Below are 256169 nucleotides of genomic sequence, written 5' to 3'. Positions count from 1 at the left end.
GCTAAAAAAAAATTCCATTTTGCTTTTCCACTGCTGCTGCTGCTGCTGTTAAGTTGCTTCAGTCGTGTCCGACTCTGTGCGACCCCATAGATGGCAGCCCACCAGGCTCCCCCGTCCCTGGGATTCTCCAGGCAAGAACACTGGAGTGGGTTGTCATTTCGCTTTTCCACTAGAAAATTTTAAAATATATACTTACTGCATGTATTGAACAATACACGAAAGGCCTGCACTGTTTAAAACTATCAAAGATGCAAAAAAAATCCCAGAAAGATTGAAAAACTGTTCCTGACTGAAGGAGGCTACAGAGACAGGACAACTAAATGCACAGCTGGGGTCCACCAAGTTTCCTCACGACTAGACTCAGGAATTCAGTCTTTGCTTGATATAGATAGATATGCTGTCTACTCTTATCTTTCTGATATATACATGTGAGAGATTAGAAGACCTACAGTAAATGCAGTAATATATTGACAATTAGGAAATCTGAGCAAAAGGAATATAGGAATTTTTTAATATTACTTTGTTAACTTTTGCATAGGTTTGGATATTTTCTAAATAAATAATAAGTGTACCCATAAGTCAAGTGAAATATAAAAAGAAAGTAGAAATGGCACTACAATTCACACATACCAAGACAATGCATTACCTCTATAATCATCAGAGCCCAGTACCAGAGGCTCACCATGCTCTGTGATGGAGATAGAATAGAAAATGATTTGTGTACAATTCTTGGAGTAGCAGTTAAAATTCCACTCTGTTCTCTCCCACTCAAGAAAACAAATCAGAATGCAAGTAGACAAGATGAATTTACAGAAAAAAAAACAGCCTTAAATCTGATCTAATTTATAAAAGAAACAATCACCTATAACCCTTGGCATTTCAACTAATTTTAGTACCAAATTGCACCATAATAGACAAAATGTGTTAACTACTCTACAACTGAGAACTACTGCTGACTCAGACCAGTTGTTCCCTGCCATTTCAGGGGTAAAGCTTCTTATGTTTTAAACATTTTCCACATACCATATGACAATAATTCCATAGATTTTCCTTCAATTTATAGATGAAGTTCTTAAAGACTTTATTTCAATTATAGAGACCCATAGCCCACATATTGGGAATCACCAGGCAAGGATAAGAAACACTTTAAGGTTAATTTTCTACTGACCCTTTTTTCTGAGCTACTTGAGGTTATCCAGACTCATCATGCTGTTTAAGACCATCATCATTTGGCTCATGACTTCCTTATGCCAGGAGTATTTATCTTTCTCCTTTCTGCCTGCTTTAAGAGCTTTCTATTTTGACATAGTTAGGGTTATTGGATTCTAACCTAAGCTTGGAATCCAATCTAGTCTCCAATTAATATTAGACAAAATGAATTCGTTTGATGGATGTAGGATGGTTCACGAGATGGAAAGAATATTAGAGGAATAGGGCTCAGAAGGAACAAGAATCAAGATAGCTCCAGAGATTCTGGTGGAAGGAGCCAGACATGGTGCTACCACCATGGAGATTCATCCACTTCAACCTGATTTCATTTCCTTCTTTGTATCGCTCTGCTCAAACTCTCATCTTCTGGGAGATAAATTCCAATTAGCCAAGGACATGTGTACCAAGTCATGAACTCACTCATTGGTTAGACAAAGGCAGGGCCCCTTTATGGAGGGTTCCATCTAAATGACACAAATCGGGGAAAGGGGATTTCTCAAAAGAAAATGGGAGAATGGATTCTGGGAGACAGGAAAATTAATAAACTGACCCTATAATCTTTAAAAGTTAATTCAAGCAACACATTTATCAAATAAAAGAAGGAAACCATACCAAAGCAAAAACATACCTACACTCTTTCCCACAAAAGGAAGACCATGCCAATGCAATGTAATGTGATTTTACTGATTCTTGGCCTTCACCCAGCTCCTATTCAAAGCTGAGCTGGACTGTTTACAAGAGTCAGGACATGGAAGCAAACTATATGTCCATGGGCAGATGAATGGATAAGGAAGTTGTGGTCCATATACACAATGGAATATTAGTTCAGTTCAGTTACTCAGTTGTGTCCGAATCTTTGCGATCCCAAGGACTGCAGCACACCAGGTCTCTCTGTCCATCACCAATTCCTGGAGCTTGCTCAAACTCATGTCCATTGAGTCAGTAATGCCATCCAACCATCTCATCCTTTGTCATCCCCTTCTCCTCCTGCCTTCAATCTTTCCCAGCATCAGGGTCTTTTCCAATGAGTCAGCTCTTCGCATCAGGTGACCAAAGTATTGGAGCTTCAACTTCAACATCAGTCCTTCCAATGAATATTCAAGACTGATTTCCTTTAGGATTGACTGGTTTGATCTCCTTGCTGTCCAAGGGACTCTCAAGAGTCTTCTCCAACACCACAGTTCAAAAGCTTCTTCTTCAGCACTCAGCTTTATTTATGGTCCAACTCTACATGACTACTGGGAAAACCATAGTTTTGACTATACAGACATTTGTTGGTAAAGTAATGTCTCTGCTTTTTAATATGCTGTCTAGGTTTTTCATAGCTTTTCTTCCAAGGAGCAAACATCTTTCAATTTCACGCCTGCAGTCACCATCTGCAGTGATTTTGGAACTCAGGAAAATAAAGTATGTCACTGTTTCCATCATTTCCACATCTATTTGCCATGAAGTGATGGGACCAGATGCCATGATTTTATTTTTTTGAATGTTGAGTTTTAAGTCAGCTTTTTCACTCTCCTCTTTCACTTTCATCCAGAGGCTGTTTAATTCCTCTTTGCTTTCTGCCATCAGGGTGGTGTCATCTGCATATTTGAGGTTATTGATATTTCTCCCGGAAATCTTGATTCCATCTTGAGCTTCATCCAGTCGCATTTCTCATGATGTACTCTGCATATAAGTTAAATAAGCAAGGTGACAATATACAGCCTTGATGTACTCCTTTCCCAATTTGGAACCAGTCCATTGTTCCATGTCGGTTCTAACTGTTGCTTCTTGACCTGCATACAGATTTCTCAAGAGACAGGTAAGGTGGTTTGGTATTTCCATCTCTTTAAGAATTTTCCACAGTTTGTTGTGATCCACACAATCAAAGGCTTTAGCATAGTCAATGCAGCAGAAGTAGATGTTTTTCTGGAATTCTCTTGCTTTTTCTATGATCCAATGGATGTTGGCAATTTGATCTCTGGTTCCTCTGCCTTTTCTAAATTCAGCTTGAACAATGGAATATTACTCATCTATAAAAAGGAGCAAGTTTGCATCAGTTCTAATGAGGTGGATAAGCCTGGAGTCTATTACACAGAGTGAAGTAAGTCAGAAAGAGAAAGACAAATACTGTATATTAACACATGTATATGGAATTTAGAAAGATGGTACCAACAATCCTACATGCACGGCAGCAAAGGAGACACAGATGTAAAGAACAGACTTTTGGACCCAGTAGGAGAAGGCAAGGGTGGGATGACTTGAGAAAATAGCACTGAAACGTGAACATTACCGTATGTAAAACAGATGACGAGTGCAACTTCAGTGCATGAAGCAGGATACCCAAAGCCAGTGCTCTGAGATCCAGAGGGATACGGTGGGAAGGGAGGTGGAGGGGGGCTCAGGATGGCGGGGAAACATTTAAACCTATTCATTTTCCCTATTCATGTTGATGTATGGCAAAAACCATCATTTGTAAAGTAATTATCCTCCAATTAAAATAAATTAGTTTTTTAAAAAGTTGAGCTATTTTTAAGTTCTTATCTTCTTGAAAGGAGTTAGGAGAAAGGGTAAGTAGAAAGTGACTGCCTTGTAATCATTTGGGACTTTCCTAGTTTTGTTTATAGGATATATTCTGTGTGTAAGTTAATCTATTTTCTGCATAACTAAATAATTGAAAAATTCCCTTTTCTTTTACAAGGTGACTGAAAGATCAACTCTAAATACCACTTTTCAGGAACCTTATTAAAACAAGAATTTTTAAAACTTTGGGGTCCAATTTTCATGTTATGGTGAGGTTTTACTATGTATGTATGTATATGAGTGAGGCAAATGTGATAACCACTACACTATGAAAACACTCACGTATATATGTATGTGTGTATGTGTCCATCCGTCCACCCATCCAGCCATCCAGACTCCCAGCCAAACTTTTATCTAGCTACCTAGGATCTACCTATCATCTATCTACCATTAGAATAGCAATGAAGGAAATACAACTCAAGGCTATACACCCTGTGTCTCTTTGCTTTATCAACTCATTTGTTGGAGTTCTTTGCCCAGCTCATTGACCAGACTTTCATTCTTGAGGGATCTGAGTCCTTGCTGGACCTGCCTATGTGGAATCGTGACATTATTTCATTAAAATTCCATGAAGCATTTACTGTTTCCATCCTTACTTCTCCCTATTCTCACCATTCATGTAGCCTCAGTGCTATTCTGCTACTCACAATCAAGCCCAAATGAAACACATTCTCTTTTGTGGCAGCATCCTAGGGACATGAAGAATTTGAAAGGACAAGGCAGCATTGCTTTGTTGCTAAGTCACTTCAGTCATGTCCAACTCTGTGCGACCCCATAGACGGCAGCCCACCAGGCTCCCCCATCCCTGGGATTCTCCAGGCAAGAATACTGGAGTGGGTTGCCATTTCCTCCTCCAGTGCATGAAAGTGAAAAGTGAAAGAAGTCACTCAGTCATGTCCGACTTTTCGCGACCCCATGGACTGCAGCCTACCAGGCTCCTCCATCCATAGAATTTTCCAGGCAGGAGTACTGGAGTGGGGTGCCATTGCCTTCTCCGAAGACAGCATTGGTAGATTCCAATTCACGGGAACAACTATTGTATCTCCAAGTAGAAATAGAACCCAGAGGCATAAAGACAGGAAGCACAAAGTTGCTAGGAGACATTTTCAGTTCAGTTCAGTTCAGTCGCTCAGTCATGTCCGAATGTTTGCGAGCCCATGAATTTCAGCACACCAGGCCTCCCTGTCCATCAACAGCTCCCAGAGTTTACCCAAACTCATGTCCAAGGAGTCAGTGATGCCATCCAGCCATCTCATTCTCTGTCATCTCCTTCTCCTCCTGACCCCAATCCCTCCCAGCATCAGTCTTTTCCAATGAGTCACTTCTTCGCATCAGGTGGCCAAAGTATTGGAGTTTCAGCTTTAGCATCAGTCCTTCCAAAGAACACCCAGGACTGATCTCCTTTAGAATGGACTGGATGGATCTCCTTGCAGTCCGAGGGACTCTCAAGAGTCTTCTCCAACACCACAGTTCAAAAGCATCAATTCTTTGGTGCTTAGCTTTCTTCACAGTCCAACTCTTACATCCATACATGACCACTGGAAAAACCATAGCCTTGACTAGATGGACCTTTGTTGGCAAAGTAATGTCTGCTTTTGAATATGCCATCTACGTTGGTCATAACTTTCCTTCCAAGGAGTAAGCGTCTTTTAATTTCATGGCTGCAATCACCATCTACAGTGATTTTGGAGCCCAAAAAAATAAAGTCTGACACTGTTTCCACTGTTTCCCCATCTATTTCCCATGAAGTGGTGGGACCAGATGCCATGATCTTAGATTTCTGAATGTTGAGCTTTAAGCCAACTTTTTCACTCTCCACTTTCACTTTCATCAAGAGGTTTTTTAGTTCCCCTTCACTTTCTTCCATAAGGGTGGTGTCATCTGCATATCTGAGGTTCTTGATATTTCTCCCGGCAATCTTGTTTCCAGCTTGTATTTCTTCCAGCCCAGCGTTTCTCATGATGTACTCTGCATATAAGTTAAATAAGCAGGGTGACAATATACAGCCTTGACGTACTCCTTTTCCTATTTGGAACTGGTCTGTTGTTCCATGTCCAGTTCTAACTATTGCTTCCTGACCTGCAATAGGTTTCTCAAGAGGCAGGTCAGGTGGTCTGGTATTCCCATCTCTTTCAGAATTTTCCACAGTTTATTGTGATGCACACAGTCAAAGGCTATGGCATAGTCAATAAAGCAGAAATAGAGTTTTTCTGGAGACATTTTATGTAATCACAAAAGGCACTACTCCACTCAGCTTTTGGTTCCCCAATGTCTGTATTTTGGTCATAAATAACAGGAGGAAAAGAACCATGCCAGACACTGATCTCTTGATTTATAGCAACCTGTAAGATAGCACACTAACTTTACAGGATGCTGGCTTCAGCCAAGAACAGCAGTCTTCAGTATTCTATTCTTACACTTTAGAAGACTAGCTGCTCCTGGGGATTGAGGACTATGATAATACCAGTGACTTCCATAAGTATCATCTCATTGCCTTTTATTCTGCCATGATGTACATTCTTCGGTCCAATGTTACATAGACTCTCATAATTCTGCATTATAAGGCATTGGTTTGCAAAGAGATGGTGCTGGCAGAAGCATGATGGATGGGGAAACCGAATCCAAATCCTTTTATCAATTCCATGATATAGGTGTTCTTTTTATTTCCATTTTATATATGAAGAAACAGACGAAAGTGGCAGAGACAGGATCCACAGCAACTGACAAGCTTCAGCTTCAGTGAATGGTCTTATCCATTGAGCCTGTCTTTGGAGAAGTTAGGTGACTCAACCAAAGGAATAACCAGGCTTGGTTCTCTAACCACTGCCTTATCACCCTGTACTCTCTGCTGTACTACCTGCCTGCTTGGGGAATGCTGGAAAGAGAACATCAAGGATTTACAATCTGTAGGAGACAAAGAGTAAATATGCTTTACATAACCATTCAAAGTACTAAACATATCATGTTGTTTATCTTGCAAAGATGAAATGTGAAACCTCATTAATTTTTAAGTAGCACAGATTTAAAAGCATAGATTTTCACCAAACAGAAGGAAACTGAAATCGCTGTCACCCTCCTCTGTAAAACCCTTCAGTTATCCCTCACTAACTTTCAAATGAAGTCCAAATTCCTTTACCAGGCAGAATTGGCTGCTGCCCATCGCACCACTCCCCCACCCCCAGCCCTTCTACTCACATGTTGTCCTGACTCTGGACTCCAAACATATTAAAATACAAACAGATTTTTCCAGGGCCCTTGGTATTTGCATAAATGGAATCCTCTGCCCAGAAAGCTCTTTTGCTCTTGATTTAGTCCTGGGTTGCCCTGGCCCAGATGGGAGGATTAACCATATTCTCCATTTTGTATATTTTGATGCCTTGATATTTGGGGACTTGCTGTTTCTGGAGGGACTGCTTCTCCAGGGGTTAGCTGATTCTTAGAGAAAGACAGTGAACAACTAGCCCAGGAGCACGCCCTTCACGTACAAACCAAGCAATCCAGACTCCACATCCTCAACTGCCTTCCCTACAGGTCTCATCCACCTGCCTTAGTCGCGCAGGACCATATACCAGGAAACTAGGGCCAGCCTCTATGCCCCAGAGTCCACTGAAGTCATTCAACAAGCCAGTCCTAAACTTGCTTACCCTGCCTTGCTTCACCACAGGAAAGCCTCCTGTCCACATCCCGTCCTCCCCCTACATTCTGACCAACCCTGGATCTTCCTCAAGTGGTACAGCATGCCCCTTCTCTTGGAATCTCTGAATATAACAGAGTATAAACTATTTTTCAATGGAAATCATCTCACGATCTGTTGGCCTCATCGTAGCATACTGAAAAAAATTGGTGAATTGATTGTTCTTGCTTTTTTGTTACCACCATACCACACAACTGTTGCTGCACATTCCACATAACCATGCTGCAAGCCTTTACAGAACCGTCTCTACTGATTGCTATGGGCTTCCTGAGAAACTCTTTCATCTTCGTATTAACAGCACCTAGTATGCTGCACATCACCATGTAAGTTCTCAATAAATGTTAGATAGGTGAAGCAATTAATTAATAATTAGTCCTAGAAGCTCCTGCATGTCAAGTCACTTAAATTCAAATCTCATCACTTTTCAATTAGCCTTCCCACTTCTGACACATACAAATGCAAACACCAAATTCATACATGGAAAGTTAAATCAGCTCATTGGTACATAAGACTACTTGATATAAGCATGAAATAATGCCAACAATCATACAAATGTTAAGGTTGAAAAGAAGTTTTACAACTGCAAGATATTATTATTATGTCCAAAAATGTGTGTGAAAGAAGTTCTGAGCCAAAGTATGGAATGGAGCTTTAGTGCCTCAATTTTATAACATTCATTGAAAGCCCATGAATCTGAGGGTTCATAAATTCTATTTGATGATAACTTAGAAAAGGAAGAAATGACCTCCATATTTTAATCCCTTGATATATAACAATGCAGATTCTTTTCCAGATGAGCCACTAGGGAAGCCCAAGAATACTGAAGTGGGTAGCCTATCCCTTCTCCAGTGGATCTTCTTGACCCAGGAGTTGAACCGGGGTCTCCTGCATTGCAGGCAGAATCTTTACCAGCTGAGCTACAGGGAAGCCAAAATTCTATTTGATGATAACTTAGAAAAGGAAGAAATGACCTCCATATTTTAAGCCCTTGATGTATAACAATGCATATATTCTAAATGATCTCACAGTATGTAACTTAAGCTACCATGTTATTAAGAAGAGAGGAAATCATATGTAACTGAGGGCCTACCATATGACAGAGGTCAAGCCTCATGAACATCTTGCAAGTTAGGTGCTGTGCAGCCCTGTCCCTTCAGAGATATCATGCTGAAGAAAACCTCAGCCTTTTGACTTGACAAGGGAAATAAATTCACATGAGAAGTTTTCCTTGGTTGGAAGAGCACGGAAGGAAGGTTCTGAACATAGAAAACGAAACAATGCAAGTCTCTATGGGAAATGATGATAGAAATATTACAGAATATATAAGAACACATGGGAAAAAAATTAATGTCTGGTTTGAGATGGTACAACAAGTAAGTGGTCATTCAGACCACACCCAGTGGGGAATGGGCAGGCAGGGGCACCGGTAGGTGCCAAGTGAGATGACTCAGGGGAGGAGGTGTAAGCATATATAGTTGGGTTTCTACTTCTGTATCTTGAACTCAACAAACCCCAAATACTGAAACTGTGTCAGATACATACTTTGTACTCTATGACTTTGTTTGCTGAAGGAATTAATGAATGAATACTTTTCAAACAATTTAAGTTGTTAACTACAAATTTTAATGCAAATTATCTGGTTATACCACTCACCTACCCTCATTTGGATCTTATAAAACAGGCCCCCCAAAACCTATTGTCATGGCTCTGGCCTTATCTGTCAGCTTAGGAGATGCAGCTGTTTATTTGAGGAGCAACAGGATAGGTAGTTACCTCTGAAGTATCCAAAGGGACATAGAAGGCATTCCAAACAGAACATGTGTAAGGATCCATCAGTTGTTTTCATTTTTAATTCATGTTTATTTTTCTCTATCAGCATTAGGACGGCCAGTGGTTTCCAACCAAGTTACAGCCACTTCGGGCAGGAGGAAGAAATCTGGGCTTCCCACTCCTACCTCAACCAAAGAGAAAGTGAAAGTTGCTCAGTCGTGTCCAACTCTTTGCGGCCCCATAGACTATACAGTCCATGGAATTCTCCAGGCCAGAATACTGGAGTGGGTAGCCATTTCCTTCTTCAGGGGATCTTCGCAACCCAGGTTTCCCACATTGCAGGTGGATTCTTTACCAGCTGAGCTACCGGAGAAGCTCTAATTTTAACTCGCATAACAAACCTCCAGGAAAGATTTTATTTAGGCAACAATGATAACTGACAGTGCTTTTTTATAGACTTCATTATGTGTGAAGGTCCAAATATTGATACTACCACTTAGTAACTCTGTGATCTTGATCAAGACATTTTGCCTATTTATGCCTCAATTTCCTTATCTGTAAAAGGACACTATGACAGTAGCTAACTGAGAGGGTTGTTGTAAGGATTAAATACATAAAAATTCTGTAGACCTATTGGAAATTCTCATCATTATCTCCTTTAAGCCTTTAAATAGCCCCACAGAGGAGGGCATTATTACCATCGTCCTTGCATGGATGGGACAAGTGGGGCATAGAGAGATTTGGTATCTAGCTCAAGGTCACAGTCTATAAAGAGTAGAACTGAAATTCCAGCATAGATGTAGTTGACAGTGGAGCCTGTGCCCTTAATACAGAAGTGAAGTACAGTTTCCACAGATAAAAAGAAATTCAAAAGTCACAAATTTAGGTCTTTTCATGAGAGGGCAAGGTCCAAGCTGACTTTTTTTTTTTTTTTTAAGTTGACAGGTTAAAAGTGTAACATTTCTGTATGGCAAAAACCAACAAAATATTGTAAAGCAATTATCTTTCAGTTAAAAATAAATACTTTTTTTAAAAGTGTAATATTTCAATGCTACTTAAATAGAATCAGCTGTTTAAAATGGCATATGCAATATTTCCTAACAACAGGAGGAAGACACAAGAATGATATAAATTAGAATGGGAAGAGAAGCAGAAAGATGCTTATAGATCAATCATGCTTTTTACATTAGCAGAAATTTATTGCAAGGACACTCAAGAATGCACTTTTAAATTCATTTTGAAAACTCTTTAGCTGGCTTCCCCTCTTGCAGCTGCTACCCCTTATGTTGAATGCTGCACAAAAAGAACAAAAAGGCCGGTCTTCCTGGATGTAGACCCAGCATCACCCTTGACTTCCCAGGCGACAGAGGAGCACAGCGAGTTTTATAGCACATGCTCGCTCAGCTTTCAGGTTTTGCACTGGGTCCTACAGGGAGGGTCCTTTGTCTTTCACACATGGAAAGAGAAAGTTTTTTCACATATGGAGGGTCACAGCGTTTGCCCCTGTTTGTCTTTCCCCAGTCTACTTTGAGATATTATAAACAACAAAACAAAAGTCAATTCCTAATGTGAAAAACTCCCCCACTCCAAAGTTTCCTGGTCTTTCTAGCGTTGGCCTGCCTTCAAATATTAGTACTCCAAATGTTACAGGGCTCTGGGATTTACGAATTCTCAACAGAGTTGCCATGTCCACCCTCATGGATCTGTGTCCTGGCAGTAAGATTTCTCAAGAGGAAGGTGGACGAGTTGAGTTCAAGCCCTGTAGTCTTCTCACTAGCTTTGTGACTTTAAGTTGCTTTAGCTCTGTCAGTCCAATTTTAACAGTGAAAGAGGCGATGATTATAATCATTCATCCAGCCACTCATTTACTAAGTTACATTTACTCAGCACCTCCTGTTTACCAGGCTCTGGTAAAACAAAGGTGAGGTATACAAAATTTCTAGATTCAGCAGTTCACAGTACACCTCAGGAGACAGATATCTAAACAGGTCAGTAGTGAGGAAATGGGGAGAGACCTTGACGAGAGATGTCTTTGTTTGGAATCACAGCTATGGAGGCAGGAGGAACTGGCTGTGAATAGGAGCCTCCCAACCTCAGCTGGAAACCACACATCTTTCTAACTCACAAAGTTGTTGGGAGGTTCAAACAACTTAAAGAGTTGAATCTTTTGAAAACTCTAAAGAGCGATTTCTACATGTGGCAGGTGTTGTGGGTTCTCTGCCCGTATCCCCTGCTTCTGCCACTTCAATACAACTAGGGACTGAAACTTTCAGTACCTGCCAGCCTCTGCCAGAGGGACTTTTCTAGCCCCTGGAGCCCACCTCCTTTGCCACCTGTGAGGCAGGCAGCAGGAGCCAAAGAGCCAGCACCAATTCCCCATGCTCAGAGCAGCCCAAACAAAGACCACCTCTCCCTCAGCCTCCTGTGGAATAACCATGCCTGGCATCTGCACTGGCTGCCAGAATCTCTCCAGCAGGACTGAGGCCCAGTTGTCTACAGTAGTAACTTGATTGAAAATTCACTATTTATTGGCTGCCTTCTCTCCGTATTTCACTTCCCTACTCCCCTCAAGATTTTCTCACCTCCCAAAGAGATGTTTGCACATAGCTTTTTATCCCAGAGTATACTTATGAGAACCCAAACCAAGACATCATGTAAGCCAATTTTTATGTTATTATTATTTATCATTTTGAAATGTGGCCAGAATTATATGCACTATTTTGCATGGAAAAAGCACTGCTTTGTATTTATAAATCCTCATCTGCATACTTAGGATTTGATTCACTGTAACCATTATAACATAATACCTGCCTAAGAATTTCTTGAGTCCTATCCCAACCACCATTGCCCGGGCTGAAGACTTTATCTCTCATTTGGATTTCCATAATAGTGTCCTGGGTATTCTCTCTAGCTCCCATCTTTCCCCCTACAAAGCCATCCCTCTCACTGTCTCCAAAGACCCCACCTAGAAAGTAATTCCAGAGAAGGAAATGGCAACCCACTCCAGTATTCTTGCCTAGAGAATCCCGCGGACAGAGAAGCCTGGTGGGTTGCTGTCCATAGGGTCACACAGAGTCGGACACGACTGAAGCAACTTATCAGTAGCAGCAGCAGCAGAAAATAATTCTGAGCCCACCATTCCCAGTCCAAATGGTACTACTGTGCAAATTTTTAAAGCTTCGGAGGACTTCCCTGGTGGTCCCGTGGCTACATCTCCATGCTCCCAATGCAGGAGGCCGAAGTTCGATCCCTAGATCCCACATGCCACAACTAAGAGTTCACACAACCCTAACTAAAGGTCCTTCAGGCTGCAACAAAGACCCAGGGCAGCCAAATAAATAAATATTTTTTCTAAAAAGCTTCTCATACTTACAACACTTTACTTCCATCTAATCGAAAATTGTTGTTATTCTGATATGTGTAGAGTAAGATGCTTTCTGGTCATTTTCAAGGAAATTGATGAAAAGAAAATATACAAATCTGCAGCATCTATAACTGCAACAACCATTTAGATGTGTATCCTTACACACTGCACAACCCGCACAGATGTACAGAACCTGGTAACGTCTTACCCACACGCTTTCTCTGTTTTCAGCACCTACCATGAGTTTTGCTTTGTTATGTTGTCCTTTCTGCCAAGGGACACAGGCCTTCTCTTGATCTATTTCTGGTGATCCTTTAAAACCAACTAAACATTCCTCTTTTGCCAGAAATCGTATCTGAAGCACTCTCACACAGCCATATATCCCTTTTCTGGGACCTCTTTAATCCTTCATGTACACTTAGCCTGAAAAAAAGAGTTAGTCGCTCAGTTGTATCCAACTCTTTGCAACACCATGAACTATAGTCCACCAGGCTCCTCTGTCCATGGAATCCTTCAGGCAAGAATACTACAGTGGGTAACCATTAACTTCTCCAGGGGATCTTTCCGACCCAGTGATTGAACCTGGGTCTCCCACAATGCAGGCAGATTCTTTACCATCTGAGCCACCAGGGAAGCCCTGTGTGGTCATATTACCTGATCACGGATTTGTCTTTGGAGGACTGTGTCTTTCCCCTCTTTGCACCTCCAACATCTAGTGGAGGACTTGGCCTTGAGTCAGAGGATTTAAGAAAGAGTGGAGTGTGGAGCTTGTGAAGGAAGGCTCTGCAGTCAGACAGAGCTGGGCAGATCTTGGTTCTGTCCCTTTCTAGCCATGTGACCTTGACCAAATGGCCTCACATCTCAATGTTTCAGTTTCCTTGTTGGTAAAGCAGAGAAGACATAATACCTGATTTAAAAAGCCTACAATTAGCACAATGCCTGACTGCAGGCACACAACACCTATTAACTATTATTTTTATTATAAGCTCAGTAAATATTTGAAGATGAATGCTTCTCTCTTCTTACCAAACAGGCAACCCGTTAAGAAAACATATCTTTTGTTTGATCCATCTGTATAGTCAGTATGGGGATGAACCCTATCCATATGTTAGTATGTTTTGCCTACACAGCTACTGGGCTTGAAAGGTTTTACTATCTGCCTGTTACAAATGAGGACACTGAGAAGGACAGTCAGTCAGTGGCTTGTTCTCGGTCACATTAGAGTTAGTGTCAAAGGCTGGGCAAAACCTGGTCTGTATGATGCCAAGCCTATGCTTTTAACTGAGCTGGGGAGGAATTAAGGAGGGGCCTCACTGTCCACCTGCAGGTTTATAAAGGAGAGGATACTGGTGGATGCTGTACAGGCTGAGATGTGAAGAAGTACGACAGAAAGGGACTTGTTGAAGGACCCAGCTGACTGGCCATAAATACTGTAAATTCAAAGAACAGTTTTTCTGGCTAATTCAAAGCATCCCTAGGTAGAGAGTCAGAAGATGAGATTCAAAGGGAATGGTGGATGCGTAGTTAGGAAGGACCTGGGATACTGAGCAAGGATTTCTAGCTTTATCTGGAAAACTGTACAAAAGCAAAGAGACCTTTAAAAGACTGCCAACACCATATGCTGACAGGATGGGGAACAATGGAAACTCTCATTTGTTGCTGGTGGGAATAAAAAATGGTCCAACCACTTTGGAAAACAGTTTAACAATTTCTTCTAAAGTTAACCAGACACTTGTAACACGACACAACCATTCCATTCCTAGGCATTTATGCAAGAAAAATGAAGCCATGCATCTACCAAAAGACAAGAATGCACTTAGTAACTTTATTCGTAAAAGCTCCAAACTGAAACCAACCCAAATGTTCATTAACAGGAGATTGGATAATTTTAAACAATATGACGACTCAGCAATAAAAAGGAATAAACTCTTAAAATACCCAACAACATGGAGAAACCTCAAAATAGCATGTTAAATGAAAGAAGTCAGACTAAAGGGCATATTCTGTATGTTTTCATCTATATTATGTTCTACGAGGCTGATCTAGATGAAAATCAGGACCATGTTTGCCTCTTTGCTTACTGGGTGAGGGTTAGTCTAACTGGAAGGAAGCATGAGGGGATTCTCTGGGATGATGGAAATGAACTATAACTTGATGGCAGTGGTGGTAACAAATGCATAATTTTGTCAGAACTCATCAAACTGTACACCTAGTTTTATGTATTTTACTGTCTGTAAAGTATACCTTGAAAAAACAAAAGTAGCAAAACAGTGTATCACAAAACAAGGAACTGTTCTGGGTCATATTATCTAAATATTTGGTATAAATTATATTCTTATAAATCAGACTAGTTTGGGGTTTAGTAGAGGAACTTGGTTCTGGGAACTCTTACAAAGCTTCTATCCATTCATTCTTAAACTAATATTTATTTGTTTTAACAAATATTTATTTAGCCTAATGCTGTTGTTGTTCAGTTGCTAAGTCGTGTCTGACTCTTTGTCACCCCATGGACTGCAGCATACCAGGCTTCCCTGTCCTTCTCTGTCTCCCAAAATTTACTCAAGGTCATGTCCATTGAGTCAGTGATACTATCTAACCAACCCTAATGCTCACCACTCACCAAAGTCACCAAAGTCACCAAAGTCTGACTGACTCTGCACAACTGACTCTCAGTGTTTCAGCCCACTCATTTGTGAAATGCGGAAAACAGCAGTACCTACCTTGTGGGGTTGTTGTGAGGACTGAAGGAGTGAATCTATATAAAAGTCTCAGACTAGTGCTGGCACATAGTAAGGAGCTGAATAAATGTTAGTGCTTAATATTTTTTACCCTCACTTAATGTGCTGGGCTTGTAGGGTATAAACAGTAATAAGACACAGTTCCCGTTCTGGAAAATTTATGATCTAGAAGCAAGGATGAACAATAAATACATAAATGAATATGTTTGGTACAATAACAGAATTTGAAAAGTGCTTTGAGGGCATAAATGACTAACTATCTTGGAACGGAAAATCCATTCAAAATGAAAATAATCAGCCACCTAAATCAAATCAAGTTCAGAGAGTCATTTATTGTTTTCTTCAGTATTATCATTGCTGTAATAATGCCTCCTATTCTCGGCATCCGAAATTTGGAGCTCCCAGGGTTCAGGCTGGTGACCTCCTCTCGTCTGTGTCCTGGCTTATTCCTAGGTGACTTCATCCTTTCATGAACCATGATGCCCTGTTCATGTCTCTAATCCCAACATAATGCCTGAATTCCAATCGCCTGTGACATTTCATATTGAGAACATCTACATGCAAATTTCTATTCTCAGCCCCTCAAACCTGCTTTTCCAGAGCATTCATCATCTTGGAATTGGCAACATCTTTCCCCAAGGTGCCCAGGTCTAAAGCCTTGCATTTGCTTGCCCACTTTCTTTTTCTCATGTCTCATACCCAGTACCAGCAAATCCCTAAACCAGTCACTTCTCCTGAAAGCACCACCACCTTCTTCCACCTAGACCACTGCAAGAGCTTCCTAAGTGGTCTCCCTCCTTCTCTTGCTCCCCTAAAAGCTCTTTTCTGCACAGCAGCCAGGTGATCTTTCTTTCCAGAATAGTAAGAATCCATGGCCTTCCTCTGCTCCACACCCTCCAATGGGTTTCCTTCCCTCCGTGCTTTCATGGTCTATGAGGTGCTAGACAATCTAGCCCTGGACTACCGCTCAGTGCTCCCTTCCACAACTCTTCCTCTCATTCCCTCCAACGCCAGCTATACCACCTCCTTGCTGGCTCTTCAGCATGCCAACCAAGCTCTTACTTCATGGTCTTTTCATAGGTTGTTTCCTTTGCCTGAAATGCTCCTCCTGTAGATAGCTTCATGGCTCCCTCACTCACTTTATTAAAATCTCTCCTCAAACGTCACTATCCCAACTAAAACAGTACTACATCATATCCCAATCTCTAGCCTGCTTTACCCTGCTATTTTTTCCTAGTTCTTGACATTCTAATATATTAGTTCATTGCCCTAGCTCAAATATAAGCTTCATGGGCTTATTTGTCTTTGTCACATTACTATGTCCCTGGCACATAGTAGATGCTCAACTGATATTTCTTGGATGAATGAAAAGAGTTTCTATTATCTTAGCTCATGCAGAGCTTCATAGTTTACAAAGTAGTCAATTATACAACATCATAATAACCCCTCCAACAATTTGGGGGCAGGGCTTAGTTATATTCATTTTACAGGTCAGTTTACAGTTTGCTTAATATTTTTAAGTTCTTTGGTCAAAGTCATGCAGGTCTTGGTCACACAGATCAAACCCTGTTTTTTCCCCTTCAAATCCAGTCTATTAATCATAATATTAGTAATCAAAGTATTAATTTATTAACCAAAGTATTATTAGTAACAGCTAACAATCTGTTAGGCTTCCCTGGTGGCTCAGTTAGTAAAGAATCCACCTGCAATGCAGGAGACTACCTGAAAGGCAGGAGACCTACATTCGATCCCTGAATCAGGAAGACCTGTTGGAGAAGAAAACAGCAACCCACTCTAGTATTCTTGCCTGAAAAATCCCATGGACAGAGGAGCCTGGTGGGCTACAGTGCATAGGGTCGCAAAGAATCGTATTTGACTTAGAGACTAAACCAATGGTCTGAGTATTTCCTCTTGACACTTCACTTGTAGTATCTCAATTAACTTTCACAACAATGTTTTGAAGCAGGAGCTCTTGTAGTTGCTACTTTACAGATAAATCAAGGTACAGCTAAATAACTTAACCCAAGGTCACAGCACTGGGAAGTGTTAAAGTCAGAATCTGGGTCCTGACAGCCAAACTCCATGCATTTGTTCCCAACCATGCAGCCCATTAGGCACAGGCTATGGGTTGGGAAGATGCCCTGGAGGAGGAAATGGCAACTCACTCTAGCTGGGAAAATCCCACAGACAGAAGCCTGGCAGACTACAGTCCAAAGATTCAGACACAAGGCAACTGAGCTCACATGCAGGTGAAGTAAAAGGAGTTAAGGAAACTGAGGAACAAGTATCACTTTGTTCTGGGACTTTCTGCCATTATGAAACTTTATGCTCTTGTAGCATTTATCACAGCATTTTTTTCTTTAAGATCATAAAGTAGAAATCAGTTATGTCTTAATGCAGTTTACACTATGTTGCTTTCTGCTTTTCATACATCTTTGGAATGTTTGAAACGTTTGTTTCTGATTTGAGAGGTCATTTAGCAGTCATGGGCAGGGCTCACTAGTTTCCAGCAATCTGTCTTTCCTTCTCCCTGGGAGCTTTCTGGTGCCTCTGTGGCCCTGTGTACAGGCAGGCGTTCCCTTCAACCTCTAGATCCCACCTTCTCAATCTATGGCATGCCTTATTTCATGCCTTATTTCATAAATCCTCACCTTCAGTTTGCCTCATAACCTACATAGTGGAACATGCAATTTCTTTCCCTTTCCTTTCTTTTGCTTTCATAGGTAAGAATCTGTCTGATTGGATGTGATGGCACCAGAGGCAGAACTGTGGCAAAATTTTAAATGGTGAGAAATCCATCTCAGCTACCTGGATTTTGAGAAGCAAACTGTGATTCCTCGACTCACTTAGTATTGAACTGGACAAGTTAGATGAACTAAAAAACTTTATTGACTTGTCTACTTGTCTCCAAGTCAATCAAGTGTCTGTGAATGCTGCCTATTTTCTGCTGTTTCTGGCTCTTCAAAGTACTAACTGAAAAGTGTGCAAAAAGTTATATCAACAGAGGTGGATACCCTTAAGATATTGAGCCCCTCGGGTAATAATAAGCTAGCACTCAGAAGTTGAAAACAAAGCCAAGCATTTTGATTGTTTCCTAATTCTTTGTAATATAAAGATTCATGGCAGTTATTTGGGAATAATAGGCTGTGAGTTGCTTCAGGGCAGCATGTCATCTATTTATCCAGGTATCCCCATGTCTGGCATGTAATAGGTACTTAGAGGAGATGCTTAATATGGTGGGCACTTGACAAATATATGTTTAATTCAGTCTTTCATTACCAGCTTGCAGACTTGTCACACACACACACACACACACACACACACCCCTTAGGTTGTGAGCTCTTAGACGACAGGATCTGTGTCTTATTCCTCTCTGAATTTCCTGATGTAAAATCACCAGATAGCAGATGATCATTAAATGATCATTACACTGAACAGCACAAGGATTCTCACTTTTGTCACTTGTTTTATCTGCCCTCCCCAAGGCCCTTGTCCATTTGTCTCTCAGACCACAGTGCCTAAAACCTTTGCGTCAATCTAATCAAATATTTGAGAGCCAGAGACCGTGAAATTATTCAAGTCAACTTCAGAATTACATTTTTCAAATTTATCCTGGTCATCTCATAAGTAGATCGAGCTACTTGCTAACTGCTATCCCAGGAGAGGGGGAAAAAAAGCACAAGCTTAATGAATTTGGTCAGACATACTGTGTAACAGATGTCCAACGTGCTGCCATGAGCTTAAATCATAAATATGATGGCTCTGTTTGGCATGGCAAAATATATTAGAAGTGTTTTATTGGTCACCGGGCAACATACTAGATGGAAGGGGAATCATTCTGAAAAATGCAAAACCATGTCTAGTAGCATCTCAAAAGTAGCCCTGGAGAAACACAGATAATCTGCTTGCGCCAATTCATCAAGATGGTCCTTTGTTTCCCTAATTGGAGTGTCAAGAGCAACCACCCAATAAAGAATTGCCAAGACCCGATAAGATTCTCCTCTGGCTGCTGCTTTTTTTGCCCTAACAACTGGTACTATTCATGCCTAGAGCACAAATTGAATAAATAGCTTCAAGGCTGGCAATGTTGGACACTGTTTGGAAATTTTTGTTCTTCCTTGACAGGCTAAATCCCATATATTTCTCACTTCCCCCCAAACACATAGCATTAATAGTCATTGTTGCACTGACTAATTTTAACTTTCTTAATACTGAGTATAGAAGGATGCTTCATAAGTTAAAAATAGTTTCTGTTGTATCATCAGTCCAGCAATGGATTAGTGAAGATTAAAAAACCGGATTGTAATGCCTTCTTTGGCCTTGAGAAAGCTCTTATTGTGCCTATGGTTCAGTTGGTCTGCTGATCATTTCCATCTTAATGTAATCTTTAACATTACACTGCTACAGGTGAGGAATTGAGTAATACATTAAGACAACTATTCTCACTGAGCAATTTCACAAAAAATATGTTTCCAACTAAATTAGACATTTAGCAAATGCCATTTGTAATTCAACGTGGGGTGGGAGAAGGGGAGATCATCCTTTAAACAAGATATTGATATGCATTTCCTGAGAAAAAACAAATAATTATTTTTTTTAATTTCAATTGGAGTTCTAAATGTGAAATTATATACTGTCAGTCCAGTAGAACAACACAAGGACAGCACTAAAGGCCTTAAGATTCTTACAAAATAAGCAGTAAACAATTTTATCTCTAGCAGCCAGAAATCTTTCATTTAAATTAAGAAGAATCTACAGGTCCAGTTAATCCTGTGGATATGATGTGCTGAATGTTCTTAACACTTAAATCATTTAGATGAACACTAGGAACCTCAAGGAGCTGATAAAAATAAATAAATTACAATATTTAAAACGTAATGAATTTAATAATTTGGATGAAAATGAGGCTATAAAGATTGCATGAGAATCACTAAATTTAAAAAAGTAAAATTAAGCAGGAAGAGAATATCAGAAAGCTTACAATTGGAAAACTGAAATATTAATTAATTTACTTGAAAAAAAAATTCGTGACAGATTCCTCCCTGCTAAGAACATAAACGCAAATTCTATAAATAGAGCTATTGACATTTCGGTTGTTGGCTTGTTTTTACCGAAATCACAAAACAGAAATATTAGTTTGCAAATTTTCAAATGGCTATCATGTTCAGAATCCAGCTGGATTCCCTCTTCCTTTTTACTTGATGACTTCATAAAAGATAAATAAGCCCTTGGACTAAGAGGTGGGTATACTGGCACAGTTAACTCTCTCGCCCAAGAAATTCTACTCCGCTGAGATTACTATTTGGGGGCTGGAAGGGGGGAATGAAGAGGTCTTTAGGACCCAAAGGCGGCGGCAGGCGGCAGTTGTGTAGATCGCTGAGAGACTACGAGGGTCCGGTTCAGTTTTAATTCTGTCTCTAATCTCTGCAACAGCGGCGCTTCCTGGGTCCCGTGGCTCCCCTGCTCACTCAGCCGAGGCTGGCCGCCGGGCGAAAATCAAAGCCGCCTCCGCCCCGTCACCCACGATGGAAACCCTCCAAGAAAAAGTGGCCCCGGACGCGCGTGCCTAAGGATTCCGCACAAAAGAAGTGCCCAAAATGAAGACCCTGGTGGTGAGTCATTTGTTGTAACTCCTCTGGGCATCGGCGGGATCCCGGGGCGCAGCGTCCCCAGGGCGCACGGGAGAGCTCCAGGGCGCCTAACCCTGAGCTGCTAGATCGCCCGTTACAAAGGGAGAACTTTTCACCTGCTCCGGGTCTACTCCCGATTCCTCAGTTCTGCTAGGCTCGGAATCCCAGAGCCGGAACGGGAACTCGGGTTGCTGGGCTCCTGGATCTCCGGCCGGAGTTCCGAGCGGTCAGCCGAGAGCCAGAGAAACCTAGGAGTGGTGGGCGTCTTGTTTGGGAATGGGGATTGCCCTAAAGCAACAGCTTGGCAAAAACTAAGAGGGGCGGGAAGCGGGGGACCTTTGCCGACTTTCTTGATTTCCTTGTCGTTATTTCAAACTTGCAAGGATGGCCGAGGTAGAGCCCCAAGGGTCCAGAAAGGAGAGGCTAGACATTCCAGCAGCCGATCTGGGGACAGAGGGCCCCCTCCCAAAGTGCAAGCCCACCCCTGCCCCCGCCGCCGGAGCGCTGTCCCTCGCGTAGCGGGGCGCCGCGCACCACCTGTCCTCTGCCAGGAGATGTGGGAGGCGGTGGCGGCTGAGAGCAGCTACGCGCAGGGAACATCCCCTGCGGTACCCCCGGGGACTGTGCCTTCTCTGCCCGGGCTGTGAGCGGCCGGGGTAGAAACCGAGCCATGCAGCCCCCGACCCCGACCTCCCCCGCCCGTCTTGTCTGACCGTCGCGCTGGTGTCCCCGCCGGGCGCGCTCCTCCCGGGTCGGCGCTCAGAGACTCTCCTGTGCTCTCTCCCGCCCGCAGCGCCATGGTCTGGCAGTGTGTTTAGCGCTCACCACCATGTGCACCAGCTTGTTGCTCGTGTACAGCAGCCTCGGAGGCCAGAAGGAGCGGCCCCCGCAGCAGCAGCAGCAGCAGGCAGCGGCGACCCTCAGCTCTCGGCGGTCGGCAGAGAGCAGCCCCCCGCCGCGCCCGGAGACCCCCGCGGGACCGCGGCCACTGGACGGATACCTCGGCGTGGTGGACCACAAGGTGACAGCTCGCTCGCCAGCCTGCCCGCCACCCAGCCTGGGGATCCCGCACACCTGAACTTGCCCCCTTCCCCGGGGCTGGGAGGCGCCGTGAGTAGGTGCCATTCGGAGGCTGGAAGCGGGAGTGGACCCTGCGGGGTGGGATGGGATAGTTACTATTTGGTGTGAATTTCTATTTGGAGAAGGTATCAAAGTTTTTTAAGGAACAGGAATGAGATGGGTGCGCCCCAAAGCCTAATTTCCTAACAGGAACCGTCCCTGGAACTAGAACCGCTCATCCCCGGAACGACAGCTACTGCTGGGTGCTGGATTCCTGAAGCCTCGGGTTTGGCGGCCGAGTCGCGCCCTAATGGGAGGAGACCCGGGAATGGAGCGGGTACCAGTCCGAGCGGTTACCTCGGACAGGGTGCCGGAAGCTAAATAGCAGCTAGTCCTCTGCTGGCCGCTGCTCAGGCTCGCAGATTCCTATCTGATCACTGCTTCAGATGCTCAGGGCTGAATTATCACAGCCCTGGAGAGCAGTGCCCAGGCAGGCGCAGAAGGCTTGAGGCACAAACTCAGCTTCCATTGGCTTGAAACTCATCATTGAGGGCCTATTTTCCTGTGCCTTCCGGGAAGCCGCTGCATGGCTTGGCTAATAATTAATAAGATGAATTTTTAAGAAATTGAGCTTTCTTTCCCTGGAATAATAAATCTCTGGTTTCAGAGTGTGAAGCCTCTGGGAGAATTGTAATCAAGTTTCTTGATTCTAAAAAGATATTTTAATACAGTTTAAATGTATTTCCCATTATTTGAAGCTGTTAATATATTTTTATTAAAACACCATTCCATTCCATATATGCTCTATAAAGCTACCTCTTGAAATCACCCAACTGTTCTGCTTTATGTATTACTACGTTTTATGGTTGTGAACCAAAGTAATATTTAGGAGGTGCTCCTTTTGTGTGAAAAGGTGGCTTTTGTCATGCATGAAAAAGTCAGACTTTTTAAAGTGACCATCAAAATACTTCTACTCACTTGTGCAATGTATTATGCTAAGGAGTTAAAGGGTACAAAGGAGTTTAAGGCAAGACCCAACCTTTAGAAATCTTTGAATGCCTGTGGGGAAAAAACAACATACCATGAAATATGAATGGATGGATAGATGACAGAGAGATAGACGGTAAATATAAATGTATGGGAAATACTGGATATAAACAGTTTTTATTGTTGGAATACAGAGATGAGAAAGATCTCTGCTCTGGTAGGATTAAGGAAAGTTTCTTTGAAAAGGTGGAACTTGCACTGGAAGGATTCAGGGAGCAGAAAAGAGAGAGATTTCATTAGGAAGTGATTTGCTGGGGAGGGGTCTGTTGATCTTAAAATCAAAAGTAGAAACAGCTGTCAGTTTCACAGTTAAGGCTTCTGTTTCTCTTTAATTTGTTGATTGATTACATACTTTGTATCTGCAAGCAACCCATAAGGGCTGAGTCCTAGAAAAGTTTGGGCACTGACTTCTGACTGTGGATGGATGTGGTGTTTATGTGTTTATGATGAATCTATTGAACATGGTGGATTTTCATGGCTGTTGTTTAATGTAAATGGCTAGCATTTGTGAAGGTTTTGTTAATAGGGATGTCAAAAGGTAAATTTGCCGAAAGCTGTGATCTACCTTTAGGAAGATGTTGCTAGTACTTCCCTTCCTGTGCGCTCCTGCTGGACCAGCACTAGCTAAGAATGTTGATAGCCTAAGGCAAACTATGATGCCCTCATGTTCTTTTTCAAAACGATGTTTATTCACACTAATATACTGGTTTTCATTTTCAGTGAATCAGCATTGTATTTCATTAAAATGAAGAACAGCCCTTTTGGGAAAGGGATAGGGACACTATATATGAGAAATTGAGATTATCTGTAGTAAAGGGTTTTGTAAACTGTAAAGTGTTTTGTGAATGATAGATATGTGTGGAAGACCTTAGCAGAGAATTATAAATGTGACCAGGAAGGTCTTTGTAGATAATATTAATGAAATTGGTTTTATAGAAAACCAATTTCTCACAAAATTCCATATCCAAAGGGTTCAAAAAAGTTTACCCTGCCTCAAGCAAAGGAACAAATGCAGATCTTAAAACAAGTGCCTTCTCTTTAGGCATCATTGCAATTGTCCCACTGAATGAAATGTAAGCTGCTCAGAATGTAGCCACTTTGTTGTTGTTTAGTCACTAAGTCATGTCTGACTCTTTGCGACCCCTTGGACTGTGGCTGCCAGGCTCCTCTGTCTATGGGATTTCCCAGGCAATAATACTGGAGTGGGTTGCCATTTCCTTCTTCAGGGGATCTTCCCGACCCAGGGGTCGAACCTGTGTCTTCTGCACTGGGCAGGCAGATTCTTTACAGGGAAGCCAGTAGTCACTTTACTGCTACTGTTTACTGACTGGAAATTGGGCAAAGTTTCATCTCCAATGGCTCTCTGAAGGTACACATGTAAAAGGTTTATGTTCTCTCCCAGTTGCTGTTTAGGTTTACTTGGGAGTTTCCTATGTATAGTCTTGCTTAAGCAGAGGTAGAAATCATTTGTTAGACTATTGCTGGGAATTTTCTTTCCAGTGAATACTGAGGAAGGTAAGAAATGAAAGCTTTTCTATTCTTATTGTGTTGCCAGATGATGCTCTGATTGCTTTTGTCCCCCACTCTTACATCAGGCTTTAGAAAAATTACGGGATGTCCTGACTGTGATGACCACCAAGCCATATGCTGCTGCATATTGAATCAGAATTCCAACAGACTTTCTGTTTCCCATTGATTTACTGAATCTGGAGAGGGTTACAGATACCACTTAGGAAAACGTTCACATCTCCATGGCTGGAGGTCCCAAAGTCTGATAAATATGTAGTGTTTTTGTTCAGTTACATGATGGTATTAACATTATAACTCCAAGATTAAATTCAACAGGCGGTCCTAATCCCCAACACCTGAATTTCACAAATTACCGCCTGTCTGCGATGATAGTCTTGTCTTATACGCTGCAGACTGAATTACTGTTGAGATTAAATCACTATGTGCTTTTGTTGAAAGACATGCCGCAAGTCAAGCCAGTGATGAGCAATATGTATAGAAGCTTAAAATATCATTTTGCATGGTCATATTCCATACTTCCTCTTTCATAAAAGATGTGAGCGGAAATTGTAATTCCAGTATGACTGAGTAAGTGAGGGATTCTTGCAATATCTTGTGACAATGAAGCCATTTCACTCTGTCTTAGATTTTTTTTCTCTTCATTCCCAACCCTTCCCCTAAACTTTTCCCTACAAATCTCCCACTAACTCATTTCCATCTTGTTACATGTCTGTTACTGCAGCTACTGTATCTGCCTCCTGGCATTTCCTGGTCCCTGTTTTTGGAAGCCATTGATTTCTAATCAGATCTGCCAGATCTAAGCAAAGAAGCCAAGTTTCATGGTTTGGGGAAACTTCAGCCTTTGAACTGCAGCATAATGTATAATCAAACTAAAATACACATGTGTGTGCTTGCACACAGAGAAACACACACACACACTAAATCAAACCACCCCCAGAGGAAAGCACCAATTCTCCCAGCAGAGTGGGAGGGGGCATGTAGCACATTCTATATCCAGACTGGATTGGCTCCGGGTAGGTAAAGTCATTGGCCATCTGGTGGACCCTGTGAAATGAAACTGTAAGCCAATTCCCATTTCCAGTGGAGCAACAAGGGAAGCCCTTCCAGTGAACAGGAGCTCTTATCACAGAAGGCCAACTTGTCACCTGGGCTGCCCTTTGCTTAAATGGCTTATAAAGAGCAGTGATCATAAGGTCTGAAGCTGAGCTGCTCTCTCCTCGCTTTAGCAAGAATGGATTTTACATGTACCAGTGGCATGCTTGCCTTGGTTCTTTCTTTCCTTAAGCACTCAGTTATATAGACAAAACCAAACTGCTTAGAGGTAATAGTACTATCACTATTAATTAGTAGCTGTCCAGTTGGAATGCTAAAACAAATCAATGCAAGAGTTGCAAAAAGAATTCAAAACTGAAAAAAAAGGTTCAGTTCTGACTCTTTGTGACCCCCATGGACGGCAGCACACCAGGCTTCCCTGTCCATCACCAACTCCTGGAGCTTACTCAAACTCATGTCCATCGAGTTGGTGATGCCATCCAACCATCTCATCCTCTGGTATCCCATTCTCCTCCTGCCTTCAATCTTGCCCATCATCAGGGTCTTTTCCAATGAGTCACTTCTTCGCATCAGGTGGCCAAAGTATTGGAGTTTCAGCTTCAGCATCAGTCCTTCCAATGAATATTCAGGACTGATTTCCTCTAGGATGGACTGGTTGGATCTCCTTGCAATCCAAGGGGCTCTCAAGAGTCTTCTCCAACACCACAGTTCAAAAGCATCAGTTCTTTGGTGCTCAGCTTTCTTTATAGTCCAACTCTCAGATCCATACATGACTACTGGAAAAATCATACCCTTGACTAGATGGACCTTTGTTGGCAAAGTAATGTCTCTGCTTTTTAATATACTGTGTAGGTTGGTCATAGCTTTTTTTTTCAAGGAGAAAGCATCTTTTAATTTCATGGCTGAAATCACCATCTGCAATGATTTTGGAGCCCCCCAAAATAAAGTCTGTCACTGTTTCTATTGTTTCCTCACCTATTTGCCATAAAGTGATGGGACCAGTTGCCACAAGCTTAGTTTTCTGAATGTTGAGTTTTAAGCCAACTTTTTCACTCTCCTCTTTCACTAAAAAGGTATGTGCCATATAACTTACTTTGAAATTATGGCATAAGAATTCTTTTTTTAGAGAGGTATATACATTCCAGATATAAGTTTATATCATTCATTAGACTCTTTTATAATATTTGAGGCATCCAGTGAAGGAAAATTTGGTTCTCAAAGAAATTTAAAGTGACTCATTTGCAGTGTTCAAGTATTATAAAATGTAAAGTGCCAATTATGACAAAACTCTGTTATCACAAAGCATCAACTAAAAGAAATCATGAAATGAACAGCTTTTTATTGGCAAAAATTTCCAATAATGTAGTTGTTTTAAACTGGAAAAGTATTCTTACAAGGTTAATAAAATAGTTAACCTTTCTTAATTCTGATCCAGGAGTATTTCTCCAACTTCCCATAGGAGTAATCCCAAGATACCGTTATGCCAAAGCCCAGATTGTACCTAGTGGATGAGTCTGACCTGGCTCCCTTTCAAGTGTCAGGTATTCTGGCCTCTTTCTGATCCTTGCACACTGATTGTGCCTCAGGACGTTTGCACTGGCTATTTCATCTCCCTGGAAAGCTCTCGCTCAAGATCTTTTGCATGGTTGATTCCTTCTGATCATTTAGTCCTCAGATCACATATAATCTTCTTGGGTATCAAACTCTTTAAATAGCCCCCTTCTCAACGGTCGTTCTCTATTTTACCAGCCTGTTTTATTTCCCTAATAATACTTAACAATATCCGAAATAAACTGAAAGTTTATTTGTGTCTTGTCTGCCCTCCCCGCAAGTACAATCTAAGTGCTGTGACAGCAGATATTTATACCTCTTGCTGAACAGTTTAACTTCAGGCCTAATGCTTGGCCACTGGTCAGTATACAATAAGTATTTATGGAAGGAAAGAAGAAAGCAGGGTGTATTGGTGGTACCTTACGTCAAGTCCTTTCTCTACAAGAAACATCAGGGCAGTCTCAGGCCCAGGTATGTCGTGTCTTTCCTAAATTTGATTTACTATTGCTCCACCTAATAATGATAATGGAAAGGAAGAAGAAATGATTTAAAACAAAAGACTCTTTGGGAATAAGATTTGGGAATCTACCAATTTAATAGGCTTCCCTTATTATCGTGCATATTAAAGTTTGAGAATCATCATCTGAAATGTTTTTAATCATCACAATGTGTAGTTCTGTAGCTAATTTGTTTCTGGGTTTTGAACTACTCACAGCCCTTAGTAAATATTCACTGAAGGCCTAATAGTTGCAAAATTACAGGGAATTCTGGAAGAAGAACACAGTCCCTACCCTCAAAGAACCTTTTTAATCTAATTGGAAAGAAAAGACAAAGAAGCAAGAAAGGTTAATAAAAAAGCAAGTGCTGAATAATAATATGAAACCAAGAAACAGTAAATCAAGGCAGTGGCACTAAAAAGGAGTCAATTTCTGTGATCTTTCCCATCTATAAAATTGGTTAAATACTATTATTACCTTAGAAGTTATAAAACTTTCAAATTAAAATTCCATTATTCATTAACCCTTTTAAATATATGTGTGTATTTCTATATATATTACATAGATGACAGGCAGCGATAGTTAACAATTTGAATATTAAATCAACTTCAAAGTGGGTTGATTTTAAATTCAAAATATTCAGTCTCTTTATGATTCTCCTTTGGAATGGCATAGGATCCCCTGGACTCTTGAAGGGAGCTAACCCTGTTACCTTGTTCACCTGTCTCTGTAACATATGGTGATTATATTTACAAACCAAATCTCGTAACTCATGGTATGATGAATTCTAACATAATTGTGTTGGCCACAAGACAGAATATTTGCGATCAGATCTGTCCTGAAACACACATCTGTTATAGAGGAGACTTTTCATAACCTCTAAGGTCAAACCACAGCTCAGTGTAATTCCTGTCCTCCAAATGCTGGGATAAAGAGAGATTAGAGATGAGAAAAGACTGAAAGGTTAAAACCCATCATTAATCAATAAATTATTCTGAAAAGCTTCTATACATGTATTAAGTAGCCTTTGAGCAGCTGTGAAGGGCCTTAGATATTGAAAGACAAGGAATGATGATTTCTTAAATAATAATATTATTACCCATACCTTGTAATTCAAGAGAATTCCCTTGTGAGTCAGTAAATTTATGATCAAATGGTCAATAAAAATTTGGGAGCGGGGGCTTTTGTAAGATGTACTCAGATTCTTCTCAAACTGTTTTAGTCTTAAACTCACAGTGTGGGCCTGGGACAAATAAATATTTTTATTGCATGCTCTATTCAATATAGTTTCCCAAATAATAACCACAAGCATGGATAGTCTTAATTTAGACAGAATATCAGCAGGGAAGCCTTCCTAGACTTGTAGTCCATGATGGATCTGAGCTATATGCTTTGTCTTCATCACCAGGTTCCCACGATAACACTAATTCTAGTTTATTGTCATTTTTTGTCTAAAATTGTCTGCTTTTCCAGTTTGACAGTCAAGTCTTGGAGAAGGGGAATTTTTTCTCTTTTTTTGTCATTAAATTCTCAGCCTGGCATATAATGGGTCATCAATAAATATTTGTTGAATGCATAAGTGTATCTATATAAATATTTTATATTTCTTCTAAAATAAGCCCATTTATGACTGCTTGGAGTCACTGAAAAAGAATAACTACATATTGTAAATATCAATTTTTCAGGCCACAATTTGTAGTTCTGTAACTATTTCATTTCCACATTCTTGTACTTATCAGATCTCTTCAACATACTCAAAATTTTAGAGCTAGAACAAAAACTTCACAATTATCAAAAGGGACTCATGAGTGGTCGTGCAATTTTCCCAGAGTGGCAGTATGAGTCTCTGACGTGAGTATCATTCCTATAAAAGAAATTCAGTGCCAGTGTATTCTAAGCAGCGACTCAATGCTATTTGAACAGAATTTATTAAAATGAAGAACCTAGGCGTATCCAGTTATTGGAAAGAAATAAATATTTAAACATCTTATTATTCTGAAATGAATATGAGCATATGCCTCTAGATAGTTGAAAAGAGCTCCCACCAACCACTGACTTAGCAATGGGTACTCTAAAGACTGCATAAAATGCATGGCACTGATGTAATTGGAACAATTTGCAAATCAGAGTAGATTTTGCCTTTAAAAAGTAAACCAAGCCAAAAGGAGTGTGGTGTTTAATTATTTGCAGAAAATGTCATAAGTAGACCACTCATTCAGCTGAATTACCTTCTCCTCAGTGGGGAAGGAAACATCAGTGGGAGATTCAGTTCACCAAGTTTCTTCAGGTAACCATTGACTCCTGCTAGATTCTGAGATGAGCTTCTTGCTCTGAGATAGAATGACTTGAGGCAAATCAGAAAAACCATTTTACCCATAGTAGGGAAAATGAACCTTGATAGTTGTTGTAGCTCAGAATGAAAAGGAATCTTTTTTATTATATTCTCTTTTAATAGCTAAGAAGATGTCTTTAGTGTTCCTGAGAACCTCACCAAGTCTGAAGATACCCTGGCTGACTGAAATGCAGAGTTAAATCATTTTTAAATAAGAAAGCATATTCTGGAAATTAATTGCACATAAGGGACCTCTCTACTGACTGAACTGAATTACTGAATTTCTCATTTACAGATCTGCTCATGTTCTTCACACACCTCCAATGGCTTCCCATTTCCTGGAGGATCACGTTCAGACTCCATAGGATGGCTCTCAAGGCCTGACGGGGTCTTTGTGGCCTAACTCTCCAACCTCACCTCTCACAGCAACTCGTAGCCCAGGTTCCACACACCCTGGGAACACAGCTTGCTGTTTCACACTCACCTGCTCTTCCTCCATTAAGGAATGCCCTTTCTCCTTTTTTTCCACCAGGTAGGGAATGAATCATCCATTAAAACCCAGTGCAAGCATCTCCTTGCTAAAGTTTTCCCAGAGACAACCTCTATGCAGAGTAAACCACTCATTCTTTTATGCCAAGGGCATATCAGTCAATCAAATATTGGGTAAGCGCCCACTATGTGTTAGACACAGAGAGGGAAAAAATAGGGAGGACCTAGTCCTTACCCACAGGAAAATCACAGTGGAGGAAATTATATATTACAATAACTGTAACTTTGGTAAGTGCTAAAATATTCTCTGTATCCTGTGCACATCTCTAATAACAAAATATTGCAATTATTTGTTTGCATGCTTATTTCCCCTACTAGACTACACCTTTTTGAGGCCAGGAACAAAACTTATCCATCATAGTATCTCCAGAATCTGAAACTGTACCTCATACATGTCAAAACTCAACAAATGTTTGTTGAACATTAGGTGGACAGAAAATGAAAGTGAAAGTCGCTCAGTCATGTCCAACTCTTTGCAACCCCATGGACTATAGCATACCAAGTTCCACCGTCCATGGGATTTTCCAAGCAAGAATACTGGAGTGGGTTGCCATTTCCTTCTCCATCTCCTTCTCTCCAAGTTGCCATCTTTCAGACCCAGGCATTGAACCCAGGTCTCCCACACTGTAGGCAGACGCTTTACCATCTGAGCCACCCGGGAACAGAATCCTGTTCTAATTATGTGTAATAGGAAGAGAGCTGAACAAATCTGGCTGATAAACTTATCATAAGAATGACGGAAATGATAAGTAGGGACAGAAGGACTTCACATTTGTGGCACACACATCTTTAATTTCTGGTTCCCCTTTAAATGCAGCGCAGCTTTTGCTGATCTTTCCAGAGTGGTTGACCTGGTGTTGAGAAATAGGAATGCCTCTATTTGAGGGCAGAATGATATTGTGAAAGGCAGGTAGGCATGTCCAAGCTTTTTACTTGTTATGAGCTCTTTGGAAAGCCCTGTAACTTTTAGGCTAGTCTGTAGAAGGGGCAGTGAAGCTAGATTTGTTCATTCTTTTATTTATCAAATAATATTGTGTGACTTGCCATTATGTTCGGGACCCAGAAAGTAGCAACACATAAGGTATGATCCCTGACCCTGTGAAACTTACATATATGAGAGACAGATAAGCAGGCATAAAAGCACAGCACAGATTTGGAAAGAAAGATTTACATGTTATGGAGATTAACTTTTTATCCTGAAAACTTTGAGGAAGTCTTCAAAGGGTGATTAAAGAAATGACTTCACCAGATGTGTTTCAATGGATCATCATGGCTTTGGCGTGGCACAGGTCTGAGCGGTCCTAGGTTATAGGAAGAGGGACCAGTTAGCAGAGTGTAGATGTGATCTAAGTGAGAGATGCTTAAAAAAGATCTAAGATTTGTGCCTGCCTTAAGTTTCTATGATCACCCACCCCACTGTGTTGGTTCAGACAGTCTGAGTGCATCTTTTCAAACAGCAGAAGGTTTGTGGTTCATGATTGCCTCTCAAAAGTTAGTGAAAAGAGTTTGAGGATGATCCCAGATGGCACTCCAACTTTGTCTAATTTTGAAACTTGCTGTGCATCTTAATACCACATACTGACTTGAGCAAAACAATGGTGTGATGGTTGAGGCTGAAGCAAGCTGTTCATGGAGATTCCATCATGCACACTGGCAATGAATGACAAGAATTAAACCCTCCACCTGCAGCAGAGTCAGTGGGGTGTGGAATACATGTGATGAAGACTTTTTATTAGGTAACAGTTCTATAAGGAGAGAATTTACCCTAGAATAACCTTGTCATAGGAGACTTTTGTTGCATAATAAATGTCACCAGGTGTAAATCTGTTTGAAATATGGGGTGGAAGGTAGTCTCCTCTCCTTTCATTCCCATAGTTAGAGAGCAATTGGCATTTTTTTTAAATCACTTAAGTTCGTTAACAACTTCTAAGAAAAGTAAAGATTCTATTTCCCATGCATCAGAAGGAAAAAAAATGTGTCAAGGGGATCTGATTCCTAATTCATTTGAAAACATTTGGTTGGAAGCAAAAAATACACACATCTGAATGAGTTCTAGTTTTATTGGGCTCATATTTGGAGTTACTCAGCAATGTCGCACCTGCCAGGCTGCCATCAGGGATTTCCAAGTTGTCTCCCATTACCTAAGGAGTACATACTTCCATTCTGTAGTGCAAATCATAAAGCTGGATCATTCCATTTTTGTTCCTCTTGTTGCAGGTTTTGAACAAAGTGCTAGAAGTGGTGATGATATTCTACTTGTTTTCTGGAACGTGGAAAAGGGATTATAGGAATCTGTATGTGTTCCCCACTACCAAAGAAAAAGAAGCTTAACCTTGATACTCAAGCCATAATGAATCCCTTAAAGAATTATGCCCATCACTCTTCCTAACAACTGTATGTGGTTTTTGGCTCTGTTTCAAATTTGAAGGGGTTTTAACCCAAAAGTTCAGAAATAAAAATCAGAGAAAGCCATTATAAGAGAACAGGGTATCCTGACTGGATGAACCTTCAGTAGTGAAGTATAAAGATGAAATAACTAAGTCCAGGACCAGGAATAAAGACCAGAGTGAAAAATAAGACCAGTTGCTTCTTCCCTGTTATCAAAGGTGAACTCCTCCTGACCATACAAACATGAAATACTGATTGGGTTCCAGAAAGGTGATTAGGGTGGCTTATCATGGGTTCTGCAGTGTCTGTGAAGGAGTCACAGTTGTTTGAACTTATTATATTGAGTGTGATTTGATGTGCTGTGTTGTAACAGAACAGAAACATCAATGGACAAGGAATCCATCTAACGTTAAGTTCCTGTGACCAGGAATCACAACTGTCTATTTTTTTCCCTGAAATGAGCACTGTGGTTGCCTGCTAAGATGAGCAGCTCAGGTCCCCAAGAGAGTTATTAATCTCAACTTAATAATTGATCTTCCAAGTGGAAGACCATTCTTAATGGGTCCACAGAGTATCCTGATGGTGTTTCACACTTTAGAAGGTGTAAAGGATAGAAGCAGGGGCAGAGCTGCATCTTCAGGATATTCTGCCAACCAGTGAACACCAAAATTCAGTACCATCTCATGAAAACTATACCTCCAGACTGTATTTGAGAGCATAGAATGCCTTCTCTCTGAGAAAAGCTTCTTCTGCATCATTCCCACAATCGCCTGTTGAAAAAGAAATGAGAGAAAAGAGGCAAAATGTTATTTTTGGAAAGCTTACTTTACCCCCACCCAGTTGTCAATGCATATCTTCTCTGTTTCTCAAAACGGCAAGAAAAGATTTATTCATAAACGTACTACCAATTACTGTTGGTAATTTAATATATTTCCTTACACATTTTTCCATATATATCAAATATATGTATCTGTGACATTTTAATGTACTTCTTCCCTGCTTTTAATTCATATATGTTAGGTACATGAGTCTTTTGTTGTTCCGTCGCTAAGTCGTGTCCGACTCTTTGTGATCCCATGGACTGCAGCACACCAGGCTTTCTTGTCCTTAACCATCTCCCAGAGTTTGTTCAAATTCTTGTCCATTGAGTCAGTGATGCCATCCAACCGTCTGATGCTCTATTGTTCCCCTCTCCTCCTGCCTTCAATCTTTCCCAGCATCAGGGTCTTTTCCAATTAGTCTATATATGGGTCTGTGTGCTGTGCTTAGTCACTCAGTAGTGTCTGACTCTTTGTGACCCCATGGACTGTAGTCTTCCAGGCTCCTCTCTTCATGAGATTCTCCAGGCAAGAACACTAGAGTGGTTTGCCATGCCCTCCTCCAGACTATCTTCCCAACCCAGAGATTGAACCCAGGTCTCCCACAAGGCAGGTGGATTCTTTATTGTCTGAGCCACCAGGGAAGCCCATAAATGCTGGAGTGGGTAGCCTATCTCTTCTCCAGGGAACCTTCCTGACCCAGGAATGTCTCCTGCATTGCAGGCGGATTCTTTACCAGCTGAGTGACCAGGGAAACCTTTATGGGTCTATATGTATATAGTTTTACAATACGATATGATTGGTGGTATAGTAAAGGACATGAGCTATACGTTAGATCCTAGCTAAAGATATTTCTTTTAATAGCTTAAAACCCAAATATATTCCAATTAAAGTTGGAATAATTAGTAAATATGTCTTGATATTTGTGCTAAGTTCTCCACTTATTAATCCTGAAGATATGTACATCCCTTACTAGGGTATAAACACTTTTTTTTTTTTTTGGCGGAGCTTGTGGGATCTTAGTTCCCTGACTCCCTGACTAAGGATTTAAACCCATGCCCTTGGCAGTGAAAGTATGGCCTTGTAACTACTGGGCCACCAGAGAATTCCCTAAACACATTTTTCTTTCCTTGTCTACAATTCTCCCCCACTTTTTACTTGTGGTGATGCTTTCCTCCTCTGCTTGTTTGCTCAATTACAAAATGTGTTCCAGGATTTTTCAGTTTAATGCATCATTCACAACAGTCCCTTAGCTCTTCTGGTCACTTTCTTTCTAAATTCCCTTCAATCCATCAGTTGCTATTTTGGGGGCATAGCTGGTGGCAAACTCTTATGAGCTTCCAGGACTCAGAGATGATTGTCATCTTTGTAGTCAGTGAGTGTTCCTTTTCCAGATTTTCATCTCATTTTAGCCTTTATTTTCTGGTCTTCCACTCAGCATTTAATTCCCTGTCTGTATATATTACAGTTTGAATTGCTTGTCCTTATACAAGTTTAATTTGACATAACTGTCTTTCCTAAAAAGAAAATTTACAGCACAAATAATTATATCACCTTCTTAATTAGCAAAGTTTTCTGTATTTCTTTTTTATCTTCTAGTTTTATACAACATTTTAATTCCTTTATCTTATTTTAAGCTAACCGTTGAATTCTATGACTATTCTTCTTGACTTTTTTTTTTTTAGTACTCAATGTCTTTGAGCTACTCTTTTTCACATTTTTAAAATACGTGCTAAATGTTATTTCTTGACTTTGGCATAATTTCATAACTCCTCATTATTCTTTCAGTCCATGGGTAGAATAATTATGTCAGTAAAGACATCAGGGCCTGCCTTTTCCATGACAGCCAACTGGCAGGGGATGTATTTTATACATCTTGGTTTGGTGGCTTCCAAGTAAAGGGATGAATCGGAGAACATAAGATCTTTGCCAGTAAGCTCTTTATGAAATCAGTCCTTTGGTGCCTGAACTGTTTCCTTTATCCTTTAGATTGAAGCATCACTAAAATTTTTTGACCCACTTTTTTTGTTTTGTAGTTGTTTACAAGACACCTACTTAATTTTTCTTTTATTGAAGTGTAGTTGCTGTACAATATTATATGTTATAGGTGTACCATACAGTGATTCACAGTTTTTAAAGGTTATACTCTATTTCTTATAAATAAATAGAATATTTATTTTATAAATATTGTATTCATTGTAATACTTTTAGACATTTTATAAATGTATATAAGATATTGGCTATATCCCCTGTGTTGTACAATATATCCTTATAGCTTATTTTATACATAACAGTTTGGGTATCTTACTCTCCTACCTCTTCTTGCCCCTTCCCCTATCCACTCCCCACTGGTAACACTAGTTTGTTCTCTGTATCTGTCTAATCCACTTTTTAAAATGTTTTTATTGTGGTGACTTATATATAACATTAAATTTGGCACTTTAACCATTTTTAAGTCTACAATTCTGTGGCATTTTAAGTAATCCACAGTAATGTCGATCATCATAACTATTTTCAAAATTTTTCATTACCCCAAACAGACTCAGTAACCATTATGCAATAACTCCCCATTCTTCCCTCCCTCCAGGCCCTGGTAATCTCCATTCTACTTTCTGTCTGTCTCTATGAATTTGCTTATTTTACATATTTCATAAAGTGGAGTTCAATCAGTATTCCTCATTTTATGTCTGACATTTCACTTGGCATAATCTTTTTTCCCATGTTTTAGCGTGGATCAGAACTTTGTTCCCTTTCATTGCTGAATAATATCCATTTTATGGCTAAGCTACATTTTGTTTATCCACTCATCTTTTGATTGACACGTGGGTTATTTCCACCTTTTTTTTTTTCAGTTTTTTTTTTCTCTCCTTGAGGCTCTTTTTCATATGTTCTATTTTATCTCAATTTAAAATTTTACTTCTGCTTCCTTCCCCCTGCCCTCCAGACCACACACACTGCAGCAGTGATAAGCTCCACCTCAGCAGCAGTACAACTCATGTATCTTCATGACATTTGAACACAGTGACTTTTGTTTCATGGGTAGAGCACAAGAAATATGGAGAAACACTTTTTCTGGGGACTGGACAATGCTAGATATAAGATTGGATGTTTACAATTATGGATGTTGCTGTGACAATGAGAGAGGAGTCCAGGTGGACTTTGATACAGTTTGTGCCTTGTCTGTTACTTGCTGTGCCCTTTAAGCAGTGCTTCTCAAGCATTAATCTATATATATATGAATCACCTGAGAATCTTATTAAAATGCAGATTTGAATCTTAAGGTCTGAGTATGGGCCTGAGAATCCGCATTTCTAACAAGCACTCCATGCAGCTACTGGCCCAAGAACCACATTTTGAGTTGCAAGATGTTGAGGCATAGGGCCCAGACTCTCATGTCTAAATATCACTCTCATGTGATATTAAGGGTAATACTGTGTATCCTGTATGAATAGCATATAGCTGAAATTAATTTTTAATCTAAATTTATAATTATTTTCCTTTAAGAGCTAAATTTAGTTCATTTACATTTATTGTGATTTTATATATATATGTATATATATATTACTGATATACTGGAGTTTTTTTTTTTAAACTTCACTTAAACATTGGCTTATTTATCTCTTTTTCTATGCTTTTTCTTCCTTCTCTTTTTCCCCCTTCCTCTGGATGGGTGGAGGATTTTGTGTGGGAGGGAGAGGAGGTTGTCTTTCTTATTCCATTTTTAACTTACACTGGCTTGGAATTTATACTCAATTTCTATTCTTTCAATGTTATTCTTGAAATTTTAAGAATACTTACCAAAATCATAAGTTATTTTTACCCTCATTCCAGATAATTCAAAGACATTGGAACACTAACTCTGGGCAACCTGAACAGTAGTCTTACTATTATATTGAAGTATTTTCTCTTTTTTAAGCCTAACAAATTGGATATTAGCATTATTAATGTCATTGTTTCAGATAATCAATGTTTATTTAAATTTATCTGCATATTACCATTTTTTCACTCATCATTTATTCTTGCAAGTTAGATTTCCATTATCCTTCTTCCTAAAATAAATTTTTTAGAAGTTATGCTGATGAGGTTCTGTTGGTAGTAAACAGTGTTTTAGTTTTTCTGAAAATATCTTTGCTTACACTCTGGAAACAGAATACAATTCAAAATCACTAGTTATTTTCTCTCTCAGTATTTTGAAGGCCTAATTCCTATGTTTTCTCCCTCTCATTTTGATATTGAGCTGTTTGCCATCAGACTTGTTGTCATTACTTTTTAGGCAGTCTAAACCATTATCTGTTTATAGGATCTCTCCTTCATTCTATCTCTTTGTAATGCTTTGTTAATTTGCCTATGCTGCATTCTAATTTTTTTCTGATTTTCTAGTTTATATTCTACCCAGCTATGTCTAATCTGTTATTTAACTCATTCATCAAGTGTTTTCCCCCACACATTTTATTTTAATCATTTTATTCAACATTTCTAGATTATTTTTTTCCTCCACATTATCCTGGTCTTTCTTCATAGTGTCTTCTTCCTTACATACATTTTTATTTCCACATCTGATACCTCCAATATCTTAAATCTTTGGAAGTCTAAGTATGATTTTTCATTTTGTGCTGATTTCATTCAAGAAAACATTTATTTATGTGTTTTGTTTGTGGTTCTGTGGATGTGGATGTTTATTGTGACTCCATGTTCATCTGGATTATATTTGTGGAAATTCTTAGTGACCTAAGTTAAAGCATATTCCTCCAAAGAAAGCTTTCATTTGCTTCTGCCAAGCTCCTGGGGGCCATACCACTAAGAAATACCACTTTGTAGTAAGTCTGACCTTCTGCACATGTCAGTGGTGTGAATGTAAACTGCAAATCTATGTGCTTTTTATGAATTCTAAAGAAAGATTGTTTACCCTCTTCAGTTCAGTTCAGTCGCTCAGTCGTGTCTGACTCTTTGCAACCCCACGAATCGCAGCACTCCAGGCCTCCCTGTCCATCACCAACTCCTGGAGTTTACTCAAACTCATGTCATTGAGTCGGTGACGCCATCCAGCCATCTCATCCTCTGTTGTCCCCTTCTCCTGCCCCCAATCCCTCCCAGCATCAGGGTCTTTTCCAATGAGTCAGCTCTTTGCATGAGGTGGCCAAAGTACTGGAGTTTCAACTTCAGCATCAGTCCTTCAAATGAACACCCAGGACTGATCTCCTTTAGAATGGACTGGTTGGATCTCCTTGCAGTCCAAGGGACTCTCAGGAGTCTTCTCCAACGCCACAGTTCAAAAGCATCAATTCTTCGGCGCTCAGCTTTCTTCACAGTCCAACTCTTACATCCATACATGACCACTGGAAAAACCATAGCCTTGACTAGACGGACCTTTGTTGGCAAAGTAATGTCTCTACTTTTGAATATGCTATCTAGGTTGGTCATAACTTTCCTTCCAAGGAGTAAGCGTCTTTTAATTTTGTGGCTGCAATCATCATCTGCAGTGATCAGTGATTCTGGAGCCCAAAAAAATAAAGTCTGACACTGTTTCCACTGTTTCCCCATCTATTTGCCATGAAGTGATGGGACCAGATGCCATGATCTTCGTTTTCTGAATGTTGAGTTTTAAGCCACCTTTTTCACTCTACTCTTTCACTTTCATCAAGAGGCTTTTTAGTTCCTCTTCACTTTCTGCCATAAGGGTGCTGTCATCTGCATATCTGAGGTTATTGATATTTCTCCCGGCAATCTTGATTCCAGCTTGTGTTTCTTCCAGCCCAGCATTTCTCATGGTGTAACCTGCAGAGAAGTTAAATAAGCAGGGTGACAATATACAGCCTTGACGTACTCCTTTTCCTATTTGGAACCAGTCTGGTATTCCATGTCCAGTTCTAACTGTTGCTTCCTGACCTGCATATAGGTTTCTCAAGAGGCAGGTCAGGTGGTCTGGTATTCCCATCTCTTTCAGAATTTTCCACAGTTTATTGTGATCCACACAGTCAAAGGCTATGGCATAGTCACTAAAGCAGAAATAGATGTTTTTCTGGAACTCTCTTCCTTTTTCCATGATCCAGAGTCAAAGACAGAACAGACAGGTTTTCTTATACTTTTCCTGCTTGAGTATATTTTCTTTTTCTAGTTTACCCTTTTCATGAAGGTAATAGCCTTGGGGTTCCTCTTTCTTGCTCATCCTCAAGCTGTACCTTCTGTCCCTCCACATGGATGCTGAAATCCAAGGCTCTAAGTGAAGGGACCAGCTGTTACTCTTAGAGTAGCAGCTGTCTTCAGTGCCCACTCATCATGCTCGATTTGTACTCTGGCTTCATTTTCAAACTCTGGGTACTTCCCTTACTTTTTTGTTAACCTGAAACTCCAATAGTTCTTCTGATGTGAAGAACTGACTCATTGGAAAAGACCCTGATGTTGGGAAAGATTGAAGGCAGGAGGAGTAGAGGACGACAGAGAATGAGATGGTTGGATGGCATCACCAACTTGATGGACATGAGTTTGAGCAAGCTCCAGGAGTTGGTGATGGACAGGGAAGCCTGGCATGCTGCGGTCCATGAGGTCGCAAACAGTTGGACACAACTGAGCAACTGAACTGAACTGAACTAATTAAACAAGATTTTAAAACATTTTATTCAACTTTTTTTTAGGAATTTTGTTATCTGAGTACTTAGTGGCAAATTTTGAGGTATTATTTTTTAAATAAATATATGGTTATTATGGTTAATTTAGAAATACAGAAAAGTAGAAGGATAAAATAAAAATCTGAAGGGACTTTTTTAAACTATAGATGGCATAACCATTGTAAAAACTTTGGAATGTTTCTTTAAGGTCTTTTCTCTACATATATTATTTTTACATAGATGAGTTTATACCATATGTATCAATTGAAACATAATTAAAAGATATTCACAAGTGGGAAAGTGGAAGATTATATAGAGAGGTTGGCAGCAAATAATATTAAGTCTTTCCAATAAAATTCTTTATTATGCAGACTTCTATTTGTGGAAAGTGAAAATACTTTTATTTAATCATTCTGTTAGCACAGTGTCCCAGTCATGTAAAAAATTTTAGTAGTGTTGGAATAGAACAGTATCAGTAATTAATTTAGACAGTCATCAAACATGGCAAGAGATTTCATCTAAGGCATGGAGTTAAAAAATAATACTAAAAGATCTAGTCCTATGACTGGGATAAAAATATTAAGTGCAATAACTAAGGAAGAAGTTTAAGGACAACCTTACCCCAAACCAAAGAACTCACAAGAAAACATAGTCCATAACTGGATTTCTAACTTTCAATTTAAATCAGATAAGGAAGATTCCCATCATTTTTGCCCCAACTTTCTTCTTCTTGTATTGATTTGTTTTTATCTCTTTTGGCTGGAATATACATATAAATCACTTTTTCAATTGGAATAGATAGGTGGATCGACTTCCTAATTCCTTGCCTAGCTGACATTCTTAGATGCTTTCAAGTTGGCTATTAAAAAAGTCCCTGGGTGACAAAATTTTTATTTCTACTCTCTCAGCTAGGTGCATGTAGAACTAGGGAGATGCAGTAGAACTCAAACTTGGAGCTCCCAATATATTTAGAAAAGACAGACAATAAAGCAACTGTTCAATAAGTGTGTCTCCATCTGATTTGATTTTTAATAACAGATTTGATCATACATATAATCCATCATTTTAAAGTTTGCAATCCAGTGGTCTTTAGCATACTCACACACTTGTGCCATCAATACCACAATCTAATTTTAGAACATTTTCATCATCCCTAAAGAAACCCCATACACATTAGCAGTTACCTCGCATTCTCCTCTCTCCCCATTCCCTTTTGTTGTTTAGTTGCTAAGTCGTGTCCGACTCTTTGCGACCCAATGTACTGCAGCACTCCAGACTTCTCTGTCTATCATTATCTTCCTGAGTTGGCTGAAACTTCTGTCCATTGAGTCAGTGATGCCATCCAACCATCTCACGCTCTATTGTCCCCTTCTCCTCCTGCCCTCAATCTTTCCCAGCATCAGGGGCTTTTCCAATGAGTCAGCTCTTCACATGAGGTCGCCAAAGTACTGGAGCTTTAGCTTCAGCATCAGTCCTTCCAGTGAATATTCAGGGTTGATTTCCTTTAGGATTGATCTAATCTTAATCCACTTTTTATTTCTATGAGTTACTTCAGTTCAGTTTAGTTCAGTTGCTCAGTCGTGTCTGACTCTTTGTGACCCCATGAATCGCAGCACGCCAGGCCTCCCTGTCCATCACCAACTCCCGGAGTTTACTCAAACTCATGTCCGTCGAGTCGGTGATGCCATCCAACCATCTCATCCTCTGTCATCCCTTTCTCCTCCTGCCCCCAATCCTTCCCAGCATCAGGGTCTTGTCCAATGAGTCAACTCTTCACATGAGGTGGCCAAAGTATTGGAGTTTCAGCTTCAGCATCAGTCCTTCAAATGAACACCCAGGACTGATCTCCTTTCGGATGGACTGGTTGGATCTCCTTGCAGTCCAAGGGACTCTCAAGAGTCTTCTCCAACACCACAGTTCAAAAGCATCAATTCTTCAGCGCTCAGCTTTCTTCACAGTTCAACTCTCACATCCATACATGACCACTGGAAAAACCATAGCCTTGACTAGACAGACCTTTGTTGGCAAAGTAATGTCTCTGCTTTTTAATATGCTATCTGGATTGGTCATAGCTTTCCTTCCAAGGAGTAAGTGATGAGTTACTTATTCTGGATATTTCATATAAATGAAATCATTCAACCTTTGGCCCTTTGTGACTGGCTTATTTCATTTAGAATAACTCTTAAAGAACATTCATATATCAGACTTTCTTTCTTCTTTATAGTTGAATAATATTCCTTGTATGGATAGACCACATTTTATTTATCCATTCATCAGTTGATTGACATTTGTGCTTTTTCCACCTTTCAGCTATTAAAGATAATGAACATTTGAATACAAGTTTTTGTGTGAACACATGCTTTCATTTTTCCTGGATACAAACTTAGGACTGGAACTGCTGGATCATATCTTAATTTAGGGTTTAACTTTTTGAGGAACTACCAAATGGTTTCCCAAAAAGACTGTCTGCACCATTTACCAGTAATGTATGAGCTTTCTGAATTTGTCCACATCCTTATCAGCACTTAACATCATCTGTCTGTCTTTATTCTAGCCATCCTAGTGGGTATGAAGTAGTATCTCATTGTGATTTTTTGTTTGTTTGTTTTTGGCCCCACTGTGTGGTTTGTGGGTTCTTACTTCCCCAACTAGTAGTTGAACCTACTCCCTTGACAGTGAAAGCACAGAGTCCTAACCACCAGACCACTAGGGAAATCCTGTATTGTGGTTTTTATTTGCATTAACCTAATGAAACAGTTTTTAATTTTTGTGATTTTAAATTATCCATTGCTTTCTCTTATCATTTGTGTTTTTGGTGTCATATTTTTAAAAACTATCACCTGTTGCAAGATCATAAAGACTTACTCTTGTTTTCTTGCAAGAATTTTATAGTTTTAGCTCTTGCATATATTCTCCAGTTTGAATTAATTGTATATGTGACCCAACTTTGTCTCTGCATTTTGCATGTGGATGTACAGATGTCCCAGCACTATTTGTTGAAAACAGTTATTCTTTCCTCGTTCAATCACCAAGGGATCCTTGTCAAAAATAAATCATTCATAAATTTAAGGGTTTATTTGTGAATTCTCAATTCTCTTCCATCAATTATTTTATATGAATAGTCACTAGTCATACCAGGTATTCGTATATCCTTATGATTGGCAAGGACAATGATTATCAATAGTCATGGAAAAGAATAATGGTCTGTTATTTCCAAAAGTCCTGCAAAGATGCATGTGCAGCTGAGAGTTTGTTTAGTTTATATAAACTAAGAATAGGTCTGCTTTGTACACTATTAAGTAGTTAAAAGATTGTAAAATTTCTCAGATCTCTCAAAACTCACACTTGCAGGAAGTTTGATTTAACAACTTGTACATGACAGTCTCAAATAAAACCATTCCCATGAGAGTGTTACTAGGGACAGAAAAAAAATGACTCTGCCTCTTTTATTGTCGCTATTGTTATTTTGGGCTCCTCTGGTTTTTTGTTGTTGTTTCAAATGATTGCCTTTTGCAATAGCAAAAGCATAGATAGATCTTAAATAGAGAGGACCATGTTTAGGATTTTTGTTTATTTTAGTCACAGTGATTTTTCCATTTACCCTGGAAAGCAGTCACCATTATTTATAAGCAGTGAGGATAAGCAGAGTTCCTGATCATCTTTATGAATAGCCTATATGTGTACGAATAGAGCAACAGCAGTATCTCAGACTTTTCTTTCAATTCTAGAAACATCTGAATATATTTTGAATATTCTACCCAAACTAATCTCATTTCTAAATAATGAGATTATTGTTGCATGTCTAAGGTGGAGAAACAGGAGATCCTTAAGTAACACCACACAATCACATCTTTTTAAAGGAAAAGGGTCACTTGTAGCTGATGACAGAGAAACTAAGGTGAAAAAAATCCCCTTATCAAAATCAAAAATATATTTGAAATATTTTAAGCTACAAACAAATGAACTATCTCATAAAATATACATGATACTCTCAGCACACATAATAAAACCTTGCATTTTAAGTTTTTCCACTCGAGTCTGCCCAGTTGTGCAAAGAAAGGGAAGAGGATTAAATATGCAATGAAGTAGTGGGTGTCTTTAGCTGCTTTATAGACTGTTCCTCAAAATGAATCAACACATATCAGTCATTCATTATAACTTGTTTATTCTCAGCAGCATTTGCTAGAAGGTCCAGATTCTTTGCTGTAGCCCCAAGCACATGAGTTTCCTAGAGAGCACGATTTTGTTCTAAGTATTATTCATGTATTCACTCTTTAATTTATACCTGTAGTCTTGGCAAGCATGGGGAATATCACAATAGAAAAATGTAGATCCTCCCTTTATGGATTTGGGGAGCTTTGGAGACCTAGCACTCAGAACATAGCTTTAGTAAAACTTTGTTAATAGAGAAGGAAAGGAGGGAGAGAGGAAAGGAGGGAGAGAGGAAGGGATGGACAGACAGAAGGATGAATGGACAGACTTGCATTCCATCCCTCCCACCGGAGAAAGATGAAATCATGTGATGGCACATTGAGACATAAAATGGTGTAAAATATAAGAAGAGGTGAGCAAAAGGAAGGCAGAGGCATTAGCAGAGGAGAATTAGAGCATAATGCTTGAGGGCACTGTCTTTGGAGACACAGATCAGATTTCAGTCCTAGATCTGTCATTTATTGACTGTGGTTTGGAGCAATTCACTTAATCTTTGAACCTCAGTTCCCTCTATAATATATAAGGAGTAGTAGTTGCTACCTCATTGGATTATTGGAAAGATTTAGTAAGATAATAAGAAGAAAATACATGTATTCCTTTAGTATGATACACTCAGGAAATATCAGTCATTAATAGGAGATGCTAATTATATTCAGGTTTTCTTTAACCCTTAAATGTGGACATACACACACAGGTAAAAATTCTCAAATCAGTCATGAGTTGAGGCTTTTAGATTTTTTTCTTTACTTTTGAAATAAGTTCAAGACAATGCTGTCATGGAAAGCCTCTGTATAAGAAATTGTCATTTTTTTTGTACCATTTGCCTTTCTAAAATCTGTCAAATTCCCAAGGTTTCCCCCTTGACCTTCCTGGAAGCTGAAACAGAAACTTAATTATCATAAAACTTTTTGAGGTTTGCTTTGAATCTACTTTGGAGCTACATGAATGAGGTCTCTTGGTAACTGACACTCTGTCAACCTGAACAGGCCCATTACAGAGCAGAGAGTACACACCTCCTACCTGGCTACAGCTGCTGTGGCAGCAGTGTTCAGATCTTTGGGGTAAAACAGAGTAGAAATCCCATAAATAAATCCCCATATGTACAGTCAAGACTCTTGAGAGTCCCTTGGACTGCAAGGAGATCCAACCAGTCCATTATAAAGGAGATCAGTCCTGGGTGTTCTTTGGAAGGACTGATACTAAAGCTGAAACTCCAATATTTTGGCCACCTCATGCGAAGAGTTGACTCATTGGAAAAGATTCTGATGCTGGGAGGGATTGGGGGCAGGAGGAGAAGGGGATGACATAGGATGAGATGGCTGGATGGCATCACCGACTCAATGGACATGAGTTTGAGTAAACTCCGGGAGTTGGTGATGGACAGGGAGGCCTGATGTGCTGCAATTCATGGGGTCGCAAAGAGTCAGACACAACTGAGTGACTGAACTGAACTGAACAGTCAACTAATACTTGACAAGGGGCCAAGAACACTCTATGGTTAAATAGTCTCTTCAGTAATTGGGAAGACTGGATAAAATGATATTGGATTCCTATCTTGTACTACTCACGAAAATTAATTCAAAGTGGATTAAAGATGCAAACATAGGCTTGAATCCATAAAACTCCTAGAGTTTCTTGTATAGAGTTATGACAAAAATCAGCCATGTGTAATTAATAATATCCGGTGACATAATAATTTGAAGCACAGAAGAGATAGGAGGGACCTTTAAGGCAAATAAACTTTGTATCCAGCTGTGCCCAACAGACCCTTCCTGTAGACTTCATAGGCACCCCATGGTCATTTGTCATTTGGAGACTGAGTCTATACTCAAAAGGAAAAAACCTTTACCTTTCACGGTGTTATCTCAGCAGTGCAACTTCATGAGTAAAGATGATGATGAAGTTAATGCAAACTCTTTAAAATGTTGGAACTAACCAACAAATTCAGTAAAGTTGCAAGATATGCAATCAGCATGCAGAATGTAGTTGTATTTATGTACACTAACATCAAAATATCTGAAAAAGAAATAAAACAATCTCACTCACAATAGTATCCTAAACAATAAAAGACTTAAGAATAAATTAACCAAGGCAGTAAAAACCTATACAGTGGAAATCACAAGAGTTCAATGAAATAAACTGAAGAAGCTACCAACAAATGCAAAGATAGTCTATGTTCATGGATCAGAAGAATTAATATTGTTAAAATGTGCATGTTACTCAAGTCACTTGTAGATTCAATGCAGTCTCTATCAAAATGCCAATGGAATTTTTCACAGAAAAACCATAAGGCCCAGATAGTCATCATAATACTGAGACAGAACAAAACTGGAGGAATCACACTTCCAGATATACAAACTGATATTAACCAAAACAGTATGGCACTGGTATAAAAATAAACACATAGACCAGTGAAGCAGAGTAAAGATACCAGAAATAAATCCCAATATGTAGAGTCAACTAATACCTGACCAGGGGCCAACAACACTCAATGGTTAAAGAATAGTTTCTTCAATAAATGGGAAGACTGGATAACTACAAGTAGAAAAATGAAACTGGATTCCTATCTTATACCACTCACAGAAATGAACTCAAAGTGGATTAAAGATGTAAACATGTCTTGAATCCATAAAACTCCTAGAAGAAAACATGGGAAATGTTGGTCTTGGCAACAAATTTTGGGGTATGACACCAAAAGCACAAACAACAAAATAAAAAAATCAACAAGTGGGACCACATCAAACTATAAAGCTTTCGTGCAAAAAGAGAAAATCAACAAAATGAAAGCACAACCTACATAATGGAAGAAATATTTTCAAACCATATTTGATAAAGGGTTAGCATTGCAAATACATAAATAACTCATACAACTCAACATCAAATAACAAACACTCCAATTTAAAATGGGTAATGGAACTGAATAGACATTTTTCCAAAGAAGACATCCAAATGGCCAAGAGGTACATGAAAAGATGCTCAATATCACTAACAATCAGAGAAATGCAAATAAAAACCACAATGACCTATCACCTGTTAGAATTGCTATTATCAAAAAGACAAGAAATAGTGTTGATAAAGCTGTAGACAAAAGGGAACCCTCATGCACTGTTGGTGAGAATGTAAACTGGTTCAGCCACTGTGGTAGACAGTATGGAGAGTCTTCAAAAAATTAAATAGAATTACCATATGATCCAGCAATCCCATTTCAGCTTATATATCCAAAGGAAATGACAACAGCATATTGAAAAGGTATATGTACCCCATGTTTATTTCAGCATTATTCACAATAGCCAAGTCATGGAAACAAAAGTATATGGCAACAGATGAATGGATAAGAAGTTGTGATCTACTTCATATATATACATATGTACATGTATGTGTACATATACATATACATATATATGTATATATATTGTTGTTGTTGTCATTGTTCAATCACTAAGTTGTGTCCAACTCTTTATAGCCCCATAGACTATGGCATACTAGGCTCCTCTGACCTTCACTATCTCCCGGAGTTTGCTCCAGTTCATGTCCATTCAGTTGGTGATGCTATCTAACCATCTCATCCTCTACCACTCCCTTCTCTTTTGTCTTCAATCTTTCCCACCATCAGAATCTTTTCCAATGGCTCTTTGCATCAGGTAGCCGAAGTATTGGAACTTCAGCTTCAGCCTCAGTCCTTCCAGTGAATATTCAGGATTGATTTCCTCTAAGGTTGACTGGTTTGATCTTGCAGTCCAAGAGACTTTCAAGAGTCTTCTCCAGCACCACAATTAAGAAACATCAATTCTTTGGTGCTCAGCCTTCTTTATGGTCCAGTTCTTACATGACTACTGGAGAAACCATAGCTTTGACTCTACGGATCTTTTTGGCAGTTATGTCTCTGCTTTTGAATATGCTGTCTAGGTATATATGAATATGAGCATTACTCAGCCATGAGAGAGGAGGAAATCTTGCCATTTGCAACAACATAGATGGACCTTGAGGGCATACACAATTACATGTATAATTTGAAAAAGTTGAACTCACAGAAGCAGAAAATAGAATGGTGGTTGCTAGGGACCATGGGGTGGGTTCATTGAAGAGGTGGTCAAAAGACCCACACTTGAAGATAGGAGAGAAATAAATCCTGGCGCTCTAATGCATAGAATTACAGTTATAGTCAACAGTACTGTATTACATCTTAATACTTCAAGGCTTCTAAGAGACTAGATTGTAAATGTCCTTACCACCACCAAAAAAATGTTAATTATGTGGGGTGATAGGTGTTTTAGCTAACATTCCAGTGGTAATCATATTGTACTATATAAATGTATCAAGTCAACGTGCTGTGAACCTTAGACTTACACAGTTTTGTCAATTTTATCTCAATTTGTGAAAAACCTCCATCATCTAAAAAAATTAAACATAAGTAAATAATAAAATTAAGTGCTACTAAGTACTTTGTAGGTGGTAGATGTGTGATAAATGAGATAAGTATTGAAATTTGTTTGAAATGTGAAATTATATGATTATAATTTGCTGTTTCCACCATAACCATAAGGAATACCCAGCAACTTATATTCATTCCTAACTATAATTATTAAAAATAGTAGAGGCCACAATGCAATAAAAATATTCATCTCTCAAAGAAGCATTTGGTGTTAGCCCAGAATTAGAACATTTTTACAAAAGAAAATGTTTATCAAATCTGCCATAAGGAGGAGCTAATTATTCATAGGATTTTTTTCCCTGGGATTTTAATAAATCCCCTTGATTCCTGATCAAAGCAGTTGAACATTCTAACAATGAACAAACTGAAAGCAAGAAAGTGGTCAGTCTAATTTCAATGTGAACAAATTGATAAAAATAATTATCATTTCAAGTATTTCATTTTTACATTTTGCAAATAGGAATAATTTTTCTTAAATATGTTTCTTATTTCCTCAGTGATTAAAAATCACATTTAGATACATTTACTGCAATTGAATATTTTTCATAGTTTAATAACACTGGTTTGCTGAAATTATCTGAATATATAATTAATTCAGATAATAAATTTGGAACAGATTTATGGATTAATATTATATTTTCTCAGACTATCAATGTTTTAGGAAATAATATGTTTACAGTCAGAACATTATTGCCCTCATTAGATGTTAGTGTAATTCTCAAGTAAATATTTTATAAAGCTCCTCAGTAGTCTTGAATGAGAAAATGTTTTCCTTTAGACCATAGAGGTTAAGGAAGGAATAGTTGCAATAAGTGTTTGTGATACCTTAATTCCAACATCCTCTTCTGATGAAAATAAATGACTGGTATATCTCTACACATCAACAATAGGACCACAAAATTCTTCAAGGACATTAAGAACTATCTAGTCATGGAATAAATCTTACTTTTTTAGCCCTCAATGTCTTTTTGGTAGATAAAAGGTCCTACTTATATTGCAGCATACTGGTCAGCCTTTGAGACATTTCCCAGTTAGAGTTGAAAGAAGTTTGGTTTCTCCAGCTGTGCTCTGTCGGTGATCAGTCCTGCCTAACTCTCTGAGATCCCATGGACTGTATCCCATGAGGCAAGAATACTGGTTGTTGTTGTTCAGTGGCCCAGTCTGTGGGACTCTTCGCGACCCCATAGACTGCAGCAGCCAGGCCTCTCTGTCCCCCACCATCTCCCGAAGTTTGCCTATGTTCACGTCCATTTCATCTGTGATGCCATCCAGCCATCTTATCCTCTGACTCCTGGAGCGGGTTGTTATCTCCCACTCCAGGGGATCTTCCAACCCAGGGGTCGAACACGGTTCTCTTGCATCTCCTGCAATGGCAGGCAAATTCTTTGCCACGGAGCCTCCTCAGAAGCCAATACCTTTCTATGTTCTCTCTCCGCATCTGCCATGAGGGGGCAGCACTGAAAGCACCTCTGTCCATGGCTGCTACTGCTGCTGCTAAGTCGCTTCAGTCGTGTTTGATTCTGTGCTACCCAATGGACGGCAGCCCACCAGGCTCCCCCGTCCCTGGGATTCTCCAGGCAAGAACACTGGAGTGGGTTGCCATTTCCTTCTCCAGTGCATGAAAGTGAAAAGTGAAAGTGAAGTCGCTGAGTCGTGTCAGACTCTTCGTGACCCCATGGACTGCAGCCTACCCAGGCTCCTCCGTCCATGGGATTTTCCATGGCTAGGTTTTCTTTTTACAGTAGGGCCTTGTTCTTCATTGTGAGTATGGCTAAAACCTATGTTTTTATGTGGAACGGTTCAGTCCAGGCAGTGGTGATATATGGTCTCATAGTCTAACATAGTATCATTTTAGCTCTTTTATTACAAGTCATCAAACACTGTAAGTGGAAAACATGAGGATAAATTATAGTACATTCAGAAACCGCTGAGAAATAACAAGGAACAGAGAACAAGGCACTTTGGGAATATAAGATCTATCGAATGAAGAATGTTTTGTGCTGGTTATGAATGGATCTGTTACTTACAGAGAAACTCCATTGCATTGGTCTTCTGAGCTGGACATTTTCTTAAGTTTTGCCTAATGGAGCAAATAAAATATCATGTTATATATTCTTTTAGAGAATTTCCAGATTGTCTTTTATTAATTTGAGTTTTGACTTTTCACTTTATTGTGAAGCTGATTTTTAATTCTCTTCAGTATGTTCACTGCTGCTGCTGCTGCTAAGTCACTTCAGTGGTGTCCGACTCTGTGCAACCCCATAGACGGCAGCCCAACAGGCTCCCCTATCCCTGGGATTCTCCAGGCAAGAACACTGGAGTGGGTTGCCATTTCCTTCTCCAATGCATGAAAGTGAAAAGTGAAAGTGAAGTCGCTCAGTCATGTCAGACTCTTCGCGACCCCATGGACTGCAGCCTACCCAGGCTCCTCTGTCCATGGGATTTTCCAGGCAAGAGTACTGGAGTTCACTAGGTGGCCATATAAATTGGAATAATCTATTTCTAATTACAAAATGTTACACATGATTTTTTTTCCAACCTAATTGTACATTTTTTTCTCCCCTGTATTCCTTTGCAGTGTATGCCTTAGGATCAGAAGATTTTGTCCTCCCATCTCCAGAAAATTGTTAGAAAATACTACATAGAGATTAACGGGTCTCTTCTTTGTTATGATTACATTTCTCTAAGAAATTTTTTGTAAAAAGAGCATGTGTTCTTGTATAAAGAAAGTCCTAAGGAATACACTGAAAACTGTTGGGACTTAGAAACAAGTTCATCAAGGTTGCAGGATACAAGATCAGTATACAAAAGTCAATTTTATTTCTATACAATTACAATGAGAAATTGTTACTGAGTCCAAGCTTATACTGCTTGCTGCTGGACAGGTCAGTGAATTGATAGATAAGTTGCTGGGGCAAAGAATAGTGACTTTATTTGAAAAGTCAGCAGACCAAGAAGATGGTGAACTAGTATCCCTAAGAACCATCTTGCCCAAGTCAGAATTCAGGCTTCCCTTATACTAAAAGAGAAGAGAATAAGCTCAAACATTTCTTGGCCCTGATCGTTCTCTAGAGGAGATGTTTTAATTTCTTCCTTCTTGCAGTTATTCACAGATTGGCCTGGTCAGGATGTTTCCTATGAGCTAACCAAAAGTATTTTAGCTTAATGCTTATTGTATAGGAGGCAGGGTTCCCAGAGATGGGTCTTTGTGTATAATTTAATCTTATAGGCAACATCCCTTCAGTGATTAACTTGTAGCAAAAAGCAACAGAATACAAAGATTAAAGTAAAAGAAACAGATTCAATATGGAGTCAGATTTATTCTTTTCTATTACATGATCTGAAAATGAAATGAAAAAACAATTCCATTTACATTTGCATCAAAAAGACCTAAATATTTAGGTATAAATTTAGCAAAAGAAATGCAAAACTTATACTCTGAAAATTACAAAACATTGTTGAAAGAAATGAAAGAAGCTCTAAATAAAAGGGAAACATCCTATGTTCATTGTCATATGTCTCTATTTTTAAGTTGACATTACTCCCCAAGTTGATGTTCAGATTCAGTACAATCTCTACTGGAATCCCAGGTAGCTTCATTGTACAAATTGATAAAGCTGATTTTAAAATTAATACGGGACTGCAGGGAACCCAGAGTAGCCAAAACAATTTTGAAAAATAAAAATAAAGTTGGAGACTTTCAAATTTTAAAACTTTTCTATTTCAAAACTTATTATGAAGTGAGAGTCTTCAAGATGGTGTGTTACTGGCACAAGAATAGCCATATAGGTCAATGGAACAGAACTGAGATCAAAAGTGAAACCAGGTATCTGCTGTCAAATGATTTTAACAAAGTTGGCAAGACCATTGGAGTAAGAATAGTCTTTTCAACAAAAGATGTTGAGATGGCTGGATAATCACATGTAAAAGAATGAAATTGGACTTTCCACATACCTATTAAAACTTATTCAAGATGGATCAAAGACCTAAATAAGATACATGTAAATGTTAACCTATAAAACTCTTAGAAGGAAATGTAGGAGTAAATCTGTGTGACCCTGGATTTGGCAGTGAATTCTTAGGTATGACACCAAAAGCATGAACAATGAAAGAAAAAATAAATTGCTCTTCATCAAAATTAAAATATTCTATGCGTCAAAGGGCACTATCAAGAGAGTGAAAAGACACCCACAGAATTGGAGAACAGATTTGCAAATTATATAGCTGATAAAAGACTTGTATCAAAGATTATAGAAAGAACTCTCACCACTCTATAAAAGACAAATACCTAATCTTTAAATAGGCAAAGAATCTGAATAGAGGTATCTGCAAAATAGATATACAAATAGACAATAAGGACATAAAAAGATTCCCAACATCATATGTAATTAGAAAAAATGCAAATAAAAACCACAAGGTATTCCCCTAGGATATATCTCATACCCACCTAGGATGGCTGTTTTAAAAAAGACAAATGATAATAAGTTGGCAAGGATATGAAGAAATTGGAACCCTCATACACTGCAGGGCAGGAATGTATAAAATGGTGCTACTACTTTGGAAAACAGTCTGGTAATTTCTCAAATGGTTACACATAGAATTACCACATGTCCCAGCAATTCTATTCCTACATATATATCAATATAGATGAAAATACTCAGCCACAATAAACACTGATCAGTAGTTTTAATACTATGATTTATGGCACACAAAATGTGAAAACAACCTAAATGTCTGTCAGCTAATCAATGAATAAAGAACATGAGACATATCTGTACAACTGAGCATTATTCAGCTACAGAAAGAATGAAGTACTGATACCTGCTGCAGTATGGATTAACCCTGAAATCATCATGTTAGGTTATAGAAGCCAGTCACACACGAAAAAACACCCCACATATGGGACTTTCCTGGAGGTCCAGTGGTTAAGAATTCTCCTGCCAATGCAGGGGACATAGACTCGATCCCTGTTCTGGGAAAATCCCACATGCTGCAGAGCAGCTAAACCCATGCACCACTAGTACTGAGCCTGTGCTCTAGATCCTGAGAACTACTGAAGCCTGTGTGCCCTAGAGTCCATGCTCTGCAACAAGAGAAGCCACCACAATGAGAAGCCCACGCACCACAGCTAGAGAGTAGATCCCACTCTTCACAACTAAAAAAAGCCTGTGTGTAGCAATGAAGACCCAGCGCAGCCAAAATAAATAGTTAAAAAGTTTTTTAAAAACACGTATTATATAATTATATTCCTTTGAAATGTCCAGATAGACAAACCCATAGAAACAGAAAGTAGATGAGTGATTTCTCAGGGTTTGTGGGGCAGGGATCAGAGTTGGGATTTGGTCAATAGGAGAGTGATAGCTAAAGGGTATGGGATTTCTTTTTGAAGTCATGAAAATTTTCAAAAAATGGTTGTGGTGAATATGCAGGCATACCTTGGAGACACGGTGGGTTCAGTTCCAGCCTATCACAGTAAAATGAATATTGAAATAAAATGAATCACACTTTTTCTGGGGTTTCTCAGTGCATATGAAAGTTATGTTTACACTATGCTGTGCAGTAGCACTGTGTCTATAAATGTACATATGTTAATTTAAGAAATGCTTTATTGTTAAAAAATACTAACCATTATCTGCAACTTCATTGAGTCACAATCTTATTGCTGGTGGAGGGCTTAAAATATCAGAATAATTACCAAAATGTAACACAGAGACACAAAGTGAGCGAATATTGTTGGAAAATGGTGGTCTTAGTCTTGCTCCACACAGGGTTGCCACAACCTTCCGTTTGTAAAAAATGCGATGTCTGTATAGCACAGTAAAGAGAAGCACAATAAAATGAGGGCTCTGGTACCGGGAGGAAGAATTATGTGGAGTGTAAATTAAATATATCTCAATAAAGCTGTTAAGTGAAACAGAACAGGAATGGGACACCGTCTTTGGCTTAGTCCCAAGGCTCCTTGCTTATTCTAGGAAGACCCCTACTTGAGTACATGGGTTATAAATAGGCAAAGGGTAATTTTCCAGGAAGAGGGATAAATAAATGCCACATGGTAAAAAGTGAAGTTTGTTACACATGTTCTTGATGTCATTAAGATATCTGGTCTTTACTAAGTACTGAGGGTTCTATTAGAGTCCCAGATGGGAAGACAAAAGGGAAGGGATTACAATTCCCAGTTATTGGGTAACATGATGGGCACCAACACATTTCAATAAGAGACATGTGTAAGAATGTTCATAGCAATACTATTAATAATAATCCAAATATCCATCAAAATTTGAATTGAGATGTATTTAAAATGGAATGGGCTTCCCTGGTGGCTCGGAGGGTAGAGAATCTGCCTCAACATGGGAGACCCAGGTTCAATCCTTGGGTTCCATCCCTGGGTTCAGGAGATCCCCTGGAGAAGGAAATGGCAACCCACTCCAGTATTCTTGTCTGGGAGATCCCAAGGATAGAGGAGCCTCAGAGGCTACAGTCCAGGGGTTGCAGAGTCAGACATGACTCAGAGACTAACACTTTCACTTTCACTTTCTTTTTAAAATGTAATGCCATATGAAAGCAAGAATGGATAAACTGCAGAAGTCACAACATAGATGAATTTCACAAATTTAACATTGAGTCAAAAGAGCCATTTATGAAGATACGAGTTATGTGATTCCATTTAAATAAATAAATAAATAAATTCCATTTAAATAAACAAGTGTAGAAATAAGCTTTATTTAAATCTATGTTGTAGAAGACAGATTAATGTTTATTCTTGGGGGAGGGGTTGTGAGTGGAAGCAGAGGAAGGGCTTCTAGGGGCTGATAATGTCTTATTTCTTGATCTGAGTGCTGTTTAATTAAGAAAATCCATTGAACTGTCCACATATTATTTATGTATCTTTCTCTCTGTATGTTAAACTTTGTTAAAAGTGAATAAAAAAATAAGGTGCTGTTTATTTTCTATAGTTTGGCAACAGATCTTCTTTATCTCTTATGTTGTTTTTATACAGTCTGTAAGTCATGTCCAACTCTCTGCAACCCCATGAATTGCACGTTTGGCTTCCCTGTCCTTCACTTTCTCCCAGAGTTTGCTCAAACTCATGTCCGTTGAGTTGGTTATGCTATCTAACCATCTCATCCTCTGTCATCTCCTTCTCCTTCTGTCCTCAGTCTTTGCCAGCAACAGGGTCTTTTCCAATGAGTTGACTCTTCACATCAGATGGTCAAAGTGTTGGAAATTCAGCATCAGTCCTTCCAATGAATATTCACGGTTGATTTCCTTTGGGATTGACTGGTTTGATCTCCTTGCAGTCCACAGGAATCTCGAGAGTCTTCTCCAGCACCACAATTCAAAATCATCAATTCTTCGGCGCTCAGCCTTCTTTAAGATTCAGCTCTCAACATCTGCACATGACTATTGGAAAAATGTAGGAGTAGAGATTTTCTGGCAAGGTTGGAGTAGAGGGTCATCATTTATAGGAATAAAGTTATGGAGCATTTCCTAAGCATAGAAAGGATAGAATCCTTCCAGTTTTGTCATTTCATTTTTGTTGCCTTGGAACCGGACTGTGCAGCAGTTCTGCCTAACATCAGGTAAACAATGGTGGTGGTCATCTCCTGCCACATTGGTTAGGCTGCTACGGCAGCCTCCCTACCTGATTTGCATAGAGACAGAAGGTGTAGACAGGAGCACGAATGGAGTAGGAAACAATACATCTCTCTGTGGTGTTGCTGTTCATTGTTCAGTCGCTCAGTCAGGTCAGACTCTATTACCCCATGGACTGCAGCACTCCAGGCTTCCCTGTCTTCACTGTCTTTTGGAGTTTGCTCAAACTCATGTTCACTGAGTCCATAATATCATCCAACCATCTCATCCTCTGTTGCTCCCTTCTCCTCCTGCCTTTAATCTTTCCCAGCATCAGGGTCTTTTCCACTGAGTCAGCTCTTTGCATCAGGTGGCTAAAGTATTGGAGCTTCAGCATGAGTTCTTCCATGAATATTCTGGGTTAATTTCCTATGGTGTGCTTCTGTCCAAATCAGAAACAGTGCTCATTCTTTCATTAAGAAATCTATTTGCTAACTCTCAGGGTACTGTTCTTCAAACTGCGATTGGAGGAAGGGATACTTCTTTATGAGTTCTATGAAAAACTCAAAATCCTGTGCTTTAATATTGAATAAAATAACCTTTCCAAATATAAAGACAGAATTTCTGTATTGAAAAGTTATTTTTATAAAATAAAACCTCAGTTTCTTAAAGTCAGCCTTTTGCAAATCAGAGTTCATGTGTGAATTATCAAAAAAAAAAAAATGTTCCCAGTAAAGGCACTTGGGCAGGTTTTGGTGTGTTTGATGTGTACATGAAACTTTGGGGGAGGTGAGTGATACAGTCATCCCTTTCATTTGCTACAGTCTTTCCTTGGAACAGAGTGATTTTTAGCTGGTGCTGAGATCGAGAGAGGGGTCTTCTGTAGTGTTTTTGCAGAACTACCTTATTCTTTTAAGCATACAGAAAGTTAGCATGACCTAACGGCTTCAAAGGAAGCAAAATGCTCTTGTCTTAAATATATTCATCATTCCAAGGGAGGAAAAGGCATAATGAGTCTTTCTTTTCTCTTTTTATTAACTGAACAGCAGCAAATGATATTTAAGCTATTATCTAGCAACAGAAAAGTCCATGCTAATGTGAAAAAATATTGCCTGCCAAAATTCCTCTCTACTGGGCAGTTAAATAAGCCTCAATAGCCAAGTTAAAAGCCCTTTTGAGTTGGAGAATATGACAAGAAAAGTGACATACCCCCTAACCAAAGTGGACTTTCCAAGAGCTTCTAGAATAAAGCCACTCTCTTTACGGTTTCTCACACTGGTTTTTGGTGGCAGCCTTTCTCAGGAATCATTTGCTCCATGGGGGGAGTACAGTGGTAGGATCGTTCATGACAGTTGCAAAAGGGGAAGTAAGAATTTAAATTGAGAAAGTCAGTTAAGATAATATCTGAACTTTTGAACTTTCTGATCAGATAATTCTTCTTGAAAATCTGTATAAGATAGGAAAAGAGAATTAATGCCACTTCAAGTGTTGAATTTTAGAGGAATACTATCATTAATGATAGTACTTCTCCCATAATTGTTTGATTGTTGAGTACAGGCATGACAAGAATTTTATGAAGACATTTCTGATTGATAAAATGGAGTATAAACAGAAAGTTCTTTTAAGTAGTAAGGTGAATGTGTTTGGAATTTGAACTTGCCCCTCTTTGCTTAGAAGTGAGCATGATTAATGCAAGACGTCTGTCTGTATCTCCACCCCAGGTCTCTCTCCTAAGCTGCAAATTTGCATATCCAACTACTTATTACACAGATTCCCTGCATGCTCCACAGACACCCTAATTCAATATGTTAAAAAAAAAACCTCATCATCTCAGCCTCCTTCTGCCCCCCATACTATTGTCTCTTACTTCTCTTCTGTATTAATCATTGTTAAACCAGTTCCCAAAATCATGGGCAAACGGATGGACAGACACGGGAAGTCTAGTTAGAACATTGTTCCAACTAGGGAGTTGATGGAAGAATGACGGTGGTCTCTTCTAGATGGGCAAGAGTGGGGATGCGCAAAGTGATGCTTTGCTTTAGGAGAGATGATTGATTGGTGTGTGTAGCATCTGAGATGGCAGAACCCAAAGATGACACCTAGACAGATATTTGAACTTAAGCTTTGACTTAGGGCTTCCCAGGTGGCATTAATGGTAAAGAACCCACCTGCCAATGCAGGAGACTTAAGGGACATGGGTTCAATTCCTGGGTCAGAAGATCCCCTGTAGGAGGGCACAGCAACCCACTACAGTGTTCTTGCCTGGAGAATCCCATAGACAAAGGAGCCTGGTGGGCTATAGTACCTAGTGTCTCAAAGAGTTGGGCATGACTGAGGTGACTTAGTACACTTCACTTAGTGGATTCCAGCTAAGTGGAGATCCTTGGTTCACATTAATTTTAGTCCCAAGATCATCCTGGTCTTCTTCTTTGTGTTTTGTTATCACTTTCATATATCTTATTAGGAAGTAATACTGAAAACATTTATTTAGTGCATTGCCTTTCTATCGTGGCAACACCTGAGCTATTTCTACACATGCAAAACCACTTGCAGAGCCTGTGGAAGGGTTTATTTCCCTATGCGTGATTAGCTTAAAACACTATTTTAATACAATACACTTTCTTTCTGATGATACTACCTAGTACTCACCTTCCCAACCAAGACTCAAACTAGTCTAATTTTTCCACTCCCTTGTTCTTCTCAAGACTTCTACAGTTTTTTCCGGGGCTTGGCCAGCGCGTCCGCCACCTCCCGGCCGCCGTTGGCCGGTCCCTCCCTCCGCGGTTCGCCCTCTCGGGGCGCCGCGCAAAAAAAAAAAAAAGACTTCTACACAACAAATTGCATCTGGACCATTGGGATCATTCCCCTCCTCTCTGCTTACCTACTTTTTAATCTCTGCTTAGACCTCCCTCCCTCCAGAACGTCTGAGTTAGAGCTTTTTCTGTGTGCCCCCTAGCTGCTTTCCCTTCTTATCACATCACACTGAACACACTGCTGGGTTGTTTGAGTGTCTGTAAGCTGTATCACTGCAGGATGCTTGCTGTCTTGCTCATCCTTGCCTCCTCAAAGCCTGTTGCAGTATCTGGCCCAGAGGAACTATTTAAAGATCATTTCTTAATGAGTGAGTAAATAGATCATTCTGTTAATCACTGAATCATTGAATCAATGAATTTACAATCCTATAGAAGTCTCTGATGCTCTAAGAAGTTGAAATTGTGTTTCCTGAAATTACATATTAGTTTCATTTCTTAAAGTATCTTATTTGTCCCTACTTTCAATCATCACTACTGTGTTTATTAAAATCTTGCTACTGTCAGTGAAATGCATACGGCATCTAATAATGCCTTAAGAAACTTATTTCGGGCATGTTTGTCAGCATTTTCATTTCATATGAGATTATTGGTATTTGTGTCTCTCTAACCTGGTAAGATATGAAGTGTCTCAAGGGCAGTGACCATGTCAGATTCATCTTTGATCTTCACAACCTCATATCTATGCAGCGTCAGCAGTCAGTAAATGTATAAATGCTTACGGGAGGCCAGAAATCAAATCTAGGCTCCACTACTGTCTGTCTCTGACACTTTTCTCTGTACTTAAGCTCTCAAAGCCTCAATGAATCATGTGTAAAGTGAGAATTCTATTGGTCTAAAAGATCACCTTGCAGGGTTGTTGTGAAATATTACATAAGATATACTGTGAATAAGTACCTGGAACATATAGATATTATGAATAATCTAAACTAAAGGATAAATCTAAGCTTCTTTGTGAAGAATGCTGGTATGCCAGAATGTTAATTTTTCAGTCACAGGTTGACAAGATGTTTTCAGGTCTAGCAAAATCTTTGCAAAAGAAACCAAAGAGACAACCTTCCCAATTTTTATATTAAGGATATTTGTCTGAAATAGAAAACAAAGCGAGAAATTAGGATGCAAATAAAATACACTACAGGGCAATTTATGGAGAGTTCAAATGTATCAGTTGCATAATTTTTCTTATGAATATAGTTTTCAAGAAGGAAAATGAATTGGACAAAAGACTGTAAATCCTTGAAAATGAGATGTATGTTTGGAGACAGCTCATAGAAAAGAGGACCAGAAAATCATAGCCGGACCCGCTCTTCCCTAACTAAAATAAATCCATACTGTTGTCTGTAGTGTGTTCATGTTTTATCACTTTACTAATTATTCTTCCTCTTTTCTTTGAATTTATAAGAAATTACTAAGGAAAAAGATTCTCTAATCATAATGTGTTTAGGGAAGTCAAGATGTTAAACATTTATATTATAGGCCTGGGAACCAAATTTAAAGGAGAAAGAACTCTGCTCTTAAACCTGAAACTTCAAATTTTTCAGCATAACATGCTTCCATTTGCAAAGACCAAGGCATTTTGCTGGCATGTTTTCTCCTGTGTTGTTTTATTCATCTTATAATGCTGTATAAGCCCCACCAGGGACTTCCCTGGTGGCTCAGATGGTAAGTGTCTGTCTGCTATGCAGGAGACCTGAGTTTGATCCCTGGGTCGGAAAGATCCCCTGGAGAAGAAAAAGGCACCCACTCCAGTACTCTTGCCTGGAAAATCCCATGGTCAGAGGCTACAGTCCATGGGATCACAAAGAGTCGGACATGACTGACCAACTTCACTCACTCAGTTCTTTCTCTGTACTGGTTTGTCTGATGATTTTCATATCATATACTGTTATTTTAGTGGAATTTGTAATTTTTTAAATGGTTGCCTCTTTAATGATTGTAATTTCACCTTATTATATAATTAGCACAAATATATGCAGTCATGAAATTAGAACATGCGGGTGGTGATATGCAGTGTCACAATTGCAACGGTTAAACGTGGGTGATTTTTTTGGGGGTGGGGAAACTAAGTAAACATAGTGATTTCAGGAGCGAGCATTTTACCTGTCTAAGTTGACTGCCCAGAGAAGTCAACCAAACATTTTTATTTAGGCTTAGATAAGAAGTTTTGTTTTCGCCTGTACTTATAATGAAGAGATTTGGACAACTTAATTTTAAATAAAAAGTTTGATACCTCGTGAAACACCTATAAAGAAAGTTTCAGCATTAACTTTAAAATCTAAAACACTGAGGATCAGATCTTTCTAAAGATACCTTTCCTATGCTGCTGCTGCTGCTAAGTCGCGTCAGTCGTGTCCGACTCTGTGAGACCCCATAGACAGCAGCCTACCAGGCTCTACCGTCCCTGGGATTCTCTAGGCAAGAACACTGGAGTGGGTTGCCATTTCCTTCTCCAATGCATGAAAGTGAAAAGTCAAAGTGAAGTCGCTCAGTCGTGTCCAACTCTTCGCGACCCCATGGACTGCAGCCTACCAGGCTCCTCCATCCATGGGATTTTCCAGGCAAGAGTACTGGAGTGGGGTGCCATTGCCTAGGTTGCTATCTATGTGAATTTGAGAGTGAATTTATTAACATCTTGAACTGGATGTGTATTACCACCATGGATATCTATATCTATAAAATTGAAGTTGTTTATGTGGATGTAGATAAAAATGCAGCTGGTGGTGATTTATATGCCTTTCAGAATCCCTGTGACCATAAAATTTGTTCCTCTAATTACTCATTAGGTGAAGAGTATATTTAAATAAGTAGTCAAGACTGAAAAAAAAAGCATAATTCAAATTCAGCACTCACTGGAATCCTAGATGATGAAAACCAGGCTTTAATAAAGCCAGCTCCATAAGCTCCCTGTGCACGAAGAGACCACAGTCTATTGAGCTACATTCGCCTTTAATTAAAGAGCTGCACTTGCTATTAGAATATGAGAGACAAAACAAGTGCCTCTACTCACTCAGGGAAGACTTGCGGCTGGTGTAGATCTCTGTTAAGATTTTAACGTGTTTCTAGAAATTCCTTGGTGGTAATAATAATCATTCTGCATATTTGAGAATTTAGAACATGAAGATAAAACACATTTTCTACCAAAATAAAGACAAGATTGATCTAGGTATCATCATTAAAAGAAAATTCTCTGAAGTATTCATGTAGAATATCTCTCCCATGGATGGGCTGCTTGCATAGCTTTAGGAGGAATGTGTCTTTTACTTTTGGACCAAGAAGACAATCCAAATTTTGGTTGAAAACAAAATTTTCTGTATCTGTGTTCTAAGTGCTTCTGAGACACAGGTTGCAGGTGTGAAGCTGGGACAGATGACACATGGAGGAGAGGAGTGAGTCAGCCAGCTCACAGCGCTGCTCTGCGGTATCTCTCCCAAGCCATCCCTTGTTCAGCATCTGAAGAACAGCCACACATTGCCAGAGAGGCTCTCAATCTTTAGTTCCTTGCAAAAAAAAGAAAGCGAAACTCTATGCCCTATTCAAATGGCACATTGATCTTATAGATTGGAACTAAAAACTTCATCACCCAGGCACTTTTTCTTCCAATTTGATCTTGGTCTAAATTGTATTTTTCAGTAAATGGAAGAAGTAAAGTTTCTTTAAACATCAAGATTTTGGTAGCCACTAGAAAATGAATAAATTATTAAAGGATGGGCTTTTGAAACACTCTTTAGTGCTCAGTAGGGACCAACTACAAGGCATGAATTTCTCTTTCAGTGCTCTGGTTAAAATTTAGCTGGTATGTCTTTGGTTTTGTAAAACAAAATAGGACTGTTGTTGTTAAGTCATAAAATCATGTCTGACTCTTTTGCAATCCTATGGAGTGTAGCTAGCCAGGTTCCTCTGTCCATGGTATTTCTCAGGCAAGAATACTACAGTGGGCTGCCATTTAAAAATGGGATTGTGTTTGTCAAAACAATACAAAATTTGAGCGTTTTTTCTCAGTTTTTTCCTCGCCTTTTAGGTACTCTTGCAATTAGGGTATACCCTAATTATACCTTGGTTTTGGCTTCATGGCCCAAACAGTAAGTTTTCCCTTAGAATACGTTAGTATACTTTCCCTGTAAATTAAACTTTGTATGTCATATGTCACCAAAAATTTAGTATACATATTAACAAGGTATATTGATAAATAATTTTAAAGATAAAGGAAAAAAAACCCTAAGCAGAATTACTGCTCTTCTGCAGAATTAATTCTTCCTAGATTAATTATGTAGTCTCCCCAGGAACCCCTTCAGAATGAGTAGAAAGTTAGGTGGGCAAGGCTCTGAGCCCTACTTCCTTCCAATGTACAAATTGGGATTTGGAAAACAGAGTTTTGAATTCATTATTTGACCTTGTTGAGGACCAGGATGTTAGACATGTACTTTACTATTGCTCTTTGCACATGTATACATAAAAAGAAAGAAGTTTTTATTTCTTCAGTTTATAATGAATGTTAATGATATAAATAATCAACACAAAATAAAGCTAAAAGGACTGAAAAAACATAGGGTTAAATTTATGACATACAAAACTGACTTGCTCCTAGCATTGAACATTGCTAAAAATCAAGCTGGGGGAAAATAGATACATCAGGGTCAAAATGTCTTGTATTTGTTTAAGATTTATTATTAAGCTAGGATTACTAGCAAATGTGTACAGTGTGATTCAGTTGTTTGGAAAAATTAAACTGGCAACATATACACACACACACATACACACATTCCCACTGCCTCTGGTTAATGGAGTTATAAATAATCTGAACCTTTGGTTTCTTATTTTTAAATAGATAATATTTTACCCAAGTAACATATTTAAAGTTTTTGAATACTTATTTATTTTGGCTGTGCTGCGTCTTAATTGCGGCATGTGGGATCCAGATCCCTTACCGGAGGTTGAACCCAGACCCCCTGTATTGGGAGCCTGTAGTTTTAGCCATTGGGCCACCAGGGAAGTCCCTAAAAATTATTTTTTTAAACAGAAATTTAGGACTTCCCTGGTATCCTAGCTGGCTTTAAGAAAAAGCTGGCTTAAAACTTAACATTCAAAAAACTAATATCAGAGCATCAAGTTCATGGCAAATAGATGGGGAAACGATGAAAACAGTGACAGACTTTATTTTGAAAGTGAAAGTCATTGAGTCATGTCAGACTCTTTGCAACTCCATGGACTATACAATCCATGGAATTCTCCAGGCCAGAATACTGGAGAGGGTAGCCTTTCCCTTCTCCAGGGGATCTTCTCAACTCAGGGATCTAACCCAGGTCTCCCACATTATGGGCTGACTTTATTTTGGGGGGCTCCAAAATCGCTGTAGCCATGAAATTAAAAGACACTTGCTCCTTGGAAGAAAAGCTATGACCAACCTAGACAGCATATTAAAAATCAGAGACATTACTTTACCAATATTGGTCTGTATAGTCAAAGATATGGTTTTTCCAGTAGTCGTGTATGGATGCAAGAGTTGGACCATAAAGAAAGCCAAGCGCTGAAGAAGTGATGCTTTTGAACTATGGTGTTGGAGAGGACTCTTGAGAGTCCCTTGGACTGCAAGGAGATCCAACGAGTCCATCCTAAAGGAAGTTAGTCCTGAATATTCATTGGAAGGCCTGAGGCTGAAGCTGAAGTTCCAGTACTTTGGCCACCTGATGCAAAGAACTGACTCATTGGAAATTGGGAAATATTGAAGGCAGGAGGAGAAGGGGACAACAGAGGATGAGATGGTTGGATGGCATCACCGACTCAATGGACATGAGTTTAAGCAAGCTCCGGGAGTTGGTGATGGACAGGGAAACCTGGTGTGCTGCAGTCCATGGGGTCGCAAAGAGTCGAACACGGCTGAGCGACTGAACTGAACTGAACTGGTATCCCAGTTGTTAAGAAATCTGCCTGCCAGTGCAAGTGACACAGGTTTGATCCCTGGTCTGGGAAGATTCCACATGCCATGGAGCAGCTAAGCACATGCGCCACAACTCCTGACACCTGTGGGCCTAGAAACTGTGCTTTGCAACAAGAGAAGCCACTGCAAAGAGAAGCCCAAGCACTGCAACTACAGAAAACCTGCATGCAGCAACGAAGACCCAATGGAGCCAAAATAAACAAAAAACTTTTTAAAGAAATTTAATGAGTTGGATAGAAATTACCTTCTTTGTAAAAGACAGAGACATAGGCAAGAGTCAAGTTGATTATGTGCCTAAAATCTTTCCTGGCTTCTAGCACAGTTTGAAAGCACAGAAAAGACAGCTCAGTAAAACTTTTCTAAGTATTCAGGTCACTTTTTTTTTTTTACCACAGCATCAGTGTTGGAGAGGCAAGTCAGAAGAACGAGGCCCCACACCAAGCTCTGGACACTCCTCTTTCTCACTGCTTTAGTGTTTGAAGTATTGATACTTTGGACCCTACTGAACACTCTCTTTTGCTGGCAGCAGCACAAATCATTCTGTTGAATGGACTACATCTATTACACACACATATGAACACACAGATTTAAATGAGATTCACTGCCATGAAGTGGCCTCTGTTAACTGAAGAATCGTAAAGATTCTGTTCTGCCCACTTCTTGTTTTCTTCTCCATGTCTTTGTTTTCATAGCTTAGGATTACTAGAATGTCATTAGGATATTGTAGGGAAGCCTTTATATCCTACCTTTCAAATTCCTCAGGTAACCACCTCTCTACCCTTTTAACCAATGCCTTGGTTCTCAGACCATTGCCTTTCTCTTCAATTGTGTGTGTGTGTGTGTGTGTGTAGGTTTCAAGCATGGGTGCTAAGTTGCTTCAGTTGTCTCCAACTCTTTGTGACCCTATGGGCCATAGCCCATCAGGATTCTCTGTCCATGGGATTCCCCAAACAAAAATACTGGAGAGGGTTAACTCCAGGTCGTCTTCCCAACCCCGGAGTTGAATCCATGTCTCTTAAGCCTCCGCCACTGGCAGGCAGTTGCTTTACCACTAGTGCCACCTATGAATGTTGGCAGTTTAATTTTTTCTTTCTGAGCTGGTTTGCCTGCCTCTGGGTTTACCCCTTCAAATTCATCTTCCATGCAGCTGACTGAGTGGTCCCTCTGAAGAAAAAATGTGAGCATGGCCCAGTTTAATCATCATCCAAGCTGCCTGGGTAGCCCGAGGATGGAATGAAAGCTCCTACAGGGTATGGACAGGCGCCGCCCCCCCACACACCCTTCCGCCCTGCTTGCCTCTTGATTCCTGCACACTCATCCAGTTGTGTATTTTCTAGCACTAAACAGTGTAGTTTTTTCACAGGCACTAATTATTGACACTATTTAATCCCACTCCTAGATTGCCTCTCTGCCCAATCTCACAAATCCCTGCCTTATTCCCTTAATGAATTTCTATTCATTTTTTAAGGCATGGCTCAACCATCTTCTTATCTGAAAAGTTTTCTCTAATAGCATCTCCCTCTAAAGGACAAGGTGACTTTCCTTTTTTGTCCAGAAGAAATTTACCAGTGGTCACACTGGACATGGATGAACCAACTGTCTCATCTGCTAAGCTGTAAGGTCTTTGATTTTAGAACCTGTATTAATTCATCTTGACATCCTCAATGCCTGACAGTGCTCAATAAGCATGGGGTGAACCAAACTAAATTCCCAGAGATTAAGCTAAGGGCACTTAGTTACTTAAAAAATAAACTTCTGACCTTTGTCCATTATAATCTTAGTAAACTCAGAGTACCTTTGCCTTAAAATATCTTTGTAATTAGAGAGTTGAAGTTAGAGTTAGGATGAGAATTGTAGCGTTAAAGAAGGAATTTTTTTTAGCATTGTGCAAGAAATAACAGAAAAGAGCTATAACTAGTTTCACTGAGGACTGCCAATAAAAATCAGAGAAAACGCCATAAATACAGCATTAAATAAGGTGGAAAGTTGTGCTACAGCTTTAAGATGGAAATATTTGTGGGAAAATAAGGCAGTGAGAAATAATATCCTGTATCACGTTTTGACATACTGTATTCATCTTTCTGGTGATGACTATATTTCACATGTAAATTAAGAAAAAAAAAAAAAAAAGAAAGTGTATGTATGTCATGTCCAGGAAGGGATAGTCAAGTATCTTAGAATAGCTTCTCGAGTCAGCTCTATATATCTGGCCTTTTGAAGTATGGCTGAATTTTTTTAATCTTGCCTTCTACAAAGAAATAACAAAAAGTAGAAATTTAAAAATCTCAGTGACTGTAAATTCAATGACTTTACATGAATCAATCTATTATTCTTCGACATCTTAAAGGAAAACAGCCATATGACTGATAACTTTTGGTGAATTTCAGACTCATATGACACAGAAGCTGAAGAATTGAAACAAAAAGTAGTGATATTTAAACTTTTTAACTATATATATTAGGTCAGATACAATGGCTATCATAGAATAGTCTACTTATCTTCTTTACCAAAAATGGCCAAAACTTCAAACTAACACTGTAAGTATACCCAATTTGGAACTTTACATTGTGATTTATTCTCAGTGCTTCATAGACCCTCTATCCAGAGCTCCCTTCTGACGAGTTTCTTATGTATAGTCACCAAGCTTTGTAACCACATTATCTTGCTGTGCTGGCCACAGATGACTGGATCAGGGAACAGTGGTCAGCCCAGAGTCAGCCTATGGGCTAACCTTACAAAATGAATGTGGCCAATCAAGCAATTTTTACTAAAGACTGACTGGCCAACCAATTCAATATTCTCTTGAAGAATGTGCCAGAAACACAGGTAATGTTTGATGCCAAAGTTCACAGACACAGAGATAACAGGCAGAGAGCAAGCAGAATCTACAACAAAACAGAAGACATAAGGTGAAAAGAATACAAACCCAGACTTGGGTAGGGCAGTAGAAACTGTCTTTTGGTAAGAGGCTAGTGTCAGAAGTGGAAACCAACAAGCAGAATCAGAAGCAAACTGAGACATGGTTAGAGGGAACTCACAAGAGGGGCGGGGGGCAGGATGCGTGAGAAATGAAGTGCTAGAGGCAGAAATGTAGACTACCTGCTTGAGAAGTGTAATAGTGAGGAAAGCAATAGTTTATTAGGAATTGTGCCTGAGGGACTTTATTTACTGTGGAATAGAGGCGAGAACAAACTTATGGGCTTAGAAGCTTGAAGATGAAAGAGAAAGCACAGATACTGAATGTGGTATGACCCCAGAGAAGGAAATGGAGGCAAAACTGGGGAGAGGGTGCTTAGCCTGTGAAAGGAGGAAGGAGCCTTCCTTTAACACAAAAGGAATGAAAAAAAGATGGGCTGGGATATCAAGAGCTAGAAAGAAAATGAAAGAGAAAAAGAGCTCTTGCTGTCCTGGAGATATGATCTTCAACATAAGAGTGAGAAACTGAAAACAAGTAAACAATGAAACAACAAGAAAATCAATGAAACAAAAAGCTAATTCTTCAAAAAAAATCAATAAAACTGATAAACTTCTATCAAGACTGAAAGAGTTATAAAGGAAGGAGACAAAAATCACCAGTATCAGGAATAAAACAAGGGTATTGCTACAAATCTTCATCCATTAAAATGACAATGGAATAGTATGAGTAATCTGACATTGATGGATTTGACAACTTAGAAGAAATAGAACAATCCCATGAAAATCACAAATAACCGCACCTCGATCTGAATAGTTGTAAAGCCATTGATGAAATTAGATTTGTAATTTATAATTTCAGAAAAAGAAATCTCCAAGTATGCAAAACGAATTCATCACTTGAAAATCAATTTAAAGGCTAAAGGAGAAAAACAGTGAATCATATCAATTGATACAGAAAAGCATTTGACAAAATCTTATACCCATTTAGATCAAGACTCATCAAGTTGAGAATAGAGGTGAACTTATTAAGGTCAATTTATTAAAAATATCTACAAAAACATGTACAGATGTGAGAGTTGGACCATTAAGAAGGTTGAGTGCCTAAGAATTGATGCTTTCAAACTGTGGTGCTGGAGAAGACTGTTGAAGTTCCCTTGGACAACAAGGAGATGAAATCAGTCAATCCTAAAGGAAATCAGTTCTAGATATTCATTGGAAGGACTGATGGCTGAAGCTGAAGCTCCAATACTTTGACCATCTGAAGCGAAGAGCCTACTCATTGGAAAAGACCCTGATGCTGGGAAAGATTGAGGGCAAAAGGAGAAGGGGACAACAGAGGATGAGATGATTGGATGGCATCACTGAGTCTGGACATTAGATGGACATGAGTCTGAGAAAACTCTGGGAGATAATGAAAGACAGAGAAGCCGGGCATGCTCCAATATATGGGGTCGCAAAGAGTTTGACCTGACTTAATGACTGAACAACAGCAACAAAAGAAAACATATGGCTAACACTGTACTTAGCAGTCAACAATAATGCTTCCACTCTGTGATGGGGAAGAAGGAAGGGACGTATAGAACCACTCTTAGTAAGCATATTATTGGAAGTTCTAGCCACCAGATTAATACAAGAGAAGAAATTTAAAATTCTTTTATATTGGAAAGACATCTGTTTGCAGATGACATGATTTTCTGCCTAGAAAGTGCCAATGAATCTGAAAAAATAAAAAAGAAAAAGAAGAGAAACCTGCTAGAGCTAATGAGTTCAGCATGGCCACAGAATAAATGATCAGCATGCAGAAACCCAGTGGATTTCAGTATACTCACAATGAATATGTGGAAACTGAAATTAAAAACTTGAAATGATTTACAGTCACTTTCAAAGTAAATGAAGTACTTAGTATAGACTTAATGAAACATGCACAGAATCCATATTTTGACAATCACAGAATACTGATGAAAGAAACAAAGACTTAAATTAATGGAAAGACACTCTGTTCATGGATTGAAAGACTCACCATAGTTGAGATTTTGCTCTTCCTGCCAAAATCCAAACAAGGTTGTTTATAGCTATAGACAAGCTTACTCTAGAATTTATATGGAGGGACTTCTCTAGCAGTCTAGTGGGTAAGACTTCCAATGTAGGGTGTGTGAGTTCAGTTCCTAGTTAGGGAACTAAGATCCCACGTGGTTCATGGCCAAAAGGCCAAAATATAAATAGAAGCAATATTGTACCAAATTCAATAAAGACTTTAAAAATAATCCACATGAAAAAAACTGTTTTAAATAAATTTATTTGGAAAAACACAAACCTTAGAATAGCTCAAACAACCTTGAAAAAAAGAAATAAAATGAGAGCAGTAACTCTACCTAATAATGAAGCCTACTATATAGCTACAGTTATCAAAATAGTGTGGTATTGCAAGAAGGATAGGCACATAGATCACTGAAACAGAATAGAGAACCCATCAATCAGTTCAGTTCACTCAGTTGTGTCTGACTCTTTGTGACCCCATGAATTGCAGCACTCCAGGCCTCCCTGTCCATCACCAACTCCTGGAGTTTACCCAAACTTATGTCCATCGAGTCAGTGATACCATCCAGCCATCTCATCCTCTGTTGTCCCCTTCTCCTCCTGCCCCCAATCCCTCCCAGAATCAGAGTCTTTTCCAGTGAGTCAACTCTTCACATGAGGTGGCCAAAGTACTGGAGTTTCAGCTTTAGCATCAGTCCTTCCAATGAACACCCAGGACTGATCTCTTTTAGGATGGACTGGATGGATCTCCTTGCAGTCCAAGGACTCTCAAGAGTCTTCTCCAACACCACAGTTCAAAAGCATCAATTCTTCGGTGCTCAGCTTTCTTCACAGTCCAACTCTCACATCCATACATGACCACTGGAAAAACCACAGCCTTGACTAGATGGACCTTTTTTGGCAAAGTAATGTCTGCTTTTGAATATGCTATCTAGGTTGATCATAACTTTCCTTCCAAGGAGTAAGAGTCTTTTAATTTCATGGCTGCAGTGACCATCTGCAATGATTTGGGAGCCCCAAAAAATAAAGTCTGACACTGTTTCCCCATCTATTTCCCATGAAGTGATGGGACCAGATGCCATGATCTTCATTTTCTGAATGTTGAGTTTTAAGCCAACTTTTTCACTCTCCACTTTCACTTTCATCAAGAGGCTTTTTAGTTCCTCTACACTTTCTGCCATAAGGGTGGTGTCATCTGCATATCTGAGGTTATTGTTGTTTCTCCCGGCAATCTTGATTCCAGCTTGTGCTTCTTCCAGCCCAGCTTTTCTCATGATGTACTCTGCATAGAAGTTAAATAAGCAGGGTGACAATATCCAGCCTTGACGTACTCCTTTTCCTATTTGGAACCCATCAACAGACCTATACAAATATGTGCAGCTGATTTTCAACAAAGGTGCAATAGTTATTCAGTGAAGAACAGATAGCTTTTTCAACAAATTGTGCTGGAGTAATTGGGCATCCATAAACAAAATGGTGAACCTTTCTTAAACTTCACACCTTATGAATCAATAACCCAAAATGAATGATGGATTTAAAGTAAAATATAAAACTTCTAGAAAAGAACATTGGGAGAAAGTCTTCAGGATCTAAGGCTAGTCCAACTTTTTTGTCTTGACACCAAAAGCATGATCCATAAAAGGAAAAATTGATAAACTGGACCTCACCAAAATGTAAAACTTTTGCTTAACAAAGACTTTGTTAAGAGAAAGAAAAGTTAAGATACAATTTGGGAGAAAATATTTGCAAGCCACAGATCCAACAGAGGATTAGTATCTAGAATACACAAAGAGCTATCAAAATTAAGCATTAAAAAAGAAAACTATAGAATATATATATATATGTATTTACATATATATATATTGCAAATAAGCACATGAAAAGATGTTCAACATTATTCATCATCAATTAAATGCAAATGAAAACCACAATTAGATGTCATTGCCTACCTGCCATAATACCTCAATAAAAATTAGTGACAGCACCTAATCTTTGCCAGTAACTAAATTGCTCACACAGTACTCATAGAAATGTAAAATGATATAGCCACTTTACTGCACTTGATATAACAAAGTTTAGTAGTTTGTCATAAAACTGCTTGTATTGTCTAGCAATAACAATCTGGTAATTTATCTCCAAGAAATTAAAACTTATGTTCACACAGCAATCTGTACAAAAATGTTCTTCATAATAACCAAAAATTGGAAACAAGCCAGATGTCCTTCAGTGAGTGACTAGATCAACAAATAAACAAATTTTAGTGTATCCATTTCATGGATACTACACAGTATTAATAATATAGGGAACAAATAACTAAAATGACACTTTGTATGAATCTTCAGGGAATTATGCTGAGTAAGAAAAGTTAGCCTTAAAAAGTTATCTACTGGAGGGTTCCATTTATATAATATTTTTAAAATCACAAAATTAAAGAAATGGAGAAGAGATTAGTGGCTTCCAGGAGGTTAGGGAGAATAACTGAGCGAGGAGGGAAGGGAGGTCATTGTGGTTCTAAAAGAGCAACATGAGGGATCCTTGTGGTAATGAGAATGTTTTAAACATTGACAGCATCACTAATACCCTGGATGTGACACTGCATTTTAATTTTGCAAGATGTTAACCATTTCAAAGATGCTGCACAAAAGACATATAAGATCGCCATTATTTCATATAGCCACACATGCATCTATAGATATTTCAAAACAGAAAGTTGATTTTAAATAATTAAATAATATTGCCAAATGGAAAAAGAAAGAATGAGTTCAGGTCAGGAACAGAAATTGGAAACTTGCAGTCACAGGACAGCTTGTGTGGAAAGCTTTGTGGTCAACTAGAGATGAATAAAAGGTTTACCAAGCTCCATCATTAGCTCTTCTGAGGTTAGATTTCACGGTTTTGAAGCAGAACAACTGACATAACTAAGTGTATTTGGAATAGCATGATCCCAAGTTATGGCCACCCCCTGCCACATCTAGGAAATCCCATGCAGATATACATATGAACTATAATGTATCAGCTCAACACTTCAAAAATTAATGTGCTATTCCAATGAAAAGAAACTGCTTGCTGTACTCCTGGGCTTTTGCTAATGCCTCAAATGAAAGTCCTATTGAACACATGGTCAAATAAACACAGCATGATGGTACTAAAATGAGCATTAAAGTCGGGTAGGGAAAAACCAGCACTACTGTGATACCTAGAAGTGGGACAGACAGATTTCTGCTGAGCTATCTTAATGTGTGTGTGTGTGTGTGTGTGTGTGTGCACATGCATATGCTCACACATGCACATGAGTATATTAGTGTAGATTAGTATTGTATGTAAATATATAAGTGTGGAAGAGTTGAAGCCTGAATTAAAGACTTTTTCTTCCAGATAAAAGAAATATTATTTATATCTTCAAAGCCCACAAACCAGAGTCTGTTTGGTGGCATAGCTTTTGCACTCCACTAAGCCCTTTCACTCCAGTGCCAACTGTGAAAGGTGAAAAGCAGAACATTGAAGGGGTGCTCCACTACCTAAGTATCTAGAGATAATTTTTCCCTTTGGGATCAGATCAGATCAGATCAGATCAGTCGCTCAGTCATGTCCAACTCTTCGCGACCCCATGAATCGCAGCACTCCAGGCTTCCCTGTCCATCACCAACTCCCAGAATTCACTGAGACTCACGTCCATTGAGTCAGTGATGCCATCCAGCCATCTCATCCTCTGTCGTCCCCTTCTCCTCCTGCCCCCAATCCCTCCCAGCATCAGAGTCTTTTCCAATGAGTCAACTCTTCGCATGAGGTGGCCAAAGTACTGGAGTTTCAGCTTTAGCATCACTCCTTCCAAAGAAATCCCAGGGCTGATCTCCTTCAGAATGGACTGGTTGAATCTCCTTGCAGTCCAAGGGACTGTCAAGAGTCTTCTCCAACACCACAGTTCAAAAGCATCAATTCTTCGGCGCTCAGCCTTCTTCACAGTCCAACTCTCACATCCATACATGACCACAGGAAAAACCATAGCCTTGACTAGACGAACCTTTGTTGGCAAAGTAATGGGAAGATTCATCCAAATCACGTTTCCTGATGGCAGGTCCATTTCATGCATCTTGATATACCAACCACAGTTACTTTGACATAGGAACACACAAATATCTGTTGTGTGGTCAAATGTGTATTATTGAGAGCAAACATTGTATCTACCAGTTTATTGGACTAAATGGAGGATGCTTGTGTGCTAAGTCACTCAGTCGTGTTCGACTCTTTGTGACCCCATGGGCTGTAGCCCACCAGGGTCCTCTGTCCATGGGATTCTCCAGGCAAGAATACTGGAGTGGGTTGCCATTTCCTTCTCCAGGGGATCTTCCTCACCCAGGGATTGATCCCATGTCTCTTACGTCTCCTGCACTGACAGGTGAATTCTTTACTACTAGCACCACCTGGGAAGCCCAAATGGAGGATACTAAGTATCTAATACACTGTCATTTTCCTAAAATGTTTATAACCAGAACTTTTGCATGTCTTTTCTCTGCAATGTCAGCTTTACTGATGGACTAGTTCAAACATGTTTCTTTAGCTTCCTTATATACTGCTTCCTACCTACCGAAAGTTCCTATCTATTCCACCCCTGAACAGGATTATCAACAGACCTATAAGATTAAACATCCAGCATTTCAGACGAACAGCAATTTCAACTAAGGGGACCAAGAGGTTCCAAGAGACCTTGAAGGATTAAGAGCTATGTAGTCTTTGTGTGTGTGTGTGTGTGTGTGTGTGTGTGTGTGTGTGTGTGTGTGTTGGGGCTAGGGGTGGTTTCCCAAGTGGTTCAGTGGTAAAGAACCTGCCTGCAATGCAGGAGATGCAGGTACAATCCCTGGATCGGGAAGATCCCCTGGAGAAGGAAATGGCAAACACTCCAGTGTTCTTGCCTGGGAAATCTCATGGACAAAGGAGCCTGGCAGGCTATACTCCATGGAGTCACAAAAGAATCAGACATGACTTAGTGACTAAACAACAAAGTCTTTGGGTCCAAATATTCCTGACCAGTGCAAAACCATGAGCAGTAACTAGACTTTTAAAAACCTTTTTTGAAACTAAAAAAGGTAAGTAATTATGGATGGCCTGGTTTCTTCAAAAATTCCAGCAATCTATTTGACTTTGTTAACTCAAAGCTGAAGAAACATTTATCTTTGTTATCAGAATAACTTATATGTGAAGATCATAGGGGTTAACAGAGCAGAGTCTATTTTTCTGCCTTCAGTCAATATTGTACCCAAATTAACTCATAATAAGAGCAGTCTGTCCTTTCTTTGAAATTTCAAATGACAGAGCTGCTCATGGAAACACATTCAGGAGTTTTAAAGCCTCCATCATTAGGGGGTCATCAGAGTCAAATATTTGATACCAAAAGAAGAAAAGCGATGAAGAGTCTGTGTGCTACATGATACATTTCATCATTAGCTATATGTTTTGAAAATAAATATAGAAGTGAAAACATATATTCTAGTATCTTTCAGAAGTTACACTAATACATGTTAAGTATTCCTTCTATTCCTAGAAACTGGGGGAGATACAAATTGCCATTTCAGAAACTCTGCATGGATTGCTTTTGCTAACCTTAGAAAGACAATGTTTAAAAAGATAACTAGTGACAGACTGTCTAGAAGAGATAACTGGGACCTAGACTGACACATTTTAATTCATCAGCCAGCAACAATGAAACCAGGACTTACACCCAGGAGCAGCTTTCCCAGGCTCTCTGGATGCTGAAATCCACAGTGTCAGCAGAACTCTGCAGCACCATGAGCCCCACTCCACTGACACATCTGTGGGAAAACTGAGTAAAAACATCAGCCTGATTGGATCAGGGCAGTGAGCATCAGCACGTGATTCCAGAGCTCTTTCTTTCTTGTTACTTATTTTATTGTTTTCCTTGTGAAGATGAAGCAAAATCATAGTAGAAAACTTAGAAATTATTAAAAACTCTAAATTGGAGAGGGTGTGGAGGAAAGGGAACCCTCTTACACTGTTGGTGGGAATGCAAACTAGTACAGCCACTATGGAGAACAGTGTGGAGATTCCTTAAAAAACTGGAAATAGAACTGCCTTATGATCCAGCAATCCCACTGCTGGGCATACACACTGAGGAAACCAGAAGGGAAAGAGACACGTGTACCCCAATGTTCATCGCAGCACTGTTTATAATAGCCAGGACACGGAAGCAACCTAGATGTCCATCAGCAGATGAATGGATAAGAAAGCTGTGGTACATATACACAATGGAGTATTACTCAGCCATTAAAAAGAATTCATTTGAATCAGTTCTAATGAGGTGGATGAAACTGGAGCCTATTATACAGAGTGAAGTAAGCCAGAAGGAAAAACACCAATACAGTATACTAACGCATATATACGGAATTTAGAAAGATGCTAACAATAACCCTGTGTACGAGACAGCAAAAGAGACGCTGATGTATGGAACAGTCTTATGGACTCTGTGGGAGAGGGAGAGGGTGGGAAGATTTGGGAGAATGGCATTGAAACATGTAAAATATCATGTATGAAATGAGATGCCAGTCCAGGTTCGATGCACGATACTGAATGCTTGGGGCTAGTGCACTGGGACGACCCAGAGGGATGGTATGGGGAGGGAGGAGGGAGAAGGGAGGAGGTTTCAGGATGGGGAGCACATGTATACCTGTGATGGATTCATTTTGATATTTGGCAAAACTAATACAATTATGTAAAGTTTAAAATAAAATAAAATTTAAAAAAATAAAAATAAAAAAAGAAAAGAAAAGATAAACTTTAAAAATATCAAAGTGCAGAATTGCATGTAAAATATGTATTATTTCTGTGATTACAGAAAAATAAAAGATTTTCTCCAGAAGGATACACACACACAAAAAAAAACTCTAAAAGAAAGAAAAAGCCAATTAATAATACTGCTATCACATGATAATCACTTTGATCTTTGCAGATAAATGTTTTCTAAAATTGGTTGCATGGATATTGAGAAAATTCAAGCATTATAGAAAAAAAGTATAAGTATTCCATCATCCAGAGGTGACTGCTGTTAATATATCAATGAATATCTAGTCATCTCTTTGATCACACTTATATATACAATTATCACTCTAATTTAGGTAAGGTGTCATTCTCTATATCATGCCCTGCATCTGGCCTTTTTTTATCCAGTCAATATTCAGGGAGATCTTTCCATATCAGAAAACATAGAAAAACATTCTTTTTAGGGCATGCAGATAATTATTTTAAATGAATGAACGGCTGTTTTGGAAATTATGCAGCCAGTCCCTTATTTATGAGTATGTAGGCTGTTTCTAGATTTCTATTCTCTGAATAAAATAGAAGCCTCACTGCTTCAGTGAGGCTCTGTGTACATGTATACTGCTAAGTCACTTCAGTCATGTCCGACTCTGTGCAACCCCATAGACGGCAGCCCACCAGGCTCCGCCGTCCCTGGGATTCTCCAGGCAAGAGTACTGGAGTGGGGTGCCATTGCCTTCTCCAGTGAAAATGTATAGTTGTACTTAATAGCTCTTTAAGATAAACTTCTGGGAAAGGAATGCTGCTGCTGCTGCTAAGTCGCTCAGTTGTGTCTGACTCTCTGAATCCCCTTGGACTGTAGCCCGCCAGGCTTCTTTGTTCATGGAGTTTTCCAGGCAAGAATACTGAAGTGGGTTGCCATTTTCTCCTCCAGGGGATCTTTTCGACCCAGGGATCGAACCCAGGCCTCCTGCATTGCAGGCAGATTCTTTACCACTAATGCTACCATAACTGGATCAAATTTGATATCCTTTTCAGGATTACCAAAAAAAAAAAATGTTGTGAGGATGCACGCTTTCACTGTAATGTATAAGAACAGTGGATTCTTCACGCTCTCATTATTACCAATATCTTCCTAATTTACTAGGAGAAAATGAGATTTATCCCATTCATTAGTCACTTTTACTAATAGTTTTTCTTTAATTGTGCAAACATCTTTCCATACATTTATTGACCATTTAATTTATTTTGTGAATTACCCATCTTCCAATTGGGATTTTTGTCTTTTTAAAATTGCTCTGTAAAAATGTATTTTAAGTTGTGAATAAATATTTCATGTCTATAGCATATTGCAATATTTTCCCAATTTGTCATTTGTCCTTTGACTTACGATGTATTAATGTATAAATGTTAATATCTTCAAATAACAACTAATGCATAATTTTATATCTGACTTTTGTCATTTAGAATTACACTGTTTTTACCTTCCCTTATTATTAATATTTCTAGTAAAATATTTTAATGAATGTATAAAAATGGTACATTTTAGTAATGTACCATTGTTTGCTTGTTTCCTTACTGTCAATAGTATTTATATTGTTCCAGGTTCTCATCACTATAAATAGTGCTGTATTCAAGAGTAGTGAGGTGATAAGCAGATGGAAAAAAAATAAAATAGCTATGATCTTCAAAATTTTAGCAACAGGAGAGACTGGAAATGAAATGAGACTATTTTTTCCTTTTTCACTACTAGGAAAGGGTGAAGGGTTTAACTAGTAAAAGCCCAATCGTGACACTTTCAAAGAAATTGAGATGCATGTTAAGAAAAAATAACCTTGGTGGAAAAATATATAGAGGACAATAGTACATTAAATTTGCATGATGCAGTAGACATGATTTTAACTGAACCTTCAAGTTTTTTCTTTGCACCTGTCCCATTTGTTTTAATGGGACATAAACTTTTTTCCCTGAACTGTAGAGTCCCTCATGATCCACTGCATTTTCTTACTCTTGGCAACAGTAAAATGTATCCATTCTCTTTAAGTCTGTCTAATAGGAAACATTATTGCATTATTCAAGCATTTAAATTTGATTGATGAGTTTACCCATAAAGTTGTTCATAAATCTGTTAAAGTCATTTATTTGTGATTCCCGTATAATTGTGTATGCCAGTATTAATGCTGCTTTCCAGGAGATTAACCATATGTTGTAGGGCTTAGTTTGAGGTTCAGAGTAGAAAGTGGTGATCCTTTTGATGAGTGATTTATTGAAGGAAAAGGAAGCTTGATGGATATAATCTGGGAGCAAACACACAGTTATGAGAAGTCCCCAGATAGACACCTTTTTACTTTGCTGTTATTCAGCAATTTATATTGTGGGACTTCTAGCACCAACAAGGGTGACAGATAGCTTCACATTTTGCTGTCAATTCAGTTGTATCTTTTTTTTTTTCCCTAAGACCAGGGAACAGAACATAAAGGTCGACAGTTTTATCCTAATCTGAATTGTTTTGAATATTATATTTTCATCCTTCATTGAGTTTTAACGTGATGTGATTTATTATAGCAATATTCATTATAGTGTGCTGCACCAAAATTATGCTGTGAAAGTGTGACTTTTAATAAGAGGAAATGTTTGTGATTATTTGTGCATATCACTTGTGTCGCCTCAAATCCATAATACACTGTAATTCAGTAGGGTTGTTTTTCCAGTTTCATAGCAATAAATGAAGCACACTGGTTCCATTGCCACACCAGAGTTTTAGAGCTGTTTTGAACCGCTGAGGGTTTCGCTGGTAGTTCCCATGCCTTTTCACCTAAATCAGATGGACGAGTCTACCCCACCTAGTAAGGATCAGGTGCATTATTGGATAGCTGTAGGTGAAAAGGTTACTTAGTTTGGAAATTGGCTTGTCTACTCTGCTTTGTTCATTGTTGCTTGTCTGCTTTGCAATTTTTCATGTTTATCTACTCTTACCTACCTTCAGAATTTTTCATCTTCGCTCTTCAGGATGTAGCCTCTTGTCATCCCTACTTCTTTATCCCAGCTTCCTTTGTGGCTCAGTTGGTAAGAGTCCTCCTGCAACACAAGAGACCTGGGTTCAATCCCTGGGTTGGGAAGATCCCCTGGAGAAGGGATAGGCTACCCATTCCAGTATTCTGGTCTGGAGAATTCCATGGACTGTATAGTCCACAGGGTTGCAAAAAGTCAGCCTGACCAAGCGACTTTCACTTTCACTCTTTGCCCAGATCAATTAATCACTCCCAAGTCTGTTCAGATTTTGTTCCCTGCCCATACCCACACTATGTTGTTAAAGTATCTGTCTCCCTTGTGTGCATCTTAACAGAATTTGGGTCTGTCACCTTACGTTCTCAGGGCTTGGTGTCTATCATGGATTCTAGCACAAGGTGACTTTAGATTAGTTCAATTGAGTGAATCCAGTCTTGTCATCTTAACATATTAAAGTGCAACTGATTATGAAAATGTTAATCCATCTTCCTTCAAAGCTTTTTTCCTTCCTTTCAAAATTATTTGTTGAATACTTGCTTCAAACATTGCTCTTGGCACAGAGAAATATGATGAAAATAATGGAAATAACCCTTGTTTTCAGGGACTTAAAAATATAATGAAAAAATTTAATAGTCTTATTTGCCCAATTCACATGCTTTTAAGTTTTAGATTGGAGAAAACAAATCAAGTATCTCTTTATATTAAAAAAAATTTTTGACTGCATTTGGAGCTTTGCCAGTGGCAACATGGTATAGAAGAGAAACATGACGAAGAGCTGTGAAGTCCAGGACTGTGCCACTTTGCCATGCTGCTGCTGCTGCTGCTAAGTCGCTTCAGTTGTGTCCAACTCTGTGCGACCCCAGAGACGGCAGCCCACCAGGCTCCGCCGTCCCTGGGATTCTCTAGGCAAGAACACTGGAGTGGGTTTCCATTTCCTTCTCCAACGCATGAAAGTGAAAAGTGAAAGTGAAGTCGCTCAGTCATGTCTGACTCTTCATGACCCCATGGACTGCAGCCTACCAGGCTCCTCTGTCCACGGGATTTTCCAGGCAAGAGTATTGGAGGGGGTTGCCATTGCCTTCTTGCCATGTGTAGCTGCTAATACTTGGGATGTGCTAGCCTGAATTGAGGCGCACTAGATTTTCAAGATCTAGTATGGAAAAAAGATGCAAAATATCTCAATAATAATTTGCATATTGTTTATTGTGTGTTGAAATAGTAGTTTCTATATTTTAAGTTTAATAAAATGTTTCTAAAATCAATTTCACTTAGTTCTTTAAAAAAAATTGTGACTACTCTTTAATTTAAAATTACAGATATAGTTTGCATTTGTGGCTTACATTATATTGTTATTGAATACTGTGAGTATAGAGAGTAGTATAGCATAGACTAGAGGCAGCAAACTTCACTTCAGATCCTGGTGTGGTACCCTACTGGCTTTGTGGCCCTGGGTGACTTCCTTGATCTGTGTTTCTTTTGCCTTATCTTCTTGTAACATCAAGGTAGCAGTAGTAGCTAACTTATACTATTGTTAGGAGGATAGAAGCATAAATCTTTTAGAACAGTGCCTGGCAAGTAGAATACACTTTCTAAGCGTTTGTTAAGTAAATGAACGTATAGGTCACTAGTGTTTTCACCCCAGTGGGTAGAATTATCAAAGGAGAAACGTCATTTTTTAATAGCAGTTTTGTGAATAAGCTGTATTTTTCTAGGGGCAATTTCCAGTAGCAATTTCTATTACTATAAAGTTAATTTCTAGTAGCAATTCTAGACTGATATAATGAACATTTTTGACGGTTTACTAATTCAATTCCCTTCTCCCCACCCTCCTCTTCCTTCAGAACAGATGGAGGGAAAAGAGTAAAGCTCAAATGAATTAATTACCTTTCTCTCTAGCAGACTATTTGTGAGAGATGTGCTGAAATAAATGGCAAATCTACAAAGTTCTCTCTTACATGATTGCAGTTCTAAGTTACTTTGTGTGGTTTCCTAGAAAGAAATCTAAAATATGAAAATCCAAAGTTCTAAGTTTGAGAATGGATTCATGACAAAACATCCATTAAAAAGCACTATTGTCAATTCCTACATATTTTAAACTGATTAAAGAAGACACTTTGAGGTCAATCAAAATTAAGATATTTATGATACCTGTATAGAAAGGAAAACATATGTTTTAATAAACCTGTCATATATGTTTTCATAGTTGAATAGTAGTCTATTCTATAGACAGCAAGAATGTCTTTTGAATCCTTTATTTGTGAACATTTAAATTTTTTTTTCCTATCACAATCAGGAGAGGAAATATCTTCATACTGTATCCTAAAGCATTTGTGTATTTCCATGAACAAAATGCTAGAAGTTGAATTCCGTGTTCAAAAAAATGTGCATTTAAATTTTTGATATATGTTGCCAAATTGCCCTTCCAAAATGCTGTGAGTTATGCTGAAAACAACAGAAAAAAATCATTAATATTTTTTGCCAAATTGCTAAGTGACAAGTGTTAAGTCATTACGGGTTTTTAAAATTTTTATTTTATTGAAGTATAATTGATTTACAATGTTGTATTAATTTCTGCTGTACAGCAGTGATTCAATTACACACACACACACACACACACACACACACACATATATATATACACATTCTTTTTCTTATTCTTTTCCATTATGGCTCAGATGGTAAAGAGTCTGCCTGCAGTGCGGGAGACCCAGGTTCAATCCTTGGGTCGGGAAGATCCCCTGGAGAAGGAATCCACTCCAGTACTCTTGCCAAGAAAATCACGTGGATGGAGGAACCTGACAGGCTACAGTCCATGGGGTTGCAAAGACTTGGACACAACTAAGCGATCTCACTTTCACTTTCATGGTTTATTACAGGATTTTGAATATATTGAGTTGGCCAAAAAGTTCATTCGGGTTTCCATAGAAGGATTTGAATGAATGTCTTGGCCAAGCCAAGAGTTCCCTGTGCAATACAGACACCTTGCTGTTTATCCTGTCTATATATAATAGTTTGTCTCTGCTAATACCAAATGCCTACTTCATCTTTCCCCCACCTCCCTAGGAAAATTATATATTGGTTGTGGCAGAGACTCTTAAAGGTGACAACAACCAGATTAGATTATAAATGGATCCTAACCCAGTTGAGCCTCTTATGAGACCACAGTCCCTGCCAACACCTGGATTTCAGCCTTGTAAGACCTAAGCAGAAGGCTCAAGAAAGTCATGCTCATGGCCCATATAAACTGAAACAATAAATATATGTTATTTTAAGCCTCTAATTTGCCATAACATTTTTATCGAGCAATAGATAACTAACACACTAATACTTTGACATCCAAATTCTTGCTTCCAAGCATATTTTATTTGTAAAGCAGGATTTATATGCATCGAAATTATTACAACTCAGGTTTCTTTTCTTCATTTTAGCTGTTCCTGCCATTGTAGCAAGCCTGGCTAAGGAAATTAGGTGTATGATGTTTAAAAATAAAATCAGTTACCATGTTTATGGATTTTATAGCCTTTTAAAGTTTACCTTTAATAGATTTTCAGTTGCTAGATGATGACTCAGTTTTCCAAGTTATTTTGACACAGTTCTGTAGTTTAGAAAGTATCAAACACATATATCTATGGTTCCAAAGAGAAATATTGACCAGAGAGATTTTTTTTTCAAATTGTTAGCAACTTTCAGATGGTAATTGGAGCTACTGAAATGAATTAAATCACTTAGTTGTCTGAGAAGGTAAAGAAGACTAAGTACAAGGCCCAAGAAAGAAACAGCATGTAAGGGACACAAAGAAAAAGAGTCAGCAACAGGGGAAACCAAGTCAGGAAGGTAAGCAGAGATTTAGGGGAAAATAATGTCAAGGATGCCAAGAGTTTCAAGACAAGGAGAATTCAAAATAAAAAAAGAAAAGAAACGTGAATTGAAACTGGAGTTAATTGGATTGAGGAATTAGGAAGCGAATTTTTTTTTTTATCTTAGTGAGGTAGGACAGAAGCTGAATTTTAGTAAATCACTAAATAATGTAGGACGCTAAAGCTGAAACTCCAGTACTTTGACCACCTCATGCGAAGAGTTGACTTATTGGAAAAGATTCTGGTGCTGGGAGGGATTGAGGGCAGGAAGAGAAGGGGATGACAGAGGATGAGATGGCTGGATGGCATCACCGACTCGGTGGACATGGGTTTGAGTGAACTCCGGGAGTTGGTGATGGATAGGGAGGCCTGGCGTGCTGCGATTTACGGGGTCACAAAGAGTCGGACACGACTGAGCGACTGAACTGAACTGAAATAATGTAGGAATGACGAAGTCAAGGTAAATATTCACTTAGGTGAAGGAGATTAATAAGTCAAGAAAAGAGCTTTCTTTAAACGGTGAAAGAGACTTTTATGCTTGTTGTCCATGCGGAGTTACTAGAAGAAAGGTTATCCGTATGGGAAAGGAAGGGGATTATTGGCAAAGTGAGGTCCAGAATTCTGTGGCAGTGTATGAGTGGGGTGGGCAGCATGAAGCATTACCCATAGAAGGGGGAGAACACCTCTCTCCCAAACTAGAGGAAAATAAGTTAGGCTATATGTGGAAGTAAATACATTCTAGGTGTAGGGGTGAAAAGTCAGGGAATTTACACAAATCAAGTCTTTCTATCTGCTAAGTAAGTGGGTTACTATTGAATAGGGTCTTTAAGCCGGGTGGTGAAATGGATACAACTGCTGAGGAGATTCAAGGGAAAGTTCACTGAACACAAATGAGAATGTTGTTGAATACAGCTCAGTTTCTAAGAGGAAGGGAGGATCTCGGCAAAGCTGATGTAGTACTGAGACAGGCTGGGACCTGACCCTCTGCTGCAGTGCTGCAATGCTTGCACCAGGACACACCTCTCCTCCAGCAACAAAATACAAAGCAGCTATATGGGACTAAAAATAACTGTATGCATGGGCAGTTGGGGCAAATTCTGGACCCCAAAGCTAACAAACCCAATTGCCACTTTTGAAGAGCAGGGAGCAAAACTGATTGTTGAGAGCAAAAGCAGGGTACTGCACATGCGCCCTGCACTCAACATCACCATAGGGGTGGGCAAAACACCTAAGTCACCCTTCTGCTCAATCCCTGCACACATCCCTAACCTCAGCCCATATAAAGAACGAGCTCACTACCCTCCTCCAGGAGTGAGCAAGCAAAGGAGCCTATTGTTTGTTCTTGCTCCCTCTGCTGCAACAGGGACCCCAATAAAGCCTGGCCTGAATCTCTGGTCTGGCCTCTGGTCAATTTCTATTAATTGGGGAAGGCCAACAACCTGGTCAGTAACAGTACCATTATGAAATCCCCCTTGGAACTGAAGAAGATAAGATTTTTGTCTGTATTAAAATGTGAAACACCTTGCAGCCTGCCTGCCAAGACTTTTGCCAAAGCCATCCCTCTTGTACTCTTGTGAATGTCCTCATGCCTCTTGACAAACTAAGTTTTTGTTTTGCTTTGGCTTTAATTTGATATGGTCATACATACACACACAATTGAGATCTTCAGGTTGGAAGTAAGGAATTGCATTTGTAGGATGTATTCCTTGCATGAGGTGACATATGCCCACCATCCTCATTACAAAAAGGTACTACTACCTTACTTTCTCTTTGCCACTGGAACTGTTTTCAGTTCCCACCTCTTTCTACATCTGATATAAGTAAAATGATATCAGAGTCATCCTTCTTTTTTCTCTGAGACTGGTTCTTTAGGCAACGGCATGCGTTAAACTCTTTAGAGGTAATGTTTTTTTCTTCAAAAGAATCTAAGTTCATAAAACTAGAATTATTGTCCACTCCATTTCTTAAATGTATCTTAAAATTTTGCTCCTAGAAAAATGGATTGTAAAGAAAGCAACCTCCATGTCTACAGCTTCTATGTAGCAATGGTGCTCTGACAATGGCTGCTGCCAAAGCCAACATTCAGATCTTCTGAAATTATCATAGCGGTTTATTCTTTCCTTTAATATAATGATTAAGTACATGCTATGTGTCTAGTGCTGTTTTAGGCTACAAATAAGGACCCTAGCTTTCAGAGAGCTGCCTTTCTTAGGTACTTGTGATGGGGAGAAGGGATGGAGGCTGAAGCTGAAAAGAAACATCTAAACAAATATATGTTTTTAAAAGATATATCAGATTATAAGTGATAAGTATGAGCAAAATAAAGTAGATACGATGGATAATGACTGGGAAAAGGCTAGCTGTAGACATCTGGAATACCATATAGAACTTGGTTTATTAGATTGCAACCAGACAGCTAAACAGTCTGTGATTACCTTGGCAAGAACACAAATGGCATGAGACCTGCTGTGTCCATATTTTTGGAAAGCTGAATCTAAATCAGGAGAAATAATTCTCTCCTGTGAACTCAGGATCTCAGAGACACATCCCAGCCATCAGCTGAGGGTAGTACATCCTTTCCTTAGCTAAAAAAACAATTCATCCTTTCCTTATCCAAAAAAGAGTCCTAAAAACCAGAAAAGAAGCCAGGAAACCTTATAGATGAGGAAAATTCTTTGTTGGAAATTCAGTCTCTTGGCAGGAAATAGTCCTCTTAGTGTATTACTGGCATTCAGGCTCTCCCCTTGTACCCCTCCTTTGTCTTACATTTTTAATCAGTTGATTATATAACACTAATAATAAACATATTATTACCCTCTCTTGTTTTGATCGTCACAAGGATGGCCTGAAATGGCCTCAAACTCTATCTTCCTTCTCTTTTGTTTAGACTTTGGATTCTGAACCTACTTTGACTACATACAGACTCTGGAAAATGGAGGTTTCTGGGGTTACGTTTGAAAGATCCTTGAGTGACAGGCTTTCTTTGGCCACACAAAATTTCAAGAGTGGAATAAAAAAAAATGTGGCCATAGTTCAAACTCCAGAAGCTTTTTTTCACCTCAGAAATGGAATCTGGCTGTGGTGAGCCCAAAGGAATGTAAACAGAACCTTACCTGTAATTAACCCAGGGCTTCTCTTGTTCTCAATGCAAATAGAGTTATAATTGTATTTCCTTTAGTAGAATAGAGAGCCTGCATTTCATGGGGGGAGCTGGCAGTTGAATAGAGGACAAACTGTCTAACTGTGACAGCTCCCTCCTATCTCCTTCTAGAAGCCTGAATGATAATAAAACTAGGCTTGCAGTTGATGTAAGACATATGGTAATTACTATAATAATATTATCACCCAGGTTCTGCAATGGTTTTGTCAGTGAGGTGCAATTTCACATATTGTCTGCGATAAAATCCCCAGTTTTTTTGGTTATTGATAGCAATGCCTTTCTAAAATGGTATAGGTGTTTTGTGACAGCTGTGAAGTTCCTGCTTCATATCCAGGTAATTGGGTTGAGAATAAGGCCTGCATGCTAAAACCTGACAGTGTAAGAAGTGGTGAAAGCCCAGGGAATACTGTGAATATTTTGGTAGTTATTAAGAGGCTAAAAGGAAAGCCTTTGCTTGGCAGATCCTCTGAAGCAATCAATCCTGAATTTAAAAAAAAGAAAGAAAATCTCCGTTTAGAAAGCATCTATGGAGTCTTGAGACATGATTTTGAAAATTTTAGCTAATCAATCAGACTATGAATCTGTAGGTGATATTTTAAGGCTGTATACTATATTCACAAATTAGACGACAATTATTTTCATTTAATTCTGCTCTTGGGTGTTTCCTGAGTCAGATTTCACTTTGCCTAATTTCTGATTTAATAGAAATGACTTCAGCATAATAAGTATGTGGGCAGGTAATAAACACTTTTATTTATTTGTCACAGGAAAATTGGTTCCACAGTATGTTATCCTGAGCTAGCTATATATACTCAATTTTACAGCTGCTTCCAGGGAACCAAATACTAAAAACATAACAGCATGTTAAAATGGACTACACTAAAGCTTTTTTCTTTTTGGAAATATGTGGGAAATGAGTAATAAATAACAATAGTATGTCAAAACGATTCTATTGCTGAGATTAATAGAAGGAAGCCAATATAATGTCCAGATAGGGGGAAAATCAAATTATGGGTATTTCCCTTTTTAATATCATCTCTTATGCAGAATTCATTTTTTAAAATTCTCACCAAAGACCCATAAAGCAGAGCTCTATTCAGGAGTTATTATTTAGGAATAAATCATCACTAGTGGCAATATGGCATTGCATACTCTTGTTGAATTGAATAAATATGTATATGTAAAGGTGTAGGTTGGTAATTTACTTCTTCTGTGAAGTGCTAAATTATCAAATTATCAGAAGTAATCTTAATTATTTAGGAGTAAAACTGGTGTTGTATTAGTTGGCTATTATGACTTCAATTCCTTGGTTAACTCTCTTTTGTTTTTTTTGAAAAAGAAAATTTTTTCAGATGTTGAAAAATTGAATTGTAAAGTTAACACAAAAATTTAAGACCTTTGATCCTAGCATTTACACCAAAACATTTGGGATTTGTAAAACAAAGATTTATTGTAAGGTGGTAATTCAAATCATTTTGATGTAATATAATTCAAGAATTATTATTACTATCATTATTAAATATCTAAAAAGGCCAGGCACTGTCTAGCCCCTGGGAGTACAGACATGAATAAAATGTCTACTCTCATGAGCTTACACTTAACAAGATGTGGATTCTGTGCCAGACTTTGTATATAACATCTCAGGTACAACTAATGCTAACCCTTTGAGGTGTTATACCAATTTCTCACCAAAGCTGGAGACTCTGAGCAGTCATTTATTAATACAAGAAAGTACCAGGAATCGGTCCTAATTCCCTAAGTACTTCCCTGGTAGCTCAGCTGGTAAAGAATCTGCCTGTAATGTAGGAAACCTCGGTTTGATTCCTGGGTCGGGAAGATCCGCTAGAGAAGGGAAAGGCTACCCACTCCAGTATTCTTGCCTGGATAGCTCCATGGACAGAGGAGCCTGGCAGGTTGCAAAGAGTCAGACGCTACTGAACGACTTCACTTTCCACAAGCACTCTGAACTTTCCTCTAGTATAATAGGAAGGTTATCTTCTGCAGACATAAAAAACATCCTTAATTTAAAAAATAAAGTCAAAAAAAGCCTCCAGTTGGGTTAAAAGTTTTGCATATATGTTTGTTCTTACACGATTTTCTTTTGTAACTTGTTCATTGACACTTGCAGGATCTAACCATTTTTATATTAACTTGAAGCTCATTATGTAATTAAGTTTTTACACCTTTGTCATATATACTGTAAATACTGTCCCAGTCTATTGCTTTATTTGTTGATACCCAAATCTTTAAAGCAAATATCTAATTTATTGTATTTTATTTGAAGCAATAGATCTACCTTCAATCGAAGTAAGAACCAAACTTGCAGTTTAGTTGGTTGTTCATACTCTAAAATAGAGTAAGGAAAACACACACCAAAACTGTTGGCCTGTTTCTTCTTAGGAATGAGCGTCTCCCCTTGGAGGAAAGGTTGCTAGCAAAGTTTGACTGCAGGATGTTTTCCATTTGAGACATTGTGCACATGTGCTGTTGGAGTCTGAGGGAGAAGGAAGCCTTTCTTTGCACTAGTTCCCACTGTGAGGTCAACACTTAGAGAGTATCATGATAAGGTAATTAAATGGTATTTGCAAGATTGCCCCAGTGGAGTAAATCTGGGAGATTTCTTTTCAGGTTTATGTTTTATCTTTGAAATTACATTAATTGTTGAGCTACTGATAATGAACCTTGGCTACTAAAGATCTTTCTAAGGCCCATAGAAGAGGTTACATGGTGTTGTAGTGGAAAGAACGTTGGACTTTGTACCAGGAGATGTGAGTTTTCATCTGCAAATGAGGACATGGACTGGCTGATTCCAAGGCCCTTTTAGAAGTGGGGGATTCTAGGACCATTGGAAAAGTCTTCTTTTTAAATAGGGGTTATTTTCTTTTTTAAAAAATGATTCCTCTTTTTCTTCCCCTTCCTAGATTTAGAGATTTTCAAGAATGCAGTTGTACATGCTGAGTCTTAGATGTCTGAGCTGGCTCTTAGCTATATGAGTTTGAAGTTCAGATGAAAACCGAAACTGAAGATGCATATTTGGAAGTTGTAAATAGGTAAATATTATCTAAGTCCATAGAAATAGGTGATATAAACATACGATATTAGAAGAATTCAGAATAGAACCCTGAGATGATTCAATAAATAATAGTTCTATAGAAGAGGAACTGCAAAGGAGACAGGGAATCATGTCTAAGAATTGAATATGGCATTTTGTTGTCCAGTGCGATGCAGAATTGATTATGACATCATGGTCAGTATCAGGTAATTAACACAGATAATAAATTTTAAAAAATGAACTGTAGTCTGAAATGATACAGTAAGTATTGGAAGGGCCATGTAGTATATCTTATTGGTATAATTATTGATTGAATTCCTATGTAATTTAGGATTTAGAAGAAAAAGGCCTCATATCCAGTTTTAAAGCGGGGGGGGGCGGGGCTCAGAGACTGGGAAGGTCTGCAGGAAGAAATAATTAATCTGAACCTCAAAGGATGATGGGAGGAGCCAAGTGAAGACATTCCAGATAGAGGGGGAAAACTAAGCAAAAGCAGAAAGAGGGTACACATAGGCTATGTTCCAAAAACAGCAGAGGGCTCAATGGGTTCCAGCCAGTCCCTTATGTAAATGAGTTGAGGGCTGAAAGTGGACCTGTAAGTAGGGCCCTGTAATGAAAATATTTACATGCTAGGTGGGAAGCCTATTCATTAACAGTCAGGTAATTGGAAGTTCCCTAGTGGCTCAGACAGTACAGCGTCTGCCTAAAATGCAGGAGACCCAGGTTCAATCCCTGGGTTAGGAAGATCTCCTGGAGAAGGCAATGGCACCCCACTCTAGTACTCTTGCCTGCAAAATCCCATGGACGGAGGAACCTGGTGGGCTACAGTCTATGGGATCTCAAAGAGTCAGACACGACTGAGCAACTTCACTTTCACTTGGAAGTTAGCGAGTAAATTCTGAAGTAGAGAAATTTACTTCAGATAACCATTTCAAATGGAAATTTGAAAATCATAAAGGTAGACAAAATTTAGAACTTATTTATTAAGCATAATTAATTAATGCTTGAACACTTTCAGGCTCAGAGAGCTTCCTTTGGGTAGAAGCAAAAGGTATGACTAGAAAAGAAAGTATCCCCTTGTTGACAAAGTCATTCCCATACTCCATCATCAGTTCTCTGGTACCTGCAACATACAGGAGATCCTCCAAATTCAGTCCAGAGTTTATTCTCCCAGGAAGGAGAATAAACATCCTCTGACTTAATTCGAGACAGGTTCTCCTTTCTCTTTACTGATAGAAGGATTTTAGGATAGAATCCAAAATCAAACTGATGCAGGGAAAGTGGGCAGGCAGTTTCCAGGTTCCTAAGGCACCAGTATCATGTATTCCAACCTTCATTCAGTAAATGTCTCCCAACCACCATCTAAGTGCCATATGCTCAGAAAATCAGGCTCATTCACTGTTGACAGCCATCAAATCTAGTTGATTCTCAGAATATTGTAAGGCTTTTTTCTTCTCCAATTTAGCTGAAAAATAACACTTATCCCCATAACTCACTCCCTTCAGAAAGGCCCATGAAGAGTTAAGGCTGATTCTGAAAGCTGAACTTATTTCATCTCCCATCTCTCAGTCTGTCTCAAACCTCAGTGTGTAATATACATTGGTGCAAAGAAGGGATGGAGTCAGAGAAACAGTGGATTTCTTCAGGAAAAAGATGAAATCTTCAATGAGGGAAGTGAGAGCAGAATTGAGTGCAAAAGCGTGGAATGTAAAATCTCTTTCAAAGTGAGAATTGATTTTTCCCCTTATTTATTACAAAATATTGAGTATAGTTCCCTGTGCTTAAAAAAATCTTTAAAAAAAAAAAAAAGATGTATGTGTATGTATAACTAAATCACTTTGCTGTACACCTGAAACTAACACAACATTGAAAATCAGCTATACTTCAATTGTAAAGAAAAGAAAAAACACAAAAAAACCAAAGTAAGAATTGATAGGACTTTGTGGCCCACTGACTGAAATATGGGTAAGACTAGAGACTCAAAACTGAGTCTGAAGTCACAATCCAACTTACAACAGGAAGTTGAGCCTGTGTGTGTGCCTGTTTGACTGTTGGCGGGGCTGGGGGAGTTGTCAAGGAAAGCAGTAAGAGGCTCATGCAGGACACATTCCTTGAAGATGCCACGTTGAGACGTTTTGTAGACCATCAAATATCATCTCCATCTCTAGAGATGGCCTGCACTGGAAGATATAGGTCTGGGGATCAGCAACATACCAGGAGTTAATAGAAGCAAAAACAGAGATTAATCCCTAGTGGCTCAGATGGTAAAGTGTCTGTCTGCAATGCAGGAGACCTGGGTTCGATCCCTGGGTTGGGAAGATCCCCTAGAGAAGAAAATGCCATCCCACTCCAGTATTCTTGCCTGGAAAATCCCATGGACCACAGAGCCTGGTAGGCTACCGTCCATGGGGTTGCAAGGAGTCGAACAATACTGAGCAACTTCACTTTCACTTTCACTTCAGGAGGGGTTGTAGAGCAGAGGTCCTACACTAGCCTACAGGTGATTTTTGGTTTTGTTTGTCATTTCTGTTTGATTGTTGCTTTTGATGATTTGACAATAAAAGATTTTCTGAAAGACCAAAGTTTTGCAAATTCATACACTGAAATAATAGGAATTTGGTGGGGATGGGGTGGGGGGGGAGTAGGAAAGAGGCAAATCACTCAAAACCCATAAGTTTGTAACCAGGACGTTAATAAAAATAATAATAATCTTATTAAATTATCAGCACAGTTAAAAACCATACTACATTTCCCATATTTTTTTTTGTGTGAGAATATGTAAGTTTTACTGTCTTAGCAAATTTCAGTTATACAATACAGTGTTATTAGCTACAGTCACTATGTTTTATTATTTGTTTTATTTTGGGCTGCAGTGGGTCTTCTTTGCTGTGCACGGGCTTTCTCTAATTGCAGTGAGCAGGGACTACTCATCCTTGTGGTGTACAGGCTTCTCATTGCGGTGGCTCCTCTTGTGGAGCACAGGCTCTAGGAACAAGGGTTTCATTAGTTGCAGCTCGTGGACTCCGTTGTGGTGGTGTGTGGGCTTCAGCAGTTATGACACATGGGCTCAGATGTTGTGGTGCACGGGCTTAGTTGCGTGGCATGTGGAGTTTACCTGGACCAGGGATCAAACCTACGTCCCCTGTATTGGCGGGCAGATTCCTATCCACTATGCCACCAGGGAAGTCTTAAATGTAACCACTTCTTTTTTCATTTGTTTTGGTTTTTGTTTGTTTTTGTCTCCTGGTACATGGGGATCTTAGCACAGCATGTGGGACCTCAGTTCCCCAATCAGGGAATTCCAATGCACATCCCATGCATTGGAAGTATGGAGTCTTAACTACTGGACTACCAGGGAAGTCCCCAGTCACTATGTTTTACATTAGCGTCTCAAATCTTCTAGATCATACAGCTAAAAATTTATACCCTTTTACAAGCTATTTCTTGTTTCCCCGACCACCACCGCCCAGCCCATGGCAACCACTTTTCTACTCTCTGTTTATAAGAGCTTGGCTTTATCTTTTTTAAGATTTCACTTATAAGTGACACTATGCAGTATTTCATTTTCTCTGTCTTATTTCTCGTAGCATAATACCCTCAAGTTCTATCCATGCTGTTGCAAATGGCAGGATTTCCTTTCTCGTGGTTGAATAATATTCCACTGTGTATATATTCCATATAATCTTTATCCATTCATCTGTTGATGGACATTTAGGTTGTTTCCATACCTTGGCTATTGTGAATGATGCTACAGTGAACATGAAAATGTGGTTATCTCTTTGATATCCTATTTTTATTTCCTCTGGCTATATGCCCAGAATAGGATTGCTGGACAATCTGGTAATTTTGTTTACCAAATAAATACCAAAACAATATTTAAGGGACTTTGACACTGTTTCCCATGTGGTTGCACCAGCTTACATTCCCACCTACAGCACAAGTGTTTTGTTTTCTCCACATTCTCACCAACACTTGTTATTTCTTGTCCTTTGGATGACAGTCATTCTGACAGGTGTGAGGTGATAATTTGTGATTTTGATTTGCATTTCCCTGATTAATGATGTTGAGCACTTTTGCATGTGACTGTTAGCATTTGTAGATCTTCTCTGGAAAAACAAAAACTAAAAAACGCCTATTCATTTTCTCTGCCCATTTCTTAACTGGATTGTTTCGGGGTTTTTTGCTATTGAGTTATATGAGTACCTTATATATTTTGGATATTAACCTCTTATCTGCTGAATAATTTGCAAATATTTTCCTTCATTCATAGTCTAAAACTATGTTCAGTTCAGTTCAGTTGCTCAGTCGTGTCCAATTCTTTGCGACCCCATGAACCGCAGCACACCAGGCCTCCCTGTCCATCACCAACTCCCAGAGTCCACCCAAACCCACATCCATTGTGTCAGTGATGCCATCCAACCATCTCATCCTCTGTCGTCCCCTTCTCCTCCTGCCCTCAATCTTTCCCAGCATCAGGGTCTTTTCAAATGAGTCAGCTCTTCGCATCAGGTGGCCAAAGTATTGGAGTTTCAGCTTTAGCATCAGTCTTTCCAATGAACACCCAGGACTGATCTCCTTTAGGATGGACCAGGTGGATCTCCTTTATTGGACTACTGGTTGGAGAGTCTCCAAGGGACTCTCAAGAGTCTTCTCCAACACCACAGTTCAAAAGCATCAATTCTTTTAAACCCCCAATACTTTTTTTTTTAAAGAGAATGGTTGGTAGCTTGATAGAAGGTGGTGTGAGGAAGAGTTGGGTCTGCTGAGTTGAAGAAGAAACAGCAAATTCACTAAGTAAGGCAAACACCCAACAAGCATTTCCTAAACAGAGTACATGCAAACCTCAAGGAAAAACAAGAAATGAATGCATTTAGCTGGCCAAGGTACTTTGTGCTCACTTGCTGTTACTTCTTTGTGTACCATGATAAGAAAAACCAACAGAAAACCAACAGCAACCATCCCTGATACTGATATCAGTCCCATCTTTACCAGAGAAGAACATAAAAGAAACACGCCTTTTTCTCCTCTGTCCTACCTGACCATTAATACTTATGCTTATAATTCCTTGCTCTTGGTAAGGCCGCTGAAGAGATCAAAATGACTCTATTCCGATTTGAATGCCTTTAGCATGAGGGTATACAATATCCATTTACCACAGACCACACCACTCCCTGTTGTCTTATACCTCTCCTATCCCATCTATTTCACGAGTTTGTTTCCGGCTTTCTCTCTGTTGGACTTGCATTGGCAGGCCCTTGTATAGAGAAGAAAAGAATGTAGGGGAAAAGCTCACCTTTGAGGGCAGGCCAGGAACTAAACAATGGTCACCAGAGAAGTAGACGGAGCATCAGGAGAAAATGTTAGAGCTTAAACCAGAGGAGAAAATGATTTCAGAAAAATAGAGTTGCAAGTATAAGATGCTATAGAGAAGTCTTAATAGAGCATTGAGACTTCTCTGATGGCCCAGTGATTAAAAATCCACCTGCCAATGCAGGGGACATGTGTTTGATCCCTGGTCTAGGAAGATTCTACATGCTGCAGAGCAACTAAACCCATGTGCCAAAGCTACTGAGCCCACACTCCCTAGAGCCCTTCTCTGCAACAAGAGAAGCCACCTCAATAAGAAGCCTGTGTAATGCAAGTAGACCCCCATGCCCCACGACTAGAGAAAACCCACACGCAGCAACAAAGACCCAGTGCAGTCAGGAAAATAAAGAAATGAATAAATTAAAAAAAAAGATTTTTAAAAAGAGAGAGCATTAGATTTATGGGGCAGTACAGCATCAGTAACTTCTGGGAGCAGTTTGTGTGTGGTGTGGTGATGGCAGGGTCAGGCTGCCACACCAGGGAAGCAGGGCTGCAGAGAGGGAGGAGGGAATGTGCTACACTCTTTCAAGAAATTTGATGAGGAAAGAAAGGAGAGAGGAAAGGCTTTTACAGAGAGACACGTTGAGAGAATTCTCTTTGTACGAGGAGGAACACTTGAGCATATTATTTTTAGAATGAAGAGAAGTAGCTACTGGGGAGGAATAGGGAAATGATTGAAGATGAGAGAGCGAGAGCAAGAGAAAAGACTAAATGGAACAACTCTCCAGGGAGCTTATTTCCATTACATAATTCACTAAACAAATGTGGATTCATCTTTGTTTCAGTTCTAGCACCTTCTGACTGCAAGTGTGATTTCTGGCAGTAAGTTTACAGGCTCTCCCCTGCCCCCGCTCACACACACCCCAGTAACAGCTCTGGATAGACCCTTTGGAAAGATCTGCGTACTACAGTGGCGTGGACCAGAAGACATCTGTTGGTAGTGAGTGCCTTTTGCCAAGTTGGAGTGAAGTGCTGCATCCCTGGAACTATCAGGAATTGACGCAAGCCATCTTTGCTGTGACCCAGCTCTGAAGGCGGCCAGCGAATCTTCAGGATAAGTGGACCCCTTCTTATATGATATCAGCTGCCTCATTATGCTTAACATTTCAAACATTATTAATTTTTAATTATTTACATTTAATTATCTGCAACACTTAAGCATCCAAATTCCACAGCTGATGTTCCTGATGAAATATTTACTAAACAATCAATCCTCTTGGATTCCACAGAGCCGGATGTTTTCAACTGGGAGCAAATCCTTCCTCTAGGAGGCTGCCTTTGCTTTCTTGTGTTCTAGATGGACGTGGCTGCACTCTGAGCACTCGTGGCTTCAGCTGCAGTGTCCACTTTATCTCAGAGATGCTCTGTCAACTCTTAAGGGATGAGTGGCCCTGCTCGGCACTAGTGATAGCAGGTTGAGTGCCGCTGGGACACTCAAGCCATCTCCCTTCTCATTTCTCTTCCGTTAGGGCTGGAAGTATATTAACAGGTAACCAGTTCTGATGATAGAAAAGCGAGACAATCTTATTCATGGTCCAAAGGCAAAGGCATGATGAAAACTAATCAGAACTCCTACAGGAGATGGTCACTCATACAACTAATCAACCAGCTGGCTTTTCCTTGCAAAATCAGGACCCGCTGTCAATGGGAATGCCATTTCCAGAGCAAAGGCCAAGGGAAGCTTATCCACTTGGGCTCCCTGACACAAACACTCCACAGTTCTATCATCCTTTGTGCAAAAGGAAGGGGCTTAAGGCCAACAAAATATGCACAGTTTCACTTGGTTTTCCAGGAGCAGAGATGAAATAAATGGTGCTAATCTACCTGTGCTCACCATTAGGGCCTTCCTTGCTGTCTCTTACAGGATCACTGGGAGGGTTGACTATGTGATGTATCTGGCAGTGTGGTTGAGAGTAAGGGATAAGAGTTAAGTCTTCACTCATTCCACATATATTTATTGATCACCTGCTGTATGTCAGACCCTGCTGTAGGCACTGGAGAGGCAGAGGCAAATGAGACAGACATGGTTACTACCATCATGGAATTTATATTCCAGGGAATGGAAGACTCTGGGATTTGACTGCCATCTACCTGCCACCTACTTCACTTAAGTTAATTAACCTCTCCATTTCCTTATCTGAAAATGAGAATAATCTGAGTACCACTTTCATAGTGTCACTGTGATTATTTAATTATGTACATGCAAATGCATGTACAACTAAGAAATCATAAGACTGGCACCCACAGTCAGCTTCACTGAGTTGTAGGTTAGTTACGCATGTATAGTTCACTAAAACTTATATTTGAGGCATGTAATAGAATTAGCAATTTAACTATGAGTATGAGGTTACAATTGCTATTACTAAGCACAGCTCTAATTTAAATAGCAGTTGGAGACAAGATACAGAAGATGTGGCCATGGTGACTACGTATTAGAGAGGAGGGGTTTCTGAGTTCAGGTAAAGTCAACCCATTAGTATAAAAACTGACATGAAGTAAGTGTTCAATAAATGCTAGTTGTTGTCAGTATTGTTATGATTATTAGGCCCTGAAGTCTTCATGAATAGGTAGACTCCCTATCTCCTCCTCTTTTGTTTGGTTTGGTGTGCTTTTATCATGTTCCTTTACCTGCTGAATATTTCTCTGCCTTTTCATCTTGTTTAGGTTGCTGTGTTTGGGGTGGCCTTTCTGTATGCTAGAAGTTTGTGGTTCCTCTTTATTGTGGAGGTTCCTCCCTGTGGGTGGGGTTGGATGAGTGGCTTGTCAAGGTTTCCTGGTTAGGGAAGTTTGCGTCGGTGTTCTGATGGGTGGAGCTGGATCTCTTCTCTCTGGAGTGCAATGAAGTGTCCAGTGGTGAGTTTTGAGGTGTCTATGGGTTTGGTGTGACTTTTGGCCACCTGTATATTTGTGCTCAGGGTTATGTTCCTGTGTTGTTGGAGAATTAGCTTGATATGTCTTGCTCTGAAACTTTTTGGCTCTTGGGTGGAGCTTGGTTTCAGTATAGGTATGGAGGGTTTTGGATGAGTTCTTGTCAATTAATGTTCCCTGGAGTCAGGAGTTTTCTCGTGTTCTCAAGTTTTGGATTTAAGCCTCCTGCCTTTGGCTTTCAGTCTTGTTCTTACAGTAGCCTCAAGAACTCTCTATCCATACAGCACCGATGATAAAACATCTAGGTTAATGGTGAAAAGATTCTCCACAGTGGGGGACACCCAGAGCAGTTCACAGAGTTACATAGAGAAAAGAAGAGGGAGGAGGGAGATAGAGGTGACCAGAAGGAGAAGAGGGAGAATCAAAAGAGGAGAGAGCAATCTAGCCAGTAATCAGTTCCCTATTTGCTCTCCGCAGTCTGGAACACTTAGAGAAGTTCACAGAGTTCCATAGAGAAGAGAAGAGGAAGGAAGGAGATAGAGGTGACCAGGAGGAGAAGAGGGGGAGTCAAAAGGAAAGAGACAGATCTAGCCAGTAATCAGTTCCCTAAGTGTTCTCCACAGCCCGGAACACACGAAGAGATTCACAGAGTTAAGTAGAGAAGAAAAGGGGAGGGAGGAGATAGAGATGACCTGGGGGAGAAAAAGGAGAGTCAAAAGGGGAGAGAGCAATCAAGCCAGTAATCACACTTCTAAGTAGAAATGGATACTGAAGATTGGATTCTTAATGGTACAGAATTGATAACAAATACCAAAAAGTAAAGATTAAAAATCTAGAGTAGAGGTTAGACTCTCAAAAATACAATCTTAAAAAAAAACAAAACAAAATCACAAAAGTTATTTTAAAAATATATGAAATTTGCTTTTAAAATAGGGTTTTTTTTTGCAGGGTAATAGTAGGTTTTAAAAATGAAAATTAAAGGAGTAATAAAGAACTTAAATTTTTTTTTAATTTAAAAAACTTAAAAATGATAATAGTAAAACATATCTAAGAATTTCTCTGGAGCTGTTGAGAACATATGTGGTCAGTTCAGTTTCAGATAGTTCCTTGTTCCAGCTTACACTTCTTCTCAAGGTCTATAGGTCCTTTCCAATGTAGCCACTGCTAACTACAGGGTTTTAATCTGTTGTACCTGTCACTTCCAAAGCGGTTCCCTCTATTTATTTTGGCTTCCTCTGTTTGCAAGTCTCTTCAGTATCTAACTTCCGCCCTGACATAAGGGGGTGAAGGTGGTCACTTATTCAGGCTCACTTGTTCAATTGTGCTGCGGGAAGGGAGGAACACTGCAAACAAATATCACTGGCGTGTGTGGGGAGTGCTTGTAGTGTCTGGGCCACAATGGGTTTGCCCCACTCACGGCGTGTGTGCTTTCCCCGTCTACACTGCTCAGGCTCCAGGTTGCTCTGCAGGGGAACTGTCTAAGGCAGGCCCTGGATTACGTGCACTTCCCAGATCTACGCTGCTCAGGTTCAGGAAATTGGGTACTCCACAAAGGTGCAGACTCAGTTGGGCCTGCATTTTGTGCCCTTCCCAGGTCCAAGCAGTTCAGGTGACCAGGTGCTTGGCAAAGGCACTCCCCCAGTTTGGCGGTGCATCTTATCACCTCCCCAATCCCAGACACTTGGTTTTCTGGGTGTGCAGTGGGAGCACTGTCTCAAGTGTGCCGTGTGCGTCCTCTGGGGAGCTGATCTCTGGCTGTGACCCTCCTGGCAGATGTCAACTGTCCAGGATCCCAGGAAGACTTGGTTAGCAACTGGGAGCCTGCTCGCAGTTTGGTAGAGGCTGCTGTCTAATGGCACCCCACTCCAGTACTCTTGCCTGGAAAATCCCATGGACGGAGGAGCCTGGTGGGCTGCAGTCCATGGGGTCGCAAAGAGTCGGACACGACTGAGCGACCTCACTTTCACTTTTCACTTTCATGCATTGGAGGAGGAAATGGCAACCCACTCCAGTGTTCTTGCCTGGAGAATCCCAGGGATGGGGGAGTCTGGTGGGCTGCCGTCTATGGGGTTGCACAGAGTTGGACACGACTGAAGCGAATTAGCACCAGCAGCAGCAGACTTCTCTGGGGCCGAGTTTGCTCCTTGCCTTCTAGCTCTGGCTGTCGCCCACCTGCCTCCCTCCCTCTGGTGAGGGATGGGCTGGCCCACTCTCAGCTAGCTCTCCTCTGGTATTCGCTAAGTCCTTTGTTCTGTGAGAGGCCTGGCAGTGCCTTAGGTTAGAGCTTTTTTGTGGGAAAGTTCTCTCTCTCTCTTTCCTCTCTCTCTCTTTTTTTTCCCTCTCTCTCTGGCTATCCCACAATTTGGGGTGCTATCTCACATTAGCGCCCTCAGATTGTCCTCGGGGCATTCAGGCCTGGTCCTTACCCTAAGCAATGCAGCCCGGGCCTCCCTGTTCAGCCCCCACTTACTGGTGGTGGATGCCAGCGTCTGGGCTGCTTCTCCACTGGGAGTTGCAGTTAGGCGCATAATCTGTGGGTTTTATTTATTTATTTTTCCTCCAGGTTATGTTGCCCTCTGAGATTCCAAAACTCCCCACAGACCCGCTGGTCAGAGGGTTTCCTGGTGTTTAGAACCTTCTCCTCTTTTACGACTCCCTCCCCAGGATGGGTTTCTGTCCCTAACTCTTTTGTCTCTCTTTTTATTTTTTATATTTTGTCCTACCTCCTCTCCAGACAATGGGCTGCCTTTCTGGTGCCTGGTGTCCTCCGCCAGCGTTCAGAAGTTGTTTTGTGGTATTTGCTCAGCATTCAAATGATCTTTCGATGAATTTGTTGAGGAGAAAGTGGTCTCCGGTCCTATTCCTCCACCATCTTAGGGGAGAATCTCCAAGCCTTCATAAATAAATAAGACTGATATAATGGAGCACAATGTGGTGCTTGTACATACAAAAACATTAATAAATGTTAGCTCACACAAACTCATGTTACTGTGCTTTTTATGACAGACTATTTTAAATGTGTATTAAATGGAGGGGACCTTAGAAGCGATGGCATCTGGCTCCTTCAGGGTGATGAAACTTGAGATCCTTAGAAATAGAATAACTTGGGCAAGTTACATAGTGAGCAGTAAACTGGGAATTAAAATCTGGTCTTTTGCCACAGCTGGAAAGGGTCTGCTGTACCCACAGTGCCTCTCTTCTAACTCCCTCGTCTAAATCAAGTTCAACAAAAATGATGATAAGGTCCATACCACAGTGGCAGCTGCAAACACCTTTTGCTTTTGTGCCAAGCTTAGTTATGAGCTTTGGAGTGTACCCATTTTGCCTTCTCTGGCTCCTCACCTTTCTGCCACCTGTCTTTTGGGGTTCATAACAAAAATAAAACACAAACACAAAAATCATAGGTCTGACAATCATAGCTGGTTTCACTGGATGGCTAGAGCTTAGTTATGCTTGTAGAGATTCACTGAAAACTTTTTTTGGAGCCTCAAAAAATTAGCATTTTTATTGTGAGTATTAACTAAAAATTGTCATTACTGGGCACAACTTTAGTTAAGTAGCGGTTGGAGGCAAAATACAGAAGCTGTGGCTGACCAAATGTCAGGATTATCAACTCTGTGAGCTTGGGTGATGCGTAAGATATTGTGTAATTTCTTGTAGCACACAAGCCACTTAGAAACTTACTACCTCTGTTCCTTCTTAAATATATAGTGTTGTTCTCAGTGGTTTGCACTGAACATGTAACAGGCAGCATTCAGTAAAGTCACTTGACAGCTCCTTCTAAAATAAATCTGATTTTATCTTTGTGTCATATAATTTCCCATGCTGAGAGGTTCGCATTATCATCAACACAATAACAGTGCCTACAGCAGGCAGTCCTGAAGTACTTCTAAACCCTGGTTCCCTCAACACCACAACTCTTTCTAGCACAGGAGTCCCCAATCTCCAGGATCTGATATCTGGTGATCTGAGGTGGAGCTGATGTAATAGGAATAGAAATAAAGTGCACAATAAACATAATATGCTTAAATCATCCCCAAACCATCCCCCTTCCTGCCCCAGCCTGTAGAAAAATTGTCTTCCACGGAACTGGACCCTGGTGCCAAAAAGATTGGGACCGCTGTTCCAGTAGGTTAGGGAGAAGGCTGTCTAAATCCAACCATGAATAATCAGACACAAGTAACATGAGAATTTAACTGTAAGTTTTTTTTCCTTTCCCCTGATGCCTTAGTATATAATTAATGCTTTTAATTCATTGTTGTGCCAAGATATTCCATCTAGCTCATGGAAACCAGTTCTAAAATGCAAAGACACGATGGCTGCCAAGATTCCGGTCATACACGTTTCAGATGGTGTGGACTTTCTCTGGAGTATACCTGACTATTGTGTTCTTTAACAAAAGTAGGGTGTGAGTTTGCACACGTAGGGTGCAACAGGAGGATGGTGGGTGCCCAGCAGGTAATTCATTTAGTGGTCATGTGCTGAGGAAAACAAGAGTTGTGAGTGTAGACGGATCAAAAGCAAGGAGTCCTGTGTGACCCTGCTGCTGCTTCTCTTACCCTAAGGCTGCCCAAGGCGAGAGTTTTCATCCTGGTAGGATGTACAAGAGCTTCCCCTGATATAGGGGGCCAGAAATCTAGAAGTAAATGTGTTCTGGTTCTGTCTGAGAACACTAGCAACAATTCCCGTGCAATTGCTTTTGCTTTTTAAAAGGGAGAAATAGATGGCTATCGGGTCACTTTCACAGCTAATAGTTTATAGGTCAAGATAATCTGGAGCTAAGAAATGTGATATTCATTATGAAAAATAGAAAGCTTTGTTTAGCAGAGGATTTTTGTTTAATTGCAAGCCCAAAGGGCTGAGTATAAAAAGTATTTATTGTACCAAGAATAAATTAAATTTCCCCCTTTCTATCTTTCTTTACTTATTCCTCTAATTGTTTATTTTGAAACCCCTCTTCACCCATGAGAATGTGAGCCACACGGAGGTAGGGATTTTCATCCATTTGCTTGCTGTGTATCCCCAGGGCCTTACACAGAGTCTGGCAAATACGAGTATCCAATATGTACTCACTGACCAACAAATGAATGAATGAGTGAACTGTAAATTGAAAAACCATCCTTCCAAATGAATTCATTTGTGGATGTAAGCTAGCACATTCCCTAGAAAGCAGCTTCCTTCATTAAGGGCAGGCTTTAAGGTTCACAGGAGATTTTAGCATCAGCCTAATGATGCTGATTTTCCTTGGAAATTGCTCTCTGCTCCTCTCCCCTAGTTTGTCTTCCTCAGCATTTATTTTCAGATCAGCATTGGATCTGAAGTTATAGCTTTTTCTCCCCAGAATTCACCTGAGGAAAAAATTGTCTTTTCCTTGCATTTGAAGCTTAGCAAATTGAGGAAAACCAACTTAGGTGAACATCTGATGATCTTTTGAAAAAAGAGAGACCTGGAAGCTCAATACAGATGGTGCCACTCCTGCCTTGGGGATGCTGGGCAGCTTGGGCCCGGCATGGAGTGGTTCTCCTGGGACACCGGGACTGGCTGGATTCTCTCCTAACTCAGCAGAAGTGCCAGGGCCATGCCAGTCACAGGGTAAAGTGGCTGGGGTGTGAGCCCTACACAGAGAGGGTCTGTAAAACCCTTCTTACTGACTCAAGCCCTGACTCAGGCATTCTAGGATTTCAGGACTCACCCAAACCTGATTAAAGGTGTCCAGAGGGCCTGGGGTTAACACTGAGTTGTTCTTTAAGTACAAGATTATGGTTTCCAATAAAGTGGATTTGTGGTACCTGAGGTGATTTTGTGGAAGAAAAAAAGGAAGATTAAAAAGTCTGTGTCAAAGTAGTATTTTGATTAGACCAGAAGCATAATTTTAGAAAATGGAAAATAGTAGGGATGCCATAGGAAATGTGCTTGGGGCCTGCCCTCCCCAGAGGAATGGAGTCAATAAATCATCTCCCGCCAGTCCCAAGTTTTCAAGTGTGATGTTTTCGACATTTTGTAGACTTACATTTTAAAGTAAAGAATGCACAACCCCATTTATTAAGATTGTGTTATTGCATTTGTCATCTTTTTTTAATTTTGGAAGATATTTCATTTACCCTTGTTAGGTATAAATATGATCCTGTGCTTTACTTTTCATGAAGGATGGAGAGTAAAACAACAAGCTTCTTGGTTTAGGAAGAACTAATTAGTAGATTTTCCTCCAGTTCTCCAGGATCGTGGCAACTGCTTCTTTCCTGACAGTGAACTTTGCATCCCAATCTCCATTAGTCTTAATAGAAGCCAAGCATTCTCTCCCCTTCACTGTGCTATAAGAATCATTTTTCCTGAGTGGAGTAATGGTTATGAAGTCATTTAGGTATTCACAGAAAAAAATGCCTTTTACTGTTGTTTTTTTATTGATTCCAGGAATGTGGCGAAGAGAAACCCTGCTCCATTTTACCGTAAATACTATTAATCCAGAGATGACTTCTTAGTATACAGCAATGATTGATTTGAATTTAAATGAGTTGATATTCAGAGTTTTCATCTAGACTCAGATAAAACAACAAAATCATGCAGTGACTCTGGTTACATCTGGAGTTGCTACTTAGATTGCCTACACAGTCTTGTATTTTGAAAAAATACAAGGTTTGAAAAAAAAAAAGGATAAGAGCTGAGATATATTAGATCCTGAAAGTATATACTTCACCTATCCTATTACTGACATTCACTCCTGACTTCATTTCCAAAGAATTTCACCCATTTCTCCCACCAGGTCCAAGATCAATATCTTATTTTAAGGAAAAAGTTTTCACTCAAAATAGGTTGACTTTTGAGTCTGACAAAGTAGAAATTAGAGTTATGGTGCTGTTTTAAGAGAAAAATTGGAGAGGTCTGATTCCCAATCTACATAATAATTCAACAGAATTTAAGGCTGTCTTTAGCACTTTGCATTAGCAGCAAGTAATTACCTCCAACTAGAATGAAATGAGGGTCAAGAATGGTTTCAAGCAATCAAGTGAAGTGTTACTTGCTTTATTGAACATGCTAATTCAAAGCTGCACTTGGAAGAGTTAAAGAAGAAAAATGCCTCCAACCCAAATTGCCTTGTGAGCTTTTTTGCAAGAGTGGGCCAGAATGGTTTGTGGATGATAAGAAGTTTAAGTTGTTTAGTTTTAATATTTTAAATGACTTTACCTAGGAATTTGAGTGATTTCGGATTTTTCATTTTTGTGTTTTAATTTAATGGTGCATTCGATATACATAAGGATAAGCACACATACATTATTTTGAACATGTTAACAACTATTTTCAAATGGGCGTGCCTATCCCTGAACGGATAGGTTGGTCTCCTACCAAATTACAAAATTAAGTAGATATGAATTAGTGTGTGGAAGTGTTACTGAACTAAACTTGGGTTCACCTGCCTGCTACCCAGCATAAACAATCAATTGACACAAGTTGCAGTGAAGGAAAGTACAGTGTCTGTTTGCAGTGCACCAAGCAAGGAGAACTGGTAGCTCATGCTCAAAAGGCCCAAACTCCCCTATGGTTTTCAGGGAAGGGTTTTAAAATGCAATATTTGGAGTGAGGGTTGCAGGGTGCATGAATTTCCTTTGATTGGGTGGTGGTGGTTAAGTGACAAGGTGGCATTTCAGGAACCTCAATCATCAACTTTCAGGTTCCAACCAGACTGGTCAGTATATAATCACCATCCTATACCTGGTCAGGGGTCTTGGTTTCTGCATAACAACCCAAAGGTATGCATCTGATTGCTGTGTATATTCCTTGAGGAAGACTGTCCTATCACTGAACTATTGTTCAAGTTATCTTTCTTAATTGCCTTTCCTTTGTTTCTGCATATCATCATTTCTCTAAGTAGTAACCATTTGAGTCTGCTGTTTGAAACTCAAGGAAGGTATAGGAGAGTAGAATTGTTTTCTACAAACAAGAAAAGGTGGGGGATACACAGGGGCTTTTGTACATGGGACGGACTCACAGAGTCCTGTTCAATTTCAATCCCCCTTTTTCTTTGATGCTTCTCAATCCTGAGGGGAGCAGGAGCCGGACAAGACAGGCAATTAGGTTTTGAATAGAGAGTCTAATCATACTTGTCAGGGGAACTCGGTTTTGGGGGGACCTGGTTTCTGAAGTGCTAGCTGAGTCTAGTTCCTCTTATGAAATTCTAGGCCTATAGAATATTGATCCAAACTCAGACACAGTTTTGCTTACTCAATTATCCATGATTCTAACCTTGGGGAACAATTAAAATTCATAACTGTATTATTAGCAACAGAGCTTCCCAGATGCTCAGTGATAAGGAATTGTCCCTGCCAATTCAGGAGACAAAGGAGACCTGCATTCATTCCCTGGGTCAGAAAGATCTCCTAGAGAAGGAAATTACAACCCACTCCAGTAGTCTTGCCAGAATAATCTCATGGACAGAGGAGCCTGGCAGGCTACAGTCCATGGAGTCACAAAGTGTCAGACACGACTGAGTGTGCACACACACACACACACACATTTATTAGCAAGAGAGTAATGAGAATAAAAATGAAATCATGTGCAGAATTCCTGAATTTGCCTTTTTTAAAATATAAATTTATTTATTTTAATTGGAGGCTAATTACAATATTGTAGTGGTTTTGCCATACACTGACATGAATCTGCCACAGGTGTACAGGTGTTCCCCATCCTGAACCCCCCTCCCACCTCCCTCCTCATCCCATCCCTCTGGGTCATCCCAGTGCGCCAGCCCGAGCACCCTGTCTCATGCATCGAACCTGAACTGGCGATTTGTTTCACATATGATAATATACAGGTTTAAATGCTATTCTCCCAAACCATCATACCCTCACCCTCTCCCACAGAGTCCAAAAGACTGTTCTATACATCTGTGTCTCTTTTGCTGTCTCGCATATAGGGTTATCATTACCATCTTTCTAAATTCCATATATATGCATTAAATACTGTATTGGTGTTTTTCTTTCTGGCTTACTTCAGTCTGTATAATAGGCTCCAGTTTCATCCACCTCATTAGAACTGATTCAAATGTATTCTTTTTAATGGCTGAGTAATATTCTGTTGTGTATATGTACCACAGCTTTCTTATCTATTCGTCTGCAGCTCAGTCCCAGAAAAATGAATTTGCCTTTTTTATTAGATGTTAACTGAAGTTTAGGATGAATAACATTTTATATATCTAGGTTGATTATAATATAAATAATTCTGACTTAGAAACTGTATCTTGTAGCTTTAAAAACATATTTTCTTTATCATGTGGCAGGAAATACGTAGAGATTAAGCTCTCTTAAAATAATTAAAGACAATTTAGATGGTACAAACAAACTTTATTTAACACTTCATGAAGCAAACAGTCTCCATTTGCCAGGGTCCAGAGAACTTCATAATGGGCTGGAAGGCAGGATGCTTTTATAGGATAAAGAATAAGAAATAAAGAAGAGAAAATGAATAAGGAAAAAGGAAATACATATAGAACCCTGAATTGGCTTGGCATGTGGGGATTGTTTGACAGGATACACTGTTTTTCTAGTCAAATGAAACTTTTCTCGGGACTTGAAAGTTACCTGTATCAGTTTGCTGACCTGGCATACCAGGCAGGAGTAGCTCCATCTTGGACCTAGACATTTATTTCAATGGCTATTTAAAGTGAATCTGCAACTTTATTTTTTCAAGAGGACAATTAGTTCTTTATTTCAGATGTTGTACTTGGAAGCTCATTTGGTATCTTTTTTTAATTGAAAAATATGGTAACCTTATATACTCATTAAATGCTATCTTTCTAAAACATAGCTTGGAGACATGCAGCATGCATGTTTAATCTCAGTACAATGGATTCAAAACCAAGAATGCATGTTACCTGCATCAAGGCTAGATTACAAATTATTATAGTCATCATCATCATCTTCACATTTTGTTTTCCATGCATTTGATGATTCATTGGCAGTATTTTGGTGATGACACCACATTAGTGGTAATAAGGATGTTTTAGGACCTAATTAATGATGGTTTAATTACAACATTTTGAATGACTACCATTGCAGGAATTGATGCTTTACAGCTGGGGATTGTGAAGTGGGTATCTGTACTGTGAACCTTTGCCCTGTGAGGGACACTAGAGTCCTTGCTTTAGCTGACACAGACATGGTATGTGGGAGTACTTGGTCAGTTCATAACTGAACCAACACTTAACTGAGGAACTGTTCTTCTTCTTGCAGAAGTATATTCCTTTTTTGTAGAGACCTAAATCTATAATTTTGAGCAGTCAAGCAATATCTACCAGGTGGCAATCTAGGGCTTTAATATAACTTGGTCAATGGCAAGGGAGTTTGATTTCTTTGCCTTGCAATATCTAATTTAAAAATCTCTTGGGAGAGGAGAGGTAAATGATTTAATTGATATCTTCTATTCTTTCATTTCCTTCATTTATGTCAGCTAAGGACAGGACATGAAGACCCAGAATTAATCTGCACATTAAAATGATTAATCATAAGGTTATATAATTCAGAAGGAAATAGTGGGGATGAAAACTTTCAGTAGGAAAAAGACCATGAGATGGGAGATAGGATTGTTTTCTTTGCTCTGCAGAAGATTTTTTAGTTTGATGTAGTTCCACTTGGCTATTTTCGTTTTTGTTGCCAATGTTTTTGATGTCAGGTCCATGAAATTACTGCCAAGATCAATGTCATGAACCATTTCCCCTATTTTCTTAAGGAAAATTAGTCATTTTAAATGAGGGATTGTTAAAGCTAAAAGAGCATGATGATTAAAAAGCTATAAAATTATTGAAAGTTTACCATCTGAAATATTTAAATCTCCAGAAAGTTTACCATCTGAAATATTTAAATCTCCAGAAAGTTTGTCTTTTATCAAAATAGGGGTTTTTTGTTTGTTTGTTTTTTGTTTTTTAGCAAAAAAAAAGGAACACAGGGGAAACTAGGAGCAAAAGAGAAAATTTGGGCTTGTGTATAAATTCCCCTCAAATCCCTCTATCCTGTGCAGACACATTCATATTTCTAAGCAGGATAACAGGAATTGTTGTTCAGTCATTCAATCAGTCCAAATCTTTGCAATAACAGGGTCGGATAAACAGAGGAGGATCTCTAAACAAATGCAAAATGTTGAATTCACAAAAGCCTCCTGTCCTGCATCCTGCCCGCCCCCCACCTCCAACTTGTCATCCTCAGATGAAATGGGCTTGATAAATCAGAGGAAAGTTCAGGATAGACTATGCTTCAGTAACAAATAAACCTAACAAGTAAAATTTTTAACACACTGAGGTTTATTCTTCACTCAAAGTCCAAAATGAGTCAGATGACCTTTTTCTATCCTGTAGCCTGCAAGGTTGCTGTGTCAGGAAAAGAGGGTGCTAACAGAGACACTGAGAACAGACATGTGGTTGCCAAGGAGGAGAGCAATGGGAGAGGGATGGATTGGGATTCTGTGATTAGCAGATACAAGCTCTTATATAGAGAACAGATAAACAACAAGGTTCTACTGTATAGCACAGGGAACTACCTTCAATAACCTGCAATAAATCATAATGGAAAATAATATTAAAATATATATATGCACACATATATATACACATATAACTGAGTCATTTTGCTGTACACCAGAAACTAATACAACATTGTAAATCAAGTACATTTCAATAAAATTAACTTTAAAAAAGAAAAAAAGGAGAGAGCTAGAAGTTTGTTCCAAGTACCTATAGGGGCCAGGAAGTACCCTCATGACACTTGCTTCCACAATTGATATTAACTTGGCCACATTATTCCATCCTAAGGGAATTTGGGCCAACAAGGGGACTTGGAGTGGGACTTAGAGGTCTCTGCCTCAGGAGACTTTCTTACTCCTGTAAGCTTATCCTACCTTAGCAGTCAGCTCCCTGATTTCTCTCCACAGAACTAGCTTCCCTCCAAAGAAAGAAAACTGGCCAGTAAGAAAGAGAGAGAGAGAGAATGAATGAGAGCCTTAGCTCTCATATCAAGCTCCAGAGCACAGAATTACAGAATGGTGCCAGATTCCAGTGTCAGAAAGTCCAGGTCATCCTGAGTTGCTAATGAGTGAGAAAAGAGAGAAGCAAAACTATTAAAATAAAAATATATGCTAACACTAGTTAAATAAGATGATAAATAAGAATATACTTACTCTCCTTCCCTTCCACCCACGTAACTATTTCCACTACAGTGATTCTGACAAAGTATATGTCTGATTTCCTTACTCCAAAAACATATCAAGAACCATAAGCTCAGATGATTCATTTTCAACCTCATCTTCATTTGTTAAAGGGCATCCATTACTGAGCCATTTCGTATTCTACTAAATATCCTGTGACATTGTGGTCACCAGCATGAGTGACAGTTTTTGCACTCATCCAAACAACATACTGAATGTCTTCCATCTGCCAGGCCTTGTGCCAGGTTGATGCTTGGACTGCTTCTTCTCTAGAGCTCATGGCCTAGCAGCTGCCATCTGAGTCTAGACAGATATGTTCCAGGAAACATATCCACAATTTCTTGTAAGCCACATCCTGAGGGGTGTTTCTGGGTCTGTGCTCAGCCAGAAAAGGAAGAGGGCCTCTGAGGCACCAGTTGATTACCGCTCCCTACTAATCACATCCAGGATGGGATGGCATGTACATTAAAGACAAAATCTTCACTGTTCTCATGGGAGTTAAGAATTGGAATTAGTTTTTCCCAAAGCCAACTTCAACTCTCTCCAACAGTCAGATTTTATTTGAGAACTGGGAGAGCAGGGGAGAAGACATTGTGTGTTTGTTTGGATCTCACTTTGGCATCAGAGATGCTCCTTGCCGGCCGTGATGCTGGCCCATGGTGAGTGGGACTGGAGTGGGAGCAGAAGCTGTGAGCTGGGACCCTAGGAGGTACGCTTCCAAGTTCTTCCACTAACTGGCTCTGTGACCTTGAAGGAGGCCTTTGGTCCCTCCGAGCTCCAGTTTCCTCATGTGTAAGATCAAATGCTTGGACTAGACAGGCATCTCCCAGCTCTGACACGTGATCGTTCCGGGCTTCTGTGTTCCCGCCTCCATAACTGAGGTCCCCAGGCCTGTGTCACATGGGGTCAGCAGGTGCATCAGTGCCTTGTCATCAGAGTGATCCACTTGAGAGGCATTCCCCCACCGTAACTTGCCAAGAGAAAAACGATTAGCTATGTCACCTCCAAAACTCTTTGGAGTTTATTTCTTTTTTTCAACAACTTTCAAATTCTCACTATGATCACAAACTGAAGAAGAAAATAGTCCTTATCCAGCCAGTAAAATCAACAAGTGGAATGTCTGGGGATCTCTGCACATCACCAAAACACTTTGCCAAAGGGTCCTTAGCCCATTGGTGAGGGTTTAGCCCATTGGTGAGTGTCCCTGAGAGCCCAGCTCTCACAAGGGGACTTGCCATGTGATACTGTGGAGGTACAGACCTTAGTGCTTCAAAGAGGCTCAACCTTCTGGCATTCACAAACATATTTTGCACATGAGGGAACTGAAGCCCAAGGAGGTTGATTAGTCCAAGGCCATGAACATTGGGCAGAAATGAGATGAAAACTTGCATCTCCTAACTCCTGACTTACAGGCCCAAGCTCTTACCCTACACTGCGCTAGAAAATTCATAGATGCTTTCACTGAAATCTGAATCTGTATCAGTAATAGTCATATGGCAATGAAAGTGCTGGGCTTCCCTGATAGCTCAGTGGTAAAGAACCCGCCTGCCAATGCAGAAGACATGAGACTCGTGTTTGATCCCTGGGTTGGAAAGATCCCCTCGAGAAGAAAATGGCAACCCACTCCAGTATTCCTGCCTGGGAAACTCCAAGGACAGAGAAGCCTGGTGGGCTACAGTCCATGGGGCTGGGAAGGGTCAGACATGAGTTAACAGCTAAACAACAACAACAATGGTAGTGCCAGCAATGGTAATAATATATACCACATATTTATGTTATATGTGTACTTTATACACACACATACACCATTTATTGAGCAGCCACCATTAGCCAGGCACTGAGACAGTCATTTTATATATCTTAGATCTATTTTTATGGTAACTGTAAGATATATTCTCTTCATTATCATTTATAGTCCTTACTATGCACAGGCATTAAACTAGCCACCATGGTGAAATTTGGAAATAAATTAAGAAAGAGCCTTGTCCTTAAGGAGATAATAGAAACCTGTGACATAAGCCTCAGAATATGCGACAGCAATATGAGGGAGAAGATGTCAGAAGAAAGGTTTGGCTACATTCTGGGGGGATTCAGAGAAAAGGATGTGTATTTTTCCATATTGAATGGATTTGGAAAGGAAAGACAAGGGAGGAGGTGGCTGAACTGAATCCTCAGTAGAAGAAAGGATGCTGAGTACTGGAATTGGGATGAAGGACTTTCCAGAATAAGCAGAAGCACTGAGCCTGAAAGTCAAACTATATTACATGGAACCAAACAGCAAATCAGCTGGGATGTTGATCTTGGGCCAGTATTTGTCACAGCCAAGGGACAGTGAGTGTAAAACATTTAGTAGGTAAAGACCCAAAGTGACTAATCCCATGAACCATCTGCTAGAAAGAAATCTTGCTTTCAGGTTTTGTTATACCAAAAGAAATGGAAAAACCACTAGAAAACTTGTAAATTTGGAGTCTAAGCTGAAAGCAAAGTGGAACTTACCCAGCCCACTCTAAGGGTCTCTTCACAGGAGAAACTAAAGCATCTTCCTGCAAAGTCAACAGGGTTTACAGTGGTAGAAGGTCATTGATTCTGAGCACACAAATCTGAACATACAGGGGTCATCAGTTTCCCAGAAACAGAACATGTGCAAAAGGTAAAAGCCTGATGTGGCGCAATTAACCTATATCTGTGCTTTAAAGGGGAGTGGTGATTTCTCCACTGAACTAAGAACAAAGAGAGAGGATTGGACTTATGCCCGTAAATAAACAGTGTTATGCCAGTAAATGTTTACACACTAGCTCTCTCTCTTTTTAATATAATTTTTTATAATTAGTTTTAATTGAATAATAATTACTTTTAGAAAAGGCAGAGGAACAAGAGATCAAAATGCCAACATCTGTTGGATCATTGAAAAATCAGGAGAGTTCCAGAAAAATATTTACTTCTGTTTTATTGACTATGCCAAACCCTTTGATTTTGTGGATCACAATAAATTGTGGAAAATTCTTAAAGGGATGGGAACACCAGACCACCTCACCTGCCTCATGAAAAATCTGTATGCAGTTCAAGAAGTAACAGTTAGAACTGGACATGGAACAACAGACTGGTTCCAAATCAGGAAAGGAGTATGTCAAGACTGTATATTGTCACCCTCTTTATTCAAGTTATATGCAGAGTGCATCATGCAGAATGCCAGGATGGATGAAGCACAAGCTGGAATCAAAATTGCCAGGAGAAATATCAATAACTTCAGATACGCAGATGACACCACCTTTATAGCAGAAAGTGAAGAAGAACTAAAGAGCCTCTTGATGAAAGTGAAAGAGGAGAGTGGAAAAGTTGGCTTCAAATTCAACTTTCAGAAAACTAAGATCATGGCATCTGGTCCCATCACTTCATGGCAAATAGATGGGGAAACAATGAAAACAGTGAGAGACTTTATTTTCTTGGGCTCCAAAATCACTGCAGATGGTGACTGCAGCCATGAAACTAAAAGATGCTTGCTCCTTGAAAGAAAAGCTATGACAACCTAGACAGCATATTAAAAAGCAGAGACATGTTGATGTATGGCAAAACCAATACAATATTGTAAAGTAAAAAAAAATAAATAAATAAATAAATAAAAAGCAGACACATTACTTTGCCAACAAAGGTCTGTCTAGTCAAAGCTATGGTTTTTCCAGTAGTCATGTATGGATGTGAGAGTCAGACTATAAAGAAAGCTGAGCATTAAAGGATTGATTCTTTTTTTTTTTTCTAATTTTATTTTATTTTTAAACTTTACATAATTGTATTAGTTTTGCCAAATATCAAAATGAATCCGCCACAGGTATACATGTGTTCCCCATCCCGAACCCTCCTCCCTCCTCCCTCCCCATACCATCCCTCTGGGCCATCCCAGTGCACCAGCCCCAAGCATCCAGCATCGTGCATCGAACCTGGACTGGCAACTCGTTTCCTACATGATATTTTACATGTTTCATTGCCATTCTCCCAAATCTTCCCACCCTCTCCCTCTCCCACAGAGTCCATAAGACTGTTCTATACATCAGTGTCTCTTTTGCTGTCTCGTACACCAGGTTATTGTTACCATCTTTCTAAATTCCATATATATGCGTTAGTATATTGTATTTATGTTTTTCCTTCTGGCTTACTTCACTCTGTATAATGAGGTACCATTTCACACCAGTCAGAATGGCTGCGATCCAAAAGTCTACAAATAATAAATGCTGGAGAGGGTGTGGAGAAAAGGGAACCCTCTTACACTGTTGGTGGGAATGCAAACTAGTACAGCCACTATGGAGAACAGTGTGGAGATTCCTTAAAAAACTGGAAATAGAAGTACCTTATGATCCAGCAATCCCACTGCTGGGCATACACACTGAGGAAACCAGAAAGGAAAGAGACACGTGTACCCCAATGTTCATCGCAGCACTGTTTATAATAGCCAAGACATGGAAGCAACCTAGATGTCCATCAGCAGATGAATGGATAAGAAAGCTGTGGTACATATACACAATGGAGTATTACTCAGCCATTAAAAAGAATACATTTGAATCAGTTCTAATGAGGTGGATGAAACTGGAGCCTATTATACAGAGTGAAGTAAGCCAGAAGGATTGATTCTTTTGAACTGTGGTGTTGGAGAAGACTCTTGAGAGTTCCTTGGACAGCAAGGAGATCCAATCAGTCAATCTTAAAGGAAATCAGTCCTGAATATTCATTGGAAGGACTGATGCTGAAGCTGAAACTCTGATACTTTGGCCCCCTGATGCGAAGAACTGACTCATTGGAAAAGACCCTGATGCTGGGAAGGATTGAAGGCCAGAGGAGAAGGGATGACAGAGGATGAGATGGTTGGATGGCATCACCGACTTAATGGACATGAGTTTGATCAAGCTGTAGGAGTTCACAATGGACAGGGAAGCCTGGCGTGCTGCGGTCGATGGGGTCTCATAGAGTCGGACATGACTGAGTAACTGAACTGAACTACTTTATAATATTGTGATGGTTTTTGCCATACATCAACATGAATCAGCCACAGTTATACATGGGTCCCTCCAGTCCTGAACCCCCTATCTCCCTTTTAAAATGTGAATGTGTACATGCTTAAGCTTATTGTGAATTTTATTGATGTGATGACAGTATACACTTTAGAAATAATAAAATACTAACACTACTTTAGAAATGATAAAATACTATTATTTAGAAATAATAAAATACTAACTAGAAATAATAAAATACTAACACTTTAGAAATAATAAAATACTAACACTACTAATACATGGAGAAGGAAATGGCAACCCACTCCAGTATTATTGCCTGGAGAAACCCATGAACCAAGGAGCCTGGGGGGCTACAGTCCACGGGGTCGCAAAGAGTCAGACACGACTGAATGACTTCACTCATTCACTCACTACTAATAAAATACAAATATGCAATATTTTTTGTGGTTAATTTCATATAGCATATTGGTCCTCACAGAATGCTTTCATTGGTTTTTGCAAAATTCTTGTGTCTACTATTTACAATAGCTAGGACATGGAAGCAACTGGGATGTCCATCAGCAGATGAATGGATAAGAAAGCTGTGGTACATAAACACAATGGAATATTACTCACCTATAAAAAAAGAATGCATTTGAGTGAGTTCTAATAAGGTGTATGAAACTGGAACCTATTATAAAGAGTGAAAAGTAAGTCAGAAAGAGAAACACCAATATAGTATATTAACGCATATATATATATGGAATTTAGAAGGATGATAGTGATGACCTTATATACAAGACAGCAAAAGAGACAAAGATGTAAAGAACAGACTTTTGGACTATGTGGGAGAAGACGGTGGGATGATTTGAGAGAATAGCATTGAAACATGTATATTACCATATGTAAAATAGATGTCCAGTGCAAGTTCGATGAATGAAGCAGGGCACTCAAAGCCGGTGCTCTGAGACAGTCCAGAGGGATGGGTGGGGAAGGAGGTGGGAAGAGGTTTAAGGATGGGGATACATGTGCACCTGTGGCTGATTCATGTCGATGTATGGCAAAAACCATCACAATAGTGTAAAGTAATTAGCCTCCAATTAAAATAAATTAATTAATTTAAAAAATTTCTTGTGTCTGTGGCCAATCTGCAGTTGCAATTAATGAATGTATGTAGTCCCAACATGAATGCAATTGATATTTTTGGTTACTTAATGAGAAGAAAGGGCTTCCTTGGTGGCTCAGAGGGTAAAGAATCTGCCTGCAATACAGGAGACCCAGATTCAATCCCTGGGTCAGGAAGAGATGATCCCCTGGAGAAGGGAATAACTACCTTCTCCATGGACAAGAGAAGAAGAATTCCATGGACAGAGAAGCCTGAAGGGCTACAGTCCATGGGGTCACAGAGTCAGACACGACTGAGTGACCAACAGTTTCGCTTTCACTTCAAGAAGAAGAAAGTGAAACAAAAAAAGACCAATGTTGAAACTTTTCTCACTCATGACAAACTTCTTTGATGAATCGAAATGCGAGCAATTTCTTTGCTGAGTCAAACAATTGTTTTCAAATAATAGAAGGCTGGCTTATCAATTTGATGCTCTTCATGATATAATGGTTTATAGACACAGCACACTTTAAGGCTTAATTTACAGTATTAACATTTTCTCCGCAATTCTACTTGTTTTGCAATTAGCAGTACAATAAACCAAATTCTGGTTTATAGTTTGTACTTATTTCTAGGATATAAATACTATTATATGGCTGGATTCCAGCTACCAATGAGATGTCACTGAATGCAGAGTAGGGAAGAGAGGCACGGTAGCAGAACTTGTATGATGCTTCCATTGTTAGGGACTCAATGTTTGCATCCCCTTAGAATGTGTATGTTGAAGACCTAACTCCCAGTGTGATAGTATTTGAAGCTGGAGACTTTGGGAGGTAATTAACTTTAGATGATGTCATGAGGATAGGGCTCCCATGGCAGGATTAATGTCCCTATTAGAAAAGGAAGAAACACTAGAGCTTGCCTGCACGCTGCCATGTAGGGACACAGCCTCAGCTGGAAGGTTGTCATCTACAGGCCAGAAAGAGCACTCTTACCAGGAACCAAATCTGCCCAGCTCCTTGATTTTAAACTCCCCAACCTCCAGAACTGTGAGAAAACTCTGTTGTTGAAGCCACTCAGTCTCTGGCATTTTTCTTACGGTAGCCTGAGCTGACTAATACAACCAGCATTGCTGCTACTGCTAAGTCACTTCAGTTGTGTCCGACTCTGTGCGACCCCATGGCAGCCCACCAGGCTCCCCCATCCCTGGGATTTTCCCTGGGAGAACACTGGAGTGGGTTGCCATTTCCTTCTCCAATGGATGAAAGTGTAAAGTGAAAGTGAAAGTGAAGTCGTGTCCGACTCTTAGCGACCCCATGGACTGCAGCCTACCAGGCTCCTCCGTCCATGGAATTTTCCAGGCAAGAGTACTGGAGTAGGGTGCCATTGCCTTCTCCGTTTTGGGTGGATGTAAATAACTTCAGGACAGAGTTAATACTAAAATGTTGTAAAACAATTAGAAATTGCTGTCTTGAGTATTTACATCTTATGTATTTGTTTTGTTTACTTTTTTATTTTGAAGTAATTATAAGACACATAGGAATTTGCAAAAATAGTAGAGCACACATACCCTTCACCCAGCTTCCCCCAATGTTGACATCTTATATAACTGTAATACAATATCATGAACATGAAATTGAGACTTGTATGATACTACTGGAGCTGAAGCTCCAGTATTTTGTCATCTGATGCGAACAGGTTACTCATTGAAAAAGTCCCTGATGCTGGGAAAGATTGAGGGCAGAAGGATAAGAGGGCATCAGAGGATGAGATGGCTGGATGGCATCACTGATATGATGAACACAAACTTGGGCAAACTCTGGGAGATGGTGAGGGAGAGGGAGGCCTGGCATGCTGCAGTCCACAGGGTCACAAAGAGTTGGACACAACTGGGCGACTGAACAACAACGACATGATACTACTAGACTAAAAACATTGATCAGTTATCATCATTTTTATATGGATTCATTTGTCGGTGTGTGTCGGTGTGTTGTGTTTGTGGTATGTGTGCAGTTTTATCCCCTGTATAGATCTATATAACCATCAGGACATTCAAGATGCATAAGTGTCCCATTACCACAAAGGAATCCCCTGTGTTTTCTCTTTAGATTGTCACCATTCTATCCTTGTCTCTCATAATTCTTGGTCTGTTCTCCATGTCTGTTGCTAATATAACAATCAATATCCAGAATGTTTTAAATATAGAACCATAGGTCATGTAAATTTGATACTCTTTTTCACTAAGCAGAATTCTCTGAACTTTGTTTCAGGTATCGTTCTTTTTTATTGCTAAGCAGTGTTTCATTGTGTGGATATACCAGTTTGGTTAACCACTCACCCACTGATGGATTATTTGAGTTGTTCCAGCCTTATACTGGGAGAAGGCAATGGCACCCCACTCCAGTACTCTTGCCTGAAAAATCCTATGGATGGAGGAGCCTGGTAGGCTGCAGTCCATAGGGTCGCTAAGAGTCGGACACGACCGAGCGATTTCACTTTGACTTTTCACTTTCATGCATTGGAGAAGGAAATGGCAACCCACTCCAGTATTCTTGCCTAGAGAATCCCAGGGATTGGGGAGCCTGGTGGGCTATCGTCTATGGGGTCGCACAGAGTCGGACACGACTGAAGCGACTTAGCAGCAGCAGCCTTATACTGTTATGGATAGAGCTCCCATAAACATTTGTGTCCAGGTTTTTGTGTGAATGTAATTTTTCAATTTTCTGGGATGTGACCAAGAGTGTGACTGCTGAGTCATATGATAAAGTACAGAAAATTTTTCCAAATTATTTTGGAAATTATTTTCTCAGGTGGTTGTCTCATTTTAGTTTCCTATCAAAATGTATGACAGATCAATCAAACATCCTTGCAGAGTTTTGTGTTGTTATTATTTTTCACTTTAGCTATTTTAATAATTGAATAATGAAATCTTATTGAGATATTAATTTGCATTGCTTAATGGCTAATGGTGTTAGACAGCTTTTCATGTATTTGTTTGTCACCTCACCTCTTTCATGAAGTGCCTCTTTAAATCTTCTACCAAGCTACTAATCAGATTTTTTGTTTCCTTACTGTTGAGTTTTGAGAATTCTTTGTCAGATATGTGGTTTGCGAGTTTTTTCTTCCAGTCTGTAACTTATCTTTTCATCCTCTTAAAAGGGCCTTTGTGGCACAAAAATTTTAAATTTTGATGAAGGTAAATTTATCAGTGCTTTCTTTTATGGATCTTGCCTTTAACGTCATGTCTAAAGACTCCTCACCTAGGTTTAGATCTTAAAGACTTTCTCCTATGTTTTCTTATAAAATATTGAAATTTTAAATTTAAATCCACAATCATTGTGAGTTAATATTTTATATGGTATGGTTTTAAGTTAAAGCTACTTTTTGCCCATGGTTGTCCAGTTGTTCCAGCACCATTTGTTTGAAAGCTTATTCTTTCTCCACTGAAATTTTATTTATTTTTCATATAATTTATTTTATTGTAAGTTTAATTTTTAATAATGGCTTTGGTTTGACATCCAGCTCACAAACTCTCTGAAAATTTAACAATGTGTTCTGGGAGCCAGTACAGACTGATTCCAGCAAATCATTGATTTATATTGTGTGTATGGTTTTGGTCAGAGGAAAAAAGACAACCATAGGGATGATTGGGGATGGTGAGCATGTGTAAACATTGAAATATATAATGTAAAGCATTATAAAAACACCAAGCCCAGAGGTGACATTAGTATCATCTTGTAGAAAATTAAAACTCAGATTTGAAATACATACTTTTTTAGCTTTGGGGAGAGGGAGCAGGAATTGGATATAATTCATGTCATTAATTTGAAATTGCTTAATTAATAGGTTCCCTTTAAACTAATTGGGTGGCCAAGAAGCTTGGAAGGATAGTCATGGCCTCTGTGGTCAAATGGAGCTGGGCCTGATTCTTGGCGCTGACATTTATTAGCTTTGAGGAACACCTCAATGACCTTTAGATCTGGTTAATTTCAAAGCTGGCAGAAGAATCCAAAGCTGTGTTTATTAATTTAACAAATTCTTGATGAGTTCCAGGCTATGTAGAAGGGATTAGGAATATAGCAGCAAGCAAAATTATCACAATTTTTACCCTCAAAGAATTTACTGTCCAGTGGAAAGGTGGACAATGAACAAAAAAGCACACTAGTAAAAAATGCTGTTACATAAGTGATAAGTGGCATAAAGGGCTGGGGTGGGGGGAAGAAGCAGGTGCTGTGATTGAAACAGATAAACAAAAACCCTGCACAGTTCCAGGCACACAGAGGTTGCTAAGTGGTAGCTCTTTTTTTTTTTTTTTTATTACAGATCTGGATAACATGAAGGTGGACAGACAAAGATCTGAAGACCTCATCTGAGGGCCTGACTACCCTTCACTTGTGTTATATACTGTAACGCCTACTTTGTATAGGGAGCTGTATTGGATATACTTTAAAACCCTCTTAAGATTCCTAAGTGTCTAAAAATCCGTGACTGTCATGTGTGTCAAGCAGGGATTTGTTTAATTTTTTTACATAAAGACACAGATAAATTAGCAATCAATATGGTAGTCATTAGATCAGATATTGCATATATTTATATTTTTAATAATATTTGGCTGCCATCCTCTCTAATCATTGTGCCCTTATAAAACTGGACTAAATTATGAAAAAGTACTTAAGGATCTAGAATTCTGAAACCTGGGACAATGCAATTGCTGTGTTTTATCAGTTTTATTTCAACTATATACACATTGGCTTTTGTTTAGAAGTCTAGTTCAGTTCAGTTCGGTCAATCAGTTGTGTCCGACTCTTTGCAACCCCACGAACCACAGCACGCCAGGCCTCCCTGTCCATCACCAACTCCCGGAGTTCATCCAAACCCATGTCTATTATGTCAGTGATGCCTTCCAACCATCTCACCCTCTGTCATCCCCTTCTCCTCCTGCCCTCAATCTTTCCCAGCATCAGGGCCTTTTCCAATGAGTCAGCTCTTCGCATCAGGTGGCCAAAGTATTGGAGTTTCAGCTTCAAACATCAGTCCTTCCAATGAACACCCAGGACTGATCTCCTTTAGGATGGACTGGTTGGATCTCCTTGCAGTCCAAGGGACTCTCTAGAGTCTTCTCCAACACCACAGTTCAAAAGCATCGATTCTTCTGCGCTCAGCTTTCTTTATAGTCCAACTTTCACATCAAGTTACTATTAATCAATGTTTTTCTGTAATGAAGTCCTTAAATCTGCATTAAATAAACATCCAGATTTGTCGATGTCCTTTTGCTTTCCTGCTTGAGCCTGTGTATTTTCATCAGAATAATTCACTAAATTCAATCTGAGTCTATTTAAACATTTTTTTCCTAGTTTTCTACTAAGTTTCCCCTGACCTCTTGAACAACCAGCCCCAGTGTCAGCTGCCTGGGCTGTGGGGCATTTGAGCACTTTTGCTTCTTAACTGATGTTCTTATTCTTTGAAACAAAAATAATCATCTTTCCACCCCACTGCTATCTCTGCCACCTCCATTTTTTTTTCCAGTGGGAAGATGAGGAGTAAGAGGGACATGGCTAGTTCTTTAATTTTTTCTGATTATCAAATTTGCATTACCTTATTGGAAAACATTTGGAAAACTACAAAATCTTCAAAGGAGAAAATAAAATTTTAGCAGTGGTTACACTGTTTGCAGAATTCTTTTCCCCATACCTTGAAACACTGGGCATGATCATTGCAAAATTTCAGAGTCAAGCTCTGTTGAAATCACTGCTTCTACATTTACCATGGTTTGAGACTACCAGGTAAAGCCATGTACAAGGCCTGAGATCCAAGAAAAATATACAGCACAAACGTGCATAATGCTGAGTTGCAGAAATGCTTTTTAGTACTATGAAGACTCATTTCTTAAACAACTCTATGAGTATGATGATTATCCCTGGTTTTCTAAAGTCACAAATGCAGAGACACCCTGAATGCAGATCCCAGAAGGCCAGCTCCAAGTCCACAGACTACAATAAACTTCTTACACTACAGACATCCTGGTGATAGGTCCAACCTCTCTCTTCCCCTGGCATGTCCCTTTCTGTGTAAAGCCAACACCTTCTTTGTTTCTTTGTCCCAAACCAGGCCCCATATTGACTTCGCTCATATTTCGGCTTATTAGATGATATCATCATTCCTATGAATTGAAGATCTGTTTTGTCCCTTTATCCTGTTTCCTGGAGATGGTGGAGGAAAGAAAACTGGCATGCTGCAGTCCATGGGGTCACAAAGAGTCAGATGTGACTGAGCAATGCAACTGAGCAACTGAACAACAACCTCTTTCCAGAACCTTCACTCCACTCACTTCTATTGAAGGCCAACTGCATTTCCTGTGGCTCAGCAGTATTATTCTCAACCACCTCTCCAGTTTTGAACATCTGGCGCTTCTACACAATAATCACAGTCAGTCACACAAGATTTGGGGCATAAATTTAGGGAGGAGAGAGATGATTATGCTCACTTTTTAACATGGAAGTCAGGAGGTTTTTTGAGGTCACTGAGGGGCATGGACTCCTCACATTTATTGGGAAGATAAGCATGATTGATTTATTTCCTTGATTTTGTTCTATGAATCAATTAAATTTTTAAAATTTTATTTATTGTTAATTTTTTCCTTACTTGTGATTTTGAAATACTTCCGACCTACTGAAAAACCTGCAGTATTTTCACTGAGTAAAAACCTAAAGTATTTTTAGCTTTACCTACCATATTAATTTCCCCAGGACTTGCATAACTGATTACCACAAATTGGGTGACTCAAACAACAAAAACTTATTTTCTCATAGTTCTGGAAAGTAGAAGTCTAAAATCAAGGTGTCCACAGGCCCTGCTCCCCACTGAAGGCTCTGAGGAAATTCTTTGCCTCTTCCTGATGTTCAGTGATTGCTGGCAGCCCTGGGCATCTCTGTATTTCTCAGAACTCTGCTTCCATCATTGCGGCCTTTTCCCCTGCGTGTCTTTCCTTATAAGGACCATATTAGGTTTAATGTGTGTGTGTGTGTGTGTGTGTGTGTGCTTGCTCAGTAGTGTCCAACTCTTTGTGACCCCATGGACTGTAGCTCATCAGGCTCCTCTGTCCATGGGATTTCCCAGGCAAGAATAGTGGAGTGGGTTGCCATTTCCTTCTCCAGGGAATCTTCCTGACCCAGGGATAGAATTCACATCCCCTGCATCCTCTGCATTGCAGGCAGATTATATATATATATATATATTTTTTTTTTTTTTTTTTTTAATGCTGAGCTACCAGGGAAGCCCTTTATTAGGTTTAGGGCCACCATAATCCAGAATGACCTCCTTTTAATGTAACTAATTATTATCTGCAAGACCTTAAACATAGTAACATTCTGAGCTTCTGTGTAGAAATGAATGGGGGCGGGGAGTATGTTTAACCCAGCACACCTACATGCACTAGTTATTACGTACATTTTTAAATATTGCCTTCCAATTTTCTTTTTCTTTAAAATTTTTATTGGGGTATAGTTGGTTTACAGTGTTGTATTACTTTCTGCCATACAGGAAAGTTAATCAGCTACACATACACATACATCCACTCTTTTTTAGATTATTTTCCCATGTAAGTCACTACAGAACATTGAGTAGAGTTCTCTGTGCTATGTAGTTGGTTCTTTCTTGTTGGGGATGATTTCTCTTGTTGTTTAGTCACTAAGTCATGTAGAACTCTTTTGTGATCCCACAGACTGCAGCCCACCAGGCTCCTCTGTCCACGAAATTCTCCAGGCAAGAATACTGGAGTAGGTTGCCATTTCTTTCTCCAGGGGATCTTCCTGATCCAGGGATTGAACCCACGTTCCATGCAGATTCTTTACCACTGAGCCACCAGGGAAGCCCTCGGCAGGTCATAGTATATTTATTTTATTGGCCACACCACTCAGCACTCCAGTTCTTAATTCCCCAGTGAGGGATTGGACCCATGTTCCCAGCAGTGGAAGCACTGAGTCTTAATTCCTGGGCCGCCAGGGAAGTCCCTCACTAGTTATTAACATTTTGACATGTCTGTTTTATATTTCACTCCATCGATCTATGTGTGCATACATGCATCTACCCACACTCAGATTTTGTTGATCGATTTGAAAGTTTGTACTAAACATGATGCTGCATCCCTAGATACTTCACCCAGGTGGTAACTGCTAAGGAAAAAAAAACACATTGTTCTACATCATCACAGTACAACTGCCACAACATAATAGACTTAATACCTGCTACCATAATTTACATGAATACAGAGCATATTTAAAATTCCCCATTTACTCCAAAAATATTTTTTATAACTGGTGATTTCTTTCTAAATCAGGATTTAATAAAGAATCAGACACTGAATTTATTTATATCTTTTTAATCTCCTTTTCGGAGAAGGCAATGGCACCCCATTCCAGTACTCTTGCCTAGAAAGTCCCATGGACTGAGGAGCCTGGTAGGCTGCAGTCCATGGGGTCGCTAAGAGTCGGACACGACTGAGCGACTTCACTTTCACTTTTCACTTTCATGCATTGGAGAAGGAAATGGCAACCCACTCCAGTGTTCTTGCCTGGAGAATCCTAGGGACGGGGGAGCCTGGTGGGCTGCCATCTATGGGGCCTCACAGAGTCGGACACGACTGAAGCGACTTAGCAGCAGCAGCAGCTGTCATCTAGTTATGCTGCAGATGGGAGTTACTGGTGCTTTTATTTGCTTTCGTTATTGATCTGTGTAGGTTCTAGAGAACAAGTGTAGAGAGATTTGTATTTAGTTAATGTATAGAGACTCAAGGTCTGTATGTATTTATTCTTACTTTCTTGGTATTTTAATGTAAATACAATGACATATTTTGCTTATTTTAGATCTTTAGTGGTAATGTAATTATATCTATTTATATCTATATATTTCTCTTTGTGTGTGTGGTTTGCTTTTTACCGTTAACCCTTGAATCCTTCTGGAAGTACTCCTTGCTTTGGACCTGCTTATCTAGACCCTCTGTTCTGGCCTGTGGGCACAGGAGAACATAAGGAATCATGGCCTAGTTTGCTTAGAAATGGACAAATGCTGAGAGAGATGAACGGCAAATTAGGGCCTTGTCCAAAAGTAGTTGATGCATTTTGAAGCACAAAATGGACAGGGGCAGGGGAATGCTTGATTGTAAATTCTTATGAAAGTTGAGTGCCAGCCTCTTGGCACTTGAGGCTCTCATTTCTGTTGTTGTTTTTTTTTTTTTTAAAGACAACTGTCCTTCAAAACTGGCTGTTCATCAGATTCCTTGGAAAAGCTTTATGCACTGTCACATCGTTAGACACTTGCTTATGTTCCAAATTCTTCATTAACATTTTATATTCTCATGAGCAACTTCTACCTCCTTCTCTCCCAGGGCCCTCTGCAGGAGTCCTGCTCAAAATAGGCTTTGAGGGGCTATTCCATCACCTTTAAAGCCTCTGTCTTGAAAACTCAAGAAGTGTTACATCAAAAGCAGTTTCTTTTTCTTTGGAGACTGATGATAAGAAAAAAAAAAAAGACACCTGAGCAGAAATGAAGATAGGAGCATTTGTGTGCTCTACAGTCTTTCTAGACTGAACCTGTAACTTGTTAAGCCCTCTTCGGTTTGCTCAAAAAGTGGTTTGAAAAAGACCATTAATACCCCTCTTTAAAATATATATTATATGGGTTTGCACAAAAGTAGCCTCTCAAGTTGTTGTCTGGGCATTGCCTGTAAAGCCCTTTGGGAGGGACCAGATTATGAATTCAGTTAAGAATCTCTGCTTTATACATTCAAAAGGTCTGCTGTTATTTGAGGTTCTGTGGGTTATTCTGTTTACATTTATCAGTCATGGCACACACATGTCTCTGGGATGTAAATACCTAAATAAGGCCTAAATAAGGATGTAGATACCTAAATACCTAAGAAAGTGAAAGTGAAGTCGCTCAGTTGTGTCCAACTCTTTGCGACCCCATGGACTGTAGCCTACCAGTCTCCTCAGTCCATGGAATTTTCCGGGCAAGAATACTAGAGTGGATTGCCATTTCCTTCTCCAGGGAGTCTTCTCCACCCAGGGATTGGACCCAGGTCTCCTACATTGAAGGCAGATGCTTTACCGTCTGGGCCACCAGGGAAGCCCTAAATACCTAAATAAGGATGTAAATACCTAAATATACGTAAATACTTAAATAGGATGTAAATCCCTAAATATGGGGGACATGAAAATTGAATGATGTCACCCTCCTTGGAGAAGCTCTGCTATGGTTTTCCTTGTCTTAGAGTAAAGAAAAAATGTTTTATAGAACCTGTAAGCTCTTCTATTGTCTGCCCTCTGCCTGATTCTCTGCCACCGTCTGCCACCCCAACTCCCTTGCTGGCTATGCACCAACCACACTGGCCTCCTGTCTCTCAAACAATCCATGCTTCTTGCCTCCAAAGGATGTTTTCATAAACTGCTCCCACTCCTTAGCTGTTCCTACTCCCTGGACTATACCTATCCTATCTCTTCCCTTAGTCAATACTTGCATATCTGCCAGATCTCAGGTCAAATATCACTTATTGAGAGACATGTTCTTAGAGTGTCCCTGTCACACATCCTCAGAGTTTCTGGTACTTTCCGGGTATTTCTTGCAGTTCTAATTTTACTTTTTTTTTGTAGGGTCATTTCCATAACACAGTTCTCCTTCACCAGACTATCACCTTCACAAATATAGGAGCAGATTTTGCTTTTGCCAACCATTGAATCTCATGTACCTAGAACAAAGAGTGGTCCATAGGAATAGCTGAATAAATTTTTTGTTGGCTGCATGACTGGATTGATTAATGTAAAGCAATCGATGAGGATTAACTGTCCAAAATGAAACAAATACTAAACAGTTGTTTAGCCAGAGAGACAGTTAGCTGATTAAAAAAGCAATCATCATTTGATAATCTCCAGAAAAGATGCTGGGACAACTGAACACACATATAGTCTGAGAGACAGATGGAATAACTAAGAGGGAAAGTTGAGGAAGAAGGTTGAAGAACACATGATAAAAAATTCAGAGCTACTTGCTGGCTGTGTCAGAAAGCACAGTGTTCATTTCTAGTCACATCACTGCTGCAAGGAGTTTAAAGACACAGTGAATAGAGGAGCCTGGGAAGGGCAGCCTGAATGATGCCAGATCAAATGTCAAGCAGCTCACAGAAAGTTTAGAGACATACAGTGGAAAGTCAAGAGGACTTGAAGGAGATGTAATTATAGATCCAAAGTGCAATCGCTGTACATGATAATGTCACCTACTTTCATTGAAACTAAGACCTGTTTATACAATGCAGATCCTAGAGTGGAGGTCTGGAAAATTCAAAGCAAATTTATGAAGTATTTTCATCATCAGTAGCAACTGAAAGATCTAAAGGCATAGAGTAGAGTATTAAAATGATATCTGAGGATAAAGCGTTGAATCTGTCGATGATGTCTCTGGTGTGCACCTGTGCGCGTGCACACACACACATACATATGCACTAATTTTAAGAAAAGCATAAAAATAAAGACTGTAACAAAGAGACGGTGTTAATTTGATCTTTTAAACCAAAATGCTGCATATTCATCTTGCATTTTAATCATCCTCTTTTTTTCTTAGTCTGCAAGAAACAGAAATATGGCTGTTTTCTACTGATTATTGTATTCTTTTGACTCTAAAATTGAAGATTTTTTTTTAATCCTTTACTGTTTGCCAAGGGTTTTGAAGGGAATATCTGAACATTGACTTTTTTTAGCATTATTTTGGTTAGAATTTTTTTAAGAGTTGTTTACTTCGTATCAATATGGAATTGGCTTCTCAAAGCATAGTTTCTGAAGTATATCTCTTACATCTTGTGGAAATTTGTGCATAAGATTGTTGGAACATTTGCGGAAGACCTAGTGAGAATAGAGAAGGGAATTGGTAGGAAAACTGGGAATGGACAGAGGTAAGGAGGTAGTAATCAAGGACTGTGATAGTAGAGAGATATTGCCTACTAGCTAGAACTGATTACTTACGGTATTAAAGACTGTGGCTAATAGCTGAAATAGCCATACATTTTTTTCCCGCTAGAAAATAAATCAAATTCAATATGAACAGCAAATGCTTTATTAATAATAGGCTAAAATCACAGAGTAAGTGCTCTGGCTAATCAGATTGCTATACATTTATGACCATTCCTATTAGAGCAGATACAGTTTTGCTTACAAAAGCATCATGGAATTGTGCATAACCAGAGACTTAATTGGTCTGAATGTCTTTGATTTTGAAACTAGATGATCAGTAGGACTGAGCAAGATAAGGACTAAGGAACAAATTCAGGACAGGCCTGAATTGAAGAATGGGGTGTCTTAATCATAGGATAATTACAATTTAGATGATCATCATATAAACAGTGGGTTGGGGAGCCAATTCAGCAAGTAGGTAGAGGCTACCAGAGGCAGCCAGATTGCTTCTCAAACTCGGGTGAAGACTTGAGTGTGCCCTGACTCACACTTTGAGTATGTCTATTTGCATGTCTACCTCTGTGATAGGCAGAACAAAAGCCCACAGCTACAACCTAAATAAGACAAAGATGTCCTAAAATGTATTAATACATATCCTAATTCCCAGAACCTGTGAATAAGTTACCTATAATTCCTTCCCTTTACCATATCTACAGAGATTTTGCAGGATGATTAAGGTTAGGGATCTTGAGATGGGGAAAGAAAGAAAGAAACCCCCTGGACTATAGCCTACCAGGCTCCTCCATCCATGGGATTTTCCAGGCAAGAAAACCACTGGAGTGGGTTGCCATTTCCTTCTCCAGGGGATCTTCCTGACCCAGGGATCGAACCCGAGTCTGCCGCATTGCAGGCAAATGCTTTACCATCTGAGACACCAGGGAAGCCCAAATGGGGAGATTATCCTATATTAGTGTGGCAAAACCAGTCTAGTCATGAGTCCTTAAAAGGGGAGTGCCTTCCACAGCTAAAGTTAGAGTCAAAGGGAAATGTGACTACCAAAGGAAAGTGAGAGAGATGCAATAGCAGGACTATTTTTGAAAATGAATGGTGGGAACCTTGAGCCAAGGAACACATGTAGTCTCTAGAAGCTGGAAGAGGCAAGGAAGATGTTTTTAGAACATCCAGGAGGAACCAAATCCCTGCCAATACCTGCATGGGGCTCTGTTTGACAGAACGGAAAATAATACATGGTGTTGTCTTATGCTCATGGTGTTTGTGTTAATTTGTTAAATAGTGATAGAAAACTAATGCAATCCCCTAATGCAGCCACTAACATCATTCGGCTGAACTACTGCAGTCTCCTAACTGGTTTCCCTCCTTCCAATTCAGTCCTTCCACAAGCCAAAATCATTCAGAGTTGTCCTGTTGAAAAATGCCAGATAAATAGTATTTTCTGGTTCAAAGCTGTTTGACAAACCCACTGACCTTAGGCTAAGACCCAGAATACTTAATGGCCCTTCTCTAATCTCACATCACACTGCTTTCCCTCCACGGACCTCAAAATACCTCCCCAGAAATAACTTTTTCTGACTTTTGTAATACTTGCTTCCTCCTCTTTTTCTCCATAATTTAATCACTTATGTGTATCTCACTAAATTATGTAATTTAGTTTTGTCAATTTCTTGAACAGTATGTAAATGGAGTAATACAGTAAGTCTTCCTTTGAGTATGACTTTCACTCAATACTATTTTTGAGGATCATGTGTTGCATTTAGCTGGAGCTTATTTATTTTCGTTCAATAATTCATCTTTGAATCTTTTGAATTTGCTATGTGAACAATCACACCATTTATAAATATGGAAAATTTCGTTTCCTTCCAAAACTACTTCTACTTCTTGTTCTTTACAGCAATGTTTAGGACTTTCAGTACAATGTTGAATTAAAGTGGCAATAGCAACCATTCTTATCTCAATTTCAGAAGGGTTTCAGCAAGTCATTCAGTTCAGTGTAGTTCAGTCGCTCAGTCGTGTCTGACTCTTCGAGACCCCATGAATTGCAGCACGCCAGGCCTCCCTGTCCATCACCAACTCCCAGAGTTCACCCAGACTCACGTCCATCGAGTCAGTGATGCCATCCAGCCATCTCATCCTCTGTCGTCCCCTTCTCCTCCTGCTCCCAATCCCTCCAAGCATCAGAGTCTTTTCCAATGAGTCAACTCTTCGCATGAGGTGGCCAAAGTACTAGAGTTTCAGCTTTAGCATCATTCCCTCCAAAGAAATCCCAAGGCTGATCTCCTTCAGAGTGGACTGGTTAGATCTCCTTGCAGTCCAAGGGACTCTCAAGAGTCTTTTCCAACACCACAGTTCAAAAGCATCAATTCTTCGGTGCTCAGCCTTCTTCACAGTCCAACTTTCACATCCATACATGACCACTGGAAAAACCATAGCCTTGACTAGACAGACCTTTGTTGGCAAAGTAACATCTCTGCTTTTGAAAATGCTATCTAGGTTGGTCATAACTTTCCTTCCAAAGAGTAAGTGTCTTTTAATTTCATGGCTGCAGTCACCATCTGCAGTGATTTTGGAGCCCAGAAAAATAAAGTCTGACACTGTTTCCCCATCTATTTCCCATGAAGTGATGGGACCGGATGCCATGATCTTTGTTTTCTGAATGTTGAGCTTTAAGCCAACTTTTTCACTCTCCTCTTTCACTTTCATCAAGAGGCTTTTGAGTTCCTCTTCACTTTCTGCCACAAGGGTTGTGTCATCTGCATATCTGAGGTTATTGTTGTTTCTCCCGGCAATCTTGATTCCAGCTTGTGTTTCTTCCAGTCCAGCGTTTCTCATGATGTACTCTGCATACAAGTTAAATAAGCAGGGTGATAATATACAGCCTTGACGTACTTCTTTTCCTATTTGGAACCACTCTGTTGTTCCATGTCCAGTTCTAACTGTTGCTTCCTGACCTGCATACAGGTTTCTCAAGAGGCAGGTCAGGTGGTCTGGTATTCCCATCTCTTGAAGATTTTCCACAGTTTATTGTGATCCACACAGTCAAAGGCTTTGGCAGAGTCAATAAAGCAGAAATAGATGTTTTTCTGGAACTCTCTCGCTTTTTCCATGATCCAGCAGATGTTGGCAATTTGATCTCTGGTTCCTCTGCCTTTTCTAAAACCAGCTTGAACATCAGGAAGTTCACGGTTCACATATTGCTGAAGCCTGGCTTGGAGAATTTTGAGCATTACTTTACTAGCATGTGAGATGAGTGCAATTGTGTGGTATTTTGAGCATTCTTTGGCATTGCCTTTCTTTGGGATTGGAATGAAAACTGACCTTTTCCAGTCCTGTGGCCACTGCTGAGTTTTCCAAATTTGCTGGCATATTGAGTGCAGCACTTTCACAGCATCATCTTTCAGGATTTGAAATAGCTCAACTGGAATTCCATCACCTCCACTAGCTTTGTTCATAGTGATGCTTTCTAAGGCCCACTTGACTTCACATTCCAGAATGTCTGGCCCTAGGTCAGCAAGTCATTAATAAGTATTAATACACTTTTGGTTAAATTTTTTTCTTTTTCTTTTTTTTTTTTTAAATAACATTTATCAGACTGAAGAAATTTTCTCCTATATGTAATTTGTTAAATGTTTTTGACATGGATGAGTGCTGAGCTTCCAAGATGATCATATCAACAATTTTTCTTTTTTATACTAAAAATAAGGCAAATTACATTAATTAATGTTTAAAATGTTAACACAAACTAGTATTCCTGAAATAAACCCCACTGGGTCATGAGAGGTATTTGTGCTGGTGTGTGTGTGTGTATTCTACTTTCAGTGTGCTAATGTTTAACTCAGGATTTTTACAACTGTGGTCATGAGTGAGATTGTCTGGTAATTTTCTCTAGTGCTTTATGTGCTGATTGGATTGATTCATTTGCCTTATTACACCCCCGAAACAGACTGCTTTAATTACTGAAGCTTTGTAGAATATTTTAATTTCTGAAAAAGCTAGTTCTCCCCTTCTTGTTTTCCTGATGATTCTGGTTTATAAAACTGAAAATCAGCTTATCTGGTTACAGGGAAAAACATGATGTTTTTACTGGATCTGAATTTAAAATGTAAATGAGGGAAGATTGTTATGTTTATGATTTTGAATCCTCCTATCAACATGTGCGCTTCCCTGGTGGCTCAGTGGGCAAAGAATCCACTTGCAAAGGAGACATGGATTCAATCCGTGGGTTGGGAAGATTCTCTGAAGGAGGGAAATGGCAACCCACTCCAGCAGTCTTGCCTGAAAAATCTCATGGACAGAGTAGCTTGGAGGGGTATAGTCCATAGGATTGCAAAGACTTGGACGTGACTGAGAGACTAAAGGCAGATCAAAACATGCGGTATGTCTTTTTACTTGTTGATGTCTTCTGTTATATTCTTTATCCCTTTTTTAGAGGTTTTGTTTTTTTTTCCCTAACAGAATCCTGGATATATTCTTGGTAAATTTATTCACAAATATTTTATTATTTTTTTATTTCATTATGTTTGTTGCTGTTGTAAATGGAGTCTTGCATGAAGGCTATTGATTTGTTTATTAGTTTTATAAGCTGATACATTACTGCATTTCTTTATTGCTAGTATAGAGTTTTAGATATAAAATCTTTTCATTCCTTCTTCTTTCCAAGTTGTATACCTCTCATTTTTTCTCATAATAATTTTATAAGATTGTAATTCTGGTACTTTGTTAAATAAATAATGTGAATATTTGATATCCTTTGCTTGTGAGGATACTTCTAGTGTTGCTCTACTAAGAATGACACTTTGGGATAGAGGTAGATTCATTTCTCATGTTAAACAACTAATCCATGATCACTATTTCATACAAGAATGAATTTAATTTTTCAAATATTAATATTTTCTGTATCTGTGGAGATTATCATATTGTTTTCTTTTTGACCCATTAAAATGATAAAATATATCTATATATTTCCTAGTATTGAATCATCTTTGCATTTCTGGGATATATTCCACATAGTCATAATGAGTTTTAATTCTACAGGACAAGAATGCTTATCTTCTTGTTTATTAAAAAAAAATCCAAAAACTGAAAATAATCAACAATTTCACCAAGAAAACAATAGACAAATTGGAGTATTTTATACATAAAGTATTATACATGAATGGAAATTAACAGATTACAAACACTTGCACCAAAATGAATAAATCTTGCAAACATAACTTAAATTTTCCCAAAAAGCAAGACACAAAGTATATACTACATGATTTTATTTATGTAAGTTCCAAAATAGGCAAAACTAGAGTGTTTGCTGCTGCTAAGTCGCTTCAGTCGTGTCCGACTCTGTGCGACCCCATAGATGGCAGCCCACCAGGCTCTCCCATCCCTGGGATTCTCCAGGCAAGAACACTGGAGTGGTTGCCATTTCCTTTTCCAGTGCATGAAAGTGAAAAGTGAAAGTGAAGTCGCTCAGTCGTGTCCGACTCTTAGCGACCCCATGGACTGCAGCCTACCAGGCTCCTCCATCCATGGGATTTTCCAGGCAAGAATACTGGAGTGGGGTGCCATTGTTTAGAGATGCATATTTAGGTGATAAACATAAATAAATAACAAAATGATTATCATAAAAGTTAGAATAGCAGTCATCTTTAAAGAGGAGAGAGGGATGACTGGGCGAAGTTACTTGAGGGTCTTCTAGAGTGCTGGTGATGTCTGAATTCTTGACCTGGGTAGTATTTGCATGGGCCTGTACTTTATAATAATTTATGGATCCTTCTAGTTAATGCAGTCTTTTCCATATGTGTATATTGGGTTATGAAAAGGGTTTTAAAAATTACTTGCTAATAATTTATTTAGGATTTTTGTGTCACTATTCAGGGTTTCCAGGTGGCGCTAGTGGTAAAGAACCTGCCTGTCAATGCAGATGTAAGAGACACAGTTTTCATCCCTGGGCTGGGAAGATCCCCTGGAGTAGGAAATGGCAACCCACTCCAGTGTGTCACTATTCAGAAGTGAGATATCTATATATTTCTCTTGCTTTTATTGTATTTTGGGATTTGGTATGCTGGCTTCATAAAAGGAACTTAAAGATTTTCCTTTTTGTCTGGCTTTTAAAAGTATTAGAATCACTGTACAATTATCTGTTCTTTATAATTTACTTTAAAAAATTTTGGCTGTGTTGTGTGGCATGCAGGATCTTAGTCCCCAACCAGGGATTGAACTCATTCCCCCTGCAGTGGAAGCACAGAGTCTTAACCACTGGACCACCAGGAAAGTTCCTAGCTGTTCTTCAAATACTTAAATGTAAGACCCTGAAACTATAAAACTACTAGAAGAAAACGTGTAGAAAAATATTGATATTAGTCTGGGCAATGGGGTATTTTTTGGAGATGATCCCAGAAGCACAAGCAACAAAAAGCAAAAATAGAAGAGATTACATCGAACTGAAAATGCTTCTGCAAAGCAAAGGAAACAACAGAGTGAAGAAGCAATCTACAGAATGGGAGAACATATTTGAAAACCATACATCTGATAAGGGGCTAATATTCAAAATACATAAGGAAGTCAACTCAATAGCAAGAAGACAAATAACTCAATTTAAAAATGGGCGAAGAATCTGAAGAGACATTTCTTTTGAGAAATACAGATATACAAATGGCCAATATGTACATGAAAAGATACTTGATATCTTCATATCTTGACTCATCAAAGAAATGCAAATCTAAATCACAATGAGATGTCACCTCACACCTGTTAGCTATTATCAAGAAAACAATAGATAACAAGTTTTGGAGAGAATGTGGGAAAGAGAATCCTTGTGCACTACTGGTGAGAATGAAAATCGGTGCAGCCATTATGGAAAAACAGTATGGAGTTCCTCAGAAAATTAGAAATAGAACTACCATATGATCAAGTAATCCTTCTGTATGTATATCCAAAGAGAATGAAAGCAGTGTCTTAAAGAGATGTTTGTACTCCCATGTTCATTTCAGCAATTTTCACAATAGCCAAAATATGGAATCATCCTAAGTGTCCACTGACAGACAAATGGATAAAGAAAATTTGATACACACAGGCATTCATACACATCATGAAATATTCAGTTCAGTTCAGTTCAGTTGCTCAGTCGTGTCTGACTCTTTGCGACCCCATGAATCACAGCACGCCAGGCCTCCCTGTCCGTCACCAACTCCTGGAGCTCACTCAGACTCATGTCCATCGAGTCAGTGATACCATCCAGCCATCTCATCCTCTGTCGTCCCCTTCTCCTCCTGTCCCCAATCCCTTCCAGCATCAGAGTCTTTTCCAACGAGTCAACTCTTCACATGAGGTGGCCAAAGTACTGGAGTTTCAGCTTTAGCATCATTCCCTCCAAAGAAATCCCAGGGCTGATATATTACTCAGCCTTAAAAAAGGAAGGAAATTCTGTCACTGCAGCAACATAGATGACACTAAAGGACATTATTCTGAGTGATATAAGCCAGATAGAAAAAGACAAATACTGTATGATCTCACTTATATATGTGTGTTAGTTGCTCAGTCATGTCCAACTATCTGCAGCCTCACGGACTACAGCCCACCAGGCTCCTCTGTCCATGGGATTCTCTAGGCAAGAATACTGCAGTGAATAGCCAATCCCTTCTGCAGGGGATATTCCCAATCCAGGGATAGGACCCAGGTCTCCTTCATTGCAGGCAGATTCTTTATCATCTGGGCTACCAGGGAAGCCCCACTTGTATGTGGAATCTTGAAAATAAAAGTCAAACTCATATAAGATGAGAGTAGAATACTGGTTACCAGGGGCTAAGTGGTGGGGAAATGGAGAGATGTTTGTCAAAGGGTACAAACACAGTTACATACAAAGATTAAGTCTAGAACTCTTGTGTACAGCCTGGTGACTATTGTTAATGATATTGTATTAAATACTGGAAATATGCTAAGTAGATTTCAGGTGCTCTCATGACATATACAAAAAATGGTAACTATGTGAGGAGACAATAGGTTAATAACCTTGATTGTAGTAATTGTTTTACTATGTGTATGTGTATCGAATCATATATACCTTAACTACACACAATATTTATTTTAAAAGATAATTTTTAAAAAATAGTTACATGTAGATCTCCATAAGTATGGCTAAGGTAGAGGGTTTTCTGTTGGAGGGGGTAAGGAAGGTTTTCTGAAATTGATTGTAGTGATGGATGCCAGCCCTGTGAATACACACTAAAAGACAGTGAGCTGCACACTTTAAATAGGTGAAATTATATCTCAAAATATTGCTAAAAAAGAATCTAAAGTGCCTTCACTAGCAGTTCCTCTTTGTTAATATCTTCTTGTTTTTACTCTATCAGTCTTGATACAACTTTTTTTGTTGCATATACAGTTTGCAACTGTTGTATTCTGTATTGCAAATTGCATCTTTTAATATTTTTTTTCTTTTAATGCTTTTTGGCCTGAGCCAAGTAGGAAATATTGTTACTGAGATCACAGATTCTAGATTGCTTAGGTTTAAATTCATACTTTCACACTTGCAAAGCTAACTGTCTTTGTGTCCCAGTTTCTTCACCCCAAAAAAAAAAGACAAAATGATAGTAACTAACTCACTGGGTTTGAAGCGGATTACATAAGTTAGTTTATATAAAGCACTTAAGTAAGTAGTAAGTGCTTCGCAGGTGGTGCCATGGTAAGGAATCCACCTGCAATGCAGGACAAACAGGTTCAATCCCTGGGTTGGGAAGATTCCCTAGGTTGGGAAGACCCCCTGGAGAAGGAAATGGCAACCCACTCAAGTATTCTTGCCTGGGAAATCTCATGGAGAGAAGAGCCTGGTGGGCTGCAGTCAACGGGGTCGCAAAAGAATAGGACACAACTTAGCGACTGAACAACAACGACAAAAGATGTTGCGAATCTTTTCATTGTCTGTTTGTATGTCTTTTTTTGCAGACATGTCTATTCAGATTCTATGCCGCTTGGCAGGCAGATTCTTTAAAGCCCCCTGGGAAGCAACGAGTGCTTACTTCATGCTTATTGGCACGTAGTAAGCATTAGGTTAAAAACTGTCTGCTCTTAAGCTTTATTATCATGACTCCTGCTATTTGTTTACATTTGCTGATATACTTCTGTCCATCCTTCGATTTTATTTTTACTTTTCTGAATCCCTTCATTTTAATTGTATATTTTGTGCACTAAATATCACATATGAAATTCACTTTCATTTGGTAGGTAATTTTGGCTCAGTTGGCTATGTTTTGTAATAGATCTGTCGCTTTCTCCTATATTATGAATTCTTACTATTTTTTTTTTTTCAGAAACTGTCACTGTGATCAGTTTTCTTCACTTTGTTTTTTTTGTGAAGTTCTTTTGCATTCTTGATGGAAAATTTATGGTTTTTCTATAGTTATCTTTAATTATAAATTACTCTTACTCATGTTTATGACTGTTTATCTTTATTATTAATAGTTACAACTGTGAGAGGGGCTTCTCAGGTGGCACTAGTGGTAAAGACCCCCCTGCCAAAAGAGAAGATATAGGAACTGTGGGTTAGATCCCTGGGTCAGGAAGATCCCCTGGAGGAGGGCACGACAACCCACTCCAATATTCTTGCCTGGAGAATCCCATGGACAGAGAAGCCTTGTGGGCTACAGTCCATGGGGTCTCAAAGAGTTGGACAGGACTGAAGCGACTTAGCACGCACGCACAACAGTGAGCAGTTAAACATTTAGTATATTTCCTCCTTCTCTTCCTCTCATCTCCTGTGCATGCTGATTTCAGTCAGAAATATCTTTCTTGGTATTTGCCTTGATACACTTTAGGTTTTTATTTCCTGATTTATCAACTTTAAATGAAATCCTTTGACTTCAACTTTGGATGAGACAGTGAATGCATTTACTCTTTCTTTCAATTTTTTTCCTTCTTCCCTCTTAATTTTTCAGTTGTACCCAAACTGCCACTCTAACCATCAATTTTTCTAATTTTATATTGACTCTCTTCCAGTTTTTTTCCAAACTTCTTGATCAGCTGAATGTTGTTCTTTTATTATTTTCCACAATAAAAGATCAAGAAAATAATCTTCCTCCAGTTTTTGCATCTTTAAAGTTATTGTTTGTAGTCTTTATTCTTGAAGGAGAGCCTGCATGAATGTACCATCTTTATCTTAAACTTTCTTTCCTTGAAAATCTTGTCAGTACTGCATCTGGTATTCAGTGTTGCTATATAAAAATATGAGGTCAGCTTGACTTTTTTTCTCCTTATAAATGTGACTTGATCTTTTCACCTGTCTGCTCCAAAGATTCTTTATCTTTTAAGCCCAGTAACTTGACTGGAATATGTCTCATTGATCATCCTAGGTCTTTATTTCTATTTCATTGCATTAACTTTCTCATTTCAATTCTCTGTGAATCTACTGTGTTTTCTATAGTATCTGTTCACTCTTGTGCTCCATTTTCCTTTCATTTCTTTTATTTTTGCTATTTTTTCTTGTACACCCTTACTAAGTTCTGCCAATTGATAACTTATCTCCTTTTATTCCACTGTATTTTTCCTACGTTCTTCCATTTTTTTAATGGAATTTATTTATTTGTTTATGGCTGTGTTGGGCATTTATTGCTTTGTGCACCCTTTCCTCGAGTTGCAGTGAGCAGGGGGCTGCCCTTTGTTACAGTGCGTGGGCTTCTCACTGCAGTGGCTTCTCTTGTCGCAGAGCACAGGCTCTAGGGCACGTGGGCTTCAGTAGTTGTGGCACACGGGCTCAACAGTTGCAGCTCCTGGGCTTTAGAGGCTCAATACTGGTAGTGCATGGGCCCAGCTGCTCCACTGCCTGTGGGATCTTCACAGACCAAGGATCAAACCCACATCTCCTGCACTGGCAGTCAGATTCTTTACCACTGAGCCACCAGGGAAGCCCTGAATGCTTCCATTTCCACAATATTTTCTATCTTCTTTCATCCAGTTGATCTCTTCATTTTGGATTTTTTCCTCTCCAAATTCATGGCAAAACATGCTTACAACTTTCATCTGCCCTATGATATTTTAAGAAGGATGTACTTTGTTCATAAATTTTGCTTATTTTTACCTTTGTCTTAGAGTATCTTTGTTGGGATATGATTGGGTTTTTTAAATTTTTTTATCACTGAATGATTTTTTTGTTTTCCTACACCAGATATTTATAACAACTTTCTTGAAAAGGGCCAGTTAGCATTTCTATCCAGCAGAGTTTCAGAATACAAAGGTCCTCTTCTCAGAGCTTACACAAAGCTAGAATGCCTCCTGAAAATGTACCTTCTCAGCCTGACTCTTTCCTCTTTTTTAAAAACTTGACCACAGCATATGGCATGTGGGATCTAGTTCCCTGACTAGGGATCAAACCCAGTTCTGGTGCTGCATTAGGAGTGCAGAGTCTTAACCACTAGATCACCAGGGAAGTCCCTGAATGTTTCCTCTTTTACACTGAACTTGTTATAGTTCTGTTGAGGTGGAAAGTAACCTGTTTCTGCTCAGCAAATGGTCCAGCTTGTTTCTCAGGATACACATCTCATTTTCAGTAAGTGAATTTTTTGTGACATTTCCTACAATCTGTCAGGGCTGGGCTCCACCCACTGACATCTTAAAATCTTCCCTCAGCCTTTCTGCACTATTTCCTGAAAGAGCTCTGTTGCTTTTAGAAAATACTAAAAATGTACTAGAATCTCCTTTGAAGTTTAATTCAAAACTGAGTTTTTGTTTTTACTTTTCATTCTCCTTGGATAGTTTCCAGATAGAGGAATTGTAAGGTTGCGTTACACAGCCATGCACACACCCTGGGAATTTCATACCCAAGCTTCATGGAAAGTATATTCTTTTATTCTTTTGAAGATTTTTTCTTTTGCCTTTTTAGTTTCTTTGTACAGTGACTAAAAATAGTTCAAGAACATATTCTTTGCAACCTCAAGGCATTGCTCAGCATGTGGCAACCTGATTTATAGAACTTCCCACTGCAGAATTGATGGTCCTGAACATGAACTCAAACAGCAGTTACCTGAAAAATCTAGACACATGACTTTTCATCCCCCAATTTTCCAGTTCTTTCAGGGTGAAACGTGGACCTTCTCAGCCTTCTGCTGTGTCTGCTGCTCATTTCTAAGTGGTTGAGTAGAACCACCCCAGAAGAATCATCTTGGTGCTGACACCGAGTCTCTAAAAGAAAGCAACTTATGTCTCCCCAGATTCTTCCCTGCTCTCTGTTCAACCTAATCATCTCAGATGCAGTGCCCCCTCCTCTGTATGCTAGGGACCAGTGGAAAAAGGGATTAACTGACAATTGACAGGTTGTTTTATGAATCAAACTCTTCCCGGAAGCAAACCAGATAGCACACTCAAACTGAGTGATTTGAGAATTTAACAAAGAGATAATTAATGAATCTCCTGAGACTGAATCCTCTGTTGGGATTTGGGGAAAGCATTCAAGTGATAATGCAGTGTCATGGGGTCTGTGGTAGTCTGAACATTCTTTGGCATTGCCTTTGTTTGGGATATGAGTGAAAACTGACCTTTCCCAGTCCTGTGGCCACTGCTGAGTTTTCCAAATTTGTGGCATATTGAGTGCAGCACTTTCACAGCATCATCTTTAAGGATTTGAAATAGCTCAGCTGGAATTCCTTCAACTTCACTAGCTTTGTGTGTAGTGATGCTTCCTAAGGCCCACTTGACCTCTCTTTCCAGGATGTCTGGCTCTAGATATGTGATCACACCATCATGGTTATCTGGGTCATGAAGATCTTTTTTGTATAGTTCTTCTGTGCATTCTTGCCATCCCCTCCAAAAAAAAAAAAAAAAGAGAGAGAGAGAGAAATGTCAAAGGATGTTCAAACTATCACAGTTTCACTCATCTCACACACTAGCAAGGAATGTTCAAAATTCTCCAAGTGAGGATTCAACAGTACATGAACCAAGAACTTCCAGATGTGCAAGCTGGATTTAGAAAAGGCAGAGGAATGAGAGATTAAATTGCCAGCAATCATTGGATCATAGGAGAAGCAAGAGAATTCCGAAAAAAGATGTCTACTTCTGCTTCACTGACTACACTAAAGCTTTTGACTGTACCATCACAACAAACTGTGGAAAATTCTTAAAGAGATACCAGACCACCTGACCTGCCTCCTGAGAAATCTGTATGCAGGTCAAGAAGCAACAGTTAGAACTGGACATGGAACAGCAGACTGGTTCCAAATTGGAAAAGGAGTATATCAAGGCTATATATCGTCACCCTGCTTATTCAACTTATATGCAGAGTACATCATGCAAAATGCTGGGCTGGATGAAACTCAAGCTGGAATCAAGACTGCCGGGAGAAATATCAATAACCTCTGATATGCAGATGACGCTACCCTTATGGTAGAAAGCAAAGAAGAACTAAAGAGCCTCTTGATGAAAGTGAAAGAGGACAGTGAAAAAGCTGGCTTCAAACTCAACATTCAAAAAACGAAGATCATGGCATCCAGTCCCGTTACTTCACAGCAATTAGATGGGGATACAATGGAAACAGTGACAGACTTTATTTTCTTGGGCTCCAGAATCACTGCAGATGGTGACTGCAGCCATGAAATTAAAAGAGGCTTGCTCCTTGGAAGAAAAGCTATGACCAACCTAGACAGCATATTAAAAAACAGAGACATTCCTTTGCCAACAAAGGTCCATCTAGTCAAAGCTATGGTTTTTCCAGTAGTCATGTATGGATGTGAGAGTTGGACTATACAGAAAGCTGAGCGCTGAAGGATTGATGCTTTTGAACTGTGGTGTTGGAGGCAGCTCTTGAAAGTTCCTTGGACAGCAAGGATATCAAACCAGTCAATCCTAAAGGAAATCAAGTCCTGAATATTCACTGGAAGGACTGAGGCTGAACCTGAAGCTCCAATACTTTGGCCACCTAATGTGAAGAACTGACTCATCAGAAAAGACCCTAATGTTGGGAAAGATTGAAGGCAGGAGGAGAAGAGGATGACAGAGGACAAGATGGTTGGATGGCCTCCCCTACTCAATAGACATGAGTTTGAGCAAGCTCCAGGAGTTGATGATGGACAGGGAAGCTTGGCGTGCTGTAGTCCATGGGGTCACAAAGAGTCGGACACGACTGAGTGACTGAACTAAATTGAACTGAACTGGGGTTTAGCCTTTATCATCTCTAAGCCTGTAGGAACCAAGAGTGGTAGTGGTAGAGGATCCCACAGAGGGTAAAGAGAAGGCTTCCTGAAGGAACTGTAGCCTTCAGTAGATGCGTGTAAACCACAGAAGGAGGGAAGCAAGGAGTAAAAACCCAACCTCTTTTCACTCTTCCATCTCCCACAGTGCCTCTCACTGACCAAATCCAGTTGAAAGCCAGATGGCAAATGGAGACCTTTAATCAATCCATAAAAATCAGCCTCCCAGGGCAAAGGGGAGAAGAGTGGAGCGTGGATCTGGAGAGGCACACAGAAGATAAACAGCTCTCTATGGATCCACCAATCGACTAAACAAAATTTGAGAGGGATTGTTTTATACTGTAGCAAACATGTTGCACAGATTGCTGGCTTGCAAAAAGCAAATGTGAGATTAGTCTAAAGAAAACATAAATCTGAGGCTTATGTCTTTTAAAAAGTGAATTTTAGGGCTTGACACAGTTTTGCATCATCATGTATAAGTGAACAAGTGAGTGAGTGAACAAATATCTATATTTGAAAGCTAAGGCTTGAGAGTCCCTTGGACTGCAAGGAGATCCAACCAGTCCATTCTGAAGGAGATCAGCCTTGGGTTTTCTTTGGAAGGAATGATGCTAAAGCTGAAACTCCAGTACTTTGGCCACCTCATGCAAAGAGTTGACTCATTGCAAAAGACTCTGATGCTGGGAGGGATTGGGGGCAGGAGGAGAAGGGGAAGACAGGACGAGATGGCTGGATGGCATCACTGACTCGATGGATGTGAGTCTGAGTGAACTCCGGGAGTTGGTGATGGACAGGGAGGCCTGGCGTGCTGCGATTCATGGGGTCGCGGAGAGTCGGACACGACTGAGCGACTGAACTGAACTGAAGGCTTAGAATTATTCAGACACACCCAGTGAGCTTCATCTGAAAATCATCAAGTTTTTTATTACCATTTTATCCTGAACCCCACTGGCCACTTCTCATTCAGTTTCCATTATCTGTCCTCCTGTTTCCACTATTATTTTAATCCTTGGCTATCCAACTACAGCCTTCTCTCTAGTTCTGTACTTTCTCCTAGGAAGGTGTTTTCATTTCTTTGATATCAGTTTCCACATCTTCCCTAGTGAAACTTCAAACAATTTCTCTAGCTCAGCTCTGTTTCATGAGTTCTGTGGATGCTTCCTGGATGTTTTTACCTGAATGCTTTACATGCATCTTAAATGTACATGCTGAAAACGTAGAACATTATCTTAATCTCTCCCAACATCTTTCCCCAGAACACACACTAGTGCTTTTTCCTGTGTTCTCAAACTTCTTCAACACTATGTGGCCTCCTTAATTTTGTTTTCCAACAAAAAAAGATAAATGCCTGGAGGGAATGTTCCTTTTGGGCAGAGAAATAAGTAAATATTAAAAATTTTAACAGTGTTTTCTATAATGAAGAGGAAATCAGCCAATTTCCATAGTCTATGGGGGGATCAGTTTCTGAAAGGCACATCCCAGAGGCAACCCTCAACTCCACCTTCATTTCCCACACACACATGGTCATAAGTCTATGATAAAGAAATATAGTTCACGTCTTCCTTCCTTGGGCTTCCCTGGTGGTTCAGTGGTAAAGAATCCCCCCACAAAAACAGGAGACACAAGAGACATGGGTTCAGTCCCTTGATCGGGAAGATCCCATGGAGGAGGAAATGGCAACCCACTCCAGTGTTCTTTCCTGGGAAATCCAATGGACAGAAAAGCCTGGAGGGCTACAGTCCATAGGGTTGCAAAAGAATCAGACATGACTTTGTGACTAAACAGCAAGCAAATGTCCCACTTTGGTATTATATCACCCATGCCTAATTTTGAAATCAATATTTCTTGAATGATGAATGACTCTACATCTTATGGTTTTCCCTTCTAACTCTCTACACCTGCATCCCTATTGCTACCTCCTTGACATAGACCATCATCCTTTCCCTAGACCCTTCTAGAGGTCTTCTTGCTTCCAAATACTTCCCTCTGACGATCTTTTCTTTTCACTGCAACCAAATACCTTTTTAAAGGGCAATTCTGATCCCACCACTCTCCATTAAGAGACACGTGTACCCCAATGTTCATCGCAGCACTGTTTATAATAGCCAGGACACGGAAGCAACCTAGATGTCCATCAGCAGATGAATGGATAAGAAAGCTATGGTACATATACACAATGGAGTATTACTCAGCCATTAAAAAGAATACATTTGAATCAGTTCTAATGAGGTGGATGAAACTGGAGCCTATTATACAGAGTGAAGTAAGCCAGAAAGAAAAACAGCAATACAGTATACTAATGCATATATATGGAATTTAGAAAGATGGTAACAATAACCCTGTATACGAGACAGCAAAAGAGACACTGATGTATAGAACAGTCTTATGGACTCTGTGGGAGAGGGAGAGGGTGGGAAGATTTTGGAGAATGACATTGAAACATGTATAATATCATGTATGAAATGAGTCGCCAGTCCAGGTTCGATGCACGATACTGGATGCTTGGGGCTGGTGCACTGGGACGACCCAGAGGGAGGGTATAGGGAGGGAGGAGGGAGGAGGGTTCAGGATGGGAAACACATGTATACCTGTGGCAGATTCATTTCGATATTTGGAAAAACCAATACAATATTGTAAAGTTTAAAAATAAAATAAAATTAAAAAAAATAATAATAAAATAAAGACTGCCATGAACTATCCCTTGTTTGCTGAGCCAACAGATGATTCTGGTGTGTTTGCCCAACAGTGTACCCTACTCCTGAATTTGCACACTTTTAAGGCAGCATGCCCTCTCTGGTACCCACTGGCCCCTGAGCTAACTTCCAATTTGCTGTTCAACTTGCCTTTCTGGACTTGACGTCATCCTCACCTAACCACTCACTCAGAACTACGGCTGTTTCACAAGCCTCAAAGTCCTGGACTGTATTTCAGCTTTTCTCTGTCATCCCACTCCTCACTGCAACATTTGAAACAGAGCAAAGGCTAAGCCGATGTCTTTAAAACTCAACATTAAAAGAAAACTAAGATCATTTTATTAGGTTCCATCACTTTATGGTAAATAGAAGGGGAAAAAGTGGAAACAGTGCACATTTTATTTTATTGGGCTCCAAGTCACTGCAGCCATGAAATTAAAAGACGCTTGCTCCTTGGAAGAAATCTATGACAAACCTAGACAGCATATTGAAAAGCAGAGACATCACTTCGCCAACAAAAATCTGTCTAGTCAAAGCTATGGTTTTTCCAGTAGTCATGTATGGATGTAAGAGTTGAACCATAAAGAAGGCTGAACACTAAAGAATTGATGCTTTCAAATTGTTAAATTATAGTGCTAGAGAAGACTCTTGAGAGCCCCTTGAACTGCAAGGAGATCAAACTAGTCAATCTGAAAGGAAATCAACCTTGAATATGGAATGGAAGGACTGCTGCTGAAGCTCCAATACTTCTCCACCTGATGTGAAGAGCTGACTCATTGGAAAAGACCCTGATGCTGGCAAGGATTGAAGGCAAAAGGAGAAGGAGGAAGCAGAGGATAAGATGGTTAGATAGCATCACCAACTCAGTGGACATGAATTTGAGCAAACTCTGGGGAGATAGTGAAGGACAGGGAAATCTGGCATGCTGCAGTCCATGGGATCACAAAGAGTCAGACATGACTTAGCAACTGAACAACAGAGTTGATGCCTATTAAATTAGTGAATACTTTATTAACTTATATTTATAGAGCATTCTTTTTTTTTTCTTTTTTTAAATTTTATTTTATTTTTAAACTTTACATAATTGTATTAGTTTTGCCAAATATCAAAATTAAACAGTACCCGGTCTCATGCCTCAGCATATGTTTCACTGAAGCTTTCTCAATAAATTTTGTGGGAAATATAGTGGACTGTTCTCTGGTCACATGGCAGTTTCACTCCTGTTTATATTTTTTTGTACAAGCATACCCTGGCAATATTGTAGGTCTGGTTCCAGATCACAACCATTAAGCAAATATCACAATAAAGCAAGTCACACCAAGTTTTTGGCTTCCCAGTGAGTATAAAAGTGATATTTACATTATACTGTAGTCTATTAAATGTGTGAATTAAAAATTGTACATACTTTTATTTTTAAAATATTTATTAAAATTAAGTAAATAATTTACTGCTAAAAATGTTTATCCTTCATCTGAGCCTTCAGCAACCCATAGTAGGAACATCACAGATCACTGCTCACAGATCATCATTACAAGTATAATAATAATGAAAAGTTTAGAATATTACAAGAATTCCCAAAATGTGACACAGAGACATGAAGTAAGCAAATGCCATTGGAAAAATGGTGCCAATAGATTTGCCTGATGCAGTGTTGCCACAAACCTTCAATTTGTTAAAAAACAAACAAAAAACACCCCAGTATCTGTGAAGTGCAAAAAAGCAAAATACAACAAAGCAAAGTATGCCTGTGTTACCAGAAATAATGCCTGTAACTACTGTGGTGAACCTCTGAAATTTCTATTTAAGGAGATTGTTACCATTGGAAGCATTTGCAAATCCACCAGGCTCAACTCCTTGTGTCCAAGCAGTTCATTCTCTGCTGTGTTATGTTTAACTTTCAACTCTTGAAAATGCTCTCCTCCTCCTTTGTGCAAATGTATCCAACTGTCTCCTCTTACTTTCATCAGGTTCTCTCCTTAAAGCCGTATTTTTTTTTTCTGTTTTCACTTGTGAATTTGTCTCCATTGGAGCTTCCTGACGTAGAATCTATTTGAGGAAGATTTGGTTGAAAAGGAGAAAGAGAGGAAAAAAGACTTGTTTTTAAAGTTTCCCCGTTTCACCTAGTATTGAATGAAATTTCTTTAAAATTCAACTAACTTGTTATCAAATAGCACACACTGTGAAATACGCGTACAACCACAATGTCATTGTAAATATATTTTTCTTATCAGAGAAGGCAACAGGCAAATCAACCACTCTTGCAAGGTTATATTTCATAGAGACAGCTAAACTCACCCACTGCTGAATTATGTTATGAAGCCAGTGATTTAACATTGTCATCTATTTTGATTGACACCAAAAGCCTTCCAGGACAGTAAATGTAAAGACATTAGAAAAAATCACTTACAAAATGGCTTGATAGCTTTAATGAGTTTTGAAATGCAGGATAACAACTTAATCAAATCAGACAGCTCCATAAAAGAATTAATTTGGTCATTGGCTCTTTTTCCAAAATGACTTTGTTTTACTCAGTAAGGTGAGAATTTCTCTGTGACTAAAATAGTCACAATGAAATTCAGAATGACATGGGCTGGAATGGGTAATGCATTCCCCCAAAGTTTCTCAGGAGCTGTTTGTATTGTGGCTTCCTGATGAATGAGACATACACTTTTTCTTAAGTTTCATTTTAATGAAAGAGAAAAAGAATGTGAATGAAATATATTAAAAACCATGAGACACACTTAGAACCTCCATTTTGGGTAGTGGGTAAATTTTAGAAACTAGAATGATGCTGAGAGGCTATTTATGGGCCCCCATGAGAGGGGACTTGGAAATATGCCTGCTCTGCCAGACTACAGCAGCCATTTCTTGCAGTGTCAAGAGAAAAATACACACGGGACAATAACCAGTGACAGACAGGAAGCACCACTTCAATTTTTGCTAGACTTTTGACCCAAACTCCAGAAGAGATTATTAAAAGGTGGGCTTCCCCAATAGCTCAGTTGGTAAAGAATCCGCCTGCAATGCAGGAGACCCCGGTTTGATTCCTGGGTCGGGAAGAACCACTGGAGAAGGGAAAGGCTACCAACTCCAGTATTCTTGGGCTTCCCTTGTGGCTCAGCTGGTAAAGAATCCACCTGCAATGTGGGATACCTGAGTCTGATGCCTGGGTTGGGAAAATCCCCTGGAGAAGGGAAAGGCTACACACTCCAGTATCATGGCCTGGAGAATTCCATAGACTTTGTAGTCCCTCAGGTCACAAAGAATAGGACATGACTGAACGACTTGCACCTTCACTTCCACTTGACCCCTATGGAAATGTGAGCTTATGCCCAGACTAGAGGCCTCATTTAAAAAAGACTCATTTCCTGTCTACCCAAGCTTAAACCCCAAACTTTTAGTGTAGCTCTAAACTGGGATTAGGGACTTCCCTGGTGGTCTAGTAGTTAAGAATCCACCTTGCAATGCTGGGACACGGGTTCAATACTTGGTTGGGGAGCTAAGATCCACATGCCTCAGAGAAACAAAGCCTGCAAGCTGCAGCTACTGAAGCCTACAGGCTCTGGAGAAGGGAAAGGCTACCCACCCCAGTATTCCGACCTGGAGAATTCCATGGACTGTGTAGTCCATGGTGTCACAAAGAGTTGGACACAACTGAGCAACTTTCACTTTTCACTTTGTTCACAGGCTCTGGAGCCCACACGCCTCAACTAGAGAGTCTGTGCACCACAACTAGAGAGCCTGTGTACCACAGTGAAGATCCCACATGCCACAGCTAAGACCCCATGCAGCCAAATAGAAAAACATAAAAATGAAAACAAAAAACTGAGGTTAGTTCAGAAGTGAGATTTAAGGAGAAAGTTTCATATGGCCAGAATTCCCATCAGTTGTAAATCATCAACCATTGGTACAGTTTAGTCTCTTGGGCTGAGCATCAGATTGAGTGGTCAGCTTCCATTCAGTTCTGTGTTATATAAAATATTATAACTTTCAAAATTAACAATGCCCTTGAGAGGCAGGCGGAATTGGGACAGAGTGAGGAAAGAGTAGATTCATGGGTCCTACATCTAAATTATTTGGGCCACATTCTTACTAATGATCAACTTACCTGCACTTTTCAAATTACTGTTTCTTCTTCTCTTCCTCTCCACCTTCTTTTCTCTACTTTCTCTCTCTCTTAGAGTCCTAGGAATTTTGTCTCCTAAATCCCTGTGTGTAGTGCTTGCCACCATCACTATTTGATATTGACATGCGTGTTTATTAAATGTAGGTCTGTGTCATCTGTGAGCCTGTTGGCTCCAAGAAGGTAGGGGCTGTGTCTCCTTTGGTTCACTATTATGATTTCAGCAACTAGCATAGTGCCCAAGAGGAACAGAACACAGTATGTCTTCAATAAATGGATAAATAAAAGAGAGACCACTGGACATCACTGCCTTTGAAAGCTCTGCTCTTAGTAAATGTGGCTCAGTCACAATGCAGTGTTCTAGGCACCTTTATCATTTACAAAGAGCTTTCACAAACATGGCCTTGTTGTAGAGATGACAGGCCTGATGCCTCCCCCCACCCACACACACATTCACAAAAGATCTCAGTCTGTGTGACTTGCACACAGTTGCACAACTAACTTGTGAGAGAGGCAGGCTTTGAACCCCTGACTTATAAGCCTGAACCAACCCACCTGGGGTTCCCCATACCAGGGTGCCACACAAATTTTCAACGTATTTTGTTGAAATTCTACTCTGCCCATGGCTGCAACAATGTGCAGGTTAAACAAAAGGAAAAGCCAGGTTTGGTGGTTTGCACATACATGAAGGGGTATTGTTTCAGGTTTGAAATGAGTTTTTGATCATTTTTCACATATGTTGGGGATTATCACAGTAATGCGTATTTGCAGAGCTGAGGCCCTAGGCTTAAATTTATGGAAGGACTATGGAACTTTCCTCAGCATGGAGAGTTTGAAACAAGGATTGCATTGCCAGGGAGTTGCTCTGGAAAATATAAGCAGCAAGCACATTCTGTCTTTTCCTTTTTTCCAGTGTTAGAGTCTCCATAGCATTCCAAGTGAGAAAAGAGCCTGCAGAGGTGTGAGGCAGAAATCATATTACAGATTTGAGCAGGTGAAAGCAGCACAGATGACAGGGGAGAAAATGGCACTTTAATGCATAAGAGTAATCCTCCAGGATTTGTACCAGGATGTGTTCAATTTTAACAAGAAGGGTTCTCAGAAGGGTCAGTTTCAGCAGTGTCACGTGAGGCCCCAGAGAAGACGGCTGATGGGCTGGCATATCCGAACGTTGAATGTGCTGGGTAAAGCAGAGGCGGACTGTGAAGTCCTGGGAAGTGCAAATTACAAAACAAATCTTTTTTTTTTTTTTTGGTTTGTTTCACAATAGATGACTTTGAAACAAAAAGAAATAAATAATGCATATAAGTGAGTAGAAATTTACGAAGTAAAACTGAGTGATAAAGGATTGGTTCTTACATGTAGGAGATACACAGAATTTGTATGGTTTCATGGAGACAAGAACTCCTAGTTTCAAAAAAAAGTAGACTTCTTGGCAAGGAGACAGTTATGAACAATGAAGGAACATGACAAGGTTGTGAGGGGCTCAAGGGTAGTAGGTCTGCATGAAACATGACACATGGCAGCAGCAAATTAGGCTAGCTTGGGCTGAAAATTAGCTAAAAATTGATAGAAAGCTTCCAACTAAGCAGTGCTATAACATGGAAGACCCTGCTATGTGGACTGAAGCTTTTCTAGGACTTTCATTAGTTTGTCCCTTTTAAACAGGTTGGGCTTCCCTGATGGCTCAGTGGTAAAGAATGTGCCTGCCAATGCAGGAGACACAGCTTCAATCCCTGGTTGGGAAGATCCCCTGGAGGAGGAAAGGGCAACGCACTCCAGTATTCTTGACTGGAGAATCCCATGGACAAAAGGGCCTGGCGGGCTACAGTCCATGCAGTCGCAGAAGGGTCGGACACAGCTTAGTGACTAAACAATAACAAATTAAACAAGATCCAGGCAACTAAACTACCACTCTTTGAATACCATAGTGGGTATATGTAGAAATTCAAACTTTCTTTCATTTTGTATTAAATAAATAAAATTAGATGATCTCTTTAAAAAAGAAGCCTACATTTGAAACTAATGATTTTGTGTTGTGTCTGGCATAGAAGCACTCTCTAAATGACGTATTATAGGAAAAAAGTGTTTAGGGCAACAAACTGTATTCTGATTTCAGATTCAATGATGATCTGTAGGGACTTTTGACAAGATGGATTATGTTTTGTGCTGAGCAGAATTCAAGACACTATTTACTGGAAAAGAAGTTCCAGTTTCCTTTATGTGCTATTTGCATATTGGGATATTTTTCTCATTAATAGAATTTAGATTTTTTTCAAGTTTAGAGTTTTAAAACTCCCCAGAAACTTTGAGCCATCATTGAGTAATCCATCAAAAATCCAGAGGCACTAAAAGTTCTGTGACTAATATGTGTGAAATGTTTGAAGATAAGAAAGACTCTTTTTGTAATTATACACTGCAGAATATGGAATAGTTTCTACCATGTGAATTACCTACCCGAGGATACTATTTGAAAGTTCTATCTTGCATAAATAACAGTCAGCCTCTTACAGAAGAGAAGCAGTGTTTACATTCCTGTAATGGAAATTATTTTAGAATCATTTACATGCAACATTTTCTCATTATTACTCAAATCTATGAAAGGGAGGTAAACTTACACAGCTGGCCCTTTTCAGGCAGCGATTCGGTTTATTCTTGTTTCAATATTGTAGGAGAATGAAAAGGTTAGAATTACCTTTTGGATTCAGTGTGGCATTTCCCTTTGATGCCTAAATAAATGGAAAGCAAGTGGCTTTGCCATCTTCGGACTCTAAGACAGTAAGGGATTTCCCTTGTAGAGTGTTTTATCTGAAATCCTGTATTTTTCCATCATGAAGCGTTTACAGCCTGAACTTAATCCTTCAAACAAAGTCAATGTCTTGTGACTTTTCCAGATATTGCCCTAGTTTATAAGAAGAAGCAGGCTTACTTTATTTCTGGTCTGGTGTGTATGTATGTTCTTTTGAGCTAAAACAATTTGGGAGATGGGACGATCTAGTACAAACCTACCCTGCCCTAGAGATGGTGACTCGGTGGGTGTGAGGTGGGGTTCAGGAATGTGTAGCATTGGGTCCTTTTCTTTATTATGGTAAAACTTACGTAACATACAATTTATCCCTTTAACCACCTCTTACTGTACAATTCAGTGGCATTAAGTATATTCACATTGTTGTGTGACCAGCATGACTGTCCATGGCCAGACCTTTACCATCATCCCAAGTTAAAACTCTGTACCCTTAAACAAGAATTCCTCATTCTGTCTTCCCCCAACCCTTGGAATCACCATTCTCCATTTTGTCTCTAAGAATTTGACTATTCTGTTTATATCTGTTTGACTATCTGTTAAATCAGATAAGCTTATAATATTTTCCCTTTTGTATATGGATTGTTTACTTAGCATGTTTTCAAGGCTCATTGATTTGTAGTATATATCAGAATTTCATTCCTTTTCAAGGCTGAGCATAGTCCATGGCACATATATAACAACACACTTTGTTTATCCATTCATCCATCAATGGATGTTTAAGTTGTTTTGCCTTTTTTGGCTATTGAGAATAATGCTTCTATTGATACTGGGCTGCAAATATCTATTGGAGTCTCTACTTTGAATTTTTAAGCATATATTTAGATGTGGAATTGCTGGATCATATGGTAGTTCTATGCTTAATTTTTTGAGAAATTGTCATACTGTAATAATGTATAGTTTTTAACCAGTACTCCAGTGGTTCTATGATCAGATAATTTGGGAAACACATATTTAACAGTTACACATTGTTGCTAAACAAGCCACCCCCAAAATGAATGGCTCAAAGCAGCATTCCTTTACTCAGCTCACCAAAAATGGGTGGCTGTTCTGGACTGAGATAGACTTGCCTGTTCTCTGTTAATCTAGCTCCCACTTTTGTGTCACTTGGCAGGTCAGCTGGGTGCCAGCAGCTCCCACTTGGCCTCAGTTGTATGTCAGGTGGTTGTTCAGCTCTTGGGTGAGGCAATGAAGTGACTGGGCCTAGAATCTCTCATTGCCCAATGGGCTTGCTTTCATGGCTACAGGGTTCCAGGAGAAGCAAGAGGAGAAGCCCCAAAGCACAAGCACCTATCAAGTCTTGGCTTGCATTTCATGGGCTTGTCCCATTGTCCAAAGCAAGTCGTCTGGCCAAGCGCTAAGTCAACATGGGGGGCCCACCAAAGGATGTGGAGATTGAGAGGCAGAAAAGGAACTGAGGCCAGGCTCATCTCACCACAGCCCAGGTGCTTAATTCAATTTTCCAGTCAACTTTGAGTTACCTGAGATCTTTCTCCTGCCATCACAAATCAGAATGAAACATAATGGTCTCTTAGTTTGCATACAGCCCTCAGAGCTCTGTGCCCCAGCTGTTCAAATGCTTTCCAGGTGTGTGCTCATTCACTAATTTAATAAATACTTATTGTGTATCTGCTTGGACCTGGAACTCTTATAGGCCTCAGGAACCAAACCATCAGCAACACAGTCCAAATCCCCATGGTTTTAGGACTTAAATCCTACTAGTGATGAAAAAGTTTGGGGAATGAGAATAAATGTGTTTAGATCCATTACATATATCCAGGAAGTTTTTAAAAATTAAAAAGCCTGGAGAATATTCCTCATTATCTCATTCTCCACTCCTTTGTGCCTTTATGAATAGCTGAATATAAGAAATAGTTGGTTTAATTAGAAGTTCCAGATATTTGAATGCCAGAAGGCAGATGTAAAGTTCTGCAAGGACATGAGAATTGACTTCAAACTTATAATCTTTGTCTGAGAGATGGCTTTGCTTCTCCCCTCCTTTGTGGTCTCTGCAAGGCTTCCTGGCTAGAACTTTTGGCCCCATGGCTGCCTGAGGGAGGGCAGCTGGTCTTTATCGCTCAAAGGACACTGAAGAGTCACCTACAGGTGAACAGTGATGGGTATCTAGGACAGGCCCTTTCTATGCACATTTCTTTCTTTTTTTTTTTTTAAACTTTGTGTGTGTGTATTTAGTCCTGTGGGAGGAGAGTGAAATCCTGTTTTTTGTTTTTTTTTAAGTAGCACAATTTTGTTGGAGAGGTTGATTTTTATAAACTAACAGTATCTGTTAGCACCGGAAGATGAGATCAGCTTAATGCCCCGCCAGCGGCTCAGAGGACCTCGGACACTCCACACCAAGAACTTGGCCAAAATAGAAACTCACTGCAGACACAAGAGCTTACTTTGACTAAGCAGCTGAGCTTTGTGTCTGGTGTAATCAGACATCGAAGTGGGGGGCTATGAGGAGATTGCATGTGGGAGGGTTCAAAGCCTACACTTTAGAGTCAGACAGATGTGTCCTAATTTGTATTAACCTTAAGCAAATGATTAACCTGAGTCTCAATTTATCTGTCCATAAAATGGGATAGTGACACTATCTTAATAGTTTCATGAAATTTGGAACAATTAAGAGAGTACATGTAGCTCTCTTAGCACAGTACCTGTAGTAGGCACTTGACTAAAATATTAGCTAAAGCTGTGTTTGTAATAAATGCTGTTACAGTGTACAATTTCATCACTGCAAAGAAGTGACTTAGGCTTGGATCTCAGGGTCAGAAATTAAGCTGCAGGGTATGGACTTTGTGAACCATCCGAGCACCAGTTCAAGTTGAGATAAAGACATTTATGAAACTAAATTTGCTGTTTATTCATAGCCAGTCAGGTATTCCTATCTGGGCTATTACCTACTATTGGAGCAATTTTTCTGTAACTTGGAGTTTTCCCCAATTAGTCTTTCTCCAACAACAACAAACCCAGTACTTCAAACAGTAGGGTTTTTAGAAAGACAAACCCTCAAATATCTCCTTGGTAGTTTTCCACCAGACTTTCTGGAAGAACCTACTATCAAAATGTAAATGTATTCAATCTGGTGTTTTCCAGTTTGGACTTAGCTGAAAGTAGCAGCTGCACCCAGTGGGAGTTTGGGTTGAGAGTTGACTTTGATGGATGGAAACAGGAGTTTTATGAGGTAAGAAGAGAGAGGGGATCTGGATACCAGAACCATGCAACCTGCATTTTCTGAAACAATCCAATTTCCCCATAAACCTGAGACACCAGAAAGGGGTCAGACTCTACCTCTAGGTAGCTGCTAGAGGATTGCAAGGCTTTGGTGCCAGTTAGAGCAGAGAGATAAAGAAATCAGGAGTAGGTGGGGGATCCAAATAGGAAACAAATAAGGTTGAAATGCAGACTTTTCAGCCAGGTTATACGAGCAACATTAGCTATGATGCACTGTGGAAAAATACCACCTTCCTGTCCTCCCCCATGTGACAGGAAGCTGATCTGTCTGCCTGGATTTATTTCACTCTGGGGCTGTATTTTTCTCCTTACTTTTGTCTCACTTCCTACTTTGTTATAGGTGATCTTTCTCCCTCCTCAGGAAATCATAATTCTATCACTGTGAAAACTGAGGTGTCTTCAAGTTTCTTACTAGTCTTAGAGTATTTTCTTAGGACAAATTGCCAATTTCCTCTTTTTATGGAAAATACTAAAAAATTTTTAATAGAGTGACCTTGTTTCCATTTGCTATTCTTTCCAATTCATTGACTGGAGCTAGAAAAATGGAATTGAAGGACTTGTCAGCCTGGTGGCAACAGCCACAATGAGAACATTAAAAAGTTTTCTTTGAGAGTCCTTGAAACAGAGTCCCAGTGACAAGCCATGAAGTGACAGAACTAAAGACACAGAGCATCAGTGAATCTGACTTCTCCAGGTACAAGCATGAGGCCTGATGCACAGTCGGTGCTGATAAGTATTTATTCAGTGATTGGAGGGATGGTCTATGATGCAAGATAATAACCTTGCCAGATACAATCGAAACCATTGGAGTTAACACCTCCAGCATGTGTTCTTGGCAGCTCTGCTCTGGACCGTATATCCCTCCTTCCTTGGAGCACTCTCCCTCAGCCTGAAACACCATCCATCTAAATGGGTAGCCCACGGTCTCCACCCTAGAAATCTGGGTTCTCAGTGTGTGACAGTCACTTGAACCTGTGGCTCCGGAACACCTAAGTATCAGGACTGAACACCTGGCCACTCCTCTCCTTAAATATGTCAGAGATCATGCTCTCACTAGTTTGGAAATGGACATTCTTAGACCATTTCTAAAAGCAACTGCAACTTGGGGACAGATTGATTCAATTCATCAGTTCTCCTAAAAATGATGTTTGAAAGGAATATTGAGCTGTCACTATCTTCCCAAAGAAATCCTCATGGCCTTCCAGAGGCAGAAATTTCTTTAACTCCTGATGTTTCAGTTCAGATAAGAACCTCTGATCATTGTCCTTGAAGTCGGAGGCTACTGCTGTTGGGCTCTTTAAAGCCGAGGACAGGAATGTCCCAGAACTCTCAGGCTGGTAGGTGACTCCTTGCAGAGAATAAGTGCCGGCTTATTTCCAAGGTCAGTCATGACTGGAGCAGTAACTTATGACATCACATTGTAAATCAACTATACTCTAATATAAAATAAAAAAATTTTTTAAAGAAACTTGTGGGTGGCGCTCAATAGGACAACAATGATGAGAGCAATGAAGCTTTTACAGTGGGAAAACTTGACTCACACACAGACTTGAGAAATATAGAAACATTTCTATTTTACTGATGTATGTCTTGGTATCTCTGGCCTGTACAAGTTCACCCACACATTCAAACACAAGTCAAGACTTAGGGGCACAAAAGTGTTAGCAGTGGAGGCTGCTACACTGTGTTAACCCCTGGAGTGACACAGTTTCACTGTCAGGAGGACAGAAAAACCATTAGAGATATTCTCTGGGTATGTAGCCCTGTAGCCTGGTTATTTTTATCTTTTTAACAAACATCCCAAATATCCCAAACCATGATATTGTCCCTGAGAGCACTCCCTCACTTGCAGTTTATACAACTGTATCTCAGACTAGTTAAACCTGTTTTGTTTTTATTTATGTAATAATAAAATTTACTTTCATTTTATATATATTTTAAGAATTTTATTTTTATATTTTGTGTATGTTGTATATAATACAATATAATTATTTGTGTACAATATCTTTAGATTGTATTTTTATTGTATAATACAGGGATGATAATAACATATTAACTGTGTATATAAAGACAGCTTATTATATACAAGATATTGTTCCAAATGCTATATATACATTATCACCATTTTATAGATGAGAAAAGACAGGCACAAAGAAGCTAAGTAATTTGTCTGAAGATCCATAGCTGGCAAGCAGTAAGGCTGGATTCTACCCAAGATCTGGTGGGTCTGGCACCCGAGACTTTTAACTACCAACTGCCCTGTTCAAAGTAGCCTGAAGTTTTTGGAGACTGAATGGAGAGAATTGCATCCCAAGGTAGTAGAGAGGTATAAGGTATATTGAGAAGGGAATGAATGACTCCGCTGCAGAAGTCATGTTTAGGACTTAGATCATCTATTTGTGGCCCAGACCATACTTAGTTGATTAATGTCCAAACCTATAGAAACAGAAACTTTGAAGAACCCCAGTAACCAGCTGTCAAGATGGGTCTGGAAGGAATGGGAACCCCAGTACTCTAGAAATGAGAAAGGAAAAGTATCCATAAGAAGCAGCTCTTGGGCTTCACTCAACGTGGACTGGGGGAAGGTCTTGCTTCTGAATGGGAGTCAAAACCAAGAACAGTAGAAAAGGGATACAAAATGTGAAAAAAGTATTTAAATTTCTGATGCAAAGTCTTGATAGGTTTTTCTGTGTTACGGAAAGCTTCTGTATTAAGAGGAAGGCTAGAAGGACAGGTCCTGATTGAATTGAATAGATCTCCTGTCAGTAGGTGAGCCCTTCTTCATTGTGAGCCAGTAGAAAGGCTTTTATAATACTGTGGCCTAGATGCTTTTAATTGAAGTTCCAGAATATTATGGGTAAATTAGGAAAGTTTTCTAATTCATCTTAATATTATTTATTCACTCATGAACACTTATCAAGTGTTTTTGATGAACCAGCTCTACTCTAGGGGAGACAGAAAGGGATAAGGTGGAAGAGGTTATAGAAATAAAAAAAAATCATCCCCATCCCTACATCTCTCACAGGTGAGTGGTGGAGACAGACAAGAAAACCAACACCAGCTTCATGAAGTGGTTCCATAGATATGTGAGAGAGTTGCTTATGATATCTCTGAGGCCCTTAAAACCTCTTAGGGGTGGAGAAGTCAATTCCAAGACAGTACTTTAAGGAAGTTTCTCTTTGTGTCTCAATAGATTTGTAGTGGTCCAGGCTGCTGTGGAGGGCATCTTGGGCGGAGGGAGCAGTGTGTACACTCCTCAATCATGTAGGTGCACTGTGAACAATAGAACTAGCGAGCTGGTCACCCACCTCCTATGTACTCTTTGATGGAGGTTTCAAACCCAGTTCTAGACCTTCAAGAATCCCACGTCATAGTCTGTGTCTCAGTAGATAGTCAGGCTCCATTTCTAGATCCTTCTCTGGGATTGTGTGTCTAACTTTGTACTAAAGCACCTGGACAATGAATATATTAAAGCCATTCAGATCTACAAATTTAATGTAATCTCTATCAAATTACCCAGGACATTTTTCAAAGCACTAGAACAAATAATCCTAAAATTATATAGAACCATAGGAGACCCAGAACTGCCAAAGCAATTGTAAAGAAAAAGAACAAAGCCCTCCTAGACTTCAGACAATACTTAGAAAGTTACAATAATCAAAACAGTGTGGTACTGGCACAGAAACAGACATCAGGATCAGTGGAACAGAACAGAAAGTCCAGAAATAAATCCACACACCTACAGTCAATTTAATCTTTGATAAAGGAGGCAAGAGTATAAAATGGTGAAAAAACAGTCTCTTCAACAAATGGTGTTGGAAAAACTGGACAGCCACATGTAGATCACTGAAAATAAAACACATCCTCACACTGCACAAAAAGCAAGCTCAAATTGGCTTAAAGACTTAAATATAGGACATGACACCATAAAACTCCTAGAAGATAACATAAGCAGAACATTCTCTGACATAAATCATACCAATGTATTCTTATTGAACTCATTGAACTACCAATGAACTCTTCAATGAGTTCAGTCTCCCAAGGCAATATAAATAAAAGCACAAATAAACAAATGACCTAATCAAATTTATAAGCTTTTGCACAGCAAAGAAAACCATCAGCAAAACCAAGACAACCTATGGACTGGGAGAAAACATTTCCAAATGATATGACTGATAAGGGCTTAATTTTCAAAATATACAAGCAGTTAATTCAACTCAGCAACAAGAAAGCAAACAACCCAACTGAAATATGGGTTCAGTTCAGTTCAGTTCAGTTGCTCAGTCGTGTCCGACTCTTTGTGACCCCATGAATCGAAGCACGCCAGGCCTCCCTGTCCATCACCAACTCCTGGAGTTTACTCAAACTCATGTCCATCGAGTCAGTGATGCCATCCAGCCATCTCATCCTCTGTCGTCCCCTTCTCCTCCTGCCCCCAGTCCCTCCCAGCATCAGTCTTTTCCAATGAGTCAACTCTTCTCATGAGGTGGCCAAAGTATTGGAATTCCAGCTTTAGCATCAGTCCTTCCAATGAACACCCAGGACTGACCTCCTTTAGAGTGGACTGATTGGATCTCCTTGCAGTCTAAGGGACTCTCAAGAGTCTTCTCCAACACCACAGTTCAAAAGCATCAATTCTTCGGCACTCAGCCTTCTTCACAGTCCAACTCTCACATCTATACATGACCACTGGAAAAACCACAGCCTTCACTAGACGGACCTTTGTTGGTCCATAATGTCTCTGCTTTTGAATATGCTATCTAGGTTGGTCATAACTTTCCTTCCAAGGAGTAAGTGTCTTTTAATTTCATGGCTTCAATCACCATCTGCAGTAGGAAACCTAAATACATATTTCTCCAAAGAATACATAGAGATGACCAAAAGGGACATGAAAACATGCTCAACATTGCTGCTGCTAAGTCGCTTCAGTCGTATCTGACTCTACGCGACCCCATGGAATGCAGCCTACCAGGCTCCTCCATCCACGGGAGTTTCCAGGCAAGAGTACTGGAGTGGGTGGCCGGTGCCTTCTCCAAGTATTAGAGACACACAAACCAAAACTACAATGAGATACTACCTCAGTCCAGTCAGAATGGCCATCATTAAAAAGTCATTTAAAATATTCTAAAAATAACAAATGCTGGAGAGGTATGGGGAAAAGAGAACTCTACTACACTGTTGGTGAGAAAGTAAATTGGTGCAGCCACTATGGAAAATAATATGGAAGTTCCTCAAAAAACTGAAAATAGAGTTGCCATGCTGCTGCTGCTGCTAAGTCGCTTCAGTTGTGTCCGACCCTGTGCGACCCCATAGACAGCAGCCCACCAGGCTCCCCCATCCCTGGGATTCTCCAGGCAAGAACACTGGAGTGGGTTGCCATTTCCTTCTCCAATGCATGAAAGTGAAAAGTCAAAGTGAAGTCGCTCAGTCATGCCTGACTCTTAGTGACCCCATGGACTGGAGCCTACCAGGCAACTCTGTCCATGGGATTTTCCAAGGAAGAGTATTGGAGTGGGGTGCCATTGCCGGAGTTGCCATATGATCCAGCAATCCCACTCCTGGGCACATATGTAGAGAAAACTCTAATCTGAAAAGATGCATGCACCCACAGCGTTCATGAAACTGAATTGAAACATTCTCTCAGTCATGTCTCTCAGTCATGTTCACCCCATGAACTTTTGCCTGCCAGGCTCCCCTGTCTATGGAATTCTCCAGGCAAAAATACTGGAGTTGGTGGCCATTCCCTTCAGGGGATCTTCCTGACCCAGGGATTGAACCCAGATCTCTCTCATTGCAAGGAGATTCTTTACCATCTGAGACACCAGAGAAGCCCACAGAGTTCATAGCAGCACTATTTACAATAGCCAAGACATGGAAGCAACCTAAATGTCCATCAACAGATGAATGGATAAAGAAGATGTGGTGTATGGATAGATAAATTGATGATAGATAGATAGATAGGTAGGTAGGTAGAGAGATAGAGATACACACCAAGGAATAGTACTTAGCTATAAAAAATGAACTAACGCCACTTGCAGCAACATGGATGGATCTAGAGATTATCCTACTAAGTGAAGTAAGTCAGAAAAAGAAATATAAAAACCATTTGATATCACTGATATGTGGGATCTAAAATATGACACAAGTGAACTTATTTATGAAACAGAAACAGACTCACAGACACGGAAAACAAACTTACGGTTACCAAAGGGGAAGGAATGGGGGAGGGATAAATGAGGGATTGGGATTAGCAGATTCAAACTATTTTATATAAAACAGGTAAACAACAAACTCCTACTGTATAGCACAAGGAAATATATATATATGTGTGTGTGTGTGTATATATTGGAGAAGGCAATGGCACCCCACTCCGGTACTCTTGCCTGGAAAATCCCATGGATGGAGGAGCCTGGTAGGCTGCAGTCCAAGGGGTCGAGAAGAGTCGGACACAACTGAACGACTTCACTTTCACTTTTCACTTTCATGCATTGGAGAAGGCAATGGTAACCCACCCCAGTGTTCTTGCCTGGAGAATCCCAGGGACGGGGAGCCTGGTGGGCTGCAGTCCATGGGATTGCACAGAGTTGGACACGACTGAAGCAACTTAGCAGCAGTGTGTGTGTGATATACATACACACATAGAGAGAGAGTCTGCTGTACATCAGAAACTAACACAATATTGTAAATCAACTATACTTCAATTTTTAAAAATGAACATAGATATAGATATATTCAAGCCATTCAGCCCCTTTTGTGTAATTAGAGTTGCCAAGGAGAAAAGGAGTTAATATTTCTTGAACAGTCACTATCCTCTAGGCAAGGAAGTATGTACTTTTGCAGTGGGGGGTGGGGGCTTCTTGTTATTTGTTTTTATATAATTGCCTTTACCAGCAATTTTGTCACTAAATGATACCCACTTGCTTTTAATCAACCACTGAGAAGCATCCTCTTTTAAGCAGAGATAAGATGGGACTTGTTTTCTTCTGGGTTTCCATTTGCACTTGGATACAGCTCCTTCCTCTCTGAGAAGCCATCCTTCAGTCAGTGATATTTCTCTAAGTGCCTGGTGTCACAGCCCCACTCCCAGCTGCCACTCATACCCTAGAGACTATCACGATTATTTACATCCATGTGATGGCTCACTGCCTTGAGCAAAAGGATACACAACTAATGTCTTAGCTCGTGGCAGCAGGCTGGCCTTTCTAGAGTGCCAATAGGACTTGTCTTGGAGAGAGCCGTGCAAAATGGCTACCCAAACTCAACTTTTAACTAATTATTCAGTCAACGATTTGGCAGGTCAGTCAATGGGAAATGATGTACAGTGGGCTGAAATTGATCACACTTCATTTCCCATCAACTGTCAAGCCAAATTGTGGATAAAGTCATAAGTAAAGGATCATTGCCCATCATTCTTGGGTCTGGATTTCCATATCCCTTCCACTTACTTAGACTCCAGGCTGATTGATAAAAGCAAGTATTTTACTCTTACAGAGGGAACCCATATAAAATGTTTACCACTTTCTGAGAGGCAAGGGGAGGGAAGAATAGTTTCTCTTTCATAAATGATGCAACTGCAGCCATATAATGCCCTAACCTTGTCAGGCAGCTCGGATCTGGAAGGTGGATTTTAAATCCCATGATCCATTATGCATGCTTGCTTCTACATCTATTACCATTCCATCAGCCAAATGACAGGATTTCCCATCGGGGCTTCTGAGAGTGTGGGGCCCTTTCACTTCATGCCTCTGAATAGGCATGTGCAACTTCTCCCATGGGTGATTTACAGGCAATTAGCAGAAGGTAATAGCAGATTTCATGTAGCTTTTCTCAAAGTTAAGAAAAAAGGATATAGGGAGACGGATTTTTCTCCCCAGAAAAAGGTTTGGAATGACCCAAGGAATGAATTTGGTGACTTTAACCACTGCCTTCTCAGAAGATGTCATAAAATGGGGCATGTTCTTGACTGAGTTGGCTGAGAGCTGCTCAAGCCCACTGCTAGCCCAGCTGGTGGAAAGAGCAGGACACAGTCTCACTGTGTCACTCCATCCCTGTGCCCCCAGACCAGCTGACCTCCTTCCTTGCATTCTAGGAAACTGTTGACTCCTTATAAATAGAAGTCCTCTGGGACCTGGACATCAGCCACCAGGAAATATCCAGGATGAAGTTTTCTGAGAAACACATCTCTGTGTTAAAATTATCACATTTCCCTCACAATGATTTATGAGTCAGAAAGGGTGGAGTTTTTTAAATCTGTATTTTGCAAGGTAGAAAATGAAGGTTTAGAAACTTGAGTGACCTCCCTAGAGTCCTGAGGTAAATAACTTAATGACAAGGCTGGAATTAAACTCCAGAGCTCCAGGGCAAGATACTTTTTTTTTCCCTAAACCATATTTCCTGAGTCAGTAGATTTCTATTTACCAGTTTCCTCCTGCATAGACACATCCTTTATTCTCTTGCTCACTCAAAACCTATTTATCAAGAACTTACCGTGTGCTGTGTGCTTACTTTGTCCTCAAGGATCTCACAGTCTAGGGAGAGAGACAGACCAGCAGGCGAGCAAAGTGATAGCGTGTGAAGCACTAAGTGGTTGGATGGAGCATGGGTGCTCAGGGAGTACAGAGGAAGGGTGCCTACTTCAGTCTTGGTGATGGTCCAGCAGTCTTTCCCGAGGAAATGACTAAGGCCTCAGGGACAAGCGGGAGTGAGTCAGGTTGACAAGACTTGCCACACGGAGGAAACAGCATATGCAAAGCCCCAGAGGCAAGACAAAGCTTCACAGGCAGATGGTTGGAGCTTAGAAAATAAGGTAGAAAAGGGGAGAGACCTCCCGGGTCTATTTTGGAGGAGCTCGTAAGCCTTTAAGTGGAGCCAGGCCCCAGATCCCAGCAGGATCTTCCCCCTCACCTTCGTCTCCCCCTCTGCCTCCCTTTTCTCCTTCTCCCTCTTCCTTTTTCCAAGAGGAAGGAAAATTGACTTTTGGTCAAGCACTTCTCAGAGTGGCTTCAGCAGAAAAAATGTTTCTACCTCTAAGTACACAATACTGATTGCTCATGCAAAGATTTTTTTCTCAAAAAAAAAAATATATATATATATAGTGAAGGTGGTGAAGGTGACTCTGAAGGCTGATTTGATCAAGGTCACTTGTTGCTAGTCTCAAAAGGAGCTGAGATTTGGGGCCATGCCTCCTATCCCAGGGCTTCCCTGGTGGGCTCAGAGCTTAAAGCGGCTGCCTGCAATTCGGGAGACCCGGATTCAATCCCTGGGTCGGGAAGATCCCCTGGAGAAGGAAATGGCAACCACTCCAGTATTCTTGCCTGGAGAATCCCATGGAGGGAGGAGCCTGGTAGGCTACAGAGGGTCACAAAGAGTCGGACATGACTGAGCGACTTCACTTTTACTTTCCTGTCTCAGCTGCTTTCATGGCAGTGGTGGTTTAGTCTCCAAGTCGTGTCCGACTCTTGAGATCCCGTGCACTGTAGCCCGCCAGGCTCCTCTGTCCATGGGATTTTCCAGGCAAGGATACTGGGGTGGATTGCCATTTCCTTCTCCAGGGGATCTTCCCGACCCAGGAATCTAACCCAGGTCTCCTGCATTGCAGGCAGATTCTTTATCTACGAAGGAAGCCCATGCTCTGCTATGCTATGCTAAGTCACTTCAGTCGTGTCCGACTCTCTGTGACCCATAGACGGCAGCCCACCAGGCTTCCCTGTCCCTGGGATTCTCCAGGCAAGAACACTGGAGTGGGTTGCCATTTCCTTCTCCAATGCATGAAAGTGAAAAGAGAAAGTGAAGTCGTTCAGTCGTGTCCGACTCTTAGCGACCCCATGGACTGCAGCCTACCAGGCTCCTCCGTCCATGGGAAGCCCATAGCAGTACTTAAACACACTGCCTTTGGTCTCCTTGTATGTCAGTGTTTTTACTTTAAAAACTTACTAGGATGCACTGTGTTTCAAATTATATTTTCTTTTCCAGGGTGTTTCACATTGAAGAAAATAACACCATTCTCAAGCCTTTAAACTGTCCTACATTCACAAAAGGGGCGGGGGTGGGGGGCGATATTGCACTGAAATTAGGATCTTCAACAACTTCTTAAATGCCTCCTTTTTAATTGAGTGAAAGTAATAGACTTGTAATTGTTTCAAATACAATGTGGTAAGCTTTGTGATTAAGACCTCTTATTTCTGACTGACATGAACAATTCAATAGGAAAGAGAGTTAGCCATGGCATGCATGGGATGTTATGTGCTACAAGTCTGGGTACCAGCATTCAAAAAATAGAGACTGAGCCTTCTTGTAATATTTCTGAGTTGGTGAGCATGAAGGGAGCAAACTTAGTCCGAGCTGTGTGTTACAGATTCTATAATCAGGAAAAGACAAAAAGAAAGTGAAGACCAGTACCTCCAGGCTCCTCCCCCAGCAGTAAACACTGGGGCACCAGACTGTGAGAGTCCTGCCTTTCTTTAAGTCCATGACGCCAATTTCTATTTCCTTCAACATCAGAATGTCAATGAAGTAGAGCAGAGAATGCTTCCACAGATATTAAAATGACAGAGTCTTATTCTCCCTTAATTGGAGAACAGAGCTGACAGCTATCCAATTGGTATGGTTTTAAGTGGTGCAAATACACATGTCTCAAGGAGCCAGGAAGGAAGGATAACCATACAAGGCTGGCCTGGTGAATGCCAAGGGCACGAGGCACATGCCAGTCTCTATATGGAGGGCTGTTGCCCATCTCAGCTCTGCGTGTCTGGGATCACAAGGGAATAGGGATACCCAGTGACCCAGATCCTCTATGTTTTCAAGGGAAGCTAAAATTCTAATTTTTGCGTTTCTCTTCTGTATTTTTAAACTGGAAAACTTCTAACCTACAATGTTGTAACCCTGGTTTGTATCCTTATTTTGTGGAAGGAAGAGTCATAGTTTACTGCATATTATTTCAAGTCCATACTTGGGATTTTGTAAATCTCAATAATTAGGGAAAGAGATTTGGTATTAAATATGGAAAGCGAGTCTTCTTCTAAATATGGAAGCCACATTACAGAGACCTTCTGTAAGGAGAAGTTAGTCAGGGAGTAGAAAGAACCCTGGGCATGGGATGAGAATTTCTGAGTCTTGATGTGTCCACAGTCAAAGGCTTAGGTAGTTTCTTCATCTGGAGAACCAAAGATTTGATTCTGATGATATCTGCTCTCACCTCTAAGTGTAACCCTTGGCCCTGGTGAAATCCATGCAGCACCTCAAGAGGGATGCCCCCTCAGCATCAAGAGGTTTTTGATTCTAATTACAGGGCTCTCTTCCAGGATGTATTAATGAATAAGAATAAGAACATTCTAACAAGGCACAGGGAATATAGACAGAAGAAGGGAGGAATGAGAGTTCCAGAAAGAGCCAAACTTTGGAAAACTGGTGCACCCTCATCCTCTCGCCATCAGGATTTCATCTATTCTCTCCAGCCAGGTCCAATTCCTTTGTAGATCATAATTACACCTCTTATCAACAGTGAAGCTCCCAACAATGGTTAGGAATCAGAATCTTCAGAGCATCAATCATCTACCAAGCGCTTGTCACACACCAGGCACCATGCCGGGCACAAATGTTCATTTTCTTCACAACAACCCCAAGTGGTCAATCTCTAGGGAACTGCTGCTGTGCATGGGTTTGCAGATGGGAAATGGAAGCATGAAATTAAAAGACATTTACTCCTTGGAAGGAAAGTTATGACCAACCTAGATAGCATATTCAAAACCAGAGACATTACTTTGCCAACAAAGGTCCGTCTAGTCAAGGCTATGGTTTTTCCTGTGGTCATGTATGGATGTGAGAGTTGGACTGTGAAGAAAGCTGAGTGCCGAAGAATTGATGCTTTTGAACTGTGGTGTTGGAGAAGACTCTTGAGAGTCCCCTGGACTGCAAGGAGATCTAACCAGTCCATTCTAAAGGAGATCAGTCCTGGGTGTTCTTTGGAAGGAATGATGCTAAAGCTGAAACTCCAGTACTTTGGCCACCTCATCCGAAGAATTGACTTATTGGAAAAGACTCTGATGCTGGGAGGGACTGGGGGCAGGAGGAGACAGGGACGACAGAGGATGAGATGGCTGGATGGCATCACCGACTCGATGGACATGAGTTTGAGTCAACTCCGGGAGTTGGTGATGGACAGAGAGGCTTTGTGTGCTGCGATTCATGGGGTCGCAAAGAGTCGGACATGACTGAGCAACTGAACTGAACTGAACTGAAGGAAAAGCCACGTACATGTGCAAAACACATAACAAGGAGAAGCCAGATCAACCAGGACTCTGGCTCCAAAAGACTTGATCTTAATCACACCTGAGAGGCCAAGGATTGTGTCCTATCTTTTGGGCTCTGGGAGTCGTGCCTCAGTCCAAATCTGGCATTTGTCACTCCCTGGCCATCCTTGGAAAAGTAATTTAATCTCTTGAAAGCCCCAGTTTTCTGATTTGTAATTGGGAAGAGCTGAAGTACCTGTTACAAGTTTTGAGGATTAAGTGAGCTAGATAATCCATATCGAGTATTTGTGAGCATTCAATAAATAGCATGATTGTTGTAATTAGTTCATTATTATGGTCTACTGTCTTATTTCTCATTGAACTGCCAGAAGAAGGAGGCGGCAAACCATCCCATGAAGCAGGCAAGCAGGAAATCAAGAAATCACATAACAAATGAAAATGACTTTTCCCCAGGGAGCCAAGACAAGAGGCTGCAAAAGGACTTAGGGGCATCCAGGCAGCCCCTTGGCCCTGCTCCCTGGACACTGATTCTTTAAAGTCCCCCAGGAAGATGTGAAACAATAGAAATTCTCTTGAGCTTCAGGGAAGGAAAAATGCCATCTCTGCTTTAGGGAGGAAATATACCTAGATCTTCCCCCAGTGTAGTTCATTATGGGCAGATGTACTAGATGTTCCCCATGGCCCAGTGGTGTGAAACTGGGGAAGGAGGAACACACATGAGCAGGAGCAGGGATGAGGTCCTTGCCTGCCTGCTGAGTGGGGCAGAAGGGGCAGCGAGCTTCACTGTCACCACAGAAGTGCCTTGGAGCACAGGCACCCTGGGGCACGAGAAAGCCATCCAATGCAATGCAGACCAGCCCAGCAGATTTGTCTTCCTGCTGTGTCCTCATCACATCCCAAACTCCTAATTTAACCTTACTATGCCTTTGATAATTTGTCTTATATGTCTTTGAATCTGTTTCTGTTTTTTAAACTGTGACGTCTCTTTATGATCCATGTAATGATGACAGGTGTGTGTGCTTTGAAGAGAATTCTAGTGTTTAATTTATATTTTTAGAGTGCCTAGAAAGTGGTTCGAAGAGGCATTTGAGGCTGTGGTGTTGTACCCATGAAGCCCAGCCCAGCCAGCTTTGCTTTTGTTGCTGTGTCCTTACTACTCAAGATGTTCAAGCCCCCACAAATGCTCACCAAGAGAGCCTGCATCTTCACAGCTAAGGGGAGTTAGAGAGCTGAAAGCAGGTCTTAGTAACTCTTCAGAAAGCTCCCCACACTGTCTAAAACACCATCTTCCTTCTCCATGGTAATTCTTAAGCCTGGCCTGGAGGAACTTCTGCCAACTTTATAACTAGCCTGACTTAATGGAAAAGCGGCACCTGAGTCCTTTGTTCACAATAATCTAAGCAATAGATATTGCCAATGTTTGTTGGATCATACAGAGAAGGCAATGGCAGCCCACTCCAGTACTCTTGCCTGGAAAATCCCATGGACAGAGGAGTCTGGTAGGCTGCAGTCCATGGGGTCGCTAAGAGTTGGACACAGCTCAGTGACTTCAATTTCACTTTTCACTTCCATGCATTGGAGAAGGAAATGGCAGCCCACTCCAGTGTTCTTGCCTGGAGAATCCCAGGGACGGAGGAGCCTGATGGACTGCCGTCGTCTCAGGGTCGCACTGAGTTGGACACGACTGAAGTGACTTAGCAGCAGCAGTTGGATCATAGAGAAAGTAAGGGAATTCCAGAAAAACATCTGCTTCATTGACTACACAAAACCTTTGACTGTGCGGATCACAACAAACTGTGGAAAATTTTTAGAAATGGGAATACCCGACAACATTTCCTGTCTCCTGAGAAACCTATATGTCAGTAAAGAAGCAACAGTTAGAACCAGACATGGAACAAGGGACTGGTTCACAATTGGAAAAGGAGTACGACAAGGCTGAATATTGTTAGCCTGCTTGCTTAACTTATATTCAGAGTACACCATGCAAAATGCTGTGCTGAATGAATCACCAGCTGGAATCATGATTGCTGGGAGAAATATCAACAACCTCAGACATGCATATGATACCACTTTAATGGCAGAAAGCAAAGAGGAACTAAAGAGCTTCTTGATGAGGGTGAAAGAGGAGAGTGAATAAGCTGGCTTAAAGTAAATATTCAAAAAAACTAGATGCCAAAAATCATGACATCCAGTCCTATCACTTCATGCAAATAGAAGGAGAAAAAGTGCAAACAGTGACAGATTTTATTTACTTGGGCTCCCAAATCACTGCAGATGATGACTGCAGTCATGACTTTCAAAGACACTTGCTCCTCAGAAGGAAAGCTATGACAAACCTAGACAGCACATTAAAAAGCAGAGACATCAGTTTGCAGACAAAGGCCCACAAAGTCAAAGCTATGGTTTTTCTGGTAGTCATATATGAATGTGAGAGTTGGACTATAAAAGAAGGTTGAGCACCAAAGTACTGATGTTTTCAAATTGTGGTGCTGGAGAAGATATTGAGAGCCCCTTGGACTGCAGGGAGATCAAACCAGTCAATTCTAAAGGAAATCAAACCTGAATATTCATTGGAAGGACTAATGCTAAAGCTGAAGCTCCAATACTCTAACCACCTGATGCAAAGAGCCAGCTTGTTGGAAAAGACCCTGATACTGGGAAAGATTGAAGGTAAAAGGAGAAGGGAGTGGCAGAGAATGATTGGTTGGATGGCATCACCAACCAATGGACATGTATTTGAGCAAACTACAGGAGATAGTAAAAGACAGTGAAGCCTGGTGTGCTGCAGTCCATAGGGTCACAAAGAGTCGGACATGACTTAGTGACTGAACAATAATAAAAAATAGTAGTGGAAGGGTTGCCGAAAGTTCTTGCCCAGTTGGAATTACACTGTTTATAAGATTAGTTCCCTTTGCTAGAAAAGCCCACCCTGGAGGTATCTGCAGCCCTGGCACACACTTAAAAATATGTATTTGTCACATTTAAAATTGCCATTTTGTTCATAGACAAATGGAGGAGTGTCTCATGTTTCATTTGCCTCATGCACATTCCTGTCTTAGACTTTAAATTGACCTGAAAACTAAACAGCCTTGGAATCAGACCACAGACACCAGGCCACATTGCCAGCACAATAGTTTAGCAGAAAGATCCAGACCATATCCTGCATGAAATCTCTCAGATTGTGTTTATACTATCAAAATAATGCAAACAATTGAACCAAGTATCCAATTAAAGAAAACTTTAATTGTGATAATAACATTGAGCAAAAGTTTTAGCAATAGCTCTGAACCGTGGAGTGGGGACACTTCTTTTCTTATTGAAATATAGTTGATTTATAATATTGTGTTAGTTTCAAGTATACAGCAAAGTGATTCAGTTATATTTTTTCAGATTATTTTCCACTATAGGTTATTACAAAATATTGATTATAGCTCCCTGTGCTATACAGTAAATCCTTGTTGTTTATCTACCTTATATATAGTAGTGTGTATCCTTTAATCCCATGCTCCTAATTTAACTCCTTTTCCCCTTTGATAGCCATAAATTTGTATTATATGTTTTTGAGCCTGTTTCTGTTTTTTCAAACTGTGAAGTCACCTTATGGTCCATGTAATGATGACTGGTATGCTTTGGAGAGAATTCTCTATTTAATTGGTATTTTTAAAGTGCCCAGAATGTGGTTCTAAGAGGTATTCAAGGCTGTGGTGTTGCACTCATGAGGCAGTTCATAAGTATTTTCACTTCCTTCTCATTATATTAATAGTTCTATTGTTTGGGAGAGAGGGGCCAATGGTGTTTATGCCATATCTCCTAATAAATGCATTAGTCAAAAAAAAAAAAAAAAAAACTACCCTAAACTTGGTGTGAAAACTCAAGAATCATTTGCTACTATTATCTCTCAGTTGTGAGGTTTGACTAGATCCAGATCAGCAGATCTCCATCAAGATCTTTATTATGATTCATATGATTACAGAGTCTGGAGCTGGAATCATTAATAGCTCCCCGTCATCTCTGAAGGGTGATGATGGCTTTGGGCTGGGACCTCAGTAGGACCCATTGGCCAGAACACTAACAAATGGCCTCTTCCTGTTGCCTGGGCTTCCTCATAGCATGGCTGCTGGGTCCTAGAGTCAAGTATCCCAAGACACAGAGCCCCACAGATGCCTTACCAGCATTCTAGGGCATTCCATTCACTGCAGGTAAGGCACTAAGCTTGGCTTACCAGATGGTGCTAGTGGTAAAGAAACTGTCTACCACTACAGGAGACATAAGAGACAAGGGTTCGATCCCTGGGTTGGTAAGATCCCCTGGAAGAGGGCATGGCAACCCACTCCAGTATTATTGCGTGGAGAATTCCATGGACAGAGGAGCCTGGCACGTTACAGTCCATAGGGTCACAAAGAGTCTGAAGTGACTTAGCACACATGCAAAGCACTAAGCTCAATCCGTAGTTAGGGCAAGGAGGATTAGACTGGACCTCTTGATAAGAGGAGAGTCAAAGAATTCCAGAACATGAAAAACTTCAGATCAGTATTTTTAAAAAAAGGGACTTCCTGGTGGTCCAGTAGCTAAGGCTCTCTGTTCCCAATGCAGGGGACCTAGGTTCAATCCCAGGTCAGGAAACTAGATCCTTCATGCTTCAATAAAGATCAAAGATCCTGCATGCCACAACTAAGACCCAACCCAGCCAAACATATATATTTTTTGTTTTGTTTTGTTTTTAACAGTCAATCTGATTTCGGTGTTGGCCATCAGGTGATGTCCATATGTAGAGTCTTCTCTTGTGTTGTTGAAAGAGGGTGTTTGTATGACCAGTGAATTTTCTTGGCAAAACTCTGTTAACCTTTACCCTGCTTCATTTTGTACTCCAAAGCCAAATTTGCCTGTTACTTCAGTTATCTATCTCTTGATTTCCTGCTTTTGCATTCTTGTCCCCTAAAATGAGGAGGGCACTCTTTTTGGGTGTTAGTTCTAGAAGGGCTTGCAGGTCTTCATAGAACCATTCAACTTCAGCTTATTCAGCATTACTGGTTGGGACATAGACTTGGATTACCATGATATTGAATGGTTTGCCTTGGAAATGAACAGAGCTCATTCTGTTGTTTTTGAGATTGCACCCAAGTACTGCATTTCAGACTCATCTGTTAACTATGAAGGCTACTCCATTTCTTCTAAGGGATTCTTGTGCACAGTAGTAGATATAATGGTCATCTGAGTTGAATTCACCCATTCCTGTCAATTTTAGTTCACTGATTCCTAAAATGTCCAGGTTCACTCTTGCCATCTCTTGTTTGACCACTTCCAATTTACCTTGATTCATGGACCTAACATTCCAGGTTCATATGGAATATTGTTCTTTACAGCATTGGACTTTATTTCTATAACCAGTCACATCCACAACTGGGTGTTGTTTATGCTTTGGATCCATCTCTTCATTCTTTCTGGAGTTACTTCTCCACTATTGACTCCAGTAGCATATTGGGCCCCTACCAACCTGGGGAGCTCATCTTTCAGTGTCATATCTTTTTGCCTTTTCACTGTTCATGGGGTTCTCAAGGCAAGTATACTGAAGTGGTTTGCCATTCCCTTCTTCAGTGGACCACATTTTGTCAGAACTCTCCACCAGGACCCATCCATCTTGAGTGGCCCTACACAGCATGGCTCATAGTTTCATTGAGTTAGACACGGCTGCGGTCCATGTAATAAGTTTGATTAGTTTGATTATATTCTTTGCAGCCAAAGATAGAGAAGCTCTATACAGTCAGCAAAAACAAGACTGGGAGCCAACTGTGGCTCAGATCATGAACTCCTTATTGCCAAAATCAGACTGAAATTGGACAAAGTAGGGAAAATCACTAGACCATTCATATATGACCTAAATCAAATCCCTTATGGTTATACAATGGAAGTGATAAATAGATTCCAGGATTAGATCTGATAGAGTACCCGAAGAACTATGGACGGAGGTTCATAACACTGTACAGGAGGCCATGATCAAGATCATCCCCAAGAAAAAGAAATGCAAAAAGGCAAAATGGTTGTCTGAGGAGGCCTTACAAATAGCTGAGAAAAGAAGAGAAGCGAAAGGCAAAGGAGAAAAGGAAAGATATACCCATCTGTGTGCAGAGTTCCAAAGAATAGCAAGGGGAGATGAGAAACCCTTTCTCAGTGATCAATGCAAAGTGAAAGTGAAGTGAAGTCGCTCAGTCATGTCCAACTCTTTGCGACCCCATGGACTATAGCCTACCAGGCTCCTACATCCATGGGATTTTCCAGGCAAGAATACTAGAGTGGGTTGCCATTTCCTTCTCAAGTAGATCCTCCTGACCCAGGGATTGAACCCGGGTCTCCTGCATTGTAGGCAGACGCTTTACCATCTGAGCCACCAGGGACTATCAGTGCAAAGATATAGAGGAAAACAATAGAATGGGACAGACTAGAGATCACTTCAAGAAAATCAGAGATACAAGAGAATATTTCATGAAAAGACGGGCACAATAAAAGACAGAAATAGTATGGACCTAACAGAAGCAGAAGATATTAAGAAGAGGTGGCAAGAGCACAGAAGAATACACAGAAGAATACACAAAAAAGATCTTCACGACCCAGATAATCACGATGGTGTGATCACTCACCTAGAGCCAGACATCATAGAATGCAAAGTCAAGTGGGCCTTAGGAAGCATCACTATGAACAAAGCTAGTGGAGGTGATGGAATTCCAGTTGAGCTATTTCAAATCCTAAAAGATGATGCTGTGAAAGTGCTGCACTCAATATGCCAGCAAATTTGGAAAACTCAGCAGTGGCCACAGGACTGGAAAAGGTCAGTATTCACTCAAATCCCAAAGAAAGGCAATGCTAAGGAATGTTCAAACTACCACACAACAGCATTCATCTCACACGCTAGCAAAGTAATGCTCAAAATTCTCCAAGTCAGGCTTCAGCAATACATGAACCATGAACTTCCAGATGTTCAAGCTGGTTTTAGAAAAGGCAGAGGAGCCAGAGATCCAATTGCCAACATCCACTGGATCATCAAAAAAGCAAGAGAGTTCCAGAAAAACATCTACTTCTGCTTTATTGACTCCACCAAATCTTTGACTACATGGATCACAACAAACTGTGGAAATTTTTTCAAGAGATGAGAATACCAGACCACTCCACCTGCCTCCTGAGAAATCTGTATGCAGGTCAATAAGCAACAGTAAGAAATGACATGGAACAACAGACTGCTTCCAAACTGGGAAAGGAGTATGTCAAGGCTGTATATTATCACCCTGCTTATTTAACTTATATGCAGAGTACATAATAAGAAATGCTGGGCTGGATGAAGCCCAAATTGAAATCAAGATTGCCAGGAGAAATATCAATAACCTCAGATATGCAGATGACACCACCCTGATGGCAGAAAGTGAAGAACAAAAGAGCCTTTTGATGAAAGTGAAAGAGGACAGTGAAAAAGCTGGCTTTAAACTCAACATTCAGAAAACAAAGATCATGGCATCCGGTCCCATCACTTTATGGCAAATAAGTGGTAGAACAATGGAAACCATGACAGACTCTATTTTAGGGGGTTCCAAAATCACTCAGATGGTGACCGCAGCCATGAAATTAAAAGACACTTGCTCTTTGGAAGAAAAGCTATGACCAACCTAGACAGCATATTAAAAAGCAGAGACATTACTTTGCCAACAAAGGTCTGTCTAGTCAAAGCTATGGTTTTTCCAGTAGTCATGTATGGATGTGAGAGTCAGACTATAAAGAAAGCTGAACACCAAAGAATTGATGCTTATGAACTGCGGTGTTGGAGGCGACTCTTGAGAGTTCCTTGGGCTGCAAGGAAATCCAACCAGTCCATCCTAGGGGAAATCAGTCCTGAATATTCATTGGAAGGACTTATGCTGAAGCTGAAACTCCAATATTTTAGCCACCTGATGCAAAGAACTGACTCATTGGGAAAGACCCTGATGCTGGGAAAGATTGAGGGCAGGAGGAGAACGGGACGGCAGAGAATGAGATGGTTGGATGGCATCACTGACTCGATGGACATGAGTTTGAGCAAGATCCAGGAGTTGGTGAAGGACAGGGAGGCCTGGCGTGCTGCAATCCATGGGGTCTCAAAGAGTCGGACATGACTGAGCAACAGAACTGAACTGAACTGCAAAAGCAGTCAGACCTGTCCTTTGTTCTGTCATTATCCACTCACATCCCGAGTGGAATGACAATTCGAATGAGCCTACCAGAATCCAACAAACCAAATTGGTTGAGTCTGGAGGTTGTTGTTTTTATCTCTTCCAAGATGAAGTTATCTGTGAAACCAGAATGCCAATTCTTCTTTTAGCAGCCTCTGAAATTAGCAAATGAATCTCAAGTAAGACAGGTAAGACTCCTGAGTGGTGATGACTTTATTACATTTTGGTGCTGCCAGAATCAGGTTGCCAGAGGTGATACGTAAGTGGGCTTGCATTCCCCTTAGGCTAAGCAGCAGGCGATACCCATTATTTGAGAACAGCATTGTTCACTTGAGCTTTGTCTGGTAACAGCTCCTGTTCATCAATATGATGCATTGCACTCTGATTTTCTACTTCTGTCTTTCTTTCCGGATATTCCTTTCTCCTCTCTGATTGCTTTTTCTTCTTAGACCATTACTCTGGTTGATAGTGCCAGGTTATCATTGGTTCCCATCTCCCTCTCCAATAAGCCTGTGATTGATACTAATCTTCCTCATGGGACACATTTTATAGAAGGCACAGTGGAAACCACTCTCTAAATCTTAGCTTTATATGTGCTGACAATTTACAAGGTTGCACCTCACACTCATCTCAGGAGGCTTAAGGGGAAATTTGAGAACCGTGTAATCAGGCCTCCTAATAAGAACAGAAATCCCTTTCATACACAGACACTGTCATGCCATTCAGCAGTCTGTAGTATGCCCTGTTTGTAGTTTTTAATTTTTTTTTCCAGTCAACAAAATGCACATCTAGGTAAGTGCAATTTGAGCCATGGCCAGTTCCTAGAAGCCCAGCATGCATCATTTCTTTCTTCAGAGGAGAGTGGTATTTTAATTACTCTAGTGAAAGCTTTCACTTGCCATCAATTCCATAAAAACAGAAAATTAAGATGATAACAAGCTCCTCACTGAAGCAGAAACCTTACCTCATAATATAGCTTCATTTTTCCTAGGAAAAGTGAGCTCCCAAGAGATTTATAAACACAGCATGCTTCATCTGACATAAGCTTGGGGTGCAATTTTATTTTTCCAGACCCATGAAAGTGTTTTGATTTCTCATGTAAAGTCTGTACCCCTAAAATATGCAGGCCAGCGGAGCTAATATAATGCAGTATTTGGTTAAAACAGTATTAGACTCGGAGTGTTCTTCAAATGAATGCCTGCATCTGGGAAATAGAGGTGCTTATCAGAATCAAGGGCTTCCCTGGTGGTTCAGCAGCAAAGAATTCACCTGCCAATGCAGGAGACTCGGGTTCAGTCCCTGAGTTGGGAAGATGCTCTGAAGGAGGAAATGGCAAACCACTCCAGTGTTCCTGCCTGGGAAATCCCATGGACCGAGGAGCCTAGCGGGCTACAGTCCATGGGGTCACAAAGAGTCATGCACGACTGAACACACACACACACACACACATCAGAATCAAGGCTTTCAAGCCACATGAGCTGAATTCATGATTTGTTAATGAGATGATATGAAACTTGAAGAACAAGACTTCTGTCTTTTCTATCTCTGTATGATCACATTGTGGACCAGCAAACAGTAAGGAAAATTGGGGATCCTTTTATATCATAACTTAAAAATTCAGATCCAATTACATCCACTGGGGAATAATACAAAAATTTGGTTGTTTTGAGTAGTTAGATCTCCCTCCCATTCTTGTTTTCATGTCCGAAAGTGGATCGGCCCTTTTAAAAGAGACAATATCTCAGAACCTTTCGTTTCTTTTCCTTCAACATCTGTGTTCTCTGTGAATAAATATTAGTACTTGTGTTCAGGGACTTCCCTGGTGGTCCAGTGGCCAAGACTCCACGCTCCCAATGCAGGGGGCCCAGGTTCCATCCTGGTTAGGGAACTGGATCCCACATGCCACAACTAAAGATCCTGAGTGCCACAGCTAAGAACCAGTGCAGCCAAATAAACAAAAATAAAATTTAAAAAACACTCCTGGTCAAACTGGGGGTTATGAACCAAACTGTTCCTCCCTCCAAAACTTTGCATGTTGAAGTCTTAACCCCCAGTACCTCAGACTGTAACCAATTTGAAACTAAGACCTTTGAAGAGGTAATGAAGTTAAAGTGAGATCTTTAGAGCGGGCTGTAACTCAGTACATCTGGTGTCCTTAAAAGAAGCAGGGATCAGGACGCAGACAACACAGAATGAGACACAACCAGCAGTGAGAAGGTGACCGTCTACAAGCCAAGGAGAAGGGGCTCGGGAAAACCAACCCTGCCAGCATCTTGCTCTTGGACTTCCAACCTCCACAACTGTTGGACAATGTATTTCTGTTGTTTAGTCCACTAAGTTTGGTATTTGGTTATGGCAGCTTTGAGCACTGGGAGTTTTTCCTGCATATAACAGAAACCCATTTTTCTCATTAAGTAAAAGTACCTTGCACATTTTTGGAGAAGGCAATGGCATCCCACTCTAGTACTCTTGCCTGGAAAATCCCATGGACAGAGGAGCCTGGTGGGCTGCAGTCCATGAGGTCGCTAAGAGTCAGACACGACTGAGTGACTTCACTTTGACTTTTCACTTTCATGCATTGGAGAAGGAAATGGCAACCCACTCCAGTATTCTTGCCTGGAGAATCCCAGGGACGGGGGAGCCTGGTGGGCTGCCATCTATTGAGTTGCACAGGGTTGGACACGACTGAAGTGACTTAGCAGCAGCAGCAGCACATTTTTAGGTAAAGCTGTGGGTGAGGTCACAGTGTCCTGGTCTCACTTTCAGGGTTTCAAAAAATTAAAGATGGACACTAGTCAGAGATAAGGAGGGATTGTAATCAGTAATATGTTGATTAAATGGGGAAATAATAGGGAAAAAAAATCCAGTGTGAACTGAACTCAGCTTTGATTTACACAAAGGAATCTGGGCATGTTAAAGGGAGAATGAGGGCATACGGAGGAGGTTCAGGAGCTCAGCAGAGTCAAGGAAGTGAAAAATAACAACAAGCAGGAGGGGAGTTGGCCCATGTAAAACCCAGCTGGATGTCCTAACGGGCACTTATGGAAGTTAGGCTTCCGACCTCCCACAGAGGCTGAGAGAAGGGCCCTGTCTTCAGGTGTGGGCCGAAACACCAGTAAATTCTTTTGGCAGCCTTGAGTTTGCTAAAGCAGGCCCTTCAAGGGGCTAGGGTTATCCTAGAGATGCAGCCTTGGGCTGTTAGGAACTATGTCAGTGTTTGTTCAAGTTTTCATGGGCCAAGGTTGACTGGCCTCATGGAGAAGAAGGCTCAGAGGAGCCTGGCTAGAGTTTGATCACGAAGAGAATCTTTGTCAAGGGCCCCCAGAGTCAGCAAAGCCCACATGCTGACAAACACCACACACACTCTCACAGTCCAGGCTCCCACTGAGGAGCACAGAAGGTGACCAGAGCTTGGTGCTGATACAGTAGCATCAGTAATAGAAACCAGGGCCCTTCAGAACTGTGGGATGACACAGACTGGGGAGGAAACTCCATAAAAGCAGACCTGAAATCTGGGGCAGCCTCAGAAATAATGGCAGGGGAAGAGGCAGATGCCTTCAAAGTTAGAATTTAGGGTTGGCTCTTTTTGATACCCATTGCACTTGCAATGGCAACCCACTCCAGTACTCTTGCCTGGAAAATCCCATGGATGGAGGAGCCTGGTAGTCCATGGGGTCGCAGAGTCGGACACGACTGAGCGACTTCACTTTCACTTTTCACTTTCATGCATTGGAGAAGGAAATGGCAACCCACTCCAGTGTTCTTGCCTGGAGAATCCCAGGGACGGGGAAGCCTGGTGGGCTGCCATCTACGGGGTCGCACAGAGTTGGACACGACTGAAGCGACTTAGCAGCAGCAGCAGCAGCACTTTATTATGTTGTGTTTACACAACATAGGCAGAGAAGTGAGAAGCTGAGTACAGAGTATAGCAGAATCAGGCTGGTGCCAAGACAGCTAGAAGGGCATGAGCTACAAAGCTGGTGGAATAATTTTTAAAAGGGGAGTGTTTGGGGTGCCTTAGACAGGTGTCCTGTGCCAATGCTGGTTACATACCAGCATACCAGCTCACATAGGTAAAGGCGTCACCATCACAGTGGTGGTTCTGAGAAAGCCCAGGGAACGAGCCACAGCCCAGACCCAGGGCAGTGGAGGAAAGTATGGTGCGGGTTTGTGAACTTGGGGACTTCTCAGAAGCCAAGACCACAACACGATTCTGACAAAGACCACAACAGGATTCTGACACCCAACACCAGACTGGATCCACTCCCACTATAAATATTCTCATAACATGCCATTCTTTTCCTTCCTAGCATGTATGAGTTTATGATTATGTATTTGATTATTAATCAGTTATTTGATTAACATATCTTCTTCCACTAAACCAGACGTTCCATGGAGACAGAAACTGTGACTACTTTACTTGCTATTGACTTCCCATTGTCAAACATGGTCCTGGCAAGAGCTGACACTCAGGAATTGCTTGTGGAATGAATGGATGAGTTGATTCACAATGGCACCCCTAAGCCTGTCTTCTAGTATGGAACTGTGTGGGATGCACGGAAGGTCAAGGTCAGGAAACAGCATCCACCCGGGGGTGAGAAGCCTCTGCCCTCACTGGGCCTCAGGGCTTGGATGCCAAGTGCATCACTGTGAATTGGGAGAGTGTATCACCTCTGAAAGGCCAATGAAGAGCTCAGTGACTGAGTCTGTTTCTGGAGATTTCACAAAGGACTTGACATGAGAGGTCCAGGAACTCTGCAGAGTAAAAAGAAGGCAGTGGGCCTGCCTGTGGAGACCGGGCAGGTCTCTGTCTATAGGCTTCATGGTCCTTGCAGGCAGGAAGATTCATCACACTGACAGCTATTCAGCAGCCTCCAAGCCTTGCCTAGATGGGAACAACAGAGTCCGTAGTAGTCCATGGACCGCTGGATCCCCAGTCACCCAGAGCGGAGATTCACAGAGGTTTCCTATGCTGTGACCCCACCTGCTGTGACCTGCCTTTCTGTGTCACCTGAATACTGATCAGGTCACCTCCCAGGCATTCTGCCCCTTCTAACTTCCTCTGTCTTCTGCCTCTGGTCCCCAGCTTTCCCTCTATGGATTCTGTTTATTTTAGACATAAACACCATAGTCACTGAACTGTGTTGGAAAAGCTCCATTGATTCTGAAACCTCTCTCTCAAACATATGCACACAAACACACATATACCCGGTGCTGTCCCCCTCCAATGATGCTTAAATGCCTGATATTCCACCACAGTCACCTCTTTGGCTCAAAGAATTGAAGAGATTACAATTAAACCATTCTTATATCTGGACAAACCAATTTACTTGATGAAAATCAGCTTACTCTGCATACCTGGAATAGTCTTGGAAAAGATGGATCATGGACTAGATGGATTTTGATCAGGAAATGTAGCTAAGAAAGATCTGGGAAACTGCGCATGCTTCTGTAGACACGGTGGATCTATGGGTGGCTCTACCCACTGGGTTAAATCACCCCAGGCCTCCCTCCTCCAATCTACCTCTCCCCCGACAGGCAGTCTCCTTTCTGACTGCAGAGCCCCCACCTGCCAAGACCACCTGGCTCAGAGGTTTCACTCCCTTCAGCAGATGATAAAATAGTAGACATGAAAATACAGGCTGGTCACCCCAGTCAGTTATAATGGTGCTCTCTCATTTCCTTAAAGAGACTGGCACTTGTCCAAACTAGTTTCAGGAAAGAGTATTACCCCCTAAGATTTTCTGTTCAGAGGCAGCATTGCATAATGGAAAGGAAACTGGGCTAGAAGTTTTAGACTGAATTCTGGTCCCATGTTGGCACTGACTCTGTGGCCTCCAGCAAGTTCCTTCACCTCCTGAGGATGTTTTCTTTCTTGTAAATGTCATGCCACCTTTGACTTATTTGCTGCCATTTTGGGGGGGGGAAGCACCCTGGGAAATATGACTAAGGAGGGACTCTTGTCCTCTTAGCTGCAGAGGGGACCTTAGTGCTCAGTCCCAGTGAGCACTTTGGATCAGTCTCAACTCCTCTGGAGTTAATTTCCTCTTCCTTCTCTCTAATCCTGCTGTCCCCATATAATGGCACAGCATGGCCCTTTGCATTTAAAACTGCTTTCTAGAAAGTCCACACACGCATCCTGGCTGGGCCGCCTTCGTGTGGAGCTGGGACTGATTCATCTCAGGAGCCTAATTCCAGCCATGGCACTGACCTGCAGAGGTGTCACTGAGAGGGACTCAGAGGGCTAAACTTAGTGACTCTCCAGGACGCAGGTATTATGGCCCTGGCCCCATATGCCAAGGTGCAGCAGATGTAACCCTGGGCTCTCCAAAGTCAGCAGAGAAGTTTCATTTCTGCACCTTTTTGCTTATTGATCAGTTTTCTATCTGTACCCCCAGTTTGTATGTTACTTCCATCATGGCAGAGGTTCTGTTCGGTCAGCTCACCCTTGTGTCTTTAGCATGTGGAATTATACCTGGAAGACAGTAAACTACTAAGAAATGCATTTTCAATGAATGAATGGCAATTGTTTGATCCAAGTACTCTGCTGCCAAACATATGGATGAGTCTGGCCCTCTCCCAACAGGCCACCCCTAAGGTGATCAAGGGCAAAGCAGGGAGAGTTGCAGGCAGGGACACAGTTGGGTTGGGGTCATCACTGCTCAAGAACCCTTTGCTCAAGTGTGACTGTTCCCCCAGCTGATGGAAGGAGCTTGCAAAGATTGTTGCTGACAAAGAGTCCTTTCATCTCCACTCTAAAGACAGGAAATAATAATGACATGTGCATGCCCCCTAAGTCGCTTCAGTCATGTCTGACTCTTTGCGATCCTATGGACTGCAGCTTGCCAGGCTCCTCTGTCCATGGGACTCTCCAGGCAAGAATACTGGAGTGGGTTGCCATGCCCTCATCCAGGTGATTTTCCTGACCCAGGGATCGAACCTGTCTCCTGTATTGACAGGCAGGTTCTTTACCACCTGGGAAGTCCGTTAATGACATAGAAGAGAACAAAATGGTCCCTTCAAGGTTCTAGCATGCAATTAATCCCAAAAGATGTATTCCTTGTCATCCAATTGCAACAAAAATAAATGCTGCCCTTTATACTGAAGATGGATTGAAATGGGTGAGGTTCCTTCATTCCTGGATGCGGGGCTTCTGACCCATCTCAGGGGACCAGCACTTGGATGAAGGTCTGTGTCAGTTTCCCATTGGCCTCTTCTGACTGGAAGGATGAACCATTTATTGGGCATGTACTGTGTGTCAGACTCTGGGCTAAGCTCTGTGGATAAGACAGCATCCTTTAGACATTTGTAGTCTAGCAAAGGATGCTGGCAAATAAACCACAGGTGTAGCACAGTTGCAGCAATTGAGGTGACAGATGGTGGAGGTCTGAACTAAGATGTTTACAGTAGGAATGGAGAGAAATGAGCAGAATGGGAGGAAACTGGGGGTGAAGGACAAAACTTCATGATTACTTGGTTGAGGTGGAGAAGGAAAGGGAGCAGTTAAATGGGACTCCTAAGTTTCTGGGCAGGCAGGGCAGCGGGGTGGGCCTGAGCTCTTCATTGGGAGAGAGGAAGAATGGAAGCTTTGGGGAGGCTGAAGATGCCGACTCCAGATATGTTGAAGGCAAGGCTCCTATGTGCCATGCAAGGAGAAAATCCATTAGGAAGTAGAAGATTTAATACAGAATAATATTTAAAGAGTGGGGAAGTTTCACTGTTTTCATATCTTTAAACATCAGTAGTATTCTAGAGAGACATCTCCTCCTGCATTTGAAGACTGATTTACAGTGCTGACCTCCTTCATAAGTAAGTCTTTTTTTAAATTTTGTTTTATTTTGGAGTATAGTCGATTTATAACATTGTGCTAGTTGTACCTGCACAGCAAAGTGATTCTGTTAGACATACATGTATCTATTCTTTTTCCAATTCTTTTTCCATATAGATATTGAGTGGAGTTCCCTGTGCTATACATAGAGTTCCCTGTGCTTGTTGATTATCTATTTTATGTATAGTAGTGTCTATACGTTAATCCCAACCTCCTAATCTGTCCCTCCCTCCAAACTTTCCCCTTTCTTTTCTTTATCTGTAAATCTGTTTTGTAAATAAGTTCAGTTGTATCACTTTTTGGTTCCACATATAAGTGATACACGATATTCGTCTTTCTCTGTCTGACAGTAACCTTTATTTTTTCAGCCCTGAGTGCCACTGAGAATGAGCAGGGCCAGGCCAGTGGGGAATCCGGTCTGTCAGATTCTGTATTTACCAGTGCCCTCCTTCACTAACCCCTGCCCTCATGCCTGTGCTGTCCGTTCTGAAGGATATTTAGTTCTCTCAGCCTCAAAGTATTTAACCCTCCTATAGCCTCTGAAGACAAACCCAGGGTAACTCAGACGCCTCATGCATGTCCAGGAATTAGCACAAAAGACAAAAGGGTCCCCCTCTGCTCAGCGTGGCCAGAGCAACTCACTAAGTTTCATGCCTTCAAAGCCAAAGCAAACTTCCTAGCAAAACAGGTCCCCGTGCTCGAAGGGTGGATAATTACACAGGAGGTCAGAAAAATGATCAAAGCTTCTTCAAAACTTCAGCATATTAAAAAAAAAAAAAAAGCCTTGTCATTCTCTGATTAGAATTCAAGCTAGAGGAAAACATCGTAGTTCTCTGAGCAAATCACGGGTGAATGAAAGGATGAAGCCCAGTTCCTGCAGCTTTAGAAATTCATATGTTCATTTATTCAACTGACATGGATTAGGCATCTCATATAGTTAAGCCACTTTTTATGGGGTAGTGTGGAGATGCAAAGATAAAAAGTTATTCTGCCTCCCAAGGGGGTGACTCGTGAATGGTCAAAATGGGTGAAGAAATAATTTCCAGTATGAATTGTGGGGTAGGCCGAGGGCTCATGAATCCACTGACGAGCAAGCTGTGGCTCCTCTGTGGACTCACGAATGCACACAGTCCTAGGAGGGAGGTTGGATCATTACCATGATTTTATAAATGTGGAAATTAAGGCACAGGCAAGTTGAGAAATTTGCCTAAGGTCACTAGTTGGTAAGTGATGGGATTTGAACCCAAGAAATTGTAATTAAGGGCAACTTTGTTTATCAAAGGGTGATCACAGTACCTATAGCTCAGGTTGTAAAGCATCTGCCTACAATGCGGGAGACCCAGGTTTGATCCCTGTGTCAGGAAATCCCCTGGAGAAGGAAATAGCAACCCACTCCAGTACTCTTGCCTGGAAAATCCCATGGACCAAGGGGCCTGGTAGGCTACAGTCCATGGGGTTGCAAAGAGTTGGACACGACTGAGTGACTTCATTTTGTTGATCAAATGGCCTTTATGAAGAACTTTAAATGGTTGGATGGTTTTCAGTGACTGGAGTTGCTGGGGAGTCCATTCCAGGGGGTCACTCTAGGGGCAAAGATGAGGACATGGCACATTTGGATAAATGAGTGGTATTCCAGTTTGGGGGAATTTAGGGTTCTTGAACCAGTGAAAAATAAGATATGAAGGGTCCCTTTTAGGAATGTAAACTTCCTTCTGTAACAGGGAGTTATGGAAAATCTCTAAGCAGCAGCAATGTCATCAGAACTATACTTTAGGGAAAAAAGCATGCTTCCTGCAATCTCTCTGTCAGTTTCTCAGTCATGTCCAAGTCTTTGCAACCCCACGGACTGTAGCCTGCCAGGCTCCTCTGTCCATGGGATTCTCCAGGCAAGAATACTGGAGTGAGATGTCATTTCCTTTTCTAAGGGATCTTCCCGACCCAGGGACTGAGGCCGTGTCTCTTGCATATCTGCATTGGCAGGCGGGTTCTTTTCCACTGGGGCCACCTGGGAAGCATACTCTAGCCACTTGGTAAAATAAGTGGGGAAAAAAGAACGTTTCCTGGTTGCTTAATGTGATAATTACAGTTACACTGACTGCTTCACAAACAGATCCAAAAAATGTGTCACAGCTCAAAATGACAGTTTTGGTTTTTGTTTTTTTTTTTTTTTAATCTCTTAACATAGTCAAAAAAGTGAGCATGATTAATATCTCTCATCCAAACAGTGATTCATGGACTTGGGCCCCTTTTCGGTCTTTGGCTCTGCCATCTTTGACATAGGACTTCCAAGTTCACTATGCTGGGTGTACCAAGGCAACAGAAAGGGGAGGTGTGGAGAAAGCACCTGCTTCTTAACTTCTCCAGTGACTTCTGTTCCAATTCCATTGGGAGGCACATGGCTCCCCCTTGAGGCACGGGGACAAGAAATGTAGTCCTGACTAGGCAACCACTTGCATCTGTGTCTACACTGTGGAGTGGAAGCATGAATCTTCGCAGAAAGTCTACCACACCTGAGTGAGGGAAGAAAGGCTGATTTACCCTTAAGCAGTAACTTTTCAAAGTAGTCTAGCACCTCATTTTGAAGCATAGTTGAGGAATGAGTATTATGAGCAAATGAGTCTGAAAATAAGCAACATTCCTTTTAGCACCAAATCGTATTTGTCTAAATTATTTTTGAAGGTTCCAAATTGATTTTATACTTTCCTACCTAAGTGAACAAAGCTAAACTTAATTTAAGCTTTTCTTGATGACTTGGGATCCACATTATGAACGCCACATTATAATGCAGAGTGTTGTATACGGTTGGCTTTTGAGTGGTATGAAAATGTTTGTTCCTGCACTGAAAGCCTCCAGAATTCTAGGCTGTTCTGCTAAATTTCCTCTTTAACCTTTCTTATCCCTCTAAGAATTTGTATAGCCACAGTGTTACCTCATGTCTCCAGTTTTTGTTTTCTATGTTTTGTATGTTTTCCTGCCACTTTTGTTATCTAACTAGCCCCTCCCCTCCTTAGGCTTCTTTTTTTCTTTTTTTAAGATCCTTCAATCATCTTTTCTAATTAAAAAAAAATTTTTTTTTGTCCACACCACGTAACATGTGACTGTTACGTGGTAGTTCCCCAACCAGAGCCCACACCTCCTGCATTGGAAGTATAGAGTCTTAACCACTGGACCACTAGGAAAGTGCCCAATCATCTTTTCTTTGGAGTCTTTCTACTCAAGTCTGTCTGTCTGTCATAGTGGACAGAGCGTGCACACACTTGAGAGTGGGATTGACCTCAGCACCAACACAGGCTGAGCCTTAGAAATTATGAGCTTGAACAATATAACCTCAAACCTCTGTCTCCTCAAGTACAATCCGAGGTGGCAATACTGTACATGTCTTGCCAGTTTGGAGTAAAGTGATAAAATAATGGTAATACAAATAGCTTCTACGTAAAAATTGGTAGCCTTCAGCATTGCTCTTTTGGCACTTACAGGACCTGGTTTCTAACTGGTACTCTCTATAGAAATAAAAATAATCCACAAAACCCCAGGTAATTGGGATCTAGATACAGATGGAGGAAAAGCTAGAATATGGGAGACACTTTGATGGAGTGAGTGGCCAAGGCCATGAGTCAAGGTGCTGATAGTCTCCAGGAGTTATGGATCCATTAATACGCTTGGAATACTAGAATGGGTTGCCATTCCCTTCTCCAGGGGATCTTCCTGACCCAGGGATCGAACCCAGGTCTCCTGCATTGCAAGCGGATTCATTACCATCTGAGCCACCAGGGAAGTCCCGAATATGTTTGGATGTAATCTAAAGCAAGATCTAACATAAGTGGATGAAGCCAAAAGAGAAGTATCAAGAAAAGAAGGTAGGCTAAAAGTTTCCCCTATTTCTTATTTTAAAAAGCTCCCCCGCAAAAAGAAGGAAACCTTTCTTAACCCTGAAACTCTCTCATGTTATCAAATCTATTTACCTTCACCAACTCCCAGGCTTCTTGAAGGAGCTGGGACACCTCTGTATCTCCTTGCCAGGAATCAGCTTCCTTGTATTTTAGGTCTTCCCTCTGAGTCTGAGGATCAGTAGAGGACTGAAGACAGCTGTGTACTGGGCAGCTTGCCCAAGAGGTCCCATTACACAGGCAGTAGGTGCTTAATAACTATATGTTGAGGAAATGAAATGGGAAAAGAAGAGAAAGTGATTTTTCACTAATACAAAGCAAGTCATGCAGCCCAGAGGATGCATCATATTTAGCAAATTAAAGCAGGGGGCCAAGTACTTCCCCAGGGTGTACATCATGTATAATGTCCATCAATGGTCAGCAGAAGAGAAGACTGTGCTTGCATTGGCAATCCTGCTTCTAGCCTTGTGCTTTATTTATTTAACTAATGGCTGCTTTGCTAGTGGCTCATCACAACAGTGTTACTGAGCTTGGCAAAGTGAAAAATTATGATTTTGTTTACTCATGTGTTCCCAGCTGGGGTACTGAGTTATCCAGGCTGCTGATGGTCATTCTCAGAGCCATTAAAATAGGCAGTTCAATAAACAAACCATCATCCCGAGAACCAGAGTATCAATACTGACATAATCTGGTTATTAGCTACCTGGCAGTAGTCAGTATCCAGATCCCTGAACAATGACTTATTCTGAACAATGAGTATTTGCACCAAATTAAATAACCTATTTTGGATGAGCTTGCCTATACTTGGCCTTATCAAATGGAAATGAAAACTGAAACACAAAGCCTGGAAGAGGCTGTGGTTCTGGAACAGTCCCCTCAGCTGCATGAACTGGTTTGGTTACTTGTGCAGTAAATATTTAGTGAGTACCCATGGTATATTAGGTCCTGGGAATATTTTAGTGACCTAAACTCAACACAGATATAGACTCAATTCTTGAGAACTTTGCCATTTTGTACAGAAGAGAGAAACTGAATCAATGATTACAGATAAGAGGAGAATTATAAAGGAAGAAAGAGGATCCTAAACTAATCTTGACATTTAGGGACGGTTTCAAGGAAGTGGTACTTTGGACAAGTGATGAAGGAATTACAAAAATCATAGATGGAGAGAGGATGCAGGGGAGGGAAACTTTGAATGTTATTATTATCTCATAAAATAACTTTTCCATGGATGTGTATTGTTCTGGTTTACAACTGAAGGAAGTCAGGTTCTGGGAAATCATGTACAAAGGCCCTGAGGCAAACCTCATGTGAATAGTGCCACTTGGAGCTGCAAGGAGCTACAGAGTCAAAGTCAGCATGACTAGAGTGTAGAGAGCCACGAGAGGGTGGGGGTGGGGTACAGTAGGACCTGGCAAGGTATCAGGGCCTGGTAAGCCACAGGGATGATCTCGTAAAGCTCTCGTCCTCACAAAGCAACGGAGATCATATAGGGATACTAAGTAAAAGCAGACCCTAATTAGATGTGCATTTAAAAAGGCCACTCTGCCTGGTGGGGAGACTAAATGGGAGTAGATGCAGGAGGACTGGCTAAGAGGCATGGCAGTGCCTGGGCAAAGATGGTGGGTTGAACTAGGCAGGATCAAGGGGAAGCCATGTACAGGTGGATGCATGGGTACTCCATCATTTCAGTCATGTATGACTCTTTGCAACCCTACGGACTGTAGCCTGCCAGGCTCCTCTGTCCATGGGATTCTCCAAACAAGAATACTGGCGTGGGTTCCCTTACCCTACTGCAGGGGATCTTCCCAACCCAAGGATCAAACGTGCATCTCTTATGTCTCCTGCATTGGGAGGCAGGTTCTTTACCACTGAGCCACCTAAGGTGCCATACAGGGGGATAGAAATGTTCGGATTCAGCAGAGGTGAAGGAGGTTGAGTTTGCAGGCTCAGAGAGTGATTAGACATGAGAGGAGAGGATATAGTAGGTTATTCAGGACGGCTCTTTTTTTATCTGAGATAATGAAGCCATGCTAGTGGTAATAGTTATTTCTTACTCAATGTCTACTCTGACCATTTTACAGAAGAGAAAACTGAGACTGAGAGTAGGCAAGTACCTCCCAATAAATGACTGAACTGAGATTTGAACCCAAGTCTGAGTCAAGACAGTACCCTGTCTACTTTAACATTGTAAATTTCATGTTTTGTTCAATTAGGTTTTTTTCTCAGTTGGTCAACTGAAACCCTAGCTTTCCCCCCTCCACTTAACACAGCTATATGTGGAACTCCCACATTCTCATAATTCTTCTGCCTTTGACCATCAGTTATCAGTGTTCCTCCCAGATCTGGGCCATGCTGTATTTATCTGAGGATCCTTACAAGTGTAGCAGAGGCCAAAGAAGCCAGCTCTGTGGAATCAGGCTTGTCTGGCAGCATTAAATATCACCTTCCTCTAATGAAAATGGAGTTTTTTGTTTGTTTTAATGAGCTCAGGGGGCCTTTATAGCCCATCTCCTCCTAGAGGAAGTAACTGCATATGAGTGACCTTTGAAGGAAATCACATCAGGGAGTTATTTGAAAGGCTACGAGGTGAGCCAGGGGGTAACATCAACCACTGTACTAGCATTTCAGAATGGGTCTAGAAGTGGGCTTGTCTCACTGACAGCTCATCTGTGCCTCTCTGGACAGAGAACAATCATCTGCCACTTGCTGAAAAAGTAAGGTAGTCCCGTATTAGGAGATTTCTTTACCTTTTGAGCACCTGCTGTATACCAAGCATACATCATGATCTCTATGCTCATGGCACTCATGTTATAGGGGAAGTGACAAATAATAAATAAATAAATAATGTATGTCATTAGAGACTGTGAAAAGTGCCATGAAGGATATAAACAGGATCATGACAAGTGATTAATTTGTACAAATTTTCATCTGATAAAATAAGAATGATGGTAGAATTTGCCTCTCAAGGCTGTTTCAGGATTAAGGTAGATGATGCATGATTTGTGCTTAGAACGGTGCCTTACACGTGAGTTAGTTGAACATTTTGTCAATGTTATTAGTGGCGAATATCTTTCTTATATAATAAGTGAGGGAGGCTGCCTCCAATTAGAGCAGTCAGGGAGGGCCTCCTGGAGGAGATGGCTTTTAATCTGACATGCGGGACTTCCCTGGTGGTCCAGTGGCTAAGACTCTGCACTCCCAATGCACAAGGCCAGGGTTTGATCCCTGGTCAGGGAACTAGATCCCACAGGTTGCCACTAAAGATCTTGCAAGCTCTAACAAAGATCAAAGATCCTGTTGCTGCAGCTAAGACCTGGTACAGTAAAATTAATAAATAATTTTTTTTAATCTGACACATGAGAGAATGGGACAAGCATGTAAATAATAGGGGGAACAAAGGCTAGAGGTCAAAGAAGGAATGCCTTATCTCTCCCCGAAGCAGAAAGGAGATCTGTGGTCAGTGGGGCTGGAGAAGGAACCAATGAGTTGAGGACCAAGAAGTAGGCACAACTCCAGCCAGATGAAGAATTTGGATTCTGTTTTTCTAGCAAGGTAGGAGAGTGAATGCTTTATGCTTTAAAATCTCCCTCTGAGAGTCATGCAGAGAGTGAACTGTAAGGGTGAAAGCTGCAGGGCCAGGATGGAGCCTTGCTGGCTAGAGTGCTGGCAGGAGGCTGGAAGGCAGAGTAAAGACTCTGTGTGTGGGGTGGGGGGTGGCAATGCATTGGTTTCCCAGAGCTGCCAAAACAAGTTTCTACAAAGTGGGTGTCTTAAAACAACAGAAATTTATTCTCTCACAGTTCTGGGGGTCAGAAGTCTGAAATCAAGGTTTTGGCAGGGTCCTGCTCCCTCTCAAAGCTCTCAAAATCCTTCCTGGCATCTCCCAGCTTCTGGTGCTTGCCGGCAATCTTCGGTGTTCTCAGGCAGCAGATGAATCACTGCAATCCGTTCCATGAGGTTGCAAAGAGTCGGACACAACTGAACAACAATCTCTGTCTCATCATATGATGTTCTCTCTCTTGGTCTCTAGGTCTTTGATCTCTTCATATAATGACACTAGTAATTGGATTTAGGGCTCTCTAATCCAGTCAGACCTCATCTTGATTTGCATTTTAAATACATCTGCAAAAACCCTATTTCCAAATAAGGTTCACACTCACAGGTACTGGGATGTTAAGACTTTAATATAACTTTTCTGAGGGACATAGTTCAACCCACAACAGGCAGAAGGGTCCTGACTGGCCATGCCTCCAAGAGGCCGTGCTGGAGAGAAGCCAAACTGGCCCAACTTCCCCAGCAAGAATAACCCTGGCCACACACAGAGCATCAGCATCTTCAACCCCTATAATAGGGGTTTGAATGCTCTTTAGTTATCCCTGGCTGCTCCTTCCAAATCAGCAGGCAGGTGGCACAGAGGTGGGAAGCGCTGCAGATAAGGAATGCTCCTTCTTATTCATCTGTCTTCACCACATTTCTTCCATTTCCAGGTTTAATCTTAAGTAAAACTATTAATTCATGATTCCTTTTCAGTGAGTCCCCAGTGACTTTAAACAATCTACTGACATAGGCGGATTTTCTTAGATTTGTGGAAAGAGGAGACCTGAGGTTTATCTCAGATGGTGCCCTTAGTGTGTGACCTTGAGCAAATCATATAACCTTCTGAGTTTCAGCTTCCTCTTCTATAAAACGAAGGCACTGTCCCGGGCTGGGGGTTCTCAACCTTGAGGATGTGTCAGAATCACCTGTGTTGCTAAAACACAGATTGCTGGGCCTCACCTCAGAGCATCTGATTAAGAAGGATTCTGGCAGAGCCTGAGAACTGCAATTCTAGAAAGTTTCTAGACTTTGTTGTTGCTGCTGGTTGAGGAACCAGTCAGAGAAATACTGTCCTAGATAATCTCTGAGATTTCTGCCTGTGATTCTATCCCATAATTCTACAAAACGCAAATTTCAATTTAATATGAGTAGGCAAAGTAAAATGTCTAAATTTAATTATCAAAATCTGGCTTTCCCAGTTTTATTGACATATAATAGACAAATGAAATTGTATATATTTAAAGTATATAATGTGATGGTTTGATATACATATATATTGTGAAGTGATTACCACATCCATTAATTAATTAACACCTCTATCACTCCACATTACATTTTGTGTGTGTAGGTGTGTGTAGTGAGAATGCTTAAGATCTACTCTCTTAGCAAATTTCAAGTATACAATGTCATATTATTAACTATAGTCACCATACTGTACATTAGATCCCCAGAACTTATTCATCTTATGAATAAAATCTCTACCCTTTGACCAGCATCTGCCCATTTCTCCCAGCTCCTGGCCACTGCCATTATACTCTCTTTTCCTATGGGTTCAATTTTTTAGGTTCTAAATATGTGGGATCATCTACTATTTTTCTTTCTCTGGTTTAATTTACTTAGCATAATGTCCTCCAGTTTCATCCATGTTGTAGGTGGCAGAATTTCCTTCTTTCATGGCTGAATACTGTTTCATTGTGGGTTGAATATTTTTCTTTATTTATCATTTTTCTTTATTCATACACTCATTAATGGACACTTACAGTGTTTTCACATTTCAGCTACTATGAATAATGTGGCAGTCAACATTAAAGTGTAGGTATATGTCCAAAATACTGATTTTATTTCTTTCATATGTACATTCAGAAGTGGGACTGTGATATCAAATGGTTGTTTTATCTTTATAAAATCTGGTTTATATATAAATACATGTCACAGTCACTGCTCACCTTATTTTTCACCTTGGATTTATCTCTCCTAACCTAAAGGTGTTGATTAAAAGGCTCCTCTTTCTCTATATTCTCTGTACACATAGACTATGCACTTTCCTCTGCCTTGTGAGTCCTGCACATACAAGACTCCTGCAGAAGTCAACAGAATGTTGACCTAGAGCTTAATAGAATCACCTACTCCTGGTAGAACTTATTTGGGGGTGGAAAAGGAGTCAAATAGATGGAATTAGAAATTTGAAAACTATGGCATAAATAAGACTATGAAAAGATCATCAATATCTTTACTCATTAGGAAAATGCAAATCAAAAACACAATGAAATAGAACAATTTACACAGAATTTTTACACAATTATTTACATGGAAATAGAACAATTCTAAACTTTGTATGGAACCACAAAAGACTACAAATAACCAAAGCAATCTTGAGAAAGAAGAAGAACCAAGTGGAGGCATCACACTTCCTGATTTCAAACTATATTACAAAGATATAGTGATCAAATAGTACGGTATTGGCATAAAAAAAGACACTTATATCAATGAAACAGACTAGAGAGCCCAGATATAAACCCATGCGCTTATGATAAATTTATTTATAACAAAGGAGCTAATGAATATATAATGTGTAAAGGACAGTCTCCTCAGTAAACAGTGTTGGGAAAACTGGACAACCACGTGCAAAAGAAAGAAAATGGACATTCACCATGTACAAAAATCAATTTAAAATGGATTAAAGACTTGAACATAAAACCTGAAGCCATAAAATTCCTAGAAGAAAACATAGGTACTAAGCTACTTGTCATAAGTCTAGATGATAATATTTTTTTTACTCCAACACCAAAAGCAAAAATAAACAAGTGGGACTCCATCAAACTAAAAAACTTCTGCCCAGCAAAGGAAACTATGACAAAATGAAAAGGCAGACTTCCCTGGTGGTACAGTAGATAGGCATCCACCTGCCAGTGCGAGTGACCTGGGTCCATCCCCGCTCCAGGAAGGCTCCACGTGCCTCAGAGCAACTAAGCCTGTGTGCCACAACTACTGAGCCTGGGTGCTGCAATTACTGAAGCCCAAGCACCTAGAGGTTGTGCTCTGCAACAACAGAAGCCACCACAGTGAAAAGCCTGCACACCATAACTAGACTGTAGCCCCCTCTCTCTGCAAATAGAGAAAGCCTGAGTGAGGCAATGAAGACTAAGCGCAACCAAAAAGTAAATAAACAAATACTGTTCTTAATGAAAAGACAACCTACTGAATGGGGGATAATATTGCAAATCATATATCTGATAAGGGATTAATATCCAGAATATTAAAAAAAAAACTCATACCACTCAATAGCAAAATCAAACAAACAATCCAGCTTAAAAATGGGCAGAGGTCATTATGCTGTACATTTTAAACTTATACAGTGCTATATGACAATTATATCTCAATAAAACTGGAAGAAAAAATTGGTCAATGATCTCACAGACATTTCTCTGGAGAAGACATACATCTAGCCAACATGTATTGATACATGAAAAGGAGCTCAACGTCACTGATCAGTTCAGTTCAGTTGCTCAGTTGTGTCCAACTCTTACCACCCCATGAACCGCAGCACGTCAGGCCTCCCTGTCCATCACCAACTCCCGGAGTTCACACAAACTCATGTCCATTGAGTTGGTGATGCCATCCAATCATCTCATCCCCTGTCATCCCCTTCTCCTGCCCTCAATCTTTCCCAGCATCAGGGTCTTTTCAAATGAGTCAGCTCTTCACATCAAGTGGCCAAAATATTGGAGTTTCAGCTTCAACATCAGTCCTTCCAATGAACACTCAGGACTGATCTCATTTAGGATGGACTGGTTGGATCTCCTTGCTGTCCAAGGGACTCTCAAGAGTCTTCTCCAACACCACAGTCCAAAAGCATTAATTCTTCAGCGCTCAACTTTCTTTATACTCCAACTCTTACATCCACACATGACTACTGGAAAAACCATAGCCTTGACTAGATGGACCTTTGTTGGCAAAGTAATGTCTCTGCTTTTTAATATGCTGTCTAGGTTGGTCACAGCTTTTCTTCCAAGGAGCAAGAGTCCTTTAATTTCATGGCTGCAATCACCATCTGCAATGATTTTGGAGTCCAAAAAAATAATGTCTGACACTGTTTCCACTGTTTCCCCATCTATTTCCCATGAAGTGATGCCATAAAGGGACCAGATGCCATGATCTTCATTTTCTGAATGTTGAGCTTTAAGTCAACTTTTTCACTCTCCACTTTCACTTTCATCAAGAGGCTTTTTAGTTCCTCTTCACTTTCTGCCATAAGGGTCGTGTCATCTGCATATCTGAGGTTATTGATATTTCTCCCAGCAATCTTGATTCCAGCTTGTGCTTCTTCCAGCCCAGCGCTTCTCATGATGTACTCTGCATAGAAGTTAAATAAGCAGGGTGATAATATACAGCCTTGACGTACTCCTTTTCCTATTTGGAACCAGTCTGTTATTCCATGTCCAGTTCTAACTGTTGCTTCCTGACCTGCATACAGGTTTCTCAAGAGGCAGGTCAGGTGGTCTGGTATTCCCATCTCTTAAAGAATTGTCCACAGTTTATTGTGATCCACACAGTCAAAGGCTTTGGCATAGTCAATAAAGCAGAAATAGATGTTTTTCTGGAACTCTCTTGCTTTTTCCATGATCCAGCGGATGTTGGCAATTTGATCTCTGCTTCCTCTGCCTTTTCTAAAACCAGCTTGAACATCAGGAAGTTCACAGTTCACATATTGCTGAAGCCTGGCTTGGAGAATTTTGAGCATTACTTTACTAGCATGTGAGATGAGTGCAATTGTGCAGTAGTTTGAGCGTTCTTTGACATTGCCTTTCTTTGGGATTTGAGTGAATACTGACCTTTTCCAGTACTGTGGCCACTGCTGAGTTTTCCAAATTTGCTGGCATATTGAGTGCAGCACTTTCACAGCATCATCTTTCAGGATTTGAAATAGCTCCACTGGAATTCCATCACTTCCACTAGCTTTGTTTGTAGTGATGCTTTCTAAGGCCCACTTGACTTCACATTCCAGGATGTCTGGCTCTAGGTCAGTGATCACACCATCGTGATTATCTGGGTCGTGAAAATCTTTTTTGTACAGTTCTTTTGTGTATTCTTGCCACGTCTTCTTAATCATCAGGGAAATACATATCTAAATCACAGTGAGATATCATTCATGCCTGTAAGAAGAATTGTTATCAATAAGATGAAAAATAACATGTCTTGGTAGAGATGTGCATCTCTTTAGGATTATGGGAATGTTCTTTTTTTTAAATTTTATTTTATTTTTTAACTTTACAATATTGTATTGGTTTTGCCATATATCAAAATGAATCCACCACAGGTATACATGTGTTCCCCATCCTGAACTCTCCTCCCTCCTCCCTCCCCATACCATCCCTCTGGGTCATCCCAGTGCACCAGCCCCAAATGTTGTTAAACTAGATCATAGTGATGGTCATAAAACTCTGTAAATATTCTTAAAATCATTGAACTTACATTTAAAAGGAGTGAATTTTATGGTATGTAAATTATATATAAATAAAGTTGTCTAAAGGCATTTAAGTAATAGAATGCAATTCCATTAAAATTTAAAAAAAAAAGAAAACTAATGGGATTTCCTGGGCCTCTCTTTGAAGGTCACCTAATGCTGAAAGTGTTTATGACATATGCAGGAGAATTCAAATACCTCTGTTTAGAAAATATCAACCTACTTACCCAGACCAGAAAATATTAGACTGGTTACTAGTTGGTAGAATGGTGACACTTAAATACATTAAGCACATTTCTTTCATATTCTTGATGTACCAGGCACTGTGGTAAGTGCTATATGCTTTATTCTTCAGTCACTCATTCAAAAATATTTATTGATCTTATATTTTATGCTCAGCATTGTTCTTTATGCTGAAGACACAGTATGAGTAAGACAAAGTCCCACATTTCTTGGAGCTTACATTCTAGTAAGGGAGAAAGACATAAACATGTAAACACACAAGCCATAATACAGATTACTTTAGGTGGTGATATATGAGTTTAAAAATAAGCCTGGATAATGGAGAGAGTCGCAGAAGATGGCAAAGGAGGGCAGTGGAAATTGAGGGCTCAGGGAAGGTTTCTGGCAGAGGAGGGGGTAGGCTGAGGTAACATTTGAAGAATATAAAAGTGTCATCATGCAAGGATCAGGAGAACAGTGTCCTGGGTGGGGAAATAGCTAATATAAATCACATCAGGCCATAGGAAATGGAGAGATGACCATGTAATTAACAGAAAGCAGAACAAAGTAGAGGCACCACACTCCTTGATTTCAACTATATTGCAAAGCCATAGTAGTCAAACAGTGTGGTATTGGCATCATCTTGGACAGAACTCTCTGTTAATTACATATTAAAAGTCACCCCAGAAGCTTTGTGGATATGGGAACATGGATATGGGAACATGGAAGAGGGAAAGAATGAAGAAGTAAAGAATTAAGAGTGTGCAGCAGGAGCTAAAGAGAGATGACGGTGGCTTTGATGAAGAGGGTGACAGCAGAGATGGTGAGAGGTACTAGTATCTGGGACATCTTAGGATAGATCCAATAGGGTTGGATGCTCTGTAGAGGGTGGAGAAAGAGGTGTTGAGAATGATCCTTGAATTTTACCTTGAGAAACAAGGTAGAAGGCACACCATTCATTGAAAGGGCAAACTTCTTTGAGATTGACTCTACTATATCCTGATCATGGATGAAGAAACTGGGGCTCAGAGAAGCTAAGCCACTTTGCCCCCAGGTTATCCACCTAAGGAATGGGAGAAGTAGGTTCAAAGCCAGTGACTCCAAAGACCATATTTTGTTTCTGTTTCTTTATTTATTTGGGGGGGGGGTGCTGTGCTGGGTCTTCATGGCTGTGCCAGGATTTCTGTAGTTGCAGCAAGCAGGGGCTACTCTCTAGTTGCCATGTGTGGGCTTCTCATTGCGGTGGCTTCTCTTGCTGCAGAGCACAGGCTCTAGGGTGCACGGCTTCAGTAGTTGTGGTGCACAGGCTTAGTTGTCCTGCGACATGTGGGATCTTCCCAGTCCAGGAATCAAACCCATGTTCCTTACATTGGCAGGTGGATTCTTAACCGCTGGACCACCAGGGAAGTCCCAAAGGCCATATTTTAAACACTGTTTAGTACTAACTCCTGCTCAAAGTGTTCCTTCATCCTCAGCCAGACAGTGGACAGAAATCATGGAAAGTAGCATTGGGTGGCTAGAGGAGGGCTTCTTGGCTAATGGGTGGGCATGTCATTAAACAAGAGGGAGAGGAGCAACTTGAAGGAGTAACATTTTTCCAGTGAATCATATTACATAACCAGAGTGCCTTATACCTAGTGTCAGGCTAAACAGAGATTGACAGGTAATAACAGCCCAGTAATTACAGGAAAACATCAGCTTTAAAAGTGCAGAGATTCTTGAAATACCTGAAGCCATTTAATATATCTTATGTTTGCTCCAGACCAAGAGTCAGCTCCCAGAGCAAGACTGGTCTCATTACCAAACTAATGGACATCATGCTCTGAGGTGCCTTTCTTTCTGCCAAATAAATCAGAATTTTAAAAACTGAAGCCCAAGATAGCCATGCTGCAAATGTTTGCAAGGACATCACTGAGTGTTTCAGGTGTCAAGTTTAATTTGACTTGGCCCGGTCTGTTCTTTTAAGAAAGGCTCAGGAGGCATCAGGTGGGTCACAGGGAGAATTCCTTCTGCTCTTGCTCTTTGAGCTGAGACAGAAATCAAACCTTGATTCCCTGAGCATACTTTCTCAAGCAGGAATTGCCCCTGTCGCTATGGCCCAAAGGAGTAAGTTGTGATGAAAGTTGTCATTCTCCCCTATTCCCTGATTGTAGGGTTTTTGTTTTTTTTTTTCCCCAGGAGTAGAGGATGAAGATAGAAGCTCATTCACACTTTTATGAGCCCCCAGTAAGTGGCAGCCACTGTCCTAGGAAGTGAAAGTCGCTCAGTCATGTCCAACTCTGCTACCCCATGGACTATACAGTCCATGGAATTCTCTAGGCCAGAATACTGGAGTGGGTAGCCAGTCCCTTCTCCAGGGGATCTCCCCAACCCAGGGAAGTCGGCTGATGCCAAATCTTTATATTATCAAAAAGCAGAAGTGATAGCAAAAATAAAAGGGTAAACATTGTGTGTGCCCACTTCTGTGTGTGTGTGCATGTGTGTGTGTGATATGTGCACACTCCCTCAGCTGCTCCCCGCACACTCCTGTGCACCGCACTCCTAGGGCCTGAGCATCAGTGGCCTGGACAAAGGGAAACTCCTCCGTGCCTTGCAGACTTTCCTCAGCATTTTTCACCATACAATAGCTCTAATGACCTTGGCATCGAGCTCTTACTGGGGATTAATAACTGGCTGGGTTTAATGGCCCTTACTGTGTCCTGGGCCATTTTCCCAGTCAGCCATTAATTCCAAGCAGTGCCCTGGGCTCTGGCCATTATGACTCCCTGGGCCAAGTGGCTGCCTTGAGGCAAACGGCTCAGCCTCCTTCTCTGCAGACAGAGCTTCCACTGCGCTCTCCCCTGCTTTTCTCCATGGCATTGGTACATAGGGCTGCAGGCAAATTGTTGGTTAGGGCATCACATGATGTCTTCTTTTTATGTGTGTAGATTTTCTCAGAAGACAGAGAAGTGTAGAAGTTGAATTTCATTCACTCACTTATCAACTCGCCTGTCTATTCAGTAGCAATTGAGTGTTTTTTATGGGTCAGGAAGCAAGAGAGATTTTGGAGTGACCTAATATGGGTGCTCATGTTTCCTACCAGGGTCAGAACACCTCACCAAGTGGGGCTTTATGGAAAATGTCCCCGAGACTCAGGGAGGCTGGATACTGTGAGAAGAAAGAAAGGGTAGGGATGCAGTGATTCATGAGGAGCCACTACCCCTCTTGCATCCTTGGTGCAGGTTCACCTCCCAGGTGCGCCAGCACAGCCCCAAGTTCACTTTCCCAAACTCCTCGGTGTGATTCATCAACTCAGCGTCTGCGTGCTTCAGTGAAGACTGTCAATACTCCGTCAGGAATCTTAACTCACCAAGGCATGAATATATCCACCCATTTCATTAAGACACTCAGGATGGTCACGGTCCTGCAATGTGAAGAAGCCAGGCTGTCTCAGAGGAGTAACATTCCAAGAACCTGGGTCCCAAAATCTGTATAGTCATTCCACCTCCCAAGATATCCTTAGTCCCTCTGAATGCAGGAAAGAGACTTCGTTTCCTCCTTTGGAAGGGATTCAGCCTTTGGTACATGCTCTTATCAACTGCAGGAAGTGTAACATTATGTTTAGAACAGTTACTGTCATTTTATTGGCTGCACTTACTAAAAGGCACTTAAGGCATAATTCAGACATCGATCTTTTCTGTATTGTTTGGTGCATCTGAGCAACACAAAGAGAGGGTGCTGGTGTCCAAGGTAATCAATATACCTCAGAGCTCAGGCAGGTGGGCATGAGGGAGGGCTTTCTGGGGCAGGGTGGACCCCAGTGTATTCTGTCCTGTGCCCAGGAATCACAGAGGGTCTGTATGGCATAGTCAGGAATGTTGACCTTCCCTAAAAGGGTCTTCATCTGGCCTCACATGGGCATAGGAGAAAGAGAGATAGAGAGAGAGAAGTCCTTGGAATCTTCAGAGGTGTTACCAGTTTCACCCATCAAGCAGCCTGTGCTCTGAGAATCACAGTAGAATAATTCATTACAGGGAAAGAGATACTGGGACCTTTCTTTAGAATTTTTCCCCAGTAAAAATGAGCACAATATCTAGAAATTATAGATCAGACTGGAAAATTCAGGATTAATACTTCTAGGTGAGTCTGATAAGAAAAAGCAGGTTCCAATGGCCTTGGGGTCCAGTGGAATGAAATCTTACAAAGTGACCTTATCAAGCAAATGGACTGAGTTACACTGTACCTCAGGGGTATATTAAGTGCTCAATGAATGTCTTTTAAATGAATGAACGAATGAATGTCATCTGGCTATTAGCATCTTAGTTGGCCCTCTCTTTGTTTTACGAGTGAGAAAGTTAAGTATCTGATTGGTGATAAAGCCTGCTTTAGACCCTGGGTCTCCTGACCCTAATCATCATTTGGTAATGTGCTATTTGCAGATGCCCCAGTCATCTTTGTAGAAATGTTTTAAGTGGGCTTCTACATGAGTAGAAGTTTCCCAGGATTTAAGACTTTTGGTGCTAAAATCCAAATAACCCCTAACAAACCGGGTTGTTTTTCCACTCCTCAATATTCTCATTAGTAAATAGGGGTGATGATGTATCTTTCTTATAGGGTTATTTGAAGAATTAATGCAATTATATAAAAAGCTCATAACAGTGCCTGGCACATAGGGACATCCAGAAATATTAACTAATATTAATATTAGTTCACTCTTTCCTTTATGTTCCCCGCTCTGCTCTGCTCCAAACAGCCCCCTTTACTAACACTGAGGCACAGCCCTGCAATGTGTCATGTTTTATTGCACATCTTTACTGACCCACTGCCTGCTTCTAAAGTATAAACTTTGAAGGGTTCTGTTTTTCCATTCCATTTGCATTCTTACTGCCCAGCAGAGTGCATGTCACCTAAGAGTAGTGAAACTGAAAGTCACTCAGTCGTGTCCGACTCTTTGTGACTCTGTGGATGTAGCCTGCCAGCCTCCTCTGTCCATGGGGATTCTCCAGACAAGAATACTAGAGTTGATGCCATTCTCTTCTCCAGGGGATCTTCCCAAACCAGGGATTGAACCTGGGTCTCACATTGCAGGCAGATTCTTTACTGTCTGAGCCACCAGGGAAGCTTCACCTGAGAGTAACTTGATGTCAAATGAATGATGAGAATTTGCAGTGGTAGAATTGCCATTTCATAAGCCCATGTGTCAATGATTGACTCCGGGTGATTAGTACATACTGACTTGTATATGGGCCTACAATGCTCTCCACTCTGCCTGATAATCCCCGAATCAGCCGTCACTTAATGAATGACACTGTGCCAGGTCCTACGGTAAGGACCGGGTTGAACTGCATGCAATTTCTATTAATAATTTTTCAGGTCAAATATTGGCAATTCCATATGACTCAAGTTGATTCTATGTGTTCCAGCAAAGTGGAATGGTGCATAAATTATCCCCAGTTAAAGATGAGAAAACTGAGACTTGTGGAGGTTAGTGAATGGCCAAGGTCCCAAAGCTAACAGGTGGTAGGGCCAAGCCTGGACCATCCTGTGTGGGTGCCCTTCGCCACTCTGCGAAGGGCACTCTGCAGTGAGGGAAGGTGGCCGCCCTTGGGTGCTCTTTGTCTGATTCTGAAGATAGAGCCATGGTTCAAGAAACTCCCAGAGTAAATATACAACTGAATACACGCAGAACAAAATTGGAACCAGTTTCCTGGGACTGTGCAGGACCCGGTGTGTCCAGTTCAAAGTTAACAGGGAAGGAGGACAGAGTCTCTGGGGAGAATATAATAGAGCAACAGTCCTTCAGAACATTCTTGACTGTCAGTTTCTTGTGCACTTGTTGGCCTTGGCCTCAGGCCCTAATTACATTATCTTCAAACAGCAACCGAGATATTTCTCGTTAAACACGATCAGGGAAATGTATAGCATATAGGAATGTTGCTGTTCAGAAAACACATCAGGGGTTCAGGGTATTGAAGCGAGCCCCATCCTTGGCGTTGCTATGGTGGTGACTGCAGGCCCAGGGCTCCCACAAGGCATGTGTGCACTCGATGAGCTTAAGGCTTTCTTCACATTTCTGAAGGTGGACCAACTCAGTTTCTCACTCTCTCCCTTTAAAATGGGAGAAACAATCCTAATTGTCATTTCAAAATTATGGCATCTGAGGGGTTACAATTTGCATGTCTTTTCTCCTGTGATTTTTAGATGATGCCTATTTAGGATAAATATATTTGTACAGCATCCAAGAATACTGATATATGCTTAACTTCCAATCAGGTGAGTCAAGAGCATCAAAACTAGTGTCAGAGCACATTGTAATATAGTCTTTTCTTCAACTTAGGGGTAACTCTGGATTCAGAAAGACCTGAATTTGAGAGCATGACTTCATTACTTGCTAGTTATGTATCTGAGCATTTTTTTTAAATGTCTCTGAGCCTTGGGGTATCATTATCTGTAAAATGGCAGTCACAGCAAGCTTGTTACATTGATATGACAGTCTGATATGTTAATATCAGTGAAGCCCAGACCCCCATGTTCGACAGGTCACTGCTGGCTCTTTTCCTGTTGTCCAGAGCTCCCTGACACCAGTCTGATGAGGTAATAGCATCAGGGGTATATTTTGACAAAAGAGGGAGGAGAAAAAAGAGAGGCAGCCCTCAGATGCAGGAAAGTGACCCGCTGGTGCCAAGAGAGCATTGCCCACTGATGGAGTCCTTCTCCCTCTCCTTCCAGCCGCTGAAAATGCACTGCAGGGACTGCGCCCTGGTGACGAGCTCCGGGCAGCTGCTGCGCAGCAGGCAAGGCGCCCAGATTGACCAGACTGAATGTGTCATTCGCATGAACGACGCCCCCACGCGTGGCTACGGGCGGGACGTGGGCAACCGCACCAGCCTGCGGGTCATCGCGCATTCCAGCATCCAGCGGATCCTCCGCAACCGCCATGACCTGCTCAACGTCAGCCAGGGCACCGTGTTCATCTTCTGGGGCCCCAGCAGCTACATGCGCCGCGACGGCAAGGGCCAGGTCTACAACAACCTGCAGCTGCTGAGCCAGGTGCTGCCCCGGCTGAAGGCCTTCATGATCGCGCGCCACAAGATGCTGCAGTTCGACGAGCTCTTCAAGCGCGAGACCGGCAAAGACAGGTACGGAGGCGAGGGCAAGAGGTGGCACGGGAGACAGGCTAGGGCGAGGAAACGTTCTCCCTGGCTGGCCAATTCACCAAGAGCGAAGCTTTTTTTTTTTAATGCTTATGTCAGATAAGCTTCTTTTTCTTTAAATTTTTAATCATTTTTTTTAATTGAAGTATACTTCATTTACAATGTTGTAGTTTCAGGTGTATAGCAAAGCAATTCAGTTATATGTGTGCTAAGTCCTGTCTGACTCTTCGCAACCCCATGGACTGTAGCCCACTGACGTTCCACTGTCCATGGAATTTTCCAGGCAAGAATACTGGAGTGGGGAGCCATTTCCTACTCCAGCGGATCTTCCTGACCCAGGGATTGAACCCATGCTCTTAAGTCTCCTGCCTTGGTAGGCAGATCCTTTACCACAGAGCCACCTGAGAAGCCTAATTCAGTTTTGTGTATAAATGTGTGTGTGTATATATATATATGGAGAACATATATATGTATGTATATATATGGAGAACATATATGTTTGTGTGTATATATATATATGGAGAACAACTGTATATAATTTTATATATATTATATGTATACTTATGTGTAATATAAGATTTCTCAGATTCTTTTCTGTTAGAGGTTATTACAAGATATTTAATATAGTTCCCTGTGCTGTAGTGTAAGTCCTTGTTGTTTATATGTTTTATATATAGGAGTGGTTAATTCCAAACTCCTAATTTATCTCTTTCCCTCACTACCCCTTTTGGTAACAGTAAGTTTTTATTCTAAATCTGTGAGTCTGTCTCTGTTTTGTAAATAAGTTTATTCATAGTTTTTTTTTAAGATTCCACATGTAAGTGATACATGATATTCGTCTTTCTCTGACTTACTTTGCTTAATGTGATAAGCTCTACATCCACCCATGTTGCTGCCACTGGAAGTATTTATTCTTTCTAAAAGCTCTTGCTTAGGGCTTTCTGCTTTGGCCCTGCTGCTCATGCTGTGGACAGAGTTCATCTGTAGGGGCCTCCTGGAGATTGGACTGTTCAAGTTGAATTTATAGGCAAAGTGAAGAGAGTATTTATATGGATAATTCAGGGCCATAGCCCTACTTTGGAGGAAGAGGTGACACTGCTGCTGGCTTACATTGGTAGTAAGTGCAAGATAATAGGTTTCTTGCATTTTAGTTCCTCAGGTGAACACTAACCAAAAAGAAGTAAATAGGGTTGTTTTTCTCTTCAAAGGCAAATATTTATTCAGTCAACAGATATTTATTAGTGCCTGCTATTTCACTGCACCTGATATGGGAAATACATATAGTCAAAAGTAAGGCAGATGTAGAACCTGCCCTCCAGGAATATAGTCTTCTAGGGTGGGCAGATGTTCACCAAGTAGTGGCCAATGTGCTAGGTCTTGTGAGGGGAAGAAAATGGTCCTCTGACCTGTGGGACAGGAAGACGGGCTGTAGTCTAGGGCAAGGCTTACCAAACTGTTAGTTACAGATCTGTAATGGGACACAAAATGCATGCAGTGAGTCACTATAAGATTTTTTTTAATATAATAGAAAGAATGGAATAATGTAATAAAAGACAATTTCAGCATTCATTCCCCACAGTAAGTAAGGAAAAGTATTATTTCATGAAATAAAATTTATTTCAGTTTTGTACATAAAAATATACATATACAGAGACGTCTTTTTGATGTGATAAAATCATTCTAGAATTAGATAGGGATGATGATGGCATAACTGTGAATATACTAAAAAGCACTAAATTACGTGCTTTAGAAAACTATGAAATGAAAGCCATGTATAATACATGTGAGCATATACACTCAATCACGGTGTAAAATGTATTTCTTACTGTAAGTCCAAATCTTTTGAAAAGCACTGGTCTAGAAGGTGAGGGTCTGGTGGAAAGACTTCTTAAATACATCTTCTCCCAAAGATGTATTTAAGCAGAGGCTGAGGTCAATAAGTATTTATCCAGGTAAAGAAGAACCTGAGAAGCGGAGAAAAAAGTGCCCTTATGGATATGAGAAGGTGAGAAGTGAGAAGACTTGCAGGGGGTTGGAGAAGAGTCCCTGTGACTGTGGGCAGGAGGGTGATGGTGGGCGGGGTGGGCAGCTGGAGAGGAGGCAGAGATAAAGGGTGAGGAATCGGCTAAATCTCACTGAAGAAAAGGACAGTTACAGGTATCGAAAGGAACAGCGCGGTGTACATAGTGAACAGTGCGGTGTCCAAATACACAGCTCTGGGTTGGAATTTTGACTCTGTCCCTCACTAGCTGTATAGTCTAGGACAAAATAGCTAACCTTTTAGTAACTTCACATGTGAGAAGCGCACAGTGACTAGGCTTCATAGAACTGGTCTAATGATTAAATTTTACTTATTTCCTCAATTCTAAAACATTCTTTTATAATTAATATGTGTTTAATGATATAACTTACCCCTTTCCTAAGAAAAACTGTTCCTGAGCCAATTTCTGATAAAAAAAGAATTTGTTGTTGTTCAGTCACTAAGTCATGTTCAACTGTTTGTGGACTGCAGAACACCAGGCTTCCCTGTCCTCCACTATCTCCCAGAGTTTGCTCAAGTTCATGTAAATTGAGTCAGTGATGCCATCCAACTATCTCATCCTCTGCCACCCTCTTCTCCTTTTGCTTTCAATCTTGCCCAGCATCAGAGTCTTTTCCAATGAGTCAGCTCTTCACATCAGGTGGCCAAAGTATTGGAGCTTCAGCTTTAGCATCAGTCTTTCTAATGAATGTTGCTGTTCAGTCACTCAGTTTCGGCTGACTAATTGTGACCCCATGGACAGCAGCACGCTAGGCCTCCCTATCCTTCCAATGAATATTCAGGGTTAATTTCCTTTAGGATAGACTACTTTGATCTCCTGGCAGTCCAAGGGATTCTTAAGAGTCTTCCCTAGCACCACAATTCAAAAGCATCAATTCTTCAGAGCTCGGCCTTTTTTTATGGTCCAATTCTCAAATCCATACATGACTACTGGAAAAACCATAGCTTTGACTATATGGACCTTTGTTGGCAAAGTGATGTCTTTGCTTTTTAATACATTGTCTGGGTTTGTCATAGCTTTCCTTCTAAGAAGCAAGTGTCTTCTAATTTCATTGTTGCATTCACCACCCTCAGTGATTTTGGAGCCCAAGAAATAAAGAATAGGAAGTACTAAATCCTTTGGGCTAGCTTAAGCAACTCATTATGGAGAACAGTCTTAAAGAAAGAATAGAGCTCACTCTCCCCAAATTCTTTGTTGGGAAGAGCTTTCTCTTTAAATCCTGGAAATCTTTGTGATCGTTGGAGGGCTGGTCAGACAAGAGTAAGTATGATTTCTGATGGAGTGAGGAGAGCGGGACCCAGCTGCTGGCATGTGGCCTCCTTCCCTGGAGGTCCAGGTGACTAATTCCATGGTTAGCCCAGTCAGTAGATCACACAGGGAATCTTGTCATCATCACACACTGTCATGAAATCCAGTCATTCATTATCTTTTAAAAACCACAAATAAGACAGACTGCTGCTCATTTGTATGAGTTCTTTAACCAAAAGAGCATTTTATAAGAGAAGGAGAGTGAAGGAAGTTATTTACGGTTTCAATTTTTGTGTTTGGAAAATTCAAAATAAGTAAAAACACTCTCTTCAATAGAAAACACTTTTCTTTTGAGTTTAATGGTTGTTTGCTAGATTTAAGTATTCCTGAAACACTGCTGCAGTGTTAGCTATATCAAATAATTACACATTGTTCTGGATCGCAACAGTTAGAATTGGACATGGAACAACAGGCTGGTTCCAAATAGGAAAAGGAGTTCGTCAAGGCTGTATATTGTCACCCTACTTATTTAACTTATATGCAGAGTACATCATGAAAAACACTGGACTGGAAGAAACACAAATTGGAATCAAGATTGCCGGGAGAAATATCAGTAACCTCAGATATGCAGATGACACCACCCTTACGGCAGAAAGTGAAGAGGAACTCAAAAGCCTCTTGATGAAAGTGAAAGTGGAGAGTGAAAAAGTTGGCTTAAAGCTCAACATTCAGAAAACGAAGATCATGGCATCCAGTCCCACCACTTCATGGGAAATAGATGGGGAAACAGTGGAAACAGTGTCAGACTTTATTTTTCTGGGCTCCAAAATCACTACAGATGGTGACTGCAGCCATGAAATTAAAAGATGCTTACTCCTTGGAAGGAAAGTTATGACCAACCTAGACAACATATTCAAAAGCAGAGACATTACTTTGCCAACAAAGGTCCAGCTAGTCAAGGCTATGGTTTTTCCTGTGGTCATGTATGGATGTGAGAGTTGGACTGTGAAGAAGGCTGAGCACCGAAGAATTGATGCTTTGGAACTGTGGTGTTGGAGAAGACTCTTGAGAGTCCCTTGGACTGCAAGGAGATCCAACCAGTCCATTCTGAAGGAGATCAGCCCTGGGATTTCTTTGAAAGGAATGATGCTAAAGCTGAAACTCCAGTCCTTTGGCCACCTCATGCGAAGAGTTGACTCATTGGAAAAGACTCTGATGCTGGGAGGGATTGGGGGCAGGAGGAGAAGGGGATGACAGAGGATGAGATGGCTGGATCGTATCACTGACTCAATGGACGTGAGTCTGAGTGAACTCCGGGAGTTGGTGATGGCCAGGGAGGCCTGGCGTGCTGCGATTCATGGGGTCGCAAAGAGTCGGACATGACTGAGCGACTGAATTGAACTGAACTGAACACAGTAGCATGGATTAAAGATACACTTAGTATGGAATATCTGATTTTGCACATCTCATGATCCAGACATTCATTTCAGGATAATATTTTGAAGAAATGGGATAATTCAGTAGATTCTGATTTATGGAAGTTTCACCCTACTTAAAAGTGAAGAAAAAAGTGGCTCAGAAACAATCTGCAATTAAGAAGCATGACAAATGACATAGATGGCCAAGTGGTATTCTTTGATATTAGAAAGTAACTGTACTTGAAAATAACTTTATAATTGAATAAGGGTACATTAGGAAAATATGATTCAGAACCAATATTATAGTAATTAGATAAAAGAAGCATAAATGAAATAACTGCAGGAAGAATATTTCCATAGAGATTATAAATGAGATTCTGGTGGAGCAGAAAGGCCTTTAATTGTAATTTAGTGTGCACTATAGAATTATCAGCTCAGTGTGTTACTTCATCATATAAAAGAATATCTGATCATTTCCCCTAATAAGCACATGACAGCTCTTCATATTCCTTCATTACAGCTGATTAAGTGTAAAAACAGTAGATATTCCTTTGCTGGAAAAAGAGTTTGAATCATTTTAGACAGACAGCACAGAGCAGTTGCATGTCTGTAGCATGTGAGCTTTTCCAAAAGGCTATTATTTTGCAGGTCTGGGGAATTTTAAGTGGCACTTTAAAGAAACCTTCATCTTGGTTTCTTTAGTCCTCCATTTTGTATTCTCCCCATTTTTACCCCTTAAACCTTTTACTGTAGAGTCCCATCCTCCTGTATTTCAGACTGTGGCTTGTGATTTCTACTACCTCACACAAAAGAAAGCCAAAATTGTGGGGAAGTTTCTGCCACTGGGAAAAAGCCCTCTTGGTGTTTCCTACAACTTGAAATCATAGGGACACAGGTGTGATTCCTGGATCAGGAATCTGTGGATCTCAATAAGCTATCATTCTCTTCCTGGGCCCCACATTCTCCTATTTATTCACTAACCTAGTTTAAGTCTAGAACAATTGGCCATCTCAAGGTCACAGCCTTGGTGAAGACAAGGTATGGCATGGCCTTCCCTTCCCCTCCCCCATTCAGCTCTGCTACGCACTCAGTCCCAAAGGTATTAGGAATACATAGTCCTGGTGAGAAAGAAGTGGGATCGTTAATACCTGTGTAGACTGGAGGTCCCAGAATTTTCTGATTACTTCCCTAACTACTGATGATGGATTCTACATAAGAGCCAGTAGCCATGTTAGAAGGATATCAGTTTCTTTATGTGTGTTAAAAAGCACTTAGAGTAATGGCTGAATTATTTACTTCATTTGCTCCAACCTAGCAACCCAGAGAGGAGGAAGGGACCTTGATGTATCAACATACCAGACTTTATACTTCTTATGATGTTGTCTCTCTTAGTCTTTGAAATTACAGATTGCTCAGGAAGATAGAGCTTCCCATGCCTGCTTTCTGGATAAGAAATCAAGGCTCAAAGAATAGTAGTAACCTGCCTCAGGTCATTCAGCTGGTGAATGATAGAAACTAGTAAGATACAAATCTGTGTTATATCCATCTTGAGAATCTTTTAAATGGACTTCCTGGGATATTACTGGATCAGGATACAGTGGAGTGGAAAATAAAAATGAGTAAAGAGATTAAGAACTAGAAAGTTGAAGCCATAAGCTCAGGAATGACTAAATTATCCATTCCTGTCAGGTATGTGATAAAACAAAAGACTTCTTAAAACACCTTTTTTGATTGTTATTCCTTATGTGAAATGGAAATAATGCAAACTGCTTAACAAAAACTCTTCCTCCTTAAAGAGGGGTACTATGCAGTGCCAGTAGAAAAACTTTACTGCAACTCCATTATTCATATCACAGATGGTGCTATGGCTGGGCAAAATCAGGCAGTCTGACCTTGAGGATAAGGTTTTGAAACTGGCTAATGAGGCCTACCATAAGCACTGGGGAAAAAAATAAAAACAGCAATCCCCAAAGAATTGAAATTAATATCCACAGCAGCATAGCATGGTGGACCAAGTCATCCTCACAGGTCAGCTGAGACCTTGATGGTATGTCTCCACAGCTACCCTCGGACTCAGCATGTGGTTAGAGCTCAACACAGATGTTTGAATGGGTAAATGAATTAATGTTGAAACCCACCAATGCAATCCTTATATTCTGTCAATTTTTGGTTCTTCTAATAAAAATTTTCATAGGGCTCTGACTCTTTTGATGGAAAATAAAGCAAATACTAAATTAAACATAAGTGTTCCTGTGTCCTCTTCCTCTGATCATTAGTCCCTTCCTAAATGAATGGACTTCTTTTAAGGAAAGACATTCAGTCAAGATTTAGGTGTCAGTTAGTCTAGTTAAAGGCAAGCTTCTACCTTACAACCATTTGATTGATCAATCAATCAACTGGTAGATAAAGACACGGAAAAGGCAATGGCACCCCACTCCAGTACTTTTGCCTAGAAAATCCCATGGACGTAGGAGCCTGGTGGGCTGCAGTCCATGGGGTCGCTAGAGTCGTACATGACTGAGCGACTTCACTTTCACTTTTCACTTTCATGCATTGGAGAAGGAAATGGCAACCCACTCCAGTGTTCTTGCCTGGAGAATCCCAGGGACGGGAAGCCTGGTTGGCTGCCATCTATGGGGTCACACAGAGTCGGACACGACTAAAGCGACGCAGCAGCAGATAAAGACAACTGTATTTATTCATTTTAATAAGCTCTTCATTATCCACCCTGCTTGGAGAAAAAAGAATATTTATTATTCTTGACTATTATAATAGTCAAGTACTCTAGTTAAAAAAGATTTGACACATGAGGATTGTTGTCTTACAAGAAATTGAGTGGTGGGGCTTCCCAGGTGGTCCAGTGGTTAAAAACCACCTTCCAATACAGGAGTCATGGGTCCTATCCCTGGTTGTGAAATAAAGATCCCACAAGCCATGGGGCAACCAAGCCCTCGTGCCACAAGTAAGATCTAATGCAGCCAAATAAATAGATAAATAAATATTTTTTAAAAAAGAAATTGGTAATAACTTGCACATAAACATTGATCATGATCTTTGGCTATGTAGAAGTCCCTTAAGAACCCACCATAATGGAACATTGACATCATTTACCATTGTATCATGGAATATGGTGGTACTGGTAACATATTGCTATCTGGTAAAGTTCTGGCTGTTTATCAAATGGAGAGAGAGAGAGTGTGTGTGTATATAGTCATCCTTGTTCCAGATAAGATTTAAGATGGAAGGGGTGTAATGATTACTTTACCAGCTTGCAGACTAAACTATTGTTCCTTCCAGGAAGATCTCCAACACTTGGCTCAGCACTGGCTGGTTCACAATGACAATAGCCCTGGAACTCTGTGACAGGATCAATGTTTATGGCATGGTGCCCCCAGACTTCTGCAGGTAGGATTTATTCTGCACACGTAATTCATCAGCAGTGTTATGCAGTGTTTATAACTATCTGATTCCAAATATCAACCACGAGACATGTCTTACTGTCTTCTTGAAGCAATTAATTAACATATCCCAAGTCCTGGTTCTAGAAACAACAAACAGCATTTAATTATGTGATATAAAATATTGAAAGTTTTTTGTTTGTGCTGCTGTAGAATTAATCCATCTTGTGGGCTTCATTTATCCTGTGAATATTTATCAACCAAAAGTAATGCAATAATTGGCATAATATTAATGATGAACAGCATTAAGAAATATTAGTTTTATTCTCATTTGAAAGGAATGTGGTAATTTTTAATGAATTAAAGAGAGCAATTTCTTTGATGGTAAGGCCTGTTTTCTAAAATTAAAATATTCCTTTGAGTCTCTTTCCCTTTCCACATCAGCAGCCTCAGTTTGTGCTTCTAGGACCAAAAGCACAGACATAATTATTTTGATGTATCGCTTTGAAGGAAACAACCATACATCTCTGTTGCTACCTTAAGTTACCTCCTGGTATGTGCCCAGACAGAGTTTGGTATGTACTCAGAGATGCACTGAGAGACATTCAGGGCTTGATTTGTGGAAGCCTGATTGAAAATTCACCTGTAATCTAGAGGAGTGGTACCAATAAATTCGGAAAGTTTCCTAGTTCTCAAGCACGCCTGCTGACCAGCACATGGACTCAGTTCTGATCTTCAAATGGTAAAAGAGGGCATTCTCAACTTGTTCATTAAAATTTATACTGGCTTATATCTTCATGTGGTGCTGGTGGCTCAGTGGTAAAGAATATGCAATGCAGGAGACACAGGTTCTATCCCTGGGTCAGGAAGATCCCCTGGAGGAGGAACGAGCAACCCACTCTGGTATTCTTGCCTGGATAATCCCGTGGACAGAGGAACCTGGCAGGTTACAGTCCAGGGTCACAGATCAGACATGACCTAGCAACAGAGCAGGCATGCATGCATACCTTCATGTATTTTAAACCTAACAGCTTCTCAAAGGCCATGGATCTTTAGGTAAAATCTACAATTGGGAGGTCAGATGCAAGGATGATGACGCATGATGAAGTAGACATCATGCCGTTACCACTTTGCCACTTCTCTCCTATCCTTTTTAACCCAAAGACAACACAGCAGCAGTACTAGCGTATGTGTAACGGTCAGGTCACAGAGAAGGAAAGGCATGGGTAGGACAAGACTGTGAAGTCTTCTTGGACTCATGAATCCCCAGGGAAGACATACTGTAGTAAGGAAGGATGTGGAGTCTGTACCCAGATGGCACAGGTTCAAAGCCCAGCCCCGCCACTTACTAATGTGACCTCAAGCAGGTCACTCAATCTCTCTGGATCTTAGCTTCGTTGCCATTAGAAGTGGATGTGATGATAGTAACAGATGCTGCCTCTTAGGTTTGTTGGGAAGATCTCCTGGAGGAGGGCATGGCAACCCACTCCAGTATTCTTGCCTGAAGAATCCCAGACAAGAATACTAGAGTGGGCAGGAATACTGGACAGAGGAGCCTGGTGGGCTACAATCCATAGGGTTGCAAAGAGTCAGACACGACTGAAGAGACTTAGCACACATGCATTCACATAGGGTGGTGGGTGAATTAAAAAAGCGAATACACATAAGTGCTTGGAACAGTGCCTAGTACATGACCAGAGTGAGCGTGGACCCTCATGCTGTTCCTCATCACTTCATGCACTGGCTTTGTTTCCCCCTTTAACAACCTCCATGCAAAAAGGTAGGTTGGACGGTGTTAAAAAAACAATCTGCCTCCTCAAACCAACAGGCCAGCAAAGGCAGTGGCAGCAGCCCCTTTGGGCATGCCAAGAGCCATCAAAGCTGATGGTTAGATGGCAGATATAATTATGTAATATTGCCATTAAGATGCCAGAGAGAAAGAGTATGAATAAATTGAAATGTTAATGACTTAAAGTGTTCAAGGAAATATTCCATTTATTATGGAAAACAAATGAATGGCAAGTTAACCTGTCATTTCTCTTACTCAGAGTAAGTTCATCACAACTTAGTGCTTGTGGGATGGGAGCAATTTCTGGAAAAACACTAGCAAGGAAGTCCAGATTTCCTTGTAATAGATTCCTGCCTTGGCACCGGATGGAATTTCCACCCGCTCAGAATTTCTGTCCCTCAGTCACCATCCCAGAGGTTCCATAGGTATTGTCACAAGATGCTTTTGGCAAAAATTCTTCAGAAGGATCCCTACCCCAAGCGTCCTTCTGGGGAAAGTGGAGAGGTCTGCTGGGTGTCTTCTGATGCAGAAGGTTAGGCTGGAGATAGCATCCTCTTCAGTCCCAATGCCTGTTTAGAAAGGAAAAGAAGGGAAAAACCCTGAGCAGCACAGACTAATCCCAAGTTCCTTTCCTCTTCATGCCCTGGACACATGGGTTGAACCACCAGGCACCCAGGTCCCAAATGGTGGAGGCTCATCTGCAAGATGGGGATGAGAAAACAGTAATAAAAAGTGAATGGGTCATGGTGAGGATTAAATGAGATCATGGATGTAGAATGTTTGACACAGTGCCTAACACAGGGAAGACTATTAATATCATTTATGTTATTAATACATTATACTGTAAGAGATATAAACTATTAATAATTATTAATATTATCTTAAGGACTCAAGAGTTTCCCAGAAAGTTACCAGGAATTTTGAGGGTGTTCAAAGAATAGGCCACAGCTCTTGCTTTCTAGAGGCTTACAATAAGCCTCATTTGCCAGGAAATCTAACACAGCAGAGCCACTTGTAGTTCAATGTCTCTTGCAAACAACATCTGCCACCAAAGAATGAAAACACAACTTATAAGTTAATCCTGCTACTGGCCTGACCATTCCCCATTTTGTCCTGATTTTGAAAGAAGCTAAGAACTCTGAGGCCAGCAGAGTACATGTATCATGAGTTCTAGGACTTACAAAAGTAAAATATCACAGGAAGGTGAGATAGCAGACCTATGCTGGTTGAGCCCACCAGAATATAAATGCCTGGAGGGAGAGACTTTTGTGTGTTGGGCTCACTGTTGGAGCCGTGGTACACAGGACAGTAGATAGGTACCATCCTGGCCTATAGCAGATGCTTCATCCATACCGAGTGGATAATGGCCCTATCCATTGTCTCTCATGCTGTAGTAAAAGGGTGTTTAATGGGTTAATGTAAGCCATTTCTGCCTCTCAGAAGCTGTGTGACCTTGAGAAAGTTATTGAACTTCACTGAGCCTTCGTTACTTTGGGCATGTTACTTTGACTTTCTACCTGAAGCCTTAGTTTCTATGTCTGCATGATGACAGCAGTTGTACTTACCTCCAGGGTTTATGTGATAATCCCATGAGATAATAAATGAGAAAGGCATGGCACAGCCTTGGTGTATGCTAAGCATGGATAAATTTACCAAGCAAAAGGATTCGCTCATCTGCACTTGTGGATACCCATGAGCACATTTTAAGAATCTGTCCCGTGAGTGCTAATCGGTCAGTGGGAAGGACCTGGCTTCTGGAAAGAGAAGGCATTGTGAGCATGTTCAGTTGTGCCTGACTCTTTACGACCCCATGGACTGTAGCCAGCCAGGCTCCTCTGTCCATGGGATTTTCCAAGCAAGAATACTGGAGTGGGTTGCCATTTCCTTCTCCAGGGGATCTCCAGACCCAGGGATCGAACCCAGTTCTCTTGCGTTGCAGGGGCTTCTTTACCAATTAGCCACCAGGGAAGGCCCTCACACACTTCTAAAGAGAATCTGATCATCACTTTCTCATTGACAAGGAAACTGAGGCACAGAAAGACCAAAGACTGGACTAATTCTGCAGTCATTTCCATCAGCTTAGCATGGCAGTGACCCAAAGGGAATCAATGTCGCTTGCTGTATGCTGGTATGCTGGGACATATAGGGACGGGGGTGGGGTAGGACAGGGAGTAGAGGACTAAATTATATCCTACGGAGCAGAGAGCTGAGGAAACCCACAAGTGCCTGACTTGTAAGAAGTGTGGGTAGATTATCCCCTACAGGCCTAGAGCTGTCATTTTCTTCCAGTTCTCCTGCAGGTCTGGCCTTCTCACCCCTCCCACCCAGAGGGGCCTGACTTACTTCCAGAGGAAGTAAATCCCAAAGACAGAGAAACCTGGTGGGATATGTCCATGGAGTCGTAAAGAGTTGGATATAACTGAACACCCCCATAATGCCTCCCCTTTCCAGCAGCCGGGCCCTCCCCACAGACCCATTGCCATTTATTGGCCAGAAAACTTCTAGTAGCCACTTCTAGTATTTCAGGCGCATGGACTCCTTGGGGAGAATAAAAACCCTATGTTCATATTTAAAACCACAAATGGAGACAGTGAATGTGTAAATGACCATATTGGCAGATGAAGGATGTGTTATTCAAAACCTGGCAGTATCTAACACTGACTAAAAGTCATGTGACTGGTGTGCAACCGTTTCCTCCTTAGTTTGGTGCCACCGTAGCCTTCTGACTGCTCTCTCTGACTCTGGTCTTTCTCTTTCCTCTAGATAACCATCATATCTGACTCTGTCACTGAAACCCCTCAGTAGGTCCCCACAGTTTTTAGAACAGTGTTCACACTCCCTAGCTTAGCACACGAGCCCTCAGGACCTACCCTCTGCAGCCACTTTAGTCTCGTCTCCTGGCTTCTTCAATGAAGGCTCAGTGGGTAAAGAACCTGTCTGCAATGGAGGAGACTTGGGTTCTATCTCTGGGTTGGGAAGATTGCCCAGAGGAGGAAATGGCACCCCATTCCAGTATTCTTGCCTGAAAACTCCCGTGGACAGAGAAGCCTAGTAAGCTACAGCGCATCAACAGGGTCGCAAAGAGGACACAACTGAGCAAATAAGCACACACACACACACATCTCTATTCACAGACTTATTTTTGCCACAATGAGGAACTTAAGAAGGAGCTCACCCTGTGCACACCTGTCCCTTTGCCCTCATCTTGGAATGTCCATCCCCTCATTCTTAATCTTGCTAATTGCTACTAGTTTTTCACTGTAGTATTAATGGCTGATATTTTTCTACATATAGCAAGTGCTGGCCCTATGCTTACTGTGAATACATGTGCCATTTCATTGAACCTTGATGATAATCCCAGGAGGTAAACATTATTATTATTGCCATTTTACATATGAAGCTTGAGGACATGAAACAGCTGCCAAAGTTGTGGGGCAGGAAAGTGATGGAGCTGTGATTTGAATTCAGGTCTCCAGGACTCAAAAGGCAAAACTCTTAACATCTCACTCCAGTGCTTCAGAGATCCTCTTCCTCCAAGCTTTCCCTGACTTCCTGTCTGGGTCAGACCTCACCTAGGCCCCTCCTGGGGCCTCTGCCACCTCCTCCTCTGCTCACTTCACTGGGTGACACATTCATCTTCTTCATCAGCCCGTGATCTCCTTAAGGAAAGGGGTCCTATCTCAAGCCACGTTTGTATCTCCAGTTCTTGCCACTTTTTCTGGCACATAGTGTGTATTCAGTATTGATTAACTTGGTGAATAAAAATTTTCCTTTCCCTGGCAGTGTTTAGGAGACTAATTGTATATTTATTCCAAGATCAAAAGTGCCAGGTGAGTGAAGAGTATAATTAACCAGTGGCAAATTCAGATTTCAAGGATCTGAAGAAGTCACTGGTAGCCACCTGTATCATTCTCAGCCAAGGCCAGCACTGGTCCTCAGAGAGAGGTTCAGGCATGAGGCATCAGTCTATTCTGCCTCCATCACTCCAACTGCAGGCTCATCAGTGTTCAGAAAGCTGGAGAAAATTAATGTCATGTCTCACCAGAGACAGCCTCAAAATATATTATTATGTGGACATGGACCTTTAAATCATGCCATATCCATATAGGAAGGAAATCCATTCTCTCTAGATGGACTATAAATTGCAATGAAAAAGATCTGTTATCATTGCTTTCCAAACTAAGTTATGGTAAGTATTTTTAATCCCATTTTCCATTGTAAATTATTTGTGATAATAATGAGCCAAGCATTTAAATTCTACCTAGTAATCTTATTTCTGATCATACTTAACACATTACCAAGTTTACAACTCTCTGTTACCCATCATTTCTTGAGTATTAATTAGCAGAGTAATGACTCAGAGTGATCACTGTCATGGAACTAAATTAATATCTCATCCATAATGTGAAGGACATCTCAAAGGTATCGTGAATATCAGAGAGTTGATTCTGCTAGAGTTATTAGCTAGTGAACATTAATAAAGCTGCCAGCATAACAGGGCAAGTTCCTACTTGGCAACAGTCCATCATGTAGATGCTTACAGAGGATGGGTATGGAATATAATGCATTCATGTGGTTCACATTTTATGAAGTGAACTTAAAATAGATTGTTGTATTTTTTCATAGATGTTAACGTTTCCATAATTTCTTCTTTTATCTCTGCTATGATTTGACCAAATCTTACTGGTCACTGGGTGTTCTCATTACCTTCCTCTGTCCCATGGGTGCAATGCTTCTTAGGTGCCTGAGTGGTTGGTAGTGGATACAGGGTTCAAATGACTCACTTGTACCCTTTGATCCATGAAGGGTGGACAGCTACAGGCTCTCAGTGTTTCCTGTGCCCCAGAAACACAAGTATTATTCCACTGGCTTCTACCACTTCAGGTGTGCAGCAGTTTTCTTCCAAAAGAGGCTGTAAGACAAGAAATGGAGGCAACAGAATGAAGGTGTCTCATGGGGTCTCACAGGCCTGAAGTAGCTGTGTAAGAAGGCCTGTTAGGAGAACACTTTCTTCTGAATGCTCTAAAGTGTCCAGAGCAAGCCAGTTTCAGAACCACCGGGACACTTGACAGATGTTGATTCAACTCTATTCCTCAAAGTTTTCCTGACTACCTGCCAGTTCAGTTCAGTTCAGTTGCTCAGTCGTGTCTGACTCTTTGCGATCCCATGAAACACAGCACACTAGGCCTCCCTGTCCATCACCAACTCCCAGAGTCCACCCAAACCCATGTTCATTTAGTCGGTGATGCCATCCAACCATCTCATCCTCTGTCGTCCCCTTCTCCTCCTGCCCCCAATGCCTCCCAGCATCAGAGTCTTTTCCAATGAGTCAACTCTTCGCATGAGGTGGCCAAAGGACTGGAGTTTCAGCTTTAGCATCATTCCTTCCAAAGAAATCCCAGGGCTCATCTCCTTCAGAATGGACTGGTTGGATCTCCTTGCAGTCCAAGGGACTCTCAAGAGTCTTCTCCAACACCACAGTTCAAAAGCATCAATTCTTCGGCATTCAGCCTTCTTCACAATCCAACTCTCACATCCATAGATGACTACTGGAAAAACCATAGCCTTGACTAGCTGGACCTTTGTTGACAAAGTAATGTCTCTGCTTTTTAATATGCTGTCTGCTGCTGCTACCAAGTTGCTTCAGTTGTGTCCAACTCTGTGTGACCCGTAGACAGCAGCCCAGGAGGCTCTCTCATCCCTGGGATTCTCCAGGCAAGAACACTGGAATGGGTTGCCATTTCCTTCTCCAATGCATGAAATTGAAAAGTGAAAATGAAGTCACTCTAGGTTGGTCATAACTTTCCTTCCAAGGAGTAAGCATCTTTTAATTTCATGGCTGCAATCACCATCTGCAGTGATTTTGGAGCCCAGAAAAATAAAGTCAGCCACTGTTTCCCCATCTATTTGCCATGAAGTGATGGGACCAGATGCCATGATCTTAGTTTTCTGAATATTGAGCTTTAAGCCATGTGGTACTATATACCATGCCAAGAATACAAGTATGTTTGAAGAGAGTGTCTGAGAGCTCTAAAGAGAGACAAAAGCACCATTCTTTCATTGGGATCTTTAGCCTTATAGATAATCCAGACCAAATCCAGAGATCAGGGTCAATCTGGTCAGACCCAATAAATGGAAGTATCCACCCTTACCTGTTAATGATAAGCTTTTCATAATTGCAAAGCTTAGCTTTAGAAGATTAAAAAAAGGCACATCAGCAACTCCTGCTTCCAGTGATATCAGTGGCTAGAATTGAGTTTAGAAAATAAGCATAGTGACTGCAGCCATGAAATTAAAAGACACTTGCTCCTTGGAAGAAAATCTATGAAAAACCTAGACAGCATATTAAAAAGCAGAGATATTACTTTGCCAACAAAGGTCCATGTAGTCAAACCTATGATTTTTTGTGAGAGTTGGACTGTGAAGAAAGCTGAGTGCCGAAGAATTGATGCTTTTGAACTGTGGTGTTGGAGAAGACTCTTGAGAGTCCCTTGGACTGCAAGGAGATCCAACCAGTCCATTCTGAAGGAGATCAGCCCTGGGATTTCTTTGGAAGGAATGATGCTAAAGCTGAAACTCCAGTACTTTGGCCACCTCATGCAAAGAGTTGACTCATTGGAAAAGACCCTAAAGACTGAAAGCAGGAGAAGGAGATGACAGAGGATGAGATGTTTGGATAGCATCACCAACTTGATGGACATGAGTTTGAGCAAGCTCTGGAAGTTGGTGAAGGACAGGGAAGCCTGGGGTGCTGCAGTCCATGAGGTCGCAAAGAGTGGAACACGACTGAGCAACCACACTGAACTGAAGCTCTGATTTGGCAGGGACTTAACTAAATCAGCCATCTTCAACCTGGCTGCATGTTAGGCTCTCCTACAGAACTTTATAACATTATTACCTTTTTAAAAGGGGCTTCCCAGAGGGCTCAGTGGTAAATAACCCACCTGGCAATGCAGGAGACTCAGGAGATTCTGATTTGATTCCTGGGTTGTGAAGATGCCCTGCAGGAGGAAATGACAACCCATTCCAGTTTTCTCACCTGGAAAATTCCATGGACAAAAGAGCCTGGCGGGCTACAGTCCATAGGGTCGCAAAAAAACAAACACGACTGAGCACAAGCACCTTTTTTAAAAAATATTTATTTATTTATGATTTGGTTGCATTGGGTCCTACTTGTGGCACGTGAGGTCCTTGCTGAGTCGTAGGAGATCTTTCACTGCAGCGTGCAGGCTCTCTAGTTGCTGTACATGGGCTCAGTAGTTGCAGTGTACAGCCCAGTTTCTCCATGACATATTGGATCTCAGTTCACCCTCCGCCCCTCGTCCAGGGATAGAACCCATAGCCCCTGCATTGCAAGGCAGACTCCCAACCACCGGACCACCAGGGAAGTCCCATATTATTATCTTTTTAAATTTTTTGTTTTGAAAAAGTTTTAGACTTACAGAAAACGTTGCAAAAATAGTACAAGGGAGTTTCTGTATATCCTTCATCCTGCTCCCCTAAAGTTAATATTCTGGTGCGGTTCTCAAAACTAAACTGCTGGTGCAATACTCTAAACTAAACTGCAGGCTTTTTTCTGATTTCACCATTTTTTTCTACTAATGTCTTTTGTCTCCTCCAGGACCCAATCCAGGCTCCCTTTGCATTTGCTTATGTCTCCTTAGTCTCCTCCAGTCTGTGACAGGTCCTAAGTCTTTCCATATCTTTCATGACTCCAACACATTTGAAGAACTCTGCTCATTACTGTAGGATATCCATTGCTTTGGATTTGTGGCTCAGAGGGTAAAGTGTCTGCCTGCAATGCAGGAGACCTGGGTTTGATCCCTGGGTCAGGAAGATCCCCTGGAGAAGGAAATGGCAACCCACTCCATTGCCTGGAAAATCCCATGGACAGAGAAGCCTGGTAGACTACAGTCCATGGGATCGCAAAGAGTTGGACACAACTGAGCGACTTCACTTTCACTTTCTCATTATTAGATTGAGGTTATGCATTACTGAGAAGGATGCCACAGAAGCAGTTGCATCTCATATCAAGAGGTACATGATGTCAAAATATCTTACTACTGGTGATGTTAACCTTGGTAACTTGGGTATGGTGTCATCTGCTGGGTTTACTCATTGTCAATTTACTATTTTTTCCTTTTGTCATTAAATACCTGGGGGGTGCTTTATGCAAATAATCTATTTCTCATCTCCCCCCCCCCTTTACATTCCATTCATTCATGCATCTTGCCTGCAGTAATTACTGCAGTATTCTAATGGCGATTTTCTACTCCCTCATTTTTTTCTAGAGTATTAGTTGGAATTATACTGCAAGGAAATGCTTTTTCTTCTCCCTCATTTATTTATTTAATAGTAATTTATTGAAATCATCATGGACTCATAGATATTTATTCTATTTTACTTTATGGGACTTACAGTTCAATATTGCCATTATTTATTTTGATACACAAAACCAAGTCACTTTTTAAAATACCTATGCCTGGGACCCTCTCCAAATCAATTAAACAAGACTCTGTGGAGGTGGAGCACAGGCAGTGGTATTTCTTTAAAGCTCCTCCTGTGCACTAAACATTAGTTCTTTTATCCTACCCACCTGGCTTCTCTATAAAGAAAAAGAAAATTCCTTCTTCGCATTATTCTGCAGGATTTTGTTCCCACACTAGCCCTTGGGGGGCTGATGACAGGCTGCAGACTTAGGGAACAAACTGGCTCTGTAATTACCATACCCCTCCCACCCCCACACCTTCACTCCCTGAACATCTCCTGGCCCCCACCAGCAACTTGGATGCCAGAATCCTCCCTTCTACAACAGTAGCCTCCTGATGTGGAAGTTCTGCTGATTCTTATTGTTGTAGTCATTTGGATCGGGTGGAGGGGAAAAAACCTATAGCAGCTTATAGAAAGTCAGGCTTGAGAAAAAAACTCAAGGAATTATAACCTTAAATTTTCTGAAGGAAGGGCTTTCTGAATGGCACAGTGGATGACAGCTAACAGCATGCTGACAATCTACAGGAAGATTGTTCCTGCAGTTGCTTCAGCTCTGCCTTCTATAATTAATCCCATCAAGCACTTTTCTGCCATTTGGACAAAGTTTTAAAGGGTGGAGACAACCCCCACTTATTTGGACACCTTTGAAACCATAATAACCAAAGATGTAAATCTCCCTTGAGGAGATCAGCAGGGAGCCAGATGTGTTTTCATTCAAGGAGATGGTCTTCCTGAATAAGGAAATTGAACCTACAGTGTCCTTTAGCTGATTTCCAATTTCCCTCTATTCCTAGGTGCCAAATCAATCTCATGATATTTTTAGAAACCTGATTGTTTCTTTAGTCATACTGATGCCAATAATATGCTCAAAACTTAGCTGAATCAGATTTAAAACCTGATGCATGCTGGAGTAAAAACTTAACACCAAGTCTACTATGGTGACATGAATTTAGCATGGTTCCCCAAATTATGCCATATGAATCTAGGAAAGATATGTCTCACAACTTTTTATTTCTTTTTTATTTTCTTCATACTGGTCAGTTCCAACTTGAATTTTTCCTACCACACACTTTCTGTGTTGAAAACAACTTCTAGTAAAATTTGAAGGGAATTCTAATTTCTAGGGCAATAAATAAGTGAAAGTGTTAGTCACTGAGTCAGGTCCAGCTCTTTGCAACGTACGGACTGTAGCCTGCCAAAGTTCTTCTGTTCATGAAATTTTCCAGACAAGAATACTGGAGTGGGTAGCCATTCCCTTCTCCAGGGGATCTTCCTGACCCAGGGATCAAACCTAGGTCTCCTGCATTGCAGGCAGCTTCTTTACTGTCTGAGCCACCAGGGAAATAAACAAGTGAACTCTATAATAACTAGATAGGGTGGGATCTGATGTCTTAATATGAAATACAGAATTACTTCCGAGACAAGCATAATAGAGATGCAAAGTATTAACTCAGCATAGCATCCAACCCAGGATGAGGAATGTTTAAATGGTGCATGACAAAAATAAATCTCTCTTCCTGGAAGAACTTTAACCTCAGAGGAGAGGAAGCTCAAAGGTTTATTGCTGTCAGAGCCACAAACTCGACACCCCTCTTGATAAAAGACTTCGATCCCTGACCTCAGTAAAGTTGCTACTCTAAAAGCCATTTGTCTATTGATCTCCTCTGAAGAAAGCGAATAGGTGTCTAGCAGGACGAGTATCTCTGGGAAACCAAGTGACTGTACTTAGAGTAGAGCCGAGTGCTGGGAAGGGGGCCCTAGGACATCAGGTGCCGTAAGGTGGTTTGCAGGAAGCTGGGATGCCTTTTAAGAGAAGCCATAAGAGGGACAAGAAAAACTTAGTTTCTGCAGCAAGGCTGCTTGGTGAGTGTAAGTCAAAGTAGGAAGGGTAATCTACTGGGATATCTTGACTGCTCTTGTCATTTAGACTTCAACACAGAAGAGATGGAGTGGACTGGCCTAGAATGGAAACTGATCAGAGATCAGAGCTCTTAGAGAGTGATATATTTTAATAATCCAACATCAGGGCACCAACCACCCCTCATGTTAATCCTGTTCACATTACCTTTAAGAAAGAGCCAGTATTTCTCCTTTGAGGCGGAATATAGAGATAGGGATATGGAGCACCTGCTAGGAATAAGACAAAGGCCTATTCTCGTGAATAGACAAGAAGCAAGTAAACAACAATAGCAATTTCAGAAACCAATTAATGCCATAAGGAAAATAAATCCAGGGACTTTCCTGGTGGTTCAGGGAAGACTCCAAGCTCCCAGTACATGAGGCCTGGGTTCGATCTCTGGTCAGGGAACTAGATCCCACATACTGCAACTAAGAATTAGTGTGCAACTAAAGATCCCGCTAAGACCCAGCACAGCCAATAATAAATATTTTTTAAAAACCATTGCAACAAAAAGAATAAAATACTTAGGGAATATATCTACCTAAAGAAACTAAAGACCTATATATAGAAAACTATAAAACACTGGTGAAAAAAATCAAAGAGGACATTAATAGATGGAGAAATATACTGTGTTCATGGATTGGAAGAATCAATATAGTGAAAATGAGTATACTACCCAAAGCAATCTATAGATTCAATACAATCCCTATCAAGCTACCAATGGTATTTTTCACAAAGCTAGAACAAATAATTTCACAATTTGTATGGAAATACAAAAAACCTTGAATAGCCAAAGCAATCTTGAGAAAGAAGAATGGAACTGGAGGAATCAACCTGCCTGACTTCAGGCTCTACTACAAAGCCACAATGATCAAGACAGTATGGTACTGGCACAAAGACAGAAATATAGATCAATGGAACAAAATAGAAAGCCCAGAGATAAATCCACGCACCTATGGACACCTTATCTTTGACAAAGAAGGCAAGAATATACAATGGATTAAAGACAATCTCTTTAACAAATGGTGCTGGGAAAACTGGTCAACCACTTGTAAAAGAATGAAACTAGAACACTTCTTAACACCATACACATAAATAAACTCAAAATGGATTAAAGATCTAAACGTAAGACCAGAAACTATAAAACTCCTAGAGGAGAACATAGGCAAAACACTCTCCGACATACATCACAGCAGGATCCTCTATGACCCACCTCCCACAATATTGGAAATAAAAGCAAAAATAAACAAATGGGACCTAATTAAAATTAAAAGCTTCTGCACAACAAAGGAAACTATTAGCAAGGTGAAAAGACAGCCTTCAGAATGGGAGAAAATAATAGCAAATGAAGCAACTGACAAACAACTAATCTCAAAAATATACAAGCAACTCCTACAGCTCAATTCCAGAAAAATAAACGACCCAATCAAAAAATGGGCCAAAGAACTAAATAGACATTTCTCCAAAGAAGACATACAGATGGCTAACAAACACACGAAAAGATGCTCAACATCACTCATTATCAGAGAAATGCAAATCAAAACCACAATGAGGTACCATTTCACGCCAGTCAGAATGGCTGCTATCCAAAAGTCTACAAGCAATACATTCTGGGGAGGGTGTGGAGAAAAGGGAACCCTCTTACACTGTTGGTGGGAATGCAAACTAGTACAGCCACTATGGAGAACAGTGTGGAGATTCCTTAAAAAACTGGAAATAGAACTGCCTTATGATCCAGCAATCCCACTGCTGGGCATACACACCAAGGAAACCAGAATTGAAAGAGACACATGTACCCCAATGTTCATCATAGCACTGTTTATAATAGCCAGGACATGGAAGCAACCTAGATGTCCATCAGCAGACAAATGGATAACAAAGCTGTGGTACATATACACAATGGAGCATTACTCAGCCATTAAAAAGAATACATTTGAATCAGTTCTAATGAGGTGGATGAAACTGGAGCCTATTATACAGAGTGAAGTAAGCCAGAAAGAAAAACACCAATACAGTATACTAACACATATATATGGAATTTAGAAGGATGGTAATGATAATCCTGTATGCGAGACAGCAAAAGAGACATAGATGTATAGAACAGTCTTTTGGACTCTATGGGAGAGGGTGAGGGTGGGATGATTTCGGAGAATGGTATTGAAACATGGATAATATCATATGTGAAACGAATCACCAATCCAGGTTGAATGCATGATACAGGATGCTTGGGGCTGTTGAACTGGGATGACCCAGAGGGATGGTATGGGGAGGGAGGTGGGAGGGGGTTCAGGATGGGGAACACGTGTACAACCCTGGTGGATTCATGTTGATCTATGGATAAACCAATACGATATTGTAAAGTAATTAGCCTCCAATTAAAATAAATAAATTTATTTTAAAAAAATAATCTTTTGATTAGGTAACTTTTTTTCTTTCTTTTTTAATTTTATTTTCTTTTTAAACTTTAATATATTGTATTAGTTTTGCCAAATATCGAAATGAATCCACCACAGGTATACATGTGTTCCCCATCCTGAACCCTCCTCCCTCCTCCCTCCCCATACCATCCCTCTGGGTCATCCCAGTGCACCAGCCCCAAGCATCCAGTATCGTGCATCGAACCTGGACTGGCGACTCGTTTCATACATGATATTATACATGTTTCAATGCCATTCTCCCAAATCTTCCCACCCTCTCCCTCTCCCACAGAGTCCATAAGACTGATCTATACATCAGTGTCTCTTTTGCTGTCTCTTACACAGGGTTATTGTTACCATCTTTCTAAATCCCATATATATGCGTTAGTATACTGTATTGGTGTTTTTCTTTCTGGCTTACTTCACTCTGTATAATAGGCTTGCGGTCAACATCTGCCGAAGAAGGTGCGCCGGTTGCACACCTAGACCATATGATTAGGTAACTTTAAAAAAAAAAAAAAAAGAAAGAAAATAAATCCAAGTGAGATGGAGAGATGGGGGCAGGCATTGGTTACAGGTTCTCTGAGGATGATACATCTGTATCAATCCCCAGCAGTGAGAAGGAGTTAACTGAAGGTGTGTACCAGCCAGGTGACTGCCCTCAACAGCCATGACCTCAGGGGAGGGACCAGCTTGGCAGAGTTGACCACCAGAGAGGCCAATAACATAGGAGCATAGCAGCCAAGGCTGAGTAGGTTAGAAGAGACTCCGGAGTGAAGCTAGCTTACACCCTGTAGGCCATGCTCTTAGTATAGCTGGAAGACTTTGGAGGGTTTGGAGAGGGGTGGGGGTGAGGAAGCAGAATGATCTGTTTTTGTTTTATAAATATTATCATTACTGTGTGTGCTAAACAGACTGTATGGGGCAAGAGTGGAAATCAAAACTATAGTTGGGTTTTAGGACTATGTAGTTTCTAAATCCTAAAAGCCTGAATGTCCTACTGCATGTTTAATCTCACTGATCACGATGGTCACTGACTTTATTGCACAACCTCAGAACCTCTCCATGTGTATATTGCTTAAACATCAGAAAAGCCATTTGTTGAAATTCATTTAACGTGAAAGTGTAGTTTGTGCTTATCAGCTTATTAAAGATAACATCTTACCTAAATCAGTGAAAGGATTTTTGTTTTTGTTTTAATCAGTTATTTCACTTTCCTCCTACAGGGATCCCAACCACCTTTCAGTACCTTATCACTATTATGAACCTTTTGGACCTGATGAATGTACAATGTACCTGTCCCATGAGCGAGGACGGAAGGGCAGTCATCACCGCTTTATCACAGAGAAACGAGTCTTTAAGAACTGGGCACGGACATTCAATATTCACTTTTTTCAACCAGACTGGAAACCAGAATCTCTTGCCAATAGTCATTCTGAGAATAAACCTGTGTTCTGAAGAATGTGTGTGGCCAGACGGAAATCCTAAGAACCCCACTGTATCAAACATTGGGCCACTGAACCGGAAACCCCAGACATGAAAGAGGAACAAAACTGGTCGCAGGAATAGCTTCCTCCTCAAGAGGTACCATGTATAGATGCCTCTGAGGCATGACTACAAACTAGTGCAGTTGGTCTATAAGGGAAGATTCCAGAATTAATACATCCTAGTGAGTGTTGTCCCTTTCTAAAGGGGTTACCTTAGGAGCCAAATGCGCATTTCAGTGATGCTGCCATGGCAGAAAGTGTGTAGGAACTTTTTAAGTATTGCCTTCGAAACTGAGACATAAACAACTCAACATTAGATGTATCCCTTTGTAGAAATACCACCTCTAAAGTCATTTTTTAATCAAATTGTATCCTAACCTGAACTATAACCTTTGTTATCTGTTGGACTCTGTATGTGTGATTTATAAAGAGTAGCCTTGAAAATATGGACATGATTTCTGAAGAGTACGTCTTCACTTTCATAAGCAAATGCCCAATATTTATTTATTGAGAGTTTTTTAGTGTGCGCTAGGCCAGTATTTTTATAGATTATGATTATGTGGTAGTTTATCCCTCCTAATTATTTAATCCTGAATGATAATTGGAAAAGGCCCAGAACTGGGAGACAAACTGCCGTGTTCACAGTGCTCATTGTTAGCAAGCAACAGTATATGGCTTGGAAACGTCACATTGCATTTTTTGAACCCTCAGGCTTCAAGAACAACTATGATATTTTCCAACATGCAGAAATACTCCAAATGACAATATTGAAAACCAAAAACTGTGTTGTTCAAACAAAAACCAGACCAACAACAGAAACTGAAAGACAGTTGGCTTGGGTAATAATTAATGTAGGTCACTTCATTTAAGCCCTAGTTTCCTCTTCTGTAAAGTGATGTCACTGTCCTCTGGTACAGTGACGTCACTTAAGTTTCATGCCAGATCTGAAATTCTCTCAATGAGCATCTCATTGATCTACATAAGGACTTTATACTTGGAATGATGGGGCTCCCGCAGTCGCAGGAGCCTTATTTTAGGGGGCCTTTTATATCTCCCTAGGGGCTTCCCTGGTGGCTCAGACAGTAAAGAATCTGCTTTCAATGCAGGAGACTCTGGTTCAATCCCTGAGTTGGGAAGATCCCCTGGAGAAGGGAATGGCAACCCACTCCAGTATTCTTCCTGAAGAATTCCATGGACAGAGGAGCCTGGTGGGCTACAGTTCACGTGGTCACAAAGAGTCAGACATGACTGAGGGACTAACACTTTCACTTTATATCTCCCTACTACCTAGCTCCCCCTTGTAGTGAAAAAATACCTCCTCCCTGGACCCCGTAGGCAAAAATCCATCCCCTGATTCTCTAGTGCTTTTTGCACCAAAAGAGTGAGAAAGAATGTGTGTGTATTACGGCAGTGGGGGGAGGTGGGGACTTTCATACTATGCCCTGTGAAAGAGTGAGGCAGGAGGGAGAACCTTCATGCTGTTCTCTGACTACAAGAACAAGGAACTACACCTCTGTGAATCTGTGAGAAGAGAACCCAAGATTTTTCCATCACATGACTCATTTATCCTATGAACTGTTCACTCACTGCAAATCTTATATTCACTGCCGTTCCCTGGTCTTCAGGAGTATAAAGGACTTATGTTATTCAAAGCCAAGATCAGCTAGTATAGAAGATTTCAATTATGCAAGTAATATTGTTCAAAAATAGCCTTTTAGAAAATATATCAATGTTTTCTTTACTCATGGCTTAGGAGGAATTAATTTCTCTAATGCCAAATTTGAAGGCACCAGCAAATATTATGTATGGAGACTGACGTTGTTTTACAAAACATGACCTGGTTTGTGATTAAAGAAGGTTTCTCACATTACCATCTTTTCCTTTTCCTTATGAAGTACTAAAATTCCATTCTCTTGAACTAGTACTATTAATTATATGGAGTACTGTTATTGAGATGCAAACACAGTCCAGATACTCATATAGCAAAAACAATATTGGTATTATTGTGGTGTGACTTGAGCTGTAAAAAGTCAATACAGTCGAAATGTCTGTCCAAGACATATTGGAATGTGTTCTTTAAATTTTCTCAATTTTTTAAGGAAACAAAAGGAATTTTATTCCAGCACAATCTCTTCTACAGCACGGACTCTGAACAAACAATACTTTATGAACTTACTAAAAATCACAAGAATATAGGCCACATTTACTATCACTTGAAGAGATCATATTACTCAGATGTAAATAACTTCTTTAACAAGCCTTATTTTTATGAAAATTCGGAAAGGCATACTCGGGACATGCAAAAATGTAGCTATATTACTGAATCCAATAATAATCTCAAATGTCTGTTATCTTTAGGTTTTAGGGGTTTTGTTTTTGTTTTGTTTTTCAAGAATATATGATAGCTCCACCTTTTTTGAAACTTTCCCTTCTCAAATACTCAAAAGAGTATAAATCAAAGAAATTCTGAAATTCCTGGCTTTGTTGGGAAATATTTTAAATCTACATGTGGCTAGGATATGTATGTGAATTTACGTTTTTTAAAAATATGGTGTAAATATGTAAGAAATCATTAATGGTCAGTGGTTTTATTATAGCATTTAAAGAAAATACCTAGAATTCTGATAAGTTGTGCTATTCGGCCTGGTTATGAGCAATTGAACTATCTTGCCAAATCATTTCATGACTATCATTTTTAACACAGTGCAACGCCATTAAAATCAGCTCTGATATAAAAAAACTACAAACTACATTTACAGACCTCAGTGATTTCAATATCCGATTATATTTGAAGCCTGAGTCATACTCATTATGTTACATACCTTTTCCCTCTCTCCCCAGCTTTGTCATCAGCTTCCTCCTAGCTTTTAAGACCGAAGCAACTCAAAGCCACGGCTGGCCCATCCGTGGAGTCTGTTATTTCAACACAAGAACATTTGAATAGAGGCCATTACAATAGATAGCCTTTATGGGCAAGGATACAGGAATGCACAAACAAAATCAATCACTTCAAATGGCCCATAAAAAGAGGAATCTTGCATTTAATATTCTACAGTAAATATTCACCCAAGAAAACATACATTAAAAGAACATTAGGAGGTAAATATTCAGTGTGCTGCGTGGGGCCTTCGCTGTGTGATTTCCATTATGGTTAATGGGTGTTTGGTAACTAAGTCCCTGTGCTTCACTAACCCTGGGATGTGCTCCTAAGGGCCAGACATAAAACCAGAGCCATGCAGGAACTTCCAGTATCCTAAGATCGCAGACTTGGAGCTTCTCTCCAAAAAATAAGTGAAAGCAAAACACAGAGTCCTGTACTTAAAAGAGAAATTTCTATGAGGTTCCTTGGAATCCTTAGGTTACTATTGGATATGTGTATCGGATTCCAAACAAGACCACTCAAGACAGATTACCTTTGTTTTCTAGGTTCTCTCTGTTACTGATTTATTTGAATTACATGAAAAGTGGAAGGCTATAGCCTCATTTTGAAATAAAACTCACCTCAAAATTAAAATTATTGATTTAGATGGTAAGGGTATTTAGAAGGAAGGAAAATGTTGAAATTCTATTAGGAATGAGAGTGGTTATTTAAACACATATCTACCTATCCTTGGAAGGAAAGTTATGTCCAACCTAAATAGCATATTCAAAAGCAGAGACATTACTTTGCCAACAAAGGTCCAGCTAGTCAAGGCTATGGTTTTTCCTGTGGTCATGTATGGATGTGAGAGTTGGACTGTGAAGAAGGCTGAGTGCCAAAGAATTGATGCTTTTGAACTGTGGTGTTGGAGAAGACTCTTGAGAGTCCCTTGGACTGCAAGGAGATCCAACCAGTCCATTCTGAAGGAGATCAGCCCTGGGATTTCTTTGAAAGGAATGATGCTAAAGCTGAAACTCCAGTACTTTGGCCACCTCATGCGAAGAGTTGACTCATTGGAAAAGACTCTGATCCTGGGAGGGATTGGGGGCAGAAGGAGAAGGGGATGACAGAGGATGAGATGGCTGGATGGCAACACTGACTCGATGGACGTGAGTCTGAGTGAACTCCAGGAGTTGGTGATGGACAGGGAGGCCTGGCATGCTGCGATTCATGGGGTCACAAAGAGTCGGACACAACTGAGCTACTGAACTGAACTGAACTTATTTAATAAGCCCAAATATCTGCACTTAGGTAGGAGTGACCTCATTTCAGAAATATACCCTGGATTCCACTGGCGTGATGATTCAAGTTGTTAAACAGACCTACTCAGAGAAGGGCCTGTGTTCCCACTCTCCGTGTTAGGAGGTGATGTTAAAACTTACGTTTTTCATTCCTCACCCAATCGTGTCTTGCTTGCATCCTCACTGCTTCTCTCTTAAACCTCATTCTGTCTTTGCTGTCATTCTCTCCTGATGTCTTCTTTTGTCTACAGTGTGCTCTTAAACCAGCAGTCTTTGGGAGCTTGTTAAGGTCTTCCTTATACATTTTTCAACTAGAGACCTAACTGGTGAACAGATTTGGGGTGAGTCCTGCTAGGGTAATGGCCATAGTAGGTGGGAGAGCTACAGGAACAGGTAGTTCAGAAGTACCGTCCTGGTTTCCCCAGGGTCAAGGGAGGAGAAAAGGGGAGGAATTTCAAAATTTGGACGTTTTGTACTAAAATCCAGACGGCCCCAGGAAAGCCAGAACAGTGGCTATCCTATCAAAAGGCCACCTCAATGAGAACTACAATACCAAGGGCTTTGGGGTAAAAGTGAACCAATGGCCAAGGTTGTAGCACTTGCCAGAAGATACGTTGGAATGGAAAAGATGAGAGAGTGTCTACACAGCTTATAAATGAATAGGAGTGTCTGAGTGAACTCCAGGAGTTGGTGAGGGACAGGGAGGCCTGGCGTGGTGCAGTCCATGGGGCCGCAAAGAGTCGGACACAACTGAGCGACTGAACTGAACTGAACTGAACCGAACCCTTTTATTCCAGCTCTCTTATCCCCACCTATTCAGGGTATTGAGCCACCATAGAAATTTAAAAAAAAAAAAAAAAAATAGGCGGCAATCTTATTTGTTTCTACTCAGTGACCTAATATTATATGCTACCTTGGATTGTCCTTTGTCTTTTTATGTGTGTGTCCTGTTAGTTTAATTAGACTGTAAGCTCTTTGAGAGCAGGGACTTCTTTCTTCTTTGTCTCTGTAGCCCCATAGCACAGTGCCTTGCACACAATAGGCGCTCAATAAAGGTCTGTTGTTGATGACATCTTAACGTTGGCCCATTGGATCGGTAATTGGTGTATATCCTTCCATGTAAGAAGTACAAGAGACAGAATAGGTGGTAAAATAGCTAAATTTTAAGTGGGTTTTTATAGGGTCAGTCCTTAAACCTATAACATTTTTAATCAACAGAGTTGACCTAGATTCAGTAGAACAATATTGCTGAATTCATTAGGTTCGCTATGCTGGCTGTTCTGAACTCACAAAATGAAGTTCAGCAAGCTTTGTTTTCTCACTGTTAGTGAGCTGCTCTTAGCACAAATTAAATTTAATATTGACAAATGCTATACCACACGCAAAAAAGGGAAAAACATTTTGGGCTCTGACTTCTGTGATTCAACTACAAAAAGGAGGCTAAATGAGTTGAGTACAGCCTGCCTTAAACTTGACAGCTTAATTAAGCTGCTGAGAATCCAACTGATGATTACCGAAGATCTATAAAAATTAACCGTATATTTATCTTAAAAATAAAATATCCCCCCCAACCTTTTGTTTCTATAAAACACATCTAAAATGGTTTCATATCTATCAGAATATGAGGGAAAAGAACTCTTGAGAAAAGGTGTCCTCAGGTGGAGTATCCCAGGCTCCTGAGTCACCCCACCTGGCCAGCACCTGGCATCGGAAGACCACCTGGTTGCAGAGGGCAAAATGGCATAATGTCAGCAAAGGTGAGTAGCTGCTGGTTGGGACCTCTGCAGGAGCCATAACCATTACCTTTTGGAACATGTGAACACTCTGGAGTTCCCCTCCTACATTGTCTGCTCTTCCACCTAGTTATTTAATTGTGATCTCAATTTCAATTTTTAAACATAGAAAAAGGGCCGGAAGGCACTACGTGAAACTGTGAAATGTGCTTCTCTCTGACTGGATAGGATTATAGACTTACCCATATTTTCAGAAATAATATAACTTCAAAATGTAATTTAATAAAATATTAAGGGAGATGTTATATCAGGATTTCAAACTGAATTCCAACAGGGATGTTAGTAAAGAGCTAGTACATGCCATGGCTAGCTACACATACAAGAAGGTCATTGCTCACTACATAAATCATCTCAAGGATTAGCATCTTTAGCTCTTTGCCATGTGACTAGTTCTTTCATTTCAAAACCAAATACAGGCAGTCCATGACACTGAGTCAAATCTTTATAATTGCATTTCATCTACTATCTAACGAGTCCTTTGCACAATGTCATTTTTCTTATATTTATTATTTCACAATAATCCGATGATCCCATTGTGAAAATAAGTAAGCTGAGATGAGGACAGTTTGGGCATCCAGTCCCCAGAGTGTTGAAGATGGGAGCAGACACACAGCTTGCCATGGACCGGGCACTTTTCTAAATGCTTTACATTTATAAGTGCATTTCATCCTCACGATGACCAAAATAAACAGATAATTTCTTTTAGAGCTCCCCTTTTACAGATGTGAAAACTGAGACATAGAGCACTTCAGTAACTTTGCCAGGCTCGTGAAGCTAGTAAGAGGGAAAGTCAGGTAGACATCACAGGGTCTGTCTGGACTCTCTTTCTTTGGTCATCATATACTTCCTGGCAGAAACTTAACCATACAGGTAGCAATTTCTATGAGAATATTTGTCATGTACTATTATATCATATTCATAGTGTACAAAATATTTGAGATATACCAAATAATAAGTGACAAATCTATAAATTATGAAGCAAACATAAGGAAAATATTGCCATGACCCTTGAAGCTACCTGAGTGTTCCTTCTATCATCTTGGATTTTTGATTTTCCATTCTCTTGGTTTCTAAATAGTAGTATTATTAATACACATAGACATATCAACAAATAATACAGTTTTGTTTTATATATTAATAAGTGTAAATCTGTTACAACATTGTATCTAGTCTTTCAATCTTGCTTTTTATGCCAAGATTCATCCACTCTCTTGTAACTCTCATTTGTTCTCAAGATTGTATTGCCATTGTATAAATATACCATAATTTATTTCTATCCATTTTAAAGTAGACATTTAAGTTTCCAGTTTGTTGCTTACTGCTTTTACAAACATTCTGTAAAGGTCTTTCAATACATGTGTGCAAGAATTTTTATGCAGAGTATATATCTAGGAATAAAATTGCTGGGCTATAGTATAAAATGGTTCACATGTGCATTATATTGCCAGATTGTTTTCCAAAGTGGTTGAACACTTTATACTCCTAACAGTGGTTGTTCACATCCTTGCTAACACATGACTTGGTATTTTCAGACTGTAAATGTTTGTCCATCTAGTACCTGTAAATTATATCTCATTGTCATCTCAACTTGTATTTTCTTGATTCCTTATGAGGTTTAGCTTTTTTTTCCTTCTCCATTAGTATTACCTCATCGATGAAATGGGGCTTCTCTGGGGGCTCAAATAGTAAAGAATCTGCCTACAATGTCAGAGACTCTGGTTAGGTCCCTGGGTTGGGAAGATCCCCTGGAGAAGAGAATGGCTACCCCCTCCAATATTTTTGCCTGGAGAATTCCATAGACAAAGGAGCCTGGCAGGCTACAGTCCATGGGGTTGCAAAGAGTCAGACACAACTGAGCAACTAAGCAAAGCACAGCACATACTCCATATGCAGTTATTATAAAATATTGGCTATATTCCCTGTGCTGTACATTATATCCTCATAACTGTTTATTTTATACCTAGTAGTTTGTACTTCTTAATCCCCTTCAACTACCTTGCCACTCCCACATCCCTCTCCTCACTGGTAACCACTAGGCTTTTTCTGTATCTGTGCATCTGTTTCTGTTTTATTTGTTTGTTTTATTTTTAGATTTCACATATAAGTGAAAAAATACAATATTTGTGTTTCTTATTTCACTTATTTGTGACTTATTTCACTAAGAATAATACCCTATAGGCCCACCCATATTGTTGCAAGTGGCATTATTTCATTCGTTTTATGGCTAAGTAACATACCATTGTAGAGAAGGCAATGGCACCCCACTCCAGTACCCTTGCTTGGAAAATCCCATGGACGGAGGAGCCTGGTAAGCTGCAGTCCATGGGGTCGCAAAGAGTCGTACACGACTGCACGACTTCACTTCCACTTTTCACTTTCATGCATTGGAGAAGGAAATGGCAACCCACTCCAGTGTTCTTGCCTGGAGAATCCCAGGGACCGGGGAGCCTAGTGGGCTGCCATCTATGGGGTCGCACAGAGTCGGACACTACTGAAGTGACTTAGCAGCAGCAGCAACATACCATTGTACCTACAGATACCACATCTTTATCCATTCATCTATTGATAGACAATTAGGTTGCTTCCATATCTTAGCTATTATAAACAATGCTGCTAAGAGCTTTGTTGTACATATATTTTCTAATTAGTGTTTTCATTCTCTTTGAATAAATACGCAGAATTGGAATTGCTGATCATATGGTAGTTCTATTTATAATTTTTTGAGGAACTTCCATATTGTTTTTCATAGTGGCTGCACCAAGTTATATTTCCACCAACAGTGTACCAGGGTTCTCTTTTCTCCTCATCGTTGCCAACAATTTTTATTTCTTGTTATTCTGATGATAGTCATTCTGACAAGTATGAGATCATATGTCATTGTGGTTTTGATTTGCATTCTGCTGATGATTATTGATGTTAAGCATCTTTTGATGTGCTTGTTGGCCATATGTATGTCCTCTTTGGAAAAATGCCTTTTTGGGTCCTCGGCTCATTTTTTATTCAGGTTGTTTTATTTTTCTTGATACTGAGCTGTACGAGTTCTTTACACATTTTGAATATTGACCCCTTATCAAATGTAACATTTGCATATATCTTCCCCATTAAATAGGCTGTTTTTTGTTTTCTTGATAATTTTCTTCACTGTGCAAAAGCATTTAAGTTTGATTAGGTCACTTTTGTTTATTTTTGCTTTTATTTTCCTTATCTGAAGAGACAGATCCAAAAAACAATATTGCTAAGATCTATATCAAAGACTGTATGGACTCAAATTGGAAAGGAGAAGTAAAACTGTCACTATTTGCAGGTGACATGATACCACATATAGAAAACCTCAGACTCCACCAAAAACTATTAGAACTAATAGGTGAATTCAGTAAAGTTGCAGGATACAAGATTAATATGCATAAAATTGTTGCATTTCTATACATTAGTAATAAGCAAAAAAAAAAAAAGTAATGAGCTACGAGAAAGAGAAATCAAGAAAATAATACCATTTATAATCTCATCAAAAAGAATAAAACACCTAGAAATAAATTCAATCAAGGAAGTGAAAGATCTATACTCTGAAAACTTTAAGACACTGATGAAGGAAATTGAAGATGATACAAATAAATGAAACAACATCCTGTGTTCAGAGATTGGAAGAATTAATATGGTTAAAATGTCCTTATGACCCAAAGAAATCTACAGATTTAATGCAATCTCTATTAAAATACCCATAACATTTCTCACATGACTAGAGCAAATAGTTCTAAAGCTTGTATGGAACCAAAAAAAAGAGCCTGAATAGCCAAAGCAATCTTGAGAAAAAAGAACAAAGCTTGGGCTATCATGTTCCCTGACTTCAGACTATACTACAAAGTTACAATAATCAAAATAGTATGATACTGGCACAAAACACAAACAAGTAGACCAATGGAAGAAAACAGAGAGCCTAGAAATTAAACCACACATGTATGGTCAATTCATCTACAACAAAGGAGGCAAGAATATACAGTGGGGAAAACACAGTCTCTTCAATAAATGGCACTAGCAAAACTAAACAGCTACATGTAAAAATTGAATTGGAACATTTTCTCCCACCATATACAAAAATAAAGTCAAATGGGTTAAATACCTAAATGTAAGACAAGAAAACAAAACTCCTAGAAGAAAACATAGACAGTATTCTTCTGGCCAATTCCTTTAATTGGACTGTCCAGTTTTTTCTTATTTATGGGAATTTTTATGAGAACAAGTCTTTTATTATTACAAGGTGTGCCTTGCCTTTTCATGTCTTGAAGTGAAGTGAACTGAAAGTCACTCAGTCGTGTCTGACTCTTTACGACCCCATGGACTATATACTCCATGGAATTCTCCAGACCAGAATAATGGAGTGGGTAGCCTATCTCTTCTCCAGTGGATCTTCCCGACCCAGGAATCAAACTAGAGTCTCCTGCATTGCAGGTGGATTCTTTACCAACTGAGCTATGTTTCATGTCTTAATGGTATATTTTGATGACTAAAAATTCTTAATTATTTTAATTCAAATTTATCAATATTATATGCATAGTATGATTTGTGTATTGTTTAAGAACACTTACCTAGACCAAGGTCATGAAGGTAATTGCTTATGTTTTCTTCTAGAAACTTTGTTTTTTCTCTTCTTTCCATATTGTATTTGACTCATCTCAAATTGATTTGGGTATATGATGTGAGGAAGGGGTCAGGTTCTTTTTTTTTCCCCTTTACAGAAATCCAATTGACATAGCACCATTTATTGTAAATGCCACTTCATTGGTACTTTGTTGGTAAATCAGGTTACCATATATACTTTGGATTATTTCTTGACACTGAGTTCTATACCACTTTGTACTCTTACCTTATCTTAAATATTATATTAATATATACATTATCTTAAATATTATAACTTCATAAGTCGATATCTAAAAAGTATCCAGTATATTCATCTTCATCAATATTCTTTTTTTTTTTTTCATCAATATTCTTTAGCTGTTCTTGGCACTTTGTATTTCCACATACAATTTTAGGGACCAAGTATCATTTTCCATATTTAATAAAACCTGCTGGGATTTCTATTGAGATTGTATTAATTCTATGGAGACTAGGGAGAAATGACATTTTAACAATATAAAGTCTTCAATTCTTGAGCACAATTTAAAGTTTTCTGTGTAGAAGTAATCCACATCTTTTCTTATAGCTATTCCTGGAAATTTGATGGGTTTGTTTGGTGCTATTATAAATGATATTGTTTGCAATTTAATTGTCTACTTACTTGTTATTAGTATATAGAATACAACTGATTTTTTAAAATAGTTTTATTTATTTATTTATTTTTCACTGTGCTGGGTCTTTGTTGCTGCATGTGGGTTCTCTCAAGCTGTGGTAAATTGTGAGGCTGCTCTCTAGTTGTGGTGAGCAGGTTTCTATTGTGGTGGCTTCTCTTGTTGCGGAGCATGAAGCCTAGGGCACATGGGCTTCAGTAGTTGCAGCTCATGGGCTCAGCAGTTGTAGTTCCTGGGCTCTAGAGCACAGGTTCAGTAGTGTGGCACACAGGCTTAGTGGACCCACAGCACGTGGGATCTTCAACCAGGGATCAAACTCATGTCTCCTGCGCTGGCAGACAGATTCTTTACCACTGAGCCATCAGGGAAGCCCCACAATTGATTTTTGTATGTTGATCTTATATCCAGCATTAAAGCTAAATGAACTCAGTGATTTTAAGAGTATGTTTGTAAATGCTTTCAATTGTCTTCATGTACAATCATACTTTTGTGAATACTGACAGTTTTATTTCTTTCCAATCTTATATATTTTTTAATTTGCTTTTATATTGAGTAAAACTTCTAGTCCAGTGTTGATTAGAAGTGGTAACAGTGGTCATTTTTATTTTCTTCCCAACCTCAGAGAAAATGGTTTAATATTGTTTAAATAAAAAATAATGATGCTCATTGTAGGCTTTTGGTAGATATATAATTTATCAGATGAAGGGGGTTCCCTTCTATTCCTGGTTTACTAAGAGTTTTTATTTTAGTGTTTTTGGATTGAAATAAATGCTTATTCTGCATCTATTAAGATGAGAGAACAGATTTTCTTCCTTATTCTATGATGTGGTAAAGTACATTGATTTTCAAAAGTTCATAAAACTTGAATTACTGGAATAAACATTGTGATGTCATATCCTTACTGTATTTGACTGCTAATATCTTGTCAAGAATTTTTACATCAGAGTTCATGAGATAGCTTGACCTGCAATTTTTTTTCTTTGTCCGTATTGGCTTTGTCAGGTTTTGCTGTAAAGGTTATGCTGGTGTCATTAATGAATTTGAAAGTGTTTGTTCTTTTTCTATTTTCTAGAAAAGTTTATGGGATATTGATGTTATTTCTCCATAAGTTTTGGAAGAATTGAAGCCATTTGGAACTGTTATTTTTTGTGTGAAGACATTTTAAATTACAGATTGAATATTTTAATACATACGGAGTTATTCCAATTTTTCTATTTCTTATCATAGCAATTTGGTAAATTGTGGTTTTTAGTAAATTTGTCCATTTATTCTAAGTTGAATAAAGTTTTTCATAATATGCTTATTCTTTTTTTAATTTCTTTGGGACATCTGATATATCTCTTTTTATCATTGTAAATTGCCAGGGATTTCTTGTCTTTATTGTAATATATTTGCTTAATATATTCCTGAAATGTTTATCTTTATTTTTTCTTCCTTCTCCTTTCTTCAGTTGAATTTGCTATGCTTGTTCTAGTTTCTTGAATAGGTTAGATTGTTTTTTCAACCATATGTCTTGTCTTGCCTAACATGTAAATTAGAGCTATAGAATTCTCCTAATGCTGCTTTAGGAGCATCTCAAAAGTTTTATTATATTGAATTTTCCTTCAGTCAGTTCAGTTAAGTCACTCAGTCATGTCCAACTGTTTGTGACCCCATGGACTGCAGCATGCCAGGCTTTCCTGTCTATCACAAACTCCTGGAGCTTGCTCAACTCATGTCCATAGAGTCGGTGATGCCATCCAACCATCTCATCCTCTGTCGTCCCCTTCTACTCCTGCCTCCAATCTTTCTAAGCATCAGGGTCTTTTCTAATGAGTCAGTTCTTTGCAACAGGTGGCCAAAGTATTGGTATTTCAGCATCAGTCCTTCCAATGAATATTCAGGACTGATTTCCTTTAGGTTTGACTGGTTTGATCTCCTTGCAGTCCAAGGGACTAAGAGTCTTCTCCGGCACCACAGTTCAAAAGCATCAATTCTTTGGCACTCAGGTTTCTTTATAGTCCAACTCTCACAACCATACATGACTGCTGGAAAAATCATAGCTTTGACTAGATGGACCTTTGTTGGCAAAATAATATCTCTGCTTTTTAATATGCTAAGTTGGTCTTAGCTTTTCTTCCAAAAAGCAAGCATCTTTTAATTTCATGGCTGCAGTCACCATCTGCAGTGATATGGAGCCCAAGAAAATAAAGTCTCTCACTGTTTCCGTTGCTTTCCCATCTATTTGTCATGAAGTGATGGGACCAGATGCCATGATCTTAGTTTTCTGAATGTTGAGTTTGGAGCCAGCTCTTTCACTCTCCTCTTTCACTTTCATCAAGAGGCTCTTTAGTTCTTCTTCACTTTCTGCCATTAGGGTGGTATCATCTGCATATCTAAGGTTATTGATATTTCTTCCAGCAATCTTGATTCCAGCTTGTGCTTGGCATTTCACATGATATACTCTGCATATAAGTTAAATAAGCAGGGTGACAATATACAGCCTTGACGTATTCCTTTCCCAATTTGGAGTCAGTCCATTGTTCCATGTCTGGTTCTGTTGCTTCTTGATCTGCATACAGATTTCTCAGAAGGCAGGTAAGGTGGTCTGGTATTCCCATCTCTTGAAGAATTTTCCAGTTTGTTGTGATCCACAAAGTCAAAGGCTTTGGTATAATCAATAAAGCAGAAGTAGATGTTTCTCTGGTATTCTCTTTCTTTTTTGATGATCCAACAGATGTTGGCAATTTGATCTCTGGTTCCTCTGCCTTTTCTAAATCCAGCTTGAATATCTGGAAGTTCACAGTTCATGTACTGTTTAATTTTTCTTATCATTCAGTTAAAATATTTTCCAATTTTTATTGTGATTTCTTCTTTAATGCATATCATCCATATGTGTGCTGTGCAATTTCCAAATACTTAGGAATTTTCTTGAAATGTTCTATTATTTTCTTTTTTTTTTAGGCTCTAATTTTTATTTTATTTTTAAACTTTACATAATTGTATTAGTTTTGCCAAATATCAAAATGAATCTGCCACAGGTATACATGTGTTCCCCATCCTGAACCCTCCTCCCTCCTCCCTCCCCATACCATCCCTCTGGGTCGTCCCAGTGCACTAGCCCCAAGCATCCAGTATCGTGCATCGAACCTGGACTGGCAACTCGTTTCTTACATGATATTTTACATGTTTCAATGTCATTCTCCCAAATCTTCCCACCCTCCCCCTCTCCCACAGAGTCCATAAGACTGTTCTATACATCAGTGTCTCTTTTGCTGTCTCGTACCACTGTGGTAAAAAGTCATACTCTTCATGATTTCAGTTTTTATTTGAAATTTATTGAGAATTATTTTATGGCCCAGAATATTATCTATTTTGATCAGTGTCTCATGATTAAAACCTGTATTCTGGTATGGTTGTATATAGTATTCTTTTTGTCAGTTTAAGTCAAGTTCATTACAAGTGTGGTCTAAATCTTTTCATACTTATTAATTTTTTTTTCTGTACTGTTCAATAAGTTACTAAGAGAGATGTATTGAAATCTGTAACTATCATTGCAAATTTGTCTATTTCTTCTCCTAGCCTATAAATTTTTGCTTTATATATTTTGAAAATGTATCATTAGGTACATATGTATTTAGGATCTTATATCTTCCTGTTGAAGTGATTCTTTTATCACTATGAAATATCCCTCATTATCTTTAGTAATATCTCACTCCTTAAAGTCCATTTTATTTGGCAGAAGTATAGCTACATTTGCTTTTATTTTATGAATGCTTATATGTTTACATTCTCTTCTATCCTTTTTATATTTTTTAAATTTGAATTGTTCTTTGTCTTCATTTTAATTGCTTCTCTTATAAATAGCAATAATTGATTTTTTAGTCTACTAGGTCAAACTATAACAAAGAAGTACTTTGAAATCCTCTAATATGATACTGAATTTCCCTTCTATAAGTCAACAAATATTTTTACTATTTTGAGGTGCACACAACTTTATGATTGTTTATTCTTCATGGTGAAATTAATTTTTATCATTTGGTATTAACCACTTGTATTCTTGGAGAAGACTCTTGAGAGTCCCTTGAACTGCAAGGAGATCCAACCAGTCCATTCTAAAGGAGATCAGTCCTGGGTGTTCTTTGGAAGGACCGATGCTAAAGCTGAAGCTCTAGCACTTTGGCCACCTCATGTGAAGAGTTGACTCATTGGAGAATACTCTGATGCTGGGAGGGATTGGGGGCAGGAGGAGAAGGGGGTGACAGAGGATGAGATGGCTGGATGGCATCACTGACTCGATGGACATGAGTTTGAGTGAACTCCGGGAGTTGGTGATGGACAGGGGGCCTGGCGTGCTGCGGTTCATGAGATCACAAAGAGTTGGACACGACTGAGCAACTCAACTGAACTGAACTGAACTTGTATTCTTAATACTGTATTGCTTTTTTCTAAAGTCTTCATTTTTCTGCCATTAAAATAGCTACCTCAGTGTTCCTTTGGTTAGTATTTTCTAGGACTGTCTTTATTCATTCTTTTATTTTCAGTATCTCATGTCTCTATATTTTAGGCATTTCTCATAAAAAACTTTTTTTTTCTTTTTCAAACAAGAATTTTATGAGAGAGATGAGTTCACTTCCAATTTGGGGAGATTAATCCTATATTTAGACTTGTTACCATAATCTTACTTTGTAATTTCCATTCATTCTTTTTCTAATTTTTTATTTCCTTTACTGTCCTTTGTTTAACTGATTGTGATTACTATTTGACTTTTGTTCCTATTAGTTTGAAAGCAATATGTTCTTTCTTAATGGTCACTTGAAGTAAAATTTTATCATATAGAGATACATGACATATATATGTATATATAAATGTATATGTAACAACTTAATTCTTTGATTAATCAATATCTGTAGATTCCCTGCCTGAATAATCAAGGAACCCTCTCATCCATAGTCATAAAATTCTTACATACAGCCTATTTCCATCTGCCCTATTTAATGCCACACCTTATATTATTTTTTATTTTACATATAATGCATACAGTTTAAAATTATTAAAATATCTAAAAATATATACTTGCTTAAATTTATATTAGTTTTACTTTATTTCCTTGCTTTATATATCTTTTTTGCATATCAGACATTTTCTATGTGTTTCTTTCTATTTTTCTTAAATTACATACTTTAGAAGTTACATGGGTAAAGATTTATCTATAGGTATTTAATATCAGATTTAAATCCTTGCAAATGTCTTTATCTCATCCTTGATTTTCTGGATACATAATTCTAGGTTAAAAGTGATTTTTCTTTCACTTCTTTAAGGATACTGTCTCCTTATTTATGCTGCTGTTGAAAAGTCTCCTGTTTTTCACTTTATTCTGTTGTATGGTCTCCGACTGCTTGTTCAATCTTATTTCTGTCTTTGTGGTTGTGAAGTTTTACTATAACCTGTCTAGATATAGATTTTCTTTTTCTTTTTTTGCCAAGTGAACAAGCTCCTTCCTACGTGTACTAATTGATGTCTTTTATCAATTCTGGAAAATGATTAGACATTTTCTCTTCACCTATTGCCTCTCCTGTATTTCCTCTGTTCTCCTTTTCTTTGGACTTAGATTAGATACATAATAGATCTCCTATTTTATCCTCCATGCTCTAAATCATTCTTTCATATATTTCATCTCCTTGTCTTTATGTGCCACATCCTGGTTAAGTTTTTCAATTCTAGTCTCTGATTTGTTAATATTCCCTTATCTTGTCTAATCTATTATTTAGTCCAGTTCAACCCAGACCATCTGACCAATTCAGAGCAAAAGCTTTGGTCCAAATCTATATTTCTATTCATATATTTTGGGGGGAATATTCCTTTGTAGACATCTCATAAGTATGTATTTGTATAATCTATACAAATATCACAAAACACACAAGGAAATATGTCAGCATAGAGGAGGTTTAACAGAAAAAAACAAGACTTTGAATATTTGAATTATTTATCAGAATCAACATAGAAAATATATATGGAATTTTTAAAAATTTAATTGCATTTTCAAATGGGCAAGTTTTAAACTACAGTGCCCAGTGGCATCTTCCTCTAATCCTGTATGCCAAATCATATCAACCTCAGGGGAAAAAACAATTAACCTAAATAAAGAACTTAACATTTATCTATGTTAAATTTAATCTTACTGGTGTCAGCCTGTCAAAACAATTTTAATTCTGTCATGTATTATACATTTAATCTCTTATTGTCTGGGCTAAGTATAAAACTGATAAGCATATTATTCAGGAGATGGTTTCCTAGGCAAGGATTCCCCGTAGGGTAAGAGAAAGCTGCTAATTTGGATAGAACTGACCTGCCTTAGTTGTGACTTATATATATTTCACTACCTTTTTATAAAGATGCAGTAGAAGCCTTGAACAAACATGTTGCTAAAACACAGTGTCTGTATCATCCCCCTGACTAAACGTAAAAAGAAAATCAAGTTGGCACCCGGTGGCCGCTGTGTTCCTTCTCTTAAGTTCTTGCTTCACAGAATTTTCAAAGCTCTTTTCTGTGACTCTTAGCTGATTTACAGCGTAACCCTTCCCTGCAATGTTCTGCTCTGGTTTTCAGTTTCCTCTTTTCCTTGTGTCACAAACATATCCTTCCACTTCTTGAACCCATATGTCTGCCGTAGTCCTCCCCTGGAATTCAAAAGAGATTTGAGGATCTGGCTTGCATTTTTAATAAGGAACAGAATGAAACAAGACGTTGAGGAGGGTTACCTTGATCTGCTTTATGCCTTACCTTTTCACTATCACTTCTTATTCTTATTTGAGGTAGTAACAAGGCATGGGTTTGACAGATACCAAATGGGTCTGTCCAGCTAAGCCCTCCACGAGACTAGAATTTTCTGTTCTGGATCAAATAAGAGGTACAGAAGGGGAAGCAACTCCAGCCAGGCTCACCTCCAGGGTAAAGAAGATGGTAGACACGTCCCTGTCAAAAGACGTGCTTCCACAATGCACCAGATTGGAACTTCAGTCAGAAGATTCTGGATTCCTAGTGAGTATTTTCAAAACAGACAGTATTGTCAATAGCAACAGGTATCATTGAGGAGGCAGGACCAAAGCTAAAAGTAGGTAGAGAGAAGTAAGCATGGACAAAAAGGAAGAACTCTACAAGTAGCCTGTAAATGAAACTAGAAACATAGATTATAGTAAACTTACTGCCAACCTTGAATTCTAAGTTGAAGGTGAGACTTGGTGATGTCAGCCATGTACCACTGAAGTATAAGCATGTTAGTTATGTGAGTAAAGCAATGTTTTATGGGGTTCAAGGAATGTTTAAAATGTTTTCTGCAGCTAAAAATTATTTTTAAAAGAAAAACATAAAAATACCTTTAAGTAGCAGTGTTTCCATTTCTACAAGATTACTCCTTGTTTTCAATATACTCGTAAGTGGCTCTAATGTAAGGAGAAATGAATCTTAGCTGACTTATTTTAGTAAGAATAAACCTGTAATCTTCATATTAGGTAGTCTTTCATTTGAGATTAACCTTCACCATGTTATACCAAATGTGTGTCCGTGTGCATACGGTTTATTCTGTGTGTATATCTGACTATCTGTAACAGGCTTCTTCACGCAAATGTCAAAACCATTGGGCTGATTTTAAAAAGCGAAATAATGCCATCTGCAGCAACATTAATGGACCTAGTGGTTATCATACTAAGAAAGAGAAAGACAAATAACATGATATTCATTTTTCATGTGGAATCTAAAATATGATACAAATGAATTTATTTACAAAACAGAAATAGACATAGAAAACAAACTTAGGGTGACCAAAGAAGAAAGGAGCAGGAAGAGGTAAATTTGAGTTTGGGGTTAGCATATACACACTGCTATATATGCAATAGAAAAGCAACAAGGACCTATTGTATAGCACAAGGAACTCTATTCGCTATTTTGTAATAACCTATAATGGAAAAAAATGAATAGCATCACTTTGCTGTATATCTGAAACTGATACAACATTGCAAATCAACTATGCTTCAATAAAAACAAACTGTTGGGCTGATTCTGGTAAGTGAAATAAAGAAGTGGCATAGCTGAGGGCAGAAAAGGGGTCCCCAGTTCTCCAACCTGAATCAACTCCAAAAGGACAATCATTGCAAGCAGAGAGGGGGCAGTGGCTGTATGCCCTCCTAGAGCAAAAGCCTTGCAAGCCAGGACTATTCCCAAGCCCACCCTCTACTCCCTTCCCAGTTGCATGCCTCTCTAACACTTTGCTAAACCTCCATTTTCTATAAACTGGGGTTCCTCTTACTGTTTCTATTATATGGTGTTGTAGTAAGAATTAACTAAGAATATATGAAAGGCTCCTGTCCATGATGTCTCAGTGCCAGCATGGCTGGGAGCTGCTCTGAAAGTGATCTAAAAGAAATGGATATGTATTTCTGTAGACACCCATGAGGTCAAAGCTGTGATGGCCTCCCCCACAGTAGAACACTTCCCTGCCTGAGTCCTTCCCACTCAATGCTTTTTCTCTCTCCTGCCCATCTCTCTGGCTGCTGGTCTTTTAAGACTCATATCACAAGTTGCCTCTGATGGAGCATTTCCTGATCTCACCATATCTCTCCTCCCACTGTATTCTGCATAGATGTCTCTTCTAGTGCTTGTTAAATGTCTCACTTCCCACAGTAGAACCTCCTCATGTTCAGGACTACCTGGAACTCATCTCTGTATCTCCAGCACCTATCATGATGTTTGGGTCCAGGCAGAGGTGCTCAGGAAAGGGAAGGAGAAAAGGTAAGAGAAATGATTGCAGTCAACAAGAAGAGGTGTCTGGTCTCCCGCTCATAGTGGGTGGTGAACATGCACATACGTAACGCAGAGGCAAGACACTTGGAACCAAGGTTCTATGGGGTAAGAAGAAGAGGAATTCTGATCAGAGGGTCCCAGGAGGTCTCCAGAACCTGCCTGATGAGTCAGAAATATCTCTATTCTGTCTGCTTTACTGCAAAGTAGTTTAACCATTTGATGGGATAGATGTGTATAATGAGTTACAGAACCATTGGCTCATTTTCCCTCAACAGGTAGTTTCCTCCCTTTGAAAAGTAAAGCTCTTAGGAATTATTTATCTTTGTTTGAAGCCAATTAAATATTAAAGGATGTTTCCCTCCTTTGCACAAGTCAACAGACTAGATAGTTCTTTTCGGGTAAGGAGATGAAGGAGCCCAGAGTTTAACGTTAGCTCCTCTCCTGTCTCCCTGCTCCCTGCTTCCCTGCTTATGTTCATTTAACTCTTGCCTGGACCACTGCCACGGCCTCCCAGGCTTGCCTGTCTCCTATTCACTCTGCCAGCGCAAGATGAGTCTAGGAAAGGACTCATTTTGCTCCGAACCTCATTTCAAATTCTGACTAGCTGCCACATTTAGTCCTCATTCTGTAGCCTGGATTCAGAACCACTGCTTGCCTTATTAGCTCTAGGTTCCTCCCTCACAGCACAGCCATGTGAGACCTGGAGCTCTAGCCGTATCAGTTGACTTAACATGGCTCCAGGCTTCACCCAGGCTGCTCTTTGCCCCTCGAGTGCTAACCCTTCTCCTGTGGCCCCAACTGTTGACAAGCCTTCCCCCACCACAACTCTATCACCTGTCTCCACACTGCCTTCAAGGCTTTTAGAGTCAGCACCTGCCATTGGCAGTCCAGCTTCCGTTTCCTTACCTTGCAGGCGAAGGTTCCCTGTATTTTCTTTGGAAAGTCAATCTCTTCACCATTAACCATGTGGTTAGCTATCTATACAGCACCAGGGGAAGGCCCTGACTGGCTCTGACTGGCTTAAACCAACTGGCATATCTTTTCCCCCAGACACAAGAGTTGATTCAGGCATGGGAACATGACCCCATGCAGGGATACAACTCTTCCCCCCAGCTCATAGGGCTTTCGAGTTTGAGACTGATAAGTCCATGTTTTGCTACCACAAGAAGAATCACCTTGGGAATGAAGCCATCACAGGGGAACCTGCTATGAGTAACAGATTTTAGACTGTTGTTGAGCACTGGATCAAGCTGAGCCTGAAGACAATCTCTCATGTACATTCAATTATGTACATAAATTCTGTTTTTATTTTAGCATATTTGAATTGGGTTTTTTGTAACTTTCAAAAAGTTTATATTCAACCTATGCTCTTAATTCATGACAGCTTCTAGAAATTCTCTTGGAGCTCCTCTCATCTGGCTCTCCATCCCCAACTGAAAATAAACAAGACAGAATAAAGACATTTCTAACTTACCAGACAGACTTATGGAAAGATTAGATGGGCACCGGGGTGCAGTCAAGTACACTGTCAGTACAAGGATGTTTGCAATAATTCTACCACCGCACAGGACATTTTCCTTGGCTGGGGCTCTCCACAATCTCATGAAGCTTGGAAATGTACATATAGCCAGATATTTTTTGGAAACCATCTACAAAACTATAATACAATGGAATAGAAAATTAATAGTTGTTTTATATGAAGAAACAATCAGCAATATTTTGTAAAACTTTTCTTTTGGATCTATAGATTCACACACATGTATCAGATCACAGTGTGACATTCTTAGTGAAAAGTATTTTTTGAAAACCATTGATCTGGCTCCCACCTGAGACAATTCTATAATACAGAGTACAAAAAAAGCAGACAAATAATAGTGTATGATATTAGAGAGGGTACTTGTTCTATAAAACGTTTTTAGTCACATAGATATATACACATATATATGTAGTCACAATATGATACGTATTTCTTACTGTGGGTGGTAGCCCAAAAGTTTGAAACACACTGATTTGTTTTCTAACTGAGGCCAGAAATATTACAAAGCAGTACAATTATCTGAGCTGCAGCCAGCAATGTGAAGGGAAGGAAGGAGGGCCCATGATCACCTCACAATCACCTCAGCACTGAGACCTGTGTAGGTGGAATATACATTTCTAGAATGGGCTTCTGGGCAATTGGTGACAGCATGTCTGCAGTCACTCAGACAGTAAAGAATCATCCTGCAATGCGGGAGATGTGGGTTCCATTCCTCAGTCAGGAAGATCCATGGAGAAGGGAATGACTACCCGCTCTAGTGTTCTTGCCTGGAGAATTCCATGGACAAAGAAGTCTGGCGGGCTACAGTCTATGGGGTCACAAAGAGTCAGACATGACTGAGTGACTAACACACTTTGTCTGAAGGACAGCTCAGAGGGCCGAGCTGACAACAGGGCTGTCCAAGCCAGGGATGTGTATCTTTCTAGCCTATTGCCATGTTCAACTATTTAAGTTCAGTTCAGCTCAGTTCAGTTACTCAGTCCTGTCTGATTCCCTGCAACCCCATGGACTGCAGCACCCAAGGCTTCCCTGTCCTTCACTATCTCCCAGAGTTTGCTCAAACTCCAGTACAAGTCCGTGATGCCATCCAACCATCTCCTATTTGCCATCCCCTTCGCCTCCTGCCTTCAGTCTTGCCCAGGATCAGGGTCTTTTCCAATAAGTCAGTTCTTCGCATCAGGTGGCCAAAGTATTAGAGTTTCAGCGTCAGCATCTGTCCTTCTCATGAATATTCAAGACTAATTTCCTTTAGGATTGACTGGTTTGATCTCCTTGTAGTCCAAGGTACTCTCAAGACTATTCTCCAATACCACAGTTCAAAAGCATCAATTCTTCAGTGCTCAGCTTTCTTTATAGTCCAACTCTCACATCCATACATAACTACTGGAAAAACCATAGCTTTGACTAGATAGACCTTTGTTGACAAAGTAATGTCTCTGCTTTTTAATATGCTGTCTAGGTTGGTCATAGATTTTCTTCCGAGGAGCAAGCATCTTTTAATTTCATGGCTGCAGTCACCATCTGCAGTGTATTGGAGCCCCTGAAAATAAAGTCTCTCACTGTTTCTGTTGTTTCCCCGTTTATTTGCCATGAAATGACAGGATCAGATGCCATGATCCTCATTTTTTGAATGTTGAGTTTGAAGCCAGCTTTTTCACTCTCCTCTTTCACTTTCATCAAGAGGTTCTTTAGTTCTTCTTCACTTTCTGCCATAATGGTGGTGTTATCTGTGTATCTGAGGTTATTGATATTTCTCCCAGAAATCTTGATTCCAGCTTGAGCTTCATCCAGCCCAGCATTTCACAATATGCATTCTGCATATAAGTTAAATAAACAGGGTGATAATATACAGCCTTGACATACTCCTTTCCCAAATTGGAACCAGTCTGTTGTTCCATGTATGCTTCTCGACCTCCATATAGATTTCTCAAGAGGCAGATAAAGTGATCTGAAATTCCCATCTCTTTAGAAATTTTCCACAGTTTGTTGTGATCCACACAGTCAAAGGCTTTGGCATAGTCAATAAAGCAGAAGTAGATGTTTTTCTGGAACTCTCTTGCTTTTTTGGTGATCCAACAGATGTTGACAATTTGATCTCTGGTTCCTCTGCCTTTCAAAGTCCAGCTTGAACATCTGGAAATTCTTGGTTGTTCACATACTGTTGAAGCCTGGCTTGGAGGATTTTGAGCATTACTTTGCTAGCATGTGAGATTAGTGCAATTGTGCAGTAGTTTGACATTGCCTTTCGTTGGGACTGGAATGAAAACTGACTTTTTCCAGTTCTGTGGCCACTGCTGAGTTTTCCAAATTTGCTGGCATATTGACCTCAAGACTTTCACAGCATCATGTTTTAGGATTTCAGATAGCTCAATTGGAATTCCATCACCTCCACTAGCTTTGTTCATAGTGATGCTTCCTAAGGCCCTCTTGACTTCGCATTCCAGGATGTCTGGCTCTAGGTGAGTGATCACACCATCATGGTTATCTGGGTCATGAAAATCCTTTTTGTATAGTTCTTCTGTGTGTTCTTGCCACCTCTTCTTATATCTTCTGCTTCCATTGGGTTCATACAATTTCTGTCCTTTATTGTGCTCATCTTTGCATGAAATGTTCCCTTGGTATCTCTAATTTTCTTGAAGAGATCTCTAGTCTTTCCCATCCTATTGTTATCCATAAAATGAGGAAGGCTTTCTCATCTTTCCTTGCTATTCTTTGGAACTCTGCATTCAAATGGGTATATCTTCCCTTTTCTCCTTTGCCTTTAGCTTCTCTTCTTTTCTCAGCTATTTGTAAGGCCTCCTTAGACAACCATTTTGCCTTTTTGCATTTCTTTTTCTTGGGGATGGTCTTGATCCCTGTCTCCTGTACAATGTCACGAACTTCAGTCCATAGTTTTTTAGGCACTCTATCTATCAGATCTAATCCCTTGAATCTATTTGTCACTTCTACTGTATAGTCGTAGGGGATTTGATTTAGGTCATACCTGAATGGTCTAGTGGTTTTCCCTACTTTCTTCAATTTCAGTCTGAATTTGGCAACAAGGAGTTCATGATTTGTGCCACAGTCAGTTCCCAGTCTTGTTTTTGCTGACTGTATAGAGCTTCTCCATCTTTGAATGCAAAGAATATAATCAATCTGATTTTGGTATTGACCATCTGGTAATATCCATGTACAGAGTCATCTATTGTGTTGTTGGAAGAGGGTGTTTGCTATGACCAGTGTGTTCTCTTGGCAAAACTCTGTTAGCCTTTGCCCTGCTTCATTTTGTACTCCAAGGCCAAATTTGCCTGCTACTCCCAGTATATCTTGACTTCTTACTTTTGCATTCCAGTCCCCTATCATGAAGAGGACATCTTTTTGGGGTGTTAGTTCTAGAAGGTCTTGTTGGTCTTCATAGATCCATTCAACTTCAGCTTCTTCAGCATTAGTCTTTGGGGCACAGACTTGAATTAGTGTGATAATGAATGATTTGCCTTGGAAATGAACAGAGATCATTCTGTTGTTTTTGAGATTGCACCCAAGTACTGCATTTCAGACTCATCTGTTGACCATGATGGCTACTCCATTTCTTCTAAGGGATTCCTGTCCCCAGTATAGATATAGTGGTCATCTGAGTTGAATTCACCCATTCCCGTCTATTTTCGTTCACTGATTTCTAAAATGAAGATGTTCACTCTTGCCATCTCTTGTTTGACCACTTACAATTTACCTTGATTCATGGACCTATATGACTGACTTCACTTTCAGTTTTTACTTTCATGCATTGGAGAAGGAAATGGTAACCCACTTCAGTGTTCTTGCCTAGAGAATCCCAGGGACAGGGGAGCCTGGTGGGCTGCCGTCTATGGGGTCGCACAGAGTCGGACACGACTGAAGTGACATAGCAGCATGGACCTATGCAGGTTCCTATGCAATATTGTTCCTCACAGCATCAGACTTTTCTTCCATTACCAGTCACATCCACAACTGGGTATTGTTTTCATTTTGGCTCCATCCCTTCATTCTTTCAGGAGTTATTTCTCCACTCTTCTCCAGTAGCATATTGGGCATCTACCAACCTGGGGAGTTCATCTTTCAGTGTCGTTATCTTCTCACCTTTTCTTACTGTTCATGGGGTTCTCAAGGCAAGAATAGTGAAGTGGTTTGCTAGTCCCTTCTCCAGTGGACCACATTTTGTCCACTATGACCCGTCCGTCTTGGGTGGCCCTACACAACATGACTCATAGTTTCTTTGCAACTCTTCAAGGGACTGAATTAAAAGCCACGTACACACATGACCCACCCCTTTGCTGAAAAAGAGACATTACTTTGTCCATGGGGTTGCATGTCCATGCACGGGGTCACAAAGAGTCGGACCTGACTGAGTGACTAAACAAGACACATGAGCCAGGTGACTTAGAGAATGGTTTAACATTTTGAACTGCTTGCTACCTTTAGCTTTTGGTCTGAAGAAACCCCAGAGGGGTGCTCTGCAAGGAACTTGACCTTGGGAATCAAAATTATAGACACAATCTATTGGAATTTGTAACTGCTTGAGTATCTATAGAACAACAATAACAAAAGCCAGGTGTCTCTTTAAAAAGCAGGTAATTTGCTTTTTTAAAATGTTTGCTCTTCTCATGTCTAAATTATTCATATCTTGTCTTCTATATTTAGTTTGTTTAGCTTTCTAAATATTTAGCACTTAGAGAATGTTGTATTTCTTTGACTAGTTTTAGCTTTATTTTAACCTTCTCTTAAAATAAATTTTTCAGCTACCTGGCTTATTCTTTATATTCCATTTAATTCTCTCCTCCATTGTTTTCACTTTAAAACATGTTATATTTCCTTTTTTATACTTTAACTTTATTCACAGTTATTAATATATCTTTGAAATTCTAAACCTCTGATTTTAACATCTAAAATTTTTAATTATTTTATCTCATTTTCCTTAGTTATACTTCGTAGTTTCTGAGCTTCGGGTTTTGTTTCTTAACATGTTTAATGTATAATGTTTATTCCTTTCATTTGGTTTCTCTTATTTCAGCCTCAAGTTTTCTCCTTCACTTTTGGTTTTATTGGCTTATAAGTGTATTTTCTTATTTGTAATTTTAATTATTCTGTTCCTTGTATAATGTGCATTTATCAGGCTGACAAGCAACAAAAATGCAAAGCTGACTCTTAACCACCACGCTATTCAGCCTTATTAATCTGTGAGCACTTTCATAACCAACCAAACAAGAGTATTTCCTGCATCAGTCTTCCTCTAACTTGCTTTATTCTCTTTTGATCCATTTCTTTTCTTGGCAGGGTTACAAGAAATCTTGTTGCCTGAATCTTTTTCACTTCCTGTACTCATTAAAAGGAGCAAGGAGATGCTGTCTAGAGCCAGAAGAATCCAGAGTTTTTAAAACAGGGTCAATAAGACCCTCGCTGAATGGCTTCTACATGTCTGAACGGTCCTATGCAAGAGATATGGGGGAAGTTGTCCAGAGGAGGTGCCCTGCCAGCAGCACCCCATGATGGAGATAGATGCCCAAAGAGGTATACTGGAAGAAATGCCCTCCATAGGTGTGTCACTGCAGAGCAGCAGGAGGCAGGTTGCGCCTCATAAGGAGGTGCTTTGCTGGCAATCCTCTGCTATGAAGCTGACCACAGGAAGGTGCTCTGTGCTGTCAACTGCCGGGTGCTGCAGAAAACACATGTTCACTGGTGAATGCATGCGTACACACACACACACACACACAGACTGCAGAAGACATATGGGAGGAATACACCAGGAAGAGAGGCTCCTTCTTCTTGCCATGCCTCCCCAGCACCCTCTACTGACAAAATGATAGTAACATTATATTCACTACATGGGGACATTCTTAAAGGGTTCAGTTAAGACTGTGAATTGATCACTGAAACAGTACAGTTCTTGGGCTACTCAGCTCTTGCATCCACTCTTCCACACATGTGAGGCCTGTACAATGACATGTCTATATTTCCATCTAAAAAGATGTTGCTGTTCTTGCA

General features: G+C 40.2%; 1 protein-coding gene and 1 pseudogene across 1 annotated transcript; one reads left to right on the top strand and one right to left on the bottom strand.

Annotated features, from left to right (window-relative positions):
- The first annotated feature begins 20676 nt into the window (after positions 1–20676).
- Positions 20677–229062, top strand: ST6GALNAC5 (ST6 N-acetylgalactosaminide alpha-2,6-sialyltransferase 5). The gene is given in 5 exon segments (NM_001192804.1): positions 20677–20952; positions 21764–21991; positions 204005–204414; positions 212435–212542; positions 228358–229062. Coding segments are annotated over 5 exon segments (993 nt in total). The 5' UTR covers positions 20677–20937; the 3' UTR covers positions 228590–229062.
- On the bottom strand, positions 108083–109095 carry LOC132344807 (transcription initiation factor TFIID subunit 9-like; annotated as a pseudogene).
- Positions 229063–256169: the final 27107 nt, after the last annotated feature.

The sequence above is a fragment of the Bos taurus genome, chromosome 3, assembly GCF_002263795.3.
Source record: "Bos taurus isolate L1 Dominette 01449 registration number 42190680 breed Hereford chromosome 3, ARS-UCD2.0, whole genome shotgun sequence".
NCBI lineage: Eukaryota > Metazoa > Chordata > Mammalia > Artiodactyla > Bovidae > Bos > Bos taurus.
Note: the sequence above shows the minus strand (reverse complement) of the source record. Positions and strands in the feature narration are given on the sequence as shown.